Raw genomic sequence first — 288,358 nt, forward strand, 5'->3', positions numbered from 1 at the left:
GAATCCAATGCCGCCGCTGTTCTGACAGGAGGCGGAGCTCAGGTGGTAACATGAGCAATGGGAAGTGGCTGTAAACAAAGATGACATTTTCCTTGCTTGCCTACTGCTCACCTCCTGCTGTGCGGCCTGGTTTCTAACAGGCCACGGCCCAGGGGTTGGGGACCCCAGCTCTTAACTGTCTTTTAATTTATTAGTTTTGCTCATTCCTTGCCCTAACCCCCTTCCTTTTTTTTTTTAACACTTCATCAAGAAACCATTTTTTTTTTCTGATTTCTGCTTTGTGATTTTTTTTCTTATAGCTATAGTAAATCACATTCAGAGTTCTCTTCTTCCTCTGAGTCTTTCCATTCCCTTTGTTCTGTAGAGTTATTTTCAACCCCTTGCCTTTGGTCTGTTTATTTCATTTGAGTGTGTGTGTGTGTGTGTGTGTGTGTGTGTGTGTGTGTTTAATTTTTCCATTTTCATTCATACAGGGGATAGCTCTGATCTTTACCAGCAAGGTATAGATCTGATCTTTACCAACAAGGAATTGATTAGCTAGGTTTGCAGCCGTTTTATTCTCTGTCTGTTGGGAGTTTGTTAACCCAATTCTCTGATCCACAGTTGAGAAGTAGAGTTATATGCTCAGCCTCTAGGTAACTTAACTCCTGGAGTTCACCACGCTTTTATCTAACATGGCTCTGCTGCATTGAGGGGAGACCTTGCTGCATTCTCTTCTTTTGGCTCTTATTCTCTCAATGGACAAACCATAAGGCTACCTGAAATTAAGGAAAGAGTCTCCCTATTTATCTTGCTTTTGCTCCTTCAGCACATAAAAGACTCAAAATCCCCAGCATGTACCACTACCTGGCATCTTGATCTGTTTCTATCTGTGTGTAGGGAATACTTCTCTGGGGTGAAAACAGATGACGTACAACACCTAATTCCTGGTATATATACATGATGGAATATTATGCAGCCATAAAAAGAAGGAGGTCTGCCATTTGCAACAACATGAACGAAACTGCAGGATGTTATGCTAAGTGAAATAAGCCACATATAGAAAAGAAAGTATATTGTATGAGCTCACTTATATGTGAAATCTAAAAAGGTCAAACAATCAGAAGCGGATAGCACAATGGTAGTTACCAAGGTCTGGTAACTACTATTATGGGGATATGGATGGAGATATGGAAAGATGTTGATCAAAGGGTACAAACTTTCAGTTTTATGACAAATAGTTCTGGGAATAAAAAAGAAAATAAGATCTTGAAGCTCAAGCATCCATAACCATTTAGCTGAGACTGAGCCAATACAAAATTGGGGAGGGTAAATTTTAGACCATAATTTCTTTGGATTTTAGTTTGCAAGATGATATACCTCTATTTTCTTTAATTGACTATGCTTCAATGCTGGTTTAAAAAGAAATTTTATGTAAAGTGGTCAATGGAAGATTTTCACAGACCTAGGCCACAAATGCTACCTGTCAGACAACTGTGAGAAGACTGATTTGAAGAGTCATCCAGATTGCAGAGATGATAAAATGAGGGGAAAATATGGATTTTTAGAATAAATAGAGTTAAAAAAAAGAATCTGAATAAATGATCTACTTCAGAGACCCTAGAATTAAAAATAAAAGGTCTTTCACCTACTAAGAACCACTGTATAAAAACAGGCATGAGTTATTTATTTTATTTCACTGACATATCAACAAAAGGACTCATACTCAAGTTGCAAAATGTAGGCTTTAGTTTTAACGTGTTAAAAGAAAAATATGCCACAAAAACAGATGAATACTTCTGAAGATCTAAGGTACAGCATGATTGGTGATAGGTATGTTAATTAATTTGATTGTGGTAATCATGATTACACTAAGGATATGTATATAAATGATCATGTTGTATACCTTGCATATACATAATTTTTATTTTTCAATTAAATATTTTTAATTAAAAAAAAACAAATTCCTGCCTCTTAGCTGACTGTCTTATAGAAGTTGGTAACTTACTTCTGTTATAGTGAAAGTATAGATGGTGACAGGGAGGTAAGGGGCAGTTTTCTGCATGACTCCCAAAGCAGTGTCCACTCAGTAGATGTATAGCCATAAGCATTTCCAAGCCTGTGGGACAAAAAATGAAGGGCTGGAGTCCTCTCTGCTTAATCTCATGTAGCCATATGGGGGCCTGCCCACTGCATTTTTCAATCCATGTTTTCTACTCTTATAGAATAAGATTGTAGGCACTCTGGTAGGGACTGAAGCATGAGGTCGTTTTCCTCAAAATATGGTACAGAGGTGTGGGAAAGTGGTCAGTGCTTCTAAGGGGAGAAATATTTATAGATTAGTTGGAAAGCATTTAGGGAATCTTCTCTGAAAGAAAAACAGTTATGTGTCCTCCTTGGGAGAGTATAGGTGGTGTGAATCTCTTGGGGCAGGAGGTCCACATTTGCTATTCTAAAGTGTCATTGAGGTGGAGGAGGCAGAGAAGGACAGCAAGGTTCCTAGAGTTTTAAGAACTGCTCTAGCCACAAGAACATATTGTCATTTTCAAACATGTCATGTGCTCTCTTCTTCAAGTCTTTGAATTCTCTGGTTTTGCCTGGAGTACCCTAGTTCTTCTCTTTCCTTACCTGGGTAATTTCTATGTATTATTAAGCTGTCATATCAGATATTTCCTTTCCAGTAAGACATCCCTGACTCTTTTCTCTTGATGACTGGAATGGATGACCTTCCACTTTGCTTCCAAAACATCTTATTTTTACCATAGCACTCATTTGCATCCATTGTTATTGCTTGTCTATGCCATGTTGGAAAACTACTAAGTTTTATTAGTCATGGCATTCCTAGGTTCATGTAGTGGCACAAAGTAAACATTCAAGAAATTGCAAATAAATGAATGGATGGGCAAATCATGAATGAATGGGTTTTTGGTGGAATGAAGCAGATAGCCAAGGGCTTTTAGTTTACTGTTTGTCATATCCTCTTAATTCTCTTGTGTTAGGAAAAGAGATTTGTATTAGCTTGTAATTTTTATCACATATCTGCAGTAATCTCCTATGTAATTTATTAGAATGACTATAGTTCCCTGCAATCTGGTGTCTACACCTAAATATGAGATTTGACAAATAGCTGAAAGGTGCTCACTTAGAAACACCTCTGCACCTGCCATATTGCTAGAGATTTCAAGTTTTTAGTTTTATTCTTGGTGTTAAATATCACCTAATAAAAGTCCCCCCCCATTTTATTAATGTGCAAATGTCCCTAATTTGAGTTCATAATTCAGCTGTTCTCTTTTTCTTTTAGGGCAACAAGGAAAAAGGGGAGGGAATGAACATATATGAAACATTCCACATGCCACGGTGCAAGTTGTCAGAATCAAAATGTGGCCACTAATATTAAGAAAACTGTGGCAAATAGAGCCAGGAAGGCCACAAAAAGAAGGCCCTTATGCTTGTATGCCTGATAACAAAATTATTGCCAAAGATTGTAAAAAAAACACAACATTGCACAAAGGCCATCACAATCTTAAACAAAAAAATACTTCTACAAGGACATCTGCCCAGCAACTGCATGTCTAATCTCAGACTGGCATCACCCTTGTTATTGATTTTTGTAGCCAAGGATAGTAATTATTTCAACAATCATGTAATTCTCCTTAATGTTTTCCCATAAAAACCTTTGTCTTCCTTTGCCTCCCGGAATATACACATAGTTTACTATGGCATGCATATTCCCATTGCAATGCTTTAATCCAAATAATATCTCCTTCTTTTAGGGAGCTTGTTTCTCTGTTGGTTATTTAGATTGACACTAGCATGGTACTATCATATGTCATCCAAGTCAATCATTAAGATAAGGAGGTTGAGGTTCAGAGAAGCACAAAGTAACCTGGAAAAGGTCACCTGGATTAAAAAGAATTTGTTGCCATTTGAATCCAGGTCCCACTACTGTACTATGGGCATTGTCATCTCATGGCCATTTGTTGATCTCCAGTCTACCAAAAGCTCAACCTAACGCAGTGCCCCATAAATAATATTTGTTTTTAAGATATTTATTGATCTGAACTGAAGTATTCTTTAAGAGTATGTTGAATAGGAGTGGTGAGAGAGGGCATCCCTGTCTTGTGCCAGTTTTCAAAGGGAATGCTTCCAGTTTTTGCCCATTCAGTATGATATTGGCTGTGGGTTTGTCATAAATAGCTCTTATTATTTTGAGATACGTCCCATCAATACCTAATTTATTGAGAGTTTTTAGGATGAAGGGCTTTTGAATTTTGTCAAAGGTCTTTTCTGCATCTATTGAGGTAATCCTGTGGTTTTTGTCGTTGGTTCTGTTTATATGCTGGATTACGTTTATTGATTTGCGTATGTTGAACCAGCCTTGCATCCCAGGGATGAAGCCCACTTGATCATGGTGGATAAGCTTTTTGATGTGCTGCTGGATTCGGTTTGCCAGTATTTTATTGAGGATTTTTGCATCGATGTTCATCAGGGATATTGGTCTAGAATTCTCTTTTTTTGTTGTGTCTCTGCCAGGCTTTGGTATCAGGATGATGCTGTCCTCATAAAATGAGTTAGGGAGGATTCCCTCTTTTTGTATTGATTGGAATAGTTTCAGAAGGAATGGTACCAGCTCCTCCTTGTACCTCTGGTAGAATTCGATCTGTCCAGGGCAATCAGGCAGGAGAAAGAAATAAAGGGTGTTCAATTAGGAAAAGAGGAAGTCAAATTGCCCCTGTTTGCAGATGACATGATTGTGTATCTAGAAAACCCCATCGTCTCAGCCCAAAATCTCCTTAAGCTGATAAACAATTTCAGCCAAGTCTCAGGATACAAAATCAATGTGCAAAAATCACAAGCATTCTTATACAACAATAACAAACAAACAGAGAGCCAAATCATGAGTGAACTCCCATTCAAAATTGCTTCAAAGAGAATAAAATACCTAGGAATCTGCCTTACAAGGGACGTGAAGGACCTCTTCAAGGAGAACTACAAACCACTGCTCAAGGAAATTAAAGAGGATACAAACAAATGGAAGAACATTCCATGCTCGTGGATAGGAAGAATCAATATCGTGAAAATGGCCATACTGCCCAGGTAATTTATAGATTCAATGCCACCCCCATCAAGCTACCAATGACTTTCTTCACAGAATTGGAAAAAACTACTTTAAAGTTCATATGGAACCAAAAAAGAGCCCACATTGCCAAGTCAATCCTAAGCCAAAAGAACAAAGCTGGAGGCATCATGCTACCTGACTTCAAACTATACTACAAGGCTACAGTAACCAAAACAGCATGGTACTGGTACCAAAACAGAGATATAGACCAATGGAACAGAACAGAGCCCTCAGAAATAATGCCGCATATCTACAACTATCTGATCTTTGAGAAACCTGACAAAAACAAGCAATGGGGAAAGGATTCCCTATTTAATAAATGGTGCTGGGAAAACTGGCTAGCCATATGTAGAAAGCTGAAACTGGATCCCTTCCTTACACCTTATACAAAAATTAATTCAAGATGGATTAAAGACTTAAACATTAGACCTAAAACCATAAAAATCCTAGAAGAAAACCTAGGCAGTACCATTCAGGACATAGGCATGGACAAGGACTTCATGTCTAAAATACCAAAAGCAATGGCAACAAAAGCCAAAATTGACAAATGGGATCTAATTAAACTAAAGAGCTTCTGCACAGCAAAAGAAACTACCATCAGAGTGAACAGGCAACCTAGAGAATGGGAGAAAATTTTTGCAATCTACTCATCTGACAAAGGGCTAATATCCAGAATCTACAAGGAACTCAAACAAATTTACGAGAAAAAAAACAAACAACCCCATCAAAAAGTGGGTGAAGCATATGAACAGACACTTCTCAAAAAAGGACATTTATGCAGCCAAAAGACACATGACAAAATGCTCATCATCACTGGCCATCAGAGAAATGCAAATCAAAATCACAATGAGATACCATCTCACACCAGTTAGAATGGCGATCATTAAAAAGTCAGGAAACAACAGGTGCTGGAGAGGATGTGGAGAAATAGGAACACTTTTACACTGTTGGTGGGACTGTAAACTAGTTCAACCATTGTGGAAGACAGTGTGGTGATTCCTCAGGGATCTAGAAGTAGAAATACCATTTGATCCAGCCATCCCATTACTGGGTATATACCCAAAGGATTATAAATCATGCTGCTATAAAGACACATGCACACGTATGTTTATTGTGGCACTATTCACAATAGCAAAGACTTGGAACCAACCCAAATGTCCAACAATGATAGACTGGATTAAGAAAATGTGGCACATATACACCATGGATTACTATGCAGCCATAAAAAATGATGAGTTCCTGTCCTTTGTAGGGACATGGATGAATCTGGAAACCATCATTCTCAGCAAACTATTGCAAGGACAAAAAACCAAACACCACATGTTCTCACTCGTAGGTGGGAATCAAACAATGAGAACACACGGACACAGAAAGGAGAACATCACACATCAGGGCCTGTTGTGGGGTTGGGGGAGTGGGGAGGGATAGCATTAGGAGATGTACCTAATGTTAAATGACGAGTTAATGGGTGCACCACACCAACATGGCACATGTGTATATATGTAACAAACCTGCACATTGTGCACATGTACCCTGAAACTTAAAGTATAATAAAAAGAAAAAAAAAGAGTATGGGTGCTTCTGGGAGGATGAGCCTAAGAGGATGAGCAGACAGGAGGTTTGAGAAAGGAAATGATAACTTGGTCTCTGTTAAGCCCAAAGAAAGCAGAGACTCAAGAGGCTGGCATGGGAGAGAGCCTGGGCTGGAACACAGTATCATCTAGGGGAGCGAAGTCCTCCCTTCAAGACTTGTAGCAGCCCAGTTCTGTTTATACAGGTATAAAAATATAAAAGGAAGAGAGTTTTAACACGTGATTTCAAAATAGAATACTTATTCTATTTTAAAAATTGGCAGGTAATTTTAAGAATTCTTTAAAGCTAAATGTTAAATTAAAAAAGCAAGTTACAAAATGATATGTACAGTATGAGACTATTTGTGGGAAAGATGCCAAATCAATTTTATTTTTACTGGCAGATACACATGAAGTAATCATGGTTATCTAGGGAAAGTGCTGTTTTATTGAGGTAAAATGGGGGAATTTTATTTTGTTTTATTGAATTTTTTTCAGTGATGATTTATTCATTTTTTAAAGTAAAATGCAATTTTTGTAAGTATTATAAGTCTTACATATTACCTCACATAGTTTTCAGTTGTCTCTTTCCACACTTCCTGCTCTTGAAGCAGTAATACATACTCCCAAAGAAGGCCTCTCATGATTCTGGAGAAGTATTACTGGATCTTCCAGATTTATTAAAAATTACATTGACTCTGGTCTGATTTACTTATGTAGAGACTTAACTTTTTCAAACCCTTGTTGTTATGTTCAGCTGTATTCTTCTTTGAAGAGATTTTTTGGGCTGGCCAGGAAAGTTAACGTTTCTGTGAAGAAATGTGTTGTGAATATTAGATATTGACTTGTGAGCAAACATGTGAGAATAAAATATGTATGTAAGTTGGGAAAGAAAGTGATTTCACTCTCTTTACAATCTCAGGTGTCTGATTCTGCCTCAAGCAGTGTGGAGCTGGGCAAGTCGCCCACGTTTCCAAGCCTTAGCCTCCTCACTCACCAAGTAGAAGTGGTAGTCTTGCCTGCCATGACTACCTCTGAAGGTGGCAAGGGAAAAAAAACACGGCAATGAACACAGAAAGGATTTGTATAAAGCAGGTATGGCAAACAGAATAATGGCCCCTCAAAGACTTCCATATTCTAATCCCCAGAACCTGTGACTATGTTGGCTCACACGTGAAAGGTACTTTGCAGATGTGATTATGTTAAAGATTTGTGGATGGGGAGTTATCCAGGTGGGCCCAAAGCAATCACAGGAGTCCTTATTAGGGAAAGAAAGAGGCAGGAGGGTCAGAGTTAGAGAGTAGTGTTGGGCTGCTGAATATGGGAGGAAGGGGCCACAAGCCACAGAACGCAGGCAGCCTGTAGAAGCTGGAAAAGGCAAGTAAGAGATTCTGCCCTGGAGCCTCCAGAAAAAGTGAAATCCTGCTGACAACTTGATTTTAGGCAGGTAAGACCCATTTTGCACTTATGACCTGCAGAACCATAATAAATGTGTGTTTTAAGCCACCAAGTTTGGGGTAAATTGTTAACAGCAGCAATAGGAATTAGAAATAGGCTTGAGTTTGTAGAGATGCAAAAGTAAGTCACTAATAGAAACTTCGATGTTTGCCGTCCCTTTGTGTTTTGGGAGGGGATGTAGGAGCATACTAATTTGCATGGCTGCCTCAAAGCCCACCTCTGCCAGGAGCTAGACAGCTGCTGGTGATTTCCTTCAGCTATTTGTTGGCTGGAAGACACAAAAAGACTCAATTAAGGCAGTTTCACTGAAAGCAAAAGTCATCCGCGGTATTGCCTCTGCTTTAATACACACAGGCCTGTTAGAACTCAGCTCACATAAATTTTCCGTGCTAAGCCAGCATTAGCAGCCAAACGTCCAAGAGCCAATCACAAATGATTCTGTGAAGCTATGTTCTCTGAAATGCATGGTGTATCTTTTTACTCATAGGAATATATTTGGAATTGTTATTAACAGGAATATATTTCTAAAGTAGGTTTAGTTGGTTCTTTCAGCATCTATCAGGGATCAGTGATAATAACCACTTTTTGTTTGTTTGTTTTAAACAAAGCAGGGGGTAGAAAACTTGCTTTGCTGGTAGTTTTAGATTCCTAGAGCAGTTTGGCTAGCAGGAGCATCTTGGAAGCTTAGATTCCCAAGCTTACTAAGGCTTTAGACCACACTTGTATCTGAAGCGGAAGTATAAATACAGCATGTGATTCTAGTGGCGAACGAGGGTGAAAAGATAGAATGAGCTATACCTGGATGGTTCAAGGATTGACCACCAACTGCAGGAGTCATGGATACACAATCTTATGAGCAAATGCATTGGATATTTGAGACATCATTGTACTAAACACCTTCTTTCTACCTGAGTTATGAAAAACTAAACTCTTGTGAATCACATCCTCATCAGCTACTACCCTGAGGAACCCAAAGAATCAAATGTTAATAAAAGAGAAAAGAAACAGAGAGCAGCTCTCAAACTTAGGGAGGGAAATGAAACCCTCTGTCTTCCTTTTAAAATAAATGTGTAATGAATGACTCATAGGAGTTTGATTTCTGTAGAAACACCACCTTTGGCAGTTGCTCATTGACCTTACACTGTTGAGGAGCTTGTCAAATTGAAAATGATGAACTCCTTAGCCAAGGGAGGGAAAACAACTTCAGTTACTTATTCTCCTTATATGACTAAATCATGCACCTAAATATTGTTTCTAGAGCTGCAGATAGCACGGCTCGGGGCAATAGTTTTAGGAAAAGAGCAGCTAAGTATTTACTCATCAGTCATAATAAATGCTACATCATTGTCTGAAATTCCCACCAAAACTTGAAATATACAGAACTTTGCATTGAAGAGACAGGAATTCTAGATCTTACTCACACAAAGCAATCAGTACTTTACTCAGGAAACATCATAATATTTCATCAAGTAGAAATTTTATAAGGGGGGGAATTCAATGTACTGAATCAACTAAGAAGAATAAATATAGAAATTAACTCCTGGCGCATCCTTTGTTCCAGGCTGTTATACATTGTATTACAATTGCCCCTACTGAATGGCTTCTGAAAGAATTTCTTGCATAATGGCATTTTAGTAATCGCTGTAATGTCAACAAACAAGGCAGATTAATGCTTCCAGTCCTGAGCTGTCTTGCTCTCTGCTTATTAGAATTGTAGTCAGATCTTCATTAGAATGAATGACATCTGATTCCATAAGGCAGACACAACAGAGGCACCTTCTTGCTATGGTGTCACCCTGCAGATGACAATGTAGGCCATTATGAATGACACTCCACAATTCGTTACTTCCTGCCTTAAATTGTAGTTAATCTTTCATCCAAACTGTACACATGTGCAGCTTTAAGTGGCCTATCACAGCGAGTACCCAGTAATGCTGCAAGCACATGGAGACTGACAGAAGGTAAATTGCTTGTCAGGAGGTCTGTATTTCAATTCACAGCATATTCCAAACACGTCGTGGTGAAAGCACGCCACAACAGCTGCTTTCATTGCTAACTATTTTTGATGTAAATGTCAATAAAGCTCCAGGCCCTTTCATATTTTTGGCCAAGAATGTCCATCTTTCCCTATGCAGGCTGGCAGGTGGAGTTCCATTTATCTACTCTTAGGAACATGTCCTATAATAATGATTGTCTCTGGAGACCGTTTAGAGTGATTGAGAGCAGTGATTGGGACAATAGGCTGCTGAATTTCATTGCTGGAGTGGGTTGACAGGTGACTGCTTTTATACCCTCTCATCTGGTGCAGAAGGAAATAAAACACACACTTCCATCCAGTCCACAGGCAATCCCCTCCAGGTTGAAGATCTACACCTACAGTTCACTGCATTTATCAGAAAAAAATGAGACTCACGCTTATTAAACAACCTTAAAGTCCCCAGCAGATCTAGTGTTTTTAAAGAGACAGTAGCAGCATTTGTTTTCTGTGGAATTACAGATAGGAGAATTAAGCAAACAATTTTGAATGGGATGTGTATGCCTTTGAGGACCTTTCTCCTTCTCCTTGCAAATGGCCCTTTTGGGATGCCAGCTGTTCACACTCTATAGCAAACTCTCCCTTTTAACTAATGCTCTGAGGAAGATGACTGAAGCTTGACCTTTAGCAGCTGAAACTAGCAGATATATTAAAAATCAATTCAAGGATGCCACTTTTGAACACATTTGCACTCAAATATGTCAGTATGTGACAGCAGTGACTAAGTTTTATTTTTTTCAGCATAGAGTAAAACCTTATACCCACTCTTATGCACATTTATTGAGCATCTACTATAGGCAAAATATTATATTATACACTAGGGTTAAGGATACCAACTAGAATTAGACAAGCACTCACAAAAAGGCAGCCTTTCAAAGAGAATAATCTGGAGCAAATAAAGTGTAAGTATAACTTGTATTATATTTACATTTTATATTCGTTTATATTATGTGTTAATAATGTACACAATATATTATATTAGTATTACAGATAAAACTTGTAATTAATATTAGGAGTGCCTGCCCTTTTTTTCCTACTAATATAAAAATGTGATTTTAAAGGTTGGATACTACTGATCTCAAGAAAGGAATATGGGCTTTGGAGTTTGATCTGTTTTCAATCCAGTCTCTACCACTTATTACCCTACTAGCCTTAGGAGGGTTAAATAACTTAAATTTATTTAGCCTCAGTCTCTTTACATGTTAACTAATAATAGTTAACATGTCTTGAGCATTTACTATGCATCTCTCCTTTGCAATATTTAATGTGATCCTTTCAAAAGCCCTTGAACTTGAGTGTTTTTATCATCTCACAACATAACTTGGCTAGTAAATGGATTCAGGACTGGAACACGTGAAGCCAGTTTCTAGAACCTGCATTTTAAATTACTGCCCTAAATTACTTTTAACATGATAATAATACCTCACAGCATTACTGTGTGTCCAAAACTTAGTTATGCTGAATAAAAGTTTATTTGCTTCTCCTTGAAATTCAATCAGTAACCTAGGAGAAATACCCAGAAAGTTGTTGAAAATTAGAGAGTATAGCACCTGATTCTCACTTATGAGATCTGAGTGCTTTTCACAGGGCTTGAAGGAGGAGAAAGAGATAGGTATTATAGGGGGATTGTAAGCCCAGACGGCTGCAAAGCACAAAAATGAAGAGAAAGCAGATAATGGGCTATTCAGGGACTAGTGAGCCATCTAGTGTCACTACAAAGGGGATGTCTTGCGGCCTGGTGGGACTGGACATTGAGATTTGCAGGCAGATCAACATGGACTTAAATCTCTTGGCTACTTGCTAGCCATGTGACTTACCTGATGTGTGCTTTTCTTGGAAAATAAAAAGTATCTCAGAGCATGATGAGGATTAAGTAGACTAGTATGTGAAAAAGCACTTAATGACTTCAAAAGTGCTGTACAAATGTAAGGTGATGTATAAGATATTTGTGTAACTTTATCAACTCTGGAGAGATGTAAACTCCTGAAGATCAAAATCAAGTCAGTGCTACATCACTTAGTGCCTAGCACAGTGTCTTGCACCCAGTAAGTACTAAGTAAATACATGCTGAATTAATAAATATCAGGTTAAATAATTCTATATATTATTCTTTCCACATTATGGAAAAAGATGTGTTCAATGCTAGAAGCCCATGATTTGATCTGTATTAAATTACATGTGCTATGATTAAATAAATAAGATTCTAATAGACATCTCTTATTCTATTCATTTACCTTTTACCAAGCATGTCTTATGTAAAGCACTATGTGGTGGAAGTTTCATGAACGCACTCCTTATCAATGTCTTAGGGATGGAAAGCATCATGAGATAATACCCTTCTTGCCCCCGGAACTAGTTCCGGGGACCCACATCTGGCTCCTGGCAGTCTTCTCAGGCAGCTCCATGAGCAGCTGTGCAGCTGAGGCCACCCTGAAGAAGAGTTCTGATGTCTAGGGGGTTTCTGGCTTTTTATTTGATAGAAATTATTAGATTTGTTTAAAATACAACAAAATCTAGCTATATACCATTTACGAGTGACACAATTTCAAAATGACCAAATATTTGAAAATTAAATGATAAAGATTTATCAGATAAATTCCAACAAAAAAATATCATCACCATATATACATTAAGTGGTATTTAGGTAGTGCATTACCTTCCCTAACCACTACCCTAAAGTTGTTGTGTATTTTTAATGGCCTTAATTTCATATTTTTACTACTTATATATGTATGTATTCAAAATTATGTAGTATTTTTGTGTTTAAAATTTTGCATAAATAGTATCATACTGTATCATTCTAATTCTTAATTTTGTCTTCACACTTTTAAGTTTTTTATTTTTTATTTTATCTTTATATGTAATCTTTTTTTTTTTTTTTTTTTTCCTGAGACCGAGTCTCGCTGTCACCCAGGCTGGAGTGCAGTGGTGCGATCTCGGCTCACTGCAGGCTCCACCCCCCGGGGTTCACGCCATTCTCCTGCCTCAGCCTCCCAAGTAGCTGAGACTACAGGCGCCCGCCACCTCGCCCGGCTAATTTTTTGTATTTTTAGTAGAGACGGGGTTTCACTGTGTTAGCCAGGATGGTCTCGATCTCCTGACCTCATGATCCACCCGCCTCAGCCTCCCAAAGTGCTGGGATTACAAGCATGAGCCACTGCACCCAGCCTTTATATGTAATTTTTATTGACAAATAAATATTGTATATATTTATGGTGTGCAATATAATGTTTTAATATATGTCTACATTGTGGAATAGCTAAATCAGGCTAATTAACATATGTATTATCTCACATACTTATCATTTGTGTGTGTGTGGTGAGGACACTTGAAATCTACTCTCGGCAATTTTCGAGTATACATTGTTGTTAACTATAGTCACTATGTTGTACAGTAGATCTCTTGACCTTATTCCTCACATGTTGTACAGTAGATCTCTTGACCTTATTCCTCCTGTCTGAAATTTTATATTCTTTGGCCAACATCTCCCTAGTCTTACTCATCCTCCCCAAAGCCCCTGATAACAGCTATTCTACTGCCTGCTTCTATGAGTTTGACATTGCTCAGATTCCGCATGTAAGTGACATCATGCAATATTTCTCTTTCTGTGCCTGGCTTCTTTCACCTCACATAATATCTTCCAGGTCTATTTACACTGTCTCAAGTGACAGGACTTTCTTCTTTTTTTAGGACTGAACAGTACTCCATTGTGTGTTTATTGCACATTTTCTTTACCCATTCATCTGTTGATAGACACTTAAGTTAATCCCATATATGAACACAGGAGTGCAGGTATCTCTCTAACATAATTATTTCGTATCCTTTGGCTATATGGCTAGTAGAGGGATTGCTGAATCATATGGTAGTTATATGTTTAACTTTTTGTAAAATCTTTATACTGTTTTCCACAATGATGTACTAATTTACATCCTCAGTATACAAGGATTCTCATTTATACACATCTTTATCAAAACTTAGTGTCTTGTTGAAAATAGCCATCTTAACAGCTGTGAGGTGATAGCTCATTGTGGTTTTAATTTGCATTTCCCTATTAGTGATGTTGAGCATTTTTTCATATACCTACTGTCTCTTTGTATGTTTTCTTTTGAGAAATGTTTATTCAGTTCCTTTGCCAATTTTTAAATCAGGTTGTTTTCTTGCTGCTGAATTGTTTGAGTTACTTGTATGTTTTGTATATTAACCCCTCATTGGATTATGATGTGCAAATATTTTCTTTTATTCTATTGGTTGTCTCTTTACTCTGTTGATCGTTTCCTTTGCAGTGCAGAAGCTTTTTAGTTTGATACAATCTCATTTATCTATTTTTGCTTTTGTTGCCTGTGCTTTTGAGGTCAGGTTGAAAAAAAAATCATAGCCCAGACCATTGTCATGAAGTTTTTCCTGTATGTCTTCTAGCAGCTTTACAGTGTCAGGTCTTATATTTAAGTCTACAATCCATTTTCAGTTATTTTTGTATATGGTGTAAGATAAGGGTCTAATTTCATTATTCTGCAATGTAGTTGTCCCAATATCTTTATTGAAGATGTTTTTTTGCCCCATTGTGTATTCTTGGAATCCTTGTAAAAAAAATCAACTGCCTGCAAATGCATGAATTTATTTGTAGACTCTCACTTCCATCAGTCTGTGTGTGTCTTTATACACAACACTATGCTATTTCTTTATATATCAGTACCATGCTGATTTGATTAGTATAGCTTTGTAGTATATTTTGAAATCAGGTAGTGTGATGCTTCCAACTTTATTTTTGCTCAAGATAGCTTTGGCTCGTTGGGGTCTCTTGTGGTTCCGTATAAATTTTAGGATTGCCTTTTCTATTTCTATGAAAAATGTCATTGAAATTTTTATAGAGATGGCATTGAATCTGTAGAACACTTTGAGTCACAAGGACATTTTAACAATGTTAATTCTTCCAATACACAGACACAGGATATATTTCTATTTGTTTCTTCTTCCATTTCTTTTATCATTGTTTTACAGTTTTCAGTGTATAGATATTTTGCCTCTTTGGTTATATTTATTCCTAAATATTTTAATTTTTTCTAGCTATTGTGAATAGGATTTTGGGAGCATAGTTTGTTGTTATTGTATAGAAATGCTGCTAATTTTTGTGTGTTGATTTTATATCCTGCAGTTTTACTGAATTTGCTTATTCAACAGGTTTTTTTTGGTGGAGTCTTTAATTTTCTAATAAATTATTTCATCTGTAACAGGCAATTTAGCATCTTTCTTTCCTATTTAAATGGCTTTTTCTTTTGTCCTCTTTTTTTTTAATTAAATTGCTCTGGCTAGGACTTCGTGGCAAAAGTAGGACTCCTTATCTTGTTTGTGATCTTTGAAGAAGACCTTTCAGTTTTTCATTGTTGAGTAGAATGTTAGCTATTGGCTTGTGATATATAGCCTTTATTGTTTTCAGGTATGTTCCTTTTATGCCTAATTTGTTGAGTTTTTATTTTGGCAGGCTGCTGAATATTGTCAAATGGCTTTTCTACATCCATTGAGATGATCATATAATTTCTGTTCTTCATTCTTTTAATGTGGTATATCACATCTATTGATTATGTAAGTTGAAATATTCCTGCATTCCAGGGATAAATTTCACTGGATCATAGGGAATGATTCTTTTAGTGTGTTGTTGAATTTGGTTTTCTAGAATTTTGTTGAATTTTTGCATCTATATTCATCAGGAATATTGACCTGTCCATTTTTTTTTGGTATTGTATTTGTTAGCTTTTGTTCCTATAGATATGAGTTACCAGCTGGTATAATTTCTTTATTGCAATACACCTTTGCTCCAACTACTTCCTAGGTATAATATATTTTTAAATATATTGGGTTTTTAAATATGTTATAGCTCAACAATACATATAATTATATACAAAATTATGTACATATTGTTTTAAGCAATTTATTTTAAATTATTTAAAGACATAAAGGAGGATAAATATTCATTATTACTCTTTTATAAACACATAATTATCTTTGCCAGTGCTTTTTAAATGTGAATTGGAATTATTTTCTATTGTAACTTGCTCTTGGTCTAAAAAATTCCTTTAGTATCTCTTACACTGAGTTTGCTAGCATGAAATATCTGTTTCTGTTTATTTGAAATGTCTTTGTTTTACTTTCTTTTTTCTTTTTTTCTTTTTTGAGACAGAGTCTCGCTCTATCGCCCAGGCTGGAGTGCAGTGGTGCGATCTCGGCTCACTGCAAGCTCTGCCTCCCGGGTTCATGTCATTCTCCTGCCTCAGCCTCTCTGAGCAGCTGGGACTATAGGCGCCCGCCACCACACTCGGCTAATTTTTTGTGTTTTCAGTAGAGACAGGGTTTCACCATGGTCTTGATCTCCTGACCTCATGATCTGCCTGCCTCAGTCTCCCAAAGTTCTGGGATTACAAGTGTGAGCCACTGCGCCTGGCCTGTTTTACTTTCTTAAGATTAGCTTTGCTGAACATATTATTCTTACTTGACAAGTTTTCTCTTCTCTCAGCACTTTGAACATTGTCATCCCACTGCCTTCTGTCTTCCATAGTTTTTGATGATATGTCAGTGGTTAAACTTACTGAAGCTTCCTTGTGCATGAGGAGAGTTTTCTTTCTGCTTTCAAGATTTGCTATTTTTAGGTCTGAGGGTGAGGACAGCAGCATATCTCTTTCAGAATAGTGCCTGTGCTTTACAAGTGTTGCATTGAGTTAGGGTGCCCCTGGTCTTCTCTGTTTGCCTCTCCAGGCATGGTACCTGGGTTCTATGAGTGAACTGGAACAATGATGATCAGGGCCTAGTATCCATGACCTGACATACCTAGAGTAGTGTTTTACCCTGCAATTTAAGACTCAGTAAAGGGGAAAGCTGAGGTATATCAGCCATACTTAACTGGCTTACAGTTTCAGCAAGATGGAGTATGAGGAATAAGAAATCCTGTTGGCCTACCCCTTCTGGGGAGAAATTATTGTCATAGATTGAGACCTGGGGTGGAAAAGAACCTCATCTTCTTGGCCACACCAGTCACGAGTAAATAATCCATCATTTTGAGCTGTGCAGTTGGGGGAAGGAGGGTAGGTCATACCTGAAGTGGTAAAAACTCTCGTGGGCCTTAACAAGATTTAGTAGATTTTCTTGAATATGTTTTTCTCCATTTTCTGTAAACCCTTAAGATAATTTCTAGACACTGTAAGTTGTGTGTTTGCTTTTACAAATAATCCTTTGAGCAATTATGGTTATTTTGCTGTTTGCTGCAGAGAGGGTCCATAAAGTTCTTCATATTACCATTCTGGAAGTGCTTCTAGATATTTTTATGATAAAATGTAACATACAGACAAATACATTAAAATGTATTCATAAATCACAATTTTAGAAGATTTTCATCATCACAGGAGTTTCCATTATGCCCTGATTTTTGGCATTTTAGTCTTCTCCATCCGTGGCCCTCACAAACCACTGTTTTGCCTTCTATCACTGTAGATTAGTTTTGACTGTGATTGAATTTTACGTAAGCGAAACTCATAATGTATTTTTCATACTGGTCTTATAAAATAAGATAGAATTATACGTCCCTTGAACATTTAGTAGAAAACTCATGTGCAACTAATTGGATAAGATGCATTTTTAATAGATTAACTATTGATTCAGTTTCCTTAATGGTCACAACATTATTCTTTTTTTATTCGAGTCAGATATTATATATTTCAAGAAGGTTATTAACATCACCCACATTTTCTTGTTTTGTTTTCTTAGCTAAAATATTTGGCATAATGCAGAATGGGAAATATAAGTTATTTTTATTCATTACTAACTATGCTACCAACTTTTGAATACTATTTCTCTGCCATTCTCTCTATTCTCTTAATCTGGAGATCCCCCAGTACACGTACTGGATTCTCTTACATGAACTCCACAGGTTTTAATTGTTTTTTATCTCATTTTTATCCCTGTACTGCATTATGGGTGACTTTCTTTATCATCTTCTCACTTTAACCATTCCCAATAAGTTGACTGTTTATTAATTTTTTTAAATTTCAATTTTAATTGATTCTCTTCCACATCCACTCATTTTTGTTGTATTTCTATCAATTTTACTCTTTTTTAAAATTATACTTTAAGTTCTGGGGTACATGTGCAGAACGTGGAGGTTCGTTACATAGGTATACATGTGCCATGGTGGTTTGCTGCACCAATCAACCTGTCATCTACATTAGGTATTTCACTTAATGCTATCCCTCCCTTATCCCCCCACCCCCTGACAGGTCCCACTGTGTGATGTTCTCCTCCCTGTGTCCGTGCATTCTCATTGTTCAACTCCCACTTATGAGTGAGAACATACAGTGTTTGGTTTTCTGTTCTTGTGTTAGTTTGCTGAGAATGATGGTTTCCAGCTTCATCCATGTCCCTGCAAAGGACATGAACTCATCCTTTTTTATGGCTGCATAGTATTCCATGGTGTATATTTGCCACATTTTCTTTATCCAGTCTATCATTAATGGGCATTTGGGTTGGTTCCAAGTCTTTGCTATTGTGAACAGTGCCACAATAAACATACATGTGCATGTGTCTTTAGATTAGAATGATTTATAATCCTTTGGGTATATACCCAGTAATGGGATGGCTGGGTCAAGTGGTATTTCTAGTTCTAGATCCTTGGGGAATTGCCACACTGACTTCCACAATGGTTGAACTAATTTACACTCCCACCAATAGTGTAAAAGCATTCCTATTTCTCCACATCCTCTCCATCATCTGTTGTTTCCAGACTTTTTAATGATCCCCATTATAACTGGCATGAGATGGTATCACATTGTGTTTTTGATTTGTGTTTCTCTAATGATCTGTGACGATGAGAATTTTTTAATATGTCCGTTGGTTGCATAAATGTCTTGTTTTGAGAAGTGTCTGTTCATATCCTTCACCCACTTTTTGATGGGGTTGTTTGTTTTTTCTTGTAAATTTGTTTAAGTTCTTTGTAGATTCTGCATATTAGCACTTTGTCAGATGGATAGATTGTAAAAATTTTCTCCCATTCTGTAGATTGCCTGTTCACTCTGATGATAGTTTCTTTTGCTGTGCAGAAGCTCTTTAGTTCAATTAGATCCCATTTGTCTATTTTGGCTTTTGTTGCCATTGCTTTTGGTGTTTTAGTCATGAAGTCTTTGTCCATGCCTATGTCCTGAATGGTATTGCCTAGGTTTTCTTCTAGGATTTTTATGGTTTTAGGTCTAACATTTAAGTCTTTAATCCATCTTGAATTAATTTTTGTATAAGGTGTAAGGAAGGGATCCAGTTTCAGCTTTCTGCATATGATTAGCCAGTTTTCCCAACACCATTTATTAAATAGGGAATTGTTTCCCCATTGCTTGTTTTTGTCAGGTTTGTCAAAGATCAGATGGTTGTAGATGTGTGTTATTTCTGAGGCCTCTGTTCTGTTCCATTGGTCTATATCTCTGTTTTGGTACCAGTACCATGCTGTTTTGGTTACTGTAGCCTTGTAGTATAGTTTGAAGTCAGGTAGCATGATGCCTCCAGCTTTGGTCTTTTGCTTAGGATTGTCTTGGCTATGTGGGCTCTTTTTTGGTTCCATATGAAATTTAAAGTGTTTTTTCAATTCTGTGAAGAAAGTCAATGGTAGCTTGATGGGGATAGCATTGAATCTGTAAATGACTTTGGGTAGTATGGCCATTTTTCACAATATTGATTCTTCCTATCCATGAGCATGGAATATTTTTCCATTTTTTGTGTCCTGTCTTATTTCATTGAGCAGTGGTTTGTATTTCTCCTTGAAGAGGTCCTTCACATGCCTGGTAAGTTGTATTCCTAGGTGTTTTATTCTCTTTGTAGCAATTGTGAATGGGAGTTCACTCATGATTTGTCTGTTATTGGTGTATAGGAATGCTTGTAATTTTTTCACACTGGTATTTTTGTATCCTGAGACTTTTCTGAAGTTGCTTATCAGCTTTAGGTATTTTATTCTCTTTGTAGCAATTGTGAATGGGAGTTCACTCATGATTTGTCTGTTATTGGTGTATAGGAATGCTTGTGATTTTTTCACATTGATATTTTTGTATCCTGAGAATTTCCTGAAGTTGCTTATCAGCTTTAGAAGATTTTGGGCTGAGATGATGGGGTTTTCCAAATATATAATCATGTCATCTGCAAAAAAAGACAATTTGAATTCCTCTTTTCTCACTTGAATACCCTTTATTTCTTTCTCTTGCCTGATTGCCCTGGCCAGAACTTCCAATACTATGTTGAATACAAGCGGTGAGAGAGGGCATCCTTATCTTCTGCCAGTTTTCAAAGGGAATGCTTCCAGTTTTTGCCCATGATATTGACTGCGGGTTTGTCATAAATAGCTCTTATTATTTTGAGATCTGTTCCATCAGTACCTAGTTTATTGAGAGTTTTTAGCATGAAGGACTGTTTAATTTTGTCGAATGCCTTTTCTGCATCTATTGAGATAATCATATGGTTTTTGCCATTGGACCTGTTTATGTGATGGATTACATTTATTGATTTGCATATGTTGAACCAGCCTTGCATCCCAGGACGCATCTGACTTGATCATGGTGCATAAGCTTTTTGATGTGCTGCTGGATTCAGTTTGCCAGTATTTTATCGAGGATTTTCACATCGATGTACATGAGGGATATTGGCCTAACATTTTCCTTTTTTGTTGAATCTCTGCCTGGTTTTGATATCTGGATGATATTGGCCTCATAACATAAGTTAGGAAGGATTCCCTCTTTTCCGATTGTTTGGAATAGTTTCAGAAGGAATGGTAGTAGCTCCTCTTTGTACCTCTGGTAGAATTCGGCTGTGAATCTGCCTGGCCCTGGACTTTTTGTTGTTGTTGTTGGTAGCCTATTAATTACTGCCTTAATTTCAGAACTTGTTGTTGGTCTATTCAGGGATTCAATTTCTTCCTGGTTTAGTCTTGGGAGGGTGTATGTGTCCAGGAATGTATCCATTTCTTCTAGATTTTCTAGTTTATTTATGTAGAGGTGTTTATAGTATTCTCTGATGGTAGTTTGTATTTCTGTTGGATCGGTGGTGATATCCCTTTTATCATTTTTTATTGTGTCTATTTGATTCTTCTCTCTTTTATTCTTTATTAGTATGGCTAGTGGTCTATTTACTTTGTTGATCTTTTCAAATAACCATATCCTAGATTCATTGATTTTTTTTTGAAGGGTTTTCATGTCTCTATCTCCTTCATTTCTGCTCTGATCTTAGTTATTTCTTGTCTTCTGCTAACTTTTGAATTTGTTTGCCCTTGCTTCTCTAGTTCTTTTAATTGTGATGTTAGGGTGTCGATTTTAGATCTTTCTTCCTTTCTCTTGAGGGTATTTCATGCTATAAATTTCCTTCTACACACTGCTTTATATGTGTCCCAGAGAATGTGGTAGATTGTGTCTTTGTTCTCATTGGTTTCAAAGAACAGCTTTATTTCTGCCTTCATTTCGTTATTTACCCAGTAGTCATTCAGGAGCAGGTTGTTCAGTTTCCATGTAATTGTGCAGTTTTGGTGAGTTTCTTAATCCTGAGTTCCAATTTGATTGCACTGTGGTCTGAGAGACTGTTTGTTATAATTTCCATTCTTTTGCATTTGCTGAGGAGTGCTTTACTTCCAACTATGTGGTCAATTTTAGAATAAGTTTGATGTGGTACTGAGAAGAATGTATATTCTGTTGATTTGGAAAGGAGAGTTCTGTAGATGTTTATTAGGTCGCTTGTTCCAGAGTCGAGTTCAAGTCTTGGATATCCTTGCTAATTTTATGTCTCGTTGATCTGTCTAATATTGACAGTGGGGTGTTAAAGCCTCCCACTATTATTGTGTGGGAGTCTAAGTCTCTTTGTAGATCTCTAAGAACTTGCTTTATGAATCTGGGTGCTCCTGTATTGGGTGCATATATATTTAGGATAGTTAGCACTTCTTGTTGAATTGATCCCTTTACCATTATGCAATAGCCTTCTTTGTCTCTTTTGATCTTTGTTCGTTTAAAGTCTGTTTTATCAGAGACTAGAATTGCAATCCTTGCTTTTTTTGCTTTCCATTTGCTTGGTAAATATTCCTCCATCCCTTTATTTTGAGCACGTGAGATGGGTCTCCTGAATACAACACACCAATGGTCTTGACTCTTTATCCAATTTGCCAGCCTCTGTATTTTAATTGAGGCATTTACCCCATTTACATTTAAGATTAATATTGTTATGTGTGAATTTGATCCTGTCATTATGATGCTAGCTGGTTATTTTGCCCATTAGTTGATGTAGTTTCTTCATAGTGTTGATGGTCTTTACAATTTGGTATGTTTTAGCAGTGGCTGGTACCAGTTGTTCCCTTCCATGTTTAGTGCTTCCTTCAGGAGTTCTTGGAAGGCAGGCCTGGTGGTGGCAAAATCTCTCCGCATTTGCTTGTCTGTAAAGGATTTTATTTCTCCTTCAATTATGAAGTTCAGTTTTGCTGGATATGGAATGCTGGGCTGAAAATTCTTTTCTTTAAGAATATTGAATATTGGCCCCCACTCTCTTCTGGCTTGTAGGGTTTCTGCTGAGAGATCCGCTATTAGTCTGATGTGCTCCCCTTTGTGGGTAACCTGACCTTTCTCCCTGGCTGCCCTTAACATTTTTTCCTTCATTTCAACCTTGGTGAATCTGATGATTATGTGTCTTGGGGTTGTTTTTCTCAAGCAATATCTTTGTGTCATTCTCTGTATTTCCTGAATTTGAATGTTGGCCTTTCTTGCTAGGTGGGGGAAGTTCCCTGGATAATAGCCTGAAGAGGGTTTCCAACTTGTTTCATTCTCCCAGTCACTTTCAGGTACACCAATCAAACATAGATTTGGTCTTTTCACATAGTTTCATATTTCTCGGAGGCTTTGTTCATTTGTTTTCACTCTTTTTTTTTTCTAATGTGGTCTTCTTACTTTATTTCATTGAGTTGATCTTCAATCTCTGATATTCTTTCTTCCGCTTGATCGATTCTGCTATTGATGCTTGTGTATGCTTCATGAAGTTATCGTGCTGTGTTTTTCAGCTTCATCAGGTCATTTATGTTCTTCTCTAAACTGGTTATTCTACTTAGCAATTCATATAACCTTTTTTCAAGGTTCTTAGCTTCCTTGCATTGGGTTAGAATACACTGCTTTAGCTCAGAGGAGTTTATTACCCACTTTCTGAAACCTACTTCTGTTCAATCTGTCAAAGTCATTCTCCATCCAGTTTTGTTCCCTTCTGGCAAGGAGTTGTGATCCTTTGGAGGGGAAGAGGCATTTTGGTTTTCGGAATTTTCAGCCTTTTTGTGCTGGTTTCTTGCCATCTTCATGGATTTATCTACCTTTGGTGTTTGTCAGAGACCTTTGGATGAGGTCTCTAAGTTCTGTTGATGTTGATGCTATTCCTTTCTGTTTGTTAGTTTTCCTTCTAATAGTCAGGCTCCTCTGCTGCAGGTCTGCTGGAGTTTGCTGGAGTTTCACTCCAGACCCTGTTTGCCTGTATATCACCAGCAGCAGCTGCAGAACAGCAAAGATTGTTGCCTGTTCCTTCCTCTGGAAGCTTTGTCTCAGAGGGGCACCCAGCAGATGCCAGCAAGTCTCTCCTGTATGAGGTATCTGTCAGCCCCTACTGGGAGGTGTCTCCCAGTTAGGATACATAGGGGTCAGGGACCCACTTGAGGAGGCAGCCTGTCCCTTATCAGAATTTGAATGCTGTGCTAGGAGATCCACTGCTCTCTTCAGAGCTCCCAGGCCAGAGACGTTTAAGTCTGCTGAAGCTGCCCCACAGCTGCCCCTTCCCCCAGGTGCTTTGTCCCAGGGAGATGGGGGTTTTATCTGTAAGCCCCTGACTGGGACTGCTGCCTTTTTTTCAGAGATGCCCTGCCCAGAGATGAGGAATCTAGAGAGCACAGTGGCCCTGCTGAGCTGCATTGGGCTCTGCCCAGTTTGAACTTCTCAGCAGCTTTGTTTACACTGTGAGGGTAAAACTACCTACTCAAGCCTCAGCAATGACAGACGCCCCTTCCCCCAGCAAGCTTGAGCATCCCAGGTTGATCTCAGACTGCTGTGCTACCAGCGAGAATTTCAAGCAAGTAGATCTTAGCTTGCTGGGCTCTGTGGGGGTAGGACCCGCTGAGCCAGTCACCAGAGGGAATCTCCTGGTTTGCCAGTTGTGAAGACTGTGGGAAAAGCGCAGTATCTGGGCCAGAGTGCCTTGTTCCTCCTGGTACAGTCTCTCATGGCTTCCCTTGGCTAGGAAAGGGAAATCCCCTGACCCCTTGTGCTTCTCTGGTGAGGCGACACCCCACCCTGCTTTGGCTTGCCCTCTGTGGGCTATACCCACTGTCCAACCAGTCCCAATGAGATGAACTGGGTACCTCAGTTGGAAATGCAGAAATCATTCTGCATCGATCTCACTGGAAGCTGCAGACCGGACCTGTTCCTATTTGGCCATCTTGTCAGCAGCCCCTCAACTTAATTTTACTCTTATGGTGTCTAATTATTTTGAATGGGTGTTAGGCCTTCACATAACTCTTTTAAAATTCCATGTATTTAAAAATCCTTTGTAAAGACAATGTTATTATTTTCATTGATGTGGTATATACTTCTCCCAAGGTCATATTTACATGGGCTGGAGAGAGAGAGAGAGAGAGAGAGTGTCTCTCAAATATTTTTGGATAAATAATTATTTTGGAGATGCTTCTTTAGTTGGCAGTTTGATCCCCCCTACCACTATACACACACACACACACACACACACATTTTCTTTCTGCAGTTGTTTTATAATATTTCCACTTGGCTTCTGAGGTCTTAGTTCATAACTAGATCTTATCATAGCTGTCTAGGACTTTTATCTTGTGTTAATATTGAATATTGCTAGTATCAAAGTTGTCAAAGTATAAAGCTTCATATATATAAACAATAATCCCAGATAACAGTCAGTTTCAACTTCCTCACACATTCTTTTCTCCTCCAAACTTGGCCTTTGCTTATGAGTAGGAAAACCTTATTGTACTGCCTGATTTTGAACAGTGAGCTTGGCTTTAGTTTCTTCTCATGTGATCTACTATTATTTCTTGTTATAAGAGATAAACTTCCTAGCCAATATCAGTTCTAAATCTGGACCACACTTGTCAACAACTTTGGCCCCGCTTGCTGCCTTCTCTTACTGTTTTATTCTTGATCCACAGAATTGCCTTAGGAGTAATTTTTAAAATCTTCTTTACGTTTTACCTGTTACTACTGGGCATTTATATGGGGGTATTGGGGATTTAAAGTAGGAATCTTAAATGCCATTTAAAGTTTTTTAACAGTTTCATTGAGGTATAACTTTCATACTATAAAATTCACCCATTTTAAGTGTATAGTTGATGAGTTTTAGTAAATTTATACAGCTGTGTAATTATCATCACAATCCAATTTTGTAACATTTCCATTGTCCCAAAAGGTTTCCTCATGACTAATTGCCTTACTTCTTGCTTTATTGCCCTTCTAAGTAATTGTTGATCTGACTTCTGACTCTTCAGATGTTAGCTTTTTCAGAAATTTTATATTAATAAAATAATTAAAAAATATAGTCTTTGGGGTCTGGTTTTTCTCTTAGCATCATATTTTTGAGGTTAATCAATATCGTTTCATGTATCAAATTTGTTCCTTTTTATTATGAATGCCATTGTGATGGTTATATTGCATTCTGTTTATATCTTCACTAGTTGATGGATGTTTGGATTATTTCTAGCTTTTTACTGTTATGAATAATGCTGTCATGATCATTCTTGTACATGTCTTTGTGTGAACATATGCTTGTATTCTCTAGAACAGATTTCCAGCAATTTAAGTTGCTTTTCTATGGAAAGTGCTTGGTATGTTTAAGAAACTTTTAAACTGTTTTTCTAAGTGACTATAGCATACAGCAATATACCAGAGTTCCTCTTTCTCTACATTTCTACCAGCATTTGTTATTGTATGTATTTTTGATTATAGCCTTTTTAATGGGCATTAAATGGTAGCTCATTCCCTAATGATTAATGATGTTGAATAGTTTCATGTGATTGTATGGTTTCTGTGTATCTTCTGTAGTGAAGTATCTATTAAACTCTTTTGCCCATTTAAAAAATTGAATGGTTTGTCTTATTAATAAGTATAATATCATCTTGACTGGGAGGCTCCTGTTATTTTTCTAATAACTTATTGTTCCAGCTAGATCATGCATGCTATTTCCTTCAAGCTAAACTGACTCCCTATTTACTCCTCCAGGAGTAGTATTCTCTTAAAAAGATAAATTAATTTACTAAAACTCCTGGATTACCTAAGTAGTGAATCTGAGTGTATTCATCAAATATGGCATGCTGGTTTTGCCAATAAATTTTGTTATTGGACGATCTTTGCTTTTTATTAGTTTTTGAAATTACAAAATTGGATAGTAGTATATAGTCTTAGAAAGAAATCTGAGCCAATTTGAAATTATTTTTCCTGTCCATATGACAAGCTAATGAGACATGTAGCTAACTTTGCAGCACAGAAATATTCCCAAAATGAGCTAATAATTTTAAAAGTCCACAAGGATTGTAGCTAATGCTAATGTCAAATGGAAAATTATAGTGTTTGGCAACTTCAGATTTGAACCAAATTATTTAGATTTCTATTTGGTCTTGAGGTCTCTTTACCTGGCTTCCCAAAGCCCAGTCCACTGCTAGGTCTGCCCCTCACCCCACTGCTTTTCTTTTTTTCTTTTTTCCTTTTACATTTAAATGACTTGTAGTATATCCACAGAATTGTTTGTGCTTTATCACAATCAATTTTGAAATATTTTAATTGCCCCAAAACGAGGCTCAGTTTCACCTAGTCATCATTCGAAGCTCCTTCAGTCCTCCCCAGCTCCAGCCACAGACAACCACTGATGTATTTTATGTCTCTACAGATTTTTTCAATTCTGGACATTTAATACACTACAATATGTGGTCCCCTTGTGGCTGGTTATTTTACCTAGTATAATGTTTTCAAGGTCCATCCACATTATAACATGTATTGGTACTTTCTTTCTTTTTGCTGCCAAATAATATATTCTGTGGATAGATCACATTTTATTTATTCATCCATCAGTTGATGAACATTTGAGTTCTTTCCACTTTTTAACTATGACAAATAATGTGGCTATGGGCATTCATGTACCAGCTTTAGTGTGAATATGTTTGCTTTTCTCTCGGGTATATACTCCTGGGTCCTTTGGTAACTCTATACTGAATCATTTGAGGAACTGCCAGACTGTTTTCCAAAGTGACTGCACTATTTTACATTTACACCAGCAATGTAGGAAAGTTCCAATATCTACATGTACCTTACCTTACAAGATTTGCAAAAATCTTTTCCAATCCTATGAGTTATTTTTTCACTTTCTCTATGGTGTGTTTTTTGAAGGCTGAAAGTTCTTAGTTTTGATGTTCACTTTATGTACGTTCTCTTTCATTGCTTACACTTTTTGTGTCATATCTAAAAAAAAACTGCCTAATCTAAGATCTCAAAAATATATGCCCATGTTTGCTTCTAAAAATTTTATAGTTGTAACTCTTACATTCTGGGTTTTTGTTAATTTTGAGTTCATTATTTTGCATGTGGGTATCCACTTGTCCCCTCACCATTTGTTGAAAGATCATTCTTTTCCCCCATGTAATTGCCCTAGAATTCTTGTTGAAAATCAATTGACTGTGAATGTAAAATATTTATGAACTTGATTCTATTCCATTGATCTGTATGTCTTATCCTATGCCAGTACTGCACTGTCTTGGTTGCTGCAGCTTTGTACTAAGTGTGAATCCTCCCATTTTATTCTTTTTCAAGAACTGTTTTGCCTATTCACAGCATTTGCATGTGAATCTTAGTTCAGTTTATCAATTTCTGCAAATTAGTCAGTTGGAATTTTAGTTTTTGTGTTGAATCTATAGATCAATTTTAGTGAGAATTGTGTCGAATCTGTATTTCCATTTAACAATATTATACCTTCCAATATACGAGCTCAGGGATATCTTTCATCTCTTTAGGTCTCCTTTAATTTCTTTCAACAGTATTTTCTAATTTTCAGAGTATACATTTTATATAACTTATTAAATTTATTCCAAAGTATTTTATTCTTTTTATGCTATTACAAATGGTATCATAAGTAGAATTGTGTCCTAAATTTTATTTTTAGTTTGTTTATTGCTATGGCATAGAAATATAACTCATTTTTATATTGATCTTGTATCCTGCATACTTGTCAAGCTTGATTATTAACTCATAGTTTTAGTGTATTTTTTAGGTTTTTCTGTATACAAATCACTTTATCTTCAAATAGAGATAGACTCATTTCTTTCTTTCCTATCTAAATGCGTTTTATGTATTTTTCTTGCCTGTTGTACTGCCTAGAATCTCTAGTACAATTTTGAAAAGGAGTCATGAGAGTATATATCCTTTCCTTATTCCTGACCTTAGAAGAAAAGCATTTAGTGCGTCACTGTTAAGTGTGATGTTAGCTATGGTTTTTTAGTAGCTGTTGTTTATTAAATTGAGGACTTCCCTTCTATTCCTAGTTTCCTTCATGATTTTATCATGGAGGAATGTTGAATTTTTTATTTTAGCTTTTTTTGAGATGAAAATAACGTAACATAAAATCAACTTTTCTAAAGTGAAAAATCCAGTAGCATTGAGTACATTTACAATTTTGTGCAACTGCCACTGCTATCCAATTCCAAAACCTCTTCATCACCCTAAAAGGAAATATGTAGCCACTTAGCAGTTGATCCCATTCCTCCTATCCCCTGGCAACTATCGGTCTTTCTGTCTCTATGGATTCCCCTCTTCTGGATAGTTCATATAAATGGAATCATATAACACGGGACCTTTTTGTATCTGGCTTTTTTCATTTAACAAAGTTTTTGTTACTGATACATAATAGTTGTACATATTAATGGAGTACATGTGATATTTTGACACACGAATACAATGTATAATGATCAAATCAGAGAAGTTAAGATATCCATCATCTCAAACACTTACCATTTCTTTGTTGGGAACTTTCCAAATCTTCTCTTTTAGCTATTTTGAAACATATAATGTATTATTGTTAACTACAGTCACCCTACTGTGCTATTGAACATTAAAACTTATTCCTTCAATGTAACTGTATTTTTGTACTAGTTAACTAACCCCTTCCCACCCTTCCCTGCCTCTGGTAACCACCATTCTACTCTATCTCCATGAAATCAGTTGTTTTAGCTCCCACCAGTGCATGAGAACATGCTACAATTGGCTTTCTGTGCGTGGCTTGTTTTATTTAACATAATGTCCTCTGGTTCTGTCCACGTTGCTGCAAATGACAGAGTTGCATTCTTTTTATGGCTAAATAATATTCCATTGTGTATGCATACCACATTTTATTTATCCATCTGTTGATAGAAGCTTAGGTTGTTTCCATATCTTAGCTATTGTGAGTAATGCTGCAATAATCTTCTCCTGTGCCCATTGAGATGATCATGTGGCTTTTATCCTTTATTCTACTGATTTAGTATATTATGTTATCATTATAGTGATATGCTGGCTGAAAGCTTCTGGCTTTGAAGAGTTGGTCAAGAAATAAATCATTTAAAACTCATTTTTTACTCAAAGTAAAAGATACATAATTTAGTAATTCCTTTTTCCAGCTGAACACAATTTTTTTTCTACTTCTTATAAGAAATTTATTTTAACAGAACAATGTCTTAGTGTTGTCATCAGTCTTATTTATGGGACTACAAATAGTGATGTAACTAAAGAGTTAAGAATTATATAAGGTGTGAACAGATGATTAAACACTTTAAATTCATAAAATATTGTGGACTATGATTAATCTATTAGATATGCCAAGCACTGTTCTGATCACAAACAATATAAATACAATATAGTCTCTGACTTTAGAGGTTCAGAGTCAAGGGAAAGAGAAAGGCATATAAAAAAGAGAAAATGAAATAGGCATGAATGTATATCATACTTTAAAATGAATACTAAGCAAAATTTACTTTAAAAATCATACTTTAAATCGGCACTGATTTTGCTTATGTGTAGTGGGGAAAGACAGTAAAAATTCATATTAAGACCATTGAGCCTCACTTGATGGATGAAAGCAAATTATTTTACTTCCTTGAGTGTAGGTGCAGCTCAACTGAATAGAAGGGGTGGGGATGAATTGGAGACTTTAATCTCCTTTCCCAGTCTCTGAATTACCATCTATTGTTTTACCTCACATCCTGACTTTCAAATGTCAGAAGGATCCCTTTGGTTAGAGAGTAAAAAGGGCTGATTTCTTGGCTGCTTTCTCTATTCCTAGCCCAAAATAACTGAGAAAAGATCCCTTATAAGAATGTGGAGTAGAGGACAATGGTGGAATAGTCAATTATTGAGAACTGCTTCTCAGTTCACTTTGTAGCCCAATTCACCTTCCATGGTTAATATACAGGATATTCACTCCTCCTCTCAACTTCTTTGCTCTTCTTGCCTTGTCTTCAGTTTTTTAAGGCAAGGACCATGTCTTTATCATTTATAGTCTTTTTAGCACCTAGTATAGCAGCTTTTACATAGTAGGTTCCTGAGAATTGGTTGAATAATTATAGACTTGGTCTGAAAGTTTTACCACCTAGCCTTCACTTGACAGTGACTCCATATATCCCTTGGAGAGGAAGTGTCACTTACTGCTTAAGAAATTGGACTCTGGAGTCAGATTCTCTGATGCATATCACATCTATACCACTTTTTAGTGTGGGTTCTTAGCAAGTTAGTTAAATTTTTAATACTTAAGTTTCTATATCACTACAATGGAGATAATAATAGTACCTGCCATATAAATTTATTGTGTGGATTAAATATGTGAAAGTACTTGTAACAGTGCCAATCATACAGCACTCAGTAAATGTTAACTGGCATCACTACCATTAATATTCAGCACTATAGCTTTCTCATTTCTAAGGCAGAGAAAATGATGCCAAACTAACCCCAGAAGTCGTCATGAAAAATATCCAGTGGACCAAATGGACAAGGAAAACCTAGAAACAAGCCAGTCCATCTTGAATTCAAATAATTGGACCATAGTAGAACCAGAATATCTGGAGTTCCTAATTATCACTCCTATTACCACGCAAAGTGGAAACAACTCTTGGATATGATCTGATAGGGAATAAATTCATTCTGTGGGTTTATTCTGCTCAGTTCTGTGAGATGGATTACCTCTCCATTGTAGCTGGATATTATCTAATGTCATGTATGTGTCTAAATAACCCTTTGTGCCACGTAAAGTATCTGTTATGTATAAAAAATACAGTTGAAGTATAACAACCCAACCAAACCCTCTTTAGCTAACGATGTATGTTGTTCAACAAGGCACCCAGAACTGGTTAATGCCACAAACGTTGTGTCTGTTGACAGTTGGGTTGAAAGACTAGGATACACCCCACTCCCCCAAGTGATAACACAACTGTCATTCAGAATCTGTGTCTTGCTTTGTTTAAAAACCCTGGAGCATATGGCATTTGTATCTCAGACCTTAGGGAATTCCTTTTATAAGCTTAGATGTATAGCTCCTTTCTTCATTATGAAATGGTCTAATTTCCTTTTTTTGTAACAGTGGAAGAATTGATTTTATTTATTTATTTTTTAAATTGGCAGATAAAATTGTATGTATTCACCATGTCCATGATGTTTTGAAGTATATATACATTGTATAATGACTAAATCCAGTTAATTAACATATTGATTATCTCACATAGTTATTTCTGTGGTGAGAACACTTCACATTCATTCTCTTAGCATTTATCAAGAATATATTGTTAACCATAGTCACCATGTTGTACAATACATCTCTTGAACCTATTTCTCCTGTCTAATTAAAATTTTATATATTTTTGACCAACATCTATTTCTCTTTGAGTTCATGTCCTTTGTAGGGACATGGATAAAATTGGAAATCATCATTCTCAGTAAACTATCGCAAGGACAAAAAACCAAACACTGCATGTTCTCACTCATAGATGGGAATTGAACAATAAGAACACATGGACACAGGAAGGGGAACATCACACTCTGGGGACTGTTGTGGGCTGGGGGGAGGGGGGAGGGATAGCATTAGGAGATATACCTAATGCTAAATGACGAGTTAATGGGTGCAGCACACCAGCATGGCAAATGTATACATATGTAACTAACCTGGACATTGTGCACATGTACCCTAAAACTTAAAGTATAATAATAATAATAAAAGAAACTTTCCTTTGAGACTTACCTTGTTTTTATATGTAGACTATTAACTGCCACTCATTAAAATTTTTTCTGCAGTTACAGTTTTAATAAACATTTTAGCCCCCCCCCCCCCCAAAAAAAAGAAAAAACATAAAGGGAGAAAAAGAAATTATAATTTTCATTGCTTCACAGAGAATATAAACAATTCAAAACATACATAAAGTGGTTTTAGCCGTGATCAGCTAGAAAACAGCTTTCATTTTAGGAAAATCATATACAGACCCATGTTCTTTGAAAATATGTCATTCAGTCACCATGAGTACCTTACTTGGTCTCTCTTTTTTTTTTAGAATAGCTATAATGGAAGTCATATGATAATAATCAAGGCAGTGAACCTGGCCATTCTTTCTGGCAAAAAAAAAAAAAATTGGCACGGTTGTAACCTAAATGTTTGCCTTTTATATCATCTAAAATTAATAGTGATTTTATATTAGCTGGTGACTATTCACTGATTATTTACTATGTATCACAAACTACAGAAGGTGCTTTATATATCTCTTTCCACTGACTTCTCATATCTACTTTATAAAGCAAGTAAATGTTTCCCCATGTACAGAAGAAGAAAATGAGAATTATAAAGGCATATGTGATTCACTGAAAGACCTCAATTCTTAAATCCAAGAGCAAGGATTTATCTTGGTTGTGTCTCTAAACCCCATTTCAATTATCTTGTACATTTCAACCTCTGTTTATTTACCATTCATTTATATTAGAAAATGTACAAAGCTCTCATAAATTAGACTCACCTTATTCTCTATTTTCTCTCATTTTTACCTTAACTGTTGTACTAGTACATTTTCACACTACTATAAAGAACTACATGAGACTGGGTAGTTCTCATGTAGTTTATGAAGAATGTGTAGTTTATGGGTAATTTATGAAGAAGAAGGGTTTAATTGACTCAGTTATACAGGTTTAACAGGAAACATGGCTGGGAGGCCTCAGGAAACTTAAAATCATGACAGAAAGCAAGAGGGAAGCAAGGACTTTCTTCACATGGTGGCAAAAGAGAGAGAGAGTGCAAGAGAGCACGAGGGCAAAGGGGGAAGTGCCACACACTTTTAAACCATCAGATCTCATGAGAACTCACTCACTGTCACAAAAACAGAAAGGGGGAGATCAGCTCCTATGATCCAATCACCTCCCACAAGGTCTCTTCCCCCAAACTGGGGATTACAATTCAACATGAGATTTGGGTGGGGACACAGATACAAACCATATCATTCCGCCCCTGGATCCTCCTAAATTTCATGTCCTTCTCACATTTCAAAACCAGTCATGCCTTCCAACAGTCCCCCAAAGTCTTAACTCATTTCAGCATTAACTCAAAAGTCTATAGTCCAAAGTTTTACCTGAGACAAAGTAAGTCTTTTCCACTTACGCACCTGTAAAATCAAAAACAAGTTAGTTACTTCCAAAATACAATGGGAGTACAGGTATTGAGTAAATGCTCACATTCCAAATGGAAGAAATTGGCCCAAACAAAGGGGCTACAGGCCCCATGCAAGTTCAAAACCTGGCAGGGCAGTCACTAAATCTTAAAGCTCCAAAATAATCTCATTTGACTCCATGTCTCACATCCAGGAACAAGTATGTTGATGCAATAATTGTCTCCAAAGGCCTTGGGCAGCTCCACCCCTGTGGCTTCACAGGGTATAGCCACAATTGCTTTTATGGGCTGGTGTTGAGTGCCTGTGGCTTTTCAAGGTACACAGTGCAAGCTGTTGGTGGATCTACCATTCTTGGATCTGGAGGATGGTGGGCCTCTTGTCACAACTCCACTAGGCAGTGCTCCAGTGAGGACTCTGTGTGGGGGCTCTAACACCACATTTCCCCTCCACACTGCCCTAGCAGAGGCTCTCCATGAGGGCTCCACCCCTGAAGCAGACTTCTCCCTGAACATCCAGCCTTCTCCAAACATCCTCTGAAATCTAGGTGGGGGTTCCTAAACCTCAACTTTTGCCTTCAGCGCACCCACAGGCCCAACACTATGTGCAAGTCACCAAGGATTGGGGCCTGCACCTTCTGAAATCATGACCCAAGCTGTACCTTTGCCACTTTTAGCCACAACTGGACCTGGAGTGGCTGGGATGCAGGGTGCCATGTTCAAGGCTGCACACAGCAGTGTGGCTCTAGGCCTGGCCCACAAAGGCATTTTTTCCTCCTAAGCCTCTAGGCCTGTGATGGGAGAGTCTGCTGCGAAGGTTTCTGACATGCCCCAGAGATATTTTCCCCATTGTCTTGGCTATTAACATTCAGCTTCTCTTTATTTATGCAAATTTCTGCAGCCAGATTGAATTTCTCTCCAGAAAATGGGTTTCTCTTTTCCATCACATGGCCAGGCTGCAAATTTTTGAAACTTTCATACTTGGCTTCCTTTTTAAATATGAGTTCCAATTTCAGACCGTCTTTTTGTGAACACGTATGACTATGCACTGTTAGGAGGATCCAGGCCACATCCTGAATGGTTTGCTGCTTAGAAATTTCTTTCACCAGATACCCTAAGTCATCTCTCTCAAATTCAAAGTTCCGCAGATCCCTAAAGCAGAGGCAGAATGCCACCAGTCTCTTTGCTGAAGCATAGCAAGAGTGACCTTTGCTCCAGTTCCCAATAAGTTCCTCATCTCCATCTGAGACCACCTCAGCCTGGATTTCACTGTCCAGATCACTATCAGATTTGTTCAAAACTACTCAAGTTTCTAGGAAGGTCCAAACATAACCACATCTTCCTGTCTTCTTCTGAGCCCTCCAAACTGTTCCAACCTCTGCCCATTACCCAGTTCCAAAGTTGCTTACACATTTTCAGGTGTCTTTATAGCAGTGCCCCACTCCTGGTACCAATTTTCTGTATTAGTCGGTCTTAACACTGCTATAAAGAACTATCTAAGCCTGGGTAATTTATGAATAAAATAGGTTTAATTGACTTATAATTTCACAGGCTCAGCAAGAAGCATGACTGAGAGGTCTCAGAAAACAGTCATGGCAAAAGATAACAGAGAAGAAATGACCTTCTTCACATGGTGGTGAAAGAGAGAGAGAGAAAGAAAGAAAGAGCACAAAAGGGGAAGTGCCACACATTTTTAAACCATCAAATCTTGTGAGAACTCACTCACTATCATGAGAACAGCAAAGGGAGAATCAGCCCCCATGATCCATTTACTTTCCACCAAGTCCCTCCTTCGACATGGAGATTACAATGCAACCTGATATTTGAGTTGGGATACAGAGCTAAACCATATCACCTGTCTACTCAACTCTTCTTACAGAGTGAACTAACATTTTTCTATTTTTACTCCCAAACAAGAATAATGAGATCTTACTTCTATTTATATTTAACCATTACCTTTCACTCTTATTGCTTGATGAAATCGGTTTGTCCTCAGGTTCTGAGGTTCCTATGGTATGTTGTTTTACCCCCAACTTATACCCCATGAGTTTATATAAAACCCTTGCTTAGTCATTTATTCCATTCCTTCAGTTTGGTCAAACTGCCTGAGATCTAATTATCCAAGCCTGGAGTCCATAATTTTTTCTCCAGTAACACTTAAAAATATCCAAATAGAAGGACAGGAAAGTCATTATTAGGTGCATTGTATGCTCCATTCTTATGATCCTTGTACATCCCCACAGGAAAGCATATTTGGTTAAGTCTAGCAATATGCCTGGCCCGTTATATGTGGGCCACTGCAACTTATAGCCCAGAATAATAACTCTGTCTGCTTAGGTTCTTGTCAACCTCAGCCTATGGGAAGTGTCACTTCCTCCAACAAGACTTACCTGTTTGCTTTTCCTTTCAAATGCCTATTACACTTATAATCCAACGCTAATTCTCAACATAACACTCACTTTTAATGTTTTACATATATATTTTTATTTTCCAGTGTAGGGCTTAGCTCCTTCAGGATATATCTGAGTTACTTTATATTTTCCTGGTAGCTTCTCTTCCAGTAAAAACTATATAGTTTTAAAAATATATACATTTGTATTAATTTATCAGAAAATTCTTTATAATCTTTCTCATCTCTGGCTAATTGTCACCATCTTTTTTGGTAAGGTTGTGGCTTACTTTTTGTTGCTTAAGTTTCCCACTCTGCCTAGCCCTGCCTTTAGGAGACAAACCAGCCTCTGTTTTGGGTTCTGCTTATTCTAGCCTCATTATTACTATGACTCTAGGCCACTGAGAGTCAGGAAAGTCTCTTGATTGTAAATTGTGACTAAAACATGAACTTGTCATTGAGGCTCTTTATTTATTTGTTCTTCCAAATAACTGTTAATGGGCCTGCCTTTAGGGTGTGGCAGTTAGTGATCAATTCCCAGCTGTATCAACAGATTGGTTGTTAGGGGAGCATCCTATAGTGTTGCCACTATGGATAGAAGTCAACATCTGTTCTAAAGTAGATTATTTTAGCAGTTCAATAATGTGGACTTAATAAAATGCTACTTTTTCCTTCTCTGTTGCTTCTTATTTAAAACAGCTATACTGCTCTATGTAAGATCTGAAGTAGGTGGAAGAAGGAATTTGATAAAGATGTAATTAATATTTGAAGACTATTTTTAAAATATCTTGAAGTTATATTTTTTTAACATTTAAATATGTTATCTTCAAACTTTGAATACAATCTGGAATTATTATTACAGAATTTATTATTGGTAGCATTAAGTTTATGTATTGGATTATACAGTTTTTTTTCCACAAGAAAACCATACATTCTGAAGTCTGTTATCTAAGACACTGAAAATAACACAACTATTTAGCCAGTGTGGCTAAAATTTGCCATTTTTCATAATTCTTTTACATTTAGAAGCTTGACTGATTGGTTGAAGGAAATAATATTTCATGCTTCCAGACTCTCTTTTCCATTGCATGCAGCATTATTTAAGAAGGAAAGAATAATGAGGGAAGCTAAGATGGTAACATAACTAATTATTCAGATTATCTTTCCAAATTTTCACATTTTACACTAACATATTTGTTGAAAAAGGCATCCATGGAACTTAGGCTTAAAAATTGATCACAACTTTCCAGTTATTAGAATAATAAACTTACAGATTTTGACCTATGTACTGTATATATGCAAACTAGAAGAACAAAACATTTTTCCTCTTGGTAGTAAAAATGATTTGATAGCAAAATACAATGTGAAATATCAAAAAAAGCCTTATTGTATATTTTTGATCATTTAAAAATCAGTATGTTATTATTGATTAATTTGTAAATTAATCTAGATGACTAAATACAAATAAATTTCTGAATTGTTACAGAAATTTTACAAGAAATTTTACAGAAAATTTACAATAAAAATAAAATATTTTAGTACAAGACAACAAGAATTAATCTGAGAGATATTTGAAGACACTCATTCTCCAGGACATTTCCTGGGAATTATGTAAATCTGCTTCACATTTTACTTTCTAAATGTCTGAATTTATAGACTCTTCCTTGGAATTTCCAGGTACAGTGACATCAGAAGGGTTTTTTACTATTAACATATACCATGTGTATAGATAAAAACATGTATACTATCATTTATCTAGTGTCATATTATTGCTATATAACAAGCAACCCCAAAGCTTAGTGCTATGCCCCAAAAGACATTTATTTAGCTCACAAATCTGTGATAATTCAGCTGAGCTGAGCTGGGCTCAGCTGATCTAGGGTAGTCTCAGCTGATTTTGGCTAAGGTGGCTCATCTCACTGCAATCAGGTAAGGGTTGGTTATGTGGCTCTCTGGGATCCCTTATATGTAAGGGTTGGCCGACTGCAGGCTAATCTAGGATAGACTTTACTGGTTCCACTGAAGTAAGTTGGCTTTGCTTCATATGCCTTCCATCCTCCAGCAGGATAGCCAAGCATATTCCATTACAATGGCTGAGGTGCATAAAAAAGAGCAAACTCTGTTGGTAAAACACTTTTCAGGCCTCTGCTTTCATTACAGTTGTAAATATTCCATTGATCAAAGTAAGTCACAGCTAGGGTCTGCATTCAGAATGGATAGATAGATAGATAGATAGATCGATAGATATCATAAAGGCATATATGATAGATGAAATGGAAACAAGTTAAGGAGGGAAGAGGTGAATTGGAACCAAATTTGCAGCCAACTAGTTTATATGTGTAGTCATTTATAATAAAAAATATAAAACAATTAACCACATTACTAGCAAATGTACATAAAACAATAAGAACACAAAGCAAAAATTAAGAAACTAAAAACTAAGGTTTAGGAGTTTACTCTCATTTAATCTACTTCAAACCAGATATTTTGTTTTAAATTAAAAAACTATAAATAGTTATGTTTATAGTCCCTCAATGATGTCAGAATGATTATGGCCAAATTCTCTTTTGGTTTACAGTTTCTTCTTTCTAGGAAAAAAAAATCATCTTTAGAAGCAAAAGAAAATGTCTTTTGAAGGAAGAAATTCCTTCTGTATTTTTCCTCCCCAAATAGTGCTACATAAAAAAGCATATCTACTCCCTTAAGATCCTAGGAATTTTATTCCTATAAAATAGAAGTTTTAAAACAAGGAAAGACTATTTAATGAACTTTAAGGGAAATCCTATAGTATGTTCACAAAGTTCTAAAAGGTCCATTTATTTTTCTCCTAAATTAAAAATGATTTTAAAAACATCTAATTGTAAATAAAACATTTATATTAAAAAGTACTTTGAGTTTTAACCCACAGAATAAAATAAATGAGTCTATACTGATATCAATAAATAATTTAGTGAAAAAATAAATGGGGAAGTCACAGCCCTTTCAGATGAATTTCAGTTACAAAATGCAGAAAAACAGGAAAATAAAAAATTACTGTGAGGAAACACAATAATTGTTAGACAAGATCATCAATGGATGCAAAATTAGTGGTAAATTTTGAAGAGAAAAAAGATTTGCATAGCTTCAAAGTATCTCCTTCATGATGTTTATTAATTACAAAGAGATAGTAACTTTACTATAGAGAAACTCCAGCAGACAGCAATTTAACCAAATAACCAAGTTAAACATCACCAGAAACCAGGAATATCAGCACTATGAGCCCCTTGATATGATGCATCCGATTCACTGAGAAGAACACATTATCTTTCACAGTATTATTTCCAGAAACATAAAAGTATAAGCCAATTATGAGAAAATACCAGATTAAACCTAAATTGGGTGACATTCTATAAAAGAATTGATCCGTACTCTTTAATGGCCTCACAGTCCTGAAAGAAAAGCAAAGGTTGAGAAAACATTCAGATTGGAAGAACCTAACGAGAAATGGGAAGTAAACATAAATTTGGAAACTAAATAAGATCTTGGAACAGAAAATATCACTAGTGGGGGAAATGATAAAATTGAAATAAGTTTATAGTAATATTGTACCAATTTTAATTCTGATCTTGATAACTGTACCATGAATCTTGATAATTGTACTATGGTTATGTAAAATACTATAGGGAAAGGGGGTGAAGGATACTACACAACTCTGGTATTTACAACACTTATGTATGTCTAAAATTAGTTCAATACAATAATGTTTACAAAATTATTTTTCCCACTAAAAATAGCAATATATGTACAAAATGCTAAACTAGGAATTCCAGGCCCTCATTTCCTCAAGGAAACATCAAATAAACAACAGACTAACTAGTATAGCTTAATGAGAGCTCTAGAAATAAGTCAAGGATGTGTAGCAATTAAGCAAACAGGCTTTACTGGTTCCACTTTTTTTAATCAGACACTAAACAGGATAGGAAATTCTGTGGTATTTTTGGTGATCCTTGCCTCCCCACTGCCATCCCCAGTGTAGCACTGCATACTTGTGAGAAAGCTGCTGAATTCCCTGTTCTTCCATTGAGACAGAGAGAAAAGAGTGTTTGTTACTTGTTTGCAACACCCCGGCCTAGCTAGAAGAGGTATGAGGGTCTGGTTTCTTTCTTGCCTAACTCAGGGCTCAGACTGAAACACAGAGATAGTTTGGATATCATGTTGAAGGCCACAGAAAGTGGTAGACACTATGGTGTATCACAGGTGTAGAGGGATTGTAGAACCACAGGTACCTTGGAGCAAGACACTATGAGTAGAGGAATAAAGCAAAACATCTAAAACCATTTGAAGCAGCAGAAGTGAGAATGATTAGGGATATTAAAACATTTAAAATAAGCTGTGTATATGATATAATTGGAAAGAGAAAGCATGCCTAGGAAGGCTTGAGAAGACCTTAGCCTTCATGCTTATCTAATTAGGGAAGCTCTTCCCTGCATGGAGCCAGTCTACCAAAATGAGGAAGGTAACTACTTTTTCATATGCCCCATTTTTAACAATGGATCACAAGGCATACAAAGAAACAGAACAATTTGTTCTGTTCAAAGGACCAAAATATATCTCAAGAAATTGACTCTAAAGAAACACGGCTTCAGACTTACTAGATGAAAATTTTAAAACAACAATCTTAAATATGCTCCAGAAATTAGAGAAAAACAGAACTAAGGAAATTAGACAAATGACATATGAACAAAATGAGAATATCAATAAGCAAATAAAAATTATAAAAATCAAAAGAACAGAAATCCTAGAGCTAAAAGATACACTAATTGAGTTAAAAAATTCACTAGAAGAGTTCCATGGGAGACTAGAACAGGCAAAAAGAGGCAATAGGAGACTAGAACAGGCAAAAAGAGAGAATCAGCAAACTGAAGACAGATTATTTGAAATTATTGTATCTGAGGAGAAAAAAGAAAAATAATAATGAAAAAGAATAGCAGAGCCTAAAAGACTTGTAGAAGAACATCAAGTGAATCAATATGCAAATTATAATATTTTCAGGAGAAAAGAGAGAGAAATGGGCAAAGAACACAGTTGAAGAAACAATGGCTGAAAACCCTTCCAAATTTGAGAAAGCACACGGATATACAAAAAACAAGATGCTCCATGAACTTCAAGTAGGATAAACCCAAAGGCACTGTATTAGTCTGTTCTTACACTGCTATAAAGAAATACCTGAGACTAGGTAATTTATTTAAAAAAGAGGTTTAATTGGCTCAAGTTTCTGCAGGCTGTGCAGGCTTCTGCTTCTAGGGAAGCCTCAGGAAATTTAGAATCATGGTGGAAGGTGAAGGGGAAGGAGGCATGTCTTACTTGTCAGGAGCAGAAAAAACACAGAGCTGGGGGAGGCGACAGACACTTTTAAACAACCAGATCTTGAGAACTGTATCATGAGAATAGCACCAAAGGGATGGTGCTAAATCATTCATGAAGGATCTATCCCCATGATCTAATCACCTCACACCAGGTCCCACCTCCAACATTGGGGATTATAATTAAACATGAAATTTGAGTGGGGACACAGATCCAAACCACATTATTCCACCCTGGCACCTCCCAAATCTCATGTCCATCTCACATTGTAAAGTACAATTATGCCTTCCTAACAGTCCCCCAAAGTCTTAACTCACTCCAACATTAACTCAAAAGTCCAAAGTCTCATCTGAGGCAAGGCTAGTCCCTTCCACCTATGAGCCTGTAAAATAAAAAAGGAGTTAGTTACCTCCAAGATACAATGGAGGTATAGGTATTGGGTAAATACTACTTACTGTTCCAAAGGGAGAAATTGGCCAAAAGAAAGGGGCTACAGGCCCCATGAAAGTCTGAAACCTGGAATGGCAGTCATTAAAACTTAAAGCTCCCAAATAATTTCCTTTGACTCCATGTCCACATCCAGGACACAATGGTGTGAGGGGTGGACTCCCAAGGCATTGGGCAGCTGCACCCCTGTGCTTTTTCAGGGTTCAGCCCCCATGGATGCTCTCATAGGCTGATGTTGAGTGCTTGTGACTTTTCCTTGTGCATGGTGCAAGCTGTTGGTGGCTCTACTGTTCCAGGTTCTGGAGGACAGTAGCCCTCTTCACACAGTTCCACTAGGTAGTTCTCCAGTGGGGACTCTCTGTGGGGGCTCCAACCCCACATTTCCCTCCCCAATTCCCTAGTAGAGTTTCTCCATGAGGGCTCTAACCATGTATTAGGCTTCTTCCTGGACATCCAGGCTTTGCCATACACACTCTGAAACCTAGGCAGAGGCTCCCAAGCCTCCACTCTTGCACTCTGCACACCTGCTGGCTTAACACCACATGGAAGCCACCAAGGTTTACAATTGCACCCTCTGAAGCAGTGGCCTGAGCTGTACTTGGGCCCCTTTGAGTGAAGGGTAGAGCTGGAGTAGCTGGGATACAGGGAGCAGTGTCCTGAGGTTGTACAGGGTGGTGGGGCCCTGAAACAGGCCTGTGAAGCAATTCTTCCCTCCCTCTGGGCCTGTGATGGGAGGGTCTGCTGTGAAAGTTTCTAAAATGCCTTCAAGGCATTTTCCCCATTGTCTTGGATGTTAACACTTGGCTCCTTTTTGTCTAATGCAAGTTTCTGCAGCCTGCTTAACTCCCCTCTGTTGAAAATGGACTTTTCTTTTCTACCACATGGCTGGGCTGCAAGTTTTCCAAACTTTTATGCTCTAATTCTCTTTTAAATGTAAGTTTTTGTTGCAGATCATTTCTTTGCTCCTGCTTATAAGCATAGGACATTAGAAGCAACGAATCTACATCTTGAATACTTTGCTGCTTAGAAATTTCTTCCACCAGATACCCTAAATCATCACTCTCAAGTTGAGTCCCACAGATCCCTATGACAGGGGCACAATGCAGCAAATATCTTTGCTAATGCATAACAAAAGTGGCCTTTGATCCAGTTCCCAATAAGTTCCTCATTTCTATTTCAGACCTCCTCAGCCTGGACTTCATTTTCCATATCACTATCAGCATTTTGGTCACAACAACTTAAGTCTCTAGGAAGTTCCACATTTTCCCTCATCTTTCTGTCTTCTTCTGAGCCCTCCACATTCTTCCAACCTCTGCTGATTACCCAGTTCCAAAGTTGCCTTCACTTTTTCAGGTATCTTTATAGCAATGCCTCAATCCTTGGTACCAATTTTCTGTATTAGCCTGTTCCTGCACTGCAATAAAGAAATACCTGACTCTGGGTAATTTATAAAGAGAAGAAGTTTAATTGGCTCACGGTTCTGCAGGCTGTACAGAAAGTATAGCAGCATCTGCTTCTGTGGAGGCCTCAGGAAATTTACAATCATGGTGGCAGGGGAAATGGGCCCATCTTACGTGGCCAAAGCAAAAGGAAGAGAGAGAGGGTGGAGGTACCACACACTTATAAGCAACCAGATCTTGTAAGAACTCTATCACAAGAACAGCACCAAAGGGATGGTGGTAAACGATTTAAGAGAACTCCACTCCCATGATCCAATCACCTCCAACCAGGCCACACCTGTAACACTGGGGATTACAATTCAACATGAGATTTGGGTGGGGATACAGAACCAAACCATATCAGGCACCCACATTGAAACACATTATAATCAAACGATTAAAAGTCAAAGACAGAGAATATTAAAAGCAGTAAGAGACAAGTTATTCAACATGTACAATAGATTCTTAATAAGACTATCTGTGGATTTCTTGGCAGGAATCTTGCAGACTAGAATGTAGTGAGATGATATAAAGAGGAGAAAGAAAAAAATGGTCAGCCATAAATTATATATAAGGCAAAATTATCATTTTAAAAATGAGGACAATTATCCCATTTTCAGATAAAACCTGAGGGAGTTCATTACCACTAGACCTGACCTATGAGAAATTCTAGACTTCTTCAAGTTGAAATGAAAAGATGCTAGACAGTAACTCAAGGCCACATAAAGATATAGTTATCCAGTAAAGGTAAGTACATGAACAAATATAAAAACGTATACTATTGTAATTTTCATTCATAATGTTACCTTTTGTCTTATAGGATTTAAAAGACAAAATCATAAAAATAGTTATAAATCTATGTTAATGAATATGCAATATATAAAGATGTAATGTGTAACATCAATAACAAAGTAGGAGGGAGCTGTAGAGAAATAGTTTTTGTATGTGATTGAAGTTAAGTTGGTATTTGTTTAAAATAGATTTTTGTAACTTTAGGATATTATATATAACACTCATGGTAGCCACAAATAAAATATCTATAAATATAAACAAAAGGAAATGAGAAAAGAACATGTCACTAGAAAAATATTACTAAACACAAAGGAAAACATTAAGGGAGGAAATGGAGGACACAAAAGCTATAAAGCAAAAAGCTAAAAACTGTCTCACTAAGATCAGGAACAAGGCAAGGAAGTCTCCTCTCACTACTTCTGTCAAGTTACACTGGAAGCTCTATACTGAAAGTCATAACCAATAAAATGAAACAAGAAAAATGAAATAAAGTATATGCAATTAAAAAGTAAAAACTAAAACTGTCTTTGTTGGGGATTAAATGACTATCTACGTAGAAAATCTGACAAATCAAGAACAACAAAAATCTCCTGGAATTCATAAATAATTATAACAATGCTGTAAAATATAAGACCAATATTAAAAAGTCAATCTCTTTCCTATATATGAGCAATGAACGCTGGAATTTGAAGTTAAAAATATAATACCCTTTACGTTAGGATCCTTCAAAAATAAAATACTTAGGTATAAATCTCACAAAATACATATAAGATTTAGATGAGGAAAATTATATAAACCTGATTAAATCAAAGAAAAATATAAATGGAGAGATATTTCATGTTAATGAATAGGGAAGACTCAATATTGTCAAAAGAAGAACTGTCTTCCCAACTTTATTTATAGATTCAATTTAATCTCAGAAAGTTACTTTGTGGATATTACTAAACTGATCCTAAAGTTTATATAGAGAAGCAAAAGTACCAGTATAGCCCACATAATATTGAAAGAGAGCAAAATTGGAAGACATTACCTGACTTCAAGACTTATGAAGTTAGTTAATTAAGACAGTATGATAATTAAGACAGTGTGGCATTAGTGAAAGAATAGATAAATAAATGGAACAGAATGGAAAACCAGGAGATGGTCTCACACAAATAGACCCACAACTGATCTTTGACAGACAAGCAAAGACAATACAGTTTTTTTTTTAAATAGTCTTTTCAATGACACAGGAACAAACGGTTATCCAGATACAAAATAGTGACTCTAGACAGAGACCTTACACACTTCAAAAAAATAAACTGTTATAAAAATAAAGCCTATTTTAAAAAAAATAATTACACCCCCTGAAGAGGAAGACACAAAGCTTCCAATTATTACTAAAACCTTTTAATATACAAAATCCAACTCAAGCCAAAATATTGAGAGACATAAGACAAAATTATGAAGGGAAAAAAGCCCACAAGAAAGAAAAACCCAGAGATAATGGAAAAATGGATAAGCAAATAAGCAGAAAATAGGAAATTATATAAAAATAATTAGGCCAGGCATGGTGGCTCATGCTTGTAATCCCAGCACTTTGGGAGGCTGAGGCAGGCAGATCACCTGAGGTCAGAAGTTCGAGACCAGCCTGGCCAACATGAGGAAACCCCATCTCTACTAAAAATATAAAAATTAGCTGGGCTTGGTGGTGGGCACCTGTAATCTCAGCTACTCGGGAGGCTGAGACATGAGAATCACTTGAATCCGGGAGTCAAAGGTTGCAGTGAGCTGAGATCATGCCACTGCACTCCAGCGTGGGTGACAGAGCAAGATTCCATCTGAAAAAATAAAAAAAAAGGAATTCTAGAACTGAAATGCAATAATGAAAGTTAAGAATGTAGTGATTAGTCTAACAGCAGATATGGCAGTTGAAGAAAGAACTAAAACGTAAGTGACATATAAAACAGTGAAAAAGATCTAACATTTATATAATTGTGAGCTTGAAGGAGAAAGGTAAAAGAGTCAGAACTAATACTGAAAAATATAATAGTTGAAAATTTTTCAAAATTAATGAAAGACCCCAACCCGCACTAAACACTGACTTTAAAACAAAAACAGTAATGGAAGTTATAAGCTGACAAGAAGGTATAAAACATTGAGAAAACAACAAAAGTGAAATTTGTAGGTCCTTGTCTTTAAGTTACCTAATTTAACTATAAATTGATTATAATCCCCAATCAAAAGTTACCGATTGGCAGAATGGATTATAAAAACAGGATCCAACTACATGATGTCTATAAAAGACTCAGTTTAGATCTAAGGACACAAGCAGATTTAAAGCAAAAAGATTAAAAAATATTTCATGGAATGAGAGCATGAGTGGCTATATCAGAAAAATAGACTTCAAGTAGAAACTGTTAGAAGGAAAAACAGGATGTAATAGAATGAAAAAATTATAAACATACATGCACCAAATATCAGAGCTCTTAAATACATAAAGCAAACACTAACAGAATTGGAAGGGGAAGGCTGGGCATGGTGGCTCACACCTGTAATCCCAGCACTTTGGGAGGCTGAGGTGGACAGATCATGAGGTCAAGAGATCGAGGCCAACCTGGCCAACATGGTGAAACCCTGTCTCTACTAAAAATACAAAAATTAGCTGGGTGTGGTGGCATGTGCCTGTAGTCCCAGCTACTCGGGAGGCTGAGGCAGGAGAATCACTGGAATGCAGGACGCAGGGGTTGCAGTAAGCTGAGATTGCACCACTGCACTCCAGCCCAGCAACAGAAAGAGACTCCATCTTTAAAAAAAAAAAAAAAAAAGAATTGGAAAGGGAAATAGACAGTTCCACAGTAATCATAGAAGAGTTCAGTACCCTAGATTTGATAATGAATATCACAACCAGAATGATCAATATAAAAATACAGGACAACTGTATAGATTAATTGGAAGTAACAGATATATACGGAACACCCTACACAACAGCAGCAAAATATACCTTTTTCTCAAGTGCACATGGAAGATTCTCCAGGGAGACCATATGTTAGGTGATGAAAAAGTCCAGATAAATTTTTGAAAGCTGAAATCAATCAAAGTATTATTCTGATCATGATGCAATCAAAATAAAAATCAATAGCAGAAGGAAAACTGAAAACCCCATAAACAGGTGGAAATTAAACAATATACTTTCAAACAACCAGTGGGTAAAAAAAATTATGAGAAATTTAAAAATATCTTTAGACAAATGAAAATGTAAATACAATATACCAATACTTATGGAATTTAGAGAAAGCAGTGCTAATAGGGAAATTTATAGATGCAATACTTACATTTAATAAGAAGAAAGATCTCAAATTGCAATGTAAATTTACATTTTAAGGAACTAGAAAAAGAAGAGCAAACTTAAACCCAAAGGTAGCAGGAAGAAGAAAATAATAAAGATTAGAGTACAGGCCAATAGAGAATAGAAAAATAGTACAGATAATTAATGAAACCAGACTTAGTTCTTCAAAAACATAAACAAAATTGGCAAACTTTTGGCTAGATTAATTAAGAAAAAAAGACACAAATAAGATCAGAAATGAAAAAGGACCCATTAATACTGGTTTTATAAAGGGAAACAAGGATTATAAGAGACTATTGTGAACAATTGTTGACCAACAAATTGGGAAACCTAGATGAAATTGACAAATTCCATGAAACATATAACCTACCAACACTGAACCACGAATAAAGAAAAAGTCCGAACGGACTTAAAACTAGTAAAGGAGATTGAGTCAGTAATCAAAAACCTCCTAACAAATAAAAGCCAGGACCAGATGACTTCACTATAAATGTTAGCAATCATTTAATGAAGAATTTACACAAGTCCTCCTCACTCCTCAAAGTCTTTCAAGAAATTGATGATAAGGAAATATTTTCTAACTTATTCTATGAGGCCAATATTATCCTGATACAAAAGCCAAAGACCCTGCAAGAAAATAAAACTACAGACCAATAACACCTATGAATATTGATGAAATAACCTCAAATAATACTCACGGAATTCAGCATCACATTAAAAGTATCATATACCATTAATAACTGTTATCTATTCATCGTATGGAAGGATGTTTTAACATATAAAAATTAATCAATGTAATAAATTACATTAGGAGAATGAAGGCAAAGAAAACCCCACATGATCATCTCAATTGATACACTGAGAAATGTAGAAAATACATCTGACAAAATGTAACTCTCTTTCATGATAAAAACACTTAACACCAGAAATAGGAGGAAACTAAGCCAAGATAGCCGAATAGGAACAGCTCCAGTCTATAGCTCCCAGCATGAGCGATGCAGAAGATGGGTGATTTCTGCATTTCCAACTGAGGTACCAGGTTCATCTCACGGGGGAGTGCTGGACAGCAGGTGCAGGACAGTGGGTGCAGTGCACCGTGTGTGAGCTGAAGCAGGGCGAGGCATTGCCTCACCCAGGAAGTGCAAGGGGTCAGGGAATTCCCTTTCCTAGTCAAAGAAAGTGATGACAGAGGGCACCTGGAAAATCAGGTCACTCCCACCCTAATACTGCGCTCTTCCAACGGGCTTAACAAACGGCACAGCAGGAGATTATATCCCACACATGGCTCAGAGGGTCCTATGCCCACAGAGCCTCGCTCATTGCTAGCACAGCAGTCTGAGATCAAACTGCAAGGCTGCAGCGAGGCTGGGGGAGGGGCGCCCGCCATTGCTCAGGCTTGAGTAGGTAAACAAAGTGGCCAGGAAGCTTGAACTGGGTGGAGCCCACCACAGCTCAAGGAGGCCTGCCTGCCTTTGTAGGCTCCACCTCTGGGGGCAGGGCACAGACAAACAAAAGAAAGCAATAACCTCTGCAGTCTTAAATGTCCCTGTCTGACAGCTTTGAAGAGAGTAGTGTTTCTCCCAGCACGCAGTTGAGATCTGAGAACGGGCAGACTGCCTCCTCAAGTGGGTCCCTGACCCCCAAGTAGCCTAACTGGGAGGCACCCCCCAGTAGGGGCAGACTGACACCTCACACGGCCAGGTACTCCTCTAAGACAAAACTTCCAGAGGAACGATCAGGCAGCACCATTTGCGGTTCACCAATATCCGCTGTTCTGCAGCCACCACTGCTGACACCCAGGCAAACAGGGTCTGGAATGGACCTCCAGTAAACTCCAACAGACCTGCAGCTGAGGGTCCTGTCTGTTAGAAGGAAAACTAACAAACAGAAAGGACATCCACACCAAAAACCCATCTGTATGTCACCATCATCAAAGACCAAAGGTAGGTAAAACCACAAAGATGGGGAAAAAACAGAGCAGAAAAACCGGAAACTCTAAAAATCAGAGCGCCTCTCCTCTTCCAAAGGAACACAGCTCCTCACCAGCAATGGAACAAAGCTGGACAGGGAATGACATTGACGAGTTGAGAGAGAAAGGCTTCAGAAGATCAAACTACTCCAAGCTAAAGGAGGAAGTTCAAACCAATGGCAAAGAAGTTAAAAACTTTGAAAAAAGATTAGATGAAAGGATAACTAGAATAACCAATGCAGAGAAGTCCTTAAAGGACCTGATGCAGCTGAAAACCAAGGCACCAGAACTACGTGACGAATGCACAAGCCTCAGTAACCGTTGCGATCAACTGGAAGAAAGGGTATCAGTGATGGAAGACGAAATGAATGAAATGAAACGTGAAGAGAAGTTTAGAGAAAAAAGAATAAAAAGAAATGAACAAAGCCTCCAAGAAATATGGGACTATGTGAAAAGACCAAATCTACATCTCACTGGTGTACCCGAAAGTGACAGGGAGAAAGGAATCAAGTTGGAAGACTCTCTGCAGGATATTATACAGGAGAACTTCCCCAATCTAGCAAGGCAGGCCAACATTCAAATTCAGGAAGCACAGAGAATGCCACAAACATACTCCTCAAGAAGAGCAACTCCAAGACATATAATTGTCAGATTCACCAAAGTTGAAATGAAGGAAAAAGTGTTAAGGGCAGCCAGAGAGAAAGGTCGGGTTACCCACAAAGGGAAGCCCATCAGACTAACAGCTGATCTCTTGGCAGAAACTCTACAAGCCAGAAGAGAGTGGGGGCTGATATTCAACATTCTTAAAGAAAATAATTTTCAACCCAGAATCTCATATCCAGCCAAACTAAGCTTCATAAGTGAAGGAGAAATAAAATACTTTACAGACAAGCAAATGCTGAGAGATTTTGTCACCACAAGGCCTGCCCTAAAAGAGCTCCTGAAGGAAGCACTAAACATGGAAAGGAACAACCAGTACCAGCCACTGCAAAAACATGCCAAATTGTAAAGGCCATCAAGGCTAGGAAGAGACTGCATCAACTAATGAGCAAAATAACCAGCTAACATCATAATGGCAGGATCAAATTCACACATAACAATACTAACCTTAAATGTAAATGGACTAAATGCTCCAATTAAAAGGCACAGACTGGCAAATTGGATAAAGATTCAAGACCCATCAGTGTGCTGTATTCAGGAAACCCATCTCACGTGCAGAGACACACATAGGCTCAAAATAAAGGGATGGAGGAAGATCTACCAAGCAAATGGAAAACAAAAAAAGGCAGGGGTTGCAATCCTAGTCTCTGATAAAACAAACTTTAAACCAACAAAGATCAAAAGAGACAAACAAGGGCATTACATAATGGTAAATTGATCAATTCAACAAGATGAACTAACTATCCTAAATATATATGCACCCAATACAGGAGCACCCAGATTCATAAAGCAAGTCCTTAGAGACATACAAAGAGACTTAGACTCCCACACAATAATAATGGGAGACTTTAACACCCCACTGTCAACATTAGACAGATCAACGAGACAGAAAGTTAACAAGGATATCCAGGACTTGAACTCAGCTCTGCACCAAGCGGACCTAATAGACATCTACAGAACTCTCCACCCCAAATCAACAGAATATACATTCTTTTCAGCACCACACCACACCTATTCCAAAATTGACCACGTAGTTGGAAGTAAAACACTCCTCAGCAAATGTAAAAGAACAGAAATTACAACAAACTGTCTCTCAGACCACAGTGCAATCAAACTAGAACTCAGGATTAAGAAACTCACTCAAAACCACTCAACTACATGGAAACTGAACAACATTCTCCTGAATGACTAGTGGGTACATAATGAAATGAAGGCAGAAATAAAGATGTTCTTTGAATCCAACGAGAACAAAGACACAACATACCAGAATCTCTGGGACACATTCAAAGCAGTGTGTAGAGGGAAATTTTCAGCACTAAATGCCCACAAGAGAAAGCAGGAAAGAACTAAAATTGAGACCCTAACATCACAATTAAAAGAACTAGAGAAGCAAGAGCAAACCCATTCAAAAGCTAGCAGAAGGTGAGAAATAACTAAGATCAGAGCAGAACTGAAGGAAATAGAGATAAAAAAAACCCTTCAAAAAATCAATGAATCCAGGAGCTGGATTTTTGAAAAGATCAACAAAATTGATAGACTGCTATCAAGACTAATAAAGAAGAAAAGAGAGAAGATCAAATAGATGCAATAAAAGGTGACAACGGGGAGATCACCACCCATCCCACAGAAATACAAACTACCATCAGAGAATACTATAAACACCTCTACGCAAATAAACTAGAAAATCTAGAAGAAACGGATAAATTCCTTGACACATACAACCTCCCAAGACTAAACCAGGAAGAAGTTGAATCTCTGAATAGACCAATAACAGGCTCTGAAATCGAGGCAATAATTAATAGTTTACGAACCAAAAAAAGTCCAGGACCAGATGGATTCACAGCTGAATTCCACCAGAGGTACAAGGAGGAGCTGGTACCATTCCTTCTGAAACTATTCCAATCAATAGAAAAAGAGGGAATCCTCCTTAACTCATTTTATGAGGCCAGGATCATCCTGATACCAAAGCCTGGCAGAGACACAACAAAAAAAGAGAATTTTAGACCAATATCCTTGATGAATATTGATGCAAAAATCCTCAATAAAATACTAGCAAACCGAATCCAGCAACACATCAAAAAGCTTCTCCACCATGATCAAGTGGGCTTCATCCCTGGGATGCAAGGCTGGTTCAACATATGAAAATCAATAAACGTAATCCAGCATACAAACAGAACCAAAGACAAAAACCACGTGATTATCTCAATAGATGCAGAAAAGGCCTTTGACAAAATTCAACAACCTTCATTCTAAAAACTCTCAATAAATTAGGTATTGATGGGATGTATCTCAAAATAATAAGAGCTATCTATGACAAACCCACAGCCAATATCATACTGAATGGACAAAAACTGGAAGCATTCCCTTTGAAAACTGGCACAAGACAGGGATGCCCTCTCTCACCACTCCTATTCAACATAGTGTTGGAAGTTCTGGCCAGGGCAATCAGGCAGGAGAAGGAAATAAAGGGTATTCAATTAGGAAAAGAGGAAGTCAAATTGTCCCTGTTTGCAGATGACATGATTGTATATCTAGAAAACCCCATTGTCTCAGCCCAAAATCTCCTTAAGCTGATAAGCAACTTCAGCAAAGTCTCAGGGTACAAAATCAATGTGCAAAAATCATAAGCATTCTTATACAACAATAACAAACAAACAGAGAGCCAAATCATGAGTGAACTCCCATTCAAAATTGATTCAAAGAGAATAAAATACCTAGGAATCCAACTTACAAGGGACGTGAAGGACCTCTTCAAGGAGAACTACAAACCACTGCTCAAGGAAATAAAAGAGGATACAAACAAATGGAAGAACATTCCATGCTCATGGGTAGGAAGAATCAATATCGTGAAAATGGCCATACTACCCAAGGTAATTTATAGATTCAATGCCATCCCCATCAAGCTACCAATGACTTTCTTCACAGAATTGGAAAAAAAACTACTTTAAAGTTCATGTGGAACCAAAAAAGAGCCCGCATTGCCAAGTCAATCCTAAGCCAAAAGAACAAAGCTGGAGGTATCACGCTACCTGACTTCAAACTATACTACAAGGCTACAGTAACCAAACCAGCATGGTACTGGTACCAAAACAGAGATATAAACCAATGGAACAGAACAGAGCCCTCAGAAATAATGCCGCATATCTACAACTATCTGATCTTTGACAAACCTGACAAAAACAAGCAATGGGGAAAGGATTCCCTATTTAATAAATGGTGCTGGGAAAACAGGCTAGCCATATGTAGAAAGCTGAAACTGGATCCCTTCCTTACACCTTATACAAAAATTGATTCAAGATGGATTAAAGACTTACATGTTAGACCTAAAACCATAAAAACCCTAGAAGAATACCTAGGCAATACCATTCAGGACATAGGCATGGGCAAGGACTTCATGTCTAAAATACCAAAAGCAATGGCAACAAAAGCCAAAATTGACAAATGGGATCTAATTAAACTAAAGAGCTTCTGCACAGCAAAAGAAACTGCCATAAGAGTGAACAGGCAACCTACAGAATGGGAGAAAATTTTTGCAACCTACTCATCTGACAAAGGGCTAATATCCAGAATCTAAAATGAGCTCAAACAAATTTACAAGGAAAAAACAAACAACCCTATCAAAAAGTGGGTGAAGGATATGAGCAGACACTTCTCAAAAGAAGACATTTATGTAGCCAAACAACACATGAAAAAATGCTCATCATCACTGGCTGTGAGAGAAATGCAAATCAAAACCACAATGAGATACCAGCTCACACCAGTTAGAATGGCGATCATTAAAAAGTCAGGAAACAACAGGTGCTGGAGAGGATGTGGAGAAATAGGAACACTTTTACACTGTTGGTGGGACTATAAACTAGTTCAACTATTGTGGAAATCAGTGTGGCGATTCCTCAGGGATCTAGAACTAGAAATGTCATTTGACCCAGCCATCCCATTACTGGATATATACCCAAAGGATTATAAATCATGCTCTTTAAAGAGACATGCACACGTATGTTTATTGTGACACTATTCACAATAGCCAAGACTTGGAACCAACCCAAATGTCCAACAATGACAGACTGGATTAAGAAAATGTGGCACATATACACCATGGAATACTATGCAGCCATAAAAAATGATGAGTTCATGTCCTTTGTAGGGACATAGATGAAGCTGGAAACCATCACTCTCAGCAAACTATCGCAAGGACAAAAAAACAAACACTGCATGTTCTCACTCATAGGTGGGAATCGAACAATGAGAACACATGGACACAGGAAGGGGAACATCACACCCTGGGGCCTGTTGTGGGGTGTGGGGAGGGGGGAGGGATAGCATTAGGAGATATACCTAATGCTAAATGATAAGTTAATGGGTGCAGCACACCAACATGGCCCATGTATACATATGTAACAAACCTGGACATTGTGCACATGTATCCTAAAACTTGAAGTATAATAATAATAATAATAATAATAAAAAGAAATGGGAGGAAACTACCTCAACATAATAAATGTTCTGTATGAAAAGCACACAGTTAATATCATACTCAATAGTGAAAGGGTAGAAGTTTTTTCTCTGATATCAGAAGCAAGACCAGGATACCTGCTTCTGATACTTCTATTCAACATAACCCTGAAAGTCCTAGCCTGAGCAATTGGGTAAGGATAAGAAAAGGCATCCTTAAATTATGTCTGTTCACAGATGACATTATCTTATACATAGAAAACCCTAAAGATTCCACAAAAGAACCCCCAAACTGTTAAAACTAATAAATTCAGTAAAGCTGTAGGATAAAAAGCAGCACACAAAGTTAGTTATGTTTCCATGAACTAACAATAGACAATCAAAAAAGAAGATTAAGACAATAATTCCAATTATGCTACCATCAGAAAGAATAAAATATCTAAGAATAAACTTAACAGAGGAGGCAAAAGACTTTACACTGAAAACTGCAAAACTCTTCTGAAAGAAATTAAAGATGACACAAATAATTGAAATTCATCTATGTTCATGTATTAGAAAACTTAATACTGTTAAGATATCAATAGCACACAAAGTAATATAGATTCATTGCAATCTCTATGACAATTCTAATGGTATTTTTTTCAGAAATAGAAAAATTGATTCTGAAATTCATAAGGAAATACAAGGAACCCTGTAAACCAAAACAATCTTGAAAAAAAAAAGTTATGTTTCACATTTTCTGATTTACAAACTTATTACAAAGCTACAGTAATCAAAACAGTGTGGTACTGGCATAAAGACAGATGTATAGACCAGTGAATTAGAATACAGAACCCCAAAATAAAACCTCTAACATGTGGTTAAGTCATTTTTCACAAGAGTGCCAAGGGTGTTCAATGGAGAAAGGAGTCTCTTTGACAAATGGTACTGGAAAAACTGGATATCCATATTTTTAAAAAATGAAGTTGAATCCTCAATTTATGCCATGTACAAAATGGATCAAGAACCTGAATGTAAAATCTAAAACTATAAAATTCCATGAGAACATGTAGGAAAAAAACTGACATTGGACTTGGCAATAATATCTTGGATATGATACCCAAAGCAAATGTGATATAAGAAAAGAATGGATAGACTAAATAAAAATTTAATCAAAATGTACAATCAACAGAATAAAAAACAACCCGTATAATGGAAGATAATATTTGAAAAAAATATATAGGATGAAGGGTTAGTATCCACAATACATTTTTAGAACTCCTGTAAGTCAGCTGGGCACAATGGCTCATGCCTGTAATCCCAGCACTTTGGGAAGCTGAGATGGTGGATCACCTGAGGTCAGGAGTTCGAGACCAGCCTGACCAACATGGAGAAACCCCATCTCTACTGAAAATACAAAATTAGCTGGGCATGATGGCTCATGCCTGTAATCCCAGCTACTTGGAAGGCTGAGGCAGGAGAATTGCTTGAACCTGGGAGGCAGAGGTTGTGGTGAGCCGAGATCCTGAAGTTGCACTCCAGCCTGGGCAACGAGAGCGAAACTCAGTCCACCCCCCGAAAAAAAAAAAGAAAAATCTTCTGCAACTCAACAACAATGAAAACACATAACAGCATGACTGGAAATAGGGCAAAGGACTTAGGTAAACAGATACTTCTCCAAAAAAGATATACAAATAGCCAATTATTACCTGAAAAGTTGCTCAGCATCACTAAACATTAGGAAAATGCATATCAAAACAACAAGATTCCAACTCCACACCCATTAGGATGGCTACTACACAAAACCTAGAAAATAACAAGTGTTGGTAATGATGCATAGAAATCAAAACCCTTGAGTACTGTTGATGGGAATGTAAAACAGTGCAGCTAGTATGGAAAATAGTATGGCAATTTTTTTTTCAGAAAAATTAAACATATAATTACCATATGATCTGGCAATGTCACTTCTGGTTATACACCAGAATTGAAAGCAGGGTCCGAAAGTGATATTTACACCCTTACTCATAGAAGCTTTATTCACAGTAGTCAAAAGCTGTAATCCACTTAAATGTCCATCAGCAGATGAATGGATAAACATGGTATATACATATAATGAAATACTTTAATAGTGAAATTTGCTTTATGGCCTAATACATGGCCTATTTTGTTGAATGTTACCAGTCCTATTAGGTGTGATTCCACCTACATGAGTAGTCAAATTCATAGAGACAGAAAGTGGAATGGTGTTTGCCAGGAATAGGGGACAGGAATGAATGTAGTTATTGTTTAATGGATATAGAGTTTCAGTTCGGCAAAACAAAAATAATTCCAGAGATGGATGGTGGTGATGGTTGTACAACAATGTAAATGTAATAATGACACTAAATTGTGTATTTAAAAGTCATTAAGAGGGTACATTGTAAGTTATGTGTGTTTTACCACGATTAAATTTTTTAAAGGCTATCTCTTTGAAAATGTCAATAAAATTGATGAACCTTTATTCACAGTAACCAAGAAAAAAAGATAAGCTCATAAATATTAAAAATAAAAGGTGTTATTACTAATCCCATTAATATTAATGGGACAATAAAATAATGCAACAAACAATTGTATACCAACAAATGTGATAATTTATATTAAATAAACATATTTTTAAAGATCACATGGTACCAAAATTCAGAAAAGAGTAGATAATCTGAGTAGGACTATATCTATTAAAAATATTAAATCAAGAACTAATGCTCATCCAAAAAAATCAACAGTCCCACTTTTTTTTTTCACTAAAGAATCCTACTGAACATTTAACAAATAATTTAGACCAATTCTCTGTAATCTCATCCAGAAAATAGATGCAGAGAGAACACTTCCCAACCCATTCTATGAGGCTAGCATTACCCTAAGATCAAAATTAAAGACATTAAAAGAAAACTGCAGACAAATATTTCTTATGAACATAGATGTTCACTGAATCATTTCATAGAGAACATCTGCCTAATCTATAATAGACTGAGTGAGAAATAAACTGTTGCTAGGTTCAGATATTAACATTTAGTTTTTGAGAGCTACTACAGCATATCCTATGCCATCTTGACTAATACAGTGGTTAAAATCATGATGTCTAATTTAGAGAACCCTAAGTAAGAAAGTTGGTTTGACATTTCCTTTCAGTCTCCCAAGCCAATTCTGTCAGCTGTTTCCTTTGCTTCAGTAAAGTAGTATAACAACAACAAACAGAACTAAAAGATTCTATCCCTGAAAAATTCTTTAGGATTTTGGAAATGATCTAAAGAGCAAGGCTTCCCTGTCATCCAGAATTTAAAATTCTCTAGGCTGAGGATGGAGAAAGGGAGAATAAAGGAAGTAATGAAAGGAGCTAGGTAGGGTCTGGATCAGGGCCACACACGTGAAGGGGCTTTGTTGAGAGCAGCTGCATTAATAACAACCCCAAGGAGCCCAGCCAACGCCAACTCTCTTTCTGTGGGCTACCAGTATCTCCCAGCTTGAGTAAATATTTCCAATCAATAGTATCCAAAAGGTCAAAATCCACAGACTGACAAGTTTCTATTTAGCCAAACAAATAGCTTGAGCCCAGGGGTTATGATAACTGTTCTTCCTCGTAACTTTTGAAAATTTCCCTTTGGCATTAGATAGCAGGTGTGATGCCGGCCTGTGCCCTGATGCTTTGCTATGAACTACTTTAGCTCCATAAATTTTAGCTCCATATTAGACTTTAGCTATTTAGTTCAAAATATTTCTAGTTTTCCATTTATGTTTGAATTATTTTGACACATAGTGTTTTATTTTAAAATATTTGGGACTATTCTGGATATCCGATGGTATTGATTTCTAATTTAATTATATTATGTCTGACATTATATGTATAATTTAATCTTTTAATAGTGAAACTTGCTTTATGGCCTAATACATGGCCTATTTTGTGGAATGTTACATTTTGTACTTTTTGTAACAAATGTGTATTTGGTAGTATTGGATAGAGTATTCTATAAATGTCAATTGTTTCAAGGCAATTATTAAGGTTGTTCAGGTCTTCCCTGTCCGTAATGAATTTTTGTTGTCTACTTGTTCTATTAATTACTGTGAGAAGAATACTAAAATTTCCAACTGTTACTGTTGACCTTTCATTTTTCCAATTAGTTTTTTCCATTTTTGCTTCATGTATTTTGAAGCTCTGATGTTAGTGGCATATACATTTTAGATTGTTTAATTTTTAGATAAATTGTTCTCTGGTATTATTGTAACATTTTCCTCCTTATCTCTGGTAATTTTCTTCATCTTAAAGTCTACTTTATTTGATATTATTAAAGCCATGCTATAATGTTCTAGGCTTGCATGATATGTTTTCTTTTGCCCTTTTATATTACATGTTTTCGTATTTAGAGTGTGCTTCTTTTAAATAACATTTGGGTTGGTATTATTCTTTGATACTACCATCTTTGTCTTTTAATTGAACTGCTTAATTCATTTACAATAATGCATTTACATGTAATTTTCCTATTTGTTCTTTGTTCTTATTCTCTTTTTGTTGAATGGTAATTTATTAGTATTCCTGGTTGTCTTCTATAGTGACTTCTAAGCTATATTTCTTTGCCTGTTTTGATGGTCACTCTAGACATTAAATTATCATGATCTACCTTCAAATAATTGTTCTAATTTTTCTGTATTTATGAATTTTATAAAACACAAAACAATATAAAATAATATTAGTATACTTTATCTTCTATTGTGATATTGATACAATTTTAATATAAGTATGTTACATATGTTAATATATAAATATTTCATATTATAATCCACATAATGCATTTATACATATATGTTATAGAGTTATATAGTCTCTCTTCTCTGAGTCTACTCTAAAATAAATATATATTATAGTTTATTTTTATAAGAGTATGTATTAGTCTGTTTTTATGCTGCTGATAAAGACATACCTGAGACTGGGAAGAAAAAGAGGTTTAACTGGACTTACAGTTTCACATGGATAGTGATGCCTCAGATTCATGGCAGGAGGTGAAAGTTACTTCTTACATGGTGGTGGCAAGAGAAAATGGAGAAAAAGCAAAAGCAGAAACTCCTGATAAACCCATCAGATTTCATGAGACTTATTCACTATCACAAGAATAGCACTGGAAAGACTGGCCCCCATGATTCAATTACCTCCCACTGGGTCCCTTCCACAACACGTGGGAATTCTGGGGGATACAATTCAAGATGAGATTTGGGTGGAGACACAGAGCCAAACCATATCATTCCACCCCTGGCCCCTCCAAATCTCATGCCCTCACATTTCAAAATCAATCACACCTTTCCAACAGTTCCTGAAAGTCTTAACTCATTTCAACATTAACCCAAAAGTCCACAGTCCAAAGTCTCATCTGAGACAAGGAAAGTCCCTTCAGTCTATGAGCTGTAAAATCAAAAGTAAGCTAGTTACTTCCTAGATACAATGGGGGTACAGGTATTGAGTAAGTATAGCCATTCCAAATGAGATAAATTGGCCAAAACAAAAGGGTTACAGGGCCCATGCATGTCTGAAATCAGGCGAGGCAGTCAAATTTTAAAGTTGCAAAATGATCTCCCTTGACTCTACATCTCATATCCAGGTCATGCTGGTGTGAGAGGTGGGTTCCCATGGTCTTGGGCAGCTCCGTCCCTGTAGCTTTGCAAGGTACAGCCTCCCTCCCAGCTGCTTTCATGGGCTGGTGTTGAATGTCTGTGGCTTTTTTAGGCACACAGCTGTCAGTGGATCTACTATTCTGGGTTCTGGAGGATGATGGCCCTCTTCTCACAGCTCCACTAGGCAGTGACCCAGTAGGGACTCTGTGTGGGGGTTCTGACTGCACACCTCCCTTCTGCACTTCCCTAGCAGAGGTTCTCCATGAGGGCCCTGCCCCTGCAGCAAACTTTTGCCTGCACATTCAGGCATTTCCATACATCTTCTGAAATCTAGGTGGAGGTTCCCAAACCCCAATTCTTGACTTCTGTGCACCCACAAGCTCAGCATGACATGGAAGCTGCCAAGGCTTCCCTTGAAGCCACAGCCTGAGCTGTACATTGGCCCCTTTCAGCCATGGCTGAAGCAGCTTGGACATAGGGCACCAAGTCCCTAGGCTGCACACAGCACAGGGACCCTGGACCCAGCACACGAAACCATTTTTTCCTCCTGGGCCTCAGGGCCTGTGATGGGAGAGGCTGCCGTGAAGGTCTCTGGCATGGCCTGGAGACATTTTCCCCATGGTCTTGGAGATTAATATTAGGCGCCTTGCTACTTATGCAAATTTCTGCAGCTGGCTTGAATTTCTCCCCAGAAAATGGGTTTTTCTTTTCTATTGCATAGTCAGGCTGCAAATTTTCCAAACTTTTATGCCCTGCTTCCCTTATAAAACAAAATGACTTTAACAGTACTCAAGTCAGATCTTGATTGTTTTCCTGCTTAGAAAATTCTTCCAGATACCCTAAATCATCTCTCACAAATTCAAAGTTCCACAAATCTCTACTTCCACAAATATTGCTAGTCTCTGCAAAAACATAACAAGAGTCACCTTTGCTCCAGTTCCCAAAAAGTTCTTCATCTCCATCTGAGACCATCTCAGCCTGGACCTTATTGTCCATATTGCTATCAGCATTTTGGGCAAAGCCATTCAACAAGTCCCTAGGAAGTTCCAAGCTTTCCCACATTTTCCTGCCTTCTTCTGAGCCCTCCAAACTTTTCCAACCTCTGCCTGTCACCCAGTTCCAAAGTCCAAAGTTGCTTCCACATTTTTGGGTACCTTTTCAGCAACACCCCTCTACACTGGTACCAATTTACTGTTTAGTCTTTTTTCACACTTCTAATAGACATAACCAAGACTGGGAAGAAAAAGGGGTCTTACAGTTCCATATGGCTGGGGAGGACTCAGAATCATGGCAGGAGGCAAAAGGCACTTCTTACATGGTGGTGTCAAGAGAAAATGAGGAAGAAAAAGTGGAAACCCCTGATAAACCCATCAGATCTCATGAGACTTATTTGCTACCATGAGACTAACACAGGAAAGACCAGCCTCCATGATTACCTCCCCCTGGGTCTGTCCCACAACATGTGGGAATTCTTAGAGATACAATTCAAATGGAGATTTGGGTGGGGACACAGCCAAAACATGTCAGAGTAGGTACAAGATTATGAGAACAAAGATGTAAAATATACTGCTTTAAATAGTTAATAATCTTTTAAAGCAGTTAAAAATATATATAACAGAATTTTATGGATCCAGATATTATCTTATCTAGAACTATTTATTTCTTCCTGTAAATCCAGGGCTCTATTTCATATCATTTTCCTTCATGCTTAAGAACTTCTTTTAGCATCTATTGTAGTGCAGTAGAGTTTGACCCCTTTATAGGGGGTCAATACAATATGATACAGTACGATACAGTAGATGTCTTTGTAGCTACCAAAATAAGACAATTTCTTTACATATATCAGTAGGATATTGTTTTATATTAAAATATTGACTTTTGCATATTTGTTCATTTATTAGCTATCTCATTGAATGATCATGTCATTTTTATTACAAATAATCTTGTCACTTCTAAAATTTTATTCACTTTGATTTTTATCTATTATTTTAATTTCTGTCTGCCATGTATTATGTGGAATAGGTTTGCTGCTGTCAAATTCTCTCAGCTTTTGTCTCTCTGAGTCATCTTTTTTTCATCTTGATTTCTGAATAGTATTTTCACTGATTTTAGAATTCTAGTTTGACAATTTTTATATTTCAACACTTTAAAGATGGTGTTCTTTGTCTTCTCATCTCCATTGTTTCTGATAAAAAGTGAATGGTCATTGATGTTGTTGTTCCTCTTTATATGGTGTGTCATTTTTCTTTGGATGCTTGCAAGTTTTCCTTGTTGTCATTGTTTATTGAGATCCGTCTCTTGCTACTCTTCCACAGACAAGGACAATAGTAGATATCTTTTTTCCTATAAAGGGGTCATTCTTTTCTGACATTTAGTTCACTCTAAAGGCTTATTTGTGTTCTTGGTTCTTTTGTACATAAACAAAATCTATGATCTGGGGGCTTTTCAGCTAATTGTGTTTGTGTTTCTTACTACAAGAACAATGGTTTCTTGCAGGTTTCCACCTTCTAAATAGAGGTAAAAGTTATGCTTCAAATATATTTTTATTCACATACTATATATCATATAAAGTCTAATTTTATATCAGTTTATAACACTAATTGCCTCCTTGTATTCTTACCAACACTGTGTATTAATACATGTCTTATCTTTCCTAATAGATGACAAAATTGTAGCTTTAAAAAATTACATTTATTTAAATGAAAGTTAAACATGTTTCAAAATCATCTGTATTTTCATTTCTTTACACTGAGGAATTTCTTTTTTCTTTAATTTATTAGTTTTGTGCAAATAAGACATTTTCTTATATTAATGATTCTTATATATAAAAAAGAGTTTTAGTCCAAATTTTTCACTGTCATTTTGACTTTTTTTAATGTAAGGATTTTTGTTTTTAATGTAAACATTTTAATGAAAGTTCTTACTTCTGTCTTCTGTGAACTGTGTCTGACTCAAAAGGCAATACTAATCCCCATAATTTTTAAAAGCAGTTTTAAGTTTTAACTTTAATGTTTAAAATTTAAACCCATTCAGAATATATTTTTATATAAGAAGTAAGAGGTGTCTCATTTTATTTATTTTTAATGCATTAAAAGTATTAGAGTATTTTAAGGTATGAATAAGTACCTTTTACTAATATATCTTGTTACCACTTATATAAAATAAATATCAAATTTCTGTTATATATTTGGATATATTTCTGGACTCTCCTCTGTTTTATTGATGTCCTTACCAATTCATGTGCCAATATGAAACTACTTTACTTTCTGTAGGTTTATCACATATTTTAACGCGTCTGAGGTCTATTTCACTGGCTTATTAGAGTTTTTTGGCTATTCCTGCATATTTATTTTTATATGAAGTTTAGAATCAGTCTATCTAGTTCCTAACATTATCTATTAGTATTTTTTATTTCAATTTTTTAATTTTTAAATTATTTTAGGGATAATTGACCCTTACAAGATTCAGTCATCATATTAAAAAATAGGGCTTTTAATTTATTCAAGCCTTATTCATGTACTTTAGTTTTTAAATTGTCTTGGACTACATATTTCTTAGCAAGAATTTTCCTGATACATTTTGTCTTTGTGGTTATCAAAATAAGATAATTTTTTATACATATCAGTAGGGTATTGTTTTATGTCTAAATATCAACTTCTGCATACTAATTTATCTACTAGACATCTCATTGGATTCTCATATTGTTTTTATTAAAAATACATATCTCCTTAAAAATTTTATTCACTCTGATTTTTATCTATTATTTTGATTTTTGTCTGCCATATATTTAATTATGTTCCTTACTTTACAGGTACTGTCTATTTTGTGTGTTTGTTTGTTCTTTTGTGAGGCACTATGATTCCGGCACTTAAGAGTCCTTGATACACAGTAAATATTTAATACATATATGTTTATGCATGAATCATTAGTAAATAAATCCAACCTTGTTTTCTATTAATACTATTTTGCATGGTTTCTTTTAGTTTGCATTGGTTTGGTATGCTTTCTCTATTCTTTAATGTTAAATCAGTTTTTGACATTTTGCTTCAAGTGTTTCTTGAATATTAAATAGTTTTGTTTCTTTACTGATCTGATTAGAGAGTTTATTCCATTTACATGTGTTTAGTTTTATTAAGGTGTAATTGACAAATAAATACTACTTATATATATGGAGTACAACGTGTTGTTTTGATATATGTATACATTGTGAAATGATTAAATCAAATTATTTAAATCCATTATCTCACATACTTGTCAGTTTTTGAAGAGAAATTTAAATCTAATCTCTTTGCCATTTTCCAGTATACAATACATTACTATTTACTATAGTCCCTATGCTGTACAATAGATATTCAGAGCTTATTGATCTTGTCTAAATGAAACTTTGAGCCCATAAATCAACATCTCTCCATTGTCCCCCATCTCCACCAGCCCCTATCAACCACCATTCTACTCTCTTCTTTTATGAGTTCAAGTTTTAAGATTCCACATATAAGTGAAATGCAGTATTTGTCTCTCTGTACCTAGCTTATTTCACTTAGCGTAATGTCCTTAAGGTTCATCTATTTTGTCCCAAGTGAAAAGATTTCTTTCTCTTTAATGCTGAATAATATTCAATTGCATATATATCACATTTTCTTTATCTGTTGTTGCATAAATTCCAGCATTTCCTTCTTTTTAAAGGCTGAATAATATTCCATTGTATATATACCACATTTTCATCTGTCAATGAAAATTTAGGTTGATTCCCTCTTCTGGTTATTGTGAATTATGCTGCAGTGAACATGAGAATACAAATATGTCTTTGAGATACTGATTTTTTTAATATACACTCAGAAGTGATAGTACTGAATCATATGGTAGTTCTATGTTTAATTTTTTGGGGCACCTTCATACTCCATAATGGCTGTACTAATTTACATTTCCATCAACAGCATACAAGGGTTTCCTTTTTCCACATTCTTTCAATACTTATTATCTTTTGTCTATTTGATAATATCCATCCTTTAAAGTGTGAAGTGTTATTTTATTTTAGTTTTAATTTACATTTCCCTAATGTTTATTGAGGTTAAGCATTGTCTTTCATACACCTGCTGGCCATTTGTATATCTTTATTTGAAAGATATCTATTTAGGTCCTTTGTCCATTTTTTCATTGGGTTATTTGTTTTCTTGCAACTGAGTTGTGTTCCTTATGTATTTTCAATATTAACCTCTATCAGACATATGGTTCGCAGATATTTTCTCCCATACACAGATTGTCTCTTTATTCTGTTTATTTTTTCCCTTTGCTTCACAGAGGCTTTTTAGTTTGACACAATCCCGTTTGCCTATTTTTGTATTTGTTCCCTGTGCTTTTAGGGTTATATTTCAAAAATCTTTGCCAAGACAAATGTCAAGAAGCTTTTAAAAAATATTTTGTCAATTTAAAGTTTTAGGTTTCAGATATAAGTCTGTAATTTATTTTGAGTTTTGTATATAGTGTGAACTAAGGGTACAATTTCATTATTCTGCATATGGATATCTAAAGTTCCCATCACCATTTATTGAAGAGACAATACTTTCCCCATTGTGTCCTCAGCACCTTTGTCAAAAATCAATTGACTATAAAGTCACGGATTTATTTGTGGGCTCTCTGTCCTGTTCTGTTGGTCTGTGTGTCTATTTTTTATGTCAGTACTATGCTTTTTGGATTACTCTAGCTTTGCAATGTATTTTGAGATTATGTAGTATGATGCTGGTAGCTTTATACTTTTTATTCAAGATTACTTTGTCTATTCAAGATTCTTTGTGGTTCCATATGAATTTTATAATTGTTTTTCAATTTCTGTGAAAAATTCCACTGGAAATTTCATAGAGATTACATTGAATCTGCAGATCATTTTGGGTAGTATGGACATTTTAACAATATTTGTTCAATCCATGAACATAGGTTATCTTTAAATTTGTATCTTCTACAGTATCTTTTTTCTTTATAAACATGTACATTTTATTAAATTCCATTGCAGACAGATGTGTGTATAAACTGTTGTGTAAAGATGTGGGGTTAAGGGGGAAAGTTAAGAAGTACAAGATGCAAGGCCAGCAGTAGACAGTGGAAGACATGGGTTGAAGTCCAAAAGCAGCTAATAGTAGCCTAAGAGATTCCCTATCACCTGTGAAATTGCTGAGAAGATCATCACTAAATCAGTGACCCAAAATCTGATGAATCTAGTGGTCAGAAGGATGCCAAAGAACAGGGCACAGATGTGCATACACTTATCAATGGAGGTATAAGTCTGGGCCCAGTCACATGGCCTGCCATCTTTTGGTCCCTAGACTTCATGGGTTAAGTTTATGTGACAAGTCTCAGGAAGCAGCAATTGATGAACAATGTGTTGAACAGGGACCAGGCAACATGATGGACACAGAGGTCTTACTGTGGATGTTGAAAATGGTGGACTTTACGGCAGCAAGCTGTGGGGGTACCTCCAACATGGCTTCCTCATGCTTTTTCTTGAGCATCTCATAGTTTGAGGGAAGGCTGATATTGGTGCAAGTGAAGAGGCTTGGAAAGCATGATTCATGGTGCCAAGACATAGGCTGTGGAGTATATGCTGGTACTAGGCTCAGTGGGCTCTCCCTTTTTTGAGTAATTTTTTAATTTCTTTCATTGATGTTTCATAGTTTTACGTGTAGAGATCTTTCACCTCCTTGGCTAAATTTACTTCTAAGGATTTTATTTATTATTTTTATGTCATTGTAAATTGTTTACTTGATTTCTTTTTTAGATAATTCACTCTTAGGGTATAGAAATGCTACTGAGTTTTTAATGTTTTGTATCTTACAATATTACTGAATTTGTTTATAGTTCTAGTAGTTTTTTAGTGGTGTCTTCAGGGTTTTCTACATATAAGATTATGCCATCTGCAGAGACAATTTAACTTCTTCCTTTCTGCTTTAGATGACTTTTAATTACTTTTTCTTGCCTAATTGCTCTGGCTAGAATTTCTAGTACTATTTAAAATAGTAATAATGAGAGTGGGCATACTTGTCTTGTTTCTTATCTTAGAGACAAAGCTTTCAACTTTTCACTGTTGAGTATATTAGTCCTGGGTTTATGATATATAGCCTTTATTGTGTTCCTTCATTCCTTGCATACCTACATTTATTGAGAGTTTTTGTTATTAAAAATATTGAATTCTGTCAAACGCCCTTTCTACATCTATTAAAATGATGTTTTGTCCTTCATTCAGTTAATATAGTATATTATATTTATTGATTTATGTATGTTGAACCGTCCTTGCATTACAGTGATTAATTCTATTTGATTATGGTGAAGGATCCTTTCAATGTGCTGTTGAATTTGGTTTGCTAGCATCTTATTAATGATTTTTGCATCTCTATTCATCAGGGATGTTGACATGTAATTTTATTTTCTTATAGTTTCTATTAATGTCTTTCATATTAGGGTAATGCTGGCTTGTAAAATGAGTCAGGGAGTTTTTCCTTCTCTTTAATGTTTTGAAGAATTTTAGAAGGTTTGCTGTTAGTTCTTCTTTAAATATTTAGTAGAAGTTAGCCATTAAATCATCAGGTCTTGGGCTTTTTTTGGTGAGTTTTTTTTTAAATTACTAATATAATCTCCTTACTCGTTATTGGTCTTCACAGATTTTCTGTTTCTTCTTGATTCATTCCTGGTAGGTTGTATGTTTCTAGGAATTTGTCCAATTTACATTTATATTTATTGATATGTCAGATTTGTTTGGATATAAATCCCATTTTTTATATTAGGCTTTCAATCATTAAAGTTGCTTTCTTTTGTAATCTTTTATAATAGAGTCCTTCTTATAATTTAGAAAATTTAAGAGCATTCTAGTTTTTCTACTATATTTTCTTATAACCTTAAATTTAAGATTAAACAATGTTTTTAAGTATCATTTAAAAATCAATGTTTACTGAGATGAAATGTTTTTATAATAAAAATATTTTAGAAATTCTACAATATTGGTTGTGCTTTCTCTTTACCAAGAGTTATTTAGAGAGTTTAAAATTTCTAGATGAAGAAATTTTTAAATTTTGGTTATTGATTTCTAGTTTTATTATATTGTAAACCCAGAATGTTGTTTAAATAATTTTGACATAGAATTTAATACCTTTCTGAAATATGTACACAAGTTCTATATATTCTTGCAAATAAGATATATTCTCTGTTTTCTCACTGTTAATTTTTATATACAACATAATATTTACATTATTTATTATATTGCTTTTCATTCTTCTGTATACCTACTTATTCTTTAAAATGTACTTGACCTATTTTAAATAGAGAGTGGTATTTTAAGTTTTACAATTATTAGTAACCATTTCTCCATGAAACTCCCAAAGCTTCTGCTTTATAAAATTGTCTGTTGTTTTGAGTCAATTGCCATATGTTATTATAAGCCTTTGCATTGCAAAGTGTTATTTGTCTTGTTTAATGCTTGTGGCCTGAATTCTACCTTGTCTGTTATGAAAATCTCAGAACCTGCTTCTTAATAGTTTGCTTTTGAATGGTATATATTTTCCTATCACTTTGTTTTTAGCTTTAGCGTGTTTCTTTATAAGTGTCACTTATATGTAGAATAGTTATATTTTGCTTTGAGAGCCTGTTTAAAAATCTTTGTTTTAAAGGTGAGTTAAGCCCACTTACAATTATTGATATGACTTATAAGTTTGGGTTCAGTTGTCATATTATCTTATATTTTTTATATTTCTTTAACCAGGTTATTTTTGTTTTGTTTTCTTGTATTTAGACCATTTTAAACTTTAGTGGTTAACTTTATTCTAAAACTCTTTTCTAATATCTTTAGCCCTGTTTTCCTCAATTTGTTTTCTACTATTTTTTATCAGCTTTAAATATTATTCTTTGACCTTCACCTATTATTGTGTGATAATTTTATTTTTAATCTATCTCTCTTCTCCACCCATTATAAAATGTGTCATTTCTGTTTTGCAGAAAATAAAGCATTTTTCCATCCTTACCCTGAGCTTTGTTTTAGTCTTAGATATATAACTAAATATATTCAGCCCTCATAATACATACTTTGAAGTTTCCCCAGTCATCTTTTGGTTGGATGAAGTATCCTCTTAAAGATTCTTTAGCAAAGACTTCTAAGTATAATATTCTAACTTCTGGCATGTTTAACACTGTTTTATGTACACTGATACATAAAAGACAGCTTGACTAGGTAATATAATCCCTACTTCACAGCTGTCACAAATTATTTGAAAATTTTATTTATTTTCTTGTTTTTAAGTTCCATTTGAGAATTTGATGCCAGTTTCATTTCCTTTCCTTTGTAAATGTCTTGCCCATTTTCCTTGATAGACAAGAGATTTTCTGGCTGTTTATCTTTAAAGTCTAATAGTTTCACTATGCTATGTCTCAGAGTTCATTATGCTGAGGAAATTTTTCCAGGTACATGGTGGGAGATATGTGTGTGTGTACATATATTTTATATATGTGTGTGTGTGTGTGTGTGTGTATATATATACACTCACACATATTTACATATATACACATAAGTGTATATATGTATACACATAAGTGTGTATATATGTATACACATAAGTGTGTATATATGTATACACATAAGTGTGTATGTATACACATAAGTGTGTATATATGTGTGTATATATGTATACATGTATATAGATGTGTGAGTGTATATATACATCTTAGAACTTATATTGGTAATTGTGTATGTTCAGAGCTTTTTTATTTTGAAAAACTTTGAATTATATTTTAAATATTAGTTTTACATCATCTGTTTTTCTTTGCTCGTTATTGATCTACATGGTTTTTGAAGGATGTTTGGAGAAATTCAAATTAGAGTGCCTATATTTATGGGAATGAGAAATATCTAGTGCAATGCACATTAAGATTACTATAAAGATTCTAAAAAATTTATAAATTTATTTCAATCAGAAATTACTGACTCATTGTATTCTATTAAATAAACTGAGCATTTGTTTTCATTTGAAATGTAAGAGCTGTGGTAACAAATTATAAAGCCTTTGTTGGTCAGATTGTAGTCAACACAGATGACTCAAGTAGCCCAATTAGATGCATCTCTAGCATGGAATTGTTTTCCAGCTTTTCTGATTTGTTGAAGATCCAAGTGTATGTATTATTAATTATTCAGTTTCCCCATCCATTCAGATATAACATTATATTTACAGAAATAGAACACGGAAGATGATTTCACAATGACTGTGAATTTAATAACTTATAAACTCACTAAAATAGCATCACTTCTAGGTTATCCCACTGCTTAATATGAACTGAATATTGGACTACCTAAATTGTTGGGAGATCAGTGGAGATAGTATCCGTTTTCCTCATGGCTCTTTTTGGTGCCTGGATCAGACTTTCTCTTGGACCAACAGACTCTAACACCTCTTCTGGAATTGATTCCAACCGATGATGAGCTACATCTGGCCTGTGAAATGAAAATAGCAAAACCTTTGATTGAGTCCAAGTTAAGTGGATCTACATCATCTGCTCAGTCAACTTTTGCCAAGATGAATGATGCTGTGTCAGTGTTCCATAATCTCAGAGGTGGATTTCCCCTCTTAAAAACAAAGTGTTTTCCTTTATATAGGCAATGAAAGAAGAAGAAAAAAACCTGCTGTGTGTGAAAATGCATTTTGGCTCCTCTATATATTTGGAAACAAAAACCCTAAAATAACCCTATTTGAGCCTTTTTTTCTTTTTCTTGGATCCCTGCCATCCTAGCCCTTATCAAGTTGCACAAGGGGGCACTGTAGCTGTGAAAGTTCTGGAGAAGTGAGTTATTTTCTTCCTAGTATCTGAAGAGGCTTAACAGGAACAAGAATGTGAAGGGAAAGGAGAGAATCAATAATTTTCAGAGAATATGTGTGTTTTCCAGTTGTTTTAAGTCCCAGCTTAGATTAGAAAATACTCCAAAAGGAACACAAATGGTCACAATAAGCAGAGGGAGAAAAGTGAGAACTTTGACATCTATTTTATAGATTTGTCCAGTTTCCCACATAGAAGAATGATAAACATAGAAAGGGAAATGAGCTGAAAATAGATGTTTTCAAAATGGAAAATCACCCAGCTATGGGGCTATAGTGGAGGCTGATGTTCAAATCCCAACTTCTAAGACCATTCATTCTAGGTCTATTTGATCTCCATAGAAAGAGATCGAGGTTGGGAATTTTGATGTAAGGATTGCTAAAGCGTTGCAGTAAGAGTGTTTGGTAATAATTTAATTGAATGTGTCGTAGTGTCATGATTACTAGTATAACCCCTCTGCCCTTAGGTCTTGTCAACCTATGATGCAAATGAGATCATGTTGACATTAATTTCCAAGTTCTGTTTGCTTGGTGGCCCCATCAGACTAACTGTGGGGCATTCATCTCTGTAGTTCTTCTAAATTATTTATGGGATATTGGGCATATCCACATCAATTCTAGTGCCAAGGCATAATCTAGATTTTACTTAATTGTTTTGTATTCTTGTGCAGTTCTTTAAAAGCCTCTAAATGCATCTTTCTCTTCTCTTCCTACTCAATTAACTTTACCCTTATCTAGAATACAAGAGATTCTCAAGTTGTCTTGTAAAGACTGAGCTATCACAGTAACATTTAATTCTAAATAGCTCTTCTGTCTCTTGCATTAATTTAACTGAGCTCACTTGCATTCATTTTTTAATCCCTCTGTGTGCTACAGTCAATTATTTACTAACACAGAAGTAAAAGAATACCTGAGAAGTCAATGAGCTGAGATGCAAAGGAAACTAGCTAATGTGTTGCAGGATGAAATTAAACAGAGCTTGGAAAAATTAAAACATTGCCTTAAAATGTATATGTTATATGTATATAAACTATAAAATATGCTAAATTTATATATATAGTATAAATGTATTTTAAAAATAATGATTAAGTTGAAGAAATATAAAATTTTCATTGCAAATTTTAAAAGCAGAATTGTCAATGCAGAAAATATACCCAGTAATATGGAGGATAAACTTGAAAAGTTTTCTCAGAACTCAGCAGAAATGTTCAAAGAAATTAAAATGTTCCTTTCTGTCTTTTTATTTTTAATTTTACTTTAAGTTCCAGGATACATGTGCAGAACGTGCAGGTTTCTTACATAGGTATACACGTGCCGTGGTGATCTGCTGCACCTATTGACCTGTCCTCTAAGTTCCCTCCCCTCACCCTCCACCACACAACATGCCCCAGTGTGTATTGTTCCCCTCCCTATGTCCATATGCTCTCATTGTTCAACTCCCACTTATGAGTGAGAACATGTGGTGTTTGGTTTTCTGTTCCCATGTTAGTTTGCTGAGGATGATGGCTTTCAGCTTCATCCATGTCCCTGCAAAGGACATGATCTCATTCCTTTTTATGGTTGCATAGTATTCCATAGTGTATATGTACCATAGTTTCTTTATTCAGTCTATCACTGGTGGGCATTTGGGTTGGTTCCATGACTTTGCTATTATAAATAGTGCTGCAATAAACATACATGTGCATGTATCTTTATAGTATAATGATTTATATTCCTTTGTGTATATACCAAGTAATGGGATTGCTGGGTCAAATCGTATTTCTGGTTGTAGATCCTTGAGGAATAACCATACTGTCCTACCTAATGGTTCAACTAATTTACATTCCTACCAACAGTGTAAAAGTGTTCCTATTTCTCCACAGTCTCACCATCTATTGTTTCTTGACTTTTTCATAATTGCCATTCTGACTGGTGTGCGATGGTATCTATTGTGGTTTTGATTTGCATTTCTCTAATGATCAGTGATGATGAGCGTTTTTTCGTATGTTTGTTGGCCACGTAAATGTCTTCTTTTGAGAAATGTCTGTTCATATCCTTTGCCCACTTTTTGATGGGGTTGTTTTTTTCTTGTAAGTTTGTTTAAGTTCCTTGTAAATTCTGGGTATTTGACCTCTGTCAGAAAATTGCAAAATTTTTCTCCCATTCTGTAGGTTGTTTGTTCACTTGGATGATAGTTTGTTTTGCTGTGCAGAAGCTCTTTAGTTTAATTAGATGCCATTTGTCAATTTTGGCTTTTGTTGCAATTGCTTTTGTGTTTTCATCATGAAGTCTTTGCCCATGCCTATGTCCTGAAAGGTATTGCCTAGGTTTTCTTCTAGGGTTTTTATGGTTTTGGGTTTTACATTTAAGTCTTTATTCTGTTTTCAGTTAATTTTGTATAAGGTGTAACAAAGGGGTCCAGGGGAACTCTTATATACTATTGATGGGAATGTAGATTAGTACAGCCATTAAGTAAAAGAGTATGGAGGTTCCTCAAAAAATTAAAAATAGAACTACCATATGATTCAGCAATCCCACTTTTGGATATATATCCAAAGGAAATGAAATCAGTATGTCAAAGTGATTATCTGCACTCCCAAGTTTATTGCAGCACTAGTCACAATAGCCAAGATATCGAATCAACTTAGGTATCTTTCAATAAATGAATGGACAAAAAAAGTGTGGTGTATATACACAAGGGAATACTATTTAGCCACAAAAAAGCATGAAATCTTGTCATTTGTGACAATGCGGATGAACCTAGAGGACATTGCTAAGTGAAATAAACCAAGCATGGAAGGACAAATACTACATGATATGACTCGTGGAATCTAAAGAAGTTGATGTCATAAAAGTAGAGAGTACAACAGTGGTTACCAGAGGCTGGAGAAGGTAGTGAGGAAGAATGGGGAGGGGTTGGTTAACATGTTCAAAGTTACAGTTGGACAGGAGAAATAAGTTCTGGTGTTTATTGCACAGTAGGGTGACTATAATTAATAAGGTATTGTATATTTCAAAATAGCTAGAAAAGAGAATCTTTAATGTCCTCATTACAAAGAGATGATAAATGAGGTGAGGATGTGCTAATTACCTTGATTTGATTATTATACAAAACATCACATCATAAACATGTATAATTGTGATTTGTCTATTAAAAACAAAATTTAAAAAAAGGAAAATGATGGAACACTTTTTTTAATGTATAGGCTGTAGATTCAATATATAAATAATGTTTCTGAAGAAGGAAAGATGAAATATCAGCAATTATGGCATAATACTGAAAATGTTTTCTGAGCTAAAGGAAGACAAGAGTATGCACATTAAAAGCCCCCATCATGAAATTGGTAAAATTAATGAGAAACAACGTTTATCGAAAATATTTCTTACTGAAATGTTAAAAATGTAAAGAAAATAAAGATATTCTCTAAGCATTCAGCAAAACTGCTTACCTATAAAACAAACAGGTTAGCCTCAGATCTTAATTGTGGCTCATGTGTGGGAATAAAATCAGTTGATATGTACAAAGTGTTGATAAAGTTACTGAGTAAATTAAATGTACATATGTAGCAGCAAAGATATCAGACATGTAAGAGTTCATCAAATAAAAATCCATGTACTCTTCTAACAGATATTATGTGAAGGTACCTGAAGGTACCCTCCAACTTACCCGAATATAAATAGATATTAAATAATAACAATGGGGGTGTTATGGCAGAGTCGGGGAGAGTACCTGGGAACTGAATGTAAAAACAGTTAAACAGTTGCATAAGTAATTATTGTCAATATGATATAAAGCTTAATATAAAAGTTAAACATATACTTAAAGAATGTAATATGTACTTTTTAAGACAAATATATTCTGGTTTTTAATTCTCATATCTATAAGAACTTGGAAGTAAAGAACATATAAATATAAATGCGTTTTAAAATATTAAAAATAATGTAGATTTAAATCGGAACTTATTTTTTACACATAAGAGAGTAACAAAGTGAAGATGAAAAAAAGTCAAAGGAAAGAAACTGAACCAAACTAAAATGTCTAGTAAAACTGCTTAGAAGACAAACAAGGCATGTGCAAAAACTAAAACCAACAGTCACAGAACAATGTGACAAAAATAAAACCAAAGTGCCTGTTATTATAAAACATATAAATAGGCTATCTTCTTTTGTAAGGCACAAAATTTAGGTCGACTTCAAATGTTAGTATTTTTAAAAACTCTAAGTTTAGACTTATTTCTTTTGTGCTACAATTTCTAATATGTAAAATAAGAATTAAGAAGTATGTAAATCATGGAATTACTTTCCAGGGCATGGCAAGTGCTCAATAAAGGTTAGTTAGTATTTTCATCAATGATTATTATAATTACTATATATCTTTTATAAGATAATCACATAAAATGAGAACTAAATTACTTAAATTGTGTACTATTTTACACTTCAAGTACATAAACATACAGAATAGTGGTGAAAATATTTCCATTAGAGAGGCAGAATGGTTTGCTTTTGTGGTTTGTAGCTCTGCTCCCTGAAGCCCTAGTTTTCACAGGGCTCACTCTGAGGCAACTATAGAGTTGAAAGACAAAAGGATACAGGAAAAAATGGCACAGAACTTGACACCTTGTATAAGCAATAAATGCAAACAATAGCCATAAACAAACAGAAGCCTCCCCATTGACATAAAGTCTGAGAAATTGTAGAAATATGTTAATTGTCCTTTTGAAGATCAATTTTCTCATCTACAAAACAGGGTTAATATTACCTAGGGTGATTTTGTGGATTTTTCTATATGTTCAATGTAAAATACACAGTTCAATACAGGTATCTAATAGCTACTGATTCCTGTCTAGCTCCCCTTCATCCAAGATTTAATGGCTGACTTTTGATAGTGGCCAGATTACATGCTTTGGATCATCCTTCCTCAACCTGTTATTCATGTGCATCATTCCTGTATGCTCAAGAAATAATGCATTCATTTTTCCTAAACTAACAGGAAAATTTCTGGCAAAATGAAATCACAAAAGCCTATCAATGCCAAGCACAAATGGCTGTTAGATCATCCACAGTTTGTGATAGTCTGCATCATCTATTGGCACCGAGGATTGGGAATTGACTCTTTGCATATTGTTGCCCAGTGCATACAAATTCTCTTTAGTTTTGAAGTGCTGTGTGCCAGTGGAGTTTCTAGGTACTCTGTTTTTCTGAATGCTCAAGCACACTTTGAAAGATTTTCATTGCATCTCATTTAATTGGTGAAAGAAAAGTTCACATGCAAGTGTTTTTGCTGATCCTCAATATCCCTATACTAAAAAAAAAAAAAAAAAAAAAAGTATGACACCAAGAACTGAGAAGTGAGAAGGCCCCTTTACCCTCTGACACTGGGAACACCTATTAATCTCTACCTAACATTCTGTGTATTATGCATATAGCAGGCTGCAATGATAAAAAAGATAAGAAAAGAAGAGAGATGGATATAAGGGAAAGATAAAAGAGGAATTTTACTATTTTTCCTAGTACTTCCCCTTTTTCCCCCCAAGGAAAAATCTCACTGCTTCAAAGAAGAGATGCCAGTCCTAATGTTCATTCATACATATATTTCAGCTTGGAACAGCACGGTGGGACCAGCCATCCTTCCTACATGCATGCGCCTACTTAAATACTGTCTTTTATTTTTGCAGTCCTTGTCCAAAACTGTAGCGTTATTTTGCTGTTTATGCCTTTCTGAAAGAGAGACCCCAGTTTTACAGAAACCTTGTATGTAAACCTCTCCATAAAGAGTTTGAGGTTTATTTGACTAATAAAATACATAAATAATATTAAAATTTAAGTGTGTAAAATAGGAATATTGAGTTTAAGAAAGACCCAGCAGTGCAGAAAAAGCAAAACCTAGAGTTAAAAGTGATGCTAACAGGTCTATATTGGTGTTTTAATTTGGAAATTTCTTCATGGTATTTCTCTGTGAAGCCAAGATTAAAGATCCTTCATCATTTCTTCAGTAAGTTTCTGCTTTGCTTTTCAATTTGCTAATATGCTACTCTTTAGATTGAGTATTTAGCTACATGACACCAAACATACAGATGAAAACCAAAACATTCAATCAATCATTCAGCAATTTGTTAATATACATTTGGCATCACTTAGAATAGAGCAATTAAAAATTGTTAACTAGAATTTCCACCTTTATGTATTTGGCAATATTTAGGTATAGTCATCATGATAAGAAAAGCTTGGTCTGACTAGTAGCTTTTTTAAATTTGATATTTTATACTCTCTTATCAAAAGCTTTTTGTCCTGATGTGTTTATTTTTCCTGATTGTTAAATTACAAGCTTCATTTCCCTTTGACTGTTGAGCTTGAATATAAATGTTTTTCCATAAATGTTTTTGTTCTCGCTCTCACTTCAGCTTGCCTAGAGAAAAGACACAAATTATTTTCTAAACACTTTATGACTTTATTTCTTACCTATTTTTATTTATTCTTATATGAAATGGATTAAAGTAATCTAAGTGAATATAATACATATGAAATAAGACAGACCAAAATTTTACATTTCAATCAATATCAAAAGACATTAGAGAAAAAGGAGAGAAATGAACCAGCTCTCTAGGGTGAGTGAGTTACTATAATTTGGCAACAAGTTGCCTAAGAGCAGAAGATAAAAGCAATGACTGAGTTGAGGGTTAGAAGTTGGATGATATTGTCCGAAAAAGAAAAGAATCATACAAGTCCATTAGGGCAGTAGTACTCAACATCTTGTTTTTCTTCCCCAACACCACCAAGGGCTTCAATACAATCTCCCCAGTAACTGTGCTTTGTTTACTATGGGGTCCATGTCTTCCCAGCCCCCTGCAGGAAAAATGTTGGTTCAGAGAAAAGAGTTATCTGGATGCTCATTCTCCATGAAACTCATTGCATACATTTGTGCTGCCCAAGTATTTTTCCTTGCATTCTGATGATTTAACATAATATAGGGATACATTTTCAAGAAGCTAATACCTATCATGTGTCAAATATTTCCTCTGTGCCAGACCAGCTGAGCGTTTCCCATGCCTTGTCTCATTTCATTTCCACAATGTGCATGGAAGGAATTAGTCCCATCTTATAGGTGAAGAAACTAAGGTTTTGAAGAGATTGAGTAAGAGGCCTAAGATCACAAGTTAGAAGCTGGTAAAGGGCAGAGCTGGTGCCCAACACCTAGGTGGCTGGGTGTGCCTAAGACCACTGTGTGTAACAATCTCCCAGGCTGTCACTCCAGAGACACCGATGGTGTAGGTATAAGGTGGGGTCTTTGAGTCTGCATTTCACAGCCTCTCTGGTGATTCTTGCCAGTAGTGGAAGTAGGGCCAATACCTAAGCATATTTGCTCTCAAGCCCTTGCTCTTTCCTACTCTGGAAAGATCACTTTCCACCCAGATGGTCCCATGGTCATTTCAATGTGTTTCCTAAGGCAGATATGAGAAGCTTCCGTGTAGGCATTGTGTCTCTTACTGAGCTAAGATTTCTAAAAAATATTTGATAATAATAGAAGTAGTGCTCATTGTAAAGCTCTCAATACAATAAACATTCTCAGTGTTTGCCTTTATTATATTCTCAGACAGCTCATCACTTAGGAACTAATATTGTATCTACTTCTCAGATTAGGAAGCTAGGGGAGAGCTAGAAGTTGGCTTCAGAGGCTACTGTCACTGGGAATCATTTGGCTGAAAAACAAATAGACTGTCAGGACTTTCTGGAACTGGTAAGCTTTCTTTTGGGGGTATGCTTAGCGATGCAGTGAAAATTACCAGAATGGACTACTAGACATTTGGACGCAGTTGTTACAAAGGTGCTTCAAGGCTGAGTTGGAGAGGAACAAAGGGAAATATTTCAGCAGCCTGTAGAACACTGTCGACATTGAAACTTCTCCCTTGCTTCTTTGCAAATTTTGTGAGTAGTTCACAGGTCAGCTACTACTTCAGTCTCCACCATGAAGGTTGTTTAAGAGGTGAAATAAAACAATTTTCCCCAAGCTTGAAAAAGCCAAGAAAGGGAAATTTTTCTTAAGCAAAATCAAAATAATCAATCTTAGGTTTTAATTTTCACTGAAACTTAGATAACTAATAAAATACATTACACCATTAAGTGGGTCACCAATCTGTATCCTATGCCAACTTTGCTGAAATTTTTCTCTGCGATTACCCCTTTCTTTTAGTCATATTCATGTCTTCATTCTGTCAACAGTCAACCTCTGGGTCTGTTAGAGCATGCCTCACATGGTTGCATTCCCAAACCAAGAAGGTGGCGGTATAAAACAGGAGTGCTATGAATGGTTCTTGAATTGTATGAAATGGCTGCAGTATAACCTACCCCATGATAAAAACTATGCATGATACTGAAATGTGTATTCTCAGCTCTCCAGCTGCTTGCAGTCCATCTTGATCTTAAGCATTTTCATCAGGCAATGTTTTGGGATGTCAGATCCTCAATTTTCAAATGAAGCTTGATTATGAGAATAAATGACTGGATAAAGGACTGCATTATTGATTCTATAACTGAGTTTGGTGACCTTCTAATACAGAGGCTTGCAAACCCTTGTTTACTGACCAAAGTCTTTTTTCCAAACAAAATTTTACATGGAAATCCAAAACATTATTCAGCTAAATCTGATTGGAAAGGTACACGGCAACAATTCTTTCATTAGGTCTCTGAGGCACTTTACTGCTTAAGCCAAATTTCCTTATGTTACGGTTGAGAATGGTGACGCCAAAGGAGATTAAGAAAATTACTTCCCAAGGTTGCATTGCTAGTTAGGTACAGAGTTGAAATGGAATCTGCATATGTATTACTTCCCTATTCTGTCAGGACTCAGGCTAGCTAGGAAGACAGTAAAGTCCAAAACAAGCTTTGGTAAAAGCCTAAAGATATGGGCAAGTCACCAGAGGCAAGCATGGGAAAGTACGAGTAAAATCTGGGAGTATCATGGGCCATCAGCATGAAGAGGTCGAACTGATGAAGCGAATTACCCAGGACAGGAGCCTCATGTGTGATCTGAGATGAGAGCCGGCTGGGCTTGGAGACCTCGCTAGCAGCTCAAGTACATGTGTGGGAGCCTCCCGAATAGTAATCACAGAGAACTGCCTTTTATGAAGGATGTAGTCCAGGTTCCAAGGGCAGCGTGCTAGTCTTAGAGGCATGTTAAGTCCAACATCCAACGCTGTTCAGATCCTGTACTTCAGAGGTGCCAGTCCTAAAACACAAATGTTTCTGTCGCAGACCATTGGCCCCCTTTTCTTTTTTTGAGACAGAGTCTCACTCTGTCGCCCAGGCTGGAGTGCAGTGGCGTGATCTTGGCTCACTGCAACTTCCGCCTCCTGGGTTCAAGTGATTCTCCTGCCTCAGCCTCCCGCATAGCTGGACGACAGGTGCACGCCGCCATGCCTGGCTAATGTTTTGTATTTTAGTAGAGACGGTGTTTCATTGTGTTGCCCAGGCTGGTCTCAAACTCCTGAACTCAGGCAATCTGCCCGCCTCGGCCTCCCAAAGTGCTAGGGTTACAAGTATGAGCCACCTCGCCTGGCCTTCCTTTTGATCTTTATGTAGGAATCTAGTTTTGCAGTTTCTGCTAAGGGACAGCAGCCTCTGCTCTGTCTTCTTTCTAACATCTTTTCACTTGTATCCTTTTTTAGCCTTTGACCTGATATGCTGCTTCTAACTTGTATTCTATTTCTGCCTTTTTCTTGTATCTTCCCTGCTTCTCATATGGCAAAAGAGCGTTACTGTTTAGCCTTCTAAAATGCTCCCAATTTATCAATGCCTTCCTGGGTACTTTTTAGAATAAAGTTGATCTAAAAAATGTATTGGCAATTAAGGAATCTTGGCTTTTATTTAAATAATTAAAGACTGAGCGCTTTCAGATGTTCCAATTCCAATCTTTTCTCAGCCTGTGACAGAGGTCTATTGAAGAAACAGTTCCTGATAAACTACTATTTGTTTAATAATAATTTATTCAGGAGAAATCCAAGACCGCTCCAGAATCCCTGAAGGCTTTTCTTTCCGTAGTTGATTGAGTTGTCCTTCCAAATCAGGGTTAAGGCCACTGGCACAGGAATTTCAGAAAAAGAACATCTGTTTGCAATATACCTGGCTGGTGGATGTATTCTGGAATTTAATGTCTACTGCTGCCAATCTCTTGACCTTTAAAAGAGAAACATTGATCCTAGGGAAGCTGAGGGGGCTTGTGGTTTAGCTTTAAGACTCCTCTCACCCCCCAAAAGATGAACCATTGATTATGGAATCTTATATACAATATATACATTAAAGATTATAAAATGCAATCAGAGCTTCTGGAGGGACAGAGATGCCCTTAAGAAATACTATAGGCATCTAGTCTCTTTATATGCAAAATGTATTTCCCATCTCTGTCCAACATCAATTTCTATTTTTTCATTTTTTCTTTGTTGGCTAATGTGAGAAAGTCATATTCTCCTGTAACAAGTACCACCCCTCTTGGTGCATGTATACAACCATTTGAACTCCTTGGCCTCTGCAAGCAACTGGCTGATTTTTTTTCTTAAGTATTCAAACTAGCAGAGTATGGCATAAAGTACACCTATCCAAATTAGCCCACTGAAAATACAAACAGAGAGGTTCTAAATATTGCATTTGATAATTTTCTCTGTAATTTGCTGTTCATACGAATGCTTTGCATATGTTGATTAAATATGCACTTTCCACTGCCCCAGGGAGTCAGAGCCCCTCACAGCAGACCAGTGTAATCTGGTCCCAGGAGACTGTAGCACTCCAGAGGGGCACTGTCACACGGACTACCTGCTTCAGCTTGTCTTAGCAACAATGATCACCATATGTGAAGCTGCAGGAAAACAGATGCTGTTTTTCCATTTGTGAAATCAAGTTGTTGGAAAGTAGTCAGGTTTCCAATGTATGAAAGCTCATCTAATCAACCTACGGAGACAGTGTGAGCTTTCTCAGAAATATTTGACAACATTCCCTAGTATTGGTGACTAGAAACATATATGAAATCATAGTTCCAAAGTGATAATCCTTTTCCCATACTTGTGTTGATAATATCTGTTTTGATGGCTGCAAATGGAGTCCCTAATTTTCTTAAACAAAGGGAATATGTAACCTGGTTTTCAATTGCAAAAAGAGCTTCACAGCATGGTCTGTAGGTAAAGGGTAGGTTTACTGTAGTATCTTGTTTTATTACATCTGTCGTAAGTATCACAGATTGTTTCCCCTTTTATGTACAGGAATAGGAATATGAGGCATTAACTAATGAAGACAATCCCCTTTTTATCAACTCAAAAGTAAAATTTCCATAAGAGCCCAGCCTTAGTGTTCTGTGACCCATCCTACTTCACTCTTGGACTGTATCGCAAGCAGTCATATTACGTGAAATTTGTGTAGCAAAATAGTTTAGCTGCTTGTAAAACTCCTTTTTATTAATAAAATGTAACCAGCTTCTCAGAGTCATTGCCAATAGTAAAGTATAGTTTGAAACCTGATTAGCTAGAATACATACCACATGATGTCAGAAAAAAAAGAAATGGTGTGTGTCAATCACAAAATGTTAGAGCTCTATAGTAACTTACAAACCAGATCAACAGTGAGTATTAATTTATCTGCAATTACTACTATTTTAACTTTTTAATTTATAGAAATGTAGAAAAAACCTGAATGAGTAATATTAAGTTTATATCTAAGGAACCTGGTTTCTAATTCTGTTTTCATCATTACTACCCAATTTTATTATAGCCTGATATTTAATTTTTCAATGAACTATAAGTAATAATGCATCAAAGTTTTCATAATACAAAATACAACAAGCTTTAAGAACTAAAAATCTGTAGAACCCCAAGGTATGAATAACCTGTTATTTCTCATTTATGAGTTAGTCCCGAACATCCTGTTACTCTAACACAAGCAATTCAACTCACTGTGCTTACCATGCTGAGATGACTAAGGAACCTAATGAAAGATGACTGTGTAATGGTAAAACTACTGTAGACGTAAAAATTGCTATTTGTTCAGAAGACAAAGGCATTGTGCCTACTTAGAGTAATATAATTTCGTTAGTATTTTAGCTGGGTTTTGAAATGTGGAGATTCAACAAGATAGGGGTGTTTCCATAGGAAAGAAACAGGATAAGTAGGACAGGCATGATGGCAAGATAATGTAAGGCATTATTTGCAGGGGGTGAGTAATTTTAAGATAATTTGGCCAGAGAAAGTCGAAGTTCAGTGAAGGAGAGTAAAAGAGTAAGACAGGAAAGTTAAAGCCAGATTATGAAGGTCCCAAGTTACGGTCTAAGGAGTACAGATGTGGCTCAGCAATGAAAAGACTTATCTGGCTTTTTGCATCTAAGAATGGCATTTTGCAGCTGAGAATCAATGTCAGAGCTGTGCTTCATGCAGATCAACCTGGGACTTCAACGTGCAGTGTATTTTGAGCTCAATATGGACTAGCACTGTGCTTGCATACTACTAAGAGGAATGGACTATGATAAAGAAACTTGCAGTCCATGAGGAAAAACCAGAAAAATGAAGCAGTTATAAATGTCAGGATATAATTAAGCACTAAATTATGTGATAACAATTGTCATTGAACTTTGTAGTCTACAAATCATTTATACAGTATTAAAATCAACCCCTCAATAAATACTGAATGAGCAATCAGCTCTTTGACGTAAATAGAAAATTTAAGGAATTGAGAGACTCAAAGTCACATATGCATTATGTGTTGATTTGGGACTCAAAATAAGATCCACGACACCTTCTGCTTTGTGTAGACTGATATGAAGGACTTAAAGGGAAAAGACCTATCTTTGAGTTCTCTGTCTTTAGGTTCACTAAGTATTTAATAGTGATTATACTAAACTATTAGCCCATGAATAATAGTTAAATATTTTTGTGAACAAACCATTCATAAAGTAAATATTTAACAGCCAGGGAATGTAACCACTAATAGATGTGACGACAGTCTCTGTCATCAGGATTTTAGGAACATCAAGTCAGCTGTTTCTCTAGTTCTCTAGGAAATTCTGAGCACCACCCAAGAGCCTTTGAATAAAGTGGCTTTCTGTTTAATTAGCTAAAACTGATTTTAGGTACTAAGATTCCGGACTGATGCATACAGTAATTTGATGTAAATAGTAAACAACAGCAAATGGATGTAATGAAGCCCTGCACAGTTTCTGTACTTAGTCAGATATTGGTCTGAAGTTCTGGTAAGGATTCACATCAGAGTCCTGGCTCATTACATATTATGTATCCCTGGACATGTTATTTAACCTCGATGAGCATATTTTATTTCTATAAAACTGCAGTAGTATCTATCCCATCTACATTTATCAAGCAAGTAAATGCATACAAAATTTCACTGTCAAATATAAAGTGGTTCATGCTATAAAAGTGCAAGGTATGGCCAGGCGTAGTGGCTCACGTCTGTAATCCTAGCACTTTGGGAGGCCAAGGCAGGTGGATCACCTGAGGTCAGGAGTTCAAGACCAGCCTGGCCAACATGGCAAAACCCTCTCTACTAAAAATATAAAAATCAGCCGGGCATGGTGGTGCATGCCTGTAGTCCCAGCTACTTGGGAGGCTGAGGCAGGAGAATTGCTTGAACCCAGAGGCGGAGGTTGCAGTGAGCCAAGATTTCACCACTTCATTCCAGCCTGGGCAACAGAGCAAGACTCTGTCTCAAAAAAAAAAGTGCAAGGTATTAGTTGTCCAGAGTAAGATTAGTGTTTTGATGTCACATGACACAAATGGGTGAGAAATTAATAAATTTATTATCTTGGATGTTGTTCTAAAGAAAAAGATCATCTATTCCTGATTTTTATATTCTGCTTGTCCTCTTTGGTATTCTCAGGACAAAATGGCTTAATGGGATTTAAGCTATGGGGTAAAATTTTCCTCTTTATCTCCGAAAGAGGATCTGAAAACTACACAGTCATTCTGCTGTATGATGGAGAAACTGGTGGAGATTCTCCTATGAGCTTGAAACTCAATCATGGAAGAATATTAGAGGCTAGAGTATATTGTAAGGGGAGCAAGCAGCAGAAAAACTACAACTCAGCAACACTAGCCTTTGCCTGTCTGTTTCCAGTGTGTTGGAAGACAGGCCCATGAGTCTTAGATACACCCGTGTGACAGCCAAGTTCATGACCACCCCACTCATGTCACGAAGGGAAGACACTTGCTTTCCTCTAGCAAATCTTTGCAGTCTGTCCTCCTTCCTCAGGGTTACAACCTTCTGCTCTTCACTTTTGACAGATGCCCAGGATCATTACAATGGGAACCACGTGTTGGAGGTGTTTCTGGCATACAGGGTCCAAGTTACACCGTAGGCAAGTGACACTTGCAGTGGCTTTTGGCTGCACTGAGAAACTTGGAAACTAGGAATTCCAGTTGATTCGCAGCAGTGCCAAATTGTGCAAGCACCTGGTGTATGATATGACAGACGGATATTTTATTGAGAGAAATAAAAAGACTTCAAACATTTTGGATCTGTAACTGGTGAATGGCAGTCACCTCAAGTCCCATGACAACCCACAATGCTGCTTGCAGAGTCTAGATACCTGAGAGTTATTTTATGATCTATTCCTAAAGTGCTTATACATTTTAGTTCTGTTTATTTCAACAAATGGTAATTTGTTGAAATCATATCATCAGGTCCCATCATGAAGTAGGACCTGACGATATGAAGAAGAATGCACAGTCTTGTCCTCTTGGGCTTGACCATCTGGCAGATTGTCCTCTGTTGGTGAGAAAACTCCTCTGAGTGGGTCTGGCCTCTTCTATCAGTAGAGTAGAACACTTCCACTATCATACTTATTTCATGCCATTTTCTCTACTTTTAAGTGTCTGCTTTTGTTTGTTTAATATGGAATGTAGCATATATTATAGCAATGAGTAGGTGCACACATAAGAACCCCTACCAGGATTTCCCAAATGTTCTTGTTGTACTTTATTATTTTAAAGCAGTTGACAAAGGTTGAGGCTTTCTTATCACCTGTATGCTGCTGTGGCACCACTATAGTTCATATATGCTTTCCAGCCATGCTGTTGCCTCTCTTAAGAAGGCTGGCTGGCTTGTTTGCTGCATTCCTAAAATTATTTGGCTTTTCTCTTGCTTTATTTTATGGTTGAGTGGCTTTGGGTAAATGTATTCTATATTTGCTTAGTTTGTTCAAGAGGATGGGGATGCAATCCATTAGCAAATCCCATCAGATCTACCTTCAAAATATGTCCTGAATCTAACCACTTTTATTTCTTCTCTACTTATTATACATTCTAAGCCACCATAATGTCTTACCTGGAAAACAGCAATAGTCTCTTACATTGTTCCCATTCCATGCCGGCGCTGTTACAGTCTATTCTCCACATAGCAGTTAGAGTGACGTTTCTAAAGCAGAAACCAATCCTGTCACTTCCCTGCCTTCAGTCCTTCAATGGCATCCCACCACAGAGTCAGACTGAAATGTAAAGGAGTCCATGAATTCTAAGAGGGTTGGTGTTAGGAAATGAGGAAAACAGTTGACCTGGAGCCAGCTTTGGGTCGTCCTCATTTCATCCCACTCAAGCCCTCTGATGCCCCGACTACTACTTAATTTACCAAAGTCAGTGCCTGTTCAGGAATTTTGAACTTAGCGCTCCCTCTTCCTGGAACTCTCTTCTCCCAAAATTTGCAAGCTTTGCTGCTTTACTTCATTCTAATCTTCTCAGATATCACATCCTAGAGAGATCTTTCCTCTGCCTAAATACCACCTTCCCATTGCCGCCACCCTTTAACCTCATATTCTATGATATTGCTTCATGGAACTTAAACCTGCCGGCCTTACAGAATCCTCTTACTACTGTTACCTCTACGAGAATGGAAGCTGGGTGAAGGCAGGGATATTGTCTTATTCACCATTGCCTAGAAGAGGGACCGGCACCAAGAGCACCTCATAAATATTTATAGAATAAATAAATCATCATATTTTACCCTTACTAAAAATTGAGATATTATTAAATTCAGTTAGCAGAAGAACCTGAGATTCACAAAGGGCTAAGTAATTTGCAGTTCAATATGGAACAGAGGTAAAGCACAAATTCAGGGTCTTTGGATGTCAAAGGCCTTGCTCATTCCTCCATGTTTATTTATTTTTTATTCTTTCTTTTTGTGGAGACAGGGTCTTGCCATGTTGGTCTCAAACTCTTGGGCTCAAGCAGTCCTCCTGCCTTGGCCTCCCAAAGTGTTAGGATTCTGTGAGCCATTGGACCTGGTCCATTTCTTTTCATGTACACTCTTTGAGCTAGTTCTTCAGGTTAATAGTTGGGATATTTATTCAACACATTTAATTGAAGAATGGATTTTAAATGGATTTGAGAATAACATCTCTATCAATCAAATTTGATTTTATCATTTAAAATCTAAAGCAAATAAACTTTTACAAGTCATCAGCATCTTTCATAGAATCTCTTCAGGATCATGGGGTCAGGTGTGCTGTCCCGAAGCCCAGCCATCTCCTGAACTGCACGTCGCTCAGTCTGTCCTGCCCTCACCAAACACTGCCCCATGCTGCTGCCCTAACCACAGTCTTGAGTCATAATTGGAAGTGGGTATTTTTAAGATGAAAACTGTACCTGGCAAATAAAGAAACATATTTGTTCTAAGTTTAATTAAGTAAGTCTGGGCAGCCTTTTTGCAATATGGAGATTAACTGTCAAATTTATGTTAATATGATCTCAGAGAATGAAGCAGCTATAAAAAGTTTCTTCCCTCACCCCTCTCTTAAGCTCCTCATGTTGCCTTACTGAAGTTTCCTTAAACTGGTAGTATCTTATTAAAATATCACCAGGTCAGTTCCACAAGAGCAAGGCAGTGAAAAATATCTAACAAATTCAAAATGTTAGTTTTAAAGGCAATAGGACAAATAAGCTGAAATCCTATCCATTATACAGAGGAAAAATTGTCACAATGGTTGAGTTTTCAGCATCTCATTGGAATCATTCAATGCTAAGCTCTCCTTTATCTGATTAACACAGGATTATAAAGATCTTCTGAGCACTCTCAGTATAATACAAAGAGCCTTTCATTTCTTTGAATATCCACCCCCCCCCCTGCTTTTTGTGTGTGTGAAAAAGATGTGCCACCCAATTTTTTTTTTTTAATTTTGTGATTTAAGAAAAAAATGCTAACAGTTTGAATCATGAGTCCTGTTGTGGGGACTGAGTTAATTAAAAACCTGATGTATACATACAGCTGATCCTACTCACCCTAATGAAGAACATTAATTCTGGAGCATGTGTGGCTGCAGTCACATTGCTACAAATTACTGGACTCTTTCCTTTATCTGTTTCCAAGAAAGTCTCCCCCTGTTAGTTAGGAAAAAAGAAAAATATGACGCCTTAGTTCTAGGCAGCATAAATTACACGCATCAATCAGAGGAAGCTTAAATTAAAATACACATTTGGCAAACAAATATGAATATGTTGATCTCATCTGTGAATCAAAATGATTTAGTGCCTGTGTTGACCCCCTACTGTTCAACATGAAGGTCACTGTGAGCAGCTTCTTTCTTATTGAGAAATGTTTTCTTGTCTTTTAAGGATGCAATTTTATATATGCCCTAATGTTCAATCTAACTAGTGATCCCTATGTAGAGAGACTGATTTATTTTATAAAGAAAATACAGGCTCATTTTTATTTATGTAATCCAAAACAGATAGCTAAATTAAAATGTGGGGGGAAAGTACCAGTGGTTTATGGTTCCTGGACTGAGGATCCTCCAATGTGTTCATGGTATTTTCTAATCTAGCAGGATACTATTTGTGAAATGGAATGCTACACCTTTTCAATATTGAGTGATCATAAATCAGTCTCTTCTTATCACCAGCTGCATGCATTTTTAGGGCAGGAATAAACTTGAGGGTGCCCATTACATGGTAAAACCTCAAGTAGAGATGATCTTGGGTCTTGGGTTGCCACGTCTTGAAAATATCTGTAGGAAAATCAGGTAGATTAAGTAAGAAAGTGATCTCCCTGGATTGAAATATATCTTATGTTATGGCATTTATTTTAAATATTTATGTTGTATTTTCTTGCTAAGATTTTATTCTTATTACAACAAACAGGTATAATGATTCTGTCTGTATTAATAGGAGGGATATGCAGTGTATGCCTTTAATAGTTAGATTGCAACTCAGTACTGAGCATCCTCACAGCTAAATGGAAGAAGACAAATACATAAAACTGTATACAAGATGAACACTTTAGTCTGCAAAAAAAAAAAAAAATCACTTGAGGAACTTGTAAAATTGTAGATTTCCAGGCCTCATTTCTCAAAACTGGAATAAGGCATGGATCTGCATTTCTCATGAGTTCTCTAGACGTTTCTTATTAGATGTTACTCAGAACAAACTTTGAGAAAAATTGATAGGAAGATGAATGGGTGAAAAGACCAAATGGTATACAACTTCTTGGGTTTTCGCAGTTTCACAAAAGATTATATCAAGAGAGAAAATACAGAGGTGGTATGAGCCATTTGCGCATAAACTGTTACTTTAGACAACAGAAAGCAGAATTCTAGTTATTTATTTTTATGACTATAATTATTTATTCATTTATTTTTTTTTTAGAGACAGGGCCTCCTTCTGCCACCCAAGCAGGTGTGTAGTGGTGTGGTGCAATCATAGCTCACTGTAGCCTCAAACTCCTTGGCTCAAGTTATCCTCACTTCAGCCTCCTGAGTCACTGGAATTACAGGCATGAGCCACTGAGCCTGCCAGAAAACAGAGTCCTAAGGGGATATATTATGACAGTTGTTTTACATTGAGGTTTTATTTTCTTTTCGGTGGGTCAGGGGAAGTATAGTTACAGAGAAGGAAGCTACCTCCAGGATAAGGCACTTTTTTGCTACAACAGCCTAACATCCCAGATTTTTTAGTGAATTCCAATTTGAAGTATTCAGTCCCATTATCCCAATATCATGCGTACTGATTTTTGATCCAGGAAATATGGTTGCTGTGTTTCTTGGGTGAATACTCAAACTGTGGTTCATTACATTCTAGGGTTCTAATAAATGAGCACAGAAACTTCTGGAAGAAGAAATCCACTGAGATAGGCTGAAAAAATGAGCATCGTTTTGTGCTATTTTGTGGGGTGTGGAAGAGCAACAGTTTTGTCCATTTGTTTATTTTTTATTTTTTTTGACATGGAGCCTCGCTCTGTAGCCCAGGCTGGAGTGCAGTGGTGCAATCTTGGCTCACTACAACCTCTGCCTCCTGGGTCCTGGTTCAAGCAATTCTCCTGCCTCAGCCTCCCGAGTAGTAGGGATTGGGATTACAGGCACGTGCCACCATGCCCAGCTAATTTTTGTATTTTTAGTAGAGACAGGGTTTCAGCATCTTGGCCATGCTTGTCTAGAACTCCTGACCTCATGATCTGCCTGCCTTGGCCTCCCAAAGTGCTGGGATTACAGGTGTGAGTCATCATATGAGGCAATTGAAAAACACTAAAGTCTTCAGAAAGTAAAATGATGTATCAGAAAATATGTTTGAGGAATATTATGTCTTAGTGGGGAAAAAAGACAAAGTCAATTTTATAGAGAGATCCATGTTGATTGTTAAGATGGCCAAGATGAATGGATTGGTTGTGCGGCAGTCTGTTCATTTGGCTCTGATAGGCACTGCCAAGAGTAACTTGGGTATAATTTTGCTCTGTGCTAATTAGAATTGGTCAACTGATGCTCTGATGAATTTCCTCCCCTGGATAGAATTTGAGGGAGTATACAACAACAAAGTAATTATCAGGGGCACCAGTTATCCATAGGGGCATCTACAGTGGATCCAGGGACGTAGAACCTGGTGTCAACTTCTTCGAAATTTTTCTCCCCAACTAATGCAACCCCATTAAAAGTCCTCTTTTAATGGGCACACAACCAATAGTGCATATGCTGATAGCATTTTCACATACAAATCTGATAGTTAGGCACGCCATTACCCAATTTACACATGCAAATGCAGTAATTGTGTGTACTGGGTGCTGGGGAAACCTGGCACACACCCAAAATGGAGGCCTTTTCAAAGCGTGGCCAACCCACCAAATTCCTCTTTCTCAGCAATTCATGGTGCTGTCTTACCTCTGCCTCTATTATACACAACTCTGTGGGATTCTGGGAGGAAAGATATGTGCTTTGTGAACTTCCCTGAATGACTAAAACTTTGTATCTCTGTTTGATTTGGACGTGTTTTAGGTTCTCTTTTTCTCTGATTAATTGATGATAAGACTTTCTCTCCTTTGTAGTAATTCACCATTTTATTTCTGTGCTTTTTAAAAAATAAACTCTAATTAGAAAGTACAAATTCTGTCATTATGACTTATTCTAATCTACAACTTGAAATTAGAATGATTAGGAATTGGCATAATAAGTGATTTGTGCTTTCAAAAGAATAGAGATTACTGTTTACAGCTATGTGCACATGAGTTTACCCCAAGATGCATTTGATTATTCTAATTTACTGAGCTGCTGCAGGAGCAGCCATTAACTATTTCCTGTTTCTCTGTTAATGTATTTCAAATATTCTGGGGCTACTTGACTACATAGGCAGTACAATGCAAGCAAAGTAATTTAAGAAATAGAACTAGGATTGAGTATATTTACTTTGTTGTATTTCTCAGAGAGGAGAAGCCTAGGAGTCTGGCATTGATCATAGAAAGATTTTTATATTAATCAGTGGTAGCAGAAAAAGCAGTTAAGGAAATTTTATCAAAATCAAAGAAAGAAGGAATACTTTGAGAGGAAAAAGCACAGTTGAGATTTTACCAAAACCAAAGAAAGAAGAAATATTTTGAAAGAAAAGACCTGTAATTCAAAATTATAACTCTTATTTATTTATTCAGAATATTTATTGTGCTTACTGTTTTTGTTTGTTTGTTTGTTTTAGATGGAGTTTCACACTTGTTGCCCAGGCTGGAGTGTAATGACAGGATCTTGGCTCACTGCAACCTCTTCCTCTTGCCTCAGCCTCCCAAATAGCTGGGATTACAGTTGCCCACCACCATCCCTAGCTAATTTTTTGGTATTTTTAGTAGAGAACGGGTTTCACCATGTTGGTCAGGCTGGTCTCAAACTCCTGACCTCAGGTGATCCACCCACCTCAGCCTCCCAAAGTGCTGGGATTATAGGCATTAGCCACTGTACTGTGTTCTTTTTATCTCCTCATTCTTGTCTCATCTCTGTAAACATTATTTCATCTGCTGGCCCCTTAACTGATGGGATTCTCCAGAATCATCTACCATCTCTTCATGATGGTAGATCCATCCTGATCTTCATCCTACCCTCCACATCTTTTTCTCCAGATTAGACTTCACTTCTAAGCTTCGAGTCCATGTTTACAGAGGTCTTGATACCCCTAACAGAATGCTCCACATGGACAGCAATCCAAATTTGGACGTGTTATCTTCCTCTTTGAATCTTCATCTCCTTCAGAATTCCCAAACACTTCCCCATACCTCATGCTAGAGTCATTCTGAAGGTCTTCTCTGTACCTTCAATCTGTGTATCCTGTTGGTCACTGGGTTCAGTAATGTGTACTGAAATTCAAAAATGGTTCATCTTGAATCTGTCCACTCAGTTCTCTTACCACTTCCTGCCTGATCTCAAGCCATGATTTCTCTTCTGGATACTTGCGATAGTTTTGCAGTTGCCATCAGTCTCTCCCTTAGGCTGCTCTAGTCCCTCACTTTCTCACCAGGGTATCTTCCAAAGTGCAATCTGATTATATACTGCCATACTTACAGGTCTTCAATGGCCCCCTACCATATGCACACTAGAGTCCAAATTCCACTGTTTTCTTTTCCAGGCCAAGTTTCACCTGATTATTTTGTATCACTGAAAAATCTATTAACTTTCATACTACGATATCATTGCTCATGTCATTCCCTTCTATTATGTTCCTTCCTCTTTATTAATGCTATCCTTCATTCTGTTACTTTTTATCTTCATCCTTCAAAGTCCACCTCAAATATCTCCTCATTTATGAAACTGTCACAGGGCCTTCTCCAGCAACAGAACAAACTGATTTCTTCTCTATAGTGATGCTGCTTTTTAATGTATTAATTACCTACCATTTAATATAACAAATGTTGAGAAAAAGTTGTCTGTCACCACACTGGTATGATATGATATAATGGGAAATATACATTTTGACTCTGCCTCTGGATTCTGGCACAAAGCTCCTCAAATTGTTCAAATTTTCTGAGCAAGAAGAGTGTTGGCTGAAACTTTTGTTTTCATATTTGATCTTTGACCTTGGTTTCTCACAAAGAACTTCCAAATCCCTTCATACGTTCTGGATGATAGGAGCATCTTTCGTTCTAATGAGGTGTCTCTTAATGGGCTACCGAGTGAGGACTGGTTACCAGAAAGACCAAGCCATGATCAGAAGTATGAAGTTTGAAAAGCTTCCAGATTGCTGAACATGTGGAGGGTGTCATTCCTGGAGAGGAGAGGAAGCTCCATGCTCCTTCCCTTATACCTTGCACTATACATCTCTTCCATCTGGATGTTCATCTGTAGCATTTGTAATATCCTTTATAATAAATTGATAAACATAAGTAAAATGTTTCTCTAGTCTGGTGGGTCATGCTAGATGCTAGCAAACTGTGTAACTGAAGGAGGAGTTTGTGGGAACCCCAATTTATAGCTGGTTAGTTAGAAACAAAGATTATAACCTGGACCTTGTGACTGCCATCTGTCTTAGTCTGTTTTGTGCTACTATAACAGAATACCACAAACTGGGTAATTGATAATTAATATAAATTTATTTCTCACCGTTCTGGAGGCTAGAAAGTCCAAGAGGCCCTGGTATGGGCTTTGTCCTCTGTTATTTCATGGCAGAAGATGGAAGGACAAAGAGAGGGCAAGAGAGAAAGATAAAAGGGAGCTGAACTCATCCTTTTATAAGGAGCCTATTCCTGTGATGACAGCATTAATTCATTCATGAGGGCAGAACCTCATAATCTAATCATCTCCTCTCTTTAGGCCCTACCTCCCAACACTGCCACCGTGGGAATGAAGTTGCCAACACATGAACTTTGGGGTCAAACATTCAAACCATAGCAGCATTTGAAATGGGGCAGGATTTGAAACTGAGCTCTTACCTCATGGGATCTGACACTGTCTCCACTCAGAATTGAGTTAAATTGCAGGACACCTAGCTGTTGTCAGAGAATTTCTTGGTGTGGGGACTCCACACATTTTGGTTACAGATGTGTTCTGTGTTGAGCATTGAATGTGTAGTAGGAGAGATCAGTTAGTTGGTTTTTCCTATTATACAACTGGATTATATACGTCTTAAATCAGGAACTGTTATTTTATTGACCTAGTATCAATGCCCTCCAACCAAAGATCACCAAGAACACGTTCACAGTTAAGCTGGGGTTTTTGCTTATTGCAAGGATGAATGCACAGCATAGGGAAACTTGAGGCATGTTAAGGTGTTAGGAAAGACTAATTATATAAAACATTTGTGGCTAGTTTTAAATATTTGAAAGTGCCTAACATTTAGAATGAATATATAGGGTAGGTCATGGTATACCAACCTGGTATGAGTGGGGATTAATTTTCATTTCTGATAAGCTAGCATTTCTGACAAGATTGTAGTGACTTCAATAAGAGCCTTCAGTTTACATGAGGCCTAGTTCCAATTATTGTAAAACTGAAAAATTGGGATGAAATGATGTCAGAGAAGCTTAAGTATCAGAAGGGACCTGTAACAAAGAATCTATCCTTATGCTGTGTCATCCAAGAGCAGAAGGTGTTTAATCATTAATTAATAGTTAATAAATTTTGTTAGCAATAAGTCAAATTTAGAGCAGATCTATCAATTTAAAAAGCATGGAAGAAGATTATAAGAAGTTAAAAGTAACATGACAAAGATAAGAGAGATATTGAGAAAAATTTTAGTTATTAAATAGTTAATAGAGGATGTCAAAGTATAATAGGGAACATTAGTGATTGAGTAAAGATTAAAAAAGAAAGAGTGCCACAGAAACAGAAATTTAATGTTATTCTATTGCCCTGCATAGAAGCTATATACTTTTGCACTCAGCAGCTTCTTACAAAGTTTTGGATGAGGACTGACTACTTATGTATGGAATTCCTAAGAATCCTCAGTTTAAGATCCGTTAGGATGTCCAATAGTCAGGAGTAAGAGATGTATGTCTTTAAGTTGGTAACTTAATGATCAACACCTTGGAGCTTCAGTGCTGTATTAGTTGCTAATAGTACCTGGTCATTTCCTTTCCATGAAGTCTCAAGGGTGGTTTTTCTCCAGTGCCTTCTTCAGAAAATCAAAATTCTAAGTTTCAGATCATGAAGAAACTAAACTGCTCAGGTGGATGTCATAGAAATGACACTCAGAGTTATTAATGTTAAAGCCTGAGGTATCATATGAGTTCATTGCATTGTTAGTCATATGAGCTTGAAATAGGGTTCAATCAAGATGGAAAGTACAGTTGACCCTCAAATAATGTGGGGATTAGTGACACTGACCCCCGCCGCATCCCATGCAGTCAAAAATCTGCATGTAACTTTTGACTCTCTAAAAACTTAACTAGTAATAGCCTACTGTTTACCTTACCAATAATATAGTTAATTAACACACATTCCATATGTTATATGTGTTATATACTGTATTCTTACAATAAAGTAAGCTAGAGAAAAGAACATGTTATTAGGAAAATCATAAAGAAGAGAAAGTATATTTACTATTCATTAAGTGGAAATGGATCACCATAAAGTTCTTCATCCTTGTCATTTTCACATTAAGTAGGCTGAGGAGAAGGAGGAAGAGGAAGGGTTGATCTTGCTGTCTAAGGGATGGCAAAAGCAGAACAAGTTGAGGAGGTGGAAGGAAAGGCAGGAGAAACAGGCATACTTGGTGAAAATTTCCAGAAATTCATCGTAATTCCTGTCTTTTTTGCTTTTTCATTTCTCCAAAAATGTTTCTGTATAGTACCAATCTTCCTTTCATAGTTTGCTTTAGTCTCACCACCTGTATCATGGAAGGGTCCATGTTATAAAAAAGTTAGAAGCAATCTTGAATAATCAGAATCCTTCTGCCAGATTGTCTAATGTCAATTTATTTTCTGACACTGCTTCCTCTATGTTTTCTTCCTCATGATTTGGCACTGGTTCAGAAACACTCATCTCCATCAAGTCATTTTCTGTTAGTTCCTCTGCTCTGGTGTTTATTAGCTCTTGAATTTATCTTTACCACCACACCCACCCCTTTTGGTCATATCCAAAATCTCTTTCATGATTTTCTTGATTGGCTCTGTCATAAATCCTGTGAAGTCATGCACAACATGCGGACACAGTTTTCTTCAGCAGAAATTTGTTGTTTCAGGCTTAAAGACTCATGGCTTCTTCTATAACAGTTATGGCCTCTTCAACGAAATAACCTTTCCAGACTTTCATAATGTTCTATCAGGATTCTCTTTCATGGTGTTGGCAATTCTTTTCATAGAGTACCATTTGTAATGAGCCTTAAAGGTCCTTATCATCCCCTAATCTAGAAGCTGAATTAGAAATGTGTTTAAGGGCAAGTAGACCACTTTGATGTCTTTGATGTTGAACTCATGGAGTTGTGGGTGGCCGGGAGCATTGTCCAATATGAAAAGAACTTTAAAAGGCAGTTTCTTACTGACAGGGTACTTCTGGACTTGAAGCACAAGTCCTCAATGAAACAAATTAAAAGATGAAACCGATTCAAAGAAAGAGTTCTCATTATTTAGACCTTCTTGTTGTACAAAAAGAGACTGGCAGCCGGTAATTATCTTTTCCCTTGAAGGCTTGGGGGTTAATAGTTTTATAAATAAAGGAATTTATAAATAAAGGCCCAACTGCATTTGCACAAATCAGTAGAGTTAGCCTGTCCCTTCCTGCCTTAAATCCTCATGCTCACTTCTCTTTCTTACTAAGAAATGTTCATGGTATTTTTTTTTCTAGAATAGAGCACTTTCATCTGCATTAAAACCTTGTTCAGTAAGATCTCCTTTCTCTTTGATGGCTTTTTTATTGACATCTGGAAACTTGTCTGCTGCTTCTTGGTCAGTAGAAGCTACTTCTCTTGTTATATTGACTTTAAAAAGCCAAACCTCTTTCTAAAATAGATCTAACCATCATTTGCTGGCATTAAATTCCCCAGCTTAAGATCCTTTACCTTCCTTTTGCTTTAAGTTGTCATATAATGACTTCATTTTTCCTCAAATCATATTAGTCTATAGATAAATATATGCCTTTCTTATAGTAATTTTGCATCCAAATAAAAGCTGCATTTTCAAAATGAGATAAAAAGCTATTTTTAAAAAAGTTCAAGACTTTCACTGCATTTTTTGCTGGTGTATTCCCAGTGATGGCTTTATGAATTCCTTCCTTAAAAAAAATTGTAGTCCTTAGGCTGGATTTATTTATCTTGAAACAACAGTCAACCACAGCTGCAGACCTCAATCTATGAGACACATCAAGTAATTCAATTTTTATTGTTATATTCTCTGCTTCATGAGAGCACTTGCAGTTGATATCACTAGTGGTACTTCATATGGGTTGCATGGTGTCATTCAAGGTTAGAGTATTGCACTAAACACAGTACAAAATACGCAAGGAACTGCAAGAGACCACTTTTTATTATCATATGCCATTTGCTGGAGAGATGAACTGCTCACTTGGAGGTGATTGGCATCACATGACATTTTATACAGATACTCACAACACTTGAGCCCACTGCAAGAAGATCAACAAGAAACAGAAAACAAATGAGAGGGAGTCAACTTTATAAAAATATGAAATTATTGCTGTAAAAAGTAATTCTATGACATGATTGTCTGTGTAGAAAATTCCAAAGAATCAACAACAAAAAGAACTCCTGAAACTAATAAGAAATTATAGCAAGGTTACAGGATAGAAGGTTAATATACAGTATGTTTCCTCTAAGAGTAGAGAAAGTTTAGATGTAGAAAAACAGTCTGATATAAATACAAAAGATAGTGGCATTACAACTGATTTCGATATAGCTTGGGCTTGTGAAAATTTTATCAACACTTACTACTTAAAAGCCAGAATTTACTAATCCCCAAAGTAAAAAAATAAACACAAAACAAAAAACAACAACAATAAAAAAAACAGAGAAGAATATGTCCCCTCTGCGATCATTAAAAAGTCAGGAAACAACAGGTGCTGGAGAGGATGTGGAGAAATAGGAACAGTTTTACACCGTTGGTGGGACTGTAAACTAGTTCAACCATTGTGGAAGTCAGTGTGGCGATTCCTCAGGGATCTAGAACTAGAAATACCATTTGACCCAGCCATCCCATTACTGGGTATATACCCAAAGGACTATAAAACATGCTGCTATAAAGACACATGCACATGTATGGTTATTGCGGCACTATTCACAATAGCAAAGACTTGGAACCAAGCCAAATGTCCAACAATGATAGACTGGATTAAGAAAATGTGGCACATATACACCATGGAATACTATGCAGACATAAAAAATGATGAGTTCATGTCCTTTGTAGGGACATGGATGAAGCTGGAAACTATCATTCTCAGCAAACTATCGCAAGGACAAAAAACCAAACACCACATGTTCTCACTCACAGGTAGGAATTGAACAATGAGAACGCATGGACACAGAAAGGGGAACATCACACACCGGGGACTGTTGTGGGATGGGGGGAGGGGGGAGGGATCGCTTTAGGAGCATTAGGAGATATACCTAATCTTAAATGACGACTTAATGGGTGCAGCACACCAACATGGCACATGTATACATATGTAACAAACCTGCACGTTGTGCACATGTACCCTAAAACTTAAAGTATAATAAAAAATAAAAATAAAAATAAAATAAAATAAAATAAAACAAACAAAATAAAACAACAAAGAATATGTCCCCTCTGTTAAATGAAGTAAACTCTTCATGAGAATTTTTTTTCCTTTTTGTTCTAAACTAATTTCAACTTAATCCTTTTTGTGTTAAAAACTCTCTAAAGTGGCCACTGAAATTTCAAACTGTCCCTAGTATTCCTTAGAGAAATATGTATAGCAATTATATTATTATGAGAAAACATGGAGGGAACAGGTGTTTGCCCTGGAAGAAGCAGGAGTTTAGATTAAGAAGACCCCATCATAACCATCAGGACCAAGGATAAAGCTATAATTGCTAAGGAAGCTGTAGTTATATATAATAGTTATGATAGAAATGTATTCAATTATTTTGGAAGTTTGACATTTTTCCTGTTTTGTCTGTGTTGAGACATAACTTTGGTGTGTGCTTGTTTTTGTCTTGATCTATTATGGTTACAGAGTGGCTTTAATTGAAATTGGTGTTCTGTAAAATTGTTATGTTTAACTAGAGAACACCAAGGCCTAGCTATGAATGCCAGGCCAGCTCCTAGCAACACTAGAACCTAACTGATGGTACCCAGCATAAGCTAGACTGGGAGGTGGGTGGCTGCACACTCAAAACTGGCTTCCAACGGGACACAGACATCAAAACAAAGAAGAGGGTATGGTATGCAAACGAATTTGAGGGGCAAGAAACCTAACTTACGTGACATCTAGATCCCTTCTCAAATCTTTTGTCTTAGTCTGTCTGTGCTGTCTCTTACAAAGTGCCATCAACTGGGTAGCTTATTAACAACAGAAATTTATTTCTTACAATTCTGGAGACTGGGAAGAGCAAGATGTTGGCAGATTCAGTATCTGGTGAGGGCCTGGTTCATAGATGGAGCCTTCTCTCTGTGTCCTCAGATGGCAGAAGGGCAAAGAGGTCTCTTTGGGGCCTCTTTTTTATTTTTATTTTTATTTTTACTTGTTTGAGACGGAGTCTTGCTCTGTCGCCCAGGCTGGAGTGCAGTGGCGCGATCTCGGCTCACTGCAAGCTCCGCCTCCAGGGTTCACACCTTTCTCCTGCCTCAGCCTCCTGAGTAGCTGGGACTACAGGTGCCCGCCACCACGCCTGGCTAATTTTTTGCATTTTTAGTAGAGATGGGGTTTCACTGTGTTAGCCAGGATCGTCTCGATCTCCTGACCTCGTGATCCGCCCGCTTCGGCCTCCCAAAGTGCTGGGATTACAGGCGTGAGCCACCTCACCTGGCCTGGGGCCTCTTTTATAAGGGCATGAATCCCTTTGATGAGGACTCTACCCTTGTGACCTGATTACCTCCCAGAAGTCCTACGTCCTAATATTCCTCACCTTGGAGGTTAAGATTTCAACATATAAGCTGGGTACTGTGGCTCACACCTGTAATCCCAGCACTTTGGGAGGCCGAGGTGGGTGCATCACTTGAGGTCAGGAGTTCAAGATCAGCCTGGCCAACATGGTGAAACCCTGTCTCTGCTAAAACTACAAAAATTAGCTGGGCATGGTGGTGCATGCCTGTAATCCCAGCTACTCGGGAGGCTGAGGTGGGAGAATCACTTGAACCGGGGAGGCGGAGGTTGCAGTCAGCCGAGATAAAGCCATTGCTCTCCAGTCTGGGCTACAGTGTGAGAGTCCATCTAAAAAATATATGTATATTTTAACATATACATTTTTGGGGAACACAAACATTCAGACTATAGCATCCTGAGAGAGACTTTTTATTTCCCTGAAAATCTAGTCAAATTTCTTTTTGTGGATTATAACAATTGTGAAATTGACTATGCCTCCTTTTACAGTTTGACTTTCAGATAGCTCAGCCAGATACGTCCCCCTAGTCTGTACCTCCTTTTCTAATTTATATTTTCCCTCCTTATTTTATCATTTATTTTACCATTTTATGGTATGTTTTTCTTCAAATCTTATATGGAAGAAGGTACCCATAAAAAAACCGATCAACTAATTATAATTTTGTAAAAATTGCCTCCTCTTCATGTATATAAGACATTAAATAGTGTAAAAGTAATAGATAATATAGGCACAGTGAGCAAAGATGTCACCATTTAAACATAAAATTGATTGGCAATGACTGGAAAACTCTCTTCAACTCACTAAACTCTAAATCCAACCTTATAATTAATTGCAATTTTGAAATTATCTGGAAAATATTATTTAGAAAGAAGTTTGAAGAATGTTAGCTGCATTCACACATGTGAAATGCTTATTGCTGAGTGTGTAAAGTACTGTGCTTGGCATTTGAGACAGCAGGGTGTATTGGTCCATTTTCATACTGCTATAAGGAACTGCCCGAGACTGGGTAATTTGTAAAGAAAACAGGTTTAATTGACTCACAGTTCAGCATTGCTGGGGAGGTCGCAGGAAATTTACAATCTTGGCAAAAGATGAAGGGGAAGCAAGGCACTTCCTTCACAGGCGGCAGGAAGGAGAAGTGCTGAGCAAAGAAGAACGCCTTATGAAACCATCAGATCTCACAAGAACTCACTATCATGAAAACAGCATGGTGGAAACTGTCCCCATGATTCAATTACCTCCACCTGATGTCTCCCTTGACATGTGGGGATTATGGGGATTACAATTCAAGATGAGATTTGGGTGGGGATACAAAGCCTAACCATATCACAGGGTTTCAAAAACTGAAGATTGAAACCCCTCCTTCAAAAGGTTTGCAGTCCACCTGGAAAACACCCACCATATTACTTTGGAGAATGATTGTGATTTGAAGCCGACTTTGTTTTTGGTGGACTGTGTTTCAAATCAGTGTAACTTTGCTCCTCCTGAACAAGGCACAGGTCTTTCTCGGCAGTTAATGTAATACCTTGTACATAGTGTGTGGTCATCAAACAGCTGTGGGTTGGATGTGGGGCAGACATCTACTGCACTGACAGCTGAAGCTACAAAATGCTGAAGTTAGGTTCTTCTTTCTGTTTAAACATACTTACTAAGAATTATTCACATCTTGTGAGACAACTTCAGGGCTTTCAACTCTATCTTCCCCTGAGAAATCCTGAGAAGTAATTAAATAAATAGAATATTGCCAGCCACACAAATTCTGTGAAGACAGAGAAAGATTATTTTGTTCATTGAGCTCTAGCCTAGAGGGGCAACAACACGCTCACACCTTCTTACCAGCAGCAATAAATTGGCAGCCTCAACCTATTATAATTCTCTTGGGTGGGTGCTGTCATACATTCAGTACTTGGATGTAAGTTTCTTCTGTGGAAATGTAACTGGAGAACTAAGCTGCTATATCAGGCTCAAAATGTAGAGTTTTCCTTCAGAGACTTTAACTAGCTCATTTTCGTTTTGATGAATACCTCAGGGAAAACTGAAGATAATAGAAAATAAGAAAATGAATTGTATTTTAAAAAATAACTACAATGGGACTCATACTGGTGGTGTAATTGCTTGGGGCTGATAGAATGAGACTGGCAGCATTATTTTTCTATCTTGAGACTGAGACATGATGTGCCATTGGGGCATACTTGGGCAAAGAGAGACAGTAAATGAGGCTCACTAGAATTGAACAGGTTTGACAGACAACTATGGAGGTTCTACTAAGCGGCCAAAGAAAGTGTCCAAGCGATATAGCAAGCTCAGTCATAACTCAGGCAACAAGGAACATTGCAGTTTGTAGAAGTGGCAGCAAGGTCCCAACAAGGAAGTGTGGTCCATGAATGAGAATCAATAAGAGGCAGTCACCATCCAGATTCAACTGTAGAGCAGCAGCTTGAGTTACTCAATGAGTGCTCAAAGACAAATCCTGAACTGTTGAAGCAAAGGTGAGACTTAGAAGCAGGAACCAAAGCCACAAGCCTTACCATTGGGTACATGTGGGTGGGGAGAGTTGGGACTGAAAAGGTGGTAAGAGGACCGCTGGTCAGCCCTGGGACCCTGGAGTACCTTGATTTGGTGGCTGCTCACTACTCTAACATGGGAGAGCTAAAGTTATGTGAATACAGTTCTTTGCACATCATGATTGCCTCTGGCAACTGGACAGAGCTACACATTCTAACGGTGAGGCTAAGGCTTAGAAAATGAGATAGGGACTGAAATAATGTAACTCCTGTAGCTAGAATGGTACTCATCTATTTTAAAGGACCTCATATCCTGTGAATTCTACCTACTCCCTGCCACCCACACACAGCACCACAAGTCTTGTAAACAAAATAAGAAAACAGAATTACATTGTTATTCTTTAATATCTTCAGAGTTTGAAAATAATATTTTGACAAATATCTCCTTGAAAACATATATTCTGAAGGAGTAGAGGTTGGTTTTTATATTTCTATGGCATTGATTTCTTCTTACAACATAAAAAGACCAAATAGCCAATAGAGATGATAGAGATTAGTTCCACTATGGAATCAACTGGCGTTAAGAATCAAGACCTCAGGTTTGAAATCCAGCTTCTCTGCTCATTTTGTGATGTTGAGTAGGTTACCCAATATTCAGATAAATAGTGACCAAATCACTAAGGTTAACAGAGCCAGGAGAAACATGAAATATAAGATTTAAGCATTGCATGTAGCTATAAGATGTTGGGTACAGTATGATGTATCCATAAACTGCAAAGTCCTGTTTAATGTACTAAATCTGTGAAATTCAGATACAGTAATAAAGTATGCTATACTTGGTTTCTCTCTCTCTCTTTCTTTCTCTCTTTCTCTATGTCTCTGTTTGTCTCTCTCTCTCTTTCCCTTCCTTCCTTCTTTCCTTCCTCTCTCTCTTTTCCTTCTTTCTTTCTTTCTTTCTTTCTTTCTTTCTTTCTTTCTTTCTTTCTTTCTTTCTTTTTCTTTCTTTACAAAGTCTTGCTCTGTCATCCAGGCTGAAGTGTAATGGCATAATCATACTTCATTGCAGCCTTGACTTCCTGAGCTCAAGTGATCCTCCAACCTCAGCTTCCCAAGGAGCTGAGAATACAGGCACGTGCCACCACTCCTGGCTCAGTTTTAACTTTTTTTTGTAGAGACCGGGTCTTGCTATGTTGCTCAGGCTTGTCTTGAACTCCTGCCTCAAGAAATCCTCCTGCTTCTTCATCCCAAAGTGCTGGGATTACAGGTGTCAGCCACTGCCTCGCCTGGCTTATTTCTTAATGACTTAATTTATCATTAGCAATGAGCTAAAATATCAATCTTAGAGATGCTTTCTCCTTCATCACCAATTCACCATGATGCTGACTGGAAGCAACTCAAATTTTGGTTTGAGGTAGATCCAGATTTGAAAATCTATCCTGCCTTTTCCTAACTATAAAAATCTGGACAAGAAATTGGATTTCTCTACACCTCATTTTTTTTCCTGCTAAAGACAGATTAAAATAGCTATCTCATAGGGTTGCTATAAAGATAAAAAATGATATCTGTATAATACCTAGCACACATAGTAGATGCTTAATAAATGTAATTATTATCAGGGAGAGAAAATAGGACAGAGTAGCAGAAGAAAATGAGATTAAGCCCTAGGTTAAATCCTGTCTTTGGCATTTAGTTGTTTGAAAAGGTTAAGACACTGAACTTAAGAGTACTCATCCTAAAAATGTAAAGGCCAGGTGCAGTGCCTCACGGCTGTAATCCCAGTGCTCTATGAGACAGAAGCAGAAAGGTTGCTTGAGGCCAGGAGTTTGAGGCTGCAGTGAGCTATGATCTCACTCACCACTGCACTCCAGCCTGTGTGACAGAGCAAGACCCTGTTTCAAAAAAGAAAAAAAAATTAGAGATGATAATAGTCACCTTACAGCCTTTTTTATTTGTTCAAGCAATGCACCTGACATAATTTGTATCACTTAGTAGCCCTCGATAAATGATCATTAGCATTAACTTATTATTATATTAAGCTTCCCAATGGGAACCCCAGTAAAACATATTTAATGACTTCCTATATTAAAAAATGTTTACCTTATTTTACCTGCCTTATTTGACTTTATTTCTCAATTTGATTTCCTCACTTTATCCTGATTCCTACAGTTTAAATAAATGTCAAATGAACTATCAATGAAAAAATTATATTAAAAAATAATGTTGAATCCAAATTGGAAACGTCTATTCAGTAAATTGGGTTAGGTAGGTAAGATTCTGGCTTCTCCTTGTTTGCCAAAACAAACAAACAAACAAACAACAACAACAAAACAAGGTTGTATTTTGGCTTCAGAAAGCGAGATCCTGCAGTTAAGACAGGATAGAGATAGCCTTTAAAAGCTAAATGAAATAAATAGTCTTGTAAAGGAAAAAAAAGGGAATTTTTCATGAGTCCCTGGAAGCCAGCGAAAAAGCATCAGAGCTGTTGTTTTCAGTAATAACCATGATTACTTGGTTAAAATACCCTGTACGAGACACTTCCTGTGCTTTCAGTGCCTCTACAAGGAAAATTAAAACAGAACACACAGCATTGGGGCCAATATGTTTCCAAGGAAGTCAATTATTAATATAGTATTTAGTTTTTAATGAACTAAGCCTATGTATGTGGAGCGCTGCAAAGAGATCTCCATACCAGCCGAGAACAGGTGTTGGTATAAGCTTTGCCCGTATGTTTACCAACTGATTAGCACCCATTAAAATGATAATAATCTAATAAAAATTACTTTACATCCAGTGAAAGTAGAAACTCCCCTGTGTGTCGGAAAATGATTTTATGCCCATTGCCATGGCAAAAATAGGACTGAAGTAACAAGAATCCACACCCAAGGCACCCTGAATATTCTGAGTTTCTAGAGTGCAGACTTTTCCCTGTAAGCCTCCCTTTCTCCAAAAGGCTGTCCCAGGCAGTCAGGACAGTTTAGTTATTTTTGTAGCTTCCAGGGAAGGACAAACAGTCATCCACTCACCAACATCCTCTTTAGCATGAGGAAAAGAAATCAGATGCTTAGTAAACAATGCCGCTTTTTCTGCCATAGGAGACTAGAAGCCTGGGTGAAGCCATGGGTGTCCTTGGGAGACATCCTGGGCCTCAGTTGAGGAAACTGAGGAAATGCCAAGCCTTCCTTGAGCTGGCAGGTTCCTAGCAAATTCCTGATTCCAGGCTGCTCATGGCAAACACTGGGATGAATGTGAAGTCAGATGATCCCCATCTTCACAATTTTTACCATTTCTTATGACAGGCTCTACTCACTGTTTCAACTGAGCCTGGAAAACTTTCCTTTTGCCTTCCACCAAAAGCCGAGCCCAGAAAATTGTAAGAATTTAGTTACAATGTAGTGTAAAAATTGAAAACTAAAAGATCTTTGCATTGTAACCAGAACCAAATTCATCTAAGCTAACAGATTAAAGGTCCACTGTAGGAAATTAAGGCAAGTGGCCAAGTACAGGTTACAGCTCCCAGGTATTCACCCTCCTCATCTACCTGTGAGGTTTCCAGGTCCCTGTTTACTACACAATGGAGTGTATGCCTTAATTCTCCCTGATTGCTTCCCAAAAGCCATGATGGAAACAGCAGAAAGAATGAATTTTGGAGTTAGTAGTGAAGGTTTCCATTGTTTTATTTTAATAGTGATGGGCTCCCTATTGATATTTGGGCTACAGAAAGGAGGCACAGGGAGAAAAACCAAAGGATTTCTGGAAGTGAAGATTTTGTAGAAAATGTGAATGAGAGAGAGCAGCTCATTACTAATGCCAAATTCCGCCCTTTATGTATATGCCTTGCAATATTGAGGCTGCACAATATTTAATCGCTTTATACTTCTGATTAGCATAAGGGCAAAATGAGTTAAAGGCTGTTTTGGTAAATGAAAAGTTTCCTATTTAAAATAAAATGTCTACCCCTGGTTGGGGTAGAATAGGGTTCTTTGCAAAAGAAGGGTTTGGCAGGTATCAGATAAAGACAAAGAAGGGCAAGGTGAGCAGAATTCTTCTGTTGAACTATCTGGCTTCTCTGAGCTGCTACAAGAAACAGACATGAAAGAAGAAATCACAAGATTACCTGGGTCTCCAGGCAACCAAGCCATAACCTCCAGGCTAAACATTTTCTCAGAAAGGACTCAGCATAAATTTGCTCCATACTGTGCATGGACGTGTGCTGTACCAAAGTCACCATGCTGACAGAAAAGCATTGCTGTCATTTCTATGAAGAAAACTTTGAAACTTCATGGTTTTTCTTTGCCATGATTGGTGGCTTTTAACATTCAGTGAAAACCTCTTGTTCTAGCCAGTGGACTTGAAAATTGGTGCTTGGATTGGGAACCAAGAAGATATAAATCCCAAGACTGTAAATTGGCCACGTTGGAAAACACACTTTAGAAAGTATGACTAATGACTCTATTGTATTCACATTTCTTTATCTTTACCCGGAGGAGAGTGAGCTGCCACCAATTGACAGTTCTCAGAATGAAATGGAAGCTCCACCTGGCTTCAGAAAAGCAGCTGAGCAGGATTGGGGCAAATCTGGGGTGAAGGATTACAATGCAATGTAAAATTAAATCCTATCTTCTCAGCATGCAACCAGTTCAAGTCTAAACTTTTATCTCCCATTTGTGACATTTTGGGAAAATTTATACAAATAAGTCTCCAAGAGGTCTATTTTTATTTGTTATCTGTCCAGTATATTTAGGTGAAAATACAACCACAATAAAATCCCAACGTGAGCAATAAACCCTCAAATCTCATTAAAAATAGAATTTGTTTTACCAAGGGATACGACAGAGTGATGACTTTATTACTTTGTGAGAGGCCAGAGGATGGGTAAGGAAAGGGGTCACCTCAAGGGATTCTATCTGTCATCTAAGAGATCTTGAGTCCAGGGAGAGCCAGTGAGTCTGTGATCTTTCTCACCAGACCAGGTCTACAAGTACAACATGGTAGGGCATACTTGACTGTCTGCTGCTGGCCCTTTATGCAAAACTAACCCACCCATAGGCTGTACTATGATTCGCTCGCAAAGGCACATACAAATTTGAACCCTGGAAACCACGTAATTCCTCTAGGGCCCACCCCCCACTTCCTACTGCCCACTCCCCATCTCTGCCCCTGCCACAATGGCTTCTCACGTGTTATTACTTTTCAGGGGCCATATTGCAAATTCAGTGGCCTGACTTACTAGTGGCTTCTGGATTTCTTGACCTTCACAGTGTGGACACCACTTCTGACTTCTTAGAGCTTAACACTCCTGCCCAGCTTTTGCTCTTGTTTATATCTGTATTGGCGGTCTTTATGAGACAAGAAATTTTCCTTGATCCCTTTGCAGGCCTCACGACAGGCATGCCTTGCTTACTCAGCCCACAGCTCTCAAACCGTTGGGGAGGAAGAGCACGCAGGTGAACAGCTGCAGGAGCCAGAGCAAGACATTTAGGCACTGACAGGAACAAAACTCTGCAGCCCTGTGGCAGTGTCTAAGGAGGTACCCGTGACTCCTGAAGCTCCAGACGGCATGTGTGACAGTGCTCTGTTAGCTTTGCTGTCCACTTACGGCTGAAGTGTTAAACAGCTCAGTGGGCCCTCTGCCTTTTCACGAGGGCAGAGGGTCAGTGCGACAGCCTTTAGCATCCACACCCGTGGCATCCAAACTTTTGTTTGTCATCCAGGAAGAATCAGGTCACATAAACAAACTGAAGGGTGGTGAATATGGAGGATTTTATTGCCAATGAAAGTGGTTCTCATCAGGGCCATGGGTAGTTTTAGAAAAGGCAACATTCGAGCGGGAAAACAGGAATGTGTGTTCTCACTTTGGCTTGAGGGTGGGGCTTTGCCAGGGACCCGCCTTTCTCTGTCTAGAATTTCTGTGCCTCCTGCCCCTATCATTTGTAGTTTTAATTAAGTTCACCCAGCCGGGACCGGTGGCTCATGCCTGTAATCCCAGCACTTTGGGAGGCCCAGGTGGGCGGATCACAAGGTCAGAAGATTGAGACCATCCTGGCTAACACGGTGAAACCCCGTCTCTCTACCAAAAATACAAAAAATTAGCTAGGCGTGGTGGCGGGTGCCTGTAGTCCCAGCTACTCAGGAGGCTGAGGCAAGAGAATGGCGTGAACCCGGGAGGCAGAGCTTGCAGTGAGCCGAGATCGCACCACTGCACTCCAGCCTGGACGACAGAGCTAGACTGTCTCAAAAATAAAATAAAATAAAATATTAAAAAGTTCACCCTAGTTCAGCCTCAGGCCTCAGCCATTTCTGAAGTAGCAGAGTTGCACAGATATGACATAGATTTGCCTCCTGATGTAACCACAAGGTTTTAGGCAAGGTCTGGAGACCAGTTGGGTAACATGGTGGCTATCATTAATGTTGAGTATCACACCTCCCATAATTTTGCTTCTAGAGGTGATGGAAGAGGGGCACTTGACTCTCCAGGAAACCAAGGGTAATTGTAAAAAGCAAGAATTAAAGACACAACCTCTTCTTTGGCCCTGACAGTCAACTAGAACTGTCACTGGGATTAGCAGAGTATCATGACAGAGAGTTCTTTTTGTTAGATGGATCAAGCTGTTGTCACAATCCAAGTGAAACTTAGAAGTCAGCTGTCTCCTCAACTTGACTTGGGATAGGACTTTGTAACTCTATGCAATCTCCATAAAGAATTCACCACCCCACAAATCAAAAAATTATCTGAAGATTTTATCAGGGAGATCAGACGTCCAACAGTAAATTATTTTAAAATGCTCATTAGGCATGTTTTTTTGCCAAAACTTTGTCTTCCTTGCTTGCCCTCGCCAAAGTTTTCCTCTCTATTCTTCTATCACAAGGAGGCTGGGCTCCCATCCTCCTCTATTTATGTTGCCATTACCAAGATCAATCCCACTTGGGAGGCAATGGTGAGTTATAAACAATAGCTGCAACAAAACAATTTGTGTTACATAAGAATAAAATTCTTAAGCGAGAGAGATAAGTATTTCCATATTCATGATACCACTTACTTCTCTCTCTAACCCTGGGATGCATGCATTATTCTCCACGACTGATACAGAAGTAAATTCCAGAAAGCTTTAAAGTCAGTTTGTATAAAGAGGTGAGATACAACCCCAAATCACATGGCTCCAAGTCAGGGTTATTTCTGTGGAGTCAGGTACTCTTGGATGCTTAACATCTAAGTCGGGGAAAGGGATTGTTAGCCCTTCGTGATCATTTTAATCACAAAAAAGATAACAAATTTTGACCAAAGTGAGTTTAGAGGCCTTGATTTGATCCAGTTATCAGATTTCCTGAAAGGGTGTGTTCTGCAAAAAGAAATACCAAGACAAAGGAATTGAGAAACTCCTATCTAAGAAAGAAAATGAGACCGTCACACACGGTATTTTTCTACAATTTTCTTATCTTATTCAACTCATTTTGTTAACAGAGGTTCTCTTTGACTGTGAAACAGAAGAAAATCTTTCCTTAACAATAACTTACACGTGCCATGAAAGAGATGAAGCAGAAGATTAAGCAGGAAACCCAGCTACTTTATTGCCCTAAGGCATTACTCATTTTCCTGACACATTATGTTTTTAATTAAAATTACATGTGAGTTAATTAAAATGCTCACTCGGGCACTTTTTTCCCTTTTCTTGCATAGATTCCTTGTTACTCATTTAGTTTTTTGGTAAAATTCAGTTTCATTTTAACTCTGTTGCCTTTATCAACTAAAACTTTAGCAGAGTCTGTATACTAAACTAATTTTTTGAAAAACCTAATTTGAAAAACTTATCCTTAAGCGACCAGGGAAAACAGAGGTAGCTAGGGGCAGAATCATTCTGGCTCTTGCATTCTTCTCTAGTTATTTAAGCAAAAATTATGCAACTGGCATTAATAGAAAGTATATCTAAAAGGGAATTGTGATTTTTCTTGCAATAGACATGTTTATCCATCTACAGTCCATCATTCTGGAAAGGGTCATTGCTAGGGCAGCTATGGTTATATATACCTCACCTTTCCCTGACCACAGCTGGTTGATTAGCTGCTGGTAGGCATCCATCTAGTCCAACTTAGCAATTGACAGGCCAGTACCCCAAGAGAAAAAATCACTCTTGAAAATTTTGATATAGAGACACAGAGACCTTGGTTCCTGATAAGGTCTATACTGGATGAGTGAGGACAAATAAGGTGGAATTGGAGTGGGTTCATTTGCAAACAGAGGAAGTTTGTTGAAAGAAAGACCAGACAAGAAGAAACAGATGGTAGCAGCCCATGACCTAGGAGAAAAACAGAGAAGACCTTCAGGGTCTTCCCATTCCCACTTCCTTTGAAGCCCAGCTGAATCCTTACTGTATCCCTAAGATGGCCTATTTTGTTTGTTTCTTTCATAAATTTATCTTTTCCAGAGTTAGCTGAAATGAATTTTTGACTCTCGTAAACAATGAGCTCTGATTAAAATACCTGTGCTTCAAAAACCCATGTCCCTATGCAGCCTGAAAGAGGCAATATTAAAAAGACAAGTCATAAAATGAATAGTAAGAAACTAACAATTGCAATTCAAGGATATATAGGCTAAAGCTACATCAGTGAAGTGAATTCCAAGAGGTGAAGGGTATTTTTTCCAACCGCGTTAGAAGTCCTCTATGAAGAGTTTGGGGGAAATCTTTATTTATTTATTTATTTTTTCATTTCAGGATTACAGGTACATGTCCATTTCCAGTGATGTTTTAGTACCCCAATAATGTGTTAATGCATATAAAAAATTGGTACCCTGAGCAGCTGCCTGGCTGACCCATATTTGTTCATTTTTCTCTGTTACCTGGATAAGGTCTGCCACATGTTTCCTTCCAGATCAGATTTCTAAAATACCAGTATTAGCCTAGATGGATGTGGTGCCCACCCAGGTTGGACTTTGTGCCATGGCTGGACAGCTCCTTGCCTGGGACCTGCAATCCATTAATCCTCTGAACTCTTGAACCTCCTTGGCATCTTAAGTACTGTGATCTATCATTATCCCATCCCAAATCTTTATGGCAAACCCATGGATCAGGGTGAAATCTATAGTACCTCATTCTTGCTTGCATTTGGACAGCATGTGACTGGTGGGAAACTTACAGTGACTCTGGCTGGTCTCCCTTTAAATTTATGATCATGAACCTCAAGTGCACCCAGAATGTTGCCAGGCCAGTCATGCCATTTCCCCTAGTCCATCCATTTTCTCACTGTAGCCCTAGAACTCCTTGAAGAATCTGAATAAATTAGAGTTTTCTGTTCCTCTGCTCTTATTCCCCCTTGAATCAATTCCAGTCAGATATTGGCCTCCACCCACTCCATCAAAATTTCTCTTACTAAGTCTCCAGTGGCCTTTATGTTTCTAAACCCAGTGGTCAGCATTTAGTACTCATATACTTGACTCATTGGCAGCAGTTAGCAGACTTGAGCATGTCTTTCTCTGTGACACATTTCCATCATTTAACTTCCAAGATATCGTTCTCTTTGTTTTGCTATCTCACCCGGTTCTTCTTCTTAGGCTCCTTTGTTGCTTGTCTCTCTGACTTTTTAATGTTATGCTTCCCCAGGACTTAGCTCTTGTTCTTTTTCTCATATCTATCTACAGTCTCACCGCTGGTGATATCATTGAACCTAACGGCTTTAAACACAATTTCTATGCAAATGACTTACAAATTTGTATCCTAAACTCAGACATCTTCTCTGAAATCCAGATCTCTATATTCACTTTCCTACTTTTCTTTATTTGAATATCCATTAGGGACCTAATACTTAAATCTAAAACCCAACTCCTGGTATTTCTCCTATTAATTGGCTTTATCTATAGCCTTCTGTCATTGGAGGGCTACTCTATCTTTTCAGTTTTTCAGCCCAAAACCTGGGAGATAGCCAAGATTCCTCTTTATCTCACTTTCATGGTCAGAATCATTATTTTGTAAGATTCTGTGAACTTTACATTGAAAATATTTATCCAGAATCACCACTAATTGCGGTCTCTATTGCCACCACACTTTTCCAATGATCATGATTACTTCAAGAACCTATAACTGGTTTCCCTGATTTCCTGTTTGCACTTCTACTATCCATTTAGAGTAGAGCAGCAAGAGTGTTTCTTTTAAAATGCAGGTCAAATTGTATCTGTCACCTACTAAAAGCCCTGCAATGCCTTCCTATTCTACTCAGAGTAGAAGCCAAAGTTTTTATAATGGCTGACATGTTACACAGATCATTCAGTTCTAGACACAGTGACCTCATTGCTGATCCTCCAAAACTCCAAGAACATTCGTCTTTTCCCACAGTTTCCCCTTAGGTATCCACAAGGCTGATTCCCTTATCTTATTTAATTCCTTGTTCAGAAGTCACATTTTTAACAAGGTCCACTCTAACCATCTATTTAAATTGTACTCTCCCATATCCTGATACCTTTTAACCTGCTGTCTCTGGTTTTCTATAGAGCTTATTGTTTTCTAACATACTGTATAATTTACATCTTATTATTTGTTCTGCTTTTATTCTGTTGATTTTCTCCCTCATATGCAAATGTAATCTACGTACACAATTCAGAGGTTTTGTATATTTTTTACATAAATATTTCCAAGTGTCTAGAATAGTATGGCTGGCAAATCAGTATTTGTTGAATGGATGAATGAATATTTCTAGGTGGAGGAGGCAGATCACAGATTAGGGAGGAAGAGGTGACTTGCACTTGCTTGGAAGAGTAGGAGAGAGTTTTAAAAAACCCTGAATACAGGTACTTTTAAATCTTCTTCCAAACATTAAGCTGTGACATGTATAAGGTAAGACTGCATGAAGCTAGAAAAACAACAAACATCAGAGAAAAGAACTACTTGAGACCTGTAAGCTAAAACACTATCTGAACCTACACATGATTGTATGACCAATTAGCCAAAAGACCTCCTTTAACACCAGGTGCACTCAGTAAAGACCCCACAAAAGTCATGTCTTAACAGTAGAGTCAAACTAGTCCTAGAGTATAGGCTACTCTAGGCCTGCCTAAACAAAGCTTGAAAACCCTCCTTAAAAGACTAAGCTAATTTATAAGTAAACTCACGTGATCTGTCTGTTCGTGATTCTTTTTTACTTAGGTTTTCTCTCCTTTGTATATCGGATTTTCAACTAGCTAATATGATAATCTCATGTACTGTAATGAAGAAAGGCCAGAGCTACAAAGGCTCCCCCGCCATTATCACCCTGTGGTGCTTTTCTTTACCTCCTGTGGTATTGTCATCTTACTCTAAATTGTAGGAAGTTCACTTGACTGGGGGACAAGAAAACTGGGTGGAAGAGATAACTTTGAATGTTGGAAAGTCATGGTCCTATTTTGGAACTATTTTAGGTCCAAATACGTCATGGACCTATTTATGGCACCTATTTTGAGTTTCATGTCAGGCGTAATTATTGTTACCAGAACACAAGATCAGGGAGGAACAAACTGAGATGCTTATGAGATGCAGTTTGGCAAGGTTTCTTTAATTTTCTCCTACTTTAGATTGGATTTTGGTGCTTGAGACTGACATGAAGTAAAGCTAGCAAAAGTGTATCAGGTGGCCCCAGACAGAGGTGGGGATGAAGTAAGTTCAAGGAGTTAGTGGCCTGGCAGGAAAGAATGAATATTGCTGAATATGAAAAGGCAGAAAACTCTTCAGTGAGCAATAGTTACTCTCAATGTATTTTAAAACCTCCTGAACATTTGTACAGAGAGAGTACAGAGAACCTCAGTTTCTGTGGCTCAACCTTTTGACTTATCTTTGGAATGATCATTTCATTTGGAAATATTGATTGCTGTAGCTAAACATTTTAGTAAATGTTTAGTTTAACCTACAATATGTTAATATATTTCTTTCACGGAATCAGATAACTACCTAATTTTGCAGAAAAATTACAAGCGTTTCTTCTTTAAAAAAAAATGATTTAAACTCAGCAGGCATCTCACCTCAGAAATAGCAAGGCATTATTTAATTTTAAAAGTATTTTAGTGGGACATTTTAGGCATTTGGGAAAGTGCATAAAAGATAAGGTTACCTGACAGTAAGGCTGTTTCACAACATCATTACACTGATAACTACCGGAGTCATTTCATTTGCATGAAGCCATTTGATTATGGCATTGGGAATCAAGTGATATTGTACTTGGAACCATTTGTGTGTGCTATTTATTTTAGCATAATACATATTTATTGGTATTTTATTCACAATATAAGTCACATGTTAATAACAGTTTAACAGGCTTTAGAGCCTTTCCTTCTCACATGTCCAATAACAAGTTCATGAGTAATTCCACAAGGTACACTTATCCATGAAGGGGTCCTAATCATATATATAAACAAGCATTTCCTCCACACTTGAGCAGATACTTGTATGATATTGTCTCCTTTGTAGGGTGGCTAGATTTAGCAAATTAAAATACTGTACAATGTTAAATTTTATTTGAGATAAATGATGCACAAATTTTTAGTACAAGTGTATCTCATGCAATATTTGAGACATACTTGTACTAAAAATTATTTATTGCTAATCTGAACGTTAAACTTAACCAGACATCCTTTATTTTATCTGGCAACTCTTCTCCTAGAAACATGGTCTTATCAACTTTTAAAAATCAACCACAGATATTTCAAGCTAGTACAAGCCCCATATAGAAATTTTACTTCAGTAACATGACATTTAGAGATGGCTAGAGCTATCAATCCCCCACCCCCAACAAATCCACTGCCATTTGGGTCTTAAATGCTGCCAGAGAGAGCTGAGTGGCATCTCTTTCACATAAATTACATCTACAGAGTTACATTGTATGGAGGAGTTTATTGAGAGTAAAAGGATTTAGATTCTGATTTAGAACTTCATTAGCCCCATGATAAGTTTAATTATATATATAAAAAAAGAGATTGGCTTTGGTGGCGCAGCCCATCAGATTGGGTTATATAAAAAAACTAGGCCCCTGATGGGAAACTCACCATCAGTATTGATGGAATCTGGCCTGATGATCTGGCCTATCAACAAAGTCAGGCTGTGAGGCAGAGATAGATGCAGGTCCTGAGTTGTATTGACATAATTCTCCCTGGACAATGAATTCTCAGAATCTTTCATGGAGACAACAAGGGGAACATTCAAAACAGCTCATTGCTGGGGCTTCAGCTCCATGCTCAGCAATACCAGCACTCTGCTACTAGCAGCCAAATGATGATACAAATGGCAATTCAAAACCTGTAGGTGAACTGACATGAGGCTCTCTAGACTTCCTGCCCTTTGTTCCCATGCCCAGTGTTGTGCCTCCATGCTTATCTCCATCTCCACTTTCATTGAGAGTATCTGGAAGAGGGTTGTAGATGAAGAAGACAACTGGATCACGTCTGCATCACATCTGCAATGTGTGGCAAACTAGTGATGTAGAGGCTGATGCTGATTCAGTGCTACTGCCAATGAATGAACAGCCCTATGTGTCCAGGAGCTGTCGACAGCATCTACTTCTGTGTGTGACTTGTGGGTGATCTGTATACCTCTTGCCAACAGAGTTCATAAACTAAAGATTAATGAGAGGAAGAGGCAACCCGTCGGGGACAAAGCATTAGTAAAGCAGAAAAGTGTTTTGCTTTTTGGAGCTGTAATAACCAGGAGGATTCATCATTGTTTCAGCTGACTTTGGTGTCTAGCCAAGCCAGAGGCACTGACTGCAAGCACATTTGGCTCTGTCTTTTCCTCTGCCACACCGAGTGTCCCAGCAACCCTGTCACCACTGCACACGTTGTTGCCAGACTGAAAAACAGTAGTAGTTCTCCTCCTTCCTTCTTCTTCTTTGCTATTTTTAGAGAAATTTGAATAACAACCTATTCCCCTCATTTATTATTCTTGATGAATAGTAAATTATTCTAATGGCATTGACTGTTCTATTCATTTATTATTTGAGGATGATTAGAAGTGAATAGCTATTATGAAGCCTCACCAGTTCCAAAAATTAGGCCTTAGAATCTTGTGTTTTCTTTTGGCTCTGAGCAATTATCTCTATTGTTTCCTCTAATTCTGTCATGCACACCTCTTTCTTCTTTCCATGTCATGTTCTGTTTTAACTCCAGAATCATGACACCCAGTACTCTCAAAAGTTACCCAGAGAAGTGATGGATGAGCTTCTGAAATGTAATTTCCCCCAGACATATAGGGTTTTAAAATTATGTTTAGGTTCAATAAGGCCCCATAACTCACAGTCATAGTATTGAAATATACAGAATATTGAGTAATACATAGCTTGCCGATGGCAACAGTGGTAATGCCAGGATAAATCACATTGCTATTTACAGAATAGTCTGTGAAGTTCTAACCTGAGGGTAAAATACCACTCAGGGTGAAAAAAATCATTATTATTATTGTTCTTTTATAATAAGACTTGTTATAAAACCCTCTAGTCTGGGCTTTTGAGGCTCTATCCTGTTTTCAGCCTTATCTTCCTTACAACTTCCCAAACATCCTTCACTCAAGTTGAAGTGGACCAATTGCTTTTTCCCAACAATGATGACATCTTTCCCATTGTCTAAATCTCCTATTTTTCTCGGCCTGTGATACCTTTTCAGCTTCTCCATGCCACCTACCCATCTCCACTGGTGAAAATCCAATTCTCCCATGAAGGCTTACTTCAAATCCCATCTTTAATCCTCTCATTTTAATTTTTTATTCTTTGTATGATACTGCATCCATCCCCTAAAGGGCACTATTTACAATTGTTCACTGTTCTGTATAAGGACAGATGCACGTTTGATGGGCTTTATACTTACATAATTGAGTGGTCGTCTTTGAGAAAAAAGAATATTAAATTACAAATACCAAATGAGGTACAAAAGAGAGTATTTGGGGAGTGATATAAGTGTGATGGAGTAAGGAACTCCCAAAGTCCATTCCTCCATAAAAGCAACCAGTAAAATGGCAAAAATTGGCAGAATTGACTTTTTCAAAATTTTGGAAACTAAAGGCTTGCAGCAATTCAGAGAGTGATTATTTTATTTTTTTATAAAAAGCTGATTATTGGCAAGAACAATGAGCTTTGTGGCATTTTAACTTTTCCTGGTCTCATCCACAGCTCCTCAGCTCAGTGAAACATTTGAAATTAACAGCCCGCAGTCACAGGACTAGTACTGGAGGTGGTAAAATGGACTTCATTTGCAAAGAATTGTTGTGAAGCATGTCTAGTGCTAAAGCTGCAATGGGTGGTGGGTAGGGGATTGAGGTTGGTGCATTATTGAAGATATTTACTGGAAAATATTTCAGTTGCTGCTGTCAAAGGCAACATACAACTGTTGGAACAAACAATAGACTAACCAAAAAACTTCAAAGCTGTGGAATGAGATGCTTTTGCAAATAAAATGTTTGAAAGGCTCTGAAATATTACTGGGAATCTAGAAGGCCACACACATATCCAGAGCTGTGTGCATGCTTAAGAGAGCCCTGAGAAGGTTCTAAGCTCTTACCCATGACTAGCCTTGGGCCTTTGTGCAAGAAGAAAGTAAAAGCTAAGGCAAAGTTGCAAACTGCCTGGAGAAGTGTCAAAGGCGTACCCCAACAAACACACAAGAGACCCTCTAAAAGGACTAAATTTTTGTTGCTTCCAAGCACTTGAAACCTCTGTGCAATACTTAACTGGCCCCTAGGCAAATTGAACAGAGGCTTCAGTGGCCATACATGACAAAGAATACGACTTAACAAAATTATTCAGAAAAATCATGAAACAAACAACACTTATGACAAAGAACAACAACAAACCCTGAGGGGTGAGGGGCAGGAGAATCTGACTTCTGGACTTACCACATCACTAACTATATTCAAAATATCTAGTTTTTAATCAATAAATTATGAGGCACACAAAGAAGAAGAAAGTATGACCTATGGGTAGTGGGGAGAAAAAGCAATCAATGGAAAATTTACCCAAGGAAGTACAAATGTTGAATTTATTAGATACAAACTAATTTAAATCACCTATTTTTATTATCTTTAGCTAAAGGAACCCATGTCTAAATAACTAAAGGAAACCATGGAGAATAATGTCTTGTCAAATAAGAGAATATCAATAGAGACATTCTTTATATGCCCACATATAAAGAAACCAAATAGAAATTCTGGAATTGAATGTACAATAAACGAAATGAGAAATTTACTGGAGTTGAACAGCAGACTTGAACTGACAGAAGAAATCAGAAAGCGTAGATATAGGTAAACTGAGATTTATCTGTAACATTTTGAAAACAGCATTTTAGAATAAGAAAAACTAATAAATTTTAAGTAACATATAAGTAATAATATTTTTTGAAACTGTCAAACAGTGTAAACTTCACAATATCCAGAAAGAGAGGTGTGTTTTATTAATAAAACATCTTATATTTCTATCATATTATAATATTTATTTATATAATTTATATATAAAACTGTATGCTATTTAGATTACATTTATAATATGTATTATATCATTTGAATATAAATTATACAGTATATTATTATATGTATTAACTGTCTAGTATATCTCTATGACATCATTTTCCCTATATTTTTATTTGCATACTCTTTGACTGCCATATCATATGATAGCAATTTTATAATATTATTTTCTATGGAGAGAACAGAAATAATGTAGTTTTTCTAGTATGGTTAATCAAAATGTGTTTTATTATTGATATTTGGAGTAAATTAAACATGCAGTTTCACATACAACTAGTGCTTGGAGTATTGCTTCAAATATTTTGCCCTAAAAGCACAGAACTGATAAATTCCACTTCAAATGATTCCCATCAAAAATGAAAAGAATGTATGGCATGTTTACAATTCTAGTCACCGAATTTTTAGCTTAATTCTATCAGGAGAAAACAATTCCGTTTTGCCTAGGGAACGGCAAGAACCAAATACTCCATATGCAATGTTACATGTCTGATATTTGGAAGTTTGCCACTGAATTGTTTCTTAATTGTTTCTTGCTCCATGTATTTCAAATCTTACTCATCTGCATGACCCACATTTGTCTTATGTGGGGACACATTTATATCATCATGAGCCTGCACCTGCTGGTGTTGCACCTTCACATCATACACCAGCTGCTTTGGTACCGTGGGCTCTGCAGGAATGTTCTGGGAAGTTGTTCCTATACTGCAGCAGGTAGAAATGAGTTTAGCTGTAAACCTAAGGCACCCTCTCCCCACTAAATCCCCATAAATATATCCCACTAACTCCAATTAAATGCATTATTAGTTCAGCTTCCCTAGCTGAATCCCCAAAATTTCGGTGGCCCTCCAGTGCCACACAATGGAAGGAGAAGTATTAGAGTGGAATTTGCAGTGAACAAGACAGTGGCCTTACTAGGTTGTGAATAGTGTGGCTTTCTTTTGCAAAGTTAACAAAAATGTATCACATGACCTCAGGACAGATAGCTGGGGGACACCTCAGAACCTAGAAAGAAACTTGTGACAGAGTGAACCCTGACACCTATGTTATACTAGCTTCTCACTACACTCCCTCCAGCATGTTTTGTTGTTTCTATTGTAGACTTCCCATGTATACAAGTAATAAATCTTGCATGCCCATTATCTGGCTGATATGCTATCTTGATCGATGTCCCCTCTTTTCCAAAAGTGTATAGACTTTCTTTTGAGAATTTCTCACTTCATTAAGGAGTAGAGTATTCCCAGAAAAGGGACCATTTTGTCATAGGTACAAGAGTAGCTTCACTCCTCTGCTGACACTTCTTCACACTCTATGAAGAACCATTTGTACTCTGCTTGTACAAATCCTGGCTCAGTCATTTACTACTTGTACGAGGTTGACCAAGTTACTTGAACCTACCTGAGTCTTATTTCCTCATCTGTGAAATAAACACTGTTAAATCCATGCAGAAGCATGTCCGTGTAGAGCACATGGCATAAATTTATAAGGCACCAAGCACAATGCCCTATTCCTAGTGGGTGCTCAGTAAGTGGCAGCTATTATTGCTTTTACCCTTGTGGTTACTTTTTATTTCTCATAGCCTCCTGATTGGTTTACTCAAAAACTTAGATTTTTGAGTTCTGTGAAAGTGGAATCTGTCAAATGATTTATCTTTGTAATCCCTGTACTTAGCAGTGTCCCTTACCTAGAGTAGATGCTTAGCAAATACTATGGGATTTAATTGGCCGAGTTTGGACAAAACTCTCATATGCACAACTGTAAGTTTCAGGAAAGAACACTACCTTGCTTTTCCGACGCCAATTGCTGCATTATAAACAAAACAAAACAAAACAAAAAAACAAAAACTTCCCTCTCAGTGGGTCACCCCTAGGGTGAATAACTATGTAATAGATATCACCCGTTCCTGGTTACTAATGCCAGCTCTGTCATTTGCTAGCTGTGTAACCTTGTACAAATGATTTTCCATCTCTGTACCTCAGTCTTTTTATCTCTGAAGTGGGGATAATAAGGATTTCTACCTAATGGTGTTGTTGTAAGGATAAAGCTGGTTAATACACTCCTTTTTAAGTGTATATGGGTTTTTAGGGGCAAAACTGAACAGAGAAAATGATCAATAAATTTAATTATTCATCCCCACAAAAGTATCCCAGCACTGTGCTAGAATGTGGGTTTTCAGGGCCCAGGAAAATGCTGTCAAACACCATTCTCTGGTGGGCCCTTTTGCAATAGTCCTTCTTATTTTGCTTTCTCGTTTCTTACTTCTCACTGTCCTGTTTACTATTTTTCTCCTCACATAGAACACATGAGGCTTCTAGCTGGTTCTTATGTTTTAGCACCAGCGCATGAGGCTATTTACTTGCTTTTGAAATTCTTCACTCTCGACACCTGAACAAACTTTAGATTTGGTAGGATAAGCTGGATAGGAATCCATCCAAGAAATTTGACGAGAGGATTTAACAAAAGCTAACAGACCTCTTGAAACTAATGCTCACCATATGTAAATGTGTGTCTTTCCTCTAGTGACTGAAAATAGAAACATGATTAAGAGAAAAACTTGAGTATCTGTGCAGAAGACGTCTGCAATGTGGTTTTAATTTCAATAAGCATTTTAATATTTTGCTACCATCTTAACGAACTGATAGTTTTTAAGAAAGTGGGGCATCACATTAATTTACAAAGTGAATATTTTCACATTCTGTAACATCAGGTGTCATTTCCAAGCAGTGTGAATCTTTCTTGTTTCTTGGACTTTTTCCCCGTGGACTTGAGCAGGTCATTGCTCTACAAAATTTCTAAAGCTCCTTCCACTCAATTTATCTTTTGTTTGTCTGTTTGAGATCTCTATGAACTACTAGTTCTTTTCCATTTTTGTATGTTTCTATTAAATTTCAGTGAAAAGGGCTAAAACCAAATTTGTTCTTCTCACCTCTCATTCTTGGAATTTTATTTGATGTATCCATTTATTGTACTCATGTCTGCATACGTTTAAGTACTGAAATTACATTATGCCAAAGGGTATAGTCACAGTCAATTCTATTGAGAAATCAATTGAAGGGTGGCAATCGTCTGACAGGTACAGTGATTTGTGAGTTGTGTATTTCAGTTACTATTTTGGCATCAGGGCAACCTAACGCATGCACAGATACGAGGTTCCAATATAGCTGTGCCCCCACTTATTGACTTACCATGGGTAAATCTCTTACATTTCTAAGCTCTGGCATCATTTATTAGGAAGATAAATGAGAGTAATTAAGCTTCAAGGCCATAAGTGCTAAAACTTTTTGGAATTAGTGTGCTATTAAAATGACGGAGTGCCTGGCTCTGCCCAGGTATGTCATGGTCTTCCACCTCTAGCTCTGCTTCTTGGAGTGACCTCTCCTGGCCCTTCTAACCATACACATTGTTTCCGGGAGGCTAAATATAACCCCTCAGGCAGTGGTATGGATGGGTGGCCAGTTTGTTTTTAAAAGCTATCTTTGGCTAGATTATTTAGCGTCAAACTAGACAAGTGATAGACATTACCTTTTAGTGAATGTCTGCTGATCTGTTCACTTGAATAACCAGACTAGATGCTGATCAACAGTTATTTCAAGAATAGCAGTTGCCTCTTTTTACAACTAAACTGAGGTTTGTGTGACTTTTTGTTTTTCTCTTGAAAGTAAAACAAGCTTAGGATTTAATTGTTTAAAACAGCTAAAATGTAATTAGATCGTATTGTTTAACTTTTTGTAAGTGATAAGAACCAAATAATCAAGCTTCTTAACTTTCTTAAGAGAGAAAAGATCTCGAACAGAATAAATGTAAACAGACTCAAGAGAAATATATTTGACTTATATTTTGCTTTCTAAATTTACTACTAAATACCTGTGTAGTTTAGCAGCTTTGGAGTGTGAAAATGTCTACCATAGAGTTAATATGAATTTGTGAATTATCATCATTTGCTGTTTTTTCTTATCTGAGCTCCTACAATGCATCAGGGAACTTTGCTAAGTGCAATGTTGTACATAATTTTCCTGGCCAGTGCTCTCACATTCTAAACTGCACAGGCGTTATTTCTCATTTCACATCTTTCTCATTATGAAACCTTTATTTTGGTGTGCACAAACCACTTGATTTCCAATGAAGTGACAAATATTTTTATAATACTATTTTTTTTCAAAATATAAGTGGTTCAAATATCTGAAGAAAATGTCAAATAAGATGTTACAACATCTTTTTGTGGTGGGTTAAAAAGATGCAGAACTTCAACAAAGCAGAAGGCCACCCAAAAGAAGCATCATTATTCTTAGTTAAATAGGACATTCTAATTATAACTTTGATGGGAAGGTTGTCTTACTATTATTTTATTTTTTTATTATCTTATGAAAAGGTGACATTAATATTATTTGTAGTCAGAAATACTCCCCTAGGGTTTAACACTTCTTGGATTTAACCAAAGATCCAGCACAAAATGTAAGAACTTAAACCATAAAAATATATTGAATTAATGAACTTTAAAAAATACCGAGAAAAGTATTCTGATAAACCGTTTGCACACTAGTGGTTTCACTATTTCTTAAAGTCATGCTCTGCTTTCTCTTGCAAATCCTTCATTACCTTTTCAAATAATTTTCTTGTCAATTCTCTTATATCCATAACCAAACACAGCATGTGTTTTAAAAATCTTCCCATATGATTGGCAATATATTTAAGAAGAGAAATGCATATTTTACATTATATAAAATATTTAACATTTAAGCATTTTTAAAGTATTGAAAAATAAGTTATTTTTAAAAGACAGCATATTGTATCATTCAACATATCAAATAAGGGTTTTTTACAAAAATAGCATTCAGACTAAAATGTAAATTATATGAGGGCAGGAGTTATCATCTGTTAACTGCTATGAATACCCGGATTGAGACAGAGGCTGAGTAGATGCTCAGTAAATGTTTATTAAATAAATGAATAAATTCAGACAATGTCATAGCATTTTAATCTTAATTTTACATGTATACTAGATTTATTTTTCATATTTTAGATTTATATATTCAAATGAAATATGGAAACTAGTTGACCTAATGTATTTAATTATGTTAGTCAAATTTCCTCATATACTTTACCTTCCTCTGCTGCACTCCTAAAATTTTTTTTGAGACGGAGCCTCACTCAGTTACTATTTTGGCATCAGGGCAACCTAAGTCATGCACAGGTATGAGGTTCCAATATAGCCATGCCCCCACTTATTGACTTACCATGGGTAAATCTCTTACATTTCTAAGCTCTGGCATCATTATTAGGAAGAGTTGCCCAGGCTGGAGTGCAGTGGCATGATTTCGGCTCACTGCAAGCTCCGCCTTCCAGGTGCATGCCATTCTCCTGCCTCAGCCTCCCAAGTAGCTAGGACTACAGGTGCCTGTCACCACGCCCGGTTAATTTTTTTTTTTTTTGTATTTTTAATAGAGATGGGGTTTCACCATGTTAGCCAGGATGGTCTCAATCTCCTGACCTCATAATCTGCCCTCCTTGGCCTCCCAAAGTGCTGGGATTACAGGCGTGAGCCACTGCGCCAGCCCTAAAATTTTTTTTAAGTTTACACAGAAAAAATAAAGACGGAAAGAAATTTAAATTCAGATTTAGAATTAACTTTAACAACCTCAGAACTAGCTTTGAGAGTTTTATATTTGGTCACAAAAGAATTTACTCAACAACAAGAACCCAAGACCTTTTTTTCTTTTTTTGACTTTTATTTTAGGTTCAGGGTTACATGTGCAGGTTTGTTATATAGGTAAACTCATATCATGGGGGTTTGTTGACAGATCGTTTCTTCACCCAGCTACTAGGACTAGTGCCCAATAGCTATTTTTTCTGATCCTCTCCCTCCTCCCATCCTCCACCCTCAAGTAAGCCTCAATGTCTGTTGTTCCCCTTTTTTAAATGGCCATGAGTTCTTACCATTTAGCTCTCATTTATAAGTGAGAACATGCACAACCCAACACTTTCTACATCGAAACTTCATGTTTTGGAATTGTATATTTTAGCCTCTCATTATTCCTCTTGTGAGATTTTATAGACAAGTCTGTAAAAGTCTGATTTTATGTTACTTTGCCCCCATTGTACATATTGTGAACTTAGCAATTTAGATATATTGGAATTTAGATCTCAACATATTTGCCTTCCTTTATTCTAATTATATATAACAAAACAAGAAAAGCAGAAGGAAGGAAGGAAGTCTCAAGGGAAAATTTAGAATGGAAAAAAATCCATATGAAAAGGTTCAAAATAAAAGAAGAGGGCACAAAGTGATTTTTAAAGATAGTGTTATTCCTGTCTTCGTTTTCTTTCCTTTTAAATGTTAAGTCTGAGACTTAAAGACTTTTGCTATATAAGAAAAATCAGCAAGACACCAACTATAACTGTGACTTACCATCTCACTGGCTTCCTTCAGCTTTGGATTTTTAAGCACATTTGTTACTAGTTGTCCCTCAGTTCATCAAGCTCAAGACTAAAATCACCTTTGCAATCTTTGCCACTATCTAGGAAAGTGAGAGGGAGAAAGATAGAATATGAGAGAGAGAGAGAAAGACCTTCCTTATTATGCCTATTATGCCTTATTATTCTGAGCCCAGGAGTTCAAGGCTGCAGTGAGCTATGGTTGTACCACAGGATTCCAGCCTGGATGACTGAGCAAGACCCTGTATCTATTAAAAAAAAAAAAAAAAAAAAAAAAAAAAAAGCAATGTTTACTTATAAAATTAAGATAAGGGGAATGCTATCATGGGAATTATATATATAGTTTTAAATAAATACTCATAATACCCAAGTGCTGTACATGTCCCAGGTTCTACTTTTCACCCCATCTATAACATCAATTATTTCTTAATTCTTTGGGAAATTCATTCCTTTATTTTCGTAAAACTTTTGGCTTTCCTCTTCTGTCCTCAAAATAAAACAAATGGATAGGAAAAGAAAAAATAAAGGGGAAAAAAAGAAAGATATCAGCAAGAAGTTAACAGATGCCTCTTACTCCGGGACCTTGGCATACACTATTCTCTCCACCAGAAATGGGTTTTCCCCATCAATTTTGGTTAATAAAATTTTTATCATTATTTAGTGTTATATCAGTTGAAATGACTTTCTCAAGGGAAGGGCCCACCAAAATATCTATTTGCTTAATGTTTATCTCCCTGGCCTCAGCTCATGGTCTCCTGGAGAGTAGGGACCATGAATGCTTTGAATTTAGCATAGCTTGGAGTCCGGCAACCAAAATATATTTACAAATGAATGAAAAGTAGTTTACATTAATATGAACTCATTGGTCCCATTCATTGTCCTATCTCTCTCTATGAGTAACCCCTAACCTGAAGCTCACTCAGCAGGTCATTAAGTTGGAACCGAAATTTTCTTTATATTCTTTTGTCAACATCACTCCCTGTCTAGAGTGCAGCCAATATGATACAGTCCCAAGGACAGATATCTACCCTGCAGTCAGAAACCAAAGAAGTTTTGCAGAACTTGATGAATCTGCAAATGTTACTCTCAGAAAGTCATATACTCAATAACAAATGCAAGATGATGACTATTTAGAAAATGTCCCTATTCTAAGAAATAATAAAATAAGGATTGCTCCTTGTTCCATCAATTATTTCCTTTCCATTCTGAATATTCAACATCTTTCCCTTTGCTAGCATTTTTCTAATCACTAAATAAATATGCTCAAACCCCATCCTCTTATAAAGCCCTTCACACAACTCCAAACTGTCTAACCTTCTTATTTTTACAGCCAAGCTTCTGGGAAAAAATAGCCTAAAATCAATGCCTTGACTCCTTCACTCACCATTCTACTCATTACAATAGGACTCCTGGCCTCACCACTCAATAAAAAAACAATTGAGGACCCCCCAGATGTTAAATACAATAGACACATTTTTTAGTCTTTCTTTTTATATGGCTACTGTGTGGCATTTGGCTTTATCAAAAATTCTGTGTTGAAAATTCTTTCCAGATTTTCTTATGTGCCATGATTCCTCCCTGGATTTTCTTCTTTCTCTGGCCTCCCTTTTTCCATCAGTCTCCTTTGTTGACTCCTCTTCTCTCATTCGCCCCCTAACTGTTGGAGTGCCACAAAATTCTACACATTACCTCTGCCCCTCCCACTCCATACACACCCTGGAGAAATCGCATCCTTATGGAGGCAGGTGGACCCAGCAATGTCTTCCATATCTGCTTCCCTAGCCAAAATCTCTTCTAATGAGATACCTACTGGTTCTCTTCATGTGGAAATCTCATAGTTATCCATAACTGACATGTCCAAAGCTAGAAATCTACAAATCAGCCTCAACTTCTCCCTTTGCCTCACCTGCTACATAAAAATCCATCTCTATATTCTATTGAACCTACCTCTTAAATATCACAATTCTTTCCTACTTCTTCTTTGCCATGAGCAGAATCTTATTTCAAGCTATTTCTCATCTGTATAAATATAATTAGTGCCTTTCAGCTGGTATCCCAGCTTCCCAACCCTAAATCATCTGCTGTACAGCAAAGGCGATGACCCTTTCAGCATGGTCTGGGGCAGAGGTAGAAATATCTTTAGAATAAAGAAGAGTACATTTACCCAGAAAAAGTATACCTTAAAGCAATCTACACTCTTCCCTCTAATTCTAGCATTATGAAGCAATGTTTGAATTCATAATTTGATCTCCTGAGTGCATGTAACTACTCAGGAAACCTAAGTTTAGGGTATCATTTGTCACTTCAGTTGGTATCTCATTGCAAACTGTAAGTTCTAGTATATAATTCATTCTCTTATGAATTTGGTCAGCAAGAATCTATTTCTTATAACATGACAAATTGATAATGTTAAGCTTTTAAATGTACAAAGCTCCAAGCCAGATCTGTGTTGGTTGTGACCTATAATAAATCTGGCAACCTATCATTGGCAATTTCCAGTGTGCAAATATCTAATGACTCCTGTCTGCATATCGTGTCTGCTGGTTTTGGACACATCATGACTGTGGCATTAATTTAATTATGTCATTTTTAAGATATTCAAAAATATTTACCCTGTGACCTTCTTATATCTGAAACTCTCAAATATTTCAAAGTAGTCTAGAGCTTGTTAGCATGCTTCTTGGAATCATCTGGAAATACATCCTATTCAAGCCCTGTAGCACAAAGTTCAGGAATGTATTTGGCACAGCCTTGAAGGCTAAATGTGATGAATAACATATTGTTCTTTCCTAACTCTATGTTCTGTAACCTATATTCATGTAATCTCCAACCACTGAGCAAATCTAATATTGACAAATTGTACCAAAAACAGGTGGTGTGGTCCCTGACTTAGACAAATCTATGTGTAAACCACACCAGCCTTAAGTTTAGAGGGAACTTGTTAGGATGCCAAAAGATTTGTTGAACAACCAAGCTTTCTCTTTTCCATTATTTGAGTGACTCCAGAAGCCATCTCACTTCCTATAGATTCTGTCTTCAAAATGTGACTTAAATTTACCAGCCTCTACCTACTCCCAGTCTGTGGCCTCACATGGAATCCTCATAAATAGGAAGTACCAGGAAAACAACATGAACTTTGGAATCAAAGAGAGCTGTATTCAATGCCTGCTTCATCTTTTCCTGACTCACTCTGTGACTTCAGCGAACCACATAACCTTTTCAAAACTCAGTTTCCTCAGCTGTGGAATAAAAATTAGCATTCTCACTTCAAGGGATGTTATTTGAATAAAATAGGTAAAAATAAGTACCACATATGTGGTGCTTTAGAGGTACTATCGGCTGGTACAGTGGCTCATGCCTGTAATCCCAGCACTTTGGGAGACTGAGGCAAGAGGATTCCTTGAGGCCAGGAGCTCAGGACTAGTCTGGGCAACATAGCAAGACCTCATCTCTATAAAAAAAAAAAACAACTTATACTTAGCTGGGCATGGTGGCACACACCTGTAGTCCCAACTACTCAGGAGGCTGAGGTGGGAGGATCACTTGAGCCTAGGAATTCAAGGCTGCAGTGAGCTACGATCATGCCGCTGCTCTCCAGACTGAGCAGCAAACCAAAACTCCATCTCTTACACACACACACACACACACACACACACACACACACAATAGAGGTACTCTTATTTTAGTCTTTACAACAATATAGATAGATAGATAGATAGATAGATAGATAGATAGATAGATAGATAATCATTTTATAGATGAAGAAACTATGGCATTGGGAGGTTAAGTAACTTGCATAAGATCATCCAGCTAGTAAATGGAGGAGTTGGGATTTGAATCAAGGCACACTGGCCTTAGAGCCTGTATTTTCAATTATTAGGCTTTACTGCATATGCTGAGCACCTTGCAGAGTTTCAGGTATATATGAGATGCTAAATAAATACACATTATTAGGACAACTGAAATACCCTCTAATGGGTTTTCTTAACTCAGATGTTGCTATCTTTCCATTTGTCCTGCCAGTATTTCCTAGAGCCATCTCTCTGAAATGCAAATCTGAATTTGCCTCTGATTTAAAAAATATAGAAAAAATTATCATTTTTTCCCATTGCCTAAGACAAAGTCTGAACTTTTAACTATGGCATTATAAGTCATAAAAATCTTAAGATACAAATGATTCATTGTAGTCTCAGTGACCTAAGGATTAAATTATGGTTTGTTTTACATTACTTCTTCAGGAAAATATGAAGACACTCTCTTTCTGTCTTTGGGGGAAGTTGGGGTAGAAAAATAGAGGTCACTGTGGTTCATCAGGAAGAAGTAAGTGAATTCCTTCATCCTTCATACTTCAAGAAGAGTAAACAGCTTTTTAATGTTGTCATATCTTTTTAATGCCTGGAGGCTTTCTGAAAAAAAAAAAGAATCAAGTTCTTCGTAGAAGGAATTCACTGAATAAATCCTTTGTGTTTTGTAGATTGATAAAAGTGACCAAATCCCTGGGTGGCTGCCTGGGGTTAGCAAGGCTAGTGTTAACATCCTCCTCAAGGGACAAATGCCTAAATTCATGGAAGCCAAACATATTTTAATTGGCAGGACTTTGGAGAATATATGAGTACGTGTGTCTGAAAGCTCCTAGCATTGAGTCATGGGGGCTAAGTGGCCATGAGTAGTCTGGAGGGATGGCCTCCTAAGAAGGACTCTGGAGCAAGGACCATCAGCACTAGTTTTATCAGGTCACACCTTCAGATGCAATAAAGAGCCAAGGTAACCATAGCAACATCAAACTTCCCCACTTGAATGTATGTCCTTCATTTTAGGCCTGTGTCAAGCCTGGGGTCCTTTGTTGATCCAGGACCCCAGAGTGTGATAATAGACTTCTTGTCAGTATGGCATCTGGGGTTTTCACTTAGTTTTTCTGAATTTGCAAAATTTAAAATGGGCCACAATTTATACCATACACAATGCAAGAGTCCAAGCTCTTATTCTGTATGCATGACAGCATTTAGGATGATAGCTTCATTTCTGTGGGATCAGTCTTTTAAATGTCTCCTGAACACATCCATATCACTCCATTTTCATCTGCCAGGCTAGCCTTAGACACCATCATCTCTCACATGGGTCCTTGCAACAACCTTTCTCACAGAGTCTCCTGCTTTTTACTTTTGCATTCCTCCAATCCATTCTCAATACGGGAGCACTCATTTTGAAACAAAATTCCAACCACACCACCCCTTCACTTTAAATTCTTTAACGTTGTCTCATTGGTCTTTGTATAAAGACAGAAATTGACAGTCCTCAGCCTTATCTAGCCCTTGCCTGCCCCTGAGCTCAGCTGATACCCCACCCGTGCTCTGGGCTCCGGCCACACTGGCCTTTCAGTTTCTCTGGGCATCTCCTGGGCTCTTCCCCTATAGGAGCCAGGCACATGCCTGTTCTCTCTGTTTGGAGCATTCCTGCGTGGGAGAAAATTCAATCCTAATCATCCTTCAGATCTCAGATCAAATGTCAGGGGTGTTTTCTGAGAATCTTCTTGGCCACGTCCACACCCTCAGGCAGGGTTAAACTGCAGCATGACTTGCTCCCATTGCCTTTTACATCATAGCACTTCTTACAGTTTTCAAAAATAGATCAGCTTTTATGTTTTTCCTCCAATGACTGTCTTGCTGATAAATATTACACTTTATGAGGGCAGGGCTTGTTTTGTCTTTTTTAATCAAGAATTTGCCTTGTAGATATATTTGTGAAATTAGGCCAGATTTTACATAACTATAAAAACTTAAAACTGGTATTAGGGATAGAAGAGGGATGTAAAATAGGAGTAAGGAAAAAGGTAATTTTGTGATGACACATTGGGAAATATGAAGCCAAATAAGAGCAAATGAAGCTCGTGACAGAGCAGTTCTTTGGTGGGCTTCACCACGTGTGCAGCTAAGACACGGCTGCTGATACTTACTGAGATAGGATCAGGGAGGTGGAAGACAAGGGCAATAACCTGTGGTTTTAAGAAGTTAAATTCAGGAGATAGGAAGTAGATCCCCAAGGCATGAAGTGGGTCCTCAAGGAAGGAGACAACTCTCAGGTCATAAAATCAGACCAGATGCAATGGTATTATAAAATAACTGCACATATAATTGATAATAAAGAAACAATAAACTGAACAATTAAAACCACAGATGAAGATACAAATAATTCTCATTCCATAGTATGTATAAATGAAAATTAATATTACTGAGCACAGAATTACTAATCGTGCTAACATAAAATAATACATAAAGTATTGACATTTTGCTTAGTATAACATTTTTATTGTTTTGTTTCCAGAAACAATTATTTGTGAGAACTTTCATATATATCTCCTGACTTCAGTTCCATTCACCCTTCCTTTTTAAATCAGGTCTTAAATCTTACAACTGGGATTGTCCTCTTATTTTCAGGAATAAAACGCCAGCAGTGTGGAATATAGCAGCCCCAGTCCATGGCCTGTCAATATCCCTCCCAGCCTTACTGCTGTAGGTGTACTGGCCCACAGCCAACTGTCAGCTTCTGTGCTTCTTTGCCTGAGGGCCTTCTCTGAGCTTCTGCTGCCCTGCCAGGGAAGGCAGGAATTACCAGACAATTACCTCCTCCTTCTCAACCCCTAGCAGCTCTCAACCAATGACTGATAAGAGCCACAGTATAAATACACCACCGTCCTCACTCTGTGGTGGGGATAACTCTGAGGCTCATGTTCTACACTGGCTCCCCAAGTTGCCCAGTGGGAATAAGTCCCAATTATTCACAGTGGAAATTTGCTGGTAACTTACCCACTATTGGATGCTTTTGCTTTCCCTGTTTCATTTTCCCTACTGCTGTTTCCTAGTATCACCTCTAAAACAAGCTACTTACATTCACTTATTTGTCTGAGGAGCTCCTCCTGGGGGAATCCAAACTAAGACCTCCAAGAAATAACGTGGAAACATAGAAACATAGGAACTTCTATGTTTCCGTGTTATTCATCCATACTATAGTGGTGGTTTTGCGTGCCCTTCTCTTTAATTTAAATTACTCATGGAAAGAGACTTTTTGCATTTCTAACACTCACATCCAGCATCTAGAGTAATGTATACAATAATGTTCTATGAAATTTTGAAATAATAATAGTATTAATAATAAGTTGCATAATAGTTTGTGGACACCATTTTAAGAGCTTTTCAGATATTAACTCATTTATTCCTTGCAATAATCCTACGAGGAAATGCACTGACCCAAACACACCCACTTTAAGTAAAAGTGAGTCAAACTTTACCCAACTTTATCTGAGCCTTTCTAATGATCAGTGGTAGAAACAAGAAAGAAGTAGCAGTCACTGATACAGTGTCAGGATCTAAGAGTCCCTGAACTATGGGATGGAGTCTCTTTTTTCTGCATCGGGATGCATTTCGGTTTTGAATTAATGTAGTGACAATCATCATGTGTGAAGTAAGTACGCCCACGGAAACTGCTGATTTTCAGGTGTCCCTGTTTTCATATCTCCTTAGTCACATAGCCGGAGAGTCCATGTTAGTTTTCATTTTCCAATTTTTACTGGAGTTGTGACTCATAAATCTATAATTTACAGGTAAATTTTTAACAAGCAATCTACACAGAACAGGTATATCCTCCTAAAAGCCTTGCTAGATACTTAGAAGAGAATAGACCCTAACAATCCCTTTTATTGTCTTCCAACTATTAAAAAAAATTATCTTTATATTTTATGGTCAGGGAAGAATTGTCTGAAGCATCCTTGAAGGAGAGATAAGCTGAGTTACAGACTTGCTGTTAATTCCTTTCTTCCCAGGTAATTACAGGTATCATCACCCATATTTTACAAATGAGTAAACTGAGATTCAAAGAAGTGAAATGACTTGCTCAAGATCACACAGCTTGTGAGTGGTGATTTTGGAAATGAAACTAGACCTGTGGCCTTTAAAATACACACTTTCAACCACTCTAGGAGATAGGTAATAGGTAACGGTGTTGCCAGGAACAACCGTACTGTCTGTGGTTTTTTGTTTTGTTTTTTTGTTTTTGTTTTGTTTTGTTTGATTTTGTTTTTTGAGACAGAGTCACACTCTGTCACTCAGGCTGGAGTGCAGTGGTGTGATCTTTGCTCACTGCAAGCTCCGTCTCCTGGGTTCATGCCATTCTCCTGCCTCAGCCTCCCGAGTAGCTGGGACTACAGGCGCCCGCCACCACACCCGGCTAATTTTTTTATATTTTTAGTAGAGACAGGGTTTCACCGTGTTAGCCAGGATGGTCTCGAGCCTGTGGTTTTATCATAAGCCATTTATTCTGTTTTTTCCTCAGGTTTTTCCTCATTTCTATTATCTGACAAAACCAGGAAGAAGAAAAATTTTTACTCAACATTAAAGTGTAGTGGTGATTTTAACTTTCAGATTAGAGAAAAATAAGTGAAGACACACAGTGTTGTGCAAACAAACCCTTAGATAGGGCAATCTATTGCAGATGCCATTTTGCAGAGTACAGTAAAGAAAGGCAAACCTAACTGCAATCATCACAAAAATCTGCCATTTCTATAGTTCAAGAAGACTGTACTTAGAGTCAGGAATATGAGCAAATGCAGACAGAGACTGAGAATTTTCTTAAGCCAATAATAAAAATCTTGTTACGTGGAAGTGACTATTTTATCACAAGTGTTACAGAATACATTGGCATGGCCAAAAAAAAAGGGGGGTGGAGAAATTCCTCTAGTAGAAATGTTTCCTTTAGCCATACCGTGGGAAAGGGTTTTATAATCACTTAGTGGAAAGATGATTAACTTGAGAATCTCATTTATAGAAGTTTCTATTTGATATACTGGTATCATCTTAAAGCCAGTTGTAGTAAATTATATGTATTCCTTACTTTAAAGTGGGAAAATAATATTTTGTTTCTTTGAATTTCAGTGTAAACACATTTATTCATGTATTGGTTTTGATAAATATCTGTTCTCCAAATAACAAGTGTAATAAACATTCTGGTAACCAAAATTGTTAACCCATGTAAGCAGTATATTTACAGTATAATTTAAAGCAAACCTCATTCTTGGCTGGTCCACTATAGTATTATTTGTAATGCCATTTTAATAGGTGGCACTCAGTGGATTTTTCTTGAAGGGAAGAATTGCTTTACCAATATCTTTTTAGATTTACCCTACTAAGCATCCTGCCCCAGAAAAAAATATATGATTTTATGAAGGATGATCCTGATGGGAAATTAAAACAGTCACAGATGTCTCAATTATATTTATATTCTTTCCTCACAAACAAACCCTGCTGAAAACCAGAATTTTTATCCCTTCACTAAGAATCTAAGAAGTAAAAATTTACATTTGCCATTTCACCTCCATGTCACCTTCCTGGGCTTTGATGTAATGCAACAAAATGATGGCTCCTATTTAATTAAACAGAAATCTGGATTAACTCCAGCTGTGAGCCATGTAATCAGTCCTTGTGTGAGCAAAAAGGGGTGTAATCCTTGGCCCATAGATCATTCCTGCATCGAAATCTGCTCTCACTCAAAGCCATCCGCCGGCCACCGAAAATGATTTTTTTCCCAAACGAATTACTTAGAATGTGCAGCTGCCCCCTGTTCCCACCTTATGAAAATAACCTGAAAGGCTAAAAGAGCTTGATTTGTCCTTTTCCCATAAGTATTTTTTAATCAAAAGAGGCCCTGCCCTGCCCTGCCCTGCCTGTTGATACAACTAGAATTTCTTTGTTTGCTGTTAAGAAGCACTATAGATGTGGTTTGCTGTTTAATGCAGGGTTTTTTTTTCATATGCATCTCTCCAGATGGGTGTAATTTGATTCTTTGATACATATTGAACAGATTTTTTAGAAACAGTTTTTTTGGAGGCAGATTTTTGTTGCAATATGACTTCATCTTTCTTCCAAAAGGAAATATCTTGATCTTTCTGAATTGTGAATGGGTTTGCTCATAAAACCCAAACTTTTAATACAAAAGGCCAGAAGAGCCTTTCTGTTACAGATTCAGGCCAATTATAGTCCATGATAAGGGTAGGGAAGTGTCTGTTTTGCTGGGGCTGATGAGGGTGGACAAAGACTCCTCAATGTGGGGGAGATTGCCAACAAGGAGGTAAAAATAAAGTCCCCAGATCTACTCTGAGTAAGAAGTGAGTAAATATGAACAAACAGGGTGGCTCAATTATGTCTAGCTTAGAAGAGGATGAGCAAAACCCACATATGTCCTCATTGTTTCTACTGAGAATGGATGAAAGGGTATCATCTTCTTGCTAGAAAGAGGGAGGGAATGGGCAAAAAAGGATCCAAAGATATCTTGGATTTATACAATTATTCCTGATAGCATCTTTTGGAAAAATTAATCAAAGTATCAGGCTTTCTCCAGCATGCTTCTGGTACATAGAGTCATGCAAACCAAGTCAAAATTTCCATTACTCCACAGAAGGTTTTGCAGCTCTTAGTATTTTGAAGCTTTAGGCACTGAGCATGCAGATGGATTTGGTTCTCTGAAAGTAAATAAAAAGTCCAACTGCCTGGGATTCTTCTCTAATTGCTGAAACTCACCTGCCAAAGCAAATTGAAACTTCAAAGGCCAGCACTTTGAGTAACAGGGTGTATTAGTCTATTTTCACACTGCTGATAAAGACATACCCAAGACTGGAAAGAAAAATAGGTTTAATGGACTCACAGTTCCAAGTGACTGGGGAGGTCTCACAATCGTGGCAGAAGGTGAAAGGCACTTCTTACATGGTGACAGCAAGAGAGAATGAGAGAGAAGTGAAAGTGGAAACCCCTTATAAAACCATCAGATCTCATGAGACTTATTCACTACCACAAGAATAGTATGGGGAAAATTGCCCCCATGATTCAATTATCTCCCACTGGGTCCCTCCCATAACATGTGGGAATTATGGGAATACAATTCAAGATGAGATTTGGGTGGGAACTCAGAGCCAAACCATATCATTTCACCCTTGGCCCCTGCCAAATCTCATGTCCTGACATTTCAAAACCAATCATATCTTCCCAACAGTCCCTCAAAGTCTTAACTCTTTTCAACATTAGCACAAAAGTTCACAGTCCAAAGTCTTATCTGAGACAAGGCAAGACCCTTCCACTTATGAGCCTGTAAAATCAAAAACAAGTTAGTTACTTCCTAGATACAATGGGGGTACAGGCATTGGGTAAATACAGGCATTGGGTAAATGGGAGAAATTGGCCAAAACAAAGGGGCTACAGGCCCCATGCAAGTCCAGAATCTAGTGGGGCAGTCAAATCTTAAAGTTCCAAAATGATCTTCTTTGACTCCATGTGTCACATCCAGGTCACACTGATGCAAGAGGTGGGTTCCCATGGTCTGGGGCAGCCCTGCCCTTTGGCTTTGCAGGGTACGGCCTCCCTCCCAGCTGCTTTCATGGGCTGGCATTGAGTGTCTGCAGCTTTTTCAGGTGCACGGTGCAAGCTGTCAGTGGATCTACCATTCTGGGGTTTGGAGGATGGGTAACCCTCTTCTCACAGTTCCACTAGGCAGTGCTCCAGTAGAGACTCTGTGCAGAGGCTCTGACCCCACATCTCTCTTCCACACTGCCCCAGCAGAGGTTCTCCATTAGGACCCCGCCCCTGCAGCAAACTTCTGCCTGGACATCCAGGCACTTCCATACATCCTCTGAAATCTAGGTGGAAGTTCCCAAACCCCAATTCTTGACTTCTGTGTACCTGCAGCCTCAACATCACATGGAAGCTGCCAAGGCTTGGGACTTGCACCCTCTGAAGCCACGGCTCAAGCTCTACATTGGACCCTTTCAGCCACAGCTGGAATATCTGGGATTCAGGGCACCATGTCCCTAGGCTGCACACAGCAGGGAAACCCTGAGCTCAGCCCATTAAATCCATTTTCCTCCTAGCGCTATGGCCCTGTGATAAGAGGGACTGTCCTGAAGGCCTCTGACATGCCCTGCAGACATTTTCCCCATTGTCTTGGGGATTAACATTGGCTCCTCATTACTTATGCAAATGTCTATAGCCAGCTTGAATTTCCCCTCAGAAAATGGGATTTTCTTTTCTATCGCATAGTCAGGCTGCAAATTTTCTGAATTTTTATGCTCTGCTTCCCTTATAAAACTTAATGCCTATAACAGCACCCAAGTCACCTCTTGAATGCTTTGCTGCTTAGAAATTTCTTCCACTGGATACCCTAAATCATCTCTCTCAACTTCAAAGTTCCACAAATCTCTAGGGCAGGGGCAAAATGCCACCAGTCTCTTTGCTAAAACATAACAAGAGTCACCTTTGCTCTAGTTCCCAACAAGTTCCTCATCTCTATCTGAGACCACCTCAGCCTGGACTTTATTGTCCATATCACTATCAGCATTTTGGGCAAAGCCATTCAACAAGTCTCTAGGAAGTTCCAAACCTTCCCACATTTTCCTGTCTTCTGAGCCCTCCAAACTGTTCCAACCTCTGCCTGTTACCCAGTTCCAAAGTCACTTCCACATTTTCGGGTATCTTTTCAGCCACACTCCACTCTACTGGTACCAATCTACTTATTTGTCCATTTTTATGCTGCTGATAAAGACATACCTGACACTAGTAAGAAAAATAGGTTTAATAAACTCGCAGTTCCACGTGGCTGGGGAGGCCTCACAATCGTGATGGAAAGCAAAAGGCAGAAAGAAAGAATGAGAGAGAAGTGAAAGTGGAAACCCCTTATAAAACCATCAGATCTCATGATACTTATTAACTACCATGAGAGCAGTATGGGGGAAATTGTCCCCATGATTCAATTATCACCCTCCAAGTCCCTCCCACAACATGTGGGCATTATGGGAGTACAATTCAAGATGAGATTTGGTGGGGACACAAAGCCAAACCATATTACAGGGAGTCTGCTTCAAAGTAAAGCCAATACTACTCCTTAAGGCAATGCCATTATGGCTGCCTGTTCCTTGAACTGGTAGTGAGAGGAAAGGTAGTATAAAATTATCCTCCTAGACTAGTGGTCCTTAACCCTGAGTGCGTGTAAGATTTAAGTATTCTCAAATTATAAGTGGAAGCTTTAATAAAATAAGAAGTGCCTGGGGCTACTGGCTCTGAGTAGGACCAAGGCATCAGGAGTTGTTAATACATCCCCATCTGATTCTAATGTGCAACCAGGTTGAGACCCACTGTCACAGAGACACTTTAAAAATATTCGACTTCTGATTTCCAGATTAATTTTGCATCATCAAAACAGACCTTGATTGCACCAGCTACAGATTATATACCAATAGGAAACCTTAATTCAGAGAGAAAAAAACTGAAGTCTAGTTCATAGTGAGAAGTGATTACCCTCTTGCTAGGTGGGATAAACAGCAATGTGAAATTTAGCTGTGATGTTAGCAGATCCTGAGCCTATCCATTCTGAAGTAGTGGTATAAGGGCTGCTGTATAACAGCGGCTGTATCAGCTGTCACCATGGACTACAGTGCCCATGGTACTGGCAGTTCAAGCAATGGGGCTGAGTGTACTAGCTTTGTCTTCCCAATGATATTATTTAAACTGGTACTTTCTTAAGGGAGGTGACATCCAGTGACCTCATTATTATGAGGTAAAAGACACAAATTGTTTCTTGAGGCCCCATATAGAACCCTTAAATTTATTATTAGCCAGACCTAATCATCTGCGGGTCTGTAGATAGACTGGATCAATCAGAGGACACTTTGAGCCATAGTTGCATCTTGGACAAATATCAGTTCATTGTATTAAAGCTTGTGTTCTCATTGACTACAACTGTAATTTCAGAGATGTTTATTTTGACCTAGTGTTTTACAATCAGAACAGTGGTTTGAAAATCATTAAGCTAGATTCTTGTCCCAGATCTATCACCCACCAGTTTTGTGATGGCAAGGAAATTAAACCACCTTAACTATCATTGTTATCCAACTTTTAAGATGAAGCTTTGAGATGTTAGGTGAATTTTCCAAGGTCGTCCAGCTCTTAATTGGCAGAACCAGGATTGAAACCCCTGTCTGTCTGGCTCCCAAACCAGTGCTTCTGACTATTATATGCTCAATATGGCCTTCCTGCAGTCTAGCTAAAAAAATTATGTGTTGTTTCTAAGCATTCTTCAGCTTACAGTACCAAAAATACTATTTTAAATTCCACTGTGAGATCACTCATTCAACCTGAAACACAATTTGCTAAGTAATTAATGATATATAAATACTTAACAGAAGTGTTTAGGTATTTCACATTTATCTCCACCAATGTTTGCCAAATGTCTGATCTAAGCAAAAGATTAGATAGAAATAAAAAATGGACAGCTGGTCCCCATACCTCAAGGAACATTCACCTGTAGGGGAAATAATTGTAGGAAATCATGTATTTGTATACTTATATTGTAAAGAGTGCCATAGAAGAGGTAATGTTTTGTAAAGCACAGGAACTTTTTTGAGTGAATAGAATCATTCTTTAGCCAATTTCATAATTTTGCATTTTCCTATATCAGGTGCTATAGTCAATAATTCTAACAAGATTTTATCAAATAAACATAACTCACATAATAATACTTGAATCATGCATTTTATTATGCACTCCCATTTGCCATTCAACTCATACATTTGGGGATTTTTTTCTTGCAGAAGGGCTTTGGCAGGGCAATTTCCCTGCATCAGCAACTCTGGTGTCGGCCTCTTTGACAGGAGTTGGAAGGAACCCAAATTCCTACCAATGGACTCACTGCTTTGAGTTAAGGCTTTGATAAAATATCAGTGTGATATATCAAATGGCATAAATTAAGTAGCCCATCAATGCCTTTTGAGCACATGCTTAAAGGACATTTTATCCAGAAGAATTCACGATCTCTAAGGGAATTAAACCAAAACAAGATGGAGATATCTCTATAAAGTGTGCCAAAATTCGCTGAAGTCCAAAGCTGGGAGATGACTAAAGAGATCAGGATCATGGAGCTGAAATTCATGTTGGCTATGGGATGCAAGTCACATTTGGTGATAGATGCTCCCAAAGAGGATATAAGAGGGGATGGGACACACAAGACACACTTCCTATCTTAACTGTGGATTCTCCTGAAAGCAGAGTCTGAGATAACATCTTCAGTACAAGCAGTTCACTTAAATTTGATCCCAAGAAATGGTAGTGAGGTAGTGGGGACAATGATACTGGGAATGGCAAAAAAACAATAAAAGGTAGCTAATGAACCACTTACTGCTCAAGGCAACTAGAAAGCAATGTTTCTAGGGTTCTCTGAGGAAGTGTGGAGGAAGTGCCTCAAAATTGTCCCACCCAGGAACAGGAAGACTGGGGTATTTCCCCACGTACTCCCATGACCCTATTGTTTGAGGATTGTCCCCAAAGTGTTAATTCATTTCTAGATTTCACTAGCAACTGGGCTTTGGCGGAGGGGCCAAGGCTGCAAAGCAAGGATGAAAAAAGTCCCAAGGATGCAAAGTGAGATGCAAGTGGTTACTCTTGGTGAGGACCTGTATGTGAAACTATTTGCCACCTTTTGCTGAAACAAGGCGGCCCGAGGAGATGAGGGACAGTGCTGCCTGGGAGCATGCCATATGCATCCACTGGAAAGTTTCGTCAGGACTAGGCCTCACTTTTGTCATCTCCATTTTTAAATCATACTAATAACCAGAAATATCATTATTTTAGTAGAGTCAATGAAAAATGGATTAATATCCTGTCTGTTCTCTCTTCCCTGGCTCTGAAAATTAAATGGAACATTCTATTTCAAAAAAGCCACTCATTAAAAAGCAGACTGGTAAAGACTGTTCCAACAGAAGGCAATTTCCTTTCAAAGAGTGTAGATAGAGACTGTTTCTTTCACACCTTCTATTCTTTTACCCTGAAGATATCAATAATTAAGACCATCTTCTTCCTGCCCAAAGCTACTGAAGATTCAATTTATCAACAGTTTCCGCTTGTGGAAAGTATAGACCATGCCAACATGGGCCTCCTCATCCCAATTGAGATGAAAGTTTACAGTCCCACTTTCGAGCCCACCTTAGTTACCATGCTAAAGGGGCATCTGAAAACCCATCTCTGGCTCAGAGCAGAACATGGTGGTCAGCACTTACTGATACATGAAGGTAAAATCCAGCTTGTTGCTACTGTCTTCAGTAGCTCATTTTCCATGGACTATATACATAGTTATATCAATTTAAATATATGATATAACATGTGTTTCATTAATATATTAAATATGCATTAATAACATATTTAAACATAAATAATTTTATTTACATTTATTGTAAACGTGTATGTTTCACTGGGAAAAACTATGTATATGCATATTATTTCTGTTTGGAGATGGTTTCAAAGGGTACAATCAGGAATGAAGGCCTTAGGAAAGGTAAAATTACCTTGCACAAAAAGAGTGCAGTTAAAATTGTATCAATATTCCTGTTATAAACTGATAAATCCTGAGCTCAGGGCGGTCAAGTTTTACATGCCTGAGCTGACATGCCAATCTGCCAGCAGTCATATGGTTCTCATATGGCGACACTCCACAGATGCCAGCAAAATGTGAGACATTTCTGGCTCATTTCCTTTCATTTTCTTGAGTGCCATGTTGCCTATACATGCACGCTTACATGCGTGTGCACGCACACACATGTACACACACATGCACACAACCAGATCTTTGTCATGCTATAATAGCACTGCTATAATCCACTCAATCCCAGCAGTTCTATTAAAATTACCTTATTCCTGCCTCCCTAGAGATTAAAAATAATTCATCAATTAGCATTTAACATTGAGGCTATTATTTTCAAGATTTCAAACTGAATACAAGTATTCCTGTGAGTCTACATAGATTCTTTTGAGTAAAATAAAAAAAAAAAAATATATATATATATACATATTTTTAAATGTTTTGGACTACAGCTCATTTTTCACTCTTATTATTTTAAAAAATATTTTGTTTCCTTAAAATAGATTTTGTGGCACATATTTCTACGTATGATTGAAAGTATGCAGCTGCAAAAAAATCAAACAATTCTGTTCTTCCCATTTCAAAACTGATGTGTGCCATTGTGTTGACAGAATCCATTGCTCCAGTTATTGTGTACCCTTATTACATAATTTCACATAATAAAATGTTAATTCTTTAAATATTTTTTAATGGATTAAATGTGTGTTTCCTCATTAGGTCTATTACATCATTGAATCTACACCATGTGTGTTTTCACAGTGCACTCTTAAATCAACTCAATTGTACAGAAATTCTTTGCTACTACTTTGCAAGTGGTACTGAGCAAATTAATGGTAAATGAAATCAAAGTGACACATTCACATAGTTATGACAAATACAACTATATACACAAATGAACCACGCTTCCAGCCAAACGTTATCCTCAACCCCCAGCTTTGAGCAAGAGAGACATGTCTGTTTCAACTCTGTATTTCCTTTATTCAGACCTTAATGGCACATAAATATTTGTAATTTAATGCATAAAGTATTTACAAATATAAATACAATATGGTCTACCTTTATCTTCTAGACCCTTATATGGAGTGAGCTCCTTAGGCATACTATATACAAAATGGATGGCAGATGGCAATTGGATAAAACTAATATACTGTCTGGCTCACAAATGAAGAAAAGTATCTAATGAGTACCATCTTCCCTCCCCTCCCTAAGGATGTTGCCACTACAGAAGATATGATTTCAATAAATATAATGAATTATTTTCATTATAAGCACACCACTGCCAATTTTTTTTCACAAAGCAATGTTTACATAAATATATCCCAAAAGCAAAAAGAAATACGTTCGAGTTTAAATTGAATTCAGTCTGCAGCCTATAATCACAACAATCTTTTTAGTAACTTTCCTTCAGTGTTCAAATAAACAAACATCCACAAATTAGATCAAAACATCTAGTCTTTTGAGAGACAAAAAAGAATAACTCTTAAAAGTTTTTTGGTCTGATAAGAATATTCACAGAACATCAAGCTCTCTCCAATTTCTGAATAACCCAGATTAAAATATAGCAAAAACAAAACCATTATCATAGAGTGTGAAAATTCTTATATCTTAGAAGAGTTGAAATATGTTCCAATTTTCTTATACCTCTAAACAAGAGCACAAATAAGAATATACTATCTATACATCATTTTTACACTGATTTTAGCAAACGAACATTGAATAACTACTAGATGCCAAGCAATTGTTAGGTGTTGAAATACAAAAACGAATAAGACACAAAGATCCTGTTCTTAAGGACTTCACACTTACCCACTCACTTTTGAAATTGTTATGAACAATGCCTGGATGATAAATAAAGCACATGAGAGTCACAAAACCAAGTGGAGAATTCCATGCCGCACACCAGTTCCTAATCTCTTTTAGTAGAAGAAACCATGCCACGCCCAAGTAATTTAGAACATCCTGGGTATCCTTTTACTCACATACTTTCATTTGCTGGTTATTGTAACTTAAATTTTATAAATTCATTTTTAAATAATTCAAACTCTTTGGAATTTTATATAAAGTCTAGACTGAGATTAAACTTTTAGCATACCCTACCTTCATGGATAGAGTATTACAAATTCAATAAACACAATTGTAATGGTATTATTAACAAGTCTGGAGGACAAATTGATTATAAGCACATGTGAGAAGCATATTACTTTGAGGGAATTGATAAATTCATTCTCAAACAAACATTCTTATCATTCAACAAAACAGATCTCTTAAGGAAATTTAGTATCTGGGAAATCATTAGCCTGAATCTTAATGCTAAACAAGGTTATTTCCTGAAAAAAAAAATCCATTGTTCTCTGCTCATTTATTGGGATTTTTAGTGCTTTGATTTATCTAAATAAATGAAGATTTATTATAATTGAAGATTAAGATCTTTCTTTTATGCATATTAAATGGTCAATTAAATAGAACTGTCTCAGTATTTCTAAATACTGAGTTCTAAATACTCAGTATTTCCAATACTGAGTTCTAAATAGAACTGTCTCAGTAGATCCTAGGGTGGGCAGGGGCAGGGAAAGGCATTTGGTATCATGTAGGATGCTACATAAGGGGTTTTGACCCCCAATTGCAGTACTTATGATTAATGTCACTTGGAGCAAGTTATTTAATTTTCCTGAACTTTGATGTTTCTCACCCATAAAATAAAAATGGTAATCCTTATCAAAGAAATTTGTTTTGAGGATTAAATGAGAGTATGTATGACAGCTCCTAGTATGGAGCCTGACAAACAGTAGGCCCATGCTTAACATAAGAAACTGCTATTAAAATTTATTCTGTTTTAGGTCATATAACTATCATTCGTTTTGACCACAAAATATGTGTTATTGTAGAAATCTTGGAAAAGCAAAAAGCATATCATGAAAAAAAAGAGAATCACATTTATAGCCAACCTTTATGTATAATTATTTTAAAATTTTTTATCATATTTATCCTGTATTGCTGTAATTTTTAGTACCATCAGAAAAAGAGTATTGACTATCTTGTATTTAACAGAAAAATTATATCTCCTCTAGTTCGAACAGTAATAGATAATTATGTTTAACAATTTTGTAAATATACCTTTAGATTTTTTTCTGGGCAGATAGAATTTTTGTAAAATTATTTATTGTATGCACCTGCTTTTTAAAAAGCAAATATATGTAATTCAATTTCTTATTAAATAAGTCATCTAAAAGTATGATCGTCAATGACTACACAGTATTCTATCTCATTAAAACACCAAACTATTTTTTTTAATTGCTCTTGCCAGGTGCAGTGACTCACGCCTCTGATCTCAGCACTTTGGGAGGCCAAGTGGGGTGGATCACCTGAGGTCAGGAGTTTGAGACCAGCCTGGCCAACACAATGAAACCCCATCTCTACTAAAAAATACAAAAATTAGCTGGGCACAGTGGCAGTTACCTGTAATCCCAGTTACTCGGGAGGCTGAGGCAGGAGAATCGCTTGAACCTGGGAGGCAGAGGTTGCGGTGAGCTGAGATCGTGCCACTGCACTCCAGCCTGGGCGACAGAGCTAGACTCCATCTCAAAAAAAAAAAAAAAATGCTCTTAAAAGTAATTAAAATTGTTTGTGATTTTTTTAATAAAAATAAGTTATTTATATCTAAGTATAGAAATTACATAGCTTTAAATGTTTATCTTAAAACTGTGTAAGAGGGCTCTCATTTGATTGTTTAGTTTTGGTAAATTTCTGAATGCAAAATTACTTAGTCAATGACAAAGATAATTTTAAAGTTTTTGTGTATATATTGCCCAACTACACCCAACAAATTCTAACAATCTTCATGCTCAATTATATCATCATACCTTACCACAAACAAAATGCTATCTTTTATAAATCACCAATATGACAAAATAAAACAGTACAGAGTTAATAATTTGCATTTCCATAATTGTTATATTGGACATATTTTAGTGCTCACTTGAGTTTCATCTTTCTGTATGTGTTTGCTAGGGATCTTTGTTCATTTTTCTATTGAAATACTCATTTTTATATTAAAATTTGTAAAAACTCTTTACATACTAACCTCTTATTTAGCAAACAGCAAACATTTCCTCATTTTGGTCTATCTGTTCTTGAACCACATCACAGTGTTAAAGCAATTGTATCTTTATTTTAAAATTTCAACTAGTAGAATGACTCTCACTTTTCTTTTTCAAAATTTGTTGATTTCTAGTAATAGAAAAAAATTGCAAAATGTTGAAGTCACATTGAATGAAAAATGGTTTATGAATAATTAATATCTTTACAATATTGTGTTCTATTCTAAGTGTATCTTTGTTTCACTTTCTTTATGTACCTTAATTATTGTTTTCAAGTTTTTTTAGAGAAGACTGGAATATATATTGTTAATTTTTTGCTAGATATTTTATATTTTTAGTTGCTAATGGGAATGGGGTCTTTATTCCTTCATACTACTGTGATTTATACACTGCAATTAGCTGATGTGATGTGCGTGTGTATGTGTATGTGTGTATGTGTATATCTTCTAACCAATTATTATTGAGTTTATTGGATGAATTATATGAAATTTTAAGTGCCATAAGATATTTCAGTAATTCTCTTTGATTAAGCAAGTCATATGTATCATCTATAATTGAAGTAATATATGCTTCTAGATTATTTTATTATTTTTTTGAATTTATTAGAACATCTAAAACAATGTTATATGATATTGGTGACAGTGGGCATCATTGTTTTCCCCAGTTTTAATAGTAATAGCTCTAATGTTTTAACGCTGAGTATAGTTTTGCTGTTGAAATAAGATAGATATTTTAAAGAAGTTAAGAAATGTCTTTCTACTTCTACTTCACAGAGGAATATTTAATACAAATAGCAATGGCTTTTATCAAGTGAATTTTTGTCATCACCACAATGGTGACATGCCTTTTCTCCTTTGACCTGTTGATGTTAATTATCCTAATATCCCTAATATTAGAAAGTTTTTACATCTTCAAAATAAGTCTTACTTAGTCATGTGATCATGGTTAGTTTTCTTCTTAATTTATTTTTTTTGAATTTGCTTGCTGGTATAATTTTTCTGGTTCCCTGATTTCTGCTTACGTATTTATTAATTTCTCTTCACTTTCGTATGACTGTATACAAATAGATATGTGGAATGTACTTTATTTATTTCAATGATAAATTCATTTTTCATTCTTTCCTTTGTATTAACACCATGGAATTACCTCTAAATGCATTTTAAATCATCTTTTTTTATTTTTATCTATTTATTTTCTTGAGATGGAGTCTCACTCTGTTGCCCAGGCCGGAGTGTAATGGTGCAATCTTGGCTAGCTCCAACCTATGCCTCCTGGGTTCGAACAATTCTCCTGCCTCAGCCTCCCGAGTAGCTGGGATTACAGGTGCCTGCCACCACACCCAGCTAATTTTTTTTATTGTAGTCGAGATGGGGTTTCACCATGTTGGCCAGGCTGGTCTTGAACTACTGACCTCAAACAATCCACTCACCTTGGCCTCCCAAAGCTCTGGGATTACAAGTGTAAGCCACCATGCCTGGCCTAAATCATCTTTTATAAGAGTTTTATTACTCATTTTAATTATTTCTAAACAAACCATAATTGCAAAAGTTTTTATTTTTACTTTAACCTGTCAATGAGACTGTTTTACAATTGCTGTATGTTTGGAATTTTACTATTCAGTTCTGGTTTTATTGCTGTTATTAAAAATATGTATGTATCTTTTAGTATTGCTTAAATTTCCTCTGGTTTAATATATAATGAACTTTTGCAAACTATGAAACTAAAAAAATGTATATTCTCATTTTGCATGTTTCAAAATTACACCATTTATATAAAACAATCATGACTATATTTTTGTTTCTCCATCTTTTTATTAATAACCAAATAATTATTGAAGTACATCAAAATTGCTCACAATTTTCAGTTAATTACATTTATCACTATTTTTAATATGGTGGTGATAGTTTGCAACACAAAAAGTTTTGAAACTTTTATCTTGTTTATGGGTTATACTTTTGCCAATATAAAAGAAAAAGACTCTTAGTATATAAACATTTTGAGCACTGGAGAATTTTGAATACATTTATTTGATTAAATTTGTCCATGCTTTTAACATTAGCCTGTTGGAATCACTGTATTTCAGATGCATCTTTTACATACTGCACATGAATGGGTTTTCTCTTTCTCATACACTATGAACACAGCTGGTCTCCAAAAATAATTTTACCTATTTATATTCACAAGCATCATTTCACTTCAATATTTTATGATTACTTGGTACTTGAGTCTTATATTCTATTTCACCTATTTTCTATTATTTTTTATATAAAATATAGGTATATTTTTTAGTGCAAGCATGCCTCGAAGATATTGTGGGTTCACTTCTAGACTGCTACAATGAAATGATTATCACAATAAAGCGAATCACACAAATTTTTTGGTTTCCCAGTGCACATAAAATTATGTTTACATGACACTAGTCTATTAAGTGTGCAATGGCATTATATCTAAAAAAATCATACCTATTAATTTAAAAATATTTTATTGCTTAAAAAATGCTGACACAGAGACATGGCATGAGCACATGCCACTCAAAAAATGACACTGATATACTTGCTCAAAGCAGAGTTGCCACAAACCTTCACTTTGTAAAAAACACAGTATCAGCAAAGTGTAAAAAAAAGTGGAGTATATTAAAACAAGGTCAGCCTGATATTAAAAGCACAGGCTGCTTTAAATGACATTAGTAACACACCATTACTTTAAAGTATTTGAACATATATTGCTCTAATTTTCAGTACCGACAGTAAAATATTGACTACCCCATGTATAATAGAAAAGTCACCTGTTATACTTTTCATTTCTTCCATCTCTCCTCTTCGTGCTTCTTGATAAGTTTTGTATGCTGAAATTTAAGACTCAGCTATTGTTGCCAAATTATTCTTTACATTATGTATCTTCTCTTCAACATCCATTTATGTATCTTGATTTAGTGCTATAGTCTACTTTCTGAACCTATTTGTGATATTTTTGGGCTAATTAATATTTAAATGTTTCCAATGCTATAAACCGTGTCTTTCCTACCATGGTTACTCCAAATGTAATTCATGTCTTGGTTGTAGGAGCATATCTTAATACAGGTGGCATAATTTTTGAGCCTCTGAATATCTAAAGATGTCCATAGGCACAATTATACAACAATGTTTTAAATATATAATTCTTGGGTAACAAATATTTTACCTGAAATGTAGAGATATTGCTCTTTACATGTCATCTTCTAGGTTTTCCTACTGTATAATCGAAGAGAATTTCTATGGTCAGAGTGATTTTTGGGGGTAGGTATCATGTATTTTGTCTAATTTTTATGTTTATAATTATACTTGTTTTTAAAAATCTAGGCAGTATGCCTGGACATGTGTAGGTACCGAGATTTTGCATAGTATGTAGTTAGCCCTATCAGCCTGCAAGACTAGGACATTTTTTATCTCAGTTTTTCCTCCATTATATATAGTTAATAGTTTGTTGGATTCTAATTATTTGTTCTTCGTATTAAGTATCTTCTTGTCTTCATTTTCATTTTTTAAAATTTATTCTAGAAGCCTTACTCAAGCTGAATTTTATCATTGATAAAATATGGGAAGAATTAAACTCTTCACTTCATTATTTCCACTATGGTCTTATTTCTGCTCTTTTCAGTTTCAATACAGTCCTTCCTTGTGGTCATCCTTTCAATGCAGTCATTCAGCTCCATTTTTATTTCTGCTTGTTTTGGTTTGCCTTGTCATATCAGTTGCTGTCCTACTGATAGGGACAGGAGGCAGAGAAATCCTAGGCAGAAAAGGGAGGGCCCCCAACAAAACCCCACCCTCAAGCCTGAAACTGCAGCCCAAAGTGAGAACTTACATCCCTGTTTTCCCATTAAAATGCTGCCTTTCCCAAAACCACCATGGCCCTGCCCTGCCCCATCCGGTGCCTATAAAAACCACAGGCTCAGCCAGCAGAGAGGGGAGAAGTAGCTGGACATCGGAGACTACAGATGGAAGTCAGAGAGAAGTGGCTTGACTTCAGAGGGACAGCTTGACAGCATAACTTTGGAGAATAGTCTGGCCATCTCTGGCCGGACTTCAGGGGAAGATTACCTTCCTGTCCTGTCTCCTTTTCAGCTCTCCTTCCCACTGAGAGCTACCTCCATCAGCAATAAAATCCCCTGCATTTACCATCCTTCAATTTGCATTTGTGTGACCTAATTTCTCCTGGACATCAGACAAGAACTCAGGAACCACAGGTGCAGATGTAAAAAGCTGTCACACTGACCCTTTGACCTCTCTGGCGGAAGGCAGCCACCTCACGCAAAAAGGCAGAGGGACAACTGAGCTGTTAACACTTAAGCTGTCTGCAGGTGGCAGGGCTAAAAGAGCACTGTAACACTCCCTCTGGGGCTTCAGGGGTCGCAGGCATGCACTCTAGATCCTGCCATGGGGCCTGCATGGAGTTTGCTCCTGCCAGCACCCTCCAGCTCCAGACAATCACCCTGGCTCCTGCACCTGCTCACCTGCCTGCTGCCTCCCATGAGGGGTGGAGCACAGCGGGTCCAAATGAGTGGAGTTCACCCCTGCTGGTGCCAAAGCAACTGGCTAGTTCCAGCACCTGTGCACTCCAGTTCCTGCCTCGATCACTCACATGCTCCCTCCTGTGAAGACTTGAGAGCTGCAAACTGAATAAACGAGGTACCCCTTTTACAAGTCCCACGAGGGGGTTAGAGAATTATCCTGCTTCACTACCACTTCCTCCTTCATTTCTTATTGTAAAAGGATCATGCTTTCTTGAGTTTTATTGAGTGCACAAAGCAGACGCACTCTGAGTATTACACGTTTCCCACCATGCAGCTGTTTAAAAAGTGTTCTTTGGTTCTCAAGGGCTGTTTTCTTCTTTTTGTGTTGCTGAATCTTTTTGAAGATGCAGTGTCTCTGTGTGTATATGTGCCTGTGTGTGAGTACACGTGTTAACACATGTGCTTAGCAGGCTGTAGTTTGGTTTTGAATGATGGGCACACTATCTTGGTCTGATATTACATCTGAAGAGAGTGAGTTTCTCTTCAATTGCCTTATTCAGCATGGTGGAATGCTATTGAAATCCTTCTCTCAAGCTCAAGCTGGAAGGCAGTTCGAGGTACATTTCCATCATCAGTTCAGTGGTCTAGCAATTTGAGATGAGTGGGGACAGGAGACATGTAAATGAACCTTGTAGGGAAGTTTTCACTTTCTACCTTTTGTATGTTTAGTGTAGCAGCTGCACCAGACACATGGATCATCTTTCTATTTGACATTATTTCTTTGGTGGGAAGAGCAGGCTTTACCAAGCCATATAGTTGGACTTCATTGTTCCTTTCCTTAGTATTCCTGACTGCCACTCCTAACAGCCACCTCACTGACTTTCTGCTTGTGTATTTGTTATAGCTTAGTATTTCCCCCACGATATTGTGCTCTTTGCCTTGGTCAAGTTACTTCACCTCTCAGTGTTAAAATAATAGTAACTACCTCATAGGGTTGTTGCAAGAATTAAATGATTTAATACATTCAAAGCTCTTAGAACTATGTCTGACACGCAGCACATATTCAGTAAGGATTATCTGAATGGGAACCTAGCCTTCTACCCTTCCCAGCTGCAACAAGGCACCCAAACCCCCTGCTGACGGCTGAGTGAGAAGCCAGAACTGTCATCTCCATCATGTGGTAACAAGCTCCCCCTGCCCCCACCATGATGTCAGTAGAGACCATGTAGGGAGCCTGGACTTCACTCTCAGCCAGCAGTATGAGGCTCTGCGGTGGTGTCAGTGTTGGCCATATGGAAAGCAGTGATGAGGTACTCTTACCCCTACCTGCCAAAGAGGTATCACTGCAGACCTAGTAGGACCCAGAACTCTTATTTCCCCCTAAAAATAAGGAGAAGCCTATACCCTTGGGTGTCAATAAGCTGAGTAAAGAACCTGGACTTTTAGCCCCACATTGCAGTCATGAGGCAGTGCCCCAACCTCCCCAGCCAGAGTGGCGATGGAAGAAGCAATTTGAAATAGAGAATTTAAATAAGATCCAGATCTTCATAACATAATACACCAAATGTTCACATTTCAATTGAAAAATCCCTAGCATACAAAGAACAAGGAAGAACTCAAACTGCATGAAAAAAGAAATCAATAGATGCCCATACAGGATGACAAAGATGTTAGAATTATCTGAGAAATAGTTTAAAGCAGCCATCATAAACATGTTTTATTGAACAATTAAAATCATGCTTGAAACAAGCAAAAAAGAAGAAAGTCTCAGCAAAGAGCTACAGAGTCTCAGTAAAGAAATAATAGATATGAAATTGGGAGGCTGAGGCAGGAGAATTGCTTGAGCCCAGCAGGCAGAGGTTGCAGTGAGCAGAGATCATGCCATTGCACTCCAGCCTGGGCTCAGAGCAAGACTCTGTTTCATTTAAAAAAAAAAAAAAAAAAAAAAAAAAAAGAGAGAGAAATAAAAATCTTAGTGGATAGATGCAACAGCAGAATGAAGACAAAGAGAAAATATTAGTGAACTGAAATATAGAACAATAATAATACTCCATCTAAAAAAGAGAAATAGACTGAAAAAAAAAATGAAAAGGAACCGGTGGGACTATAACAAAAGATCTAACACTCTACTCATTGAATTCCTGGAAAGAGAGGAGAAAGAGGGCAGGCTGAAAAAGTACTCAAAGATGTAATGGGTGAAATCCTCCAAACTGTCAAAAGTGTAAACTGAAAGATTCAAAAAGCTGAAAAAACCCCAAGCAGGATGAACCCGAAAAACCCACACCTACACACATCATAGTCAACATCTGAAAACCAAAGTCTAAGAAAAACACCTTGAAAGTATCAAGATCGAAATGATACCTTGCCTATAAGAGAGCAGCAATTCAAATGAAAATAAATTTATCGGCCAGGCGCAGTGGCTCACGTCTGTAATCCCGCCACTTTGGGAGGCCGAGGCAGGCAGATCACGAGGTCAGGAGATTGAGATCATCCTGGCCAACACGGTGAAACCCCGTGTCTACTAAAAAACAATACAAAAAATTAGCCGGGCGTGGTGGCAGGCGCCTGTGGTCCCAGCTACTCGGGAGGCTGAGGCAGGAGAATGGCGTGAACCCGGGAGGCGGAGATTGCAGTGAGCCGAGATTGCGCCACTGCACTCCAGCCTGGGCGACAGAGCGACACTCTGTCTCCAAAAAAAAAAAAAAAAAAAAAAAAAAAATTATCATAAAAAACCATGGAGAACAGAAGAAAATGCCACAACACTTTTCAAGTCCTAAAATAAATGGGTTGTCAACACCCAATCCTACGTTCAGAGATAATAACCCTCAGAAATGAGGAGAAATCAAGACATTATCAGATGAAGGAAAACTAAGATAATTTGTCCCTAGATAATTTGTCTAGTTTAAAACTAGAAAGAAGGTTCTCTAAACATGAAATTAATGATAAGGAAGAAATCTTGAAACGTAAAAAAAGAGACAAAAAATATAGGTATATGTGGTAGACTTGCCTTCTCTTAAGTCTTCTGAATTATGTTTGACAGTTAAAGCAAAAATTATAACACTGTCTGATATAGTTATAAATGTGTGTAGAAGAAATATTTAAAGCAGTTATATTCTGAATGAGGAAGGATAAAGTTACAAGAAAGTAAGGTTTCTATACTTTACTAAAACAATTAATAGTAAAATGAGGACACCATTAGAATGTGAAGTTATGCATATATAATGTAATATATAGAGCAACCACTAAAAGAACTATACAAGTAGACACACCCAAAACAACAATAGATAAATACAGATAAAATTATAAAAAATATTTAAGTAATCCAATGGGAAAGTAGGAAAAAAAGAGAAATAAAAAACAGAGATAAAAAACTGAAAAGAATTGGCAGATAAATCTTAACACATCAATGTTCACATTCAGTGTAAATTATGTAAATACACCAATTAAAAGAAAAAATATTGCTAGTGTGGCTTAAAAACATGACCCAGATATATGCTATCTACCAGGAATTCACTTTGAAAAGATCAGTAAAATCGACACATATATAGCAAGACAAACAAAGAAAAAAAGAGAGAAGACCCAGATGTAGCAATGCACCATATGTACCAATGTTAGAAACAAAACATGGCTATTAGTCAGAACGTGCAGATATCAAAAGGATTATAAGGAAAAATTATGCACAACTCTAAACACATAAATTTGACAACTTAGATGAAATGAACCAATTCCTATTAAAATATAAACTACCACCACTCGCCTCATTTGAAATTGATCACTTGAATAGCCCTGTAATTATTCAGAAAAAAAATGAATTCAAAATTTCCCAGAGAAGAATCCAGATGCAGATGTTTTTACAGGAAAATTCTACCAAATTTTATTTATTTATTGTTTACTTATTGTTTTTATTTTTTATTTTTTGTGGGTACCTAGTAGGTATATATATTTATGGATTACATGAGATATTTTGATAAAGGCATGCAATGCATGATAATCAAATCAGGGTAAGTAAAGTATCCATCCCCTCAAGCATTTATCATTTGTGTTACAAACCAATTTTACTCTCCTAATTACTTTAAAATGTACAATTAAATTATTTTTGACTATAGTCACACTGTTGTGTTAGTAACTACTAGGTCTTATTTATTCTTCCTATTTTTTGTACCCATTAACCATCCCCACTTCTGTCCCACACCACCCCAACTACCCTTCCTAGCCTCTGCTATCCATCCTTCTTCCTTCTATCTTCGTAAGTTCAATTATTTTAATTTTTAGCTCCCATAAATAAGTGAAAACCCTCGAAGTTTGTCTTCCTGTGCCTGGCCTATTTCACTTAATATAATGACTTCCAGTTCCATCCTTGTTGTTACAATTGACAGGATCTCATTCTTTTTTATGGCTGAATAGTACTCCATCATGTATATGTACCAGATTTTTTTTCTCCATTCGTCTGTTAATGGACACTTAGGTTGCTCCCAAATCTTGGCTATTGTGAATAGAGCTGCAATAAACATGGGAGTGCAGATATCTCTTCAATATACTGATTTCCTTTCTTTTGGATATATACCTAGGAATGGGATTGCTAGACCATATGGTAGCTCTATTTTTAGTTTTCTGAGGAACTTCCAAACTGTTTTCCATAGTGACTGTACTAATTTACATTCCAACCAACAGTGTATGAGGGTTCCCTTTTCTCCACATCCTTGCCAGCATTTATTATTGCCTGTCTTTTTGATAAAAGCCATTTTAACTGGGGTGAGATGATATATCATTGTAGTTTTTGATTTGCATTTCTCTGATGATCAATGATGTTGAGCACCTTTTCATATATCTGTTTTTGATTTGTATGTCTTCTTTTGAGAAATGTCTTTCAGGCCTTTTGCCGGTTTTAAAATCAGATTATTAGATTTTTTTTCCTATAGAGTTGTTTGAGCTCCTTACATACTCTGGTTATAAATCCCTTGTCAGATGGATAGTTTGCAAATATTTTTTTCCCATTCTCTGGGTTGTCTTTTCACTTTGTTGACTGTTTCTTTGCTGTGCAGAAGCTTTTTAACTTGATGTAATCCTATTTTCCTATTTGTCCATTTCTTTCATTGGTTGACTATGCTTGTGGGGTATTACTCAAGAAAGCTTTGCCCAGTTCAGTTTCCTGGAGAGTTTCCTTAATGTGTTCTGGTAGTAGTCTTATAATATGAGGTCTTAGATTTAAGTCTTTAATCAATTTTAATTTCATTTTTGTATATGGTGAGAGACAGTGGTCTAGTTTCATTCTTCTGCATGTGGATATCCAATTTTCCCAGCACCATTTATTAAAGAGACTATCCTTTCCCCAATGTATGTTGGCACCTTTGTCAAAAATTACTTCACATAAATGTATGCATTTATTTCTGGTCTTTTCCCTGGTCTGTGTGTCTGTTTTTATGCCAGTACTATGCCATTCTGGTTACTATAGCTCTGTAATTTAATTTTTAAAAAATAATTTAGATTCCTCTAGTTTTGCTCTTCTTCCTTAGGACAGATTTGGCTATTGGTGGTCTTTTGTTGTTCCACATACATTTTAGGATTTTTTCTATTTCTGTTAAGCATGTCATTGGAATTTTGATTGGGATTACATAGCTTTGGGTAGTATAAACAGTGTAACAATATTGATTCATCCAATTCATGAACATGGAATATTTTTCCATTTTTTGGTGTCCTCTCTAATTTTTTGCATCATTGTTTTATAGGTTTCATTATAGAGATCTTTCATGTCTTTGGTTAGGTTAATTCCTAGGTATTTAATTTTATTTGTGGCTATTGTAAATGGGATTACTTTTTTAAATTTCTTCTTCAGGTTGCTCACTGTTGGCATAGAGAAATGCTGCTGATTTTTGTATGTTGATTTTGTATCCAGAAACTTTGCTGAATTTGTTTATCATTTCTAATAGTGTTTTTTTTTTTTGGTGAGTTATTAGGTTTTTCTTATAAGAAGACATCATCTGTGAACAGGAATAATTTGACTGCTTCCATTCCAATTTGGATGCCCTTTATTTATTCCTTTTGTCTGATTGCTCTAGCTAAAACTTCCTATACTATGTTGAATAACAGTGGTAAAAGTGGGCATCCTTGTCATGTTCCAGATCTTAGGGGAAAGGCTTTCAATTTTTCATCATTCAGTATGATTCAAGCTATGTGTCTGTTAAATATGGCTTTTATTATGTTGAAGTATGTTCCTTCTATACCCAGTTTTATGAGGGTTTTTATCATAAAGTGATGTTGAATTTTATCAAATGCTTTCTTCAGCATCAATTGAAATGATCATATGGTTTTTATCCTTCGTTCTATTGATCTGATGTATCACATTAATTGATTGGCCTATGTTGAACCATCCTTGCATTTCTGGGATAAATCCCACTAGGTCTTGATGAATGATCATTTTAATGTATTGTTGAATTTGGTTTGCTAGTATTTTGCTGAAGATTTTTGCACTAATATTCATCAGTGATATTGGCTTGTAGTTGTTTTTGTTGTTGTTGTTTTGATGTGTCTTTGTCTGGTTTTGATATCAGGGTAATACTGGCCTTGTAAGAGGAATTTGGGAGTATTCCCTCCTCCTCTATTTTGTGGAATAATTTGAGTAAGATTAGTATCAGTTCTTTAAATGTTTGGTAGAATTCAGCAGTGAAGCCATCAGGTCCCAGGCTTTTCTTTGCTGGGAGACTTTTTATTATGGCTTCAATTCCATTACTTGTTATTGGTCTGTTTAGGTTTTGAATTTCTTCATGGTTCAATCTTGGTAGGTTTTATGTGTCTAGGAATTTGTTCATTTCTTTTAAATTTTCCAACTTACTGGCATATAGTTGCGCATAGTGGCCATTGATGATCCTCTGAATTTCTTCAGTGTCAGTTATAATGTCTTCTTTTTCATCTCTGATTTTATTTGTGTCTTTGTTTTTTTTTTTTTTTTGAGATGGAGTCTTGCTCTGTCACCCAGGCTGGAGTGCAGTGGTAAAATCTGAACTCACTGCAACCTCAGCCTTCTGGGTTCAAGCGATTCTCCTACCTCAGCCTCCTGAGTAGCTGAGATTATAGGTGTGTACCACTACACCCAGCTAATTTTTGTATTTTTAGCAGAGATGGTGTTTCACCATGTTGGTCAGGCTGGTCTCGAACTCCTGACCTCATGATCCACCTGCCTTGGCCTCCCAAAGTGCTGGGATTACAGGTGTGAGCCACTGTGCCCAGCCATCTTCTTTTTACTTAGTCTGGCTAAAGGTTTGTCAATTTTGTTTATCTTTTCAAAAAACCAAATTTTTGTTTTGTTAATTTTTGTATATTTTTCTTTAGTTCAAATTTATTTATTTATGTTCTGATCTTTATTATTTATGTTTTTCTACTAATTTGGGGTTTGATTAACTCATGATTTTCTCTTTCTCTAAGATGCATTGTTTCGTTGTTTATTTGAAGTTTCTCTTCTTTTCGGATGTTAGCACTTACAGCTATAAGCTTTTCTCTTAGTATTGCTTTCACTATATACCATAGGTTTTAGTATATTGTGTTACCATTATTATTTGTTTCAAGAAATTTTTCCATTTTCTTCTTAATTTCTTCATTGACTGACTGGTCATTCTGAAGCACATTGTTTAATTGCCATGTGTTTGCATGGTTTCCAAAATTACTCTTGTTATTGATTTCTAGTTTTAGTCCACTGTGGTCAGAGAAGAAGCTTGGCATTATTTCAATTTTTTGAATGTTTTAAGATTTGTTTTGTGACCTAGTATATGGTCTACCTTTGAGAATGATCCATGTGCTGAGGAAAAGAATGTGTATTCTGCAGCCATTGAATGAAATGTTGTATAAATACTTATTAGGTCCATTTGCTGTATGTGCAGATTAAATCTGATGTTTCTTTGTTGATATTTTTGTCTAGGAGATTTGTTCAATGCTATAAGTCAGGTGTTCAAGTCCCAGCTGTTATTGTATTGGGGCCTATCTCTTTCTTTAGCTCTAAAAATATTTGTTTTTTATATATGGGTGCTCCAGTGTTGGGTGCATATATATTTATAATTGTCATATCCTCTTGCTGAATTGACCCCTTTATCATCATATAGTAACCTTCTTTGTCTCTTCTTGTAGTTTTTGACTCGAAATCTATTTTGTCTGATATAAGTATGGCTACTCCTGCTCTTTTTTGGTTTCCATTGGCATGGAATATTTTTTTTCATCTTTTTATTTTCAGTCTATGTGTTTCTTTATAGGTGAAGTGTGTTTCCTGTAGGTAACATATCACTGGGTCTTGGCTGGTTGGTGGTGGTTGTTGTTGTTTTTTGCCATAAAGCCACACTGTCTTTTGATTGGAGTGTTTAGTCTGTCTACATTCAGTGCTATCATTGATAAGTAAGCACTTCCTCCTGCCATTTTGTTATTTGTTTTCTGGTTGTTTTGTGGTGTTCTCTTCCTTCTTCCCTTCATTCCTATCTCTTTTTAGTGAGGTTATTTTCTCAATTAGCGTAATTTAATTACTTGATTTTTATTTTTTGTGTATATGTTGTATGCTTTTTGATTTGAAGTTTTCATGAGGCTTGAGGCTTGCACATACTATCAAGTAACCTATTATTTTAAGCTGATAGCAACTTAACATTGCCTACGTCTACAAATGAACAAGCCAAAAAAAAAAAAAAAACAAATAAAAACTCTACACTTTAACTTGCTCCGACCACTTTCTAATGTTTTGCTGTTTCTATTTATCTTATTATACTGTCTATATCTTGAAAAATTCTAGCTAATTTTTTTATTGGTTCAACTTTTAGTTTTCCTACTGAAGATAAGAGGAGTTTGTGCACCACCGTTACAGTGTTACAATATTCTGTGTCTTTCTGTGTATTTACAATTACCTGGGATTTTTGCACCTTCAGCTTATTTCTTACTGCTCATTAACATCGTTTTCTTTCTAATTGAAGTAATCCCTTTAGCATTTCATACAGGACAAATCTTGTGTTGATAAAATCACCACGTTTTGTCTTTCTGGGAAAGTCTTTGTTTCTCATTCATGTTTGAATCATATTTTCACCGGATATGCTATTCTAGGGTAAAAGGATTTTTTTTTTTTCCCTCAGCACTTTAAATACGTCATGCCACTCTCCTGGTCTCTAAGGCTTCTACTGAAAAGCCTGCTGCCTGACATATTGGAGCTCTATTGTATGTCATCTGTTTCTTTTATCTTGTGGATTTTAGGATCCTTTCTTTTTTCTTGACTTTTTGGAGTTTGATTATTAAATGCCTTGAGGTACACTTCTTTGAGTTAAATCTGCTTGGTTTTCTATAACCTTCAAATACTTGGATATTGATATCTTTCTCTAGGTTTAGGAAGTTCTCTGATATCCCCTTTAATAAAATTTCTACCCCTACCTCTTTCTCTATCTCCTCTTTAAGGCCAATAACTTTTAAATTTGCCTTTTTGAGGCTATTTTCTCGATTCTGTAGATGTGCTTCATTTGTTTTTGCCTCCTCTGACTGTGTATTTTCAAACAGCCTGTCTTCAAGCTCACTAGTTATTTCTTCTGCCATTAAAAGATTCTGACTTATTATTCAATATGTCAATTACATTTTTCAATTCCAGAATTTCTGTGTCTTTCTATGTGGTTTAATTATTTCAATCTCTTTGTTAAATTATCTGATAGAATTCTGAACTCCTTCTCTGTGTTATCTTGAATTTCTTTGCGTTTCCTCAACACAGCTATTTGAATTCTGTCTGAAATGTCCATGTCTCTTCTCCAGAATTTGTCCAATGTGCCTTATTTAGTTCACTTGGTAAGGTCATGTTTTCCTGGATGGTCTTGATGCTTGTGAATGTTCACCTGTGTCTTGGCATTGACGAGTTAGGTATTCATTGTAGTCTTGGCAGTTTGGGCTTGCTCGTACTTAATCCTTCTTGAGAAGGCTTTCCAGGTATTTGAAAGGACTTGGGTATTTTAATCTAAGCTGTATGTGCATTAGGGGGCACCCAAGGCCAGGAACACTGTGGTTCTTGCAAACTTGTAGACATACTGCCTTGATGGTCTTAAATAAGATTTGGAAGAATTCTCTGAATTACCAGGCAAAGACTCTTGTTCTCTTCCCTTACTTTCTCCCAAACAGAGCCTATCTCTCTGTTCTGTGCTGACTGGAGTTGGGGGTGAGGGTGACATAAGCACTCCTGTGGCCACTACCACTGGGACTCTGTTGGGTCAGATCTGAAGCCAGCAGAGTACTGAGTCTCACCCAAGGCCTGCTGTAACCACTACCTGGCTATCACCTATGTTTGCTCAAGGCTCTGGGGCTATATAATCAGCAGGTGGCAAAGCCAGCCAGGCTTGTGTCCTTCCCTTCAGGATGTGAGTTCTGCCTGCCCTAGCAGATTCAGAGGTGCCCTCTGGGAATAAGGGACTAGAATTTAAAACCTTAGAAGTCTACCTGGGGTTCTGTTGTACTAGAGCTAAGCTGTCACTCAAACCATGAAATGCAGTCCTTTTTACTCTTCCTTCTCCTTTCCAAAGGTGAGAAGCTTCACCCAACGGTCACCATCACAAGTCCATGTAGAGTACTGCCAGGCAACAGCCGATATACTCTTAAAGTCCAGGAGCTCTTCAGTCAGTTTGTGGTGAATGCTTCCAGGCCTAGGGCTCATGCCTCAGGGCAGTAGACTCCCCTCTGGTCCAGGTCAGGTCCAGGAATCCGATCCGGGAACCAAGGCCTGGAATCGGGGGGCCCAAGAGCCTGCTTGACGCTCTACCCTACTGTGGCCAACCTGGTACCTAAGGTGCAAGACAAAGTCTCCTTTCCTTTTCCCTCTGCTTTTCTCAAGCAGAAAGTGACTCTCATATCCACCACAGCTAAGAATGTTCTGAGTCTCACCTAAAGCCAACCAGTCTCAGCATCACACCCAAGGCCCATGGCATACTACCTAGGTATCACTGCTGTTTGCTCTCTGAATTACCAGGGCCTAAGGGCTCTCTAGGCAGCAGGTAATTAATCCTGTCACGACTGGGTTCTTCCCTTCAAGGCAATGGGTTCCCTTCTGGTCCAGGATATGTCTAGAAATATCATCTGAGAACTAGGGCTTAGAAAGGGAACCTCATGACTCTATCCTGCTGTGGCTGAGCTGGTATCCAAAATGCAAGCCAAAGTCCTATTTACTCTTCCATCTCCTCTCCTCAACTGGAAGAAATATGGGTCTCTTTTAGAGCTACGAGCTGGGCAGCCTGGGGTTGGCTGTGCAGGGCGCGGGGGGCGGGGGGAGGGGGAACGGGTTGGGGGACGGTGCGGCACAGGTACTCTCTTAGCTCCCCTTAGCTGCCCCAGCTGTTATCTCAATAGGGCACATGCCTCTGAAGTCCACTTGCTGTGGGCCTTGTTCAGCACTAGGACTCATCTATGAGTTGCAGTCCTTGTGGCCTAGACTGCTCTTCAAGCTCATTTAGCGCCCCAGAGCGCTTTAGCCCATGGTGATATGGGTTGCTGGAAGTCAAGTTTCCACCACTGGGATGGGTGATTCCCCTTTGGCTAGGTCTGGTTTAAATGCTCCCTGTATAGGCAGACATCAACTGTGTTAATCCTGGTTTTGCTTTCTGCTGTAACAGGGCAGCATTGAGTTCAATGCAACATCTCACAATCCCTGTGCTCACCCTCTCCCAAGAGCATAGATTATCTCTCTGTATCACACAGCTGCTGCCAGGGGTTAGGGGAGAAGTGTCATTGATGATTCAAGACTGTCTTTCCTACCCTCTTCCAGTACCTCTTTCTGTGATGTGAAGTTAAAACCAGCTACTGCAAGTTCTCACCTGATTTTTGGTTCTTATGAAGGTGATTTTTTGTGTGTAGATAGTTGTTAAATTGGTGTCCTTCGGTGGGGGTTGGGGGGTGCAGGGACAGTGAAGCCTTCTTTTTGGCCATCTTGCTCTATCCCTCTACCAAAATTTAAAGAAGAATTAATCCTAATTCTACAGAATTTCTTCAGAAAATAAAAGAGGAAGAAGCACTTTCTAATACATTTTGTGAAGTTATTATTACGCTGATAACAAAACCAGACAAAAAGAGCATAGCAAAAGAAAACCACAAACCAATACCATACACAAATGTTTATAGCAACTTTGTTTCTTATAGCTGAAAACTGCAAAAAATTCAGATGTCCTTCAATAGGTGAATCATTTAAATAAACTGTAGTGTATCCACATAATGGAAGACTATTCAGCAACAAAAGGAATGGACTACAAATATACACAACTACCTGAAGGAACCTCCAGAGCATTGTGTTAAGCATTGTGTTAAAAAAAGATCTCAGTCACAAACTGTATGATTCCATTTATATAAGATTCTTGACATGACAAAACTGTAGAAATCAACAACAGATTAATGGTGTCCCAGTTAAGAAGAGGATGAAAGGGAAGTGGATGCAGCATTGAAAGGGCAGCATGAGGTATCCTGTGGTGATGAAACTGTTCTGTATCTGGACTCATCAATGTCACTATTCTGGTTGTGATATTACACCCGCTTTGCAAGTGTTATTGGAGAAAAATAAGTAAAGGGTACACGGGATCTCTAATGTTATTTCTTACAACTGCATGTGAATCTACACTTATGCAAAATAAAAAGTTAATTTAAAAAACTAATCTCTCTTCCCACAAAAGGACACTGCAAATTGAAACCCATTTGTGTCTTAGAATTTCAAATGACTAAACGAAATCAAGAAAACTTAGAATGATAAAAAGGAACGTTAAAGAATATTGCATGTATACAATTTTAACAAAGCACTGATAAATATTCACTTCAGCTCAAGTCAACTATTTTGCAATGATTTTGTGAATGTTGACAGTTATGGGGTACTAGAAATGTGCATTTGTTTTAATTGGGGGTAATGACTTAAAACTGTTAACTCTAAATTTCTTTTAAAACCTATCTTTCAGGCAGTAGATTAGATAATCAGCTGAGCAGCTGAGTCATGATAGCAAATAAATGTAAAACAGCTCAGGTATAATCATGTGTTAAATATATTTATGTGGGCTTTCTTGGGCAGATGTCATTGTGTACATGAGTGTATGAGTATATAATTTGCATTTCACTTAATATATAAAACTTTTATTATCAAAATGCTCCATCCCTTTTGCAGTAAAAGACGTAATTTATGACATAAAAAGCAGCTCTAAAATTCTGTAACTGAATTTATCAAGCAATGTTGAGTATTGGTAAGGAAAAGTAGAAAGAACTATAGTAGTATCATTCCAAAAAAAAATACCTTTCTAATTTAGTGGGGAGCAATAACAGATAAACTATACAAAGAGGGAAACTTTACTTCAAATTTTAATTTTGCTTAGTCCAAAAGGGAATACACAATGATTTAGTTCGATAAACCCTATGGAGAAACAAAAAGATGTTTTTAATGGCATGAAAGAGGTATAGAAGAGTCACCACAGCTGCAAATTCTTTTTAAAAATCAGGAATTTAAAAGGGACGTAAACATAAAGCAAATAGTTAAAGACTTTGATGCCATTGCCAGAAAAAGCAAAGAAAAAGGAAACCAACTGCCTTCTCATCCTCTAAAAGAGAGGGCACCTAAGAGAAACACTTCAGAAACTTTAACTCTTACCCACTTTGAAAACAAAAAGAAAAATCAGATTCAAAAGAAAAAAAAGTAATAACAAATATATAAATCTTACCTTAAATCATATATGTTTGACATTTTGAGGTGTGAATAATTATAAAATGTTGTAAATAGTAATATACACTAGATGCACATATTTCCATGAAAAGCTGTACATGTGATTTTACACAATTATTTTCATTAAAATCCATTCTCCTTTTCTTTAGGAGAAGAAGATTAGCTGCATCATGTGCTAAGAAAATCTACTACTCTTTAGAGAAAGTTCTTTCCATTGATAAAATATTGTTGTAAATAATGCATTTCATAATCAGCACCTGAATTAGATGCATAGCTTCAGTGGGAATTAATCAAAATTTATAGCCATGCAAGTTTTACAAATTTAAATATTTAGTAAATTCTTAGTAACATGTGTGACAACTTGTGTTTAATACAGTCTTCTTCCAGTGTGCATATTAATATTTTGTTTTATCCCCTCTCTCTTATGAGAGGTAATGGAGAAAGTAACAAAATTGTGCATTTCATTGATCATATTACTTACCTATCCTGTGGCAGAATCCTGCAAATAAACTGTAATGATGGTATTTATACATATCTAGGTTAAAATGGAACCAGGCCCAAAACTTTCCTGCTCAACTTTCCATTAAAATACCCATGAAAATATAAAAGAAACCAACAATTACATCAGAAATTCAACATAAGAGAACATGACATGTCAAAAGTCTAGGTGGAATGTGCACTACTTGCAAAGTTGATTAAGATGACTCACTTTGAAGGAATTGGAGAAAACCATTTTGAAATGCCTCCAGATTGTTCAAAGAACTGGAAACTGAGTCTGTCTAGCTGGATCAGAAAATCCTATAGCTGAATCAGAAGATCCAACCTCAATTCAGGAGACTGGCATGGGAAGACTGTCAGCCAGCCATTGTAAATTCTACCAACTTGAAAATTTTGGGTTGAATCTGAGAGGGAAAATGATCTAGCACAAGTACATATTAAAGGAATCTAGATTATTCCACCTTGTCTGTTGTAAACTCCAGAAATAAATATAGCTCTCCCCTTTTAATATGAATAAACAGAAAAGAAAAGGGAGCGATTCTGTAAATACACAAGGCAAAGGAACTATTATTTTGAAGATTAAGAAGATGATGTTTCTAATTCTAATTTTCTCTTTAAAAAGACAAACGTTTGGCCGGGCACAGTGGATCACACCTGTAATCCCAGCACTTTGGGAAGCCAAGGTGGGTGGATCACCTGAGGTCAGGAGTTTGAGACCAGCCTGGCCAACATGGAGAAACCCTGTCTCTACTAAAAATACAAAATTAACCGGGCGTGGTAGCACATGCTTGTAATCCCAGCTACTCATCAGGCTGAGGCAGGAGAATCGTGTGAACCCGGGAGGCGGAGGGTGTGGTGAGCCGAGATCACGCCATTGCACTCCAGCCTGGGCAACAAGAGCGAAACTCTGTCTCAAAAAAAAAAAAGACAAACATTTTAGAAGAAATTTGATTAATGTTGCTCAAACTCTTATATGAGTTTAGTCCAAAACATATATGTCTCAATGAGCTGACTGAAGTACTAAAATAATGCAGATTTTAAAAGATAACAGCAAAAAAAAGAATTAAGACACAGAGACTTTGCTTCATAAAATGAGAGAGCTGGGAAAATTTGATTCTATATTGGGTTTTGGGGGATATTAGGGAATAATTATTAATGTATATTAATAATGAATAAATATGAACTATAAATTTTTCACATTTTAAGTGATGTATGACAAACTATGGAGAAATAAAATGACACCATGCTTGGGATTTGTTTAAAATACTTCAGCAAATACATGAAAATTAGAGAATGAATACATGATTTGAATGTGGTAAAATCTAAATAGTTACAGAGAAGTGGTGGGTTGTGTCAGTTGCTTTTCTATGAAAAGCTGATGCTGAGGTAGAGTTGGAGGATAGAGTTTTCTTAGGGTTAAATCCTATGAAAGATGAAGGGGAAGAAAGCAGGAATTTGTCAGGGAAAGTCCTCAGGCCATGATACACATCCAATACCTATGAAAGAAGAAGAAGGATGAAACAGAATTGAACAGCAGAGCTTCAGATGGGATGCAGGTTGGACAGTGTTAGCCAACCCAACAGGCAAACACTCATTAGAGGAGTCCCAAATTGGGCAGAAATGGTCAGGCCTTCCTGTCCCAGGTGTGATCTCACACTGGCTGCAGGCTGTCCTGGACAGAGATCTTGGAATGAATGGGCAAATCTCCAAGTGATGCATCTGGAGGCTCTCAACTAACTGAACTCCTCACAGCTGAAGGGCAAGGTCCTTCTTATAGACATCCAAGCAGTTCACCTCCATGGCCACATCACCAGTGTATATGATTTATTGTGCTTTGCTATTATTTTTTGAAATTTTTCATTTAAATACTTAAAAAATAATAGCAGAATTAAAACAGACTTGGGAGGCAAGGAATCATAAACTTAACACCACAGAGAATCGAATTAATGGCAGAAAACCAACATGGAATATTCACCTAGAATATAGAAGAAAAAAAGATAAAAAAAGAAACTGCTGAGAGAAGATACTTGCCATAGGGACAGAGAACCACCAGAAAAAGAATATATCGATAAATAAAAAAATGATAGTCATGTATATTCACAGAATTCAGATCTCATTGGAAGAATTTAGAAGCCAGAGAGTGATCTGAACCCTAAGAAAAGTAACTAGAAAAGTATATTTAATATGTAGCTAAACTTGCATTGTAGCTCATTTATTTCTTTAAAATTATCTTCCCTTTCTCATATTTCACTATGAGGAGAATAAATATAGTCCAATTCGGTTAAAAAAAAAACTAATCCGATTTACTAAGTTGAACAGTCTTTTTAAAGTTTAAGTCAAGTTCCTTTGAAGCAGATTCTTTTCAGAGCCCTCCCCTCCCTGTCCCTCCACCTACTAACTCAAGAGGGATTTCTCTACTCCCACAGCTGAGAAGGGCTTCTTAGATCCATATTATTCCTGTCATTCCTTTGGGCTCTAGAGTGATAGCTTTTATCGCTTGGTTGCTTTCATCAATCTAGTAACCATGGCTGAAGTTGGGGCCAACAAACTCTTGGTTAGAGTGTTCTTATCCAGGACAGTTGGTAATCGCTGGCTCCCTGTGTCTCACCTGAGCCAAGGAAATCTCCAAAATTCTCCAGGTTGGCACTCGGGTTTTATTCACTCTACCTGGGAACTCTGGGTGCCTGCCCAAATTGTGCTACTGACTTCCCTGTGATGTGGAGGTACCTAATTTGGAATGACTGCTTGTGAGGCAATCTTCTGCCAGCATCCCCAGGAATGCCCCCCGTCCTCTGCACACTCCTGGACCTGCCCCACACACTCCCTTTGGTCAGCACCCATATATCTTCCTCCTTACTTCCCTTTCTCTTGATACAGAGGAATCCTGAGAGCATCACACTGGGCAACTTACAAGGGAACCAAAATAAGGCTCTTCTCAGGTTTCCTCGCAACAGAAGTGGAGTAATTTTGATCAAAGAATTAGATAATAAATCAGGCTGTGGCACACTTGCAAAACCAACGTAAACACTCAGATAAGGAAAGACAGAAAATGAATCCCCATCAGACAACCATACAAAGAAATAAGCCAATGCATTCAAAAAATGCCTATAAATCAAAAATGGCAAAGTTGGATTACATAAAGTGAGCACCAGAATGGATTAAATACATATGATAAATTATAAATGGCTACTGCAAATATCTAACATCATAGAACACATATGTCATAGTCTATCTTTTCTAAGTAAAATGTGTTAGATTGCATAATAATGTGATGAATCTATAATCCCAGATAAAATGGAAAAAGCTAGTGAAGCAGATTGGGGGCTAGGGCAGGACATGAGCCAATTTGCCTTATAACCTAGGAGAAAAGAAGTTTTTATTTCTATGTCAAGAAATTCAGGCAACCTTCACATTCTCAAAAAAGAAATTAAGAAGAAATATAACACTGTATAAGGCAATTAGTTAAGGGTTCTGAAAACACAGAGAGAAGGCAAAGACAAACAGAAATAGAAAGGCTTTTCTGATTATAAAAGGAAAATCTAATATTATAGGGCTTTGGTAGGGGAGAGAGGAGGGTTATTAGAAAGGAAATCATTACAAAAAGAAAAAAATGGAAAATACCAAAATTTCCTGTCTCTGCTTGAGGTAGGAAGTGGCATCATCATACATTTGATTCTGCAGACAGCATTTACTTCATCATAGTAGTGTAAATACTTTTTATTAATTTCAACAATACAATGATATACATCTGGAGAATGACAGCAAAGAGCAGAAGTGAAAGGTTGAAATACCACAGCTATGCTAAGTGGATGTGAATTGGTAACAGCCGAAACATGGAAACCATTGTGTTATTTAAGTTACTTTTATATTTTCTATGCATATTTATTTTATATTTAAAATATGTTTATATTATAGGTAAAATTTATATCAATTGTAGGTTTTTAATATGAAAACAAAAGACACACTCGAAGGAGTATAATTTCTGTTAAGGGAAAGGACTGGGATGGAGGTGGTTAGAGGATGAGATGACAGCTTTTGTTTTTCTTTTCAGTTCTCTTTGTGTTGTGTTAACATGAGTGTGATTTAAAACTTTGATTAAAATTTTTTTAAAAAATGTATTGATTGTACAAATAGAGACTATTGAGAAGAGACACAAATTGATTAAAAGCAAATTAGTATTCTTAAATTCTTTCCTCATTAAACAAAAAGGAAGAGGAAAAGATGAATAGTAAACACAACTCAAAAGTCTAGCAAATGGCTAAAAAAATAAACCCCAAGAAAAGCTGAAGGAAGCACATAATAAATATAATATAGATTAGAAAAAAAATTTTTTTAATCAATGAATCAATTATCCTTTGAAGAAATCCAATGATATTTAACTTCTCAAAAATCTAAATGTCAAAAATGGAGAAATAAGTCAAAGACATAGAAAAGAGAGAGACTATAATAAATAATAGAAACAATGTAATTTACCAAAAATAATTGTTCCATTGTATATTAATAACTTAAAATATCAATGAATGATCATTTAAAAAAAACTGTAATGATCCAAAATAATTCAAGAAGTTGCTTGACCAATAATCATGAAGGAAACTGAAAGTTTTTTTAAAAAAAGCTTCCTAAATAATTTCAAATGTCTATTACTTAAGTCTTTCTCATTTTCCAAAAAATATATCATTCTGTAATTATATAATCTATTTCAGAATTTTAAAAAAACACAACTTTTTATAAATCAAGAATTTTCCTGATAATAAAAATGAACAAAATGACATACAACACACACACTCAGTTGTTTACAAATCTTACCTATGAAAAACCTGAGTAAAAGATTGCCAAATCAACATAAAAAATGTATTAAGAGAATAATCTACCACAATCAGTCTCATGATGTATCCTAGGATTGCAAGAATAGACCAGAACTGTTATTTTTCTATTCTATCAGTAGGGTAATTTAATAGATTTTATATAGACATTAAAATATACCTTTCTTGATTTGAAAATCTGTAGTATAGTAAAAATAAATAAAAGGATAATTATTTAATGTACATTAGGATATCCATTTGAAGTACACCAGCAATATCGCCATAAGCAGTAAAATTTGAAAGGCATTTTTAATTGTCAGGAAGAAAACAAAGGCGTAGCTATCACCACTTTTATTTAACATTTCTTTAAATATTCTGGAGTATAGACAATGTCAATAGGCGGGAAGAAGTAAGAAAATATTGAAAAACAAGAAAAAATGTTTTCAGAAAAATACAATTATCTACCTAAAAATTTTAACTGATAAAATATTTCATTCAACAAATACTTAATGCACCTGCACTATGTTTCATATGTTATGATGAGTTCTGGGAACACTACATTTAATAAAACAATTTGAATTTACAGAGCTTAAAATATAACAGAAAAACCTTTCGCTTACTTTCTCCTTTAAAGTGCCCCTGAATAACAGAGGACAGAGAATGTGTAACTCTTGAGAAACTCAGGGAATCATGTTAACTGGCGTACTAAAATACGAGTTATAGCTTCTTGGAAAGTGTGACTTACAGTGAAAGGATGTACAGCAGGTCCCCTACTGTTCGTCTGTTTAACATCATTTCATTATAGTGTTGATAAAAAAAAAAACATTGGTTTCTTTATATGTTTCGCTTAAAGTCACAGTTTTCAAGAGCCTATTAATGTAAGGACTTACTATACATCCATGCTCATCTTAATATAAACCAAATGTTTCCTAGGATTGAGTAAAATTGATGTTTCAAGAAAGACTTTGTTTAGCCCATGGTTTTGTATTAAGCCCTAAGAGGTTGCCAAACACTGTATACCTAGGAATAAGTGAACCCCTCTTTGAGAATTATGAATTTAATAAAATCAAGGCAGTAAGTGTTAGAAAAATAAGGAAATGTCACGGTGTTCCAATACAAAGTAAAATTATTCAGCCCAACATTTTTTTAGATACCATTAATAATCAATTAAAAATAAAACAAAAAATAGATCCACCACAGTAGTATAAAATATATAAAACATCAACAAAGTAATTTAACATAAATTAAGAATCCTACATCTAGAAAAGTCTTAAGTCAACGAAAAGATAATACTTAGGAATACACTATTATAAAGACATCCATACTTCCCAAATTAATTTATAGATTGAATATAATTTCAAAGTGCCTCATCTCTTTTTTTTAAGAATTTGAACAAACAAAACTAAATGTCAAATGAAAAAAAATGAAAAGATTTTGTAAGGAAAGTAATATAATAAACTTGCCTTGCCCAATATAAAATTATATTATACAGCTACACTGAACAAAAAAGCATGGCACATATGAAAGAATTGACAACAGGAATATCACAGATAGTTTTATATAACTGAGAAGTAGACACAGGCATTTGTCATGGTGAAATGCCATTCAATATCTGAAATTAAAATGCTAAATTTATTGCTTTAAGGAAGCTTGATGTTTGTCAGATACAGATTCCAAGTACAGACCAGTGCTGACCTTATACAGAGTTTTGGGAAGCAAGGAGTTTAGAGGTGCATGGACTTCCAGATGCATATATTAATTGATTTCTTCTGTAGAATCCCAAGTAAGATGGTTGTTAATTGGTTGGCATACAAATTCACATCTGTTGACAAAGGCATTGAGTTCATCTCTGATTGGCTAACGTTCAAAATCAAGGTGCTGACACTGATTGGCTGGTTTGCAAAGCTTGTTGACTAAAGTTGCTATTGATCAACTGAACAGCTTTAAAATTGGTTTTAGTGACTACTTGTTGCCATGGCTACAGAACAATCAGTCTTTTCCTAATTTTGCAGGAACTTATTTTGTTTCCCTTTCAGTCCTCATTCAGTCAAAGCTGCAGGAGAGATTATCAGGATTGTTCAGATCCTCACAACAGGTGTGCATTCTTATTGCAGATAAAGCTTTGATTATTATGGACATCTGATTTTTAGTTTGAGAGATGATCGGCATGAATTTTATCCTGCTTTTCATTTAATCATTTGTAGAATCATCTATCAGGACAGTGACTGTTCAGAAGCATTTAAGATTCTGGGCAATAGACAATAAACAACAGCGAGACAAATAAGTAGAAACAGATTATTTATATTTGAAAAAGAAGTGAAGAGAGGATTCATTCTAACAATTCCCTGTGCATATGTAAAACAGCCTGATTGTTTTTCTTTATCTCAGTTATAGATTGTTTTCTCCCTTATATCATTAATTCTGGTAACAGTGGTGTGGATTCCTCCCTGGTTAGCCAAAAGAAAATCTATGAATATTTTAGTATCCATACATACTTTGGTTAAGAAATTTAAACTGATGTGTTAGACCTGCAGATCTGGGCTGTACTATTATTAGCTATGTCATATGTCAGCTTGTATGAGGGAATACATTTTTGATGACCTCTTTGAATTGTTTAACTGGTACAGATATAGCCATCACCATCAAAAGTCTTTTCCAAAAAAAAAAAAAAATCCTATCCCTTTGGACTTTTTGTAAAAAGAGATATATAGTCCACTGAGGATGTTGTGTAGTCACATGCTTGGAATGGCGTGACTCTGGGATTAACAAACTGTGGTCTGCAAAGCAAACCCAGACCACAGCTAAGAGTGGTTTCTACATTTTTAAAAGTTTGCAAGATAAAAGGAGGAGGAGGAGGAGAAAGAGGAGAGGAAAAAGAAAGGAAGAGGAGGAAGATAAGAAAGAAAGAAACGAGAAGAAGAAATGACAGAGACTATGTGGCTCACAAAACCGTAATTATTTACTGTCTTCCCTTTAAAGTCAATGTTTGCTGCCTGGCCTAATAGCCATCTTAATGCAAAGACATTTTACTTAAAGCTGGAGTTAAGCAAGTCATTGTTATTAGTAAGAAGAACAAGGTAGACTAAATCAGAAGTGCAATAACTTTAGTAGAGAAGTATGGCCAAAACCATAATAAACAAAAGTGTGCAAAGATGAGCATGGCATGGAAGACTCTTGCTCCAGTGGCCTTGAGGAGAAGCTTTCTACTTCATATGACCATTGGCTTCCTCCAAGGTTCTTATGTCAGCTGTCAACCTTTTAGGATTATCTACCTCTGGAGACTCTCCAGACAACAGGTGCTGAAGATCACTAATGGCTGTAACTTTCCAGATATGTTAAATTCCTTATTTTTCAGAAGAATGGAAGTCATGAAAACAGGTAGATTTCTGAGTAAGGGGCAAAGCCTGGCATAACTTAAATGCATGGATAACTGTTTCAGTTAGATGGGCCCCATGTAACTGGATCAGTAAATTGGCAAGTCTTAAGTACAATACATGACAGCATTTTAGTCATTGTGAGTATTGTGGTTTTCCAACAGGAGAAAATGCTTAAATGCATCCAGAAAAACAAATCTACCATTTCAATTTACATATGCATAATCCATAGAGGAAGACAACCGCATAAAATCTATTTGGAGGGAACCAAAGGGTTCTTCAGGCGTGAAGCCAGTCCATGCTCTACCTCCACAGCTTTTCCAGATTAACTTAACTACAGATGTAGCAGGAACTGGCTATGTTCTGTGCTATCCATCAAAAGTGTCCCAATCGGGGCTTAATATTGTGGCAAGTTTGTCCCTATGTGATGTTTTGTTTCATGGAAGATTTTTTCAAGCATGTATTTGAAATTTCAGATGATGCTATCAGGTGATGATTCAGGTTTTTCCAGATGTTATTTTTATAAATCATACAATCTAATCACTTCTAGAGCTTCTTTTTGGCAGGCTATATTCTGTGAATTTATGATAGGATCCTTGAACTTCTTCAGGGACTTGTTTTTATTTTTGTTGTCTATTTATATGAAGCTTTTTCATAGGGATGGCACTCAACAGCTTGTTTAGAATGGTGATTGTTAAGGTATTTCTATAGTATTTCAAAAGCATTTCTATAGAATGCATTTATCGTTTATTTTGATAGTATGTTTATTTTATAAGATCGAGAGTATCATATACTAGCTTTTATAGAAATTTTTTTCTATCTCTACTTTTTTAGAACAGTTTTATTGAGGTTTAATTTATATTAAATTCACCTACTTTAAGTATACAATTCAGTAACTTTAAGAAAATTTGTTGAGGTGTACAACTATTACCATAATCTAATTTTAGAACATTTCTGATAACAAGTATCTACTTTTTGACAGCAGTCATTTTAGGGTAGTGTCATGGCATCTATTCATTAATGTATTCATTGCTTATTTCAAAATAGCTAAGAAATTTTTTTCTTTTTTTTAATTATACTTTAAGTTTTAGGGTACATGTGCACAACGTTCAGGTTAGTTACATATGTATACATGTGCCATGTTGGTGTGCTGCACCAATTAAGTCATCATTTAACATTAGGAATATCTCCTAATGCTATCCCTCCCCCCGCACCCACCCCACAACAGGCCCCAGTGTGTGATGTTCCCCTTCCTGTGTCCATGTGTTCTCATTGTTCAATTCCCACCTATGAGTGAGAACATGCGGTGTTTAGTTTTCTGTCCTTGCGATAGTTTGCTGAGAATGATGGTTTCCAGCTTCATCCATGTCCCTACAAAGGACATGAACTCATCATTTTTTATGGCTGCATGGTATTCCATGGTGTATATGTGCCACATTTTCTTAATCTAGTCTATCATTGTTGGACATTTGGCTTGGTTCCAAGTCTTTGCTATTGTGAATAGTGCTGCAATAAACATACGTCTGCATGTGTCTTTATAGCAGCATGATTTATAATCCTTTGGGTATATACCCAGTAATGGGATTGCTGGGTCAAATGGTATTTCTAGTTCTAGATCCCTGAGGATAAGAAATTTTTTAAAACTACTATTTTTCTTCAGCATTTTAAATAAAGAAATTATTTTAAAATAGACCAGCTAGTAATTTTATGTTTGCTCTTCTATTTTAGTAATTTCATATGCCATAGAGAGGGCTGTACAGATCAGCCATTTAAACAAGCTGGCTTCTGGTAAGGAATTAGATTTTAAAAGAAAACTGGACTATTTAAAAATCAAGCCTGGTATTGTCCTTTTTTATATTATAAATATAAGACCCCATCAACAAACAACATTAAGTCAGCATTTGCTATTGGAATATCCAAAAATTCTACCCTGGGTGTGCATACTTCTTGAATTAAAGAAGCATAATGATGGCCTCCCCTTCACTGAATAATGGTTATGGAGTTGCTGGATTAACGGTGTTATACCAATGGACATACAAGGATATGGTAACAGTAATTCATGATTTGTTAATCAACTAGTAGAAAAAGGTTAGGTGGTTTCCAAGCAATCCGTATTTCCCGACTGTGGTTACTTTAGATTCATAGGCTTAGTATAAGGTCTGAAGGTACTTTCACTAATGTAGTTGATGTCTGTAATTGTTGTTCCAAGGTGAACAGGTCTATGCAAATCTACCTCCAAAGGCCAGGGTAGCTGAGAGGCCAAAGAAGGAGGCTGACAAATATAGCCTCTTAGAAATAAAATATTTAATAGGGACTTATGAACTGAAGTTATATCTCTAGGTGCCACAAGACGGTAGATCCCTGCATTCACCCTCCAGAAAATATCCTCAGGCAGAAAGCTTTTAGGGTAAAATATGTGCAACTTGTCGCATCTCAGATTTCTTGCCAAAATTTGTGACCACTGGGGAGGTTAAATAAGCATCTTTACAAAGGGTTATCTGTGCTACTGACATTGTCTTAAGACCTTGCTGTAGAACACCTTGGTATGCATAAGTCAAGCATGGGTCTTCTTGGCAGTTTTGCTTCAAGATGCCATCACCCTTGCCATGCAACAGGCTGTTTTCCTATACTCCACCCCTCAAAACCAGCCTTTACAATCTCAAGTGTCCACCTATTCTGTGATAGTTTCTGGGCTTAAAGGGAAGACACTTGATATTGCATAGCTTCAGCAACAGTGCGTTGGCTCCATTGAAGGCAGATAGCACAACAATAAAGGCAAAAACAGAACAGTAAACAACACGTGAGTATAATACTTAAACCAAGAGGCAGCTTCTGTCACTAGGTGCCCCGGACCCAAACCAGCTACAAAGCCAATCATTCAAAGTGGGGATTTGGTCTGAGAGATTAGTTATTCGTGTTTTTATATCAGTCATTAATTTAGTGAAATTATCTGATTCATCAGGAATATAAAGAAAAAGTTGCTTCATAGGCAACATCTGGTTACAGTAGTGGCCGAATATAACAACTAAGGATGAAAAGAAAGAAATTTAGTGTATTTGCAAAGGAAGATCTTCTCCACCTCTGAACATATGTTGGTTGATTCATGTAAAGCAGTTATTAAAGAGATAGCTCTTGGCTTTTGTAAAGGGGCCATATACCATATATGTTGCCCAGGAGATGTCAGCAGTGGTTGTCAAAGTAATTTGGTTGAGAGTACAACATATTTGAGAGCCCACCAGCATTCCGTTAGCTAGACATGTTTATCTTGACCACTTACAGCAGGTGATCATGAGTCCAGTTCAATAGGATCAAATGGAGACCACTCTAACTGTCCAGGATATTCCCCGCTCTCTGGCAGGAGTAACTTAACCAGCGTTGGGTATTTACCATTTTAAGCCCCACTGGAGTATCCCCTTCCCTGGTAGTATGTTTGTTGCTGTCTTCATGCATAAAAAACACTGGTTGTCAAACAGGTCTTGGAGCAAGGAAGTTGTCTCAGTTACCCATATGTGAACAGTGGTAGGCCTGGAGAAAGGTTGTCCCAACAAATCATATGGGGCAGACATCTCTTTGGCTGAACTTAAAGAAATAAGGACTGCAGATAAAAGAGTCATTCACTCGTGCAAGGCAGGTTTCCCCAGTAAAGTTTGAATCTGTGCTTTCAACAGAACATTTTTCCTTTCAATCAACCATGCTGCTTGGGGGTTATACGGGAAATGAAAGTGTCATGCTATATTGTGTTGCATGGACATCATGTCCAGCAAAGTGAATCCCTCAGTCACTGTCAATGCAGTGGGGGTATCCATACATAGTACTAGAGCCTCTAACCCTTTAATAGTACTCGCTTGATTAGTTTGCTTAGGAGGAAAACCTTACAGCAGTCTAGTAGCAGTGTCCACATGGGTTAACACATATTTCCTTCCTTACAGGGAGAGGTCCTATATAATCTAATTGCCAGTCAGCTACAGTGAGAACATCCCTGTAAATGTGTCCTGCTTGATATGGTCTATACCATGGACACAATTGAGAACAAGGTAAACAGTTTGCAGCAGCTGCTGGGAGGTCACTATCTTCTAGCTCAATCCTGCCCCCAGGGCTATCTCCTAGCCTACTCTTGCACCTCTATGGCCACTTTTGTTTTGTACCCAGGTCACTAGTTCAGCAACCTGAGCCAGCATGATGCTTCCAATTTTTGTTAGAGTGTCAGCTTCTATATTTCCTGGAACCGAGTCTTTTTAGTGTGCAACCACATGAATGCAGTTAAATCAGCCGCAGGGTGTTGCAGTTTCTCCCATATGTCTTGCCACATGTTCATGCCCCATACAGTTTGTGCAAAATCATCCACTTTTTTGGTTCCCATTGAGCTAGCCACATAGTTAGGCCTTTGAATACAACCCAGCTATTAGTACAAAGAACCAAGGCCTGGGGCTCATGTGTGATTATTAACCAAGCAGCTCTCAGCTCAGCCCACTGAATATTCTGATGTTTATCTGTTTCATACCAGATCGTGTCAGTTTGTGGTTGTGTAGCAACAGCAGTCCAAATACAGGGATTTCCCTGCTGGAGCCACCTGTATACCAAGTACTACCCTGGATGGGTGGCACTCCTTCTCATACTGTGTCAGGCATTGAGGTAAAAGGGCATAACAGGGTGTCCTTTGGTTGTTCATATGTAACAGGGCCCAAGACAGCATGCGGTTCTGGGCTTAAAGGACTGGTTGACAGAACACGTCACTGTTGCCAATAGGCATGCCATTTATTCAAGGCAGGTGTTTGGGCTACAGTGGAGGTGGGTCATTTAAACAATATTTCTGTTCATCTCTTGATTGGCAGACCAATTCTCATAGTCATCGAAAGAGTTTTTGTTCACATCCCACCTGCTGCTAGGCCTTGTTCAATGGGAGAGTATCTGGTTTGGGCTCTTTTCCATAATTGTGACCAAAGTCCTAAAGGGAATGATTTACCATAGTATGATTGCTGCAAGGCCCAACTCATACCCTCAGGAGTAGCAGTAACCACTCAAAGTCCTAGCTGTACCCTCTAAAGGGCATCTAAGGCCTGTGCCTGCCGTACCAGCACTTTTGCCTGTGCAAAGCTTCCTGTTGAGGGATTTCTCAGGCCCAAGGTGCTGCCCTTTCTCTAACAAGCCCATGTAGTGTTCTCAAACACTGGGCAAAGTGTGGGATGAATCCAATAGCCCAAAAGAATCCATAAATGTTTGGATTCCTTTTACCATTTTGAAGTTGGAAATTGTTGGACTTTTTAAATCACTGTACCAGGTAGTAAATAAGTCTTACTCGACCACCTAACCCCTAAAAACTTCACTGCGGGCCCTGTGCCCTGGATCTTCTATGAATTGATTGCCCATCCCTATTCCTATAAATGAGCACACAATGCAGTAAGACTGCCTGTATCACATTAAAATCTTCAGAAGTTAACATAATGCTACCAACATAATAAAACCAAGAAAGAAAAGACAGGGTTTTTGTTTTGTTTTGTTTTGTTTTCCTTTCAAGATAGCAGATAGGAGACAGTGCTAGTGTGCCTCTCCCACTTGGAAGGACAGAATATTATGTGATGATTCACACTGTGAACTTTTGTTCCAGGAACCACTCACCAAAAAAAAAAAAAAAGAAAGAAAGAAAACATCCTCAGATCCTTTGAAAGAAGTGACATGCCACAGCAAACTCTGTGAAACAGGTGAAAAACTGTGAGTTTCCAGAAGCAAGAAGGGGAGCCTGCCTTCAAACACATCCCCATTGGGAATCTGAAAATCCAGACACAAGAAAAGGCTTTAACCCTACCTAGAGCTGGAACAGTTTTAGGGAGTGGCGTGAAATATAAAAGTAGAAGCAGCAGTGGGAAGAGCCTTGTAGGCACTCCCAGTCTCCAGCTCAAGCCCAGGGAAGCCATTCCTAAGTATATCTCACAGGGGCCCATGGGGAAGGCACCAAACAAACTCAGGGAGGGGTCACAGGGTGAAAGAAGCTTCCAGCTGAATTTTGTGATGTAATTTCAAGTGGGCATGAACTCCCTTGAACAGAACCTGGGGGCAAGCAGGAAGGGCATTGCAGATACAAGCACAGGAACTGGGCACCTGGACTTGCAGGCAGGTAGGGAGGGGCAAGGCCTGAAAGCCATGCTTGTTTTCTCAGTGGGGAAGCTTATGGCATGGGGCAGGTCCGAGTTTTATGCACAGGCTGCCTGGAGCTAAACTTGGCACTGTTAGTGGGGCGCTGTGGGAGTGAGGCTGGCCTCACCAACAGCCTAGTAGCTGGGTGGGACCTTTCACAACTGGCTATTCCCCACTCCTATTCTGAACTGAACTGTACAGCAGAGGCAGTCATACTCCCCTCTGGAATGCAACCCCTTTGGATTGAGATCCACCCTCTAATTCCCTACAGTGGCCACAGCCATCCCCACCAAAAAAGAGTCTTAATTCAGACCCACCTAACCCAGCCCCCACCTGATGGTATTTCTCTACCCATTCTGGTAACTTAATACAGAAGTTCCTGGGAGCTTTATGGCCCCACCCATTGCCTAAAAAACCAGACTACTTTACCTGGCCAACTTACAGCAAGCTCAAATCCCACTGCTACTACCAGAGCTGATGCTCTCTTGCAAGCATCACCACCTGGCTAGAGGCCAAACAGCTCAGGCCATTACAGCAATTCTTGGAAGAATAAGCCTACTCCCAGGAAGGAGAAAACAACAGCTAACTCCGCTGCCTGCAACACCTTGGCTAACCAGACATCCTGACAACTTCACTACTGGCATAACCGGCATTTGAGAAAGCCAGCATATTAAGCCTATCTACAACCAAGGAACCTCAGAGAGTCTACATCACTCCTCTGCCACCTCCATCAGAGCAAATGCTGGAATCCACAGCTGAGAGACCTGAAGACTGGTCACATCATTGGACTCTTGGCAAACATTCCCTAGAACCTGGTAGCCCCTTTGGGTGGCTAGATCCAAAATAGCGATAACAATCACTGCAATCTGGCTCTCAGGAAGCCCCATTCCTTGTGGAAGGGGGAGAGTACAACACTGAGGGATTATCCCATCAGGCCTTGAGTCCCAGATCTTTCTGCTGGTGGGAAGTTTCTCACAGCAGAGACACAATTGCAGTGCTGGGCACAGAGGAAGTCTGCACCTGTATCCCAACAGGCAAGCAGCCTCTGTGATTGTGAAGGCCCTTGGAGAAGAGGTCCTTGTTCCCCCATGGCACTCTACTGAAAATACAGCTGGGGCTCCCCCAACAGGAATGCAGCATAGATGCACCTATAGACAGCCTTCATGGGATCATCAAGTGGGAGCAAAGCTTCACAGGAGGAGCACCCACCAGATTCAGGCCTGCACAAGAGGCAGAGTCACAATTCCTCCCTACTGAAAACATCAACATTCCTGTAGATGAAAAGAGGTGTCTATCTGATCTGAATAGCCAAAACACTGGGACAGGATCCTCAATCATCTATACGGTAAATAAAATACTGGGGGGAAATTAAATAAAGAAACACCAAGAGAGAATGAGATGAGATAAGCATCAAGAGATCCCTGCCATTCCAACTCCATAGGAGACAGTGAACTCACCCACACACAAGAGCATAACTGCTACAACCAGCACTGAGGAAAGCCAGTACACAAAGACTCTCTATAACTAGGGAACTCAGACAGAGTCTTCACCCTACAAGCACCAGACTAAAATAAACATTGAAGTCCAATCCTTAAAGGGAGAAAAAATTAATAAAAAAAAAACATAGTCCAATCGAAACTAAATTCAATAACAAATTGAAGAAATAGTTTATCCAAATGAGTAAAAACCAGAAAACTAATTATGGTAATATGACAAAACAGGATTCTATATATCTCCAGAAGGTCACACTAGCTCCCCAGCAATGGATCCAAACCAAGAAGAAATCTCTGAATTGCCAGATAAAGAATTCAGAAAGTTGATTTTTAAGCTACTCAAGGAGATACCAGAGAAAGATGAAACCCAACTTAAAGAAAATTTTTGAAAATACAGAATATGGATGAAAAATTTTCCAGAGAAATAGAAATAGCTTCTGGAAATAAAAGACACACCTAGAGAAATACAAAATGCACTGGAAAGTTTCAACAATAGACTAGACTAAGTAGAAAAAAACTTTAGAGCTCAAAGACAAGGCTTTCAAATTAACCCAATCAGAAAAAGACAAAGAAAAAAAGAATTTAAAAAATTAATAAAGTCTCCAAGAAATATAGCCAAAATGGCCAAAGCTAAGCATAATTGGTGTTCCTGAGGAATAAGAAATCTAAAAGTTTGGAAAATTTATTTGAGAGAATAATCAAGGAAAATTTCCCTGGCCTTGCTAGAGATCTAGACATCCAAATACAAGAAGCTTAAAGAACTCCCAGGCAATTCATTACAAAAAGATCATTACCAAGGAACATAGTCATCAGGGTATCTAAAGTCAAGACAAAGAAAATAATTTTAAGAGCTATGAGACAAAAGCATCAAGTAACGTATAAAGGAAAACCTAGCAGATTTCTCAGAAGAAAACTTACAAGCCAGAAGGGATTGGGGTCCTATCTTTAGCCTCCTTAAACAAAATAATTGTCAGCCAAGAATTTTGTATTCAGCAAAACTAAGCTTCATAAATGAGAGAGAGATTAAGTCTTTTTCAGACAAATGAATGCTGAGAGAATTTTCCATTGCCAGACCAGCACTATAAGAAATGCTAAAAGGGGTTCTAAATCTTGAAACAAAACCTTGAAATACACCAAAATAGAACCTCCTTAAAGCACAAATCTCACAGGGCCTGTAAAATAATAACACAATGAAATAAACAAGGTATTTAGGGAACAACTAACATGATGAATAGAACAGTACATTACATCTCAATACTAACATTGACTATAAATGGCCTGAACACTCCACTTGAAAGATATCGACTGGTAGAATGTATAAAAATCTACCAACCAAGTATCTGCTGTCTTCAAGAGACTCACCTAACACATAAGGAATCACATAAACTTAAGGTAAAGGGGTGGAAAAAGATATTCCATGCAAATAGAAACCAAAAGTGAGCAGAAGTCACTATTCTTAGGTCAGACAAAAAAGACTTTAAAGCATCAACAGTAAAAAAAGAAAAGTACAAAGAAAGATAGTATATAATGATAAAATGATTAGTCCAACAGGAAGATATTACAATCTTAAATATATATGCACGTAACACTGAAGTTCCCAAATTTATAAAACAATTACTGCTAGACCTGAGAAATGAGATAGACAGCAACACAATAATAATGGTGGACTTCAATACTCCACTGACAGCACCATCAAGACAGAAAGTCAGCAAAGAAACAATGGACTTAAACTATACCCTAGAACAAATGGACTTAACAGATATTTATAGAACATTTTTGTTGCAGGAAGTCAGGGACCCCAAACAGAGGGACCGGCTGAAGCCACAGCAGAAGAACATAAATTGTGAAGATTTAATGGACATTTATTAGTTCCCCAAATTAATACTTTTATAATTTCTTACACCTGTCTTTACTGTAATCGCTGAACATAAATTGTGAAGTTCATGGACATTTATCACTTCCCCAATCAATACTCTTATAATTTCCTATGCCTCTCTTTACTTTAATCTCTTAATCCCGTCATCTTCATAAACTGAGGGTGTATGTCGCCTCAGGACCCTGTGATGATTGTGTTATCTGCACAAATTGTTTGTAAAGCGTGTATGTTTGAACAATATGAAATCTGGGCACCTTGAAAAGAACAGGATAACAGCGATGTTCAGGGAACAAGGGAGATAACTGTAAGGTCTGACTGCCTGCAGGGCCAGGCAGAACAGTCATATTTCTCTTCTTACAGAAAGCGAATAGGAGAAATATCGCTGAATTATTTTTCTTAGCAAGGAATAGCCCTGGGAAAAGAATGCATTCCCAGGGGGCGGTCTCTAAAATGGCCGCTCTGGGAGTGTCTGTCTTATGCAGTTAAAAATAAGGGATGAAATACGCCCAGGTCTCCTGCAGCACCCTCAGGCTTGCTAGGATTAGGAAATTCCAGCCTGGCGAATTCTAGTCAGACCAGTTATCTGCTCTCGAACACTGTTTCCTGTTAAGATGTTTATCAACAACAATGTAGGCCCAGTGGGACATGGACCTTCCTCAGTAATTCTAGTTTTGCCCTGGCCTTGTGATCTCGTTCTGCCTCCTTGCCCTTGTGATCTTTTATTGCTCTCTGAAGCATATGATCTCTGTGACCCACTCCCTATTCATACCCCCCACCCCTTTTGAAATCCCTAATAGAAACTTGCTGGTTTTGTGGTTCAGGGGGCATCACGGAACCTACTGACATGTGATGTCACCCCTGGAGGCCTAGCTGTAAAATTTCTCTCTTTTGTACTCTTTATTTCTCAGACCGGCCAACACTTAGGGAAAATAGAAAAGAACCTACGTTGAAATATTGGGGGCTGGTTGCTCCGATACATTTTACCTAACAACTGTGGAATATACATTCAATCCAGCAATCCCACTACTATCCAAAGCAAAATAAGTCATTACATGAAAAAGACACATGTACCTGCATATTTTATAGCAGCACAGTTCACAGTTATAAAAATATGAAACCAACCTAAACAGCCATCAACCAACCAGTGGATAAAGAAAATGTGGTATATATACACCATGGAATACTACTCAGCCATAAAAATGGAACAGAGGCTGTTATTCTAAGTGAAGTAACTCAGGAATAGAAAACCAAATATCATATGTTCTCACTTGTAAGTGGGAGCTAAGCTACAAGGATGCAAAGGCATAGGAATAATATAATGGACTTTGGGGACTCAAGGAAGTGTGGGAGGGGGGTGAGGGATAAAAGATTACAAATTGGGTACAGTGTACATTGCTCAAGTGATGGGTGCACCAAAATCTCAGAAATCACCACTAAAGAACTTATCCATGTAACAACAACCACCTGTTTCCCAAAAACTGTTTAAATAAATTTTAAAAAAAGATGGGAATGAGAACAGACAAGTCTCTAACCACCATTCTGTGACAAATGGTGGGACTATAAAGCTATCCCTGAGGCAACAGTTGAAAAATCCACTGGTAGCCTTGCCAGGCAAAAGCAAATTGGCCTTGCGATTGTTTGGAGAGAGAAATGCTGAGAAAGGCATTAGCAAAATCTAAGACAATGTGATGTGTCTCCAGCATGGACACTATGTAGTTGACTACCTGAGTGATATTACGAACTGCAACATACACGGCTAGGGTCACCTTGTTTAATTCCCAATAATCCACAATCGTCTGCCACATACTGTCTGCTTTGCATTCAGGCCAGATGGGACTCTTAAACTGGCTTTGAACTGGGCAGATAATATACGCATTTGCCATTTCTCCAATAGCTGCATTTATTTCAATATATCACTGCCCACAAGGCAATTTTTTTGTTTAACATTAACAATCTGCTTAGGGTCAGGGAGCTGTGCAGGGTCTCATTTTTCCACTCCCCTGAAGATAGCCTTTACTATAGGCACCTTCAATCTGAATTCTCCCACAGCAGTTTGCAAAGTCTCTGTCAACACAATATCCATGCCTAAATTGTCTTCTGGAATAGGGGAAATAAATACCTTACCCAGGACACAGGGAGCTTTTCCAATTCCTAGATGTATTAAAATCCTTTTTACTCAGATTGTTTGCACCCATAACCATCAATGGCAGTCCATTGACCAGGGTTTTTTTGGATTTCTATGGATTAAATTAAATTCTGCCCCAGTATCTACTAAGGCAATAGTCTTCTCTTTATTCTGGAGGAACCAGTAAATGATGAGCACAGTATTGGGCCTCTGGTCACCCCCTATGGCTCGAACACAGAGTTGACTTTGGCCTCACTCCTAATCTCGGGGTTGAGGTGGGATCCACACTCAACAGGCTAAGACATTAGATGGAGGAGGGTTGAGTTGTCTTCCTCTTCTGCCAGCAGGGCAGAGGGACAGGATCAAACTGCTGGTCAGGCTGTAGTTCTCTCCATAAGGCTACTAATACAGCATTTGGTTGTATATTTTTTTCTTGGGGTGTTTCTGCTCCCAACAAATCATGCCATGTTTATTTACATGTGACCCTTACCAGTCACTTTCCCCCTTTTCTCCTGTCTTTGGGGTTTTCTTTTTGCCCTTTGTTAGTTCATGTCTGGTTACCAAGTGTACTCTATCCTTGACTTTCCTGGTTTCTCCCAAATCTGTGATAGCTTCTCCCACCTCCTATGGGATATATGTCTTATTCCACTATAGCACACAACAAAGACAGTTAAGGGCCACACCATTTTTGTAGCAATTTACTTTTTATCCCAACAGTACAAACTGCTTAATCAGGTCCTGCAAAAAGCCGAGCATAGATAGTTCGCCCCATTCCTAAGTCTCAGAGAAATCCTTGCACCCCTTTGATCAACCTCTGGGAGATCGTCCCTCCTGTTAAGTCCCCTTCATTAGGCCAAGCCTCTTTCATAGTCAGGATGACCCAGTCCATAAGGCAATGATTCCCTTATGTTTGCCTTGCGTTATAAAAGTGTTGCTGCAGTGCTGGTGTGGATACTGATGGCACTCATTTTTGTCTGCTTCATTCCCAGCCAAGGAAACACCACAACCCACTGTGTCCTACAATTGGCCCATCCAAGCTGTCAGGGTTTCCTTAGGTAGTTGTTTAAAGGTCTTTGCAATCTCTAATAGTTCTGCAGCAGTGTCTTCCCTGATAGTGAGAGTCTCCTGTATGGTTAACTCCCATTTAGCTGCATTTGTTGAGCCTTTGCTTTGCTTTGCATGAGGAAGGAGCTTGCCAATGATCCTCGTCCCCTCCTTATCTATTACTTCTATGTCACCTGAGTCTTCCTCTTCATAACATTCCATAGATTCCATGTTTTCACATCACAATCAAGCTTAGTTATGATAGCTCTGAATTTTTGTTATTTCCATTTCTTTCTCCCTAAGTAGACAAATCTACATGCTAATGTTTCGAATTTTGTCTCTTAGTCTTCAAAGTTGTCCACTAAATTGAAAGCAAGGAGAGAAATTGAAAGGCTCATGTCCTTTTCTAGTTGCAATTCCTCCTCCAGCCATTTAATTTTAGCTTCTGCTACTAGCTGGTTCCTTGCTAGCAAATGAATGGCCCACAGAAGTGGCCAACCCACTGCAGGGGCCATCCACTGCCCTTCCTTACTGCAGTGTGCTCTACAGCTTTTAGTGAATAACTGCTGTAGGTCAACCAGCATTTTGGGGGCACCTGTACTCAGAGATCCACAAGCATCTAAGAGACGTGCCACCCCACCCCACATAGATGTGGCTGACAATCCTGGAATTTTCCCCAAAGATGCCTCATTCTTTTTACCTATTTCTTCGTCAGTCAGCTCCTGGCTAGCTTGCCAAATGTTCTGCATTGAGCAGACCTACCCACAAAGAATGAGGACACTGAGAGGCTGAAGAAAGAAGCTGACAAACACAGTTTTTCAGAAACAAAATATTTAATAGGGACAAACAGAAATAATGTGTCAGGCAGCCATGAAATAGTGAATTCCTGAACCTACCCTCCAGAAAATATCCTTCAGATAGCAAGCTTTTAAGGTAAAACATGTGCAACTGAACACATCTCAGACTTTCTTGCCAAAACTCATGATCACTGGGGAGGTTAGATAAGCATGTTTATGAGGGGTTGTCTATGTCTTAAGACCTTGCTGAAGAACACCTTAGAAGGCATGAGTCAAGTATCAGTCAGCACGGTGGTTTCGCTTCAAGATGGTATCACCCTTGCCGTGCAACAGGCTGTTTTCCTACAGTTGCCCTGAAGCAAGGAGGCTGAGCAATTTTTAAGACTATCTAGAAATATCTAGCCACTTGTTTGATATTTTCTAAGTTGGCAATTTCACATTTAATTTAATTTCTTCTTATTAAATTTATTAATTCAAGTTTGAGGCCACTTACAAAACCAAAGGATATGGTTCCCTTTATTTCAGCATTGGGGTCTACCCTAGAATACAACTTGAATATTTTCTTAGATCTACTTTTCATTTTTTATTTAGTTTAAAATTTTGAATGTTAATTCAACCTATTATTAAAAGAAAGACTTAGGAAGTATTCTGTTTTTACTTCTTAAGCTTTATGCATTAGTGTTCTTTAAATCTCCTCTTTTCTACCCTGACTCTCTTAAATGACTTTTACCATCTGAGGGAGCTAACAATTATTTGATTAGTTAGTGCAGATCTTCAGTTCAGGATAAGTTTCCAGTAAAGTCCTGAATTCCATAGGAAACTTTTGCCTGATCTTTTAAAGTTTAAGAAACTCCTTAATTATATAGACCCTGACTTTACTCTGCATCAAAGTTTTAATCCCACTTCCATATATCTGAGTTCTGTCAAATTTATGAGTGTTCTTTGCTTTAGAAAGCCCTGAAAGAAAATCAAATATTACATAAAGCTCAGTAGAAAAACAGAGATGAAAGAATATAAGTTTCCAAAAGTTCCAAAGCATTTGTTATATGAAATCAATCTTGGATTTTTAATTTTATTAGAGCCTTTAGTGTATCTATTAATAACTGACTATTGCTTATTTCATGTTAAGAGCTCCTCTTACACATATTAATTTACTGATTTTGACATGTCATATGTTATTTTGACATTGTTAATTTCTTTCTTTATTTTTCTCTTTCACCCTTTCATTTCTCTGTTTACCAAGGAAAGTACAACAATTGGGATTACAGTGCAACTTTTTATATAATAGAAAGTAGATGTTTTCCAGGAGAAAGTTGAGACTTTTACATAGACAAACCCGTGACAGGGTAGAAGGAGGAGCCACTCCAGTTGGTTGGCAGTATGTGCTTATGAATAACTCGGGTCTGCAGACCAAGCTGAGGTGAAGAAGATATTATATGATCCATCAAGGAATACAAATTAAAGAAAGAGACCCTCTATAACAAATTGACAAGACAAGGAGTGCACACATGACAGATTTGGAGGGTGCCTACAAAGCTTGGCCACTTTCTTTTGCATAATTTTTTTAATGGATCCGTAACTACAGGACCTCAGGACCTACGTGGATTGGATTGAGAATGAAACAAGACTGCATATATTGACAAAATCAAAGTAAGCTGCATATATTTAATGAAAAACATGTTTGTAAAATGGTATACCTCCAAAACAAAAGGTATGTTAAACTTATACAAAGAGATGTTTAATTACCAAATGGTGCACTTCCAAATCAAAGAGTCCAAATGAATTTTTTAAAAAACTAGGCCTTGATTTGTGTTTCTCTAATGACCAGTGATGATGAGCATTTTTCATATGTCTTTTGGCCACATAAATGTCTTCTCTTGAGAATTGTCTGTTCATATCCTTTGCCCACTTTTTGATGGGGTTGTTTATTTTTTTCTTGCAAATTTGTTTAAATTCCATGTAGCTTCTGGATATTCACCCTTAGATAGATAGATTGCAAAAACTTTCCCCCATTCTCTAGGTTGCCTCTTCACTCTGATGATAGCTTCTTTTGCTGGACAGAACTCTTTAGTTTAATTAGATCCCATTTGTCAATTTTGGCTTTTGTTGCCATTGCTTTTGGTGTTTTAGTCATGAAGTCTTTGCCCATGCCTATGTCCTGAATGGTATTGCCTAGGTTTTCTTCTAGGGTTTTTATGGTTTTAGGTCTTATATTTAAATCTTTAATCCATCTTGAGTTAATTTTTGTATAAGGTGTAAGGAAGGGATCCAGTTTCAGTTTTCTGCATATGGCTAGCCAGTTTTCCCAACACCATTTACTAAGATATTATGTCACACCAGTTAGAATGGTGATCATTAAAAAGTCAGGAAACAACAGATGCTGGAGAGGATGTGGAGAAACAGGAATGCTTTTACACTGTTGGTAGGAGTGTAAATTAGTTCAACAATTGTGGAAGACAGTGTGGCAATTCCTCAAGGATCTAAAACCAGAAATACCATTTGACACAGCAATCCCATTACTGGTATATACCCAAAGGATTATAAATCATTCTACTATAAAGACACATGCACATGTATGTTTATTGTGGCACTATTCACAATAGCAAAGACATGGAACCAACCCAAATGCCCATCAGTGATAGACTGGATAAAGAAAATGTGGCACATATATACCATGGAATACTATGCAGCCATAAAAAAGGATGACTTCATGTCCTTTGCAGGGACAGGGATGAAGCTGGAAACCATCATTCCCAGCAAACTAACACAGGAACAGAAAACCGAACACCACATGTTCTCACTCATAAGTGGGAATTGAACAATAAGAACACATGGACACAGGGAGGAGACCATCACACACAGGGGGCCTGCCGGGGGGTCGGGGGCTAGGGGAGGGATAGCATTAGGAGAAATACCTAATGTAGATGACAGGTTGATGAGTGCAGCAAACCATCATGGCACGTTTATACCTTTGTAACAAAGCTGCATATTCTGCACATGTATCCTAGAACTTCAAGTATAATGATAATAATAAAAAAAAACTAGGCCTAATTTCTTACCTTATACCAAGATCTACTTGGCTTAATCTCTATGATAACAAAATTAATTTAGCAATGAGAGTTTAATGAAACTAATCAAAGCTCAGATCGTTGTTTGACTCCAAAGCAGCAGATCTGAAGGGACTTTGTTGGGAGGGGTCCAGTGAATATACCTGTGATCCAAGTGTTTGCTGAGATGTTGCCATGCAAAGGTATTCAAAATTATGTCCATGGTACCTTAAGAATTGTCAAAGATGGGACCACCATACAATATTTGAAATAAAAAAACAAAGCTGAATTTATTGATTACTATATTAAGGGGGAACAATAATGATCAAGCCCAGTCAGTCTGAGCAGAGACAAGTGCTGATCTTATTTGGGTTATAGAGGACCATGGAATTTCGGGGCTGGTAGACTTTCATAGATGTAAGTGGATAGACAAAATAGAAGTGTGGTTACTCAGGTGAGACTGTTGGTGACTGATTAGCACTTGGTGGTGTGTTCACTAGAGATGCACTTATTCTACTAAATTACAGATTTTTGTGTTTAACCATTATACAAAACTGCCAATCTAATACATAATGAAGAAATATGTGATACATATATATGAGATATAGATTGCTTTTAAGATAAATCACCAGGGATCAATTTGGATGAATCAAATTCTCAATAAATAACCAAGTGATATGATTTAGCTGTGTCCCCATCCAAATCTCAACTTGAATTGTATCTCACAGAATTCCCCCATGTTGTAGGACAGACCCAGGGGGATGTAATTGAATCATGGGGGCCGGTTTTTCCCATGTTATTCTTGTGATAGTTAATAAGTTTCATAAAATCTGATGGGTTTATCAGGGGTTCCTGATTTTGCTTCTTCCTCATTTTCTCTTGCCACCACCATGTAAGAAGCACCGCTTCCCCCCACCATGATTCTGAGGCCTCCCCAGTCACGTGGAACTCTAAGTCCAATTAAACCTTTTTTCTCTTCCCAGTCTTGGGTATGACTTTATCAGTAGTGTGTAAATGGACTAACACCCCAAGGTTTTTAAAAATCTATAATACAAAGTTAAAGAAGCAAGAGATTGATCCTAATTGGTGGATTGGTTGGCTTGCAAAAGCATGTTCACTGAAGTGAGTTGTCACTGAATAATTGAACAGGTTTAAAATACATTCTGGTGGCTACTTATTACCATGGCTACAGAGCAATGAGACTTTTTCTAAATTTTTGGAAACTTTTAAATTCTTACTTTGCAGAAAGACTTTACTGGGTTTGACTCCCAGCTCTGTCACTTAATTTGCTTTATACCTCTGTATTTTGACAGATTGCTTGATCACTCAAAACCCCAAGAAAAAAATAAATGTATCTACCTTATAAGATTAGAAGAAATATGGAAATCACCTAGTATTTAGTTTATATTCAAGAAATAAAAAATATTATTTCATAATCTAAAGTAGGCAAAAGTAGAAGCATGTAGTACTATAGAGAAGTTACTGAGTGCCAGACAGTTTTCTAGGGGCCTTCACATATATTACTCACTTAAACCTACCAACAACCCTCTGATATAGACGACATTGTTATGATTTTCTGCATTTTACAGAAAACTGAAAACACAGTGCCATTAAGTAAAATATCTAATGTCACACAATTAGTAACTAGTGGAGCTGGAATTTGAACCTAGACAATCCAGCTGTAGAGATTTTTGTGTTTATCCATTATACAAAACTGCCAGTCTAAAACACAATGAAGAAATATGTGATCAATATATATGATAATATAGATTGCCTTTAAGATAAATAAACCACCAGGGGATCAATTTGGATGGATCAAATTCTCAACAAATAACCAAGGTTTTAAAAATCAATTAGAATGTTTCTTCTTTCCTTAATAAGGGACTAGGTTACTTGAACAAATCCATTCGCCAGGGACCATGAGGAAAACTGGACTTTTTTTTTTTTTAAGAAAAATGTTTGAAGTAGTGGAGAACTTTTAAAAGTACTGAAGAATAACTGGGATAATATCCAGGATGAGAATGAAATTTAGACATGTAATCTTAGCATGTAGGACCATGTTTTCAGGGGTCATTTCCTGAGTAGACTAGGCTACGGAGAGCCTGAGCAGTACTTTTTGACAGCCCTGTTGGTCTAGAGGACTAAGAGTTGAAGTATTGGCCCAGCTGAAGATGGGGGCTTGCAGATTTTCCTCATTCATTGGGTCGGGAACCCAAAAGGCTACACTGTAAAGTAAGGATGAGCCAGAGGTAAACCAATCCTCTTGTGGACTTCATCTGAGCTTCCTGGGCCCCTAGAAAACTGTCGGCCACTCAGTAATTTCTCTATACTATTACATGCTTCTATTTTTGTCTGCTTTAGATTATGAAATTTTTTTATTTCTTGAATGTAAACTAAATATTACGTGATTTCTATATTTTTTCTAATCTTATAAGGTAGATATATTTAATTTTTCTTAGGGCTGTGAGTGATCAAGCAATCTGTCAAAATACAGAGGTCTAACGTAAATTAAGTGACAGAGCTGAAAGTCAAACCCAGTAAAGACTTTCTGTGAAGTAAGAATTTAAGAATCCTAAGAATTTAGGAATTTCCGAAGAATCTTCAATTCCTATCATTGGATTAATATGATCCAGGATTGCTAGTGTCCCCTGAACCTGGAATCGATAAAGGAAAATCCTCTCTGGAGGAAGATAACATCATCTTGCTTATCAAATCATTACATTTTCAATTATAATGTTTGAACATAAAAATAACCAGGCTTATGAGGTGATAAGCCAAAATAAATGTGATCCTCTTTTTCATATATTAGGGTGTCTGTGTAATATTCAAGAATAAAAATTTTAACAGAGAACTGGAAGCTATGAAAGGTGACGTTGCAGATAGAAAAAAATAAACAGAAATTCTAGAAAGAAAAACCAAAATCAAGAAATTAATGAATGGGATATTAAAAAGAGTTTAAGAGATAAAGAACCCAGAAGAAATTATTAAGAATAAAACTCTGAGAGACAAAAGGATGAAAAATACAGAAGAAAGAGTAAGAGACACAAAGTATACAGGAAGGTAGTTTAAGAGCCAGGTAATTGGCATTTCAGAAAAAGAGGAGAGAAACTGCCACAAAAACAATGTTTGAAGAAATAGAAGATAAGTGTTTTGCAAAACACTTAGAAAGACCTTAACCCACAGATTCAAGGATCCTATCAAATGCAAAGGTGGATAAATAAAAAGAAAAGTATACTTAGACACATCATATTAGATCCAAAAGCAGTTAGGAAATATAACCACAGAAAAAAAAATTACCTTACTTTCAAAAAACCAAATTGACTTATCAAAAGATACAATAAAGCTATAAAAATAGATTCAAGATGATGAAATGAAATAACTACAACTTCAAATCATATATCAACTCAGCTGGGTACAGTGGCTCATGCCTGTAATCTCAGCACTTTGGGAGGTCAGGAGGAGAGGGTCACTTCAAACCAGGAGCTTGAGACCAGCCTGGGCAGCAAAGCAAGACCCCATCTCTACAAAAAGTAAAAATAAAATAAAATGAAAATTATATATCAACTAAAATATTCTCCAGGAATGTAAGTTTACAAGACCTATAAATGGCAAAGGGCTTATATCCAGAAAATAAAGAGAACTCTAAAATAAATTTAAAATGAGAGAGAGATTTAAGGGGCATTTTACAAAAATAAATCCAAATAGCCACAAAATCTTATTAGCAATCAGAAAATGCAAATTAAAATCGTAATGATCTATGTATGTTTGTGATATACAGATATATAAACACTACATATGTAATGGCTGACAATACTAAATATTGGCAGCTGGGCACGGTGGCTCATGCCTGTAATCCCAGCACTTTGGGAGGCCGAGGTGGGCAGATCACAAGGTCAGGAGATCAAGACCATCCTGGCTAACACAGTAAAACCCCATCTGTACTAAAAATACAAAAAAATTAGCCAGGCGTGGTGGCAGGCGCCTGTAGTCTCAGCTACTCAGGAGGCTGCGGCAGACTAATGGTGTGAACCCAGGAGGCGGCGCTTGCAGTGAGCTGAGACCACGCCACTGCACTCCAGCATGGGCAACAGAGCAAGACTCCATCTCAAAAAAAATTAATTAAAAATAAATAAATAAAATACTAAATATTGGCTAGAATATAGAATAACTGTAACTGCCACTCCTGATGAATGGGCAGAGCAATTATTGTCACCACTTTGTTGAATAATTTTAAATTAACTAAAGTTAAAGATACATCTACTCCAAGAGCTGGTAGTTCCACCATGGTTACATAACCAAGAGAAATACATATACATATATAAATACATATATACACACACACACACACATATATATACACACACACATATATATATGCACTCAGAAACACACACAAGGATACAGACAACATTCTGTTTGTAATAGCCTCAAACTAGGAAAAAAAACAAAACAAAACTCCCAAACCCATAAATACAATATGGCATTTTCATTCCGTGGAATAAAATATATCAATGACAAAGAAAACACCGTAATAACATGCAACAAGATGAATGGTTGGAACAAGTGAATGGAAGAAGCCAAGCACAAAATAATATAAACATTATGATATCACTTACATTAAGTTCGAAACTCAGGAAAAACTAAACTATAGTATTTTAAATGTACATTAAGGTGTTAAAAGTATTTAAGAAAGCAAGAGATGATTATGATAAAATTTGGAACAGAATCTATTTAGGACAGAAATAGAAATAGACATAAATGCTAGTAATAGAGGAATGCTCTAAGAAATTAAAGAAGTATTCATAAAAAATACTTTGTAGGCACTATAGTGATGTTTTCTAAATATTTAACACCATGAGAAAATGTTTATGATTGTAAATAAATGCAAGAATGAGACTATACAGAACATGATTTTAATTATTCAAAAAATATAGTTCTACATTAAATGGATGTGTAAGCATAAACCTCATATAACACACATACATGATTTAAAGAAAATACTGGAGACAAATATGTCAAATGTTTATTTCTGGGTATTGAAATTGCCAAAGATCTTGGGAGGTTTTTATTTTTTCTTTTATAAGTATCCCATTTTTCTATTTGCTAATTTTTAAATCTATGAAATATATTATTCATCAAAGAGAAAAGTTATATATTTCACATCAAGATCTTCAGATATCTCAAATAGATTAAAACAATTCATAATTATGCAATCCTATATAAGAGAGTATCTGTAACTTTTCTTAGTAATTTATCACAAAATATAATACTTTTCATTTTATTGAAATTTTAAATTCCTGGAATCCTTTATGAATTGTGCATTTTTACTACAGATTCTACATAGTGATTTATGTATTTATGCTTAGGCTATATAATTACTTGACAACTTATGAATTTTCCTCTGTTAACATTAATATATTGAAATAAGATAATTAAATTTCACTTATTTTAAATACCACTTTGTCATTTAAGCAGGAAAATACTGTAATTTGTCTCATATGCATTATTGGTGCAGTCTGGAAAGCAAATAGATTGAAAGCAGGTGGTCTTTATTTGTTTAGCATATGGGAAGATAAAGGATTTTATTAAGTACAGTACCCACTTCAGTCTCTTGCGCCCTACACATTTGTATATTTAGAGGTTAGAATACAATTTCTGATTTAAAAAAAATCTTGTGGGAAAAAAACCAAAAACTCTATAAAATTAAATTATTTTTTATTGTATACATCTGAGTACATATAGTTACAAATCCAAATAAATGAAATCAGCGATACAATTTCTGATTTTAAAATAAATCTTGTGAAAAAAACACCAAAAATTCTATAAAATTAAATTACTTTTTATTGTATACATCTGAGTGCATATAGTTACAAATCCAAATAAATGAAATCAGCCTAATTTTATAGTGAAAAACTGCTAATAAATAGCTTATTATCTATGTCAATTTAACTCTTTACCCAGCATAAAGTACATTCAGCTTATTACAAGAAATCACTATATATCATATTTATGAACGTGACGAGAGGACAAAATGTATTCTTATCTCAAAAGTATAAACAAAACCCAGTAAACTTCAAAAGTAAGAGATCAGGTTAGCTAAAACTAGTAACAAGCATGAACCTATTTCTAATTATTAAATGAACATTTTGCTGTCCAGAAAATTATTTCCACAGAAAAAAATGTAAGTAGAAAAATAAAAGCATACAATTAAATAAGAGGACAAACGGATATGTCGTCCTTTTCCCCAACTATTTTAAATCTTTTTTCCCCTTGAATTATAACAGGATACAACTGTGTAACTGTATTAAGGGAAGGCCAAGTCATTCCACAACTTACGTTTTCTTAATGGACTGGGGATAAATTATTCCACTCTCAAAGTTTTCCAGTGAAAATCCCAACCACCTTGGGCTATGTATGCCCAGTTCTATAGCTTGGAGGGTCAGTCAACACACAGTTCATAACGGGTAGCTCAGGTTACATGGTTACTTGGTGGCCCATGGTTAAATGTTCAGTTTCTACTAAGGTCAAGTAACAAGCCAAAGGTTTTCTTTTTAAAAGAGTAGTTATCTGCAGAAGATGGCAGGGCTTTGCTCCAAAATCCTACACTATGAGTCACCTATAGGGACTTACAAAATGCTTCAAACAGTGTCTCCATGTGTTACACTTCAAGCACCATTGGTTCTGCTGTATAATTTTGTCCAAGTAGCCTAACAGTTTGGACCTATTGCAGAGCCTTCTCTGGTTCTGGGCCCCACTCAAAAGTAGTAGCCTTTCAGGTGACTTGGTAAATGAGTTGGAGTAACCCACTCAAATGAGGAATACGCTGCCTACAAAATCCAACGAAGCCTGCTGGGCATTGTGCCTCTTTTGGTTGTAGGAGCCAGATGCAACAACTTACCTTAACCTTAGAAGGGATATCCAAACATGCCCCACACCACTGGACCCCTAGAAATTTCACTAGGTTAGAGGCCCCCAAGTTTGTGTCATTTTTCTTTCTCAGCCTTTGACATGCAAATGTCTTACCAATTAGTCTAAAGTTGTTACTACTTCTTGTTCACCATGTTCACTTAGCATATTATCATGAATGTAGTGGACCTGTGTGCTGTCATGTGGAAGGAAAAGGTGATCAAGGTCTCTGCTTGTTGTTTCTCACATAGCCAGGATTCATAGGTCCAGTAATCAAACAGCGGAAATGGAAGTGTCTTTGTTCACTATTACCCCTAGGCAACCGCTAGCAAAATTTTTGCTTCCTGTTACCACAACTTTAGATTCTGGTATCTAGAAGTCTTAGTTCCAAAGGGAGGAATGCTTCCACCAAGAGATACAGCAATGATTCTATTAAACGAAAAGTTACACTGCTCTCTGACCACTGTAGGCTCTTTATGCCTTTCAGTGAACAAGCAAAGAAGGGAGTTACTGTACTGGCTAAGGTGATTAATCCTGATTATGAAGGAGAAATTGGTTACTACTGTAGGATGGAGGTGAGGAAGGGTATGTCTGGAACACAGGCGATCCCTTAGGGCATGTCTCCGTACTACTATGTCCTGCCATGAAGGCCCACGGAAAACTACAATAACCCAATTCAGACAGGAATTAATGATGGCCCAGAGCCTTCAAGAATGAAGGTATGAATCACCCCACCAGGCAAAGAACCACAATCCGCCAAGGTGATTGTTGAGGGAAAAAGGAATATGGAACGTGTCATGGAAGAGTATGTTATAAATACCAGCTGCGACCACCTGATCAGTTGCAGACACAAGAATTGTAATAGTTGTATTATTTCCTTATATTGTTATAAACATATTTGTATATATTTTAACCAGATATTTTTGTTTTCTTCCCTCTCTCGTCCCTTTATCATCTAACAGGAGATGCATTAATAATGGTTAACTTTACATCACAATGTTTAATATACAGGATATCAAAGGAGGAGAGTGAACATCACCCAAGGACTTTGCATTCTCATCTGGGTAAAGGGTTAGTGCATTCTGGGTTGTGAGCAGGAGGGTTGTGTCATGTTAGGCAGAAGTATAACTTCATTATGATTTTATGTGGAGATTAGGCATGATTTCAAGAGATGTAGATGGGTGCCAAGCTGACATGGGTGAAATGTTTTAGTGTCAGTTTGACTAGGCTGCAGTCCCCAGCAATTCAATCAAACACTAATCTAGGTGTTGCTGTTAAGGTGTTTTGTAGATGTGATTAAAGCCCATAATCAGTTGACTTTAATAAGACAGATTGCCTTAGATGATCCAGATGGGCCTGATTCAATCGGTTGAAAGGCCTTAAGAGCAAGCTGAGGCTTCCCTGAAGAAGAAGAAATTCCGCCTGTGGACAATGACCATAACCCATGCCCAAAAGTTCCAGCCTGTGCTTTCTGATCATTTTGTGCCCCATGAATTTTGGATTTGCCTAGCCAGAGCCCACAGTCATGCAAACCAATTCTTCACAATAAATCTCTTACAATGTATTGCCTACTGGTCTGTTTCTCTTGTTGAACTGATATACCTATCTTATTTTCAGCATCAAAGCACTAAGCCTAAGGCCTGACATATATTAAGGGGACATCCAAAACTACTTTATTTAAAAAGCTTATTTTATATTTAAAATAATTAAACAAAATTTCCTTTAATTACTTTATCTTGGCAACCCACTACCTAGGTTCAATGTTTGGTGAATTCATAAGTATTAAATAAATGTTTACTGAAAAAAAAAATGAGTGAATTAACAAATGATTATTACAGCTGCAGGGATTTATAAACAGTATATCATGGCAGAGAATTTTTACAAATCATCACATTTTATAGATTTGAAACAATTAAACAGATGCTAGCACTTAGTTAACTGCAATTTCACTTTGTTTCTCCCAAAATGATGCTCTTAAGAACTATAATGAAATAACTTGAGGATAAGGATAATTTGTTCCTTAATAAACATCTCTGTGAAAGAGTAAGTTCTTACTCTTTTTGAGTATTACACAACTTCCTCGTGACTCTTGAGTCACAGTACCAGGAAAGCTCCTGAGAGGTCATCAGTCCAGCCATTTGCTTCCCAAATACTTCCCTGGTTTCACTCTAATAAATGAGAGAAGTCATGGTGAAAAATTGGTCCAGGCATCTGGTGGCACACATTTTAATGAAGGTGGAGGATATGTGATATGGAATTTTTTTTTTACAATAAGGGGAGCCTGACAAAAAAAAAGGAGGATGCAAGGAAAAGGAAAAGGGGTAAAAGAAATGCCCTGGACTTTTAAGGGTAAGTTGGGGAATATTGATGATGATCCTGTCAATTAATTTGTATTTAAGACAATAAAAGAGAGGAAATAAAAAGGGAAAGGAGAAACCACAGAAAGGTAAAGTTCTAGCAACTATTTTCCCAGGAAAAATGCCATTATTGGAACAGCCTTAATGCTATGACCAACAGTGGGAGAGGAAATAGATGAGTGTGGTACAATTCGATGGGGAGGCAATCAGAGTAGCAGTTACTGAATTTTATCTCCCCGAATCAGATAACATTTTGAAAGTCGATGGAAAAAAAATTGATTGCCTTAAACTTAGAGAATTGTGAAATCTCTCTCTAATAGTTATAAACATGGAAGCTATTTCCAGAGCAACTATAAAATACTCCTATTTGGGTGGGAGAAGGATGGCTCTGCATACCTGCAGACCATGGTCTCATATATCTCTAAGAAAAGGCTAGTGGAACGTGGAAGTTTTGAAAAATGACTGCAGATTTTTTGACATTCTTCCTATTAAGAAGTGGGTCTATGTCCCTTTCCCTTGAATCTGGGCAGTTGTGACTGTTTTGGCCAATAGAATAAAACAAAATGCTGTCACATAATGTTTGAGGCCAGGTCGTGAAAGGCTATGTAGCTCCTAGTTTTTGGGAATTCTTGTTCCCCCTCAGGATATTCCCCCTCAGAACTCAGCTGCCATGCTAAGAGAGGAAACACCATGAAGGGGCCATGTGTAGGTACTCTGATCAACTATCCCAGCAGAACCCAGCCTGAGAGTCATCCCAGATCAGACACAGATATAAGAGTGACAAGCCTTCAGGTGATTTCTGTCTACAACCATTTCAGTCCTCAGAGCTGAGGCTCCAGACATTGTGCTACTGCAGAGCAGAGATAAGTCATCCTTGACCAATAGAATCTGGGAGCCTAATAAAATATGTTTCATACTGCTAAGTTGGGGGTAGTTTTTTACCCACCATAGATAATAAATCCAGAAAGACAAGCTCTCCCCATCGAGTAGATGTACCTATTTCCGCTAGAATAGTAATGCCACCAGTTGGGAATAATATATTTAATTTTATGAAATAATAAAACTATTGTCTTAATAGGTATTTCCAACCTTGGAAAGGTTTAAAAGTAAGTAGTTGATTAAATAAACCAACACAAAATATTAATATTCTGTTTTAAATTCAATATTAGTGCATTCATAATTAATACAACTTTTGTATATTGAGATTCTGACAGATAAGCCTTATAATTTCCTTTAAATAATTGAATAATTGGCTTTAAGTACACAATCTTAAAATAAAAGTTACATAAAGAGTTTAAATATTTCAGAGAATTGAAGTTAACTCAGTTGTAAGTTAAACTCTGTTGAAGGGAGTTTTATTTCATCAACTTTAGTTGTTTATGGAACTTCTTTAATCAGAAAAAAGTGTGGATGACTGTTCTCAGTTTATTATTAAAATCTAAATGTTAATTTAATAAACACTGAATGTTAATTTTAGGTGTAAATAATTCTAAACAGTCTTCACATACACAAGAATATGACCTTCTCATAGACCATGGATATGGTTAAGCTTTATGTCCCTACCCAAATCTCATCTTAAATTATAATCCCCATAATCTCCATGTGTCAAGGAAAAGACAAGGTCAAGGTAATTGAATCATGGGGGCAGTTTCCCCCATGCTGTTCTCATGGTATTTAGTAAGATCTCATGTGATCTAATGGTTTTATAAGGGTCTCTTTCCCCTTCACTTGGCATTTGTCCTTCCTGCAGCCTTGTGAAGAAGGTGCCTTGTGTCCCCTTCACCTTCTACTATGATTATAAGTTACCTGAGGCCTCTCCAGCCATGCTGAACTGTGAGTCAATTAAACTTCTTTCCTTTATAAATTACCCAGTCTCGGGCAGTTATTTATAGCAGTAGAAAATGGACTAATACAGACATTAAAAATGTACATTGATAAAAAATATTGTGGGAAAGGGCATAAAAAGCTAGAAAGAGAAATAGGAAAGGGGCAGAGTTCTAACAATTTTCTCCATAAGACAAGCACCAGAGTTGGGGCTCCAGGGAAAGACTAGTATTCTGCGACACACAGGAGAAAGTTTGCAGCTTCTGGGGAATGTGCTGAATGGCTCACACTGATTCCTACCAGAGAGATGATAACCCAACTCTAACAGTGGACAGACATAATTGCTGATATTCCACATTATATAACAGCAAAATACTTTAGGCTGCAGTTTGGAGCAATTTCCTTTCATTCATTTATAAATACCAGATTGTTTATATTTATAAATAAATAAGAGGATAACCAGATGTTTTTATAGACTGATGACCAGATACTTTTATACTTAAACTAAGCCAGAGAGTTTATATTCATAGTTTATACTTATATTTATTTATAAAATATTTATATATATTTATAATAAATATATACATAAATATAAACTCTCTGGTTTAGTTTAAATATAAAAGCATCTGGTTATCAGCCTTTTCTAATTATAAAAACATTTGAGTCATCATTCATTCATTTATTTATGTGCACCATAAACTTTGTATCCAAGGCAACTTATAATATTGAATACTTAAGTGTTAGTATTAGACAAATAAGGGTAAAGAACAAGAGTTTTTAAAAGAAACATTGTAAAATAATAGTTAAAGAATTGTTTCAAATTCAGATGAATTCCTTAAAAATGGAGACTAAAATGTGAGGCTCAATGGATTAAACAGATCTTTTAATATATCTTTTACTATCTTTTGATTAAGTGAGCTCATCTCCTATAACCTTACGGCATAGTTCCTACTTCCTCACTCCATAATCATTTTTACTTTTCTGGATTAAAACACTTAGTATTTTTTCCAAATGCATCTTAAGTTGTGGAGCCCCAAATTGAATACTAGTGAGCAATTAGCAAAGTTGTGAACTTTAACATAAAAGTTAAGTTAGGAAAGTTATCTTGTAGTAAACAATGTAACAGAACAAAGTGGCACACACATCAAATAACCTATTCTGAAACAAACAAACAAACAAACAAACAGTATAAAACCTGAATGTTCAATTGGGGCAGGGTAGGGGATAGAATTAGAACCATCATAGAAACCTGAGTTGATAGAACACAAAATTGCAAACCTAATTTTACGATGTTGTTGCTTTCTACAGAGATAATACAAGCTAATTATTTTGTAAAAGCTAAAGCTAAAAAGTTTAATGAAGAAAAGTATTCCTGACTGCCCAGAGGTAAACAGGTAATATCGTAAAGACGCCTTCTAAACTCACTGTAGGCATATGCAACGTGGAGAAGATGTTACCCAGATGGGCACCTCCCCCTCTGTAGCTGCTTCCACTCTCCAGCCATTAAAATGCAGACTTGGGTTCCATCACCACTTTCCACATGAAATGTAACCTCAGGGAACATTTAATTTTAACTTTTGATAGATTTTAAAGATGATTTGAGAGTGTGCAGGAAGGAATTACATCACACACCATCAGGTCATCTTCATCTGACCCCAAATTCCCGTGACATTTCCTGTCCAGGGTACCTCCCAGCCCTCTCCCACTCCACTTCTTTCCCATTTTTTCCCCACGCTGTTCCCAGTTTCACTATCTCCCATTCTCTTTCGTTAAAATAAAAACTTTAGACAAAATAAATCTAACAGTTTATTTGTGCAAAGAATGATTTATGAATCAGGTGACATTCATAACCAGAAGAAGTCCAGAGGGCTCCACTCCACCTGCCTGAGCAGTGAGTTTTCATAGACTGAACAGAAGGAATTCATTGGCTACAATAAATGTGCTTGCCTTATTTGTATATGGCCGATAGGAGGTTCCCAGTTATATAAACAATTGGCTGGTTGACCCAAGCAGAGGCTCAAGATTTTATCTCATTTTTGTTGTTGTTATTGTTGTTGTTTTCCATCAGTTACAAAAAATACTCCCAAACCTGGTAACCTCAGGCTAATGGCCTCCTTCTTATTTGTTTTAACATTTTCATATCCACCCTACACATCTCAATTGTGAAGAACAATTCAGCCCCGTGTTGATACCAACCTCTGAGTTACTGCTAGCAAGTTAGCACCATCATGGGGAAATTGGTCATGTTTTGTTTCTGTTGCATCTCTGGCACCTAGGAAAATGCAATGCAATGGCATTCCTAGACTGCACCTTCTCCCACAGATTTCCTTCTAGGCTGGAGCTCCATCAGCTGAGCGCTTGGCTGCCTGCCCCACCTCCTCTGTGAGATGGCAAATAGATGATTTGCGTGCCACTTTTCATTCCTCTGAGGATCAAAATATGTCTCTGTTTTCTAAGCCTAATTTTTGGAGGGTCAGAGTTGGACTGTCCTCATGGGTAAAATCTATCACAATATACCCATCCTCTTTACAATAATAACAAAATAGACAGCATTCCTGCTCCACAGAAGCCAGGCAGTATGATGCTGATCTGTTAAGCATTACCTGAATCTTGCCTATACCAGATTAGGCTCCAGAGAGTGCATTCCTGGAGGAATTTACCTCAAATCACACATTAAGGTTTTTTCTTATGCCTATGAGAGGAAGTGCTACATTAAAGAGGAGAAGCCAAAACCTTCAATATATATAGCAAATTAACTTCTAGAACAATTGCATCTAGTTTTGATTCCACCTGCATTATATGAGAAAATATGTTTTTCCATAGCCTTGCCTGCACTGGGTATTGTCATGTTTTTATGGTGTTGCCTATGGATAAATAAAAACTACTGTCAAATTAGTGCATTGATAATTATGTTAATTGCTAGTATGGTTGGACATTAGTTCAAGTGTTTAGTCAGGAGTTCCAGACCAGCCTGGCCAACCATGGCCAACATGGTGAAACCCTGTCTCTACTAAAAATACAAAAATTAGCTGGGCATGGTGGCAGGCACCTATAGTCCCAGCTACACAGGAGGCTGAGGCAGGAGAATTGCTTGAACCTGGGAGGTGGAGGTTGCAGTGTGCTGTGATCACACCACTGCCCTCCAGCCTGGGTGACAGAGGGAGGCTCATTTCAAAAATAAATAAATAAAAAATAAATAAATAAAATTCATTCATATGAACTTCTTGCATATTGGGAATAGTATTATTTACCTATCAAATTTTATACAGATAATTTGTCCCAGTTTATCATTTGTCTTTCCATCTTATTTATGGTATATTATGCCAGGAAGAACTTACTTTTTAGAAATTAATTTAATCAAATCTATCATTTTCTTTTATGATTTATTGATTTAAATAATTTTTAAAACTATGATGCAAGAGTGAAATAAGACAATCCTCTGATTTTGAATATTCATTGCTCAAAACTTTTATTTCAGTGATGTTTGTAATAAGGAAAAAAATGAAAGCACTCTAAAGAACTTTGGATGGGCAATGATTACCTAATGATTTTTCATCCAGTATCCTGCCATTAACATCATTATTATGACACAACATGGTAAAAGATAGCATAGGCAGGATAGCATAACGGTTAGGAAGGCTCCCTGAGCCAGATTTTTGGCAACTTACTTGAATTCTCTGACTCTTCGATTCCTCATCTGTGATGAGGGGGTTATAAAGCTGTCTCACAGGGCCACTATGGTAGCAACCGGGATCTTGCACATGAAGAATTAAGTACAGCCCTGATACATAATTTCCACTCAATAGGGTAAGGTATTTATAGCTGAAAAGATAAAAGTGGAAAAGACAAAAGTAACAATAGCCATTGGGTTAGGATAGCAGGTTAATTTTTTTTCCTTTGTTTTCAAAACTGTCTATAATGTTATATTATTTAAAGAAAAATGTAAGATAAATACATACACTGGTGTGTTTTACTTCCAAAGGAACATGCCACTAAGACACTAAGGTTACCTTCAAAAGAGCAGATGAATTAATTCAGAGAGGAGAGAATAATGATTGAGATGGAGGAGTGAGTTATGAGAAATGATTAAAGATAATGTCTGGTGTTGCTAAGTAATGGCTGAGGGGGGACTAATAGTTGACTACAAAAATCTGACAGGAGAAATACTGAACAGGCAGAAAGAATTATTTAATCAGGTTTAGGACAAGATAACTAGACAAGTATAAAGAAGGAAAGAAAAATTTACTCTGAATGGGAGAGAAAACTTTCTGACAGTGAAAATTTTTATACAAGGAGCATCTTCCAAGAAAAGTGATGAAAGCCCATCCCTAGAGATATTTAAAATAAGGTTGGATGGATACCAAAAAATATGTATGACAGAACCACAGTGCTTTGATTCGGTGCTAGCTTCCATCTCTGATTTTATAGCAGCCTTGGAAAAAAAATAGGTCACTCAGTCATGGTGAATGATTAAAATGTGGCTCAGGCAACCAAGAGTTTGAGCAGTTTTGAGGTGTCCTACTTCCACGCTAGGCACAAAACTAACCTGAGTCAATGTCTGTGCCACAATGTGGCTGCCACATATGAGATGGTGGTGGGGTCGGGTGGGCTCTCAGCAAACTACCTGTTCCTGAACCAAAATTTATATACCTGTCAATCAGTTCCTGAATCCCAGAGTACTACAGCCCAAAGGGACTTGGCCTAACAGCTTCCTTTGAAGATAATAATTTGCTCTACTTATTAAGTATATGCATGGTACCAAACAGTGTATTAGGTGTTTTGCCAATGGAATCTCTTTGGATTCTCACAACCACCTCGGAGGGTGGCTATTGTTATCCACGTATTTAAAATAAAGGCTCAAAAAGATTAAGTCCTGTCCCAAGGTCACATGGAAAGTAAGAGCTGAAAGGAGGATTTCAATCTAGGTGTGTATTAGTTCATTTTTACACTGCTATAAAGAAATACCCAGCCAGGTGTGGTGGCTCTTGCCTGTAATCCTAGCATTTTGGAAGGCCTAGGCGAGCAGATTGCTTGAGGCCAGGAGATCGAGACCCACCTGGCCAACATGGCAAAACCCTGCCTGTACTAAAAATACAAAAAGCCAGGCGTGGTGGCACACACCTGTAGTCCCAGCTACTTAGGAGGCTGAGGCAGGAGAATTGCTTGAACCTGGGAGGTGGGGGTTGCATTGAGCTGAGATCAGTCACTGCACTCCAGCCTGGGTGACAGAGCGAGACTCCATCTCAAAAAAAAGAAGAAGAAGAAATACTGAAGACTGGGTGATTTATAAAGATTTAATTGACCCACCGTTCTGCAGGCTTAACAGGAAGCATGGCTAGGGAGGCCTCCAGAAATTTACAATCATGGTGGAAGGGGAAGTAGGCACCTTGTTCACAAGGCAGCAGGAAAGAGAAGTGCAAGTAGGGGAAATGCCAGATGCTTATAAAACCATCAGATCTCATGAGAACTCACTATTACGAGAATAGCATGGGGGAAGCAGCCCCCGTGATCCAATCACCTCCCTCCTTCCACATGTGGGGATTACAATTCGAGATGAGATTTGGGTAGGAACACAGAGCCAAACCATATCAAGGTATATTTCTGAAGCTTCTCATCCTTTCCTCTCTACTCGGCTGTCTCGATAGATTAGAAGAGGAACAATTCATGAAAGATCACTGTCCAATTTTAGAGCCCAGACTGCAACTTGGAATCCTTGTTCTTGGTCTCTGTCCTTAACCAAAATCAGTTCTCATCTCTATCTTCTTGAGCCCCTGTTCCATTCCCTTGCCCTCTCCTCCTTTCATAAGAGCAGAAAAAGAAAGAAAATGATATTTTTGATGTTACAAACTTGGGATAGGAAGAAAGAATGTGTATATGTAAATTTAGCCTTTTGATTCTTTAGGTTTCTTTACTTAATGCCAAAACTCATTGTATTATTTAACCCCAGTATTCTACATTTAAATATTCTCTGAATCCAAAAAAAATCTGGTCCCTTTACTTAATGCCAAAACTCATTGTATTATTTAACCCCAGTATTCTACATTTAAATATTCTCTGAATCCAAAAAAATTCTGGTCCCTTTATAATAAAGTAAGACTCATTGTACATGTAGCTCAGATATGCACTTTGAAGTCTAATAATCTAAAATAAGTTGAACAATTAAAATAGGAATAATAATGTGTCTGCAAGATGCTTCACTTTTGCATTTCCCAACTAATATCCATCATATTGCAAGACAAAGGGAACTTGTAAGAACATAAAATTTGCAACATACTCTATCAGCTCTGAATGTATTAATGCCATATCTACTTTTTTTTTCATTTTTCTCTTAATAGGTTGCATTCTTTCTAGGCATAGTTCTCAATCTAATAAAGTTAAGTAGTAGAGAAACACTTTGAAATGACTTTGATCAGTCAGGAGCTAACCAAAGACCAATAACTATCTGAAGATTTCTATCACCTAGAAAGGTTTATGTTTTCTCCAACTCAATGGAAATGTCTTATCACATATTATTCAGGCCTTTCTTCTTTGTATCATCTTCCTATATATGAAGCTAATTATGTCTGGAAGAGAAAATCTAAATGCCTTACAGTCTTCAGGCATCCATTCCTCCAAATCCTAAGAATCATACTGAAAAAAAGCAAAATCTTGTAAAATGAAATTGTTTCTAATAGTATTTAATACATTTGAAAGAGGAAATGGATTGGCAGTGGAGAGAATGAAGGTTGGGAAAAATATTGTATTTGTTCTTCTTATGCTGCACATGAAAGGATCGTCTGCTAAAAAAAAAATACCTTTCATTGTACAGAGAGGTATTTCTTCTCTACCACACTGGCTAAGGCACACATAACTCAATGGTCCCCTGCATTGGCCACTGGAAGAAACTGAGGAAATTGCTTGCAGTTATAGTCTATTCAGAAAAGTTGAGTATGACACAGACCTATATGTTTAAAAGAAGAGCAGATTTGTTTGTTTGTTTGTTTTCTAGCAGCATTTTATGAATTTTAAGGTACACCTAGAGATGGGCACACAGAGCCACCACCCACACATGGAAAGCATTTGGAGAACAGGATACTTTCAGTTCCTTCTCTAAGGCTCTGAGTCTGTTGAGCAGGGCACACCAAACGGGAAAGTCCTTTCTGAAAACAGAGACTGGAATGTTGAATTCTGAACTGGATGGCCTCCTTTTCCATGTCTGTGCATATTCTCAGTTTTCTCTTTATTCGCAAAACAGACAAGACAGTTACCTTTCCTTTCACAAGACCAAAAATGATAATAATTTCTTCAGGAAATCCAAAAATTTGATTATTCTGTTACTCTATAGTTCAATATAAAATCCAGTGATCAACTGAGATTAAAACCAAAAATAAGGCCAGAAGCTGTGGCTCATGCCTGTAATCCCAGCACTTTGGGAGGCCGAAGTGGGCTGATAACGTGAGGTCGGGAGTTCGAGACCAGCCTGACCAACATAGAGAAACCCCGACGCTACTAAAAATACAAGATTAGCCAGGCATGGTGGTGCATGCCTGTAATCCCAGCTACTCAGGAGGCTGAGACAGGAGAAATCGCTTGAACCTGGGAGGTGGAGATTGCAGTGAGCTGAGATCACGCCATTGCACTCCAGCCTGGGCAACAAGAGCGAAACTCCATCTCAAAAACAAAAAACAAAAAGCCCTAAATGTTCATATTCTTTACCCCAACAACATTAGGCTTTTATTTATATAATAACTAATTTTTTATAATTAATTCATTTACATATCCGGGGTCTCCATAAACACCCTTCCTATGTCTTCTGCTGACCCAGTGTATCTTCTGATAATGAAATCTGTTAACAATTGTGGATATTATACTATTTTGATAAAATACTGACTACAGTTTTGCCTCAACATAGCAATCGTATAAATAAAATTGAAATTGTATCTTGAAACTCTTTAGTCATCTGCAAAATACAGTCTGAATCAGAACATTTTTTGTAATTGTTGAATGTAAGAGAGACAAATGTGAAATATCAATAAAATAGTCAAAACACAGATCTCACTTTATTTATCAAATTTAGCCTCAACTGTTCCTTCACATTTTTCAGAGAATTTCAAATCCTTTGTGTGTTTTACTAGTTTCTTACTAGTAACAAATTATTTAAGACCTGAGTTGTCAAAATAATATGTAATATAAAATTATGCCCAAATACCACCCACATGCAAATTTATTCCTCCACTAGTGTGGTGGAATAGTAATACTTTAAGTTAAATAACTTTTCCCCCCTTTCAAGATGGAAACCATGTCAAAATGGGAAGAGAATTCCAAACTTGCATTCCAGGGTGTTTAATTCCTAATTAACTTATAAGGTGATAAAAGCTTATAGGATAATAAAAGTATAGCTAACACTTCTTATAGAGCTGGTGAGGTAATATTATTAACACAGAGGGAAACTATACCCACAGAACAATTACTTGGCTAGAGAATTGGCTACAAAAGCGTTTGGAGGTACATTTTCTTCATTTTGGTCTGGTGATTTTACAAAACCACACTAGGTTCTAGGATTCAAATAGATCCTAGAAATAAAACTTACTTAATTTTAGGTATATCTTCACCTTTTTCCTTAAATCTGTTAATTAATTTGAACTGGTTTGAGTTTTTCTATTGTGCCCTGGTTGCAGGCCAACTCTAGAGGAAACTGCTAAATGCTAGGCAATGAGAGAAAGCAGAGAAAGAGGCATGGCCAAGGCCTCTGAAGGCCTCTCCAGACTCGACACGAAGAAACAACTGCATTTACCATGCACATATTAATAGACAAAGTGATTACTCTTTAAACATTTCTAAGCTTTGCTTCTAAGCTTTTGTAAGAAAAAGAAAAATATATAACTCAACCACATCCTGTTGATTCCAAACTTTATCTCAGTAAAAACAGGAACTTTTGGTCACGTTTAGAGGTAAAACTTGTTTGACCACTTCCACACTGACCCAGATCTGGGAGCTCTGTGCTACCTGTTGGCTGAAGGTAAGAATGAAGGAGGGTCACAGAGGTGGATCAGATGCTAATAAACCCGCATAAATAGCTCTTTTTTCTTAATACTTTATTTTATTGTATTTTTCCCATGTATTTATTGAAGCATAATTGACAGAAAATTGTATATGTTTGAGGTGCACAATGTTGCGTTTTTATGTAAATATGCCTTGTGTAATGATTCCCAAAATCAAGCTCATTAACCTATCCATTATCTGACATAGTTACCTTTTTTTGTTGTAATGAGAATAATGAGAATACTCAAGATTTATTTTCTTAGCAAATTTCAAGTATACCAGGGGCTAATGGAGTGGAAAACATGGGGAAATGTTGGTCAAAGCATACTAACTTACAGTTATAAGGTGAGTAATTTCTAGAAATCCAATAAGCAGCCTGGAGACCCCAGTTAATAATGACATGTATTGAATAGTTCTTTTTGAGTACAAGTTGTGTCTATCTAGTTTTCTGAAACAACGGATTATCTCTTTGTAGGTGTTGGTTGCAGGAACATGTTGAATTGTGAAAATCTCTGATACACCTCAGTTCTCCTCTGCCAATAGTTGAGTGCCCCGCAAAGAGTCTGAAAAATGCCCTGTAGCTGGATCAACAGAATATGACCACTGTGAAGAGGCAGCTACATGGAAATAGTCTGTTCTAGAGAAAGCTTTCTTTTCATCCACATGCTTGTTTTTAAGACAGTTTTGAGGTGATCATGGCAGACAGGAGGCAGGACTAGATTGCAGCTCTGGACACAGCAGCATATGGAGGCTTGCATTGTGAATTTGAGCTCCAGATTGACTGCAAGAACAAACCAGCAAAAGAGGACCCACACACCCTCTGAAGGAAGCAGACTGCTCTTGCAGGACCCAGGAGACACCCCAAATACTGTGAGTGCCCCAACTGCAGAAGTGGGAAAGGGAGACCCTCCTCTCCTGAACGCACACCTCCACTAGAGAAATTGAAGGTCTGTTTGCAGGATAAGTTCCCAACTTTACCTGGAGCTCAGTTAGTCGAGCCGAGTGAAATATAGGGGTAGAGGAAGCAGCAGAAAAGCCCTGGGAGCTCGCTGGATCCCCAAGCAGCCCATTCCTGCATTATGTATAAAGTTTTGGTGCCACAAAAGAAATAGCACTTGAATATAAAATTTTCTTTTTAATTCTCAGCAAGGCAAGTTACTTCTATAGAAGGGTGAGCCCTTACAGATGGAGCAATGGTGAGCACACGCTTGGACAAGGGAGGAGAAGGGGTTCTTATCCCTGACCCACATGGCCCCTGCTGCTGTGTCCTTCCCCTATTGGCTAGGGTTAGACCGCACAGGCTAAACTAATTCTGATTGGCTAATTTAAAGAGAATGATTGGGGTGAGTGCTTGGCAGGAGTCAGGGCACAGCAGGTAGCAGGTAACCAGAATGAGTTAGGGTGGAGCAGGTGATCAGAATGAGTCAGGGTGGAGTAGGTAACTAGAATAAGTCAGGATGCAATTGGTAATCGAAAAAGGTTTTCTTACAAGGAAGTTTAAAAGTAGAAGGCAGGGAGGAGCCAAGATGGCCGAATAGGAACAGCTCCGGTATACAGCTCCCAGTGTGAGCGACGCAGAAGACAGGTGATTTCTGCATTTCCATCTGGGGTACCAGGTTCATCTCACTAGGGAGTGCCAGACAGTGGGCACAGGTCAGTGGGTGTGTGCACCGTGTGCGAGCCGAAGCAGGGCGAGGCATTGCCTCACTTGGGAAGCGCAAGGGTCAGGGAGTTCCCTTTCCAAGTCAAAGAAAGGGGTGACGGACGCACCTGGAAAATCGGGTCACTCCCACCCGAATATTGCGCTTTTTGGATCGGCTTAAAAAACGGCGCACGAGGAGATTATATCCCGCACCTGGCTCCGAGGGTCCTACGCCCACGGAGTCTCACTGATTGCTAGCACAGCAGTCTGAGATCAAACTGCAAGGTGGCAGTGAGGCTGGGGGAGGGGCGCCCGCCATTGCCCAGGCTTCCTTAGGTAAACAAAGCAGCTGGGAAGCTCGAACTGGGTGGAGCCCACCATGGCTCAAGGAGGCCTGCCTGCCTCTGTAGGCTCCACCTCTGGGGGCAGGGCACAGACAAACAAAAAGACAGCAGTAACCTCTACAGACTTAAGTGTCCCCGTCTGACAGCTTTGAAGAGAGCAGTGGTTCTCCCAGCACGCAGCTGGAGATCTGAGAACGGGCAGAATGCCTCCTCAAGTGGGTCCCTGACCCCTGACCCCCGAGCAGCCTAACTGGGAGGCACCCCCCAGCAGGGGCACACTGACATCTCACACGGCAGGGTATTCCAACAGACCTGCAGCTGAGGGTCCTGTCTGTTAGAAGGAAAACTAACAAACAGAAAGGACATCCACACCAAAAACCCTTCTGTACATCACAATCATCAAAGACCAAAAGTAGATAAACCCACAAAGATGGGGAAAAAACAGAACAGAAAAACTGGAAACTCTAAAACGCAGAGTGCCTCTCCTCCTCCAAAGGAACGCAGTTCCTCACCAGCAACGGAACAAAGCTGGATGGAGAATGACTTTGACGAGCTGAGAGAAGAAGGCTTCAGACAATCAAATTACTCTGAGCTATGGGAGGACATTCAAACCAAAGGCAAAGAAGTTGAAAACTTTGAAAAAAATTTAGAAGAATGTATAACTAGAATAACCAATACAGAAAAGTGCTTAAAGGAGCTGATGGAGCTGAAAACCAAGGCTCGAGAACTACGTGAAGAATGCAGAAGCCTCAGGAGCCGATGCGATCAACTGGAAGAAAGGGTATCAGCAATGGAAGATGAAATGAATGAAATGAAGCGAGAAGGGAAGTTTAGAGAAAAAAGAATAAAAAGAAATGAGCAAAGCCTCCAAGAAATATGGGACTATGTGAAAAGACCAAATCTACGTCTGATTGGTGTACCTGAAAGTGTTGGGGAGAATGGAACCAAGTTGGAAAACACTCTGCAGGATATTATCCAGGAGAACTTCCCCAATCTAGCAAGGCAGGCCAACATTCAGATTCAGGAAATACAGAGAACGCCACAAAGATACTCCTCGAGAAGAGCAACTCCAAGACACATAATTGTCAGATTCACCAAAGTTGAAATGAAGGAAAAAATGTTAAGGGTGGCCAGGGAGAAAGGTCGGGTTACCCTCAAAGGGAAGCCCATCAGACTAACAGCTGATCTCTCAGCAGAAACTCTACAAGCCAGAAGAGAGTGGGGGCCAATATTCAACATTCTTAAAGCAAAGAATTTTCAACCCAGAATTTCATATCCAGCCAAACTAAGCTTCATAAGTGAAGGAGAAATAAAATACTTTACAGACAAGCAAATGCTGAGAGATTTTGTCACCACCAGGCCTGCCCTAAAAGAGCTCCTGAAGGAAGCGCTAAACATGGAAAGGAACAACCGGTACCAGCCGCTGCAAAATCATGCCAAAATGTAAACACCATCGAGACTAGGAAGAAACTGTATCAACTAATGAGCAAAATCACCAGCTAACATCATAATGACAGGATCAAATTCACACATAACAATATTAACTTTAAATGTAAATGGACTAAATGCTCCAATTAAAAGACACAGACTGGCAAATTGGATAAAGAGTCAAGACCCATCAGTGTGCTATATTCAGGAGACCCATCTCACATGCAGAGACACACATAGGCTCAAAATAAAAGGATGGAGGAAGATCTACCAAGCAAATGGAAAACAAAAAAAGGCAAGGGTTGCAATCCTAGTCTCTGATAAAACAGACTTTAAACCAACAAAGATCAAAAGAGACAAAGAAGACCATTACATAATGGTAAAGGGATCAATTCAGCAAGAAGAGCTAACTATCCTAAATATATATGCACCCAATACAGGAGCACCCAGATTCATAAAGCAAGTCCTGAGTGACCTACAAAGAGACTTAGACTCCCACACATTAATAATGGGAGACTTTAACACCCCACTGTCAACATTAGACAGATCAACAAGACAGAAAGTCAAGAAGGATACTCAGGAATTGAACTCAGCTCTGCACCAAGCGGACCTAACAGACATCTACAGAACTCTCCACCCCAAATCAACAGAATATACATTTTTTTCAGCACCACACCACACCTATTCCAAAATTGACCACATACTTGGAAGTAAAGCACTCCTCAGCAAATGTGAAAGAACAGAGATTATACCAAACTATCTCTCAGACCACAGTGCAATCAAACTAGAACTCAGGATTAAGAATCTCACTCAAAACTGCTCAACTACATGGAAACTGAACAACCTGCTCCTGAATGACTACTGGATACATAACGAAATGAAGGCAGAAATAAAGATGTTCTTTGAAACCAACAAGAACAAAGACACAACATACCAGAATCTCTGGGATGCATTCAAAGCAGTGTGTAGAGGGAAATTTATAGCACTAAATGCCCACAAGAGAAAGCAGGAAAGATCCAAAATTGACACCCTAACATCACAATTAAAAGAACTAGAAAAGCAAGAGCAAACACATTCAAAAGCTAGCAGAAGGCAAGAAATAACTAAAATCAGAGCAGAACTGAAGGAAATAGAGACACAAAAAACCCTTCAAAAAATTAATGAATCCAGGAGCTGGTTTCTTGAAAGGATCAACAAAATTGATAGACCGCTAGCAAGACTAATAAAGAAAAAAAGAGAGAAGAATCAGATAGACACAATAAAAAATGATAAAGGGGATATCACCACCAATCCCACAGAAATACAAACTACCATCAGAGAATACTACAAACACCTCTATGCAAATAAACTAGAAAATCTAGAAGACATGGATAAATTCCTTGACACATACACTCTCCCAAGACTAAACCAGGAAGAAGTTGAATCTCTGAATAGACCAATAACAGGAGCTGAAATTGTGGCAATAATCAATAGTTTACCAACCAAAAAGAGTCCAGGACCAGATGGATTCACAGCTGAATTCTACCAGAGGTACAAGGAGGAACTGGTACCATTCCTTCTGAAACTATTCCAATCAATAGAAAAAGAGGGAATCCTCCCTAACTCATTTTATGAGGCCAGCATCATTCTGATACCAAAGCCGGGCAGAGACACAACCAAAAAAGAGAATTTTAGACCAATATCCTTGATGAACATTGATGCAAAAATCCTAAATAAAATACTGGCAAAACGAACACAGCAGCACATCAAAAAGCTTATCAACCATGATCAAGTGGGCTTCATCCCTGGGATGCAAGGCTGGTTCAATATACGCAAATCAATAAATGTAATCCAGCATATAAACAGAGCCAAAGACAAAAACCACACGATTATCTCAGTAGATGCAGAAAAAGCCTTTGACAAAATTCAACAACCCTTCATGCTAAAAACTCTCAATAAATTAGGTATTGATGGGACGTATTTCAAAATAATAAGAGCTACCTATGACAAACCCACAGCCAATATCATACTGAATGGGCAAAAACTGGAAGCATTCCCTTTGAAAACTGGTACAAGACAGGGATGCCCTCTCTCACCACTCCTATTCAACATAGTGTTGGAAGTTCTGGCCAGGGCAATTAGGCAGGAGAAGGAAATAAAGGGTATTCAATTAGGAAAAGAGGAAGTCAAATTGTCCCTGTTTGCAGACGACATGATTGTATATCTAGAAAACCCCATTGTCTCAGCCCAAAATCTCCTTAAGCTGATAAGCAACTTCAGCAAAGTCTCAGGATACAAAATCAATGTGCAAAAATCACAAGCATTCTTATACACCAACAACAGAAAAACAGAGAGCCAAATCATGAGTGAACTCCCATTCACAATTGCTTCAAAGAGAATAAAATACCTAGGAATCCAACTTACAAGGGATGTGAAGGACCTCTTCAAGGAGAACTACAAACCACTACTCAACAAAATAAAAGAGGATACAAACAAATGGAAGAACATTCCATGCTCATGGGTAGGAAGAATCAATATCGTGAAAATGGCCATACTGCCCAAGGTAATTTACAGATTCAATGCCATCCCCATCAAGCTACCAATGACTTTCTTCACAGAATTGGAAAAAACTGCTTTAAAGTTCATATGGAACCAAAAAAGAGCCCACATCACCAAGGCAATCCTAAGCCAAAAGAACAAAGCTGGAGGCATCACACTACCTGACTTCAAACTATACTACAAGGCTACAGTAACCAAAACAGCATGGTACTGGTACTAAAACAGAGATATAGATCAATGGAACAGAACAGAGCCCTCAGAAATAACGCCACATATCTACAACTATCTGATCTTTGACAAACCTGAGAAAAACAAGCAATGGGGGAAGGATTCCCTATTTAATAAATGGTGCTGGGAAAACTGGCTAGCCATATGGAGAAAGCTGAAACTGGATCCCTTCCTTACACCTTATACAAAAATCAATTCAAGATGGATTAAAGACTTAAACGTTAGACCTAAAACCATAAAAACCCTAGAAGAAAACCTAGGCATTACCATTCAGGACATAGGCGTGGGCAAGGACTTCATGTCCAAAACACCAAAAGCAATGGCAACAAAAGACAAAATTGACAAATGGGATCTAATTAAACTAAAGAGCTTCTGCACAGCAAAAGAAACTACCATCAGAGTGAACAGGCAACCTACAGAATGGGAGAAAATTTTCGCAACCTACTCATCTGACAAAGGGCTAATATCCAGAATCTACAATGAACTCAAACAAATTTACAAGAAAAAAAACAAACAACCCCATCAAAAAGTGGGCAAAGGACATGAGCAGACACTTCTCAAAAGAAGACATTTATGCAGCCAAAAAACACATGAAAAAATGCTCATCATCACTGGCCATCAGAGAAATGCAAATCAAAACCACAATGAGATACCATCTCACACCAGTTAGAATGGCAATCATTAAAAAGTCAGGAAACAACAGGTGCTGGAGAGGATGTGGAGAAATAGGAACACTTTGACACTGTTGGTGGGACTGTAAACTAGTTCAACCATTGTGGAAGTCAGTGTGGCGATTCCTCAGGGATCTAGAATTAGAAATACCATTAGACCCAGCCATCCCATTACTGGGTATATACCCAAAGGACTACAAATCATGCTGCTATAAAGACACATGCACACGTATATTTATTGCGGCATTATTCACAATAGCAAAGACTTGGAACCAACCCAAATGTCCAACAATGATAGACTGGATTAAGAAAATGTGACACATATACACCATGGAATACTATGCAGCCATAAAAAATGATGAGTTCATGTCCTTTGTAGGGACATGGATGAAATTGGAAATCATCATTCTCAGTAAACTATCGCAAGAACAAAAAACCAAACACCGCATATTCTCACTCATAGGTGGGAATTGAACAATGAGATCACATGGACACAGGAAGGGGAATATCACACTCTGGGGACTGTGGTGGGGTGGGGGGAGGGGGCAGGGATAGCATTGGGAGATATACCTAATGCTAGATGACGAGTTAGTGGGTGCAGCGCACCAGCATGGCACATGTATACATATGTAACTAACCTGCACAATGTGCACATGTACCCTAAAACATAAAGTATAATTAAAAAAAATAAAAGAAAAAAATAAAAGTAGAAGGCAAATAATTGAACATACTGACATATTAATTATTGGAAAAGAAATTTAGAACTCATATCTAACTACCCCTCCCCTTGTATTTCCTTACAGCTTTCTTTTCAAACTGTTTTTAACATGTCTTGGCTTAGTTGTTTTGCTTGATTTTTCAAAAGAAGAAGCTTCTCTGGATAAGGTGGAGGATAGGTAAGGGAGGTTTTAGTAAGTGCCGTTTTTATGAGCCTCTGCATCAACTTATGGATGCATGGTATGACACAGCACCTGACAAGAATAAGTACAACTATTACGGCTGCAAGGGAAGTAAGAATTGTGGCTATTATTCCTTTCCACTTACCAAACTACTTTTCTAGCCATCTTGTAAAGGGGTCATTTAGTTGCTGGCTAACCCATTGGATAGAGCAGTCAGACCTTGCAATGCCTTTGTTATACCTCCATTAGGGGCGGTGTTGTTTGGGATGGAGGAGCAACATTGAGTTTTAATCATGATGCAAACTCCTCCTCTTTCTGCTAATATATTGTCTAAGGCTATCCTATTTTCCTAAGCCATCTGGCTAGTAGCCCCTAATTGTTCAGCTATTCCTAAACAGCATCGCTAATGTAGTTAATAAATCGCTGTTGGTTGTAATAGATGTAGTTTATCCAATCTACATTTTTATTCATTGTCACCCACCAAAATATTGACTCAAATCCTGCAGCTATTTGATTTTGGGCTTTAAATTGATCTGGTATTCCCCGTGGAACTCTAATTGTGTCTACATAGATGTGAGAGTCGAAAGACCCATAAGGGGATTCTCTTGCTTTGCAATGTCTTATTTTTCCTTCCTCTGGTTGATGAAATGCCAGGGTGAAAAGGATAGCCAATTGGACTAAAGCACAAGTGCCACTCTGGTTATTTGGCAGAGTGTCCAGTAAAGATCCACCACAATACCACCACACATCCACTCAGGGATGAACAAGGGCTGACTAATTGATAAGCTCTTCAAAATTCTTAAGCTCACTGCATCCCTTCAGCTCTCCAAGGAACATTAAGTTTTCTCCCTGTCACAAGAGACACAAAGTGAACTTAGTGTTGGGAGATGGAAGCTGGATGGCCCTCGGGGGCTGACCCGCAGGGTGTCAGACTTCAGGATATAGCAGAGAGAGCTTGGCATGACTTATTACTCCAGGCTGTAGAATCCTGGAAAAGAGCTATCATGCAGCCCATGCCCAATCGACTGGAGGACCACCCTAGTGCAAAGGAGACAATCTGGGCCTCTGGCCTGCCATGTGCACAAGCATAACAATTGCTTTTGTTTAACATGCAGACAGAATCTTTGATCCTTTCCAACCAGGTATTTGCATCTTGGTATCCTGTCTTAATTGCCAAAGTTTGTTTTAAGTCTTTAACTTTTATGATAGCTATCTTGGTCTTGTCCTTAGATGGAGAAGGAGCAATTGTTCCATTGTGAGAGGTTTTGGAAGAAGGCTTAGAGGAAGGTGCAGGCAGTGGGGGATCAAAGAAACGCATTTCAAAGAATCTAATAGGGTTTATCCCTGAAACTTCAGACCCCATACCATAAAACTGGCTTAAAAAAGGAAATCAGCTTAGAAAGGGGAAGAACTTTGAGGGTTTGAGATAATAACCTGTATAGAATTACACTGGTTTAGCTGACAGTTAGAGGGGAGGGCTGTCCCTCTAGTAAAATGAATGTATGGTTTTAGGAAATTACAAAAACCAGTCGGGGCAGTCCATTCTTACTCTTTAGTGGTCCACAGAATGTTGGACCAACTATGGCATAAAAGCTCTACATCAGGGAACAAGTCTCCTGGCTGACACTGGGGTCTTTATCAGAATCTCCCTGGATTAAATGGTCCCAATTCACTAATGTCCAATCTGAAGACAGTCAGGAGGGACACAGGTACTTTTCTGAAGCAGAAATCTGTCTTTGACTTGGCAAGTCCCCACAGGGTATAACAAGGCAAGCATTAAATGCAATCGTTTGAGGTGAAATTGACTTAGTTACGCTAATAACTAGATGGTCAGCAATAGAGTGAGGAAAGAAGAAAGAATAATAGAATAGATGAAAGAGAGTTAAATTTTTCTTAGCTTTAGTTTGGTAGGGTTTTCCCCTGGGACTGTGGCCCATGACTCTGGAGGGGGCGGTGCTTTCTTGACTCGGGTGTGATGAGTCCATCCCCTTTCTGCTGTACGAACAGCAGTCTCAGTGGCTAGCAGCACAAGGTATGGTCCTTCCCAGGCTGGCTCGAGTTTTCCTTCTTTCCACCCTTTGATGAGAACGTGATCCTCAGGCTGGTGCTGGTTTACCGGAAATTCTAGGGGTGGTACCTGTGCTAAAGGACTTTTAGTTTTGAGGGAAAGGAAAGTGGAAGATAAAACAAGTATATAATTTCTAAGAAATTGATCTTTTGTTTTAAATGTGGAGACATCAGCAGTGGACTTTATAGTCCTTGGTGCCTTCTTACTGAGAAATTTCCTTTAGAACCTATTTTTATTAGTTTTTAGACCAAAGAAAGCCAAACACCATTTTGTATTTGACAGTGCTTCCTGTATGATTTTATACCAGATAAGCTAAATTTCACCTTTATATTAGTGTGTTATTAATGTAAAACTCAATTGTAATAAAACCTTATAGACATATTTATCCAATTTTAACATCTGACCATAAGGTAAGTTTTTTTATAGACTCTTTTTAACCTTTTATAATTTTTGTTAAAGAGCAGGTTAGTGCTTTAAGAAAAACCCGTTGTGCTTTTATTTTAATGTCCAGTTCATGGAAAAACTGGATGATACCCTTTTAACTTTAGCAAATATGTTTACACACAGAATTTCCTTTACAATTAATGTTTTAAAACTTGCTTAAACCAGCCGGGCGTCGTGGCTCACGCCGGTAATCCCAGCACTTTGGAAGGCCAAGGCTGGTGGATCATGAGTCGGGAGATCGAGACCATCCTGGCTAACACGGTGAAACCCTGTCTCTACTAAAAATACAAAAAAATTAGCCAGATGTGGTGGCGGGCGCTTGTAGTCCCAGCTACTCAGGAGGCTGAGGCAGGAGGATGGCGTGAACCCAGGAGGCAGAGCTTGCAGTGAGTGGCGATCACACCACTGCACTCCAGCCTGGGTGACAGAGCGAGACTCCATCTCAAAAGAAGAAAAAAAACTTCCTTAAAACGTCAAAACAAAATTTTTTAACCTTCTAATGTAGGTAAAAATCTACATTCTTATGCCTCCTTATAATTCTTTTACCAAAAGTATATTTTACTTTCCTTATATACCTTGCACATAAACTGTTTCTTCAACAGTTTTACATTCAGGAGGCCTAATTACTTTCAAATTATACAACATTTCTTGCATAAATTCCTTTTTATAACACACTTTTTTTTCATGACTTTCCCAGACAGTTCTTCGACACACCTCAACTTTTTGACTTATTGTAAACATCCCTTTTTTCAAAACAACCAGTTAATTTATTTTAGGACAAGAATTTACCATATAACATTCCTTTTTACACATATTCTCCCCCCGACTTTTTTTTCCTCACAGATGATAACCATTCTTTTCCAAAGCAAACTTTCTTCATGTCTGTGGACTAGACTGTCTAAGGCCACAAGATTAGAAGTTAGGATAATACACATTACACTGTTAACTTTTAGCAAACTTTACTTTTGTTGAAAACCTTGTAAGTTTGGGATTTTGATTATCCCTTGCTATTAATAAGACCTTGTTTAGTCCAAATTAACTTAGAATTGGTATAGATGGTTCCTTCCTGGTTCTGTAAGTACTTTAAGGCTTGGCTGAGTGCAAAGAGCTCACACGTTTGAGCAGACCAATTGTTAGGCAATTTTCCCAACTCGGCTTTTACAACAGTTTCCTTTTCAATTACTGAATACTCATTGTGTCTTTTTTCCTCAATCGCCTGGGAGGAACCATCTATCGTCCTGTCCTGAAGGGAGTTCCTCCTAGGTCTGGTCGGACCTCTGTATGGTAACTGATTAAGATTTAGATCTCCTGTTAGGAAACCTGCTGAGTTAAGGGAATTATCAGTGGTTAATGTTAAATCATCTTTTTCTAATAGAATAGCCCCATATTTTAAGATTTTTGAGTTAGTAAGCCACCTTTTTGCTTTTCTTTTCTTTTTCTTTTTTTTGGACTTAGGATAGTTCTGAATTGGTGAGGTGTTCTCACAATGAGGTTTCCTCTCAAAGTTATTTTTCTACTTTCTTTTGCTAGCAAAGCAGTTGCTGCTACAGATTGAATGTATTTGGGCCATCCGTGGGTCACTGGGTTAAGGCTTTTGATAGGAAGGCTATGGATTGTCAGTGGCCTCAGCTCTTTCGGGCTATGCCCTCATTTACACTGACAACAAGGTGGTGTTGGAGTGTTATAGTGTCACGAAGAAGACCTTCAATTATCAATTATAGGTTTTAAATTTACCCTGGCTTTTAAAGGAATAGGGTACATTGTCTTCTCTTTACTAATTCTCTCTCTCTGACTTTCTGTCTCTCTCTTTCTCTCTTTCTTTGACTCCCTCTTTGTCTCTGTCTCTTCCTCTCTCTCTCTCTTTCTCTTTCCTCTCCACTGGTCTTGCCCTGCCTCTGCCAGCCGCTTATGCTGCTGTTCTCCCCCATCTCCTTCCCCTTTTACCCTGAAGACTAAAAGTTCCTCTGAGGAGGAGACATTAGACGAGGGGAAACAAACAGAGGAGCACGCAGCCCCTGAATCAACTAAAAAGGTGATAAGCTCATGTTTAGGTCCCACCTCCAAATTTATCAGGGTCTCCTGGTGAGACTCAAGATAAAAGACAGAGTCCCTGACCCCCCTCTTCTTCCTTGAAAGTCATGAGTAGAAGGGCTCCTTTCTCCTTTCTTAGTTCAAGACATCCTCTCTTGAAGTGGCCTGTTCTTCCACATCTATAGCACCTCTCATGTCCTTCCTCTCTCTTAGTTCTGGGATTCTTTAACCCTGCTCCCCCATACTCTTTAGGGGGCCTGGTAGATGAGGACCTTCGTCCACCAGATGGAGGGGGGGTCCCTTTAGAGAGAGGTCTTTAGGTTGGGAGGGAACAGGCTGGTGGGATGGTAATTCCCAAGAGTCAGGGTTATAAGGAGGAGGGATAACGTGAGTCAGGGGGAATTTGGAGCGGGATCTGAGGCAGCAGTGGCTGTCTGAGGGGAAAGATTGGGGACACTGAATGGGGGAAGACAGTCTAGGAGATCCCATTCACTAGAGTCTTTAGGCATGAGAGCTAGCTCCTCTGACTTTTCATTTTGAGGTGCCAGATTGGGTTCCTCCCTATTTGTTTTTAAGGGAAAAAGGAGGGCAGGTCCTTGCCTCCAACAAAGGGTATAGCCTAGTTCTTCTTGAGACACTGGACTTTTATTAACATATCAGATTAGAAGCTGACGCATTACGTCCTCATTTGACCCAAACTTTGGCCAGAAGATTGAAAGTTTGAGGATGGGTCCCTGAGTCCAAATAAAACAGCAATATTTTATCATTTGTTGCTTTTTCCTGTGTTTAGTCCTTTCATTATCTTTCCAGTGTTTTAGCATGAGACCTAGGGGGCTATCTGGGGGGATATCTTTGTTACCATCTTTATCCCCCTTGCTCCTTGTCTTGCTTGGGGTATTTCCCATCTTGATGGTTTTGGGGTAAGGTTCGAGGTTCAATTTCTCTTACTGGAAATTTCTCACCTTTTGGGGTGAGGCTCAATTTCCCCACTGGAAATTTCTTGCCTTTTGGGGTGAGGCTCAATTTCCCCCACTGGAAATTTCTTACCTTTTGGGGTGAGGCTCAATTTCCCCACTGGAAATTTCTTGCCTTTTGGAGTGAGGCTCAATTTCCCCACTGGAAATTTCTTGCCTTTTAGGGTGAAGCTCAATTTCCCCCACTGGAAATTTCTTGCCTTTTCTACTACTGGAGGTTTGTGTGAGGGTCAATCCCCCGCAATGGGGACATCTCACCTCTTTTTAACCTCTAAGCCACCCCAACCAAGGAGTACTTCACTGCCCACCCCCGCCCCCATGGCTTCCTTACCTTGGTCCCAACAACCAAGGAAATACTTTACCAGCTCCTGCAGTTTCTCCTTCCTTGATCTGTGCAGAGTCATTGCCGCAGGATGTGAGGATCCTTTAAGCTAGATTGCTGGCCAGTTTGTTTTTTTTTCACCCGCATTGCTGAAAGCTTGGGTTATTCCTTGCACTGGGTGGATCTTGATTTCTCACCCCTGAGGCCGCCACAAGGGGGCGGGGCGCGCCTCCTCACAAGAGAGAACCAGAGACCATCCCCAGAGGGGAATGTAATCACGGATGAGCCCGAAAATTGTTATATATAAAGTTTTGGTGCCGCAAAAGAAATAGCACTTGAATATAAAATTTTCTTTTTAATTCTCAGCAAGGCAAGTTACTTCTACAGAAGGGTGTGCCCTTACAGATGGAGCAATGGTGACCACACACTTGGACAAGGGTGGGGAAGGGGTTATCCCTGATGCACATGGCCCCTGCTGCTGTGTCCTTCCCCTATTGGCGAGGGTTAAACCGCACAGGCTAAACTAATTCTGATTGGCTAATTTAAAGAAAATGACAGGGTGAGTGCTTTGGCGGGAGTCAGGGCAGAGCAGATAGCAGGTAATTGGAATGAGTTAGGGTGGAGCAGGTGATCAGAATGAGTTAGGGTGGAGTAGGTAATCGAAAAAGATTGCTTTACAAGGAGTTAAGTTTAAAAGTAGAAGGCAAAGAATTGAACATACTGACATATTAATTCTTTGAAAAGAAATTTAGAACTCATATCTAACACCTGCTTGGCATCACAGGGATCCATCAGGAGGGTGGCCAGAGGACCAGAGGGTAAAACTCCACAGGAAGAAGGAATTCTCTAGCTGAACTTTGTAACAGTTTGAACAGGGCGAGAAGCCTCTTGGCCAGAACTGGGGGAGGGGGCAAATAGGGCATGCAGACTTCATGGGCGGGGGAAGAACTAAAGCCCTTTTCTCTTGCAGCTGGGAGGTGGATAGCCTTGGGCAAATTTTCAAGCCTGTCTCACCCTCTGCCTGGAAATGGACTAGAGGCTGTTGGGGAAGCTCGGTGGAAGCAAGACCAACCGTTCGGTTTGCGTGGGAGCTGGGTGAGGCCTGTGACTGCTGGCTTTCCCCCACTTCCCTGACAACCTGCATGTCTCAGCAGAGGCAGCCATAATCCTCCTAGGTACACAACTCCTGTGGCCTGGGAATCTCACCGCCATCCCCCACAGCAGCTGCAGCGAGACCCACCAAAGGAGAGCCTGAGCTCAGACCCACCTAGCCCCACCCCACCTGATGGTCCTTCCCTACCCACCCTGATGGAAGACAAAGGTCATATAATCTTGGGAGTTCTAGGGCCCTGCCCACTGCTGATCCCTCTCCACACTACTAACTGATGCTTTTTGGAAAGCACCACTCCTGGCAGGAGGCCAACCAGCACAAAAATAGAGCATTAAACCACCAAAGCTGAGAACCCTCATGGAGTCCACTGCACCCTCTGCCACCTCCACTGAAACAGGTAGTGATAATCTCCAGCTAAGAGACCCATAGAGGGTCCACATCACAGAACTCTGTGCAGAAACCCCCAGTACCAGCCCACAGCTGGGTAGATTCACTGGGTGGCTAGACCCAAAAGAGAAACAACAATTACTGCAGTTTGGCTCACAGGAAGCCACATCCACTGGAAAAGGGTGGGAGCACTACATCAAGGGAACACCCCATGGACAAAAGAATCTGAACAACAGCCTTCAGCCCTAGACAGAGCCTACCCAAATGAGAAGGAAACAGAAAACCAACCATGGTAATATGACAAAACAAGGCTCTTCAACACCCCTTAAAAACTACACCAGTTCACCAGCAATGGATCCAAACCAAGAAGAAATCCTGATTTACCTGAAAAAGAATTCAGGAGGTTAGTTATGAAGCTAATCAGGGAGGGACCAGAGAAAGGTGAAACCCAATGCAAGGAAACCCAAAAATGATACAAGAAGTGAAGAGAGAAATATTCATGGAAATAGATAGCTTAAAGGAAAAACAATAAAAATTCAGAATACTTTGGATACACTTTTAGAAATGCAAAATGTTCTGGAAAGCCTTAGCAATAGAATTGGACAAGTAGAAGAAAGAAATTCAGAGCTCGAAGACAAGGTCTTCAAATTAACCCAGTCCAACAAAGAAAAAGAAAAAGAATGAGAAAATATGAACAAAGCCTCCAAGAAGTCTGGGATTATGTCAAATGACCAAACCTAAGAAAAATCAGTGTACCTGAGGAAGAAGAGAATTCTAAAAGCCTGGAATATATATTTTGGGATATAATCAAGGAAAACTTCCCTGGTCTTGTGAGAGACCTAGACAGCCAAATACAAGAAGCACAAAGAACACCTGGGAAATTCATCACACAAAGATCTTCACCTAGACACATTGTCGTCAGATTATCCAAAATTAAGATGAAGGAAAGGATCTTAAGAGCTGTGAGACAGAAGCACCAGGTAACCTCTAAAGGAAAACCTATCAGATTAACAGCAGATTTCTCAGCAGAAACCCTACAAGCTAGAAGAGATTGGGGCCCTATCTTCAACCTCTTCAAGTAAAACAATTATTAGCCAAGAATTTTGTATCCAGTGAAAGTAAGCATCACATATGAATGAAAGATACAGTCATTTTCAGACAAACAAATGCTGAGGTAATTCACCATTACCAAACCATCACTACAAGAACTGCTAAAAGGAGCTTTAATCTTGAAATAAATTCTGAAAACACATCAAAACAGAACCTCTTTAAAGCATAAATCACACAGGACCTATAAAACAAAAATACAAGTTAAAAAGCAAAACAAAAAACAAAGTACACAGGCAACAAAGAGCATGATGAAAGCAATGGCACCTCACACTTTAATACTAACACTGAATGTAAATGGCCTAAATGCTCCACTTAAAAGATACAGAACCGCAGAATGGATAAGAACTCACCAAACAACTATCTGCTGCCTTCAGGAGACTCACCTAACACATAAGGACTCACAAACTTAAAGTAAAAGGGGTGGAAAAAGGCATTTCATGCAAATGGACACCAAAGGTGAGCAGAAGTAGCTTTTCTTATATCAGACAAAAGGAACTTTAAGGTAACAGTGGTTAAAAGAGACAAAGAGGGACAGTATATAATGGTAAAAGGCTTTGTCCAACAGGAAAATATCACAATCCTAAACATATATGCACTTAATACTGGAGCTTCCAAATTTATAAAACAATTACTAATAGACCTAAGAAATGAGATAGACAGCAACACAATAATAGTGGGGGACTTAATACTCCACTGACAGTATTAGACAGGTCATCAAGACAGAAAGTCAACAAAGAAACAATGGATTTAAACTATACCTTGGAACAAATGGACTTAACAGATATATACAGAACATTTCATCCAGCAACCACAGAATACACATTCTATTCTACAGCGCATGGAATTTCTTCAGGATAGACCATATGATAGTCCATAAAATAAGCCTCAATAAACCTAAGACAATTGAAATTATATCAAGCACTCTCTCAGACCACAGTGGAATAAAACTGGAAACCAAATCCAAAAAGAATCTTCAAAACCATTCAAATACATGGAAATAACCTGCTTCTGAATGAGCTTTGGGCCAAAAACAAAATCAAAATGGAAATTTAAAAGTTCTTTGAACTGAATGACAATAATGACACAACCTATCAAAACTTCTGGGATACAGCAAAAGTGGTGCTAAGAGGAAAGTTCATAGCCCTAAACACGTACATCAGAAAGTCTGAAAGAGCACAGGCAATCTAAGGTCACACCTCAAGGAACTGGAGAAACAAGAAAAAAACAAATCCAAACCCAGCAGAAGAGAGGAAATAACCAATATCACAGCAGAACTAAATGAAATTGAAACAAACAAACAAAAAATACAAAAGATAAATGAAACAAAAAGCTGGTTCTTTGAAAAGATAAATAAAATTGATGGGCCATTAGCAATATTAACCAAGAAAAGAAGAGAAAAAATGCAAATAACCTCACTAAGAAATGAAACAGGATATATTACAACTGACACCACTAAATACAAAAGATCATTCAAGACTATAATGAATACCTTTAAGCACATAAACTAGAAAACCTAGAAGAGATGGATACATTCCTGGAAAAATACAACCCTCCTAGCTTCAATCAGGAAGAACTGGATACTCTGAGCAGACCAATCACAAGCAGCAAGATTGAAATAGCAATTTAAAAATTGCCAACAAAAAAAAATTCCAGGACCAGACAGATTCACAGTAGAATTCTACCAGACATTCAAAAAGGAGTTGGTACCCATCTTATTGACACTATTCCACAAGATAGAGAAATAAGGAACCCCACCCCACCCCCCGCCAATTAATTCTATGAAGCCAGTATCACCCTAATACGAAAACCAGGAAAGGACATAAACAAAAAAGAAAACTACAGATGATATCCATGATGAAGATAGATGCTAAAATCCTTAACAAAAATACTAGCTAACTGAATCCAACAACATATCAAAAAGATAACCCACCATGGTAAAGTGGGTTTCATACCAGGATGCAAAGATGGTTTAACATATACAAGTCAATAAATGTAATACATCGCATCAACAGAATTAAAAACAAAAATCACATGATCATCTTAATAGATGCAGCAAAATCATTTGACAAAATCCAGCATCGCTTTTTGATTAAAACTCTCAGCAAAATCAGCATACAAGGGACATACCTTAGTGTAATAAAAGCCATCTATGACAAACCCACAGCCAACATAATACTGAATAGGGAAAAGATGAAAGCATTCTCTGTGAGAACTGGAACAATACAAGGATGCCCACTCTCACCACTCCTCTTCAACATAGTACTGGAAGTCCTAGCCAGACCAATCATACAAGAGAAAGAAATAAAGGGCATCCAAATCGGTAAAGAGGAAGTCAAACTGTCACTGTTTGCTAATGATATGATCGTTTACCTTGAAAACCCTAAGGACTCCTCCAGAAAGCTCCTAGAACTGATAAAACAATTCAGCAAAGCGTCCAGATACAAGATTAAGGTACACAAATCAACAGCTATTCTATATACCAACAGCAACCAAGAAGAGAATCAAATCAAGAAATCAACTCCTTTTACAAAAGATATAAAATACTTAGGAATATGCCTAACAAAGGAGTTGAAAGACCTGTACAAGGGAAACTACAAAACACTGCTAAAAGAAATCACAGACGACACAAACAAATGGAAACACATCACTTGCTCATGGATGGGTAGAATCGATATTGTGAAAATGACCATACTGCCAAAAGCAATCTACAAATTCAACACAATCTCCATCAGAATATCACCATCATTCTTCACAGAATTAGAAAAAACAATTCTAAAATTCATACGGAACTGAAAAAGAGCCCGCATAGCCAAAGCAAGACCAAGCAAAAAAGAACATGTATGGAGGCATCACACTACCTGATTTCAAACTACTCCATAAGGCCATAGTCACCAAAACAGCATGGTACTGGTATAAAAATAGGCACATAGACCAATGGGACAGAATAGAGAACCCAGAAATAAACCCAAATACTTACAGCCAACTGATCTTGGACAAAGCAAACAACAACATAAAGTGGGAAAAGAACACCCTTTTCAACAAATGGTGCTGGAATAATTGGCTAGCCACATGTGGGAGAATAAAACTGGATCCTCATCTCTCAGCTTATACAAAAATCAACTCAAGATGGATTAAGGACTTAAACCTAGGACCTGAAACGATAAAAATTTTAGAAGATAACAATGGAAAAACTCTTCTAGACATTGGTTTAGGCAAGGATTTTATGACCAAGAACCCAAAAGCAAATGCAGTAAAAACAAAGATAAATAGTTGCAACCTAATTAAACTAAAGAGTTTTTGCACGGCAAAAGGAACAGTCAGCAGAGTAAACAACCCACAGAGTGGAAGAAAATCTTCACAGTCTATACATCTGACAAAGGACTAATATCCAGAATCTACAACGAACTCAAACAAATCAATAAGAAAAAAAACAAACAATCGCATCAAAAAGTGTGCTAAAGACATGAATAGACAATTCTCAAAAGAAGATATACAAATGGCTAACAAACATATGAAAAAATGCTCAACATCACTAATGATCAAGGAAATGCAAATCAAAACCACAATGTGATACCACCTTACTCCTGCAAGAATGGCCATAATCAAAAAATCAGAAAACAGATGTTGGCGTGGATGTGGTGAACAGGGAATACTTCTACACTGCTGGTGGGAATGTAAACTAGTACAGCCGCTATGGAAAACAGTGTGGAGATTCCTTAAAGAACTAAAAGTAGATCTACCATTTGATCCAGCATTCCCACTACTGGGTATCTACCCAGAGGAAAAGAAGTTATTATTCAAAAAAGATACCTGGGCACACATGTTTATAGTGGCACAATTCACAATTGCAAAATCATGGAACCAACCCAAATGCCCATCAATCAATGAGTGGGTAAAGAAACCATGATATATACACATGATGGAATACTATGCAGCCATAAAAAGGAATGAACTGGCCAGGTGTGGTGGCTCATGCCTGTAACCCCGCATTTTGGGAGGCTGAGGAGGGCCGATCACCCAGGTCAGGAGATCGAGACCATCCTGGCTAACACGGTGAAACCCTGTCTCCACTAAAAATACAAAAAATTAGCTGGGCATGGTGGCACGCGCCTGTAGTCCCAGCTACTCAGGATGCTGAGGCAGGAAAATCGCTTGAACCTGGGAGGCGGAGTTTGCAGTGAGTCAAGATGGCACCGCTGCACTCCAGCCTGGGCAACAAAGCCAGACTCTGTCTCAAAAAAAAGGAATGAATTAACAGCATTTGCAGTGACCTAGATGAAATTGGAGACTATTACTCTAAGTGCGGTAACTCAGGAATGGAAAAACAAACATTGTGTGTTCTCACTGATATATGGGAGCTAAGCCATGAGGATGCAAAGGCATAAGAATGATATAATGGTCTTTGGGGACTTGGGGGAAAGAGTGGGAGGGGGGCGAGAGATAAAAGACTACAAATATGGTACAGTGTATACGTGGGTGATGGATGCACCAAAATCTCACAAATCACCACCTAAGAACTTACTCATGTAACCAAATACAACCTGTACTCCAATAACTTATGGAAAAATAAAATAAAATAAAAAATTTTAAAAAAAGTTTTACTTCATGTTCTCCTGTTCTCCATGTCAGTGTGTCTGCAATGACCACTCTACAACAAATAAACCTATCAACAAATACTTGCCCTATCTTTATTGACACAGCAGAAATTTGCCTGTTACATGTAACAATTGCAAATTTTAATTTATCCTAGCTTTATTTAGACTTTACTATATGCCAGGCACCGTGCTAAGCACTTTACATGCATTCTTTCAGTTAATCCTCACCAACAGCACAAGGTTGAAAGGTACTAGAATTGCCCCTAATTTATATATAAAGAAACTGATGCTGACACGGGTTGAGTAAGTTATAGAAGGTCACATGACTTGTGAGCAGCAAAGGCCAGACCTAAACACAAATTATAATCCATGCTTTTAACCACTAAACTCTATGGCCACAAAATGGTTCTTACATTGATTCTCTTCATTCCTCAGTAGGAGTTAAGAACTGATAAAAACCTTCCAGGAGGTGTCGAAGTGCTTGTCTGCCCTGGTTGTTAAATATTTATTGAACATTCCATTTATACTGGATACTGTTCTAGATGCTGGGTAATGAACAAAAAGAACAAATTATCTGCCATCATGGAGCTTATATTGTAATGGGGAGACAGAATAAAACACATTTTTATTAAAATTTCAGCTAGTAATAAGTATTATGGAGAAAAAGAAAGCAGGGTGAGGAGGCAGCAAGTGATGGGAGGTGTTAGCCTGGCAGGAGTGTCCCATGTGGCGCCATCAGGTGGGATGTGGGAGTGTCCCATATAGGTCTCTAAGGAGACAGCACTTCATTAGAATCCTCAAGGGACCAACCCCCTAAATGCCTGGAGCAAGATAATTTTGAGCAGAGAAATCAGTAAGGGTAAAGCCCTAAGCCAGGAAAAGCTTGGCTTTTGGAAGATTCCGCTGGAACAGAGTGAGAACGGGGATATCAGCAGAAAAGGCACTGGAGGAGTCAGGTGCCCAGTCCCAGGAATGCAAAGATCATGGAAAGGACGTTTGGGTGTTTTTCAGGGTGTGATGGGAAACCACTGGAAGTTTCCAAGGAAAGGAATGATATGATCTGATCCTGTGTGTGTGTGTGTGTGTGTGTGTGTGTGTGTGTGTGTGTGTAAATACATAACATAGAGTACACCATTGTCACCATTTTTAGGTGTACAGCTCAGCGGCATTAAGTATATTCACATTGTGCTGTAACCATCACCACCATCCATCTCCAGAACCTTCTCATCTTCCCAAAGTAAAACTCCATACCCATTAAACACTAACTCCCTGTTCTTCCTCCTCCCAGTACCTAGCAACCACCATTCTGCTTTCTGAGTCTATGGATCTGACTACTGTAAGTTTGGGATCTGGCTTATTTCATTCAACCTAGTGTTTTCAAGGTTCATCCATGTTGTAGCATATACCAAAATTGCACTGTTATTTTAGGGCTGTATGTATACACCACACATTTTGTATATCCATTGGGTTAAATGAAATCTATCATCAAAATTAATTTCATTTGCTTCTTCCTGCTTTTAAAAAATGTGGCTCGTAGAAAATAAAAAATTACACATGTAGCTCACATTCGTAGCTTGTATTATATGTCTCTTGGACAACACTGTTTTAAAGTTTTTACAGAAGCCTACAAAAAACTACCTCAAGAATTTTTTTACTGTCATCATGAAGAAAAAATGAAAGCAGCTTGTAACTGACTATAAGAACCCCAAGAAAAGAATGATGCCCTAAAACCAGCTCAAAATGCCCCAGAAATAGCATTTTTATGGAGGGTAAATAATTTTATAGCCAAAGAAGAAATTTGTTATAGTGGATTGTTCACCAAAGAGGATTTATTGAAATCAAATCAACAACTCATTCTTTAGGGAAGGTGGAAGAATTGAATGGTGGTCAGAAACTATTTGCTCCCTGCCAGCCTGGGTGGATCATGAGCTCAGGAGTTCAAGACCAGCCTGGCCAAGATGCTGAAACCTTGTCTCTACTAAAAACACAAAAATTAGCCAGATGGGTGGCGGGCAACTTTAATCCCAGCTACTCGGGAGGCTGAGGAAGATAATTGCTTGAACCCAGGGGGCAGAGTTTGCAGTGAGCCGAGATCGCACCACTGCACTCCAGCCTGGGTGACGGAGCAAGATCCCATCTCAAAAAAAAAAAAAAAATAGCATCTAGTAATCAATAGAACAAAGCATCCAGTAATCAGTAGAAAAAAATATTGATATTTATCTTTATAAGCAAGATATCATAGCATAAGTGAAATATTTTGCTGTGGAATGTTTTAAGTCACAAATCTGGTTATAAAAAGTCCTGAAAGCTGAACTGAAACACACCAGCAGCTTGGGAAGTACTTGATGTGCCAGAGGCATCCTCACTGGCTCTCAGGTTTCTATTTGGATGTGCATGGACAGACAAAATGCAGACACTGAGAGGTTTTAAGAAAAAATGTAGTGGCCTCCAAATACCCAATTTAAAACTGGTGTATGCTTATATGGCACAGGTAAAACGGTATTCCATTTCTCTGTTCCAAAATCAATAGAGCTATGTCTGAGCTACTTTACCAGTAGTGATGCAATTGTGTAATGAACCATCCTTTCCCTCATTTGACATAGGACAGCATAGTCCTCTTGAAGAGAAGTTGAAAAAGCCTGGTGGACGGAGGGCTTGGGAAATTAACATTCATTTATTATTGTTTATGGCAAGGCCATCCAGGCCATTGGCATGCTTTTGAGATCTGAGTTCAGTAAATTGCATGTCTTTGTGTGTGTGTTTACATTTCATGTAACCTCTTCAGTATTGTATCTATCTTTTAAAAAAATTTACAATTCAAAATTATTTAGTTCATTTTGCAACTGCTTTCCTTATTTTGACTGAAAGGCATTCTCTCATGATTTCTTCTTTGTGAGTTCCAAGAGCTGGTGTAACCTGAAGACCTACATATCCTCACATCCTCTCCCAAGTGACCAACTGTCACTCCCCCAAGAAGAGATAGGTGATAGATGATTGATTGATTGATTGATTGATAATAGATAGATGACAGATAGATAATAGATAGAAGATAGATGATAGATGATAGATAATGGATAGATAGATGATAGATAATAGATAATAGATAGATGATTGATAGATAGGTAGATGGATAGATAATACATAGAGCAAATGCATATATGTAGCATTATAAAGGAAGAGCTCTGCTGTCAGACATAAACATTTTTAAATTCCCTTGAGAAACTTTCTCTAAGCAATTTACTATGTAGGAACGGGAGGACATAAAGGAGAGGAATAATATTATGGTTATGTAACTTGCATACAATCAGGCGACAGTTCATGCCACAGAGGGCTAGAACATAATTATCTGAATTTAAGCCAAGCTCTGATGACTAAATTTCATGCTAGATGTGTGTCTCAGAACATTCATGTTCCAGGGTACACTACCTTGACCATCTGGACCCCGCCGATTCTCCCCATATGATCTTCTTCCTTAAGAAAAGGGTTAGATCCATTTGCCTTTCAGAAGCATTGCACTCCTTGCAGTGACGGGAGTTGAAGGGCAAGAACTGCTGCTGAAAGGACAGAAACTCCCCATCCTGCCACCCCTCCTGGTGGCGGCATTGATGAACATGTCTATTACTGAGCCTGTCATTCCAGAGAGCCAAAGGTCAAGACGAAGAATGCACACAGCGTCTCCTGTGTGACAGGCAGCATGCTCCCACCAGCCCACGCTGGGCCCTGGTGTCACACAAGAGCTGAGTATTGATAGGGATCCAGTGCTGCCCACCAGCGAGCCACACGGAGGGACGAGGGAGCAGGCAGAGCACAGTGCCTGTAACAATGGCCTTTATACCTCCATTCCCTTCATGAAGGCTCATTCCTCAGCTCTGAGAGCCTGCACATAGTCAGTATTCAGCGCTCAATGGGTATTTCCTCCTGAATGAATTTCATCTTCTGTTCCTGGAAGGCCACACTTCATTGCGATGTGGAATAAGTCTACTATACTTCTATGCCCTGTGAAAAGCGGTCCCTGTACAAATGCTAGCCATTCCTGTCACTCAAAATGGGTGCCCTTTTTCATGGTTGTTCTTGCTTGGGGTACACGTATTAAGGATGAAGCCCCTTTAGTTAGGTTTGTAAATCTCTAGACCAAAACATTAGCATTCAGATTGCACCTAGGAGAAGAGTGAAGACTTGATGAGAATCCAGGACCCAACAATAAAATATTTCTCAACTGTCAAACAAATAATTCACAATGTGGGGGATGGGGACAAGGCAGGAGTAGGATTTGGATTTTAAATGAAGCAAGTAGGCAACACCAGATTACTGTTTCACACAGGAAAATCAATGGGAAGTTGGACTTTCCAGGTCCCCTCACAAACTTGTAAATAAAACATCGGTATCACATAGCAGATATTGGGTACGTGGGGGAACACAAGGTTGAGAAAGTCGACTTTTGCTTTCCATCCACATTTCCTGGAGCTCGGGAGGAAGAACAACAGTGGAACTCTGCCAAGGGAGGAGGAGGGAAGAGGAGGGGGAGAGGTTTATTTCATTAAGATCCATTATCTTTGACCTGAAATCAGAACCCTTACCTCTCAAAAGACAGTAGTATAATTTTTTCTCCTACTGTAAGTAACTTTTACTCATTTCTCTCTAGATTTATGAGCAGTTGGAGCTTTTGAAATTTTTTCAGTTTGATGAGGGAAAGGCAAAAATAAAAATTTGTCTAAACTTGCTGATCCCTGACAATTCTACATAATTTAACAAGGACAATATAATATATTGGTATTTCATCAACCTTACGGCCAAGGCTTCAAGTCCACAGAACCCATATGCAATCAATATGCATAGAAATGGAAACAAATATCAGTTCCATCATCAAGGCAGCAGCCTGCTGTTAAAATACATAGTATCAATGACACTAGGAGTTCCTGTCCTTCCTTCTTCCTTCCTTGCCCCCTTTCTTCCTTCCTTCTTCCTCTTTTCAACCACTTATTTATTCTACAAACATTTATTGGACACTTAATACCCTTTACATAACCATTGCCAGCTGATCTTTTCAGATCAGGCACACATTTGCATTTTATTTTCGTATCCAAAAATCTGCCTAAAGTTGGGCAAACTTGGGCTGAAGACACGGGGTCCATTCTCTGCGCCTGGGTGTCCCAGCACCTGCCAGCTGTGCGTCCCTGGAATTGAGGACATCGTGTTTTCAATTTTCTTCAATAAAGCAATGAATCTGGCAATTTGCTGGCCTGCTTCAGCTAAACAGAAAGGACAATTTGAGAAAGATCATAGTTCAGGCCCAGTCAGACGGAAACGATTGAAAACAGAGAGCTGGCCGCTGCGTTTCCCCAATGCAGCTTGCTGTCGCAGTTTGACTGACAAACTGACTTTTTTGAGGTGCTCATGCCCATTTCAGTCAGAGTTTATTGAAGGTGATTTTGATCTTCTCCATGAGGCCACAGCAGTGGCCATGCCATCTGTCACCTTGATTGCATCGTGGATTCTCTGGAGAGAGCGCCATGGCTCCTGATCATTTACAGATTGTGCTGCTCTCCCCTCCATAAGGACCACATGCGCAGAGCCAGATGGTGAACATACACGCTTATTATAAGTCTTTATCTCCGTGCAGGAAGGAGAGGAACCATTAGGTCTCCCTCAGGAGCTCTGCTCCTCTCGACCAGCATGCTGCTCCTCAGCAAATACAGTCTTCTTCAGCTGTCATCGGCCCACCTCTGAAAATTAAAAAAATAAACAATAATTCCATCAGCCGAGGCCGGGAAACCAAGACAGTGCAGCAAAGCAATCCCCTGGCCTTGCCTTCCTTTCTTTTCTCTAACCCCTTGCTTGCCTGACTGTCAGCACTAGGTAAAAACAAGTTTGTTTGCAAATGCATCATTAATGTGTTGATTTTTTAAGAGATCAAGAGGGGCTGCTGCTTGGAAATAAAGCGACGTGATCCTATTTTTCGTCATTGAGATTATGGCTTCCATTGTATTGGCCTCATTCTTTTTCACTTAAGGATTTTTCGGTTCATTTTACAAATTTTAAATTCAGTGTTGTTTTTCTGAAATAATCCCAGGAGCAGGACCACCTGTGTGTCAAAGCATAAGGGCTCAGGGAGGGATTTAAATGCTGGGGACTGTGAAAGAGAATGGAAACCCCCAGTACAGTGGAACTTTGAAAAATTCCTTTTAGTAAACTCTCTGTTGGGAAAGAGACATAATGGGGAGGGCTGGGAGTAGGCAGGAGAGCCGAGCACGCATGGCTCAGAGCACGGACTGAGCAGATCTGGGACTGCTTGTGAAAATGAGCGCTTTCTCCCAAACCACCACTGCCTCTCGCTGTCAGGGATTCATAAAGAGGTCTAAAAGAACCTGAAGTGGAACTGTAACATGTGCAAAAATAAATACTGCCAGAATAATACACATTCGTTGTAAAGAAAGTAATTCTCAACTTTTTGATTTTTAGGTATAATTTATATACAGTAAAGCATATACGTTTTAAATACACATTTTGTTTTTTACATATAAATATTTCATCCAGACCAAGATATAGGACATTTCCAGAGCTCCAGCTGACTCATATGCAGACTCACGAAGAGGCCCACCTCCTCTGCCTCCAGGGCTCTATCTCCAAAATTAACAATACATCCAAGCTTAGAATTCGCCTCTCTCTCTCTCTCTCTCTCTCTCACACACACACACACACACACACACACACACACACACACACACCCTGGCTTTGTGGGAAAGCCCCCACCAGTGAGCAGCTGTATGTGGAAACCAGGGAAAGGTTTCTACTGACCCATAACCTTGAAGTCTCGCCTATTTGGGTCATTCATTTAGAATAACTGCCACGTTAACCAATGGTTGCAATTACCTAAATCCAGTATCTTTGCTCAGACACTAAATCTGAGTGATCCTGGAGCCTGCTAAGATAGTCACACAATCCCTTATGGTTTAGGTTAAAATGGAATAGGATTTCTCAATCCATGAAATGACCAAGCCATAACCTCTTGCACACCAGTTCTCAAAGGCCTTCAGAAGTATCACCCTTTGTTGAAAACGCAGGATAAGCTACAACAGAGTCGTTATAAAAAAAAAATTAAAAATAAAAAAATTTTAAAAAGGCAACTATGAGAAATCCCACTGTGAACACACACACAGACACACAGGCACATACACACACAGGAACAAGCACCTCACATAGCCATGTTTCCTCAAAAGGTTACTGAGCCAAGACACTTCTTAAACACAAGTCCAAAAGTTATTCCACATGTTTTGTGTACACATTAGGGATCTTTCCAGGAGATATTTTGACAGAAGCTAATAATGTTTTTAACAGACTGACTTCATTTTTTTTTCAGTAAACCTCATTTAACTCATCAACTTCCACAATGGTACTGCTTTGTTAACATTTTCTATGAAATAAAACAACTGCTCTTAATGGAATGAAAGTCACTACCAAATATTTTTGGAGGAAGAAATTTAGTGTTCCTTTAATCCAACACAAATGTGTTTTCAGAGGAGAGATTTATGGTAAACTCCTATTCTTAAACTCACTCTTTCGTTTTGTGTTTTGTTTTGTTTTGCCTTGGTTTGGGGCATCAGGGAATGTGTAGGGATGAGAAAGAGATGCACATATTTGATAGGCTGTGTGCTAACTGTACTTAAGATATTTTGCAAATGGTATGTAAAGACACAAACAGGAAAAAATAGTCATGCCTATCTAAATTAACTCTTTGTCCCTGAACATTAGTCTATAATGAATTCCACCTAAGCACATAGATTTTTAAAATATCAGCATTCTCCCTACTGTATATCATTTTTCTACGCAGCACAGATAGGAATCAGTGTGGGATTAGCCCTACCTAGTTAAACAGATGATCCTGACCTTTGCAACTTCACATTGCTCTGTTCTCTTAGAACAAAAACATCTATAGGGATACATATTGAAAAGCAAATCACCAAACACAGTCACCCTCTCAAAAAAGATGAAAGATAATAAGATGTAATATAGTGCATTTCATTAAAAATAAAAATGTGACTTTATAAAATGAAAAAGATTACTTAGGTTCAGGGAGAAAAAAAGGGAAACTGGGTTTGATTACTTCATGTTAATGAAATTTGCTGAGATACATAATAATTTTCAGGCCCCCACGTGGGGAGAAGATAATTCTGCAAATATGAAATGCTGAGCATCTTTATTTCCAGTTCTGGTTTCGTCACTTCTAGTTAGGCTAGGACAAGAAGCTCAGTGTAGTCCTCCCCTACAGCTACCCTCCATGAGGTGTCAAGGTGCAGAGAAAGCCAAAGGGCATGGAATCAGGCTGGGGTTGAATCCAGCCTTTTTACTTGGCCTTGTACTTGGGTAGGTTGCTTACTTTCTTTCAGCCTCATATTCTCTATCTGCCAGTGAGCAAAACAATACCAGTCTCCCAAGTGAGGATTAACTTCAGCAAACGGGAAAACATCTCATGTCTATCTGGCATATACTAAGTCCTTAAAGCATGCTGAAAATGAAATTAAATCAGAACAAATGTGACCATTTCTGTTAAAAGATAATGCTGCAAATGCACACACAATGCAATCATTAAGATTATTAGGTTTCAATATAGGAAGCATATTTTGTAAGGCAACCAGAGTGTTAAATGCAAGCTGGATGGCAGGAAGACAGGTCTGTAGTGATGGGGAACAAAGGCCCTGCCTTCAGCTCTAGGCTCCACCCACCCCTGGGTAGCTGTGTGACTTGTGCTTGTTACTTAAATTCTCTGTTTCAGTTTCTCTACCTGAAAAATGAGAGTGAGACTAAGGAACCTACCTCATAAGATGGCTGTCAAGATTGGATGAGATAATGTAGGTAACATGCCTGACAAATTGTAAGTGCTATAAAAGTGAGGTAGCATTCAGAGTGCACCGAAGGCTGTGAAATGGCATCTCATGATTTCATCCTTTGCTAACTTTTGGCTCTAGTGTAGCAATAAAATCATATTGAAGCTTCAAAGCCCAGAAAACTGACCAGAATTCATTGTTCACATTTGTTTGCTATTTTTGGTTTTCAGTGGGAACCATTGTTTATTTTATTTAATTGCTGTAAACCATACCTATAAACTTACTAAGCTATATCACATCTCTCTCTCTCTCTCTCTCTCTCTCTCTCTCTCTGTCTCTCTCTAACACACACACATAAATTTTTTTTTATTATACTTTAAGTTCTGGAGTACATGTGCAGAACATGCAGGTTTGTTACATAGGTATACACGTGCTATGGTGGTTTGCTGCACCCATCAACCCATCACCTACATTAGGTATTTCTCCTAATGCTAACCTTCCCCTAGCCCCCCACCCCGCGACAGGCCCCTTGTGTGACCTTCCCCTCCCTGTGACCATATGTTCTAATTGTTCAACTCCCACTTATGAGTGAGAACATGCGGTGTTTGGTTTTCTGTTCTTGACACACACAATTTTTTATGCAGCGTAATTGTAGCTGGATCTATGCAAACTCACAACTGTTACTGGGAAAATGTCTGAAAGTACAACATGAAAAGGAGTGTCATAATTTGGACTCAAAGTTAAAAGATTTGGATGTTGGTCCTAACCCTACCACTTAACCTTGAGTAAAGCACTTATTCTCTCTGTATCTGTTTCCTCATCTGCAAAATACAAATTGAAATGCCTTTTAATTTCATGTAATTGCTGTAAGGATCAAATCTGTGAAAGGACCTTGAAAAATATAAAACACAAAACAAGTTCAAGTATTAGGTATTGGTATTATATATTAAAGACAGCATGATCACCAGGCAAACATTAATGACTATATTAAACAGATTAATTAAGATTTTATAATAAATGTGTAATTTCCAGAAATAAATTAGACTCTAGCTGGAAAGCAAGAATATCAAAGCCATCGCCTTCTGAACCACAAGGCCAATATGAAGATAGATCTAAATTCTGCTCCCAAGGGTCTCAGAAGTTCCTGGATCAAATGATTCTGATTAATAGAGTGGACAAATAGGGCTCACACTTTAATTTTGCTTCTTCCTATCTTTGAGAATATTTTCAATATTACAATGTCTATCCTGCAAATAGCATAAGACCCAAATAAAAGTAAATCCAACAAAATCTGCTTAACTCAGACTGCTTTAAAATAAGAGTTCATACAATGGGACAGTTGGTCCCAATCCTGATTTAATATGTCTGCAGTACAAAGGGTCTTTGCTGCCTCCTGTTTCTGCAGAAAAAAAAAAAAAGAGCTTATTAAAATAAATGTAGACTAGGATTTAAGCCTCTAATAAGAATGAAAAAGCAATAATTTGAAATAATAATATACATTTTAAAAATACATTTATTATTCTTGCATTATAATTTAAATTAGTAATATTAAAATGTCAGGGGTTACATCATATGAATGTAAAAAGCAGAAGTAATTATTTTTTTGAAAGTTCCAGAGATTCTGGAATAGTATGCCAACAAAAAGGCAGTTCTAAACATAAATTCAAATTATCTATACTGAACACAGAGTTCAAATGTAACTTAACAGTAGCCAACATACATGCATATAGCCTTTTCTTTCTCTGTCACCAGATAAGGTACATTAGAAGGTAGGTCATGATTATATGATTATAATTATTATGAATAATAATATCATAATGTGTATAAATCAATGTATGTGTATATGTGCGTGTGAGTGTGTGTGTGTACGTGTGTGGTCAAGTCAAATTCAACTTACAGGCAGTGATCACACATCTCATCTTGTGAATGGCATTAGATATCTTGTTCAAAATCTCTGATTAATCTGATTAAGCTAGCAAGTGAATAATCCTTTAATCCTCTCAAGAATACAGTTTATGTCTGCTGAGTGTCAAATTTAAGACTGGTAAGTTGTAAATACTGAAATTTAAGTGAAAGGAAAGAGAAAAAGGCTGGAACCAAAGTCAAACTGTTTTCATCTCTTTTCCAGATTCTGTCTTTTGTGGGTGACCTTCTCGGCTGAAATAGGAATGAGAAACATTAGGAAAAATAATAAATCATCCTCCGGTGGCGGCTCTGTGGCAGCGAGCATATCAGTCACCGAGGACCAATCTGCTAGCATGTGCTTCCCTTTTCCAAACCAGTTTAATTATAAATTAATGGATACTGCCTTCGCTTCTCATTTCATTTTGGAGCTGAAAATGTTGAAAACCAGATATTATTTATTTTATAGTTGAAAAACTATCTCAAAAGCTAAAAATTGCTAAATATTTTTACAGAATTTATATAAGCAAGAAAATGAACATCCTCCCATTTAAATTTTAGGCAGAGGCTACACTTTAGATGGTGTTATTGCATTTAGAACAACGCAGGGCTTTGGCCAGGTTAAATGAATTGAGGTGCCTCGATGCTGATTTATATTTATGCATCAGATTTAAATAATGACACTGAGCTAAAGCAATGTGAAGAGGTGGGTAGAGGAGAGTGGTGGTGGTGGTTAGTTTGCTGTCCAAGAAAAACAAAAAGTTAAAAAAAAAAACAAAACAAAAAAAACCTTTTAAACTGACTGGCTTGCTTGCTCGGCATTTGACAACCTACTTTGGCTGAAATATGGACATATATCATCCCAACCAGCAGTTTATAATATCTATAGCCCAAAATAGTCTGTGAATATGTTTACCTGAAATGCCTTTTGTGTTGATTGTTTACAAAAATCATCCCGTTCTTCTAAAAACCTTGACTAATATCTGTTATAAGGGTAAAACCACGAGAAGAGATTAATTTGCCACTCAACTACTTTTTTATTTCTTTATGTGGCTTGAGTCAGAGAGATCTGAACTAATTAAAATACTGACCAATCTTTAAAAGCAGAAAGTCGGTATTATCCCTTAATTCCTCAGGATGCGAGGAAACAAGGCAAAGGAGGAATCTCCCAGCCCTGAGCATAGCTCCGGAGGCAGAGTCACAGCCTGGGAAGTGAAGCAGAGAAGAGCTCAGACCAGCCTGCTCTTTGCTGTTCGGGCTGTGGTGTAGCCTCTACTTTTTTGTTACTTTTCCAGTGAAGCCTGAAGAAACTGCATTCCCAGTAACCAGACAATGGAGGAAAGCTCGTGAAGAAACCCCTTTCTTGACTTTATTTCTGCCTGGACGGAGGTTCTGCACTTCTCAGCGTGCCCCCAAACATATAGGGGTAAAAGGAGGGGTGAGGAGCTTCTGACTAAGCCCCACCCTCAGCCCACTGCATCCCCGACCCCAAAATGTGCCATCCTCGGCAAGTAAAGCTTTCAGCGGTGCTAACTTGATTGTGTTCCTCTAATGTTCACACATTTGGCACAATCTAGTATTTTCGGTCCTTTATTTTTAATCAGGTTGGCAAACGTCTCTCATCTCTGGCTCTTTCTTCCTGTCCACACAGTGGTAATGGCTTGTGTAATTATTACTTGCTACATGATCTGCTATCCCTGTGGATGTTTAGGCTCATATTATCTTTAACCCCATTCACCTTTGACAGTGAACTTTTCCCCGGCATCCTCAGCTGGGAATCAGCTGGCGCCTGAGTTTGAAGGGCAGGACCACGCTCAGGCCCTGAGGACTATAGGCCTCATTACAGCTTCCGGACTAAGAGTGATCAAAGCCTGGAGGGGAGGGTTAGGATTTCCTGCAGGCGTTCATAAGGCTTTACAGAACCAATCAGGGAAACAGAATAGTTTCCAGCCACCTCTATGAGTAAGCTGTCTTCCAGAGGGGCGAGTAAGTGGAGAGGAATCCCAATATTGGTAACAAACCATGAAGTGACCTTGTTTTGCCTTTGTTCAAGGAACAAAGACTCTCTTAAAACCCCACAGAGCAGTGTTTACCAACTGTGTAAGATCACTTCTGAAATTACTTTACAATGAACCTAATTCTGAATAAATATCTAAAAGAATATGTGAATAAATTATGTAATTTGTAATTTTGTTTTTTCTGATTATACATATCTACTAATTTGTTGTCTTTGGACTTGGTTCTCTTCTCTTCTCGTAATTACTATTACTCACATTACAAAACAGCAGCCTCCCTCTTGTCTTTACATGGCATGAGTCAACATCCCTGTCTTCTGCCATTCATTTACTTATCCATTCATGCAACAAATGTTTGTGAAAGTTTGTTAAGTGCATGGACATAATGATGCTATTATTTAAAATGATGCAGAGATCCCCTTGGTACATTCCATGTAGAGTTCATAAAACAGCTTACACAATCACGGTTGAAGCCTGGCCAAAGAGCAACATGAAGTCACTTGATCTCTATCCAGCTCATTCCATGAAATTCAAAAGGTCACTACCAAAGTGTACTTGGTCAGGACAATGTATAGGAGTAACAGTTGCCCCACTCTCCTCTTACTATAGTGGTGCTTGTTCACCTGGTTTTAGGTTCACCTCTTCCTTTTGAGAGCCTTTTTAAGTGTCTGCTGACTCTAAGAAAAACCCACCTATGCAGGAACATGCTGATATAACCTAGAGAGTCCTTGGTGAGAGAAAGGAAAGTTTTAAAATATTAGAAGGAACAGAAGTAAACAATGGACCTTTCAGGAAAATCTTAAGATTTTGAAATATATTTGCAGTGATTTTCAGAGCCAAATTGGGAATCCAGACAATGGGGCGTTGAAGCTCAGTGGATCCGGGTCTCGGGAATCTCAATCAGTCTCTGTCTTCTCCAGCCCCTCAACTCTAGGCAATAGGAGTTTAGACCAGTAGGTGCACCCACATCCAGGCTCTCAGCTGCTTTGGCCAAGAGAGGATCTGTATTACTAGGTTTAGCTCCACCAGCCAGTGATGTGTAGTTTGGTAAAATCTTTGTGTTCATCACTCTGGGATCTGGAGTGGGTTCTGAGTCCTCTAAAGGTCTTTGGGTCCCAGATCTTCTCTAAGACCATTCACTTTTGTTCAGATTTTAAAACTAGGCCTGACCTCAATTCTAGCAACCAGCTTCTCTGAGATCTAGTCCAATTGGCTGGGCCTTTAAGCCCTGCCTAGCTCTTGCCAGTCCTGCCTTAGATGGTGTGGAACTCTATTTTATGCCTTTAGTCAACAATTACGTCTTCCTTCAAAACAGAAAGATTCCCCAGAGATGGTCATCCTATGGCTTTTGGAATAGCCATCATCAGGAGAGTCCTACCATGCCTCAGCCACCAGACTAGACCCTCTCGAATATCTACACTGACCTAGATATTGGTCCAGTCCACAGTGCCCCATTGCACACTGTTGTTTCATGTCAACCACTCTTGCAGTGCCGGATAGACAGCTTACTATTTAGGTTCTTTCCTTGAGCCCATCAGGTTTCAACATTTTACTGTTTTTCTTTGACTCATGCTATCAATGTACTCATAGACAGTCTTTCCTGAGTTATCTAGGAATCCACTGGAGAAGTAAGAAAGCACAAGTTGGTTTTAGACATTTTATCAGTATTGAGGTTCCCCTAGAATTGATTGATCCTCAGAAGTCTCCCAGGTTCCCAAGGCCAACCTAGACCAAGAACAGACTTCCTGGAACTGTTCAAATGTATTTGCTTGTGTTGGTATATTTCCCTCTCTAGGCTGTTGTCCTTCTAAAGTATGACACTAGTGACTTTATTTCCTCTCATACTATAGCAATCAGCATGAAGTCAAAATTTTTTTAAAGGAAATAGAAAACTTGGCTTTATCACCTAGTTTGGCCCCTGCTTTTACCATGTGCTTAAGTACAACAGTAAGATAAAGTTCAAGAAACTCATTAGGTTGATTAAAATGGGAAAGCTAGATAATGTCATCATTTGGGGGCGTATGAAGATATACAAACCTTCATGTGCCTGTTGATATAAACATAGAATAGGCTGGGTGTGGTACCTCATGCCTGTAATCCCAGCACTTTGGGAGGCTGAGGCAGGCAGATCACTTGAATCCAGGAGTTTGAGACCAGCCTGGGCAACGTGGCGAAACCCCATCTCTACTAAAAATGCAAAAAATTATCTGTGTGAGGTGGCATGCACCAGTAGTCCCAGCTACTTGTGAGGCTGAGGTGGGAGAATCACCTGAGCCCGGGAGGTTGAGGTTGCAGTGAGCTGAGATTGTGCCACTGCAGTTCAGCCTGGACAAGGGGAGTGAGACACTGTTTCAGAAAAAAAAGAAAGAAAAGAAAAAGAAAAAATAAATCTAGACTGCTGCAGACATTCTGGAAACAACCTGGTAGTATTTAATTGAATTCATTGAATTACCTATTAACTAAGTACTATGTCATATTCCCTATGCCACAGTAATCCTGTTCCTGGATATGATTCTCAAACATATTCTCACACACTGGGAGACATGCTCCATAACATTTATCAGTGTTTGTGTTGCTGGGAAGTGGGAGGTGATCATGTTGTCTGTCACTTGTGAATAGGTAAAACATGGTAGATGCCACTATAAAGTATCCTTCAGCAACTGGAAACAAAGGACTGGATGTTCATACTGCTACATGGATAGCTCTTAGAAACAATAGGTCAGAATGATAAAAGAAAATAGAGCTTTCTTTTCCAAAATGGGCCAAGCAGAATGGCTCCCACAAAGAAACGTGGTGAGAAGGGCCGTTCCGCCATCAAAGAGGTGGTGATCCAATAATACACCACCAACATTCACAAGTACATACAGGAAGTGGGCTTCAAGAAGTGTGCCCCTTAGGCACTCAAAGAGATCTGGAAATTTTCCATGAAAGAGACGGGGAACTCCAGATGTGTGCATTGATACCAGGCTCAACAAAGCTGCCTGGGCCAAAGGAATAAGGAATGTCCCATACCATATCCACGTTGGGTTGTCCAGAAAACTTAATGAGGATGAAGATTCACTAAATAAGCTCTGCACTTTGGTTACCTACATACCTGTTACCACTTTCAAAATGTACAGAAAGTCAATGTGAATGAGAACTAGCTACTGATCATCAAACAAAGCTATAAAACTGCCAAAAAATAGAATGAGCTATCCGGCATAATGATAATTGTGTAAGTTAAAATACATGATCAAATGTTTTACAAGAACACATGAAAACAGAAGGATATCATCGAAGAGATTAAAATGATGATGGTAGGAGGAACAATGGAAATGGTAGTGAGAAATTGAGAAACAAGGATCAAATGAGATAGGTAGAAAGATGGATGGATGGAAGAAATGATAGATGATGGAGATAGATAGATAGATGATAGATAGATAGATAGATACATAGACAGATAGATAGACAGACAGATAGATGATAGATGACATATAAATGAGCTAGCCAGTTGGTCAAGAAAGAAGTCTGTGCAGACCAATGATATGGTTCCATAAACTAGGAAGCATGGTTAACAAATTTTTGCACTTGAAATTCAGAAATAAAATTAAAATGTCCAAGAAAACAGATAAGTTTCTAGGACAATAAGATAATATTGATTTGGCATATTCCAGATTGAGGTGAAAAACTGAAAACTGAGCTGTGTGGTTCAACCTACACTCTCTGCCTGTGAAACTTAAGAATTTGTCATGTCACATCTTGCTCCTTGAGACGTCTCTCTCTTTACCAATCAACACTGAGAGCTGGGAATGGGACTAGAATGGCTCAGCATCTTTGACCGAGGAGGCATAAGCAGCTGCTAAATGGCAAGCTGAAGTGAGACAGCCACAAGCAAAGAGGGATGAACATCCTGTAAAGACATCTTAAAGTCCCATCCAGTGGTCCAAAAGTACAGCAGAGCCTAGAACAAGGCAAACTTCAGTGTCTGACAGCTCCACTTGGTAAATGCAGCAACTGGACAAGTAATAACCACTCTGGAAGGGTTCAACCTCTGCAGTCTGGGCAAACCCAAGGGCACCCTTCATAAACATCAGTGGAAAGTATGCTTCCCCATGCTCACTTCTGCTTCTAGACACTCACCACCTGCCAGACTGGCAGCACCAAGCCCCAAAATCACAACAGAAATGACAACAGTCAACTGCCTTTGAAAAAATTCATCCTTCAGAAGATCCTCTCTTAGAGAACTCACATGCTGATGAAAGATTGATAGTCCAGGGTTATGTTGTCTAATATGGCAGCCACATGTGGCTACATTGCACCTGAAATGTGGCCAATTCAAATTGAGATGTGAAGATCTAATAAGATAAAAAGGATACTAAACATCTTGTTAATCATTTTTATATTGGTTACATGTTCAAATGATATTTTGTAAATATTAAGTAAAATAAAATATATTGTTATTTTCATCTTAATATTTTCTTTTTACTTTTTTAAAAAGTAGCTGGTAGAATATTTAAAATTATGTCTGTGACTCACCTTCTATTTCTACTAGACAGTGTTGGTCTGGGGGGTTATATGTTGATTTACAGCTTCTCTCTCAGTTAGTAATGTAAAAGTGAAAGCTATTTTCCTATAAAGGTGGAAGACACTCTCTTCTTCATATGGCTGTTCAACAGAAAGTTAAAATCATGTTCAGTCCTCTAGCATTTTTTGTTAGTGGTGATTCCCACTAGAAGCTTCTGGCCTTTTCTATGTTTTCAATTCTACATTTTAGTCTAAATAGAGCATGGCCAAATCACAACAGACTGAGAGGTCCATGCATGCTGGAGACAGCCCGCAGATAACCCTACAAAGATCTGAATTACACTGGGGTCGTTTGGGTCTGTTGTGCCAACACAACTTGTAGCATCCAGAAGTCTCTTCTGGGCTTCTGCTTCTAACTGTGGTGTGAAATATCACTAACAATCTAGGATGGAAAAGAAATGAAAATAATTCATACCTACATATGTCACTTTTTGCTTAAAAGAGAAGCTGGAAATGCAGAAAATGGAACACTCATTCACCTCTCATGTCCAGGAGTTAAAGTGATATGAATTCAAGATTTTTTAAAAAACAATATGCTCCTTCGAAATTAGAAAAAAAAATTCTTAGTTATAAAAAGCTATATAAGTTATATTATAGCTTATATAATTTGGATATTGAAATGTCACCAAAGATCTTTATTAACTTAGAGAAAGAGCATTTGTTAGTTTGAATATTATCACACAAATATATTAGTTTTTTTTTCTTTGTTTGAGCCTGATCCCTGGAGTCAAACCCTAAGTGTCTGGGGACTTGTTGTAAGTAATGGTCATTTGTATTTCATAATTATCTTGAATCAACACAATTAGTTCCACATTCTGCTGTTTTCTTCCTAAGGCATCTGTAAACATTTTTACACAATTCCAGCAAATAGCTTTTGGCAACAATTAATTTTTTCATTAAAAAAGATAAAATAATCCAGGATAACTATTTTAAATGTGTTTTATAGACCCCTCCAAGAGTATAAGAAAATATTCTTCAAGATGCCAGACAAGAGATTTTTTTCTTTCAAGTATCAGCCACAGTTCCACAGATTAGAATGTCTCTGGTCACAGTTTTAACATGGTTAAATCAACATAAAGCCTGAAGGACATTTAATAATAAAAGAATGTACTTAATTTGATTTAATAATTTCATTTTATTCCCTTGGATTATTTTTGTTCATTCAAAAAAAATGTATTTAAAAGAGTACATTTAATGTGGTGGTCTCAGTTTTTTCCTGTGTATTGGAACCACCCAGATCAAGCTTGTCTGAACCGCAGCCCATGGGCCGCCTGCGGCCCAGGACAACTTTGAATGCAGCCCAACCCAAATACGTAAATTTTCTTATAACATGAGATTTTTCTGCAATTTTTTTTTTTTTTAGCTCATCAGCTATCATTTGTGTTAGTGTATTTTATGTGTGGCCCAAGACAATTGTTCTTCTTCCAATGTAGCCCAGGGAAGACAAAAGATTGGACCCCCTGACCTAGATTGTACCTAAATGACTCTAATTCAGTGAGTTCAAAGTAGACCTCACAGATGTGCATTTATAACAACTATCCAAGATGTTTCTGAAGTAAGTGAGGCTCAAGCCCCAACTTTCGAGTAATACTGTGACAGAAGCTTCAGATTCTGTCTCTTAATCTTGAGACAGAGTTGTGGCATATAAACTCCCCTTATCCCACCTTAAAAATAAGAGGTTGTGATATGTCTCACATACTTAATTCCAGTAAAATTAAAATGATACAAATGCAGTGGTCCTTACCCACCTACAGCCAGGAAAGCACATCTGAGAAGGAGACAGAAAATTCTGGCAACATCTCTGCAAGGTCCATCTTGTACTTCAACATTTCTGAGAAGGATTTCTTCAAAAACTGCCCCGGAAATAGAATTTTCTAATAGATTCTTCAGAGACAGGTGAATACCCTACTGTGTGGTAAAATCTGCAAGCAGGAGCTAAGCATGGAAAATGCCTTCTCCTCAGGTCACTTACCCCCAAAGCACCTAGAAGCATGGCCACCAAGATAGGGACTCCGAGCACACAGTCATTATGTTGTCCTCTGCCCAGATCCCCAAGTCCCTGCACAGACACCATATTCTGATATGGGTTTTGTTATGTCTTATTTTGTTGTGTTGCCTTCCCTGAGAACAAAGCTTGACAAACTTTGAACAAGTATGATGACATGCTGACAAGGGAGGATTTTCTGGTGTCCTGAGGCATGGAGACCAAGGTGGTGCTGCCTGCCTATGTGGTACGAACATAAGAAGAGAGAGAACCCAGCCTCCTCCCAAAGAAGTAAGGGCAAAGGGCTGTGGCATTGAAGGCTCATCCTTGGGACACTGAATTTTGGAATTTCTATACTTGTCATCCCTAGTTCTAACAGTGTCCTAACTGGAGAGATGAAAATCAGAGCATATCGATACATCAGTAAAATATCAAAGTATATCAATATCCCTAATGGGGTGCCACTAAGGAGGGTATACCAATAGAGTATATCAGTAAAATTTAAAAGACTAAAATTGGTGATCCCCACCCTTGCCATGATGGAGAACAGCACCAATCCCCCTAGGGAATAGAAATTGGTGGCCTCAGTCCTATCCAAACACTTCTCCCACAGTGGCTTTAGCATCCTATTTTAAGTTACAGTATTTGCCCCCAAATTAATATCCAGTAATAAAGGGTAATTTTCCTGCCCACATTGAACCATTGTAAGAACATTTAGCCACTTTAAAGTCAAGTGATAGCACTGTAAGGAAAAGGCACGAGGTAGTTAAAAATTTGAAGAATATGTCAATTGGTAAAATTAGATAAAAAGTTACGCTGTGTTCTGCCCTACATTTGGACTATCGCAAGTGAGGCAAACTTTTCTAGGCAAACTGCTGAGGACTGCCAATTTAACAAGCTGTTCCATGCTGCAAGGGACATATTTATGGACATACTTTCAACAAGACGTACCTAGTGCTACCAAGCTGTGCTGTACTAAAGAGCAGAAAGAATCAGAACGATAGATTAAAAAAAAATAAAGGATTTCACACATGGGCCCTATTAAAATCAGATCAAGTATTCTGCAATTTACAGGCAAAAATATTTAAAATAATGACAGGGTTGTTGCATGATCTAAGAAGAAAACACCCGGGAAATGTAAAAAAAATGAGATTGACACAGCATGTTTAGCTCAGGCTGTTGTACAACAAGGCTCTCGAAGGGAGAGAGGAAAAGCCAAACTATATTGTGAATATTCTCATTTTCAATCAGTTAGGTCAACACGAATCTAACACTATTTAAAACCTAGCCTTATCTCACAAATGGTCTTCAATATAATGATTAGTGTCCACAGAATCATTCAAGAAGGATTGATTTCATGTCTCTTAATCTTTTGAGAGTCCAAAAGTCACCTGAAGTCGCTACTAGTACTATTATTTATTATAAGAGGCCTTACGATTGAGTGTGCCCTATTATAGAGCTTTCTATCCTTGGTAGTGTGTTTTGGGATACTGGTGAGTCAGAACTGTTTTCTATTTAAAACTTGCTACCTATTTATATTTCTGGGAGTGAAGACATCAGGCCAACTTAGAGCTCATCTTTGCTCTAGAGGGAAAAATAAATCATTGCTCTAGGAAAATAGTATAAAAGAATCTTTGCTGTTGGTTTGACAAGAACCCGGAGCATGGCTGCTTTTGGTGATCAGAGCCACCCCTCCCACCTGCATTCATTTACATCTATCCATTTATTTGACTATGGAATCTTTTAGGAGGAAGAGAAACAGGAACAAGAGAAACAAGAACATTTAACTTTGATAAGCAATATCACCATAGCATTTTTAAGGGCACAGACATCTATTAACATACAAATATAAATGTTTAAGGCTTTGTGGGCCACAAGGTACTCAACTCTGCTGTGAGAAAGCAGTCACAGACAATATGTAAAGCAATGAGCCTGGCTATGTTCTGATAAAACTTTATTTACCAAAACAGGTAGTGGTCTGGATGTGGCCCTCTGGCCATAGATTAATCCTGGACTAGGGTGAATCCAACAGATGCTGCCTGCAGGAGAGACGAAAGGACTTTCTAGAGGGAAAGTCATTTGATGGAAAGGAGAGTCCAAAACTAGGCACACAACTCCAGGATCTGGGTTGTTGGAGAGGAGGACTGGCCCTAGGCCAGGTGGCTGAGGCTCAATCCCCTTCTGACAGTCACTCCAGAACGAGGGCAGGGCAGCAGGTGTGAGAACTGAGTCAGCTGCTCACCTGGGGATCCAATCCCAGAGGTTCAGGCTTCCTGGAATATAGAGAACCTCAGATAAGTTGTCTTCCCTTCTTCTCCAAAGCTCATGTTGAGAAACTACCATTGATTCCATAGTCTTGACAGAGCAGTCTGCCAATCAATGGGGTTTCAGCTCCTAAACTTCTAGTGTTTACTGTTGATGGCAGCAAAGGCAGCAGAGAAAGGGGCTCTTCTGCAGTGTGAACAAATGTTCCAGTTTCTTCCTCTGTAAGGTAATATATATCTTGGATGACTAAGCACTTTGGGCTTCAGTTCCTGAGAGCCTTGGGCTTTCCATGGAACACTACAGGGAAGGAAGAAATTGGATGAAAATGCAGTTATCATAATTTGAACATCGAAATCAATGTGACCTCATTCTATACCTTAACCTGATAGGGAAGGATATTGACCCCAAAATTAAACTAATGCCACAAACAGAGAAAAACATCTCCTTTGTTGCTTGGACAAATGTATGAAGCTGATGACATCCATGGGTTAAGATCCTCTCCTAAGTCTAGGGTTGTGATACAGTCATTAAAACTCACTACTCAGGTGTTGTTGGTGCAGATAACTCAATGGATTAAAAAGCTAATGTGGGTTAAAAGAAAGTTGGTCTATAGAGATCTCGTCTGGGTTCAGTTATAGAAACAAATTATTCCCACTAGTCATTCTAGCCAATTAGGTAAATCAGGATTTTATTTCACATTAAAAATAGTTTGAGTCCTTTGGGTGACTCATATTTGTATATCCTTTAAAGTCTCCAAATTGCATACTTGCTCATTGCTTTATTTTATTCTCAGAACAATGTGCGAGGCACGTGAAAAAAATGTTGATATTGCCCCTTTTGTTTTTTCAGCTGTTGTAACTAAAACCAAAAGGTTGCAGTGATTTGCTGTAGGTTCCAAAGGAGCAAGTGCCCATCCCTACATGGTCTCCACCCCGGTCTGCTTATTGCAAATCTCACGTTCTCCCCACCCTACCTGCCCCAGCACCTTAACTCCTGCAGCCTCTCAGCCACATCACTCCTGATCAGAGGGAGCCTGGGAATATGCTACAGTGTAGCAGCGAGTTGCCCTCTCCTTGCCAAGGGGAGCTTCCCAGTGTTGAAAGCACCTATTGACTCCCTATCTGCCTCAGGCTGGTTCTTACTCAGTTTGGAACAAGGCAGAAGGCATCATATAAGGGAAACTGTAGAACACAGAGCATACCCCGAGAGACACACAATTTCACGGGAAGAGTCCATCAGTGGTCCCGCAGGCGGGCTCCAGAGGCAGCCTAGCTGGGGTGGAATCCAGCTCTGCCTCTCACTGCTATGAAAACCTGTGCAAGTTCCTTACCTTCTCTGTGCCTCAGTTCCCTCACTTGTAGGATAATGATTGTACCTACTTCAAGGAGATGCAGTAAAGATTAAATATCTTAACATTTATAAAGTGTTTGGAGCAATGCTTAGTACACTGTTAGTACTAGACAAACATAAGTGACACAAAATGGGTTTAAGGAAAGAAGTCTTGAGCAGGAATGAGAAAAATGAATGTAGAATGGCTACTAAGAGTATAATCAAGAGCAAGTTCTTTCATCTCTCAGGGCTCCTATTTTCTCTCCTATTCAGAGAAGATAATAACAACCTTCCATAGACTTAAATGAAAAAGTGATAGTGCTTTGTAAAATGCACCTAGTAGGGGAAATTAACTATCTTGGTTAAGGATCTTAACCGATGGATGTCATCAGCTTAATACATTTGTCCAAACAACAAAGAGGAGACATTTTTCCCTGTTTGAGGCATTAGTTTAATTTTGAGGCCAATATCCTCCCCTACCAGGTGAATTTTACAAAGTCAAATTAACTATCTTGGTAATGACCTGCTTTGCAAGAGGACTTTTATCACAATGCATTTTTAGAATATGAAGCATAAATAGTAGGGTCTTCCCTTGTCAGAATGTCATCTGTCCTATCTCTAGCTGTCAAAGTCCTATGCATGGAGAGTCTTCCAATAATTGCTACCATTGAGTCCTCACTCTGGGTTAGGCTCAGTAAGCTACACACATTATCTCATTTAATCCCAGTGGAAATGCAGTATGTATAAAAAACCTGTTTACAGATGAGGAATCTAAATCTCAAGGAAGTTAAATAACTTGTCCCAAGTCAGTAGCCAGCAGATAGTGAGGCTGATTCAGCCCAGATACCTGTGATGCCAGAGGCCATCTTTGGTCAACCACTCAAACATATTTCTTCCACCAAAAATAATCTCTCTTCTCTGAAATAATACAATGATTTGCTCATATTCTTTTCATAGGAATGCAATTCTACCTTTAATTATATTTTTTATGTACATATCATAGCTTATCTGTTGGTTTACAGGCTTCATAAAAACAGAAAATAGGCCTTGTGCATCTGTGAACAAGCCTCAGTTGCCAGCCAAATGCCTGGGAATGGTGAAGAAGCAGGACTACCAAGAAGAAAGTAAAGTTCCAGCTTGCCTGAGTAAAGTTGCCTTACCTGAGAATGAGGTTGAGAATCCCTACCTCACAGGATTGCTGTGAGGTTCAATTAAGAGAACAAAGTTTAAATCTGAAACCAGTACTCTGAAAACCAGTGTACTGCCAAAGTGGTGACAGTTCAGTTTTATTAAGTTGTATTGAAATCAGAGTGGTTCGTGGATAGATTGGCTCTTAACCAAGAAGAAGAGAGAGAGTCAGTGAGGATATGAGCACAGCCGGGAGAAAAGCTTGAATTTCCTGCTGAATTTCACCAGAAAGTGGAATTTTTTAAAAAAATGATTAGCAAATGAGTAATATGAATCAAGAGAGAAATGTGCAAAAGCAAGATACAGAAGTTCAGAGAGAGGCGAGTACAGGCTCAGTCCTACTTGAAACCTTAGCAGGGCAGCAGATTGGCTGCCTCCCACCTTATCTTCTTGTGCCACCCCTGTGCTCTGCATGCCCAAGCTACTGTCAGGGTTTTTGGGGAACCACTTGTGGTGGTTTGTGCAGAAGGGCTTATGAACTATAAAATGCCACACAGTTGTAAGGTTTTGGGGCTTAGAACGATATCCCAAAGTATGGCTCTTCAGTCTGCTGAGTACTCTACAAGGGGATCAGCAGGGCCTCAGAAGCAAGAAATTCTCTCTGACCTTCTCTTGCCCTCCTTTCTCCTTCTCCCATTTTCCCCCCAAAGCAGATCATACAAACTAGAACTTCTCTCCCCCAAAGCAAACTGTAAAACCTACAGAGGTCACTCTAACCTAGCTCCCATGGAAGTAGGCCATAAGACCCTCATTCCAAAAGGGTCTTGCCCCATACCTTACGGTAAGGGGGGGAAGGGTGGAGGAATGCCACACAGGAAAGCCAAGAAGAATCAGAACACACAGGCCTCGCTAAGTTCCCTCCAGTGTGTTACCATCAGGTAATACCCTTTTTTGTCCAATCACATTTCTACATGGTTGCCCATCCTTCATGAAACCTAAGCATAAAAATACAGTTTTTTTCTAGGCCTTGGGTCTTCATGTCTAAAGTCTCTTGTGTCACATAAAACTTTGATTAAACAAATTTGTTATGCTTTTCCCTTTTTAGTCTGTCTTTTTTTGTTACAGAGATAGCAGCCATGGACCTTGAAATGGATGAGGAAAGGTATCCTGCCCTTTCACCCCTGTGGGTGTCTGTGTTGTCCTCATTCTGGAGAGGCACAATGGCATCTTCGCTTGGAGGCGCGGCTTTGGTCAGCCCCCCTAGCCTGGTCTTCCAGAAAACCAGGGTCACTCACTAGAGCCGGCACTCACAATCACGGATTCAGAAAGCTCTCCCCGCAGCATGTTGTTCTAGAAATGACTCCAGGTGACTTTTGTGAGAGACTGAATGTATTCATCAATTCTTAATAAAGTTTTCACCAGGCTTACCAAGGGAGCCTTAAATGGGGAGAACAGCTTGTTTCCTTGACAGCAGAAAATTGACAGTTTTTTTTAATTTTAATTCTTTGTTGTCTGTCAAGAATTCCATAGAAATAATAGATGCCTGAAAACACAAGGAAAAGCGCATTTTTTCCCCACTTCAGAGGTGTGCCTCCAAGGAGACTGACATGAGGGAGAAGGAGGGTTTCTGAAATGTAGATGGTGGGTAATAAAGTCCCTCAGAGTGAGTGGGGAACAAGGTTAGAACTCACAAACTGCCTGCTTCAAGAGTCAAGGACATCTTTGCAGCCTTGGGACCAGCAGGCTGCTTGGGAAGCAGGAAGGCAACATTTCAACAAACAAAAACAAACAGTAAACAAACAAATACTGTAAAAAGGGACAACTCCCTTTGCATAGCCAACTCAGGCCCAGGCAGAGCTACCAAAGACCAGGCCTGGTTTCTACCGGTCGTGGGATATAGAGCAGCCTCTGAAAGCGGTGCCCCAGCGTGCCCGTCCGTCCAGAGCTGGGGCAGAGGGGCTTCCTCCTGGCTGGCAACTTCTAAAGGTCTGCAGTGCCAGGCACCGCCCCCCCCCCCACCCACCGGGTCGTGAACCCCTGCTATCTCCTGGCATACCTGCCCCATCGAATATTAATGAGCCATTGTTTCAAAAAAAGCCTTGCCAAAGGTGGCTGGGACAGACTTGCCTACTCTGCAGAGAGAAGGAAAAGAAAGGATGGGGGCGTTGCGGGGGAAGACACTAGGGGAGGAGGCGAACATGAGGCTTTCAAGCTCGAAAGCTTATTTTGCATGAGAAAATACAGGAGGCTTGAGGATTGCTGGTAGGCATCCCTCATCCTCTATCTTCCCTGCAAAAAATCCGGATTAAAGCCGTTGGTCTCTGGGACACCTTAAAAAAAATCTTCCTTCTGTGTCCTTATGTACAAGGGTAAAGACCAGCTTTCTACATCCAACTCGCGAGTGCTGAAGGGAGGACGAGCCGTGGGGCGCCCAGCCGGAGCCTCTGTCCTCTGCCTGTTCCCGATTCCATGGCCCGAGGCAATGGTTTGCATTTTTAGGACAACAGCCTGCTATCTGCAAGCAGGAGACCTCTCGTCAGGCTTCATTACTGCACACAAAATGACAGGAGAGAGTCTGCGGCCCACAACTACGCTTATGGTGTGCAGCAAAGCCACTGCATCGTCCTGCAACACCAGTCCCCTCCTTCCCACTGACCCACACACCGAACTGCCCCAAACCTGAGCTTTGCTTATGTATGTGCCCTACCTGGCACACATGGCTTCTGCTGGAAACCGGCCTTTTCCACCTTGCTTGCTGTTTGGCTTATGAATTTCCGGGGAGACCAAGAAAAGAACTGTATTTGCCAACTAATGAAGTTCAGATTCACCCTTTCTTTTCCTTCCCCATAAGCTCCCCAAGACTGAGTCTACAGTGCACCATCTCCTCATCTAGACATGGTGATTTACATCATACTGGGAGGACAGATAGCTGGGAATACAGACCCCATGCCATACAAGATAATTTAAACCTTTTAATCACCTCCCTAATTGCAATAGTCTTTTGCTTCTGGCCTAAATTATAGCTACTCTGCTAAAAAGAAATTCCACAGCCAACAGCTTCAGACATCATCATCATCAAATCCTATCTATTATTAACTGTTGTCACACAATGCACCTTTACAAATGAGGGTGAATCTGCTTGCATTAGCCAGAATAAGAGGGGTTGTGCCTGTGTTTGCTCAACGCTGGTTGAGCAAACCAACCATTCTGATTCAATCTTTCAGAATAAGGATATGTAAGTATAAGATTACTGAACAAATGTATGTAAGAAATTACTGGGCCGGGCACGGTGGCTTATGCCTGTAATGCCAGCACTTTGGAAGGCCGATGAGGGTGGATCACCTGAGGTCAGGAGTTCGAGACCAGCCTGCCCAACATGGTGAAACCCTGTCTCTACTAAAAAAATACAAAAATTAGCTGAGCATGGTAGCCCACACCTGTAATCCCAGCTACTCAGGAGGCTGAGGCAGGAGAATTGCTTGAACCCATCAGGCAGAGGTTGCAGTGAGCCGAGATCGCACCACTGCACTCCGGCCTGGGTGGCAAAGTGAGATTCTGTCTCAAAATAAAAAATAAAGAAATTATTTGGGTTGAAAACATATAAGTGTAGTCACCTGGATAGATTCAATTTATGAAGTTCCAGTAAGTGTTCTAAAGCCTTTAGGGCTCAAAATTATGGAGAACTATTAGATGAATCCAATATCTGTACCTTTAAAGAGAGTAATCAGGAGACATGTGATGATGGAAACTAAAAGCAAACTTCAGACCATGAGCTGACAGTAAGGTGTGGGAAGAGAGATCAACGTGTAGTATAGCAGCTCCTTCTTAACCTCTTACATTGGTCAGGATTTGGGCTCAGCTGCCGTAACAGAGGCCCCATGTATGGAGGCTTACACAGCCTAGAAGTTTATTTTTCTCTCTAGCAGTTTTGGAGTGAGGAGGCCAAACTGACAGAGCAGTTCTGCTCCACAAAGTTATTCAGGGATCTAAGTTCCTTTTATTGAGCAAGCCTTTATGGCAACAGTTCTCAACTTGAATGCGGAGGTTGGCAAACTTTCTGTAAAAGGCCATAAGGTGAAATTTTAGTCTTTACCAGCCACATAAGTCTCAATTACATATTCTTCTTTGGCTTTGTTACTTTTTGTTGCAACTGTTTGCAAATGTAAAACCCATTCTTAGCTCATTGTTGTACAAAATCGAGCCACCCAGTGGTTTTGGTCCATTGGCTGCAGTTTGCCAGTCTCTGCTTTCGGGCATCACAATCACCTGGAGGGCTTTCTGAGCCCACCTGGAGTTTCTGATTCTATAAGTCTTGGATGGAACCGATGAATTTGCATTTCTAACAGGTTCTCTTGTGACGTTGATGTTGATGGTTTGGACATCACACTTCGAGAACCACAGCCCTGTAGTGTGGCCTTTGCCTTCCTAGTCAAAGCTGAATCTCCTGCACATGCATGTTCCAGCACAAAAGAAAAGGAAAAAAGAATCAAAAGATAGTCTCTTTAAGGACCTAACGAAGAAATTGCACACATAACTTTCATCACATCCCACCAGCCTGATCTCAGTCATATGGCCATAATTGGTTACAAAAGAGGTTGGAAAGTATAGACATGCTCATAAATGCATGTTTATGAGCCCTGCTACAACTGAAGCGGTTTATTATTAAAGAGGAAGAGGTGGAGAATGCATTTTATGGAACAGTTAGTAGATTCCACCACACAAGGAAAGAAGGCGACAAGTGAAAGGTCTCCTACACTTGGTCAGATTAACCTCACAGGGACCACCCTGGGATTTATTACAGTACCTCTCTGCTATATTCACAGATGAAAAGTAAGCTCATGGCATACCTGAGGGGCCTGAGCAAGTATATATCACTGACAGCTACCACAAGGAATAACTTAAGCTCCCATTTCTTAAATGAATATCTGTTCTATCTGCCCCTCCTGATGCTAAAAATTCTACAAATCACAATTCATTGCTTCAGGTTCTTCAGGCTTCCTTATCTCAATGAGTTCCTAGAAACTTACCAATCATGTGCAGTAAAAATAATAACAAAAATAAATCTTTGCTTTATATCATATAATAAATAAATATCAGCTCCTACAGGTAGTCTATAAGTTACTTGCCATGTGGACCTTCCAACATAGGCAACCCAAACATGGCAACTTGCTTGTTTACAGCCAGCAAAAGAAGAAGAAACATACTCCAGTAAGATGGGTATTACAACCTTATATAACACAATCATGTAATCACATACATTCTGTCTCTTTTGCCTCATTCATTCTATTGGCTAGACATAAGCTAAAGGTCTAGTAACACTTCAGCGGAGGGCATAACACGAGGGCACGAACACTGGGATGTGTTCCAGTGGAGGCCACCTGAAGAATCTGTCTACCACAATATATGTTTAACACTTTTGATTAAATACAACCAAGCTACAAATATATCTCTATTAGCACAGAATTTGTGGGCCCTTTTCCATATGAAATCTTGAAGAACTTGTGCATCACCATTTAATCTGCTAACTTAATAGGAAGAAAATCATACATTTTAATTTGAATGTATTTGTTTATTGACATATAGGTATTCTTATTTATGCAAATTTATCTTTATTTTTTATTTCAATAGGTTTTTGGAGGATAGGTGGTGTTTGGTTACATGGATAAGTTCTTTAGCGGTAATTTCTTGAGAATTTACTATGTGCCAAGCACATATTAAGAATTTGGAGCTCATTTGTTCATTTAATCACGGGTTAAAGGACGATTAGATTCACCCCCTATGTTTAGAGAGCAGCCTATACTCGTAGGCATTCTACTATAGCGCCTCCACTTTTATCCCTTGCTGTCAGGCAGGTAACAATAGAGATACATCATGAGCAAGGAGCAAGGTGATCACAGGTCCCTGGTCTCAAATCCATCAACTGGTTTTACTATTGCATGGCAGCTCTCAAAACCTTGCAGTTTATGTTCCAAGAAGCCACCCTTGGGCTTCCCAGAGAGACTTTCTTTATTTGTTGTGGAGTCTACCACAAAAATAGAAGAGGCACTTACCGCACACTTTCTACTTGAATGACTGAAAACAACAGTTGCTCTTACAGATGCAGGGAAAGAGCAAAGATATTTCAGTAGGCCTGAGGACAAGCTAAAAATTACTAGCTCCTCATAGTAATTACTCATTCCCCTGGAGAACAATTGAAGGTTAGCTTTTTCCAAAATCTAACTCACTTTGCAAATCCAACTTAATCTTGATGTAGTGGCCTTGAGCGAGTTGTATAATATCTTGGACCTTTGTTGTCTTCTCTGTAAAGTGGTCTTGTTACCTTCTCTAAGTGGAAGCCACTCAGTGTGATCTCTTGAGATTCTTATCAAGCTGAGGTTATGTGATTCTGAAACAGGTTCCCTCCTCCAGGTGTTTTGTTAGGCAAAACTTTTAAAAAAGAAGTCCACAGGACATATCTATAATACTGAATCATGAATGAGTAAAGCTTTCAGAAAGAGATGAACATAGAAACCTTGAGCTTATGAAAAGTCTCTCTAGAGGATTTTCTTTTAATTAACTGTACACACTTCTTGCAGAGTACCCTCAACTGACCTTCCAGTAGAGTTCCATAGTCTTGTGACATAACAGAAGTGCCCTGCTTCTCCATGTAAAGTAAGAGAACCACAAACACCTGTTCTTTGGTAGATTCACCACAGAGAATCACTTCTTGAAGGTCAATTATATTGCTAAGTCAGTCTAAAGATTTTCCGCCTGGGAAAGTACAGCAATGGCATCTGTTCATTCTTCAACGTAGGTCAACCCTTTACCCATGATTTTTCAATATTTAAACAAACAGCTCAAACAAAGCTGTGCTTCAGTGTTAACCTTGTGAACTTAAAAGCCTGCACCTGTACAATTAGTAATTAACATGTTCAGTAACAAAGCTGGAAGGTAACAAGTGACATTCACACCTCTTAATTGGTGCGATTAGCAGTCCTTTTGTTGTCAACCATTAGCAGCTCTCTCCAAGTGTGAAATGCCACAGGTAGAGGGACATTGGCAATGGGTGGGGTAAAGGAGGGAAGGTGAGAGTGAAAAAAGTTTATAAAGCAGGTTAGACTTATCTAGAGGAAAGAAAACAGATGGTTACTTCAGAAAACTGGCTAAAACTGTCAAAGGAGTAGAAGCATCAGTGATTGTATCTCTTTTTATTCTTTGCTGCTGATGCGAATGAGTCTTGAAGTTTCAAAAACTCTAGTACCCCTCATCGCATTGCAATATGGGGAGACCCCACTTTCAGCAAAATTAATTATGAATGTGAAAATCTTTATCAATGTTTTTAAAAATGAAGGTATGTCTGTGGAGTTTTGCTTTCTTGACAATATACCATAAGGATTACTATGATATTCTAGATGACAAATATACTTGGGCTTTAAAAACAGATTCCAATTATATAGGAATTTTCAGGAATATATGAAGCAAGATGCACTTCTTGTTTTTTTCTTGTTTATTTCTTGTTTAATCCTCTTCTTTAATCCTCTTTTCTCTTTTTCAAAAAAGCAGTAGCAGGCTCCCCTCCATATGGATGAGAAAATTTCTTTTGTATCCAGTGTTGCAACCTCTCATCAATCAATAACAAACCTCCCAGAAGGCATGACCCTGTGTTAGCATCCTTTCATTTTTTCAGATTTTAGCTTCCACACTTGGCTTTTCTATATTTTCCTGATATATTTGTCTTCTTTTCTTAAAGATATGGCTTCATGTTGACAATGCAGGGATATTGCTATTCCTGTACAAACTAAAGGTGTCAATATTTCTTTATAATGGGAGAGGTCATTGAGTTATCATTCTAGGACAAAAATTAGATAGAACATATTTGTGAGCTCCATGATGGCAAGAATTATGTCTCCTCCATCAATATATTACCAACTTCTAGCCCAAATATATACTCAATAAATAGTTATTACATATGAAATGTGAACGCTAATGTCAATGAGATTTTCCTCCCCAAGTTTCTGTTAACATTACTTTGGTTTTTACACAATTCTCCTGGGGTATTTGCAATGCTATTTGAGTTTTCTGTATTGCTGAGATTATTATTTTCCTTTTGGGAGAGGCTGTCTTTATGTTAATATATTATTTCCTTTGACATGTTTTCCACTTTTACTTGATGGATTGGCTCCCTATCACCCGGCCTTTTCATTCACTGAATTCAGCTTTATACTAATGACTTCATAGTTTTACAGATCATTTTGAATCCTTCAACTCCATCTTACCTCTTGCTTATCTTTCATCCACATTTCCTATATTACATTCTCATTCTAAACTACTTTTCTATTATCTATGTATGCCAGACCTTAGGAGCTTAACACCTATTTTATTTTACCCTTCATTTTTTTGTAGCTTAGGAATTTGAGAAGGGATCATCTTGATCCACATGGCCTCACCTGAAATGGGTGGGATGAAGGATCCATTTCTAAGATGGCTTCCTCATGCATGTGGTCTCTTGCTCGCCACAATGAATCTCTTCCTCCAGGGCCTCTGCACATGGCTTGGGCTTCCCATAGCATGGTGTTTGCAGGACCATTGCATTTCCTACAGAGCAGCTGGTTTCTCCCAGGTGAGCCTTCCAAAAGCAAGCATTACAAGAGACCCAAGTGGAAGCTGCAAAGCTTCATACTCATTGCTTAAGCAAATCCCTAAGGCCATCTCGGATTCAAGAGGGAGGGGAGGACTAGACTCCACGTCTCCATGGGAAAATGGTAGGCCCCATATGAGGAGGGAAGGACTCAGTGGCAATTATCTTGATGACAAACTGCCATACCTACCATTTTCATTTTAATATTTTCTTTTTCTTCCCTACTTAAAATTTTTATAGTTGCCTACCTAATATATAGGTTGTTAATACATACAAGTTTGTGCCAAGACTATGTTCAAGCATGGTAAGTGTCCCTACTAGGTCATCTCCATGTGAAACTATTTAAAGAGCACCAGGAGGCCCTGATATTCCAAAGTCATCTCCCTTAACTAGCCTCTCCATTCACTCATTTGAGTCACTAAAAGATTTCTGGGGGAAACAAGCTCTCATGTGACTTGGGAGAGAGGCATGACCAATCAACCATGAGTACTTCTCAATCCAGAACTGTACATTGGTTTATTAAGATAAGTTTTTGTTTTCCCCTGTGGGTAAATAGAGCATGAAGTGGGAAAAATGGTGCTGGAGCAGTGAGTGCCCCTTGGAGTGGGCAGAGCTGGGTGTGACACTGAACCCCTAGGATGGTGGCAGGGTGCCATGTGCATCAGTCTGGAAGGAGAAGAGATATGGAGAGGGTCATAGTTGGGGGTCAGTATAGGTGAAGGTGTGTGGGTGATACAATAATATAAAATATTTAGCTGCCTGATGCAAAGAATGTATATCACCTATTATCTCTATTTTCTCCAAAGAACACAAATAATTTCAGAGCTTCCCCTCTGTATATATAAAGAGAGAAGCTATCCTGGAGTTAAACTCCCACACCTACCTTTCTAATTTTATTTTTTTTGCAATATATACATGATATATGTGTATGCATATATGCATATGTGTATGTGCATATATATATATACACACACATACATACACACACACACACACATTACATAAGAAACTAGAGTAGTCAGACGATTCCATTCCCATACTTCTAGTTGATTTATCTCCTAGGCAGTTTGTACCCGAGCTGCTGAGAACTGGTTTTAAATTGTGAAGCTGGTCACTGACCAGTCATTTAGATTACTACAGCAATTAATTTTGACCCCACTATCATTACCATACTTTGTCTAGTTCCTCCTCCTAGCAAAGACTTCTAGTTTAGTTATCTTTTGATAGACATTCAGCTCTTCTTTGTTAGTTATAGACCCTCCCATTATTAGCTAAAGTAATGCCACCTAGAATAATGAGTCTATTTTTTAGCCTCCCTTGCTGCCATGTAAATATATTCCTTCTACTTGTATGCAAGCAGAAATGTCACATATGAATTCCAAGAAGCCCTTAAAGAGGTGCAGTTGTCTGCATTCTTTCCTCTTTTCCCTGGTATTTGAGGAAATGATGTCTTGGGCTCTCCCCGCCATCTTGAATCATGAGATGGAAGTCACGGCGTGGACAGCAGAGCTATAAGATAGAAGGAGCCTCAGTTCCTGATGGCGAGGACTTTGTGAACCTGCTTTACCAACTCGCAGCTCTGTGCTACAGATTATATTTCTTTACCCAGGAGATAAACTTCTATTTTTATAGACATTGTTATTTAGATTTTTTATCACTTTTAGTGAAATCTAATTCTGACACACCTCTCTGCTGGTGAGGTTGGAGAATTTAGTCAGGTTAAAACAACCAACTTGGTTTAAACCACCCTTCCAACACGCACAGTATATAAACTTGCAAAGGCTAATTAAATTTCACTAGGGCAGATCTTTATAAAAAGAATAAGTAACATATGTATATATCACATCTGAATTTAAATACAGTATTTAACTGTCCTAGATTTTGCAATGTATTCATAGCTGCGAGGGGGGATAAGAAACTACTTCATAATCCGTTGAATCCTTGTAAATTCTGTTTAAATGTGTTTTTAAAATGTGATTTTTTTGTGTGCTACCATTGGTGATGATGGGGAGTTCTGTATTGTAAAATATTCCTCATTGCTCTTGAGAATGAGCTGAGACACAGTCAGTGCCGTGGCAGCCCCTCCTGGGTTAGAGCGTGGTGCTTTGAGAAAGGATACTCAATTATAAAAGCCAATGGATTCTTTTTCTGAAATGGCTGCCAAACACCCCTGCTTTTGTTTAGTGTTCATTATATCTCAAAGTTTCCTTTCTCTTTTCCTTCCACCAAGCCTACCCAGCCCAGTCTGCATCCTTCCAGTACCTGTCAAGAGCTAACTCTTCAAAAACAGCATCTGATCATGCCCTGTCACTAGGTAGAAACTTCGATGGATTTCTTCTTGCTTCTAGTTTGGCATAAAATGGCCTTCACTTTTTCTTCCATGTACTTTCCCAGTCCTTTATCTCACTTGCTTTCTGTTTATACATGATGAAATTCCCACCTTTTCCCAAACATGCTGTGCCTTTTACAACTCGGCATTTCGAACAGGCTCTGCTCTCTGCTTGAAATGCTTCCCTGACCCTGAACTTTCTCTTCAGAACTTTCAGGATGTATCTCATGGGGCACTAGCACTCAAAAGCTTTTGCCATTACTACAGTGCAGTTAATCACTTCCTCCTTTGTGTGGATTCTGCTTTTAGTCTGTCACAGCACTTACTAGGTGATATTATAATTGATCTGTTTTCAAGTCTGATTTGTCCTAATATGTGAGACATTGCAGCCCGCCCTGGTATGCTGTTCAATGTCCATAACCAACTGGGAACTCCCTGTGTCTTATGGAATGGAGAGCTAGATCCATGACTGAGACAAGACTATCTTGACAAAAAGTAATTTGTATCTAAATTTAGTCCTTAGAGTTGTATGAAAAACAGTAGGACCTAGACACTTCCAGTTCTCTGGAGAAGATATTCATGGGCGTATACAGGAATCTGCATAGCTATCCTATCTAGCCATCATAGCTTTCTTCCCACCTTGAAGAGAAATACATTTCTTAGAACTGGATTTTCTTAGAATCAGAATTATGGAATCATAGAATTGTAGAGCTAAAAGGGACCTTAAAGATAATATTGACTCCAGCTTCATAATGAGAAAACTAATCCCAGAAAAGCTAAAAGATTTGTCAAAGGACACCCACCTAGTTAGTGTCAGTCAGATCTGAAATCCTGGTCTCCTGACTCCAGTGTTCTTCAAATATTTGAGCCCTAAGTCCTTGGTTAAGGGGCATCCAATAGCTGTGAAGCACTGAAATTTTAATATTAAGTTAAATCAGAGCTGAACCACACATACACCTAAGGGTTTCAGCGGCAAGTTAAACAGATGAGAGAAGATAAGTCAGATTGTTTGATGAAAATGTTAAAATCAGAGACCTTCAGAGTTTAAAAGTCCCTTATATGGCATCCAGTCCAAGCACCTAGTTTTCATAAATAAAAATTACTAACAAGTGAAATAATTTTCTCCACCTGAGTCATAAAGCCAAAGACAGAGACAAAAGTAAAACCTTGACTACAGCTGTGAAATGGACTCCACAGGACTCCTGTGGATAAAGTAGTATCCTAGAGAGAGCAGTAACTCTTGTTTGAAGCATATGAAGCCATAGTTGGTCAAATAATTAAAAAATCAGCTCAGTAGAAAGTGATTTTTTAAAGGATGTATACATACTACAATTTTTTCATTTTAACCTTAAACACATAAATGTACAGTTATTTTCCACTTGGATAATCCAGGATTTTCTCCCCATTTCAGTATCTTTTGCTTAATCACATCTGCAAGGTCATTTTTGCCATGCAGCTAATATGTTTATAGGATAAGGTCATAAACATCTTTGGGGCCAGGCACAATGGCTCATGCCTGTAAGCCCAGCACTTTGGGAGACCAAGGCAGTTGGATCATTTGAGGTCAGGAGTTCAAGACCAGCCTGGCCAACATGGTGAAACCCTGTCTCTACTAAAAATACAGAAAATTAGCTGGGCATGGTGGCAAGAGCCTGTAATCCCAGTTACTCAGGAGGCTGAGGTACAAGAATTGCTTGAACCCAGGAGGTAGAGGTTGCAGTGAGCCAAGATTGTGTCACTGTACTTTAGCCTGGGCAACAGCATGACTTTGTCTCAAAAAAAAAAAAAAAAAATTGGGGCATGGAAGTGGAGGGGGGCATTACTCTGCCTGCCATGCATGGCTCTGCTGATGGAAGATGAGGAAACACATACAAATTGTATTGTTTATGATTCATAGTTTGTGCCTTTAAAGTGAAATAACGTTTTATAGACATTTGGAAAGCAACATGTGTGAATTCTTCCAAATTTGTTTCCCAATTCTTTTTATAATGTCTGCCTTGCAACCAATTTGAAATTAATTTTTTATGTGGTTCACCTTTTCTGATTCTTCTAAAATATTGGTTTTAGGTTTTATAGATACAATTCTCTTTCTTTTTGTATTCCAATGTTACTGGCTTACATAACATTTATTTAAATTACACCATTACAATAACAAGGACTTTAAGCAACTTTGAGAAGAAACATGACTTTGCAGAAATCGCTCCATTGTTGGACACAAAGGTGACCAGGTTGTTGACAAGTGGCCTGAGGGTCCTCATTGTGCCGTGCAATAAGTGAGAAGTTGCCATATCTGGTAGAGTGTGTTAGTAAAGTTGGTTTAGGGGAGCTTCTGCTGTTTAAAGTGCCTTGTGTACTCGAAGGCACTATACAGATATAAGACATCGTTATTTTTGTTTGTATAATAGTTCAGGGCCTGGGGCTAAGACATGCAAACAGACATTCATGATGGTATAGGGGAGATGCATGGCAGAAAACAAGCAGCCTATAAACCAGCCTGATGACAAGGGAAAGTCAGAAAAATTTGAAAAAATGTTCTGCTGAAGCCTAGATAAAATCTAAAAGCATATTAAGTTGGTTAATAGTATAAGTTTCAATCAAAAAAGTTTTCAATTATAGTCAAGGACTTGCTTCCTTTATTAATCTGCTTTTAAGCCCATCCAATGCATCTCTAAAAATTTAGGTTTAGTTGTCTAATGAAAAAGCTATTTTTAAAAATATTTAATTGTCAGGAAAAAGTATATTGATCCCTTCTTTCAGATGATCTCTCTTTAGGAAACTTGGCTGCTTGGGTCATTAAACTGTAAATGTATCCTTGTGAAAGCTTTTTTTTTTTTCTTTTGAGACAGAGTCTCGCTCTGTTGCCAAGTTGGAGTGCAGTGGTGCAATCTTGGCTCACTGCATCCTCCACCTCCTGGGTTCAAGCAATTGTCCTTCTCAGCCTCCCAAGTAGCTGGGATTACAGGCGTGCACCACCACACCCAGCTAATTTTTGTATTTTTAGTAGAGATGGGGTTTCACCATGTTGGCCAGGATGGTCTCAATTTCTTGACCTCGTGATCTGCCCGCCTTGGGCTCCCAAAGTGCTGGGATTACAGGCACGAGCCACTGTGCCTGGCCGTGAAAGCATATTTTTACTCAGGCTGAGTAGTGTAGGGTAAAGGACACTTGCTAATATTCTGAGATTGCAAACACGTGTAAAATGTGGCAGAACATGCAACACAAGAAAAGTGCTAAATCTTAAATTGCAGGGCCTTCCCATATGTGTTATTTTGCCCTGAATAATAATAATAACTATTGTTATTATCATTATTAAGACAGGGGTCTTGCTCTGTTGCTCAGGCTGGAGTGCAATGGCACAATTATAGCTCACTGTGACCTCTAACTCCTGGGCTCAAACGATCCTTCCACCTCAGCCTCCCGAGTAGCTGGGAGTACAGGCATGCACCACCACGCCCAGTTAATTTTTTAAATTTTTTGTAGCAATGGAGCCTTGCTGTGTTGCCTAGGCTAGTATCGAACTACTTTGCCCTTGAATTCTATTGTCTTTTACTAGTTAGTCAGTAACTGTCTCTGTATATTAGCTTGTTGAAGGAGGGTAAGAGAGGTTAAATGTTCAGTATCAAATTCTGGACATAGAGTGTACTTGTGGCCAAAGGCATGGATTTCCTTATCCCTGCCCAAAGTGGAAGCAAGTGAATACCCTCTCTATTAGTTCCCTTGGGCTGCCATAGCAAAGTACCATATACTGGGTGGCTTAAACAACTGAAACTTATGTTCTAGAAGCTAGAAGCCCAAGATTAAGCTGTCAGCAGAGCCATGCTCCCTCTGAATGCAAGGAAGAAATCTGTTCCAGGCCTGTCTCTTAACTTCTGGTCATCCCTTAATTAAGGCAGCCAACTCCAAACTTCTTATGATGTTCTCCCTGTGTGTGTGTATGTAGGTCCACATTTCCCCCTTTTTATAAGGGCAACAGTCAAATTGGATTAAGGGCTTCCACTGCTCCTGTATGACCTCATCGGGTTTTGTTTTGTTGTGTTTTGAGACAGAGTTTTGCACTTGTTGCCCAGGCTGGAGTGCAATGGCGTGATCTCTGCTCACTGCAACATCCGCCTCCCAGGTTCAAGCAATTCTCCTGCCTCAGCCTCCCGAGTAGCTGGGATTACAGGTACCCACCACCACACCTGGCTAATTTTGTATTTTTAGTAGAGGCAAGGTTTCACCATGTTGGCCAGCCTGGTCTCGAACTCCTGACCTCAGGTGATCCTCCTGTCTCGGCCTCCCAAAGTGTTCATCTTAGTTATATCTGCAATGACCCTGTTTCCAAGTAAGCTCATATTCTGAGATACTGGGGATTAGAATTTCAGTGTCTAAAATTTTGGTGGACACAGTTCAACCCATTCAACCCATTACATTCTCTCTGGAGAAAGGCGTAAACATTCTATGCCTCATACTAATCCTCCAAATAATTTTGAACTATAATAACCAGTATATAGTCAAATTTAACCAGGTACTTAATAATAATAATAGTCACAAAAATCATGGGGAGTGACAGAAGATGTAACAAAGAAAATTAATAAAAATTGGTGAAGTTTGTTATTAGCTCTGACTAGAAGCAGCATCACCAGTAAAAATAAACTGTCATCTGTAACTGTGAACATGGAGAGATGGGAAGCAGAGGAAAGATTTACAAAAAAAAACAAAAAAACAAAACAAAGAAAGACAAAAGCAGAGAGGAATACAGAAGTATAAAGAGCACATGCAGTCCCCTGTAGGTAAGCATGTTTATCAGGTAAGAAGAAATGTGTTCAAAAAGTCAGACCTCCAAAGAATGGCTTTTTATCATACCTCAAACATCTGAGCACCCTTTAGCTTACCTTTGGTGCTAGGAATGAACCAAATCGTATCCTATTGTGGTGCTAGTTTAGAGAGAAAGTTGGGCATGGAAAACAAAGTTCATTTGTCCAGTAGGATGTCTGTTTTATTGTGAGCATTTAAATAAAGTACAAGTACCTACGTTCATTCAATGCTACCTGTGTCAAGAAAAAAAACTGGACTAAAATGTTGAATACATTTGCCCCATGTATGCAATAAATACTAAACAAGAAGTAAAGTGCCTCTAAAAGTTCCAAAGATTCCACAATTCTTCTTACACATCAAGTTGCCTTTTTCTTGCTTGAGAATCATTAAAACTTATCTTTCCACCGATTATTCAGTAATTTTATGGATAGTTTAATTGACCAAAGCCTTTAATTTCCCGTTTCAATAGCAATATTTCCCTGATGTATGGTATACAGTTCCATGTATTAGCAAATGGAACTTACTGAACTTAAGATCAGCTGTGTTAGATAGGCAGATGGTTTGGGACATCAAGTTGACTAGTAAACATCCATGGCGAATCTTAGAGTGAATTCTGTTCATTTATCTTTTTCTTTGTAGAATATGCTGTTGCAGAGCCTCCCATATCCTATAATTACAAAAGTATTATTAAATTAAAGGTGTGAAAATATTGTTTATTATTTTGCCTTCAGTGAAGCTGTCATCAGCTCTAACCTATTTTTTTTAACTTTTATTTTAAATTCAGGGATACATGTGCAGGTTTATTACATAGGTAAACTTGTGTCTCATGTTACTTGTTATACAGGTAAACTTGAGGGTGTGCTGTACAGATGATTTTGTCACCCAGATATTAAGCCTAGCATCCATTAGTTATTTTTCCTGCTCCTCTTCCCCTTCCCACCCTCCACCCTCCAACAGGCCCCAGTGTTTGAGGAATGCATGTTGTTTCCCTCTATCTGTCCATGTGTTCTCATCATTTAGCTCCCATGTAGAAGTGAGAACATATGGTATTTGGTTTTCTGTTCCTGTGAGCTCTAACCTATTTTCTAATTCAATAGCTTTATATTCATAAGGAAATATTATCATCTTCTCAAACTTTATAATATTGCTACTTAAGATCATGAATATAAATAAAGTAATGTGGCCCGGCACAGTGGCTCATGCCTGTAATCACAGCACTTTGGGAGGCTGAGGTGGGCAGATCACTTGAGTCCAGAAGTTCAAGACCAGCCTGGCCAACGTGGTGAAACCCTGTCTCTACTAAAAATACAAACATTAGCTAGGCATGGTGGCGCACACCTGTAATCCCAGCTACTCAGGTAGCTGAGGCACAAGAATTGCTTGAGCCTAGGAGGCAGAGATTGCAGTCAGCTGAGATCATGCTACCACACCAGCTGGGCGACAGAACCAGACCTTGTTTCAAAAAATAAAATTAAATAAATAAATAACATAATGTTACATTTTTATTCTCTCATAACCACAAAAAGAACTCTACATCATTGGTACTTTTTTTTTTTTTTTTTTTTTTGAGATGGAGTCTCACTCTGTCACCCAGGCTGGAGTGCAGTGGTGCCATCTTGGCTCACTGCAAGCGCCACCTCCCGGGTTCACGCCATTCTCCCGCCTCAGGCTTCCAAGTAGCTGGGACTACAGGCGTCCGCCACCATGCCCGGCTAATTTTTTGTATTTTTAGTAGAGACGGGGTTTCACCCTGTTAGCCAGGATGGTCTCAATCTCCTGACCTCGTGATCCGCCCGCCTCGGCCTCCCAAAGTGCTGGGATTACAGACTTGAGCCACCACGCCCGGCCTCCATCACTGGTACTTTTCTTCAACATCTGATATATCAGTCAGGATTAAAGTAACTTAAATTTTTAAAAAGGAGTTTACTGACTCATAAATTTGAAGAATCTAAAATTGAATATAGCATGGCTGGACCCAGGAATTCAAATGATGTTATCAGGTCTCTGTCTCACCATCTTGTTAATTAAGTCTTCTTTTCACTCATTGGCTTTATCCTTTCCTGCCTTAGACAAATGGTATACCACCTAAGCACCCCCCAAATACGCAGTACTCATAAGAAGGCAATGGTTTTGTTTTGCTTTTTACTTTTTTCCAAGGGTTTTCCTTCTAAGAATTGCATCTTATTATGTTGATACCGTGGCTTCTAAGCCAGATATTATTCAGACAAAAGACTGTTAAATAATTGCCCAATAAGTATTTTGATTTTGGTCACCTCTATGCTGTACAACAAGGAAGAGAAGTGTGTTCATTTGCTTAGTAAAAGGGATTTTCTATGGCTATATCTTTTTGATGCAAAATATCTAAAAGAAAACAAAGAAACAAAACGAAAACCCTCAAGATAACCAAACAACCCAGCAATCTCAGTGGCTAGGCTTTGAAACCAAAATACCCATTCGTTGATTGGGTTTTCAATTTTAGTAAAGGCATTGCAGTTTCATGTGGGCAGAACTCAAAGTGCACTTACAAAAAACAAGTAACTAATTGTGTGAAAAGGAAGATTTAGCTTGATGGTGATTGGGATCCCAGACCAAAAATGCAAACTCAACCAAGTAAGAAGTACTTTACAATGGATAGAGATAAAGAGTTGTACTTTTAAGATGCTAGAAAATTATGGCAATATTGATAAATGTAATTCAGTCTCAAAGAGTATTTTATAAATTTGATAGTTTTTAAAATCCTGTCAAAATTAAATAGTATATTACATAACAAACCACTTGAGAAGAAAACAAGAAATTGATTTACAAGAGTAATAGAATCTTAAAATCCTGGCTGTGAGTGACATGAAAACTTTTCCATAGCAGACTATCAACCTGAAATGAAAATAACATAGATATTCAGCTAAGTGCTATAAAGCATCACCTTTTTTTTATTCTATTGCCTTTGACATAGCATGTTTTTACTAGGCAATATTTTAATCTCAACAGTTGAATTGATAAAATTCCAGTATCTATACCAACTTGGGAGCTGAAAGGATATCCAGTATGACAAAACATTTTATTTCTGCTCTGTTATTTGAATTAACAAATCTCAGGCAGGACCTTGGTATTTAAAATGAAAATTTGTGACATATTTCCATAATAATTCTCACTTAGAAGCATTATAATAGCACTGTTTTACTAAATATTAAATCATTACACTGAAACAGTAATAATAGAAAACAAATAGAATAGAATCTATTCCTATGAATGTAAGTGACAAAACATTTCCTGCATTGATCTATTCAAATTTTACATAAGAGAAATGACACAGGAAATGTTGAACTGTTTGACTAAATTGCAGTGGTCTGAAAGGCCTGTTTCAAACACATAGCATCAACATTCATATCTACATATGTGATCTTGATATTTGCCTTGGTAATTGCTGAAAAAAGCAAAATCAGCAATCCCTTAGTTCTAGGAATTTGGTCTTTGATACCAGGAAATAGCTTCAGCTCTGTTTAAATAAACATTAGGGAGATCTGTAAAAGATAAACACCAGTGATGAGAATGTTACCCTAAGATCTCTTTCCACAGATTTCTTAAATGTACAGTTTATTTCCCTAGTCATGCTGTAATGAAGTATGGTCTGTCTTAGACTAACCCTAAATTTTGTCACCTAGTACTGGAGGTTCGATTGTATCACATGCTTGGACAGACAAATGAATAAGCCGTCAAGGCTTTTCTGATGAGGCTAGGTCTTCTAATCACTCTCTTAGCGTCCTACACATCTCATTTGTAGTAAACATCATAGTTGTAATCATATGTCTATATATTTCTTGTTTATTAACTGTATCCCCTATTACACCATAAATTTCTTGAATCCAGATGCCATATCTGACTATTCTTCTCCGTATATTTACTGCCTGGAAGTAGGTTCTAAATCAGAATAAAAATAAAAGAAATATTAGTTAAATGGGTGAATAAGCAATTCTGAGTGACACTTTCCCAATTCTGCATAAATTTATATGACTTTTACAGTAGAAAAGTAGGAATGTAGAGAAAGTCAATGTATGTTGCCTGTTGTTAAAATATAGGTTATTAGGCCCCACGAACATACTGATTAAGGAGGTTTGAAGTAGAACATCAGCATCTCTGTTTTTCAAAAACTCCTTTGGTGATATTTATAATGGAGCAAGTTTGGGAGCTACCATATTAAGGGTTTGTATCACTTTAGATCCCTGATTCTAGAATGTTCCTCACTCTTCGGTGGTTCAGGGAATCCTCATAATGCCCATGTTTTTGAAAAGAAAGGTTGATATTATTGTATTTCTTTGTTCTGCCCACTTGGACTTTCCTGATTTCACATTTGTAATTTTGACTACTTATGAGTGAACTTGTATCTCTCCGGGTAGCACTTTGGATGAGGCATGAAATTTCATCTCATGAGTTGTGTGCTTAACCTTTGAGAAAGAAACTTTCAGCTAATGTGTGAGTCAACTCTAGCTGGCCATTCAACATCAACATCTACATGATATGACTGTTTTTACACTGCAGGCACTTCTAGGAAATTGTGTGTGTTTATAGTGTGCTCAAACACAGAGACTTATAGTGAGCATTTGTTGTTTTATTATTTCCAGCATCCTCCCATAGCCTGAAAACAGAACTCGAACTTTGCTTTGGAGGAACCATTTTTAATCACCTCTCATGATATAAATAAGATTGACCTCATCCCCAAATTTTAAAGTGGGAATTGATTAGCTTAAGTCCTCTTGTGATCTCTCCGGCCAAATAATTGGTTGAAGACAGGACACAGAACCTAAACAGAGCCAATGAAACAGAGGAAATGTTTGTTTTGGCTTCTGGAAATAAAAAGCTTCTCTCTTCCATGGAGACTACCTGAAGAAATCTTCTTTCTTTTCCTTGCCAGTGAGACGTGAAGATGCAAGATCTAGAACTGCTAAGCCATTTTGAAACCCTGATGGTACCTGAAGACTGTCAGGGGTCCCTGTGTAGAGTCTGAGGATGAAATAAACACAAAAGATAAGAGTAACTGAGATAAAAACTGGTCCTTGATGACATCACATGAGTTTTCAGCTTAAGTTTCAATTACAGCCAGTCTTGATTGCCCTTCACAGCTGTGTGATCTAGCAAATTTCCTCTGTTGTTTATGTCAGTTTGAGCTGGGGTCTCTGTGATTTGAAACTTAAAGATTCCTAACACGTGTAAGATCCACGACTACATCAGGATGTAACTTTCAGTGTGCCTTGAAGGATGAGACAGAGGAACTGGGAAGTCATCAGTGGAGTCAAAGATGTCCATAGATGCTAGCGCACCTTCCTGAAATATCACGGTTTTGTGCAAAACCATGCACACATCAAAAAAAAAATTTAATAAAATCTATTTATAAGGAATACTAGGGCCCACCCAGTAGCCACATTTTCCAAACCAGAAATTCATAAACATAATCTAGCAAAATATTTTTTTCCTGACTTGCCAATTCATTATATAAAATCTCAGAATAGCATAAAACATTGAAATCACATTTCATTATGTATTTCACTCATTGCCTTTATTGGAATGAAAACAAAATTACATAAAATCAGGATTATCTCAGAAAATTCAGGGCATATGGTGGCCATATCTAGGGAACATCCACCTTGTTTTATTGGAATAAATTATTGTTAAAATGAACATACTGCTAGAAAGGCTGTTACCAGTCTGCAGGTCATAAAGATAAAAAAGCTAAACCAACCTCTCAGTGCTGAATTGGCAAGCGAAAAGATGCATTCTGCACACAATAGGTATGCAGTGAATATATTTGACTGACAAGAACCCTGCTAGGACTAGCAGTGAGCTATTTAAGCCCTGCTGTTTCTTGTTGACTTTGCCAGCCTTGGCTGCGGTGTGAGGATTCTGTAACCATTAACAAGAGCCCCAAGCTACATCTCCTCTTCCTCCATTTCAAAGTTTCGTAAACCATAGTGTCAGGTGCTGGGCTCTCATCAGTGACTGATAGGTACACAGGGTCTGAAGAAAACATTTTTGCTTTGGATTATTTGCTGAGAATAAAAATTTCACGTGCCTGTGTCAACAGGCTTGTAACTATGGAATTTTTAAATATATTCATTAAACTGTAAAATGATAGTCTTGTATTGAAATCGACCTGCATTTAACCTATGTGTTTTAGGCAACTGGTGTCTAAAAATTCTTCCATACAACACAAATCAAAGTAGATGAAACCAGTTAACTGAAAATAACAATGAAAGCAATCAGGTCTTTCAATTTCTGGAAGAGATGAAGAGAAATGAAATAGAGACCACCTTTGAAAATTGAAATTACAAAAGATTTTTAAAATACATTAATAAGTGTATGTGCCTATAATCTATATATGTAATATGTAACACCAACCACAAACACAGTTAGTCCCACATATTTCAAACTGACTTCAAGCATTAATCAACAAAAGGTGGCAAGGGCTTATCCTTCATGAGATAAAGCAGTTTAATTTGGGAGGGATATAATTATATTTCCAGAAATGGAGTGATGTACCACCGTTCTATAGAATATCTGCCAAAGAATCAGTGGCATGAATGATCCTTATATATTTAAGCGTCACCATCATATGATGACAAAATATGATCACATTTTCTCAAATGACCAAATTTAACATCTCACATCCTTGCCTGCCCATGAAAACTAATGTCCCATGCACCACAACTGTCCTTGGTCGTTTCTCAGTATCTCTCTTCTCCGTCTCCATGAAGCTTTTTCTCAGAGGAGTAACTATCATTTACTAAGCATTTATTATGTGCTGAGCACTGTTCTAGGTTACTTACATACACTTTCTCATTTTGTTCTAACAACAGTAAAATAGGTGCTATTTTCAATTGTCTTATAGACAAAGAAACTGAGGGTCAAGTCTATAACCTAATAAATGGCAGAGTCAAAACTCCAGCTTACTTTTAACCCAGCCTGTCTGATTTCAAAGCCCATGCTCTCAGTTGATCATTAACAATTACCTTGGGATTTCCTAAAAGAATTTTAAAATTATTTCAGTAGTTGCAAGCTATACAATCTGGTTGCATATATCCCAGCTATACAATCTGCTTCTGATATATTTATACTGAAATTCATCTGATAATTCACCTAAATTTAAAGGTAAAATGCAACAGATAATGTTTGCATGACTTGTGGCTTTTAGAATTGATCGATTATAATTAGATAGAATCTGGCAGTTCAGACTCCAAGAGAACACACTGAACTTGTATTTTGCCCATTTTAGTAATGATTCACCAGGCTTTATATTTGATTCCATCTGAAACTCATCAGAACTATATCCAGGATGTTTCTTTTTTCTTTATCTGCCAATTTCATTTGATGTTCTCACTTTGTGCTTTTCCTGAGGAAACACTAATGCTTTTGGAAGACGGAGACTATGATGGCAGTCTTCTGAATATAAATGTAACAGTATTACTTCAGATTTCTTTTGCATTCTTCTCTATACATTTCCAGTTTTTTCTTCTTTCTCATCTCCTCTTATTTTTTTCTCTCCTCCTTCTCCCACAAATCTCCCATACCATCTATTCTTCTTGTGGTCCCATTTTTCTATTTATTGTTATGATTAGACACACAGCCATGGTGTGTACGTGTGTGGCTTCTCACTAATTTTAAGACATCATGTTTTCACATTTCAGCATTCAAAAGATCAGGTCTGATACAATTAGTAGTGCCTGTGATTTGGTGAAGTACAATATTATTACTTTCAGGACAGTGGTATGTTTTCTAATAACTTCAGCACCCTTTTGTTCAATCTCCCTCCCAAACACAAATACACAAATGCATGGTCTCTCTTTGAAAATTCTCAGACACCTTTCTCTGTTTTCTCTCTTCACATTCTGTGCAAAAACATAGAAGAGCTGAGCTCTGTTATTATAGAGGTTTTTTCTCCTACCTTCTAATTCAATAATTTTTAGGAAATATAAATCAACCCTCCTTTTCAAGTCAAACTCCAAAATGTGTTGTTGATTTCTTTTTAGGCATTTTCAAATATGCTTGCCTCCCTCTTCAGTCTTCCTCTCCCCCTTCTCCCTCTGGTGTGTGACAAGGTGCTACATACTGTAAGTCTAGGTTGCTGGAGCAGTGCTGTGGGCTCTAGCGTTGGCATGTGCACTGGATGTACATATTTTATTATTACCTTTCCTCCACAGCCAAGACTGTCAGAGGAAACATGGCATTTTTTACAGCTTTCTGCTAAGTGTCAGGCTTTGCACTTCAGAAATATTTGATAAGTGAAGCCTAAGTGGCAGGAGCACATCCATGCGAAAGGCAGATACACAATGTAACTTTAACTCTCCTATTAACTTTTTCATTTCCCTGCAGAAGTTGTTTCTGTCCATATTTTTACTTCAGCTGGGCTGAGTGGGAGAAAGAACTCAAAGGGAGGTCGAAGCAGATGGTTGTCACAAACTGCATACGGCAATTGAGAATTAGTGTACAAGCATATGCAACCTGGTACAGTATGAAGCATTCCAGCATATGAGTGCTGAAATAAATCAAGCCTGGAGAAGATTGGGATGATAAAAAGATGAGCTCTTCCTTCCCTGTTACATGTATATATTTAGGCCTGCTGAATTCATTAGGATATGTTCTCTGTTTTCAGTAGGCAAGTTAACACCTAAATTGAGCAGATTCGTGTAGATTCTGGTATCTCGCCTTTTTCTCTCATCCACTGTGCTTTCTGAAAAGAAATATTTCTGAAGAGAGACGCATCTTTTTCATAGAAGGAGGATTGGAGATTATGACGTCAACTTGCTGGACAAGTTTAATCATCGTAATAATTACTAATAGGATATAACAATTTACATTTACTCTTCAATTTATTAACAACAACTGTGCACCAGGGGCATAACAGTTCACATACAATTTCCATGCACATTTTTTTACTGCTGGTGACCTTACTGGTGCCCAATCTGTTGAAAGCAATTCATCCACAGACATGGGCACTTTCAAGTGTTTTTTCAGTAAGAACAGTCCTAAAGAGAAATGGGCACCAACAGTAGTTAACAGCAAGAAATGCCAAACTCACAGCCTGGAGGTCCTTTCGGTAGGCATCAGGAGATGTAGCTCTGCCACGTTGCCATTTATAATTATAAATAACTCATAATAATCTTCATTAGTACTCTTATGAGTCCTAGGAAGGGAGGGGAAATGAGTCGTTCCCTGCATTTATAAAATACAGAGCAGGAGATTTTAATCGTGATCACCCCACTTCTCAGGAGAGCAATGGCCATTTCTGCAATCGTGCTTGGTCCCCAGGCCCACGTGTGGCTCTGCCCCATGCATCTAGGGCCAGGGTGGTGCCGAGAGGGCCATGTGCCTCAGCTTCTGCTGTCCACCCTCTCCCTAAACTCAATCCCTGAGTTTTAAAGAAGCTTCCGTTGTTTCCAACAAAGTCCTTCTTGCTATTGCCTTTTCGTTTTGTTCACCTCCCCATCTGTCCTTTGTAAGAGGTGAAAGAAAGGTAAGACGTGAAAGAAAGAGAAGAGGGGGAAAGTGATAGGTATTGGCTCAAGAATAAATATTGAATTCCATATTGGTAGACCAAAACACAAATCAACTCCGAACTACAGGAGTCCACCAACATGCACATAAATCATTTATAACGATAATCCAAGACTAGGTCCAAATCTCATTAAAGTATATGAATCCTTAATCTATTTTGGCAAAAAAGTGCCAATACACATTTTTTCTTTTTATCATAAATTACAGTTCTGTGGCACTGTGCAAATATTACCAAGCTGTAAGACAGCTGTGCTCCATTAAAATGTGTAATGGTCGCTGATTTCTTACAGCACATGGTCATCAGGCTGAATCTACAGCCAGTAATTAGGAAGATGAAATGTTTAATTGTGCCTTAATTTTGATAAAATTTATCTGTCACACATCCCGCAGCCGAGCATTATGCTCACAAATCAATGTCATCGGGCCGAGCAGGAACTCGAGCACCAGACTCTTGTCCCTGACAGATTCATTTGAATATGTAACTGCTCATGATAACTAACCAGGCTAAGGAAGAAAGTGAAAACTTTCCCTATTGACACAGTTCTGGTGATGTATGTCCTAGTACTTCCCTTAAGAATAAGTCCAGAGGTTCAAAGGTAATTCCACTCTTACCTTTTAAATGCTGTGTCTGCCTCCAGCTCTGATTGTGTAAAGAAAGACAACTCTTCAGAATCTGTTTGTTTAATTTTTTAAAGTCTATGAGTGCAAGGAGAAAAGACAGATGGAAGGAGAAGGAGAGAGGAGAAAAAAAGTAGAAAGAGAAGAGAATGTAGGAATGCCCCTTTAGTATTATGTCTTCATATTCTTATTTAGGGGTAGATCTGTGAAATGGGCAAGAGACGTCCCTTTTAGCTAAAAATTCATAGATTCATAGAATGTTAGAGATGAAACTCATCTTGTTTTATGCAGATGGAAACTGAGGGCCAGAGAGATTGCCCAAGGACTCAGGCATCATCAGAAAGAGTTCAGGTTCTCACTCCGCAGTCACAGTAGGGATAACTTACTTCTTACAGAAAATTTCATAATCCTTATAAGCAATATTTACAAATCATAATGTTGAATTCATTTTTCAACTGGCATGAAATATTTTTTAAGCACGGGGAAGTGTAAGTACAAATACCTGCCAATACTGAAAATTAATTTCTGTCATGTTTTCCCTACAAAATGAATCAGCGAGCATTCTTTCTCACCCACAATAACTATGGCTCGTTATCCAAGAGAACTTAACGAGCATATGTCGGAACGTACTTTACATTTTTATTTTACATAGCTCTGGAAATAAAAATAATTGAGGGGGGCCATAGCAAAGATCATGGGGAGGGGATGGAAAGCAGGTGAGAAGAAAGGAAGGATGGAACTCAAGATGGACCATCATCTGGGCATGAGAGACAGCCCTACGCCACTGGAAAACAGTGAGCGTCCATAGGGCGGGTCAGTTTCCCCAGGCGGGCAAGTTAGATTATGAATGTAGTTTTAAAAATTTTAAATTTAATATGCCAAAATTTTGCCAAAGGACACCAGTAAGTTTTCTAAGGTAACTAATTTCTCACCAGGTGATTAATGAACCAGCTGAAGACTCAGAGTGTGCCAGCTTACTTTAAAGTAAAATAAGTCTCAAGATCAAGAATAGTTTTAGGATAGTCTTCAAGGAGAGCCAAATGGCATTAAGCTGTAGCCTGCTAACAAGAAGACTCATTAAAACACTTTTCTAAACATAGCCATGGAAATAAGTCCAAGCTAAAGATATCATACGCCCCAGTCCCTTTTGTACTATTTTCATGGGCAGATATATTCAGGGATTGGATAAAAGGGTGGTACTGTATTCTGGTAAGATCGTTGTGTTTTATCCACTGGCACACCACACAGGCTAAACAGAAGCCGGAATAGCTAGAAGAGTGCAAATGGCATGGAGAGTAATACTAAATAACTAGCATTTGTAAATCTCTTTACAATAAATTGCTTTCACATCCGTTGTTTTATTTGGGGTTTTAGAGAGGTTAAATTTGTCCCAAGATCACGTGATCATCCCAGAAGGATTAAAACCAGTGTGTTTGATACTGGGGATTGAATCACTCATGAGCCATTCTAACCCTCTTCTATTGGGCCTCTCTCTTATGCTAAAAATACCACTTTCCAGTCTGATTTGAAGGGAGGATTCTGCATAGAGGTAGGTACTGCCATTCAAATCCACTTACATAAGACTTTCATTCAGATCGAAGTTGCGTGGAGCGAGAGACAGGGTGCAGTGCCTCCATTTAGGGGCCCCGTATTGTGACAGAAGCAGTAGGATTTGGAAGCCAGCAGTCACAGTGTTGACTTTACAATTCATCAAAGTTTTCTAGTTCAGCCGCTTCCTGTTCAGAGGACAGACAGCTTCCTGACTCTGTAGCTCCCGTCCATGGCGGGAGCAGCTGCTGTCTTAGTGGTGCCAGGATAGGCAAAGGACTTCCTCTCTTTCTGCTCAGTGAACTGCAGGGAATCCCATGGGCTGCAACAAATAACCTCAGTCAATATTACCCACGTCCTGTGATCTCAATCTACTGTTCTTCTCACCACTTCTCACCGCAAGGTGGAGAATAATGCAAATTATTTATCTGGTTCAGAATTTTGAAAGGCCTAGTAACTTTTGAAAACTATGTTTAAATTACTTTATAGTGGAGACAGCAATAGAATAATTAGGCAGAAGGACTGGATTCTAGTCCCATATGTGATTCTTTAATTTGGGGCAAATCACTACCTCTATAGGAGAAAGTGTCCATATCTTAAAAATAACACAAGCATACCTGTAGTATGCATGTATCAAAATATCACATGTACCTCATAAATATGTACTATTATTATTACCAAAAAATAAAGTAAAATAAAAAATTTAAAACTATACACAGTAAAATCAGTGATTTCTATGGTCCCTCTCAGTCCCAGTATTCTGAAATTCTACAAGGAAAAAATATATCTACTGGGTCTTTTAGGCTCTTAGAGATGCCCATTTCTCAAATTAACTGGACTTTCTATTTGCTTTTGAAGTTGTAGTTCCATTAACAAAAATTCTCAATCTCTGTATTAAAAAAATAAAAAAATTAATGTCAGAATCCAGGTCCTAACCTGTTAGAGCTGGGCCTCAGAAAGCACCATCAGCTCAAGTCCTCACTTTTGCAAATTAGGAAGCTGGAAGTCAGCAGAAGCAAAGTCATGCTGGGAGTGTGTGGCCCTGCTTGTATAAGCCATGCATCCATTTTGCCAGGGCATTCACTTTAGAGTAATGAAGTGACCGAGATGCTGGGGACCCTTGGCAGGAAGTGTGGAATTTGGATAGTATATCCTGCTGTCAGCCTCTATTTTCCATGGTTGGCAGGTTCCACTATAAACCTGAAGTTTAGTCAATAAGTATTATTTATACACAGTTGAAATGGATGTTCATGTATCATGCATAGTTTCTCAATTGACCCAGGAAATGTGATTAGCAGTAAAAATAAATAAATAAAAAGACCAATATTACCTTCAGGAAAAAAAGTAAGAACTTAGTAATTTTTGACTGTTGATGGTCATTGATTTTTCAAGATGGAAATGATTGATTTACAAATTGATAGTTGACACTTGAGCCCAGCAGGTCAAGATTAAAGTAAGCCATGTTAATGCCACTGCACTCCAGCCCGGGTGAAGAAGCAAGACCTGTTTTGAAAAAAAAAAAAAAATTGATAGTTGAAAGGCAGACATTTTTTCAAGATTTCTACTTTAACTATAAAATTCTACCTTCTACAAAACTGCCTGAGGAAAATAATTTTCATCCCAACTCAAATCTGTATTTTTTTTCAGATATCCAAAATGACATGTACTTCATGCAGAGTAACTGACTTCTTAATCTTTAAGTGACTTTACATTTTATATATATATATAATGTAAATATATATAATGTGTGTATATGCAGTTTTTATGGTGAAATCAATCAGTACATTCAGAATTCTTATTTTACATTGTTAAAATAAATACAAATAAATGATAAAACACATGTATAGGTTCAACTACCAAAGCATTAAACAATAGTATTCTTACTGGAAGTATAATTTTATTTAGGTATTGTGGTAACAGATATAACTCCAGTACCCTTATGTAAAAATGGCTGTTTCATCAGAGTTCTTATGTAGAACCTAATATCATTTCACAGGGATAGTGACACATATTTGTTTCATCTTGACTGGTCCATTTGTCCAGAACCACAAATTCATGTGCCAATGTATGATCTTATCCATATGATCCCACCCCCAAATATATAAAATATTTTGCATATGAACACTTTTATAATATCATTATGGATAAATAAAAAAGCTTTAGTCATTTTCTTAGGATACCTCAGACTCTACTTAATGTGCATGAGCCAAAAATTGCAATAGTAGGAAGTTAGTGACATAAGTCAACTCACTAGTAAGTGATACTTCATTCATTCATTCAGGACATAATCATTGAACAAGCCTTTACTTATTCACAAACAATCTGAAGAGCACAATCCCTACCTTTATGGAGCACACAACTTAGAGGAGGAGAGAGACCAATAAATACGTAGTCACAATCCAGGATGATGAGTGATGTGATAGCTCAGGGCTGGTGTGTTGAGATCATATAAGAGGGTCTCACTGGGGTTTCCTGGTGGAATCAGAAGCAGTGAGTCCCAAGCTGAGTTCTGAAGGCTAATTGCTCTCAGTAAAGAAGAGAATTGAAAAAGCTTTTCAGAAAACAGGAGTCAGCCTATAAAAAAGTACTGATGGACACTTTAGAGGGTGTGACATATTTGGAACAGTGCATCAGTGCAGGCAGGAATCTGAAATTGAGTAAACATATGTTTTCTGTAACCACTCCTGAATAAAAAGTTAATAGGAGGGGAAAAGTGTCAGGACAGAAAGAAATAAAGTCAATTTCCACTGTTGTCTTTTGGAGAGTGAGGAGCCCACTGACCAAACTTCCTTTCTAACCCATTGACCTTCCAATCTTTCACAGCCACCAAGAACAGATTTAGGACATCTTGGAAATGACAACTTGAGACAATTTTGTATTTTATATGGGAATATAATTTGTCATGTTCTTGTATCAAAATTATTTAATTCTTTAAAAGACAAAGTAGTGAATAGCATCAATAAAAAATAAATCCTTTAATGCACATCATAAAATGTTTTTATTAGTTTTAAATTGAATTAATAGAGGAGGGTATGGTAGACTGGATAATGACATTACAAAAATATCAGCTCCAAATCCCTGGAACCTGTGAATGTTAATATGGCAAAAAGGACCTTACAGGTGTATTTAAGGATCTTGAGATGGTGAGATTATCCTCGATATCTGAGTATAACACACATAATCTGGATACTATAATCACAAGTTTCCTTAAAAGAGGAGGCAGAGGGAAATTTGACTGCAGAAGGCAGTGAGACAGGAGAAGTAAAATGCTTTGAAGATGCATGAAGAAGACCATGAGCCAGCGTCTAGAAGCTGGAAGAGGCAAGGGGCACTTTCTCCCCTTGAGACACTAGAAGAACCAGCCCTGCTGATACCTTGCCTTTAGCTCAGTGAAACTGACTTTGGATTTCTGCCCTCCAGAACTGTAATAGAATAAATTTGTGTTAAGTAACTAAATTTGTGCTATTTTTTTTTAAGTTCCAGGGTACATGTGCAGGATGTGCAGGTTTGTTACATAGGTAAACGTGTGCCATGGTGGTCTGCTGCACCTATCAACCCATCACCTAGGTATTAAGCCCAGTATGCATTAGCTCTTTTCCCTAATGCATTTTTTTACAGTGGCAACAGAAAACTAATATAAAGAGCAAATAAATATTTTTATAAAATTTCCAAACATTAGAACTGACAGTCATGTATTGTAGGCAAATTACTATTCCTAGGCTGGGATTCTTAAAGTATATTCTATGATTAAAATTGTAACCAGGCACTGTATTTTTTTTACTAAAATTAATTAACAAAATGTTTAAGTTTGTGGAAAAGCATACCAAATCAGTGCACAAAGTTCCAAAAAGAAGACAGAGAACCAGGAATGGGAAAATTAAAGTTAAATACTGTAATTTATTCAACAAACTTGTCTCATTCACTAAATCTGTTGAAACATTACATTAAAACCTAGCAATAAGGTATTGTTTAAATATTTATAATCACTTGCCTTGTAAGAAGATTCCTTTAAAGTGATTTATTCAATGAACATTTATTGAGTTAGTCTTTGGGGATAAAGCAGTGATCTAAACACATTCTTGAACTTCTTCAAAGTGTTTGTGTTCTAGACAACTAGATTAAAAAATCAATCAATTTCAACAAAGTTATGAATGCTATGTAGAGGTATATAAAGTGAGTATAAAAGAGAAATACAGAAGAGTGGCATATTTATATTATACCTAGATTTTCAAATATTTAATTCCATATTACAATGGAAAATTTTGATGCTGGAGAAATGACCCATCCAGAATATTTTTAATAAAATAATTTAACCAATGACATAAAATATGGTATAAAATATTACACGAATTAATCTAAAGTCATAAACTAGTACTAAACATATTAATCAGCAAATATTTGTTGATTGGAGGATTAACAAAGGACTTTTCACATTCTTGAATAGTCTTGATATCCTCCAGTTGTCATTTTCTCTATCCACTTAATTGATGAAAAGTAATAATATCTTGAAGAAAAGTTCTAAATGAGGTTTTCTGTAAATTACCAACATAAGAGATTTATCAATCTACCCGGGGCAGTAAAATAACTAGTAGCCGAGTGAATATGGATACTTAATGGTCACCAGATGACATCAGTGCTGCTGCACTTGTATAGAAGTAAAGTGTGATACAATAATGACAAGTTTTTGAACACCTACAGCCGATAATCTAGAGTTAAAGACAAAATAGACTTAACAAACACATAAAAGTAGAAGAGATGAGTGAAAGAGTAATTTAAAAGAAAACAAAATAGAAACAAATCAATTTTTATTTCTGAACCCATGGATATATCCTCAAACATAGCAACATCTGAAGAAAATCTAAGTAAGTCCCCATTCCAAGAGTCCTCCTGATTGTTACCTTTAGTGAGGTTTTGTTATTACAAATGCACTTTCAAAATTCACAGTCTCAATTAACGAATTCTGTTCATACAACAATGCCTATTTCTCTTTATATTCTTGGAAATGACTTAGCAAGTGAAAAATGGCTTAAAATTCACACAGGAAAGATGATATTGGAACTTTCCAGCCCTGTCTCCTGCCCAGCTTTTGGATCTTGTTATGTAATGCAATGTCAGGCAGACATTGAAGTGTTCTGTAGGTGCTTGTGCCATGGTTGATATGTTTTAGGTGAGGAAGACTAGAGGCTGAGCAATAATGATGCCTTTCCTGCAAAATGAAATTTTAAACTCAATTCTCCTCTCTTCTTACACAGCAAATAGCACTAAGTCAAGTTGTTTAGTTAGGCAATGTTACATTTAAGTAGTGCCTAAGGATAATTCTTCTGGTGCTGTGTTACTTATTGTCCAGAAGTCCTGCTTTCTACTAGTCAGTGGGTTCTGGAGCTGGTTGAGCCATGCGGCTGTGGCACTGGAGCAAAGAACCCCAGCCCAAGCAAGGGCAGGACTGGCCATCATGAGGCACCCAGCTGAGTCCCTACCTATATCAAAGGCACAACCAGAGAACCTCCTTCGTTCAACATGTTTTCTAGCTCAACATTTGAGTTTACTTTTTTGACCTTTATATTTGAAGTTTGAAAGAAAATTTGTATAGGACAAACTTCTGCTCCAAGAAAGAAACATTGTTGTCAGAATCAAAGATCACTAGCTCTCACTGTCATGTAACCCTAGATACAAAATGTAATTGCCGTGACAATTGGAGGCTCTGAAGGGTCAAATACTTGTCATATATATGGTCAATACTCTGAAGGGTCAAGTATTTGGCCCTTCAGAGCTCCAATTGTAGTATTTGAACAGAGGTTTTAAAGAGTCACAGGTTTTATACAAAAGCCCTGTGAGATCTGAGAATCTGTGTTATAAATACACTGCAATGTAGAACACCATTGTGTTTTAAATTACAATCTAGTTAGTTACTAATAAAATTATACACACTTCATCTTATATCCACAGAATGTGCTTTAATGTCTCTGTACATAACTTTCTTCACGATTCATGTGGGACTACATGCAAAGCATTCAGGAACCCCAATGCCAATGAAGAGCAGAGAAAGGAAAACAAGTTATACTGGGTTGTATTTTTATTATTGAGAGAACTAAGAGAGTAGTAAATGGAAGAAAAACAGATCAGCACTCAAAAGAAAGCCCATGAAATGATAATAACTTAACATAGTCACCCATGACCCAGTGTCTAATCTTCAGCTCTAGCAGTTCTCAAATACAGTTTTGTCAAAATACCTAAAGTCAATCAGTTTCCTAGGACTCATGTATATTCACCAAACTCATGTATAGGGACGTCTATATGCATCAGAACGCCAATTTATAAATGTCAAGTAGAAGAAGTACCCTTCTATTGGCTGTAAAATTTGCCTTCTTTAGAATACTTATTTTTCCTCTTTC

At 37.7% G+C, this 288,358-nt stretch overlaps 3 long non-coding RNA genes across 4 annotated transcripts; 2 read left to right on the forward strand and 1 right to left on the reverse strand.

The window, feature by feature from the left end:
- The first annotated feature begins 46,130 nt into the window (after positions 1-46,130).
- Positions 46,131-198,079, forward strand: LOC107976503 (uncharacterized). 2 transcript variants are annotated; one of them, XR_001720546.3, is made up of 5 exons: positions 46,131-46,189; positions 177,025-177,129; positions 178,701-178,804; positions 187,806-188,273; positions 197,478-198,079. It is a non-coding gene; the product is annotated as an uncharacterized LOC107976503 (long non-coding RNA). The 2 variants fall into 2 exon arrangements; XR_001720545.4 differs by lacking the exon at positions 197,478-198,079 and having other exon boundaries at positions 187,806-189,610.
- A 53,653-nt stretch (positions 198,080-251,732) lies between these two features.
- Positions 251,733-261,118, reverse strand: LOC104007630 (uncharacterized). The gene is made up of 2 exons (XR_001720547.3): positions 260,568-261,118; positions 251,733-252,357 (listed from the first exon to the last, which is right to left on the reverse strand). It is a non-coding gene; the product is annotated as an uncharacterized LOC104007630 (long non-coding RNA).
- A 50-nt stretch (positions 261,119-261,168) lies between these two features.
- Positions 261,169-275,289, forward strand: LOC107976504 (uncharacterized). The gene is made up of 2 exons (XR_001720549.2): positions 261,169-261,306; positions 274,877-275,289. It is a non-coding gene; the product is annotated as an uncharacterized LOC107976504 (long non-coding RNA).
- Positions 275,290-288,358: the final 13,069 nt, after the last annotated feature.

The sequence above is a fragment of the Pan troglodytes genome, chromosome 7 (assembly GCF_028858775.2).
Source record: "Pan troglodytes isolate AG18354 chromosome 7, NHGRI_mPanTro3-v2.0_pri, whole genome shotgun sequence".
In the NCBI taxonomy this organism is placed as follows: domain Eukaryota; kingdom Metazoa; phylum Chordata; class Mammalia; order Primates; family Hominidae; genus Pan; species Pan troglodytes.